At 41.6% G+C, this 288,358-nt stretch overlaps 3 protein-coding genes and 1 long non-coding RNA gene across 12 annotated transcripts in view; 1 reads left to right on the top strand and 3 right to left on the bottom strand.

The window, feature by feature from the left end:
• Positions 1–36,339, bottom strand: part of oxr1a (oxidation resistance 1a) — a 252,747-nt gene extending 216,408 nt beyond the window's left edge. Inside the window, exons 1-2 of the mRNA XM_079692949.1 lie at positions 36,187–36,339; positions 7,941–8,026 (exon numbers count right to left, since the gene is read on the bottom strand). Coding sequence (XP_079549075.1) covers positions 7,941–7,957 — 17 coding nt within the window. The 5' untranslated portion in view covers positions 7,958–8,026; positions 36,187–36,339. The remainder of the gene's footprint in view (positions 1–7,940; positions 8,027–36,186) is intronic.
• Positions 36,340–63,153: 26,814 nt separating this feature from the next.
• On the bottom strand, positions 63,154–65,705 carry LOC307012922. Of its 7 annotated transcripts, none has more exons than XR_013800776.1 (5): positions 65,398–65,705; positions 64,947–65,007; positions 64,753–64,864; positions 64,380–64,503; positions 63,154–64,199 (listed from the first exon to the last, which is right to left on the bottom strand). It is a non-coding gene; the product is annotated as an uncharacterized lncRNA (long non-coding RNA). The 7 variants fall into 7 exon arrangements; XR_013800778.1 differs by having other exon boundaries at positions 64,753–64,846; XR_013800774.1 differs by having other exon boundaries at positions 64,753–65,007.
• Positions 65,706–72,130: 6,425 nt separating this feature from the next.
• On the top strand, positions 72,131–120,017 carry LOC307013633 (uncharacterized protein). 2 transcript variants are annotated; one of them, XM_079641090.1, is made up of 11 exons: positions 72,131–72,490; positions 92,582–92,744; positions 92,917–92,988; positions 93,514–93,590; positions 94,852–94,952; positions 97,183–97,299; positions 99,012–99,086; positions 113,466–113,604; positions 117,733–117,815; positions 117,929–118,025; positions 118,115–120,017. In XM_079641090.1, exons 1-11 carry the CDS (start codon positions 72,257–72,259, stop codon positions 118,280–118,282), a joined length of 1,326 nt encoding a protein of 441 aa, XP_079497216.1. In that variant the 5' UTR covers positions 72,131–72,256; the 3' UTR covers positions 118,283–120,017. The 2 variants fall into 2 exon arrangements, with proteins under 2 accessions (XP_079497216.1, XP_079497217.1); XM_079641091.1 differs by lacking the exon at positions 72,131–72,490 and adding an exon at positions 91,810–91,999.
• zfpm2a (zinc finger protein, FOG family member 2a) lies at positions 119,821–246,824 on the bottom strand. Of its 2 annotated transcripts, none has more exons than XM_079641089.1 (8): positions 246,389–246,824; positions 209,501–209,659; positions 200,847–200,942; positions 185,527–185,651; positions 168,353–168,464; positions 125,121–125,327; positions 124,168–124,395; positions 119,821–123,804 (listed from the first exon to the last, which is right to left on the bottom strand). In XM_079641089.1, exons 1-8 carry the CDS (start codon positions 246,426–246,428, stop codon positions 121,262–121,264), a joined length of 3,510 nt encoding a protein of 1,169 aa, XP_079497215.1. In that variant the 5' UTR covers positions 246,429–246,824; the 3' UTR covers positions 119,821–121,261. The 2 variants fall into 2 exon arrangements, with proteins under 2 accessions (XP_079497215.1, XP_079497214.1); XM_079641088.1 differs by having other exon boundaries at positions 168,353–168,461; positions 246,389–246,443.
• Between the last annotated feature and the right edge of the window lie 41,534 nt (positions 246,825–288,358).

Genomic DNA, 288,358 nt, shown 5'->3' with positions numbered 1-288,358 from the left:
GGTAGAGGGGGGAGTGAAGGGAGAAAAACTCCCTCTGTAGAGAACACTTTGTAGACCATTTACATGCACACAAACCTTTAAAAACACACTACAGGAAAGGGAAAACCCCAGAAAGCATAACTATTAATCAGTCAGGTCTACTATTTTGCCAAAAATGAGTCCAACTCATATTGTGGTAATTTCATAACAGCTTTCACTGATAGCAATTACCGGTGTTGTTGTGACACTTTCACTCAGTTTCTACATGATCTCTGTGTGAGCTGCTGCTGCCTGCGTGACAGTTATTTCCTGTTCCTGTCCCAAAAACATCTAGGAAAAATCACTTTAATTGATGACCCTGCATGGCTGACAACTAAGGACAGGAAACTGAATGTCTCTTTGTGACAGTCGTCCAAAATAAAACACCTCCAGTCTGTGAACATACTGTACTGCTGAGTCAATACAACTGGAAACTGGTGATCAAACTGAGACGTGTTGTGAATCAGAACTGGAGTTACATTAATTTTGAATTTTGATTTTATTTGAATACTATTGAAGCATTTCAGGTAGAAACTAAACAAATACAGCCCCAAAAGTGAACTGCAAACAGAGCTATAACCTCCATCTATGCATAGTGTGTTTTAGAATAGTTAGAAGTAAAAACTAATAAGTAGTCACAACAGCTGACATCATGGTAAGATGTCTCTAGGTCCTGAACTGAATCCTTGTCCACCCACACCAGTCCATATAAAGGCAGCCAGTAGCCAGGTGTGAAACCTTTTAGCTCGAGGAAATGACAAAAATAAACATTCAACAAACCTTGAAAAACCTGTGAAAACAGGTGCTTCAAAAGTGCCAAGAGCAGTATAAAGGAAATAGGCGTTTATTTACCAGGTGTTGGGTATTTGTAGCTTTGGCTTTTATGCTGGTTGTAAACAACCCGCGGTTATACAGTTACCTTTATGGAATTGAAAGAAAGTGAAGGGAAATGTTGGTTTCAACACAGTCTGTCTGAGAGCAGAGCTTTGCAAAAACAAAATATTTTACTGAGATAACAATATGGAGATTGCAGGATGCAAACAATTTGTTGAAAGGCAAAATATGTGTTCAAATACTATATTTAAGTATATGGAGCTGGTATTATGTAGCTGCAAACATATCAAGGCCCAAAAGTGTTATTCTGCAGATCTAACAAAACATGTGTGTTTGGTACAGAGCCTTTAAAAAAAATTAAGTAAAAACAAATCAAACCAAATCAATTGAAACATTATAAATCATTTGATATATTATATATTTAAGTTTTGCAGGTGCGTTTTGGATCTGACTTAAGTGTCTTGAAGTCATCCTTTTTTTAAGAAACACCTGTAATTACTGTGCATTTCTTTGATTGTATGGCCTTGGTAAATGTTAGATTTTTCTGGCGCCGCCTAAGGCAATAAGCTGTAATTGCATGTGTGTTTTAGATCTCACTTGAGCATGTGTTGAAGTCATATTTCTTTGGAAAATCATCCGTAATTATAGCATTTTTTTTTTATTGTTCTGCCATAATGACTTTTTACTCACAAAGCTAGAAGGAATCAGAAAAAAACATATTCCGCTCATAACTGTTCTCTTTAGGAGTTATTTATGCTAGTAGGCAAAACCAGCTGCTGCTAGGAAGGCTTTAAATGTGTAACCCAAATCAAAGCTATGGTGCATCACTTCATAAATGTTCTCATTCGGAATGAAAGACTCGGATTAACAGCGCTCCAGTTACATTTTAATGAGCACATGTAGACACAAACCATCAAGCAGTGGATACGTGCGCTCTCAGTTTATCCATAACAGTAAAGCGGTTCATCAGAGGCGAGCGCATTAAACAAAGTCAGACGCACAAAAGTACAAATGCTTTGGATTTATTTTCCATGCCTCGGTTCCACACTTCATTCCATTCAAATCAAACCCAAACTGCCATGTTAAGACGTTTGATTAAATGTCAATGCAAAACCTTTAATTTGGCTCTGGCATTGTGTTGTTTGAGATGACTCGAGGGAACGCAAGAGGAAAGCCAATATTAAAAACCCAAAGATAACGCCACAACAGCACATAGCCATCTCTGACACAAACACAGATTTCCTCACTCGCTTTGTGTCTCGTTCAGCAGTTTAGCGGGAGAAAAAGGCTTTGTTTCGTATTCAGCAGAAATCTGAATGAGCTTTGAGTCTTTCGAGTTCCAAGATTGCAACCTATTACAGTCATTTTGTGCGTATCCGTGTCATGGACTGTGCTGACACAGCTCCCTGAAGATGGAGTGCTGACTTGGTTTAATCATCCTCTAACCTACAGTAAGATGATCACACACTGCGAGGAGACGGCGGATGGATGCTATTGCTGCATCGTGATAGCACAGTCCCCATCACATCATGATACCTTACCCATATCCTACCATAACAGAAACTTCCTACTGTAAACACATTGCTTTATTACTTTTGTCCTGGCTGACAAAATTTTTCTTTTTAAGGGACCCTATTCTACACATTTTCAGGTTGATATTTGTATTTTGTGCTTTTACTGTGACATGTTTACATGCTTTAATGTTCAAAAATGTCCATATTTTTCTAATACTGCCAGCACCTCTTTTCACCCTCTGTCTAAAACCAGAGCTCAGTCTGGTCTGATTGGCTAGCTGGCTCTGTTGTGATTGGTCAACCGCTTGGATATGTCCCTCTACTTAGCCTATCACGCAATGTGTTTGAGAACTAGCCAATAGAAGAGTGTGTGTTTATATTGATGTCATTACTGTATGTTACGGATGTAAATAAAGGAGTTCAATCAAGGCATTTCTGGCAGGGGAGAATTTGGCCTTTGCAGACCAAGCACAAAAAAAAAACCTATAACAAATGGGAAAGGGCAAACCCCAAAAAGCACAATAGCGCCTCTCTAATTTAGTGTACATTTTGTCCCCGACTGACAACAAAATACAGCTCTGGAAAAAAAATTAAGAGACCACTCTTTTTCTTAAATCTCAATCTCTACATGTATGGCAGCCATTCCATTCCAGTCTCTGTTGAATTCCAACACCGAGGATGTTTTATTTTTATTTTACTCAAACACATACCTATAAATGGTCAAACCAGAGAAACTGATAGTGCTGCAGGGTCTCTTAATTTTTTTCAGAGCTGCATTTTAGGATTGGCATTGACCTAAAACGCATACAACGTGTAACCAGCAAACTATTAAACAGCTCTAGCTCCTCAAACCCCCAAAAGGGAAGACATGGAAATAAATAATTGGGTTCTGTATGTTGTTTTGCAGTGTAGAGCTAGTTAGTCCTTGTATTGAAATATGGACACGGGGAGAAAAATGTAACATCAGACTGTGTCATTTCACATTGAGAGGCTTGGTTGATGGGACCAGAAACCAAAAAGGGTAGATTAATGCTTTATTATTTGATTTTGAAGTTTCAATGATCTATTTCACTTTATAAGAAAAGGGCTTTATGACCAGTGGTGGGAAGTAACTAAGTACATTTACAAGTTTAGCACATTTTTGATACATTTGTTCTGTACATCAGGCCATTTGTATTTCAAGCTACTTTATAATTCTACTCCACTACAGTTCAGAAGCAAACTTGGCACATTTCACTCCACTACTCAAAAATATGCAAACGTACTAGTCCTTCTCTTACCACAGCCCCATGCACACTGCGTAATCATGTTGAGGAAATCCAATGCTTGACAGTCCAGCCGTGCCTTGTTACTGTTGCCAAGCTACAGTATGAATTACCTCTATTTAGGAAGAGGGGTTTTGTAGATTGAATGCTTAAATCAACTGATTTAATATTTCCTGTTGAAAAGCTACAGTCAGGCAGGCTATATAGCTATATAGATATAGATATATATATATACACACACAGTGGGGCAAAAAAGTATTTAGTCAGCAACCAATTGTGCAAGTTCTCCCAGTTAAAAAGATGAGGCCTGTAATTTTCATCCTAGGTATACCTCAACTATGAGAGACAAAATGAGATAGAATTTCAAGAATTTATTTGCAAATTATGGTGGAAAATAAATATTTGGTCACCTACAAACAAACAAGATTTCTGGCTCTCACAGACCTGTAACAACTTCTTTAAGAGCCTCCTCTGTCCTCCACTTGTTAACTGTATTAATGGCACCTGTTTGAACTCGTTATCATTATAAAAGACACCTGTCCACAACTTCAAACAGTCACACTCCAAACTCCACTATGGCCAAGACCAAAGAGCTGTCAAAGGACACCAGAAACAAAATTGTAGACCTGCACCAGGCTGGCAAGACTGAATCTGCAATAGGTAAGCAGCTTGGTGTGAAGAAATCAACTGTGGGAGCAATTATTAGAAAATGGAAGACATACAAGACCACTGATAATCTCCCTCGATCTGGGGCTCCACGCAAGATCTCACCCCGTGGGGTCAAAATGATCACAAAAACGGTCAGCAAAAATCCCAGAGCCACACGGGGGGACCTAGTCAATGACCTGCAGAGAGCTGGGACCAAAGTAACAAAGGCTACCATCAGTAACACACTACGCCACCAGGGACTCAAATCCTGCAGTGCCAGACGTGTCCCCCTGCTTAAGCCAGTACATGTCCAGGCCCGTCTGAAGTTTGCTAGAGAGCATTTAGATGATCCAGAAGAGGATTGGGAGAATCCCATATGGTCAGATGAAACCAAAATATAACTTGGTAAAAACTCAACTAGACGTGTTTGGAGGAGAAAGAATGCTGAGTTGCATCCAAAGAACACCATACCTACTGTGAAACATGGGGGTGGAAACATCATGCTTTGGGGCTGTTTTTCTGCAAAGGGACCAGGACGACTGATCCGTGTAAAGGAAAGAATGAATGGGGCCAGGTATCGTGAGATTTTGAGTGACAACCTCCCTCCATCAGCAAGGGCATTGAAGATGAAACGTGGCTGGGTCTTTCAGCATGACAATGATCCCAAACACACCGCCCGGGCAACGAAGGAGCGGCTTCGTAAGAAGCTTTTCAAGGTCCTGGAGTGGCCTAGCCAGTCTCCGGATCTCAACCCCATAGAAAATCTTTTGAGGGAGTTGAAAGTCCGTGTTGCCCAGCGACAGCCCCAAAACATCACTGCTCTAGAGGAGATATGCATGGAGGAATGGGTCAAAATACCAGCAACAGTGTGTGAAAACCTTGCGAAGACTTACAGAAAACGTTTGACCTCTTTCATTGCCAACAAAGGGTATATAACAAAGTATTGAGATGAACTTTTGTTATTGACCAGATACTTATTTTCCACCATAATTTGCAAATAAATTCTTTAAAAATCAGACAATGTGATTTTCTGGATTTTTTTTTTTCTCATTTTGTCTCTCATAGTTGAGGTATACCTAGGTTGAAAATTACAGGCCTCTCTCATCTTTTTAAGTGGGAGAACTTGCACAATTGGTGGCTGACTAAATACTTTTTTGCCCCACTGTATATATATAGCTGTGAAAACAAAATTAGCTTTTAACACTAGGACCGCCAGAGGTCGCTGTATACCTAAAACCGCCAACGGGTAAAATGTACCCGCTATAGATTTTCAAGGTACAATGTTCTTTTATTTATCATACAGAACAGTGAGTTTTGATCGCACAGGGATGAAACTTATACCAATAGAATCTGTGGAATCTCAGCTTTTCATATGATATAGGTTGTGCGGATAGCATGAAGTTTAAAATATCGCAAGAGTGCTGATTTAAACGCTTGGTGTTAGACTTGTGTTTTGTTTAGGTACAAATCTCTCTATATCGATATATCTGTAATGTTCTGTTCTATGAACATATAATTGTCTATATAAATAGACGACGCAGACTACTTCTCTCATTCCGAGTGTCCATCTTTATTCAACTGGCACGTAACCTGCACACATGCATTACGTCCTCAACGTGAGCTCAGTCATCCAAGATCTTGTATTCTCCAAAATGTTACACTATCTATCTGTCCATCTCTATATCTATCTATCTATCTATCTATCTATAAGGAACCGCAGTAGACAAAAGGCGTTGCTATAGCAACACGTCATGTTTACGCTGCATTTTCTATGAGGTAAATATTGCCCGCTGGCGGATATAGGTATAAATGGCATTTTTTTTGGCGATTTTTTCAATCCGACTTCATATTGACAATTGTTAACAACAGAGGGTGCTACATAACACACTTTCAGGAAAAGTCACGGACTGGGAAACTTTAATATGTTATTGAACAAAAGTTACATACAATCAAAAAACAGCTGCGGGTAAAATTTACCCGTTGGCGGTTCTAGTGTTAAGGGAAAAAGCCTGCACACTGCAACCTTATCCATTCCTAATGTACTATTAAAGTTCATGGAATTTCTCAAAACTAATTCATGAGTTGTTCTGAGTAGACAAGATACTTTAATGTAAACCCAACCCAAGCTGTGGACTGTTCCATTTAAACAACATGAGAAACAACCAGAATAATTTTGTTTTGGTCCAGCCAACACACCCACCTTACACATACTAGATAAACATGTGACCGCTTCTACCTTGCAGTCAACATCCAGAATAGCCGAAGTGATAAATAGTTTATGAAGACTGTACGCTACTGCAGGTCACATTAAAAATACAGAATGTACACACAACACAGGAGGACTGTGAACTAGGCTACCTAAACTTCCTACAAAGGCTGTGTGAGAGTATTTACACTTGAGTTTAAAAGGGTTCTCTGGGGTCTACACAGGCTTGAGGAGTAACGGAATACATGTACTGGGATTGCATAATCAGGATACAAAATAGATAACAGTTTTCCCTTGCCGTTACATAAAAAAAAGGAATTAGATTACTGTTATATAGCTACAAATTGTGTATTACTAGCCGGATTTCAATGTTAGTAAAAACCTAAAAAGAGCATTTAATGTTTGTTGTAAAAGGACGAGATTGTATTTGTTCTTTATAAGCTGTACTGTTCTGTATGCTGATACTTTAAGTTTTAATCTATATGCCTACTGCGTGAATTTGCTTTATGACTTAACTGTATGAATCAACCTGTTAAGCCCCAAAGCCTGTTTTTCAGGCCTCAGGCTCGAAAGATGACATTCCAAGAACAAATGACTTTAACTTCTCTTCTAAAAAGGGGTAAATTGATAATCTTTTTTCTCAAAGCAATGATAAATCTGTGAGTTGGATGTAGAAAAGTCAGAATCAATATTGATGTTTATTTTAAAGTAAATTCAGATTGAACAAAAATTAACATTACTTATAGTCAAAACCACCCTTGAATGATGGGATAGTAGACTAAAAGCTTTAGGAATCCAAACTATGTACCCTGTATCAAGATTGATGTAAAACAAGTGAAATTTGACCTTTTTAGAGAGGTTTAGAAAAAAAAAACACTTCTGTGGTAATTTGGGTGGATTTGACCTATCTCTGGCCCCCCTTGGTCGATTCTGGTGATTGACACCACTTTTGAACTGTTAGAGCCAATAGAATCGAGGGGAAGTTCCTAAATCCATATAAACATTACCCATTGATGAATGACTGATGCGCAGCCAGCTAGCCCAAAACCGGAAGCTGGGTTACAGCTCTCATACACTCTATATGAAAAGTCTGTTTTTGACAAAAATGTTATGATGGATTATCAGTAATCATTTCAAAGTGACACAGAGACATTGGATTAACCTTCAGCAGCATTTGTATGCGTTTTAATGCCATTGAACATAACTTTTGATCAGCTGGCTTTAAAGATTAAACTTAACAACAAATAAAAGGGGGGTTACTTTGTCTTGGGAACTGGAATCAACCTTCACATTTTTTCACATCAACGTCTTTCATATCCATAGTAATCAGCGGAACGTAGCTGGCCAAAAATGTCAGCCATTATCAGCAGAAGCCATTTTGAAATTCCCTGAGATTTCTTGCGGGCTTTTTTTTTTGAGCAGATAAGAATAGATCAAAAGTGACATTGTGCTGACCTCTTGGTGCTGAACATCTTGGCAGCGTCTTCTCTCTCCTGCTCAGAGGCTCTTGTAGGTCGCGGTTTGATGTTGACTTTTCAAACCTGCATGCACACACAAAAACAAGAGACAGGGATGGGGGACAGAAGGAGATAAGAGTGAGATTTTCTGCATCACTGTGACGTTGCCCTCAAGTAAGCTTATTGTAAGTCGCTTTGGATAAAAACGTCAGCTAAATGCAATGTAATGTAATGTAAAGTTGTCTCAATGCTTTGGCCATGCTGACCTTAAAAACCTCCATTAGCCGGCCTCCAACTGAGGGATTCAAATTGACTGGGCACGGCAGGAGGCAAATGAGCAGAGCATAACTCGGCCAACATGGCAAAGACAATGCATGGAGTCAAATGTCAGCTTTAATAATTATTTGCTTTACTTTATCACAACAGTACCGATTGAAACCAGGGTGGATTTAATTAGCACAGAAGCTCAACCGGAGCGACGAGGAACAATTAAAAGGCAATTAAAAAGAAGCACTATATATTTGCTTGTGTAGGCAAACATGTCACATGCAAGCTATTAGGGAGCAAAGTCCCTGAATGGGTGGATTCCCAAATTGGATCTCTCGATATCTGTGCTACGCCTAGAAAATTGTATAATGGCTGAGAGTTAAGGTCATCAGAGACTCCGGAGGAGGAGGAGCTGGAGTAAAAGAAGGTATGTTTCAATAATTAATGCCGAGGTCTATGCAGGCCTCACTTCTCACCCTGTACTGTCTGTAATGAGATGAGTGGAAGGACACAGGGAAGGGAATGGAAAGGGGCTGATTAAAACGCTCAGCTCAACACCATCCACCTTCTTTACCCCTCCACCATCTTATTTATAACACCTGGAATGGGTTTCCCCTCGCCTGCACACTGGAGGGAGCAGAGGGAGCTGAATAAGCAGGCGTAAAGTTTAACATAGTAGCGTGACACTGTGGAAACATCTGATAATTCATTCAGGTGACATAGAAACCGCGGATGTACTCACTCCTGTAAGTAATCCAAGGGAGTGCAGCTGCCAATTTGTGGTTTCCGTGATTCACAGATGATAACAGCACAGGAAAGCAGCCTTTGATTCTTATTGAATTTTATGATTTCTTCTTGCATTTCATTATATTTATTATGTTTCATATTTGGCAGACTGAGTTTTACAAACAAAAACTGTTTTAAATACAGCCTGCAGTAAGGATTTATGGTTCTGACATTGCCTTACTCTTAAGGTATAACGTGTGTTTGATAATGCTATTAACTAGATTAAGGATTGGAGTAGTCTCACTCTCAGACCCCGTTTACACGAGGACCATACGGGTTGTATCCGCATAGTTTCTCTTGCGTATAGCCCTTTCGTTTACACGAGACCGTAACAAAACGATATAAACGGATCCCGCAAACGGCTCCGTGTGTACGCCTCTATACGATCATTTTCTGATAACGATGAAATAGCCCCGCCTCCCTCTCCCCACGTCACCTGCTCAGAGATCAGCTGCTGGGCTATCAGAAGAGGGGGAGGAAAAGAGAGGCTCCGTGTTTTATTCTTATATGTTTATATAGAGTCGTTATTAAATTAGTTTTGAAGCTCAATAAATAACAAAGAAGACCTCTGACCGGCACTTTTCTAATTTTGTCCGGAAGATTTCAACTTTAACGGATATGTTCACCGGCGAAAAAAAATGTTAACGGAAACTCTGCCGCACGGTTCCCTCGTCCCTTGGAAGAGGCGGAGAGGTGGGTGTTTTTCATCTGCTGGTGGACTACCGGAGAGATATACAGCAGGAGAACACGCCTGCCACCGCGGAGAATAAACAGAAGGGCAACCATGGCAACCATGCTCCGGGCTGCTTTTGGTGTATTTTGTGGCGGCAGCAGCGCCACTTACAGGCCCGGCATATGTACTACAGCGTTTGCTGCGGGTCGAGCGGTGTCGTGTGAACGAACACGTTTATTGAGCCGAATGCGTGTGAATGGAAGACTTTTTGGAAAACGCATACAGTGCGTAAACGCAAACGTTACCGTGTAAATGGGCCCAAATCAATGAAACTCCGTACCATGTTTTCACTGCTTCTATGCAACAAGGCAGATTCTCAGAGCAGTACATGCTGCATGTTTTGCGTAACTGTGTCTTTAGTTGTAAGCCCAGTGGCGATCTGTTCATCTGTCATATCCTACAATGAAGCCATCGAAAATAATATGATACAGCATTAAAAGTTATTCTGGGTCTTTGTGTGTCATAGCTTGGCTCTGTGTGTGGCACGACGAGCGCATTTTGTGTGAGCGAGCGAGAGAGTAAATGAGAGAGCGCTAACGTACATAAGGAGTTGTTTCTATCACAAGGAGGAGGAGAGCTCTCTCCTGTCATACAAATGTTATAACGTCAGCTCAGCGAGGTAAAGGACTCCGAGTGTTTAGATCGTTGACTTTAGTCTAAGTTATCTCATGTAAAAAAGTATTTCCAAGGCACACCTTTTATATGATCATAAAAAAAAACAAGAGAATAACAGGTATGAAATAATTCCAACTCATACTATAGGACAGTAAAACAAAAATACAGTTTAAAATGGGAGTGATTAGTAAAATATGCATAAAGAAAAAGTAAGTCTCTTTTAAACAGTACTGTTTCACATGGGTGTTGTTGAGAGATGTATCCATAGATTTAGTCCCTAACTTTGCTCTCAAAGTGCACCAGATAGATCCATTTAACATCAACATTTAAAAAAAAAAATCTTCCCGGGGGAGCATGCCCCCGGACCCCCCAAGATGAGGTGAGATCCACCAACTGCCCCACACCCCCCGTCAAATTGTCCCACCCAAATTGAGGATGCTTCCTACGGCCATGCTTAACAACATTAACAGACAGCAGAGCAGTGGGAGCCGGTTGGTCCCCGACCCGTATAGCGCAGATTTAAGATCAAGTAGAAATTATAAAAAAGTAAAAGTCTGCTGCTTATTGTTCTACTAGGCCAAAAGAGAGTCAAAGAGTATATGAGACGATAATATTGTCGGCACCGTTGTATGACCATTTTAGACCACTGACATAATGATAATATATAATAATTCAAGTACATCCTTTCAAACTGCTAGTCACATCCTCATGTAAATGGCAATTTATCGAGTTCATTTTTATTTATCGTACGATAAGTCAATGAATTGCTTATCGCGATAGGCACACAATAAAACAGTGGAAACGTATGTGTTTGACTTTCATTAGTGAATGAAACTTTGTGCCCAATATTGTGTATTTGTGTATGTATATATATATATATATATATATATATATATTGTGTATTTGTGTATGTATATATATATATATATATATATGCTAAGGTCCCCATGATATCAAAATCTCAATACAGCCAGGTACCAAAGTTGGCAACCCTGGTTTACAGCCATGTTAGCAGCTCTGTAAAGATTTGCTAGCGTAGCCCTCACACAACTTGTGTAGAGTGAGAAGAATAGGAAACCTCACAACTGTTCACACATTTTTCCTGGTTACTCCTACTGCTAGCTTTGCAATTACACTAATAAATGAGATTTGAGCGAATGCTAACGTTATGCCATCGTGCTTGAAAGGACAAAGCTAACATGCTAATAGTCAGGTAGCTATAGCTTGAAATGATAGCAGCATGTTGGCAGGAATTTAGTGAGTTCACATGCACAGTATTTGCAATATATGGACATACAGTACAGAAACACAGTACCACCCATCCAGGATTTGGGCCCGCAGTTTTAATCAGGGCTGAATACAACATTTTAGTTTTATTATTATGTTTATTGTTGTTATTTGTAGGGCTCTGTCCTAATATTTATTTTCGTTTTAAACTATGTTGAAAGATTAGTTTAATATCATTTTTTTATTTTGCTATGAAATTCTGAATGAAAGGCTGCGCGCGAGACTGGTTTTTCGCTGGGTTGAGTCGTGTGGGGTTTTGAGTGAGATGCGGCACAGCAGCCTGTCAGTTTACTCTTTCTACTAGGTTAGTTTGGCTATTATCATTTATATTGATCTGCAACAATGGATATCAGGAAGTGGTTCATGAAAGGAATATGGCAACTCAGCGCCAGATGCAGGCAGGCACATTAGAAGAAATCAGTTACGTTACCAACGTAACTGATTTGCCAGGGACAAGGGAGGCTGGCAATCAATTATATTTTGAAGAGAAATTGAATCTTAAGCCGGCTCTCTCACAAACTCCGGCTCTGTGCGCAAGCAGACGGCTGCACACGCGATCTGCCTCGCTCAATCTCTCTCTCTCCATTTCTCTCCATCGCTCAACCTCACTCCACCCTGTGTGCGCTCCTCAAGTTTGCCTGCATGCTTGCCCAAGTTGGCACAGCGTTACAAATGTGCCACAAAACCAACCAATGGATGCAACCTATAATAAGACCGTCAACAGCCTTTATGGCAACCAAAAACCCCTCTGTTTCCGTAAAAACAATTCACGAGCGCCTCCCTCACCCCCCACCCCCGTTGACAAATCTCGAGCGTCTAACAGCCCCTCCCCCCTGTTGACAATTCAGATTTCCCGGGAAATGTAAGTTCTATTTCGTATATGGCTTCGCCCTCTAAGGCTATCGCTATTGGGTAATCCCCCTGCGCCCCCGCGCAGCACTGAAACACTTGTAGTCCACGCCCACCCGCAAGGTGGGCCCCACCCTCGGGCCTCCTTCCGGTATAAATAGGAAGGAGGCCCGGCAATCGGCTCCCTCTTTTTTTCAGCAAACCAGCACAGTTACTGAAGCACAGCAATTGAGAATCATCATGAGCAACAACTGCGTCCATGGTTGTCCCTCATGTGGCTCTGGGTTCATAATGAGTTATGACCTGCAGAGATAAAAGCAGTATGCGAATCCTGCCGGGGGTCAGAGCACGCGTACGCGGCTCTAAACCAGCAGGTAGCATGCACTGCGCTCGTCTCCCCTCGGGCGACAGGAAGCGGAGAGCAGACACTCTTGCTGCTGTGGCCGAGGAGGACGATTGGCCCGTCCAGGCTTACGAGCCCGCGGACGGGGCCTCGTGTCCCTGGGGCAGAGTGCCGGGCAGGAGTCCGAAGCAACTCCTGCCCCGCCTCCCTCCACGGTTCACCGTTCGGTTCTCCCCTCCCTCCTCTCCCCCGGACGGGGGAGACCGAGTCGGAGCAGGGTGCCAGCTTGGCGGACGAACATGCATTCCCCCTCTCCGTCACCACAGCGCGGCGGCGTCTGTTACGGAGACGGCCAGAAAAGTGCTACTGGACGCTCCAATCAGCCCGGACGGGCTGTTCGGATTCCCAGTTCCACGCCATGGTGGAGTCCATGAAGACGGCCGCGGAACAGGTGGACGGCATTCGCCAGCATGTACAGCTGGCTCCAGTCGGGTGAGCTGCCACAGCGGCACCTACGCCCGCAGCAGCCGCGGCGTCCACAGGAGGCCGCAAGCGGAGAGACGCCCACAGCAACCGCCCCGGCGGCTGCAGGGGCTCCGTCCCACGTCTCCGCTCCCCCGCCACCCCAGAGACAGGGTCTCCCGGCGGCGAGTCAAATGGGAGTGAGGCTCCCCCGCTCCTGGTCGGCTCCGCGAGAGCCTCCGAGGAAGCGGAGCCGGTAATTAAGCCGGCTGCCACTAATCTGTTGATTAAGTAGACAGCAGAGCTCCCTGCAGAAGCCTGCTGGTTTTAACCTATCGGTTAATAAACCTGCAGAGCTCGCGGTATTCCTCTGTCCGAGATACGCCTCCTACACACGGTCATAATAACCCATGAGCGCCGGTATAACGCCTCATGTGGACAGCACTGCACACACCTCCACTCATCCCCTGAGCGTGTACACGCCTCATGATGACAGCCGGAGTGAAACGCAGCGTGTGGAGGTTTCCTCGCAGCCCTTTCGCCTCACGGGCAGCGGCGGCGAGGGCAATGCCCCGCCTCCCTCCACGGTTCACCGTTCGGTTCTCCTCTCCCTCGGACGGGGGAGACAGAGTCGGAGCAGGGTGCCAGCTTGGCGGCCGAACATGCTTTCCCCCTCTCCGTCACCACAGCGCGGCGGCGTCTGTTACGGAGACGGCCAGAAAAGTGCTACTGTACACTCCAATCAGCCCGGACGGGCTGTTCGGACCCCAGTTCCACGCCATGGTGGAGTCCATGAAGACGGCCGCGGATCAGGTGGACGGCATTCGCCAACATGTACAGCTGGCTCCAGTCGGCTGATCTGCCACAGCGGCACCAACGCCCGCAGCAGCCGCGGCGTTCACGCCGGCCACAGGAGGCCGCAAGCGGAGAGACGCCCACAGCAACCGCCCCGGCGGCTGCAGGGGCTCCGTCCCACGTCTCCGCTCCCCCGCCACCCCAGAGACAGGGTCTCCCGGCGGCGAGTCAAAGGGGAGGGAAGCTGCCCCGCTCCTGGTCTGCTCCGCGAGAGCCTCCGAGGAAGCGGAGCCGGTAATTAAGCCGGCTGCCACTAATCTGTTGATTAAGTAGACAGCAGGGCTCCCTGCAGAAGCCTGCTGGTTTTAACCTATCGGTTAATAAACCTGCAGAGCTCGCGGCATTCCCCTGTCCGAGATACGCCTCCTACACACGGTCATAATAACCCATGAGCGCCAGTATAAAGCCTCATGTGGGCAGCACTGCACACACCTCCATCCATCCATCCATCCCCTGAGCGTGTACGCGCCTCATGATGAGAGTCGGAGTGAGACGCAGCGTGTGGAGGCCCCCGCGCAGCCCGTTCGGTCCAAGCCCACCTGGGGTTGCCTCACGCCCTGTGTAAACCAGCTGCCTATAACCTGTCGCTTAATAGCCAGCAGGGCTCGTTGCTAAAGCCTGGTTTTAACCTGTCGGTTAATAAATTTCAGAGCGCGCTAATTAAGCCGGCTGCCACTAATTTGTTGATTAGTAGACAGCAGGGCTCGCTCTAGAAGCCTGGTTTTAACCTGTTGGTTAATAAACTACAGAGCTCGCGGCATTCCTCTGTCCGAGATACGCCTCGTACACACGGCCTTAATAAACCCATGAGCGCCGTTATAACGCCTCATGTGGGCAGCACTGCACACACCTCCATCCATCCCCTGAGCGTGTACGCGCCTCATGATGAGAGTCGGAGTGAAAAAGACAGGGGGAATGAGACATCCTCGATCTGTCAGTATTCCACATGCTGACGATCAAACAGGTGCTGGAATGTTTTCACCAGGACGACTGGTTCACTTCCACCTGAAGGATGCATACTTCCACGTACCCATCATCCCGAAACACAGGGAATTCCTGCGTTTTCCATTCAGGGAATATCAGACCAGACAATCGTCTGCCGTTCGGATATTTCCTGGCTCCTCGCATTTGTGTAGAGAAGGCTGGAGCCACTACACAGAGGAGGGATGAGAGTGTGGTTTTTCTCTGGACGACCTGCTATTTGCTGGCTCGCTCCAGGGAGGAAGTCGCTTTACAGACGGTACATCTCGTATCGCATCTGTCAAAGCCTGGGTTTCATAATAAATTGGAAGAAGAGCTGTCCTCTTCCCTCTCAGACAATCGTTTATCTGGGAGTGGAGTTAAACTCAGCCAGCATGAGAGCGCGACTCTCGCGGCAGCGAGGGGAAGAACTGACAGCTCTCCTCCGGCGTGTCACAACCCACACAGCCCTCTCCGTGACGCAGCTGCTCTGCGTTGGCGTCAGCTGGTCACGTGATGATCCCCCTGGGTCTCTTCCAACAGGCGGACTCCAGAGGTGGTTCATTCGCTGCAGAAGCCTGCTGTTTTAACCTATTGGTTTATAAACTGCAGAACTCGCGGCATTCCTCTGTCCCAGATATGCCTACACACGGTCATAAGAACCCACGAGCACCGTTATAACGCCTCGTGTGGACAGCATGCACACACCTCTCATCCCCTGGGCGTGTACGCGCCTCATGAGGAGAGACGGAGTGAAAGGCAGCGTGTGGAAACTCCCTCGCAGCCCTTTTGCCTCACGGGCAGCGGCGGCGATGGCGTGGCTCGTCACCATGAAGACCATTACGGCACTTCACAGAGAAGCCTCTCCCCCCAGCAGTTCCATGGGATACAAGAAACACTCCTGTCATCCCAGGAACAGTGTCTTGCGCGGTTTTTACCCCCGCTATTTTTCTAAATCTCCTCTGTCCGGTGCGCGCGCTGTCCTGCTATGTGGCGCGCACGGCGGCCTTGCGCCATTCTCAACGCCTGTTTGTGCACTATAGAGAGCGCTCGATCGGGCAACCTCTGTCTGCACAGCGGCTGTCACACAGGTTGTGTGAGGCTGTGTCACAGGCATGTCTCCTCTGGGGTGGAGCCCCCGGAGAACATCAATGCGCACTCCACCAGAGGAATTTCCTCCTCCACGGCTTTGCACAGAGGAATGTGGAGTGGAAGATATTTGCACTGCTGCATCTTGGTCTTCCCCCTGTTCGTTTATTCAATTTTATTGGAGGGATGTCTCCCATTCCTCTCTGACACACCCTGTACTGGGTGTCCTGTCGGAGTGAGGGACGTCAGGGAGCCAGCTGTGTGCCTCTCTCCTGCCTCTCGGCACGCGGAGAGCGGCCCTTTTCCCCTCTTATAGGAGGGATGTTCCTTTTTCCTCTGACACACTTTGTACGGAGTGCCTGGTCAGAGTGAGTGACGTCAGGGATCCAGCTGGGCGCTCTCCTACCTGTCTGACACGCAGAGAGCTGCTGTTCCCCCTCTATGATCGCTGCGCAAGGTGGGACCTTCGTCTCTACTTTCTCACAGAGGCCGGTATGTATTGTTCTCAGCCTTCACCCCATCGGGAAGATAGGCATGGGGTGTTATTTAGCAGGTGTGTCTGTGCTTCTAGTGCCGGGCGGACCCAGTGGGGCGCAGACTACATCATGCTTCGCCCTTAACCCAATAGCGATAGCCTTAGAGGGCGAAGCCATATACGAAATAGAACTGAGGTTACCTACTGTAACCCCAGCTTCTATGAGTAAATGGCGCAGCCCTCTAAGCGCTGGGCCCCACTGGCTCTACGAATAGCTGAAGAAAAGTTATTTGGTATGGGAGCAGATTGCCGGGCCTCCTTCCTATTTATACCGGAAGGAGGCCCGAGGGTGGGGCCCACCTTGCGGGTGGGCGTGGACTACAAGTGTTTCCGTGCTGCGCGGGGGCGCAGGGCGATTACCCAATAGCGATAGCCTTAGAGGGCTGCGCCATTTACTCATAGAAGCCGGGTTGTTTGTACCATTTTCCGGCGATTTGTAATCTGTTCTAGAAAAACGATGTGTTTTTTAGGATTTCAAGAAGCATATAGAACAAACAATGGATGTATTTTATGAACATCTATCCATGCTGAAAGTAGATTTAGATGTGTTAGGAGTGAGATAGAGATTATTATCTAATATATGCATCTGATGAAGCATTGCATGAAGTCTGTTGATGATCAGAGGCTGTTGTTGGGGCTGCATAAACGTTTTTTTATTTTTGTTTTGTAGACAGACCATGCAGACCTCAGAGAGTTAAACTTGGGCCTGCGACCATAGTTTTATTGTATTTTGTTTTGAAAATCCACAGCGGAGGTTTGTGTCGTACTACATGCGGTGTATTTTGCATATCTCTCAGTAGCCAACAATCTGTGAGTCTGTTGGCTCGGACATAAACTTGTGTTTAAAATAATACTACATAATAAATGTAGTCTACATTTCATAATAAGAGCTGTAAAACCTGAGATGATTTTAAATCGCATTTGAACTAAATGCTTATACAATCTGTATTTGTATTGTTGATTTAATGTGTGAACGAGCCGATATAGAGAAGGTTAAGCTGTCATTATTAGGCTGTAATTTGTTATGTACTGTTGGAATGGGTAAGCAGGCCTATTGTTTTTGGATATTTGTGGAGTTAGGTGGTCCATGAGTGTTTTCTATTGGTTAAGTGGTCCTTGGTATGAAAAAGTTTGAGAAACACTGCGCTAGTGGATTGTCAAAGGGGGAGCCTCGTTGCGGGGAAATTATAAAGATGGCTAGTCCGCCCCTGAAAATGTCTATGCAAACGTTATTATTAATAATTTTAAAAAATGTTTTAATTAGAAAACAAATTAATCCATTTTTTTGTATAATCTTTTTTTTTTAAATTTTCCATTTTAATTTTGTAATCATCTCGCGACCCCCACTCGGGGTCTCGCGACCCCCACTTTACAGGACCAATGTTAACAACACCGTCTGCCAAAGTTATTTTAAAACTATCTTGTTCCCCTGCTGGAGGTCAGCCTGCCAGCTGCTGTCAATCAAATAACATGTCAAGAACAAATATTATAGAAAAAAAATGAAAAAATGATGAACATGATAACTTCAGTTGGACACAAGAATCACTAATGTCAGCCTCCTGGTTGAACAATAGGTAAAGTTAGTCTTTATGGTTTATTATTTTTGGGAACATGGGTGTCTGCACAACATTTCATGGCAATCCATACAACGGTTGATGAGATTTAGGCCAAGCAGTTTGAACAGGTTTTTAACAACTGAAACATTTCAAATCAATATTACATCACATGTTACTTGTAAGACGCTTTTATCCAAAGCGACTTACATACTCAATACTGTGGGCAATCCCACAGCAATTTGGGGTGAAGTGTCTTGCTCAGGGACACAACGACATGCTGACTGGAGTGGGACTCGAACTTGCTATCCTCTGATTCGAAGATCAGCGCATTAACCCACTGCGCCACACGCCTCCCTATGTGGCAATATGGCAGCAGGGGGACAATAATGAGATGAGAAATACTTCAGAGCCCAGGAAGTAGTGAGAGATAATTTCAAACAGTCGCATAATTTCCTTTTCCATTTCTGTTTAAATGTGATTCATCTTGCCATTCGTCACAGTGTATGTGGCTACAATGATTACAAAGAGCGCTTTACCAAACCCTGCACTACCTTTACAAAAATAATAACAAACCTTTTAACTTTAGAGGGTCTGGACTGGACCAAGACAAAAACTGAAAATGCATTAAGGCAGGATTTAGATTAACACAAATTCAGCTTTACCTGCCAGTGGGCTTAAGAGAGTTTCATATTTTGTTAATATGCAGTACAATGTAATGCAACTTGAAGCTATAGAGGAGATAGGAAAGGAAAAGAAAAAACTGAAATAGAAGCACAAACATGAATTGAACCCAGCTGCTGCATAGTCTTTTGAGGTTTAATGCTACATTTGTTTAGAAATTCTGATAATGCAGAACATATAATAGGTTGGTATTTTAAAGCTTAAACTCACCTGTATAATATTTAGTATTATATTTGGGTTCACACTAGAAATATTTTATATTTACTTTTTCATGATTTATACATTTTAGACTTTTTTTTACATTTTGAAATGCACACGGGTCATTTTTGACCCACTTATGGAAGTTTGGGGTAATAATACAAAAACAAAAATGTCTTAAAATTTAAATTTAAAATTTGAATGGCATGATATCCAAAACATGTTTTTTGAGGAATAGCTGGAATCTGAAATGATAAAAAATGTAATTACAAAGATACTCTAAGAAAACCACCTCACCGGGTCAAAAGCAGCACTATCTTGCAAGCTTTGTTTTAATGTATGCATAGTATACGTGAGTTTTACAATACAAGGATTGTCATTATGCAACAACATACAGACTTAGTCTTATTCAGCTACATAACAACAAGAAATAAAAACTATTGTTTTGGTGTTATGTGGAGCATGGTGAACAATGAACATGACATTACTTTTGCTTTGTTCCATCACAACATATTGTTCAAACTCATTTCTCCTTTTTTAAATGCCTGTGTTCTGCCAGTTATTGTCAGTATTAGACAACTGTCATACCTCAGTGTTACATTACTCCCTGTTCTTCAGATGGAATAAATAGATAAACAAATCATCTATTGGTTTGTGTTTGAGGAATTGAGTTAGCTGGATGACAGGTAACAAGATCAATGGCTTTAATTAGATAGGGAGTAGAAAAGGAACAAGGTGCCGAATTAGAACTATCTGTGGACGTTAACATGGTTTTGCAGTGCAAATTCGGTGGGACACACATTGCTTTCATTTTATTTTCACACGTTAATGATAGTTACATGTTTTGATCAGCAGGATAACCTAATATTAACAACACTTTGTAATTTTTGAGGCATAAATACAATCGCCAGTAGTAAAACGCTAACGTTGCATGACTTCTCTTCACCACCGCTAAGCTAACAGCAGATTTGTGTTAGGCGTGATGACGTCAAGTAGTCTTATTTAGTGACTTGTTATCAACCGCCGTTTTTATGACGAATATAAGCTTTGGAATTTTTAGGGTAATTAATACTGTGAAAATCTGTTAAACTTATTTAAACGAGAGATCTTATATCAGGCATCTCACCAAAAACACGTTCAAGAAATATTTGATTTGGAGAGTAGGGAACTGTAATTGGTGAAATGCTAACTCATTTTTGTGTTTTAGAACTAATTCCTGCACTACTCAAGTCAAAAATGGGAAGTGTATTCAAATATTTAAAGTGTGTCAGTAAATCATACAAATCTCTAAAAGGCTTATTGCTTCTTTGTATGGATTATCCCTCTTTCTACACTTTCACCAAAGCCCAAAGTAACACAACATAACAACAATACACCAGTGGAGCCATGTGGTTCTTCCTGACATGAATGGACCTTGTCTTCTTCTATCTCTATGGCAGAAGAACCTGTCTGATGATGTTTTCCCTGCCGAGCTTCATTAAGCCAGTCTTGTGTTTCAGTCTAATTGTCTCCGCACGTGCAGCGTATCCTGACAAACACTATCAACATCCAAGCATGTAATGGATTGAGGCGAATCCCTCAGACAGGCCGAGGGACAGCAGGTACGGCCGGTACTCGGGTGTGCACTTTTGCTGAACGCTGCCGGCCATAAAACAACAATGACACAGGGGCGATGTGTTCTTGTTTCTAACACACAGAGCTTTAAATTCAGGGCTGACAAACAAAACAAAGATGAGCTAAGCAAGTATCTAGTGCCCCGTTAACACAGCAAACTGCTAACAAACAAGGCCAAATTCCATCCCAGTCCAGGTAGATCGTATAAATTCTATTCTCAGATCCATACTGTTTTAGATGTAAATTCCATTTCTCCCCTGATGCTGGCTTTATGAATGACGAGGAGAGAAGGCAAATAAAGATATCGGCTGTGCTGGGTCCTGGATGCGATCCAGAGTGTGAGCAGGAGAAGTGGAGTATTGATCAGAGGCAGGATTAGCTGGCACAGCATGCAGCTAAATCAGTAACAGCCATGAAGAAGTACAGTGGTAGGAAAACAACACAACACCAGCTATGTATGAGTATGTATAGCGCAAGCATTTTAAATTAAGAAATAGCCCGTTTTCTTTCCCAATACACCTCTGAAGGCGAAAGAGCAGGAAATACTGTATTATTCTGATTCTTCTAACAGCTAAAATAGTTTAGACTACACCCTTATTGTATAAATTAATGTCTATGTTGTTGACCGTATTGATACTTTCTGTAGGCTTGAAGGGTGAACAATTCACCGACATGAAACTGCACGAGAATTCCCGATGTGTAAAAATGTCAGGTACAGCTGTAGAGCGCTAGTTAGGCTGTTTTGCAGTAGGGTCATAAGAGCCACTTATATAAAGTAGTTTGCACATACCCAGTTTCAAGGAATACAGTTTATACATTACAGTTTATATTTCAGTCCAGGAACTGCAGCCTTATGTATGACTTTTTTTTTGTATTACATTATCAGAACAAATGGGTTGCTGGCCTACTCCTACCTTAGGCTGAATCCCAGCCAAAAAAGAAAAAGTGTGACATGGGTGAATGGGCACTAACCAAAGTCACAGAAAAACAAACAAACTGACCATTAAAAGCAGCATTGAATCATTCATTTCCGTGTTCTGAAAAGGAAAATTACAGGTTTTTTCAAGTTTGTTGGCTTTGGCGAGAGTGTAATTGGATAAAGAATGACTAGAAAAAGCGTTCTGAAGGGTCAAAGTCATAATATAAAAAAAGAGCAGAATCTTTTTTTTACCTGAGGGGCAGGACCTCACTATGGATTCTCAGAATCGGGGGTCTGCTAAACCAGCATCAACTGCAGGTAACACCTTGGCTTTAGAACAGTATCTAATACAACCCAACTTCAAAAAAACACCCAAAGTATCCTGTTAATACCAAGTGCCTTTGTCTCCTTAAATTATAGCACAAGGATTCAAAGTGTATTTCAGCAAAAATAACCAGAATTAGAACACCTAATTCTAAATTATTAGTATTCGGTGAATATTAAATTACAATACAGTCCAGGACCTGCAGTGGTATTTCAATGAGGGCCCGGTTCACTGCAGTGATGACTCATCTTCCCTTCTGTTCTACACTCCTGTCCCTTGGTTGTCCCATTGTCTGCACCTCACCACTGTTTACATCTCTCCCCTTCTGGTCCCTCATCTCTCCCCAATTTATTTCCTTGGCTCTGTGGCCACACACACAGAAGCCTGATTGGAAGAACGTTTCCTGATCTAATAGGGGTCACATTAGCCTGGCAGGAAACACGATGCCATTATGGAAATGTTCAGTCAATTGTTGGGCAACGAATAAACACCCCCTTTGTCATTTTTGACTCTCATATTTGCACTGGGCTAATGGTTGTGTTGCATCTTATCTGCTCAGGGGCATCTTATCTGGGTCTCCTGGAGGACCTATGCAATATGCTTGAGGTCAGTTCTGTCATATTGGGATTGTTGGGTTGCCCTGGATGGTGTTTTTCTTGCAAGTAAAACATCCTAATGGACATTTTGCTGAGGATAATGGATTTGTTTTGCTAAATTCTTTACCAAAGAGCACAACCTTAAATGCATTCATGTATTCCTGTAACTCTATCTTCTGGATATCTATAGACCCGAAAATGACAATAGACGCATGTTTGACTTAAACTCTGTGTTACTGGATTGATTAAGACAGAATAGCTGAAAATATGACAAACTATAAAAGATAAGAAAAAGAACACATTGAGGGGTTCAAACCAACTGGCGGATAAGAATTACAGTTTTACTTCCTCATATTCCAGCATCAACAGAGCACCAGGACGCTAATTCTAGCCTAAATCACAACAGCCATTTATTTTATAGACTGTGGGCTATGTTACAATATGGAAGACTATAAATGTTTCTTCAATCACCATTTCCACTAAACAATATAAAAGTTCACTTATTTTTTTCTTCTATCAAACATTTTGAACAAGGTTCCATAACAAATTAAGATAACAAGGTTTAAAACACATCCGTGTGAAGAGAACTCCCCGTAATACTACTGGCTAAAATGGCCGTTCAATTGAGAAAAATGCCAAAAGGTACAATTAATCTGTTGGATAATTTCAATTACATTTATTTATTAAATTTCAATTAAATTGTTGTCATTTATGGAAGTAAAGAAAAAGGCATGTATCCTCCTTAAACTGAGTGGCTCATGCTACACCCAAGTTTGCTGACAAATAGACAAACAATTCAGAAAGCAACAGACCAAACCGGAAATATAACCTCTTTGGGGGGGTTGATAAGGACAGAGAACATACAGTCCATAAATTGTAAATTCATCATAAATAGTTTGACTTTGAATAATTAGTGCAGCAAATGCATGCAAATGGGATAAGAGAGGGAAGCGTATAAGATTAAGGTAAATGTAATGGAATTGTTTTGGAACACACTGTTCATTGTTCACTTTCGTGCATATAGTTTGATGAGAATAAAGATACCACTCTCATGTGTCAACAGCTAGAAGATTGTTGGCTTCACATAAACTATAGCTCTGTCAAAATATAGAAATGGGATTACCAGAATTTTTATCAACACGTTTTGTCTAATTTGTTTTAAAAGTAGCAAAAAGCTATTTTTAAATGGTGAATTACCTCCTGTACCTATCACCTGGGTAGGCTAGGTTGTTGCTGTCAATAGCATCATATTGTGGAAAGAGTGAACTACATTTCCTTGGCAAGAGCGCAACCTTTTCTTTATGAATTCCACATAAAGATGAACTGTGGCTTTGCAAAGATAAAAGATATTCAAAGCAACACCTTTTATCGATAAAATTGTTGATGGAAATGTATCAGAAATGGTTGTATATCTGGAAATCGTAACCCTCAGACTATGGTGTTACGTTGAAATAACAATATAGCTAAAAACTAGCTATGATGACACCCAAGGCCATTCCAATGGTGCGATCAGTGGTGACAACCAGCCAAAGAACAGTCTCAACACATTTGATACATTTAAAATAAAGCTGTTAGCTACATAACATTATCCTCTTAAAATGGTTCCCACTTCACCTGTCAAACGGGTTTATGCGGCGCGCTATCTCCTGCACATAACATAAAACTGTCGTACAGTAGCTCGAAGAAAGGGTTGATGAAAGAATGAACCACTTAAAGAGATATTGACATGAGGGCTTAGCAACAAAGTCATTCCTCACAGCAAGGGAACCATTCTCTGCTCTTGCTCACTAGTACAATATAACATTGTCACACACACGAAAAATATTTAGAATCTTCACAGTTCACCGTTTACTCAAAATAACCCTCTGCCTTTTCCTGGGTTGATCTATTTATGTCTGAGTGTTTCTGAGGATTCTATGACCATGGAGCATGATGATGATGTCAATGGTGTGAAAAAAAAGAAGCAGAAAACCTCAGCTTATCAGCAGAGTAGCTCATGGCAAGGTATGTACAGGAGCTGGAACACTGTCAGTTTGAGTTAAAGACATGTACACAGTGGGCTTGAGGGACTGATCTCTGCTGAGTCACTCCACTGCGTGATATTAGGCTGACAGAGACAAATGCCAGTGGAGTTCAAGTAAAAAAAAAATCACTCCATCCCATTGCTTTCATTCAATTAGCTTTCAAGCCGTGTCCCAAAGTGGAACCAAAGGCAATGTTCCCCTAACTTAAGTGACAGGGCAAAATCTGATTTGAGATTGCTGACAGCATCGCCTTCTTCCCATCAAGTTACGTGGCGCGGTTTTTTGTGATGCATGTCATCTGGCTGTCGCATTAAGATTCCATCCGCAAGTGGGGGGTCCATGGAACATAACCTTAATTTACCCTGACAGCTATTTGGATGATTTGATCATTAAAGTAACATTTGCAGATTTATCAGAAGATCCCTGCTAATGCGGGGGAGAAGAAAATGGAAGGAATGAGTGCAGTTTCATCCCCTGCAAACCAATTTGGTTTGGCCCATTTCCAATACGACCCCTCGACAGTCCCGAACTTCCCTCTCTCCGGCATAACAGAAACTGTCGTAACTTTCCATAACCATGATTTAGAATCAGCATCTTTGGACAAAAATATTAATAAGTATAATAAAACTTCAAAAATCTATAGCGGCGATTATTTTCTTTTTTTGCAAACCTCTACTACTTAGAAATATATTGTTTATGAGCTTCTTGATTTTTGCATCAGTCTGTTTGTACAAATCTTTACAATCACATGCAATGTCTACAGTGGCGGACTGGCCATCGGGACGTTCGGGACGAATCCCGATGGGCCAGTACCGAAGTGGGCCGGTCGGACGATGTGGGCCAATAGGATAAGTCACTAGCTCCCCCTTCCCCCGTTGACAATTTACTAGCGGTATTTACTAGCGGTGCCGAGGTGGGCCGGTCGGATAAGTCACTAGCACAGCTTTTTTTTGAGCACGCCATTTGAAACCGATTTGATTGACTGAGTAGCGTCACCTCGTTAAAACATTAAACGATAACTTTTTATCTTTATGTTTTAAACATTTTTTTTTAAACATTTTCAACATTGTGGATACATCCTTATATCAGGGATGGACAAATGGCGGCCCAACGTAATTAATAAATAAAAAGATATATATATATATATTTTTTTAAATGTACTTGTAGTACTGATACCGTCCACTAGACTCCTAGTTACGTCGTGAGCTGCGTACATGATTTCAAATACCGCAAAAATAATCTATGACGCATTTGTGTGTATTGTGTTTGTTTCCCGGGGAAACCCTCACAAGAAACATCGGCTGTTGTTATGCGTGCTGTTACGTTAAGTAGTAATTATGCCTTTACAAGCTTAAAAGCTGTATTTATCATCTGAATTTGGCAAAACAAGTTTAATATTCTTAAAACCAAGACTTTGTTTATTTGAAATCCGATGAAAACAAACTGTCACGGACCCTGGCGTGTTATCTATGATTACTATACGCTTTTCATTCATAATTTCAGATGGAGGGAGGGGGAGCGGCGCTGAGGAACAGCAGAGTGCAGGGTGACAGGTGTCTGTCTTGACATTGCCCGTATTGTGCATCAGCAGAGATAGGCTACAAGTGTCTTAGCTAGGTTCAAGTTAGACAACTAATGTCTGGGTTAGTGTCCATGACTTCATGTCATCTTAATGCACACACATTTTCCGTGCTTTCCAATAGTATAAAATTGTTTTATTCCACTGTTTAATAACCTGTTCAATACAAACATGCCACTTGTAAAAATGAAATAACATTTCTGTGAACTGATATTTGTTTAGTGAGCTTATTAGAGGATGTTCCCCATTTTTTGGGGATGTTCCGTTTGATTGTAAAATGTCAATGAAGATGTCAGACTTAGTATATTTGTTAATAATTACATACAAGACATGGAATTTTTGTGTGTGTGTTCCAAGTGAATTTGCAGCCCCCTGGTGGCCAGTACATCAATTATGTGGCCCCCACCACCATCAAAGTTGCCCATATGCTCCCGGCAACACACTGAACGTCAACTTTGCCTCCTTATTACACTCACCCCTACCTTAGTGGGAACAATGAGTATGCGTCTTTGATGCGCACAGGCGGATGATGCGGGGATCAGAGTCCTGCATCGGGTCGGGTACCCGACGTGTGACCCGCAAAAAAATTGATTCGCGGGTGGTATTTTTTCAAACATTTTTTTCCGGGTTCGGTTCTGGGTAAAACAAAGAAGATGCGGGTTGGGTCGCAGGTGTTGCATAATAAATATATTGAAATAATAATAATTTAATTTAATGTTTAAAGATTCCTCAGAACTCTCCCCCGCGGGACCGCGCATAATCATAACAAGTGCACCGCATCAATCTGCTGCTGAGCGTGCCAGATCCGAAATGGCTGAGGTGAAGCTCTCTAGCGGAGAATACAGTATTGTCAATAACACTTCCTCAAGAGCGAAATCCAACGTCTGGGAGGCTTTTGGTGTCATCCTACAACCCTGTCTCCTAAAAATTACGTTCCCACAGAACTAAACTGCATTCTCAATTACGTTTAGCTAGAAACGTATTTTCTCCCACATTACGTTCGTTATGAACGTATCTCAAATACGTTTATTTTCTACATATCTTCTAAAGACATATTTTCTCCCACGTTACGTTTCTTATGAACGTATCTTAAATACATTTATTTTCTACATATATCTTTGCCATTTATTGTCTTGCTTATAATAATGATAATAGTCATTTATAAATATCATTTTAGAGCAGACATTTGAAATCAGTAGGCGAGGCTGTAATTTCGCCAGCTGCGAGGCATAAAATAACAGTTTTAACATGCCAAAAAGCTGCTGTGTCGTTTATTGCACCTCAAACATTAAATCAAATCCAGAGTTACGTGTTTCTGTACTTCCTCTAGGAAGAAAGGACAGTAACAGAAGATCTCTGTGACGCCAGATGTGGTGTTGTTAATGCGATATGATATCCGAAGAAAAATTCAGTTTAGGATGGCCGAAGACACTACACTAACCAAAATCCCCAGCTATCGTTCGGGACTACAGTCCCGTTGACAAACCCTGTGATTAATCTTCAAGCTCTGGGATTTGGATGTTGGAGTGGCAGTGCGCCAAGGTTACGCCGAGCGTCAAACTCTTTGAAATGGAACGAAACCACGGCAGACTATTCAAAACTGGATTCGAACGCCCCCCGAGAACTACACATGCTGGCTATTGTGTTTCGCAACATGTTCTCTATGGCACGTCTCTACTGGGAATTGTAGTTTTAAAAGACGTTTTATTTTTTCCCAAAATTAGAAGCTGACAGTATTAAACTGTGTACGGCCCTGGAGGTTCAGGCGATAGTAAACAAATTGGTGTGTACAAATTGAAAACATGTAATTACTAAATGGGTGAAAATCGCTTTTATCCATAATGGGCAGCATTAATATATACCCACATTACAGCTCATTGTTACTTTGTAATTCTTCTACTCTACAATTCAGAGGTTAACCTGGTATTTTTACTCCAATACATTTATTTTAGTTACTTTGCAGATTCTGATTAATGATGTGAAATATAAACAACCCTTAAAGCAGACTTTAGTTACGCCCGAGTACAATTCAGGTTAAGGTGATTGTCAAGTGCCAACAATCAGGAGAGATATTTGATAGTTGGTGCTTGAGAAGACATTTACATTTATCTGCAGATCTCTATAAAGTATATTCATTACTCGTTATTCTCTACTAATAGTTAATTAAAAACTGTATATAATTGCTATTTTGCACATCCCTTTCAAGATTAAGATTTTCTAAGGTTTATTCACATATCATATACACAACTACAGTGTAGTTATGCAATGAATGAAGAACTTGGGTTACAGGTTCCTCAACAGTGCATTACAAGACATCTATCAATATGTGTCTATACCTCCACCATTAAACTGTCATATTCTGCACATTTCTTATACTATCCACATACATAAGAGTATAATTAATGTGTTTAATATCAGTTAAAATAAGTGCTTCAACATAGTTAACATTGCAGGAAAGCAATATATTAGACGTTAAGTACGTTGTCAGGCTTAATATTTATCTCTAGATAGATACCCCCAAAGCTTTTTTCTTATTTGAAAGAAGACCTTAACCTAAAGTATTATTTAATGTGTTAAAGGTTAATTAGTTTGTCTATTTTGCACATCTTCCTATTAATATCTTTGTACATCCAGCACTAAACTGTTTTATTGTAGAGATCACTTACAGTATCTTCTTGATTTTTTATATTCTATATTTCTATCATTGACCTTCTACTTTCCCCCTATGAAAGTATGTACTCTTAATATTTTTTTCATCAAATAACATTATTCAACAAAAACAACATTATTCAACAAAAATAATTCAATAACGTGCTTTAACCACTAGGTGGTGCACACAAGGTACACACAGCATACTAATAATAATTGTGTATTATTAGGACACTTATGTATGTATAACATCTTAAGATGTGTAGTTTTACTCATGTTTTTACATTTATTTTACTTCTAACATTAATATCTGATTTGTAAAATATCATAGACAGAAAGGTATATCCGTCATTTAATGGTAAGCTATTGAAATTGTGATTCCATAGATGTGTCTCCCATCAACCAAATCCCCTGACTATTCTCTCAACTCAGTATTTACATTCTTATACAGTATTCAAAGAAAATCAGTAATATCTTTAAAAACTACAAGTCCTTTTCTATCAGCTGTGAACCGTTATGGTGTAAATATAACCTATCTACCAATTGGATCAAATATAAAAGTCAGCCGAATTAGTGTTGATACTGCAAGGAGACATATTTTGTGAAAAGCAATGCAAGACGTTGTTTAATTGTGGATATATTTATGATCCACGTCACATATTCAGTTTTGGCGGCAGTTCTTCAAGTTTGTCCAGAAGTCTTCTCATCAGGGCTCTATAAATAAAGAACTACGGCAGATGTGTAATATTTAATGCAGCCAAACCGTGTATTACAATGCTGTTATGTGATGACTTCCAAAGAGAAAAGCAAGAACACTCGGAATAAAGTATTATTATTATTTCTTTTAGATGTTTTCGGATATCATATTGCATTAACATCATATCCCAACATGTATTGCGGCTAAAACATCCAATCAACGAGCTTCAAGCTGAGGATCTTGGATAATCTGTTCAGTGGGTGGTTTGTATCGCTCGAAATGTCCCTTATAGGCCTACGCCTGTTTCCGGTGACTTTATTTACGGCTAAAAAGCCCAAGATTATAGAATTAAACGAATAAATAAAAACAAGGATAATTGTGTGTTATTGTTGAGTAAATAACAGTGTGTTATTTAGAAAAGAATAACAAATTAGAAGGAAAAAAAGATTTTCAAAAATCCAGATTTCAGTATTTTGAGGCTCTGAGCCCCTTTTATTTTCCTCACAGACGGCAAAAAAAAAATCTGACATTATACGGTTTAAAATAAAAACAAATAAATAAAAAGATAAAACACTGGCATGTAATTTACGTTAGAATAAATAGAATGGTTTTGAATAATATATGAGAGTAAAATCTACGTCACTTTACAGCCCCGCCCACTTTCGGGGAAACCAACGCTGTCATTTGAACGGCGATCAAGCCTGAAGCCACAGAGATCTTCTGTTACTTTCTTCTTAGAGGAAGTACAGAAACACGTCACTCTGGATTTGTTTTAATGTTTGAGGTGCAATAAACGACTTATTTTCTGCCTCGCTCATGAGAGTAACAGCTGGGGAAATTACAGCCTCGCCTACTGATTTCAAATGTGTGCTCTAAAATGATATTTATAAATTACTATTATCATTATTATAAGCAAGACAATAAATGGCAAAGATATGTAGAAAATAAACGTATTTGAGATACGTTCATAACGAACGTAACGTGGGAGAAAAATACGTTTCTAGCTAAACGTAATTGAGAATGAAGTTTAGTTCTGTGGGAACGTCATTTTTAGGAGACAGGGTTTCATCCTAGATGGAGAAAATAACCAACATCCCACGCTTTTTGAGACCAATACGCAACTGTGTGTGTTAATAATTGCATGTTTTCACTACTCATAGGATATGAGGGTTCGGGTCGGTTTACGGATCTTGTGCCGCCAGGTCGGGTCGGTTTGCAGAACTAATTGGCAATATGTGCGGGTGGCGGGGCGGGTTCAGTATTGCACGTTGCGGGTACCGGGTGGGAGCGGGTCTTGAAAACCAGACCCGTGGAGGACTCTGGCGGGGATGCAATGTAGACAGGAATAAACGCAGATCATGCTCTGGCTGCAGCCTTGACCGGCACTTGCTTCAGATCAAAGTCAATGCGGAAAACCCGCACTCACACATGTAGGTGGAGGTGAATGGAATGAGCACTTTCACAGCCTTTTTGGCGAGGTGGGGGAACTCGGTCTCCACAGACAGCCAAAAGTGTGCAAATGACACTTTACTCATCTTTTTCTCGTTATCTTTTTCTCATCCCAGGGAGGCACGCCTCACACTTTGAAAGCCGCTGATGTAGGGGTTGGATTGGAATTGGGCCAATATAAATCAGAGAATTAGGTTACACTGTAGGTCCCAGCCCCGGGATGCATCATGGGCAAAGAAGACTGGGAAGGGACAGAAGAGGAGGATGGTTTGTTGCTATGCTCACGAAAGGAGAAGGAGGAGGAACCACTGGGGAGTTGGAAGGGGGGGGGGGGGGGGGGGGTCACTGGGATTGGTCTGTGGCTTAGCATGGCAAATCCTCTGTAATCCTCCAACCAGTCCCATGCCTCTGTTTACTGTATAGTAGGTGAAGCTATTATCGAGTCGGACCAGGACCAAGTGTACCCTACTACATCCTACAAACTGCTACAGCCGCTCCAACACTATTGTTCACCTGCTCTTTTTTAAGAGGACTGCTGAGGAGGTTAAACCTCTGTAAATCTCTTTTGGAGATTATAATCATTAGACGGCAGGATAACAAAGAGGAAGCCAGAAAAAGAGAGAAAACTCACACACAGAGGGGTGAGAAAAGAAAGCAGTCTTTAGGGTATTTCGAGCGTTGATGTCAAAGCAAAGCAGCGTCCTGTCTGGGAAGGTCTGGCGCATCTTTGTAAACAATGACGCAAGCCGGTAGAGCATCGTAATAGAAGCGTGTGTGTCTTGGAAGCTTTGAAATTCCTTTTCAGCTGGATTCCTGGAACCACATTACATAAGACGACAACAAATCATTGTGTCACTGCCCTTGTCATGATCTAATTGCTTTCTTGTAGATTCAGGACTATCCTTCCCTCCGTCTGTATGTTTCTCTCAGTTATCTATTAAGGGTTGAAACATTGTACCTTTGCACCATAACAAAAATTACAGTCTGTATAAAGCTAACAATAGCAAAAGATGAAATAAAACTGATTAAATTCCATCATTGAGCAGTTTAATTGCTGGCACAAGCACCGGGATGAAATGCACATGCAGCTGCCTGCCAAGAGCGGAGGACTTTCAATTTCAATTTAATTCCAAATGAATACCAGTAAGTTTCAAACAATTGGGATCATTCCAGGTAGCTCTGCAGTGATTACTCCTTTAATCCATCGACAGAATGGATTCTAGCTGCAACGTTTCCAATCACAGCAAAAATATTGAGGAACATTAATGTCTTTGGGAATGTTACAGGGTCCAAGACATTTCATCTCATAACCTTTTGCTCTTGGAAGTTTTAAATGATTTTTTCACATTTTAAAATAGACAATAAAGAAATAACAAGTTATCACAAATAAGAACTAAACTAATAAATCACATGAATTGCTTTGGAGATATTGGAGTTGTCATGATTAGGTCCATTTAATTTAAAACACCTAAAATAAATGTTTTCCAAATGTTTTATTTGAGGAAAGGCATTAATTCAGCTTATTTGTTAGAGCTCAACAACACAAAGTGAGTTATGGTGAGCAACAACGATATAAAATAGCAATTTAAGTTTTGGTTTGAAACTCCAAAGGGTGCCTTAAAGTTGAATAATGCTCCCTGTTCCTTGTTCTGCTAAAGGTTTTTCCTTTTATCATACCAGCTGTTGTTATTGAGCAAACTTGTTAGATTAACTGCATTAATGTCACTTCAAAAGTTGGAATGAAAACGATTCCATGTACGAGCCATGTGGTTATTTAAATATATATTTAGTTAATCAAGTAACGTTTTTAGACTTTGTGCTTTTTTGGACTGCAAAGAGAACATTTGGAGACTGCAGGGTTCTTATGCAGCCTGAACAAAGTGCTTAGCAGCGGAAAAACTTTGGCCCATGATCAGAGGGGAGGTGATTTTGGTTGCAGACAAACCCTCTTTGAGAGATTAATTATTTAAGATTAACAGTCTCATATGGCACTGCCCAGCATCATCAATGCATCTTTGTTATTTTGTATATTAACAGCTTCTATGAGTTTCAGAAGGGTTTGAACACGGATTAGCAGCAGCCAGTTCAGAGTAGATTTAGAGCTCTGTCTGTCTCCAGTGATAGAGACTCTCTTTGGCCTGTATTGTGTTTTACTATAGGACATACAACTATTAACAACACATAGTGGGTTGAGATCAACCCACTCAAGATTAAAATATTATTTAATTGTGGTTACTCAAGACCAGGAGATTGGAGGGGGGGTTTATATGTAAATAAACATATTTCTGTTGCTAAAATATTGTATTTCCACAAGTATCAAATTGCTATTAGTAGCAGTAATAGTATATATTGTTTTTATTAAATGATAAATCCTCTTTTTAATCTTTTTCTGTAATCAACATCAGAAATTATTTGGAATTGAAGATTATGAAGAAACTTCATGAATAATCTAACCTTAAATATAACAGCAATGTATATTTAAACAATAGCATTTGACATTATTATGGTGCCTAACATCAACAATTAATATGCATTACACTAACTATGGAAAAGTGACTGCAAACTGGTTGGTAGTCAGAGACTTAAAATCCCCTCGTCACTGGTGCCGATTCACAAATCTCAGTGGGCAGACATGACGCTCCACCAGATACATTTTTTTTTATTTTTAAACTTAGTTATGATAATAAGTAAAAATCATTGTATTGTCAGCGCATGAAAAACCAATTGGCCATCATCTCTTCATTATCAATATAAATCTATATCATAAAAGAGTAAGACCCTAACTCGGGGAACACATTACTCCAGGATACTTTTTACATAGAGCTCCATACTGTAGAATCACCATAACAAAATCTGCATGGGGCCACTCAGGGTTATACAGACACTTATTTAACTTCATAGACAGTCAAACAGCATAACCTCAATATAAAATGTTGTACTTAATAATGGCACATGAAACAACTTAGTACAAAAACAGCAGCAGATCAACACTCAACATTTTACACAACACAAAGCGTGTTTTCAGGAAAAAATCAGCTTGGCAACACATCACATCTCTGGTGTCTGTAGCAGCTCTACCTGAGAGCTGTGTGTGTGTGTGTGTGTGTGTGTGTGTGTGTGTGTGTGTGTGTGTGTGTGTGTGTGTGTGTGTGTGTGTGTGTGTGTGTGTGTGTGTGTGTGTGTGTGTGTGTGTGTGTGTGTGTGTGTGTGTGTGTGTGTGTGTGTGTGTGTGTGTGTGTGTGTGTGTGTGTGTGTGTGTGTATTAATGAGGTTGCAGAGATAGATGAGATCGTTGCAGCTGTTAAAACACCACATGACTCACAGATGAATCTGAGAAATACTGAATTTAGTCGAAAAACACAGAGCCTCACAGCATCAGCTTATCAGTGCCAAAACAAAGCATCAAAAGCATCAAAGCACAGTTTGATATACTTTACACGAAGATTTAATTTACACTTATTGAATTTGTTTAATTTGTAAAGACCAAGCATAAAATAATTTCTTCCAAGTGAATTTAGTTCAGTTTTATTTACTTGAATATCGATGCAGTAATCAATTGGTAAAAGCGAGCCTTCACTGAAGACGGCAGGGTGAAAGATTAATCAGAACCAGCAGGGCCGTGCATCATTTCATCACGAGTCATCACTCAAGGTGTGGTAGGGTAATCGCGTCTGTCAACGTGATGCTTTAGTATTATGGTATATGTTTTCTCCAAATCCCTATTTATTCACAATATTAGTCTCATCTTGATGACGAGAATAAGGCTAGGAAAGTTGGTCAGCATTTAAAATGTAATCACAATTTGAGTTAGAGCTGAAACAATAAGTCATTTAATTGATTAGACGATTGACAGAACCTCGATTATCAGCAGTTTTATAACAAAAATGGCACAACCCTATGGTGAGGGAAACCTGGCGAGTGGGTTACTTTAATGGAACAGCTTGTTTAGTTGAATAATCAATAAGTTAATTAATCAAACTTGCTTGAATGATAGAATAAAACCAGAGAAATTATAAACAATTAAATGTTATGACTTTCCTCTCTTTTAGAGCAGATTAAAAACTGAATATGTTTTGGGTTTCAAACTGAAAAATCAAGTTGGACATTACTTTGGACTTAACTTACTTTCACATTTCTAATATTTGTGAACCAAACGATTAATCGAGAAAATAATCAGCATATTTATAATTACAAAAACATATTTTTGTTGCAGCCCTACAGTATGTGTCTGGACCGTAATACACCTCACCTGAACACGCTGACCCCGCTGCACTCATGTTTTATTATGGTGTATAATAAGAGCTTAAGGAGCCCGGACAATACACAGACCCTGGAGGCCGAGCGCTCTGCACCTTATGGGGGTATCCCTTTAGCATTATGTAATGTTGTAATAGGCTTAGCTACATGGCTTTTCTGCAGGGGGGCAAAGGGGTGTTTGGGCAGACTCTGATGACTCTACTCCTTTCCTCTGAGCTTTCTACTTGCTGAGGAGTGAACTTTCCACACCCCCACATTAACTGACCTCAGATGGCATTAACATGAGAGTCAATGAGGTAAACATCCACTTATCAACTCACTATTAAAGAAGCTATATTATTCATGTAGGCAGTCCCTAAAAGAAGGCACGATGTTATACAGATATGCCTGAGCTTATGATAAAAGTATTTCAATTAATACTATGTCTGCTCTGTTTTAATGTTGTTCAATCAATAATATCCTGTAAAAACTCACTTAATGCTGTCTTTATTCCGCTCTAGTAGTTCCTATATTATTCATGTAGACATTCCCTTACCTACTTTTGCTCGGATATGTATCCATTAACCTTTAAAATAAATTAGAGTACAAGGAAATGTTTGAAACACGTCAATAATAATGCGAAACTTGGATAGAAGCTACTTCATGATAGTAGTAGAACAATTGAACGACTTACAATGGTGCGTTTAGGAACAATTTCCTCGACTAGTCAGCTGCATTTCACCCGAGTTAAAGCATCACAAGAACCAGCATATATAAATAACAAATAACTATTTGTAAAACATCCGGGCCCCTGCTGCACGGAAACACAACACTTCGCAAACATTAAAGCTTCATAAGGAAACGACTTATCCGCCCATATCAAAATATAAGCCGGGTGAATCGTTTGGTCACAAACACGTCACAGCACACCGGTACTTACTTTCAGACGGACATGGCGCGAGGAGCCGCTTCAGACGCTCGCGAACATTTTGGGACACGCGGTAGTTGCTGTTGGAGGTATTTCTTCATCAGGCGTGCACCATCCCGGGAATGTACACACGGGTACACATGCGGAGTCATTTGACCTTCTCCCAATAGAAAGTACCATCCGTGAGACGTAGAGAGGGGAGGAGCGGATCATACCAAGCAGGCGTCCCAGCGAGGGGGGGGGAGAGAGGAGGAGAGGGGAGCTATGTCAGCCTGGGATGTACTGCAGGGATGAGGATGGTAGTGTAGTTGCAGGGAAGGGTGGAAATAACTAGTAGCTAGTTGAACTAGTAGCTGGAAATTGTGAAATAGTCATTTAATTACGAGTTTAATTATAAGTATCTGTTGGTAAATTCACCAATTACATATTTAAAAAGCAACAGGAACATAATTATCTTCCTCTATATAAATAGGGAGGTCAATGAAGTTAACTCATATTAATAACAATCATCTGTTAAAGAGGACATATTATGCAAATGTTCAGGTTCATATTTGCTTTAATGTTCAACAAACTCTTTATTTGTCTCATACTGCCTGTGCTGCAGCACCTCTTTTCGCCCTCTGTCTGAAACCAGAGCCCAGTCTGCTCTGATTGGTTAGCTGGCCGGCTCTGTTGCGATTGATCAACCGCTTAGAGATGTCCCGCCCATTAGCCTAGCACCTACAACCTTTTGAAGCACTTGCCAACAGAAGTGCCAATGTTACATGTCACTCGTATTAGGACATGAAGCGGCCAAACAACATAGGGCCTCTTTAAATAACAACCAACAGTTCAATGTTTTTTAGGGGTTGATGCAAGGCTCCCAACACAAACAATTTTTATAATCCATTTACAGTTAAACATTGCCTAATTGTGAAATGTCCTGCATCATTCTTCAGTATATCAGAAAACAGCATATGTAAAATAGGAATCTTTTATTCAGCACTATTACACAAATAAATGAAACCCTTTGTTGTAATAAATAAAGGATTATGAAGAACATTTCAGTCAATTCATACATAAGCCTATCAAGCCTGTAATACCTCTCCAGCCTGCCACCACCCCTACAACCCCCCACTTGACCAATTTTGCCCTTCTAAATATACGGTCACTCAACAATAAAGCCCACATCCTTCACGAACTCATCCTGGACAAATCCATCGACTTCCTTCTGCTCACTGAAACCTGGCAACAACCCAATGACTTCTTCTCGCTTAATCAAACATCCCCCCCTGGTTTTAATTACATCACTAAACCCCGCCCCTCACACCGTGGTGGTGGGCTGGCTGTCATCTACAACCAGAACATCCGGACTACAGAACTCCCCCTCCCCTCAGTACCATCCTTCGAAGTTCTCGCCTTCAAAACCTCTCCCTCACTGACAGTTATCCTCATTTACCGCCCCCCTAAATCACACCCCTCCTTCCTCTCTGATCTCACTGAACTCCTAACCATTGCTTCATCCCTCTCCCCACGTCTGTTACTCCTCGGCGACCTTAACATCCACATGGACTCCACCACCTGCAAACACGCTTCTGAATTTTCCTCCCTTCTGGACAATTTCTCATTTACACAACATGTCACCTTCCCCACCCACGATAAAGGACACATCCTTGACCTTGTCTGCTCCACCAACCTCACAGTACTCGACCTCCACCCCTGCCCCTTTCCCCTCTCTGACCACAAACTCATACAGTTCACCACCGCCTCCCCCGTCCGCCGCCCCTCCCCCATCCAGGAACATCACTTTCCGTAATTTACGCTCTGTTGATCCCCAGCACCTCTCCGACCTGCTATCCTCTACTCTCCCCCTGGACTCGAACCTCAGCTCACCCGATGATCAACTCAACCACCTTAATTCAACCCTACTCACCTCCCTCAATAGCTTGGCCCCCCTCAAAAGGAAAAATGTCACTTTTAAAACCTCCTCACCCTGGTTCACCCCTGCACTCCGTAAACTGAAGCAAATCGGCCGCCAGCTTGAACGCCTAACCATGAAATCATCCCTCACAGTTCACCATGATTCCTACAAACTCCATCTCACTACCTACAGAGACGCCCTCAATGCCGCAAAATCTGCTTACCTCTCCACCATCTTCATCGACCCCTCCCGTAACCCCAGGACCCTCTTCTCCACCGTCAACAAGCTCCTCAAACCCCGTGCTGACACCCTCTCTTCCTCCACTTCCACATGCAGTTCATTCCTCCAGTTTTTCTCTGACAAAATCACTGCCATTAATCACTCCCTATCCGCTGCATCTGACACACAAACATCTCCCCCAACATCCACCGCCACAATTCCTCCCTCCATCTCCCTTGACCTCCCGAGCCCTCCTCCCCACGGCATTCTCTCCCAGTTCACTCTGGTTACCCCCCCTGAAATACTCCAACTGATCAGCTCCTCCAAACCCACAACCTGCTCGCTTGACCCTCTACCCACCCCTCTTCTGAAGTCCTGCCTCCCCGTCCTTTGCCCCTACATTGTCAACCTTTTCAACTCCTCCCTGTCCCAAGGAACCGTTCCCTCTGCCTTCAAAACTGCTGCTGTCACTCCCATCCTCAAGAAACCCGGTCTGGATCCCTCCTCCCTCAGTAATTACCGCCCCATCTCCAACCTCCCCTTTCTCTCTAAAACAATAGAACGCATCATCTCCAAACAACTCCACCGCCATCTCCAAAAAAATGACTTTTGAACCCCTTCAGTCTGGTTTTCGTCCTCACCACAGCACAGAAACGGCACTCATCAAAGTCCTCAATTTCCTCCTCACCTCTGCTGACACCGGTTCCCTCAACATCCTCATCCTCCTTGACCTGAGTGCAGCCTTCGATACCGTGAGCCACACCCTCCTGCTTACCCAACTCCGGGATATCGGTATCGAAGGTACTGCACTCAGGTGGCTCCAGTCCTACCTCTCCGACAGATCCCACTTCATCTCCCTCAACAATCACTCCTCTACCACAGCTTCAGTCACCCAAGGTGTTCCCCAAGGTTCAGTACTCGGCCCCCTCCTCTTCATCATCTACATCCTCCCCCTTGGTCAGATTCTCCGCCATCACAACCTGGACTTTCACTGCTATGCTGACGACACACAGATCTACCTCAGCACCAAATCTCCCCACAACCCCCCTCTCACACACATCGAATCCTGTCTGACTGCAATAAAATCCTGGATGCAACTCAACTTCCTCAAACTCAACAGCAATAAAACTGAACTCCTCCTCATCGGCTCCAAATCCACCCTCAGCAAAACCCCCAACCTGACACTCACCATCGATGGCACCCCTGTTTCCCCCTCCACCCAGGCACGCAACCTTGGCGTGATATTCGACCCCACCCTCTCCCTTGACCCCCACATCCGCCAAGTTGTAAAAACCTAATTTTTCCACCTCCGCAATATCGCCAAACTCCGTCCCTCTCTCACCCGCCCCGCAGCTGAGCGACTCATTCACGCCATCATCTCCTCCCGCCTTGACTATTGCAACTCACCCCTCTTCGGCATCAGCACAACATCCCTCAACAGACTCCAGCGTGTCCAGAACGCAGCCGCCAGACTCCTCACCCACACCAAATCATGGCATCACATCACCCCGGTCCTCAAAGAACTCCACTGGCTTCCCGTCTCACACCGCATTCACTACAAACTCCTGGTCCTCACCTATAAAGCCCTCCACCATCTGCCCCCCCCCCCCTACCTCACTGACCTCCTCATCCTCTACCAACCACCCCAGTCCCTCAGATCCACCTCAGCCGGTTTGCTCTCAATCCCCAAGGCCAAACTCCGGAGCTTCGGGGACAGAGCCTTCTCTGTGGCAGCCCCGAAGCTCTGGAACTCCCTCCCCCAAGACCTCCGTGAGTCTGATTCCCTCACCCTGTTCCAGTCCCGTCTCAAAACCCACCTCTTCAACTCTGCTTATCCTTAAACCCGCCCCTCCCCCCTCTGATCCAACATCCTCCTGACTGCTTTTCTGTTTTTGTTTTGTTTTTTGTTTTTGTTTGTGTTTTTGTTCTTGTTTTGTTTTGTTTGTCGACCTGACTCATAATGTAAAGCGTCTTTGGGTCTAGAAAAGTGCTATATAAATCCCATTTATTATTATTATTATTAAGTGTAGATACAGTATATACTGGTTTCCAATCTTTTTTTAGATGTATATCATTTTGTGCTTTCTACATTCGTTACAATTTTCTACACCTTTTTACTACATTTTTATTAAACTGTGTCAGTATAATTTCATCCGATTGTTGCCATTTTTGACTCTATATTAAAAATCTAATTATTCAAGCTCCTCTGCATCACAACATCCCCATGTATAATCTGGTAACTGCAGAAGTCACCTCGGGAACGAGTACACCTGTTGTGAATTGCTGCAATATAATATATTGATAGTGAAGGTAAAATTGCATTATTAACTTCACAACGAATTGACACAGTGTAAGGCTGTATAGATATAAATATTCGCCATTGCAACTCACTTGGAAGCCCATACATCGCGATAAAATACTATTAAATAGCATTATCACAGTCATATATTCAGTCAGCATGAATTAATAAGATATATGTGCGGTGTATGGACTATTCACTTGGTCAATTTGCACTATAAGCTCATTTCATTTAATTTCAAACCTTTATTTATGCAGGTGAATCCCATTGAGATCATTGATCTCTTTTTCAAAGGGGACCTTCTGCAAGTAGGTTCCACATGAATACATATAAAAATAAAACAACAGAAAAACCAAAAGGACATTATACAGCATATTTACAGCGACTACAGTTTACGCTAGTGACATTTACAGGTTCCAAAAGTTTCCGATTGGATAGCATCTATCCTTGCTTTAAAAACATTTAGTGGAACCAAATTGCTCAGCTTCTTCACAAAAAAAGACTTGATGTATTAATATATCTGGATTAAAAGTAACTGTAGAAGCCTATGCAAAACAAATGAAAGCAAAGTCCTTGAAGTGATGAATTGGAAACACCTTGGGCTGTTGCTTTACATTAAATGTGTGGCCTTGTGAGAACACAGCCTCATATAAAGCACTGCTTCCTTTCCAAAGGATTGCTCTCATGCACTATAAAGTTGTCATTGGCAGCGAGGAGGTAAAACACAATATAGATATCAAACTGGTTCAGTTCGTATACTAGATTGCAAAAGAATAATACACATTAACCCCTTAAAAGCATGAATTTGAATTGTTGGTTTTTGTGCATGTAAATCAGGGATGGGCAACTGTGATGGTGGTGGGGGCCACATAATTGATGTACTGGCCACCAGGGGGCCGCAGATTAGCTTGGAACAGACACACACACACACACACACACACACACACACACACACACACACACACACACACACACACACACACACACACACACACACACACACACACACACACACACACACACACACACACACACATTCCATGTATTGTATGTAATTATTAAAAAATATACTAATGCTGCGTTCACAGCGGACACAATGCGATGTTTGGGGGCGGCGCGATTACATGTAAAGTCAATGCAGAGACGCGGACAGACGCGAATTCGCTCCGACGGCGAGCATGAAGCGGTGGACGCGGCGTGAATCACGCGATTGAGGCGACTGAACGGTGCCGCGTCAAACGCGAGAGTTACATTTTTTCAACTCAAGCGTCAAATTCACGTGACGCGTTCTTGCGGAAGCCAATCAGCGGTGAGGATCTCAGCCTGCCGTCACTGACGTTCAACCAGAAAACATCAGCCATTAGCTGTTAGCAGTTAGCACACAGAGATCACAGCTCCTCATATCTGTTCAGAAACTGGACAAAAGTTAAACAAGTACAAACCACAGACTGTCTGTGTCATGGCAAATAAAGTCGCTGGTTTGTTTATGTCTGTAGGTCGTTGTTATGAGTGTGGAGTGAGCATTTACAAAGTTAACTTAGCCTGGTCGACCCAATCTCCATTCAGAAAACAAGCATTTAAAAAGGTTTTTCGCCTGCCGGCTTGTCTGCAGACTTGTCAAGCATTAATTCATGGTTTTTACTAACCGGTATCAGTATGTTGTTACTTCTGCATCATTTCGAAACGTGTATTACAATTTAATCACGGTAAAATATGTTCATTGTGTTGTAGTTGTAGCTCCCGAGCCAGCGCGTCTTGTTTGAATGATGCGAGTAAACACAGCTGGCAGCCGCGGTGAAACTCAAGCATTTAGAGCGAAGCGAATATTCGCTTCGTGTCCGGTGTGAACGCACCATTAGACTATAGCGATGCGATAGGAGCGATTAGAGCGAAGCGAATATTCGCATCGCGTCCAGTGTGAACGCAGCATTAGACTAGAGCAGTGGTCACCAACCTTTTTAAGCCCAAGATCACCGACCTCGGCCTAGGTGAAAGGCGAGATCTACCTATTGAAGAATTGAGTGAAAAAGACGGCCCAGACAATGCTTCCAATTTGAGGCCTTTTTTATGGGCTAATTGCATCTGAATTACAATGAAGGCTCCATAATCAGCTCACGGCATATAGGCAGGGGTAAAGTGCTATTGGAGGGCGGACCTCACCTCCTCAAGGGGGGACCGGGGGGATGCTCCCCCGGGAAGATTTTTTTTTAAATATTGAAGTTGAAAGCATCAATCTGGTGCACTTTGAGAGCAACATGAAGAGGTCTATGGATACCTCTCTCAGCACCCATATGAAACAGAACTGTAAACAGATTTTCTTTTTCTTTATGGATATTTTACAAATCACTCCCCTTTTAAACTGTATTCTTGTTTTACTGCCATATAGTAGGCTATTTCATACTTGTTTTTCATTTATTCTCTTATTGTTTGTATAAAAATGATCAGGTGTGCCACGGAAATAATGTTTTGAATAATTTGTGACAAAATCGTTCTAAACACTCAGAGTCCTTTAGCTCACCTGAGCCCCTCAGTCTGACAGGAGAGGACTCTCCTCCAGCTTGTTGTGGAAACAGCTCCTTATGTCCGTTAGTGCAGCTAGCTAACCAGATGCTAACATCACGGTCCCCGCTAGCACCGGTCCCTCTCTCTCCCTCACTCCCTCTCTCCCTCACTCTCTCTCTCCCTCCCTCACTCCCTCTCTCCCTCTCTATCACACTAAATGCGTTATCGCCACACACACACAGAGCCGAGCTTGAATTACACAAGCACACGTGTATTTCCATGCAACTCTCTGATTGGTCTGGTGTGTTGCCTCTGTTGCGTTCACTGAACACGGGAAATTACAGTCCTGCCGTTGTCTTTTGTGTCATGATGAGGTTCACGTAAAGCACGGTTAATGTATTATATTATTGAGGTGTCTCAAATATACGTCAATCAAGTGGCACCTGCTAACGGGGTGGTGGATGATAGGTTTACATCTAAAAACGTATTTTTCAAACATTATTATTTTAATTGTCTTTTTCTTTCTTTTGTCACACACACGCCGATTTCTCCTCCGAGACGGCGGGAAGCGGCGAGGCTGTGAGTCGGTGTGTGAACACACACACAAACTCCCAGCCAGGCTGCGTGTGTTCGGGCTGGGTTTCGCTGTGTCTCGCTGTCTCGCAGACGGCCACAGGGCTCATAGTGAGGGGGGCAGGAGCTCCAACAAGCCGTTTAGGACAGAGAGTGAAGACACATACTATACAGAGATGCTGTATGAGAAACCAATGTGATTTTGCACAATATAAATCTAGTAGACCTCAACAATGGAATTATGATCAGTAGAAATGGCCATTTCATGGGACCTTTAACATAGTAGCATCCCCATGTAACACTCGCGCTTCTATTGGCTAGCGATCCAACGCAGACCAGGACAGCTTTAAGCTTTTGACCAATCACAACAGTCTTCCAGTTAACCAATCAGAGCATACTACGCTCTGGTTTCCAGTGTTGGGCAAGTTACTTCCAAAATGTAATACAGTACATATTACTGTCTTTTTCAAGTAATAAGTTACATTACAATATTACTGTCTCTGAAATGCAATGAGTTACATTACTTTTATATTACTTTTGAGCTACTTTACCAAAATAACCTCAAAAGAATGGCTAGGTATTTCAAATGCTAACATCAAATGTAGATTAGTGCAGTGTCAGGATCTCGACACAAACTGATGAACCCAAATGCACGACCCAGAGACAAAGTCTTGAATGTAAAACAAAGTAATTTTAATTTCACAGATCAGGTAATCCTTCTTAACAGAGTAGGTACTGGAAATAACAAAAGGCGCTCACAAGGAAGAAAAAACTAGGCATAGCAAAAGGAGAAGTTAAGAAAAACTTAAGTCTACAAAATTAACAAAAGAAACAAAACCTGACATGAGTGAAAGCGATTCTTTCTGAGCATTCGGAGAAACAAACAAGACGAACTGACACAGGACAGGGGAGAGACAGGACTATTTAAACATGAGGTGAGTGGGAACAGGTGGAAACAATCAGGGGCGGGGCAGACATCACTGAGGAAACCATGAATCCTGACATGGGTTAGCATGACCTCTGCCGTTTCCTTGGCAGAGGGAAGTTTAAGCAGAGGGGTAAAGTGAACCATCTTGGTGAATTAGTCTACTACCGTCAGGACGGCAATGTTACTCTTAGAAGGCGGTAGTCAGGTGACAAAGTCCAGCGAGATATGGGACCAAGGGCGTTGGGGCACGGGCAGAGGCTGAAGAAGACCCATCGGAGCCAGGGATGAGGTCTTGTTACGGGCGCACACGGGACAGGCAGCCACGTATTCCGTCACCTCCTTTACCATGGCTGGCCAGTGGCCACCAGAAGCGCTGTTTTATGGTGAACATCGTTCGCTGGATACCTGGATGACATGTGAGCTTAGAGGTGTGAGCCCAGTGGATACCTTAGCATAGACGATTATTCGGACACCCACTAGGTCAGGGGTCGGCAACCCGCGGCCCTCGAGCCGCATGCAGCCTATTAAGCCCTCTGCTCTGGCTCCCTTGAGCTTAGACAAAAATAAGAAGGAAATAAAATAAAAGTATTTGTAGGACTATTTATATTTCCTTGCATGGTTGAAAATGTTTCGTATCTTGTATTTTGAGGTGATACTGTGACACATAAATAAAAAACAAAACGGTTTTAATTAAGTCAACTCAAATATGCGTCACGTCCTGCTACGGTCCAGCGCTAGCGCCTTTTCTTGCAGGCGAATAACCTGACCCCCGGCTCCATGAGCGAACTATGGGTAAATCAAAGAAAAGTACCGGAGCAACACAGGATTTAATTCTGCGTGGACAGAGTTATATGCTTTCACAGGAAGCGATGCTGGTTTACCGTTATGTTTGATATGTAGAGAGAAGTTGTCAAAGGTGCTGCAGCCTTTACGTATCAAGGAGAAAAACGGAAGAGGAGGACAGCTGACGATCTTCAGTCATAATTCAATGATTATGGCTAGAAAGGATCCGTCTAGTGTAAATATGACGTCACGTTCTCGTTGTAACTCTCGTTGTAATCGGAGCGGCTCGGAAACACATCTACAGCAGTAACATACATGATGCAACATACACATTAATGCAGCAGCAATATTAATAGAGAAACATCAGACTTAATAGTAAAACACTGCAAGGGAACATATTATTGCACCAGGAGCTATCTTGGGACTTTTACTGCGACAACGTTGACTTGCCTGTGAATAAAAAATAAACCATAGTGTTGGTGATCTACATTGTTGTCATTCTTCTTTGAACACCAACAAGACCGCTAACACCCTATTTCAACAATCACACTCCCTGTCATTGACATAATTAATAGATAGTTTCAGGCCTCTCAAGTTTTGAACAGAGTTCAGAGTGAGATTTTGGCCAGCGGTGTTTGGTACTCCAACTTCTGGCTCCCCTCAAACTTCCCATGAAGCCCTCTGTATCGCGAATGTCAACGGGGGGGAGGGGTGCTAGTGGAGTGCACGCGTCTCAAACAAGCCTAGTTTGTTTACAAAATTGCGGCGCAACTTGGTGGGCGGTACCCTGGAAAGAAATCTCAGCGTGAGAAATACAAGGTGTGGCGTGTGAGCGTGTGAATGGAGTGAGATGCGTGTCTCACGCCAAATGCGTGAGACTTGAGAGCTCTGCAGTTTAGCTTCTCACCATCATTTGCTGTGGCCAACTGATGTTAACAGATCGTAACTGAGAGGCTGGCTGCCAAACGTAAACATTCAGCCACGTGGCATTCAGCCAACTCTCGCGAGAGTTTTACACAAGACGGATCCTTTCTAGCCATAACCTAATTCAATGGGGTATGTAGCCTAATTATTTCAGAAAACACTTTTTGTTATATTCCATGGAATGCTCTTAACATCCCGATAGCAATGAATATATTAAATGCTTTGACAATAAATACATAAACAAATTAATCTGTGGAAGCCGTAGCACTGTAAAAAGCACCACCAATCATTTGAGCCAACCGGGCTAAAATAACTGGATGGCCTACCTGCCTGTCAGCCTTCCAAATGTGCACAAATTTATCTCGTGGCCTCATTGGTCATGTGCGTGTTCGTGTGTGTTGGAGGAGGGGCTCTGTAAGGAAATCTGAAGGAAGAGGCAGATTTTTTCCGGTTGTGTATTTTCAAATTCTAGCGCACTCAAGCTGGTTTCTCCATTTTTACCTAACCTACCTTTAACTCTTTTTAGGGTGCAGCTATATGTTTTATTTATTTCAAAGTGGGCCCATTTTAATTATATATTTGTTCCTTCAAATGTGCAGAGGACTCCCCAAGTGCTGTGTTTAATTTATTTTAAAGTAGGCCTGTGTATTATTTAATTATCCTTATCGGAGTTCTTTGTTTCTTATTAGAGATAACAGTTTTATATAATGTAATAAACAGCCTAATAAATGCAAAAAAACTGTAGTTTTTGTCTGATATAACAATAAATACAACTTTATAAGCTATCAAGCTATAAAATATGTTTTGCGGCTCCAGACAAAAAATGTTTGGGCAAAAAGGAGCAAAATGGTTCTTTTGGTCAAAAAGGTTGCAGACCCCTGCACTAGGTGCTGGGCTCACAACATTAGCCTTCTTCACATCATTTTCTATCTGCCAGGAGACCGCCCCAACCCAACCACACAGTTCAGTGGAAGGATTGCCTCTGGTTCCTCCTTGGCAGTAGGCTCTGGCTCATAGAGTCGTGACAGTGCGTCTGGTTTTCTATTCTGAGTACCCGGTCGGAAGGAAATCGTGAAGTTTAATCTGTTAAAGAACAGAGACCAACGGGACTGACGTGAATTAAGTCTCTTGGCTTTCCTGATATACTCCAAGTTCTTATGGTCTGTCCAAACAATAAAAGGTTGCTCCGCCCCCTCTAGCCAGTGTCTCCACTCCTCTAATGCTGCCTTGACCACTAGCAACTCCTTGTCACCTACGTCGTAGTTCCGCTCAGTTGAGGACAACTTACGGGACAGATAGGCGCAGGGATGCATCCGGTTGTCCTTGGTGGATCTCTGGGACAACACTGCTCCTATTCCCACATTGGAGGCATCCACTTCCACCACGAATTGTCACTGGGGGTCTGGGATGGTAAGAACAGGTGCCGTGGTAAATCTCTCCTTAAGAGTCCTGAAGGCGGTCTCGGCCTGGGGACTCCACTGAAAAGGGACTTTGGAGGAAGTGAGATTATGCAGGGGAGCGGCAACAGAGCTAAAGCTCCTGATAAACTTACGATAAAAGTTTGCAAACCCTATGAACTGTTGCGCCTTCTTCTTGTTGGTCAGTGTGGGCCAATTAGCCACAGCACTAACCTTGGAAGGGTCCATCTGTACCTGGTTGGCGGTTACAATGTGTCCCAGAAAAGAAACGGTGGCTGCGTGAAACTCACACTTCTCGGCTTTGACGTACAGGTGGTTTTCCTGTAGCTTCTGGAGGACTTGACGAACCTGTGGAACACGGGTTTGACTCTCTGGGGGAAATATTAATATGTCATCCAGATAAACATACACAAATACATTCCAGAAGTCTCTTAAAATGTCATTGATGAAGGTCTGGAAGACAGCAGGAGCGTTACATAATCCAAAGGGCATGACCCGGTATTCCACTGGTATTAAACCCCGTCTTCCACTCTGACCAGGTGATAAGCATTTCTGAGCTCTAGTTTGGTAAAAATCTTAGCGGACTGAAGCAGTTCAAACGCTGATGACATTAATGGTAGGGGGTAGCGGTTCTTTGTGGTAATGGCGTTAAGTGGTCTCTAGTCAATACATGGCCTGAATGAGCCATCTTTTTTACTCACAAAGAAGAATCCTGCTCCTGCCGGTGAAGAGGAGGGACGGATGATTCCTGCTTTCAGGGAAGACGAGATGTATTCATCCATGGATGCTCGCTCCTGCCCGAAGATGGAATAAAGGCCTCCCTTAGTAATGGGTGCGCCAGGGAGCAGATCGATAGCACAATCAAAAGGGCGATGTGGAGGTAGTGACAGAGCCTTGGTCTTGTTAAAAACTTCTCTCAGATCTTGGTAACATGCAGGGATTTTAGAAAAATCAGGATACTCATCATAACCATTAACTGGTGTAGTCTCTGAGTCTTTAACGGACATGATGACTGGGTGAAGTCTGATCGCCGGGGTCTGCATTATAGGAGGGCGAGGCGAGTTAGGAACACTACCATTTTTCTCACATTCCCCTCCCCATCCCTTAACTTGGCCTGAGCACCAATCAATGTGTGGATTGTGTTTTTTTAACCAGGGGAATCATAATACAAGTGAGTGCTGAGGGCATTTGAATAAATGAAATTGTAACATTTCTGAATGATTCTGAATAACTACCTGAACGGGCTCGGTATGGTCAGTGACTTGACACATTAGTCTGCCGTCTAATGCGCTGGCATTGATGGGGTGGACCAAAGGAATAGCCTTAAGGTTAAGTAATTCAGCCAGCTCCCAATCTATAAGACTCTCGTCAGCCCCAGAGTCAATCAGTGCCCCTAGTGTGTGTTCCTGGTTATTAACTATGAGTGTTACCTGAGTAGGTGTGCGTGCAGTGGCGGCGCCAGGGTATGGCTGGGGTAGGCTACAGCCATACCAAGAAATGGCTTAGCCCCACCTTAGCCCCACCATGAAAAATGATGTTAAAGTAAGCAAAATAAAGTCCGCCAACTCGCGGAGTAAATTGCACAGACAGCAGTTAATAATATTGATTTCAGTAGCCACTTGTCTGGAAATGCCGAAGACTAGAAACAATTTTGAAAACTTTTGTCACGTAGTGATCGTCTTCTCAATAGAACATCTTTGATAATGTCTTCTGGCCAATCAGAATCATGATAACGGCATGGTGTTGTTGCAGGAAGTCCCGACGGAGAATACTTTTGCTGTACTACATCTCTATATACATCAATACAACATTACGTGTTGATTTCTATCAACACGTAATGAAATAAGACCCCACGGTTTGATGATTGATAGGTGTGTGGGCTGTCTTTCATTTTGACACACAGAACAATGGGGGCTATCCACCCTTATCCACAATGTAAAGTAATTAACACTTGCCTCTTCTCTCTGTGAGGAGCAGCAGGTTCAGCTTTCAGAACAAAGTAACTAAAAATAAAAATGGCATTCATTTTTTAAAATATGTTGTGTAGTGATAGATTTATTTTTATTCTCAAGAGAGTACCAGAATGTGTATTTTATGTTAGTATTTCAAAAAATCTCCTGGGGGACAATCCCCCCAGACCCCCCTGCAGGGGTTGGGTTTTCAGCATGTCAACTCTTTCACCTGTGGGGAGATTGCAGGATTGGCTCCAGGTCTTTTTCAAATTGGGATCAATACAGTAATACCTTATCTTAATTAATTAAGAAATATAACTATTATAATTAGTGTAGCAGCTGACACCTACTTTCAATATGGATTAATCTACCATTTATTTCTTTAGTTCAATTTTGATCTATAAAAATGTCAAAATAGTGAAAGTGTTCACGAGACTTATCAAAGTGCAAGGTTATATCTTTAGATGTTTTGTTTTAGCCTATGTACTGTATGTCTTAATGCTCTTATATGTGATGGTGTGACTTCCATGAAACTAATATTTTATATCTTCCCAACAGACGAGCTGACAGGAAACCTAACACTCTAACAACCACAACATTGCAAAGGTGAGTAAATGTAAATTAAAAACGATTCACAATTTCTTAATTTCTTCTTCTTTCTTGCAGTGAGGTGAAGCTGACCTTGCACTTGGTGCCAGTAAGGATGTTCCTCACGCAGACTGAATGTTTCAACTTCCTTACTGACACAGAAGCCCTTGATTTGCAATGCTTCACTAATTGTCATTTCCCTGGCTCCGTAGGGACACTTTACCTCCAGCACAGTTGAAGACCCTACCAGACCATCTGGAGATGCCCCCAACAATCCTGATTGGGAGAGCCACAAACCTGACCCATGGACCTGTATCTGGGTTGCAGTGGTGAATGCCCTGATGCCCTCACATTCATTCATAGTCCCCCACTGTACAGACAAAACACCATCAAGGGCCTGTTGTTGCCCTAGCACCCTGGCAATAAGGGAAGTAGTCACACACTTTGACCTCAGGACAGCTCCAAAGTTGCTGGCAGTCATCCTTCCTTTCCTGAACAAATGCCAGTTTGGGTTGGTTCGCTGACCAGTGGTAGCCACCTGAATTGCCCTCTGTTGCTTTTCAGACAATGCCATGCTTGCCACAATTGCCTCAGGTCCCCGATGCCCAACAGATTTGATAATTTCAGGAACAGTAAGTGTTTCCAAGCTGTAGTGTTCCTCTTCTGGCTCGGGGGAGAGAAGCCAATAAATTCCTGAGAACCTGCCCCCGAGTCTGTCCCTCAGCCAGTCACGATCTTCGGAGGTGGGCTCTCTTGTCAGCGGGTTAAATTAGTTATTGGTTGGAAATAGCTCCTCCACTGAATGCGTACGTTTAGCTGCCTTTGGCTTCTTCCACTGACAGGGGGTGTCAGTGCAGCTGAAATTGTGGATGGCAAAGACGGCTAATGCAGCCGCATGACTGCATTTCCCTTCTCCACGCGGGCATTCACATTTTGTGGAGAGAATTCCCTCTTCTCCTGTAGATACCTGTGGTGTTGGGATTGTTTTATTATTTACATTTGTAATGCCTTCCCAATTATCCCTTTAATTGTTTATAGCCTACTGTATGTTTATTTCATGGATATTTCTGTGTTTTCTGGTGTGTAATATTTGTAATAAAGATAACATGTGACACATAAAATGGATTTGTTGATGGGAATTAATGTCACTAATGTGAATAAATTAACTCTAGGTTAACGGTACTCTTGCTATCACTACTCACAGACACTATAAACCTTGTCCCTCATGCTAGCCCTGACAACACCGGTAAGCACACCTTCATCTAGGCTACACTGTTACGTGTCCTGACTTGTAGTGGTTCTCTCCTCTACCTACACTATTCTTGCAATCTTTGTAAAACGATATGAGACTGGTAATTGACACAGCCATGACTTCTAGTTAAAGGTGACCTATCATTCAAAATGCACTTTTGTACGTCTTTTTCACATGAATATGTGTCCCCGCTGTTCCAGGGAACTCACCAAGTGTCAGAAAACACAACCCTCTCTATTTTCCTCCATACCCAAATATCTTAAAAAGGGGCTGCAACGGATCTGATACAGACTGATCCAGATTTGAACACTTCTATGACGTCACAGAAGTGGTGCTACGGCTATTGGGCCAACTCCACCAATCAGGAGGAGACAGCAACGGATATTGCCGTTCGAAAGCGCTGGGGACGCTGTAGTACATATGCCAGGCCTGTAGATGGTGCTGTTTCAGCCCATGAAAAGACAGTGTTAAATTGAGCGAAATGAGGAATGGCTAAAATGCATGATCTGTTTGGTATTTTGAAAAATAAAAAGTATAAAAATGCCTTATATAGGTATGGTCCTACACTATATTATTAAAATATAGCATGATAGGTCCACTTTAAATTCAGTGGCTAAAATGAAAAGTTTTGTTAAAATATGCAAGTGCGCGAAAGTCAAAGTCAGCTTTATTGTCAAAAAATCTACATGTGTTACACATCCATAAATCTCGAAATATTGTTTCCCACAGTGTGACATGTATACATAAAACAAAACAAAAAGGGCCTAGATAAACGTGGTATACATTAAACAAAACAAAAAGGGCCTAGATAACCGGGGGAATACAGTTTAAAATGTTGGCGTGACGTTGAAGTCGTGCAACCCTGCTGCTGTACTAGCTTGTAGTTCAGTTATAGCATAACGTTAGCATTTTGCTTCTGGCGACTAGATTTATGATTCAAAAATTATAAAAGTAGGGTTGACATGTGGAGATTATCTGGCTGAACAAAACGTGATCCCTCTCTTAAATGTGTGTCAACCACAGACCTTATTTGAGCTATTTTCCAAAATCCTTTGGAGAAATTGCATTTGTTTTTGACGAAGGAACCGGAAGAAGTTTACTTCCGGGTTTTAGGACGCCTCACTGCGGTTCTCTATAGATCTTAGCTGCTCTTGATTCTGGAGTGCTTTTGGGTCGGCTGGGTTCATTTTGGGTCAATTCGTTCTGTCAGGATCTCGACACAAAATGATGAACCCAAATGCACAACCCAGAGACAAAGTCTTGAATGTAAAAAAGTGTAATTTTAATTTCAAAGGTCAGGTAATCCCTCTTAACAGAGTAGGTACTGGAAATAACAAAAGGCGCTCACAAGGAGGAAAAAACTGGCATAACAAAAGGAGAAGTTAAGAAAAACTTAAGCCTACAAAATTAACAAAAGAAACAAAACCTGACATGAGTGAAAGTGATCCTTTCTGAGCTGAGGCTTGGCACGACCATTCGGAGAAACAAACAAGACGAACTGACACAGGATAGGGGAGAGACAGGACTATTTAAACCAACCCACTCTCTTCAGCCTGCATACAAATGACATGACTTTACACATTGAAAATGCATGCAATAGATACGCAGAAGTCCGATTTTAAGTGCATATGATACGCCACGTTTTTGTCCGTCGGGTCTTGGTAGACCGGAAGCTGTGCGGTTCATAAAAACATGTTCTTACTGGTTCTTACTCAATATCAAGCCACAGTGTAGTCCTCTGTATAGAAAACTGTAGTTTCCATAGTTTCCCCACAGCAGCAGACGCACACAATGACGTCCGCTGGCGCATCATAAACACGTCGGATAGTGAAAGTGCATTCGGATTCTCTAAAGTACCGCAGTCTCTTCTCCTAAGTCCTTTTGAATTCTCCTATCCACTATCCCTTAACCCTGTGACGTTTCACTCAGAGGTCAAGGAATAGGAGATAGGGCTAGAATTTAGGAGCTGATTTTTAAACTATCCGAACGCAACCCAGTTTTGAATAGTCTGCCGTGGTTTCGTTCCATTTCAAAGAGTTTGACGCTCGGCATAGCCTTTATATATACAGTCTATGGCATAACCTTGGCGCACTGCCACTCCAACATCCAATCCCAGAGTTTGAAGATTAATCACGGCGGGGTTTGTCAACGGGACTGTAGTCCCAAACAATAGCTGAGGATTATGGGTAGTGTAGTGTCTTCGGCCATCCTAAACTCTGATTTTTTTTCAGATAACATATCGCATTAACACCATATCCCAACGTGCATTGCGGCTAAAACATCCCGAGCTTCAAGCTGAGGATCTTGGGTAATCAGTTTACCGTCTACATCTGTTTCCGGTGACTTTATTTACGGCTAAAAAGCATGCTAAAAAGTCCAAGATTATAGAATTAAACGAATAAATAAGAACAAGGATAATTGTGTGTTATTGTTGAGTAAATAACAGTGTGTTATTTAGAAAAGAATAACAAATTAGAAGGAAAAAAAGATTTTAAAAAATACAGATTTCATTATTCTGAAGCTCTGAGCACTATTTATTTTCCTCACAGACGGCAAAAAAAGTATGACATTATACGATTTAAAATAAAAACAATAATCGTGGCTTGGTATTAAGTAAGAACATGTTTTTATGAACCACACAGCTTCCGATCTACCAAGACCCGACGGACAAAACACTTTCCGCACACTCATATGCACAACTCACTGCGGTCAAGTGAGCCTACGCTACGTTTCTGTTGGTCAAGTGAGCCGTCCCAAAATTGAAAGTTCGCCCGTATTACGAGTTTTACGGTAAAAATGAAGTCGGCGAGTCTTTACTGGCGTGTAACATCTTCCGGTTTTCAGAATAAGACGAGTTTTTTTTTTACGGTATATATATTGTAATGATCCCAGGAAATTTCGGAGACAGATGTATTCCTCAGTTAGGCGTCTTCCCGCCATTGTTTATTAAAGACAACACACATCAACAGGGACACATGTGTCTCTCTCTTATGGACGTCCATGAACTAGCAAGCAGCAGACTGCGGTTACATAACTTCCGGTCTTAGACCGGAAGTCCGCTGCAATAAATTAAAATAGAACTGTCAGTATGATCAAATCCTAATTTTGAGACATTAGTTTACATGATCTTTGAACATTGAGCTAAAAACAAATATTTCTTTCTCATATTATAAATCAGATTGTCTTGTAATCTAGGCGAAACACTGCTCAAATAGGACATTTTGGATAGCTTTTATTATGAAATTAAACATCAGATTGTTATGAAATTTCATGAGTAGCTCACTGAGGTGGTCTACTATAACACTGAATAGAAGAAGTTCTGTGGAAGCAAAGATTTTAGGAAAAATTGCAATTTGAAATCAGGATGAACACTGTTCAAATTCCACTTTTTACATAGGTTTTATTCTGAAATTCCAAATCAGATTGACATGAAATTTCATGAGTAGCTATCTGAGGTGGTCTACTATCACACTGAATCGAAGAACTTCTGTGGAAGCAAAGATTTGTGGAAATATTGCAATTTGAAATCAGGAGGAACACTGTTCAAATTCCACATTTTACATAGCTTTTATTCTGAAATTCCAAATCAGATTGTTATGAAATTTTATGAGCAGCTATCTGAGGTGGTCTACTATCACACTGAATTGAAGAACTTCTGTGGAAGCAAAGATTTTTGGATATATTGCAATTTGAAATCAGGAGCAACACTGTTCAAATTCCACTTTTTGGATTGGTTTTATTCTGAAATTCCACATCAGATTGTTATGAAATTTTATGAGCAGCTATCTGAGGTGGTCTACTATCACACTGAATCGAAGAACTTCTGTGGAAGCAAAGATTTGAGGAAATATTGAAATTTGAAATCAGGAGCAACACTGTTCAAATTCCATATTTTACATAGCTTTTATTCTGAAATTCCACATCAGATTGTTATGAAATTTTATGAGCAGCTATCTGAGGTGGTCTACTATCACACAGAATAGCAGAAGTACTGTTGAAGCAGACATTTTAGGAAAAATTACAATTTCCAATCAGGAGGAACACTGTTCAAATTCCATATTTTGTGTACACATACAGTAAGTGAGCTTCAGTGTGTCGGTGAAAGTGAGAGTCAAGTGTTGTTTGCAGCTGTTTTTCAATTTAAATGCAAAGGACACATTCCCAATGGCCTGCCCTTGCTTTTTTAAGTGTGTCTTCGTCGGTCGCCAGACATTCTTCATGATACCATCGCTCACATGTATCACACTGTATCTGTAAAATAAAATAAGCAAAGTCAATGATTTATCAGTCATACATTGCTTCTTGGATGTGTCTTGAACATATATGATTACATAAAAGTACCGTAATTTGATTGAAATAAAGAGCGTGGGGCGGGGGGGAGATGAAGATCGTGGTTCAATTAGGTTTTAACACCTTCAATATATTTTAATTTAGTTTATACCAGTCTATATTAGAATTGAAGAACAACAACAACGAAAAATCCTGCAGTCATTGATTTAAAAGGAAAACTCACCCAAAGGGTATTCGGAGGTCCAGATCCAGGGGGCTTTGGGGCAGCGCACATCGCACAGTCATTGTCCATATCAAACACTGAGATGAAATACATTTATGTTATTATTTACTTATGTACACATAACACAGTTCAGTTACAACAGACTTGCAATCAAAACACATTTAGCTTGTCAACAAGATGATTGATAATCATCCACTCAGGCGTATTGAAAGCCTGACAGTCTAAATCAATGTAACTGTCACTATTCAAAATTCTTTACTGTCGCAAATTATAAAAATATTATTACTTCATGCCTTAACAGATTATAAATTATATGCAAATTATAAAAATATTAATACTTCATGCATTAACAGATTATAAATGATATGGATCATGTTTCATCTCCAGTTGACTTTTAAGTTTGATAAGAAGTATTAATGATTCTGAGAAATGTGTGGGGTACATGAATTTGCATTTGTACACAAATTCTGTCACACCTTGGACTACAAAAGATGTATTATTTGGGCTTCTTTTGAGAGGCTTCAGTTTGTTTGGATGTGTAGGATTAAATCAAATTTCACAATAACATGATAAGGAATGAATTATGTCTACAGTAAATATTAAAATGGATTACGAACCTGAACCCTTCAACAATGACTGTGCCAAGTGTGTCCTTGCAAGAGCCATCTCCTTCTTGGTGGTTTTGAAGGTCATGTCTGGCAATGCAGGCTACAGCTTCTTCCAGAAAAACACTTTAAAAATCCGATTGTAAATTCAAATCCGCAATTAAACCCGTAGCAGTCCGTAGCAAATAGACAGGCATTGGTATTAACCCTTTACCTCTATGAGTGCATTTGAGTAGCCGGCGACGCACTTCAAGCTTTATATTGATATCGCCGTAACTCACATAGTAAATGGCCATTTCGCGCAATTGAAACGACTTTGGAAAGCTACTATAACAGTTGGGGCTTTGCGCTGATATGCGTAATTACGGTAGGAGGTGTGAGAGGGTTACTGGAGGCCACTTGTTCAAAGACTTTTAGATTGTCTCTGAAGGCTTCGGCAACTACAAACGCTTGGACAATAAAAAAAAGTTTAAAGCCAAAGGAGTACAAAGGAGATTGTAAGATCAAAATAAATATAACTTGCTGGAGCTATGGTAAAATAAATTTTAATTCGGTTTTGATACATAAAAGTATTTTTTACATGTTAGTTTAGTGTGTGTTATAAAGAAATTCGGTATTTGAGTGTAATTGAGTGCTTCTTTGATAGTTTGAACTGATCCTTCTTTGATCCTTTTAACTTCGATTGGTCTAACCTTTTGACCTCTCTTGTATTTTTAAATTTACTAGTGCTTTAGTAGGTATTTGGCTTTACAGGTGTGTGTGCGTGCGTGTTTGCGTGCGTGCGCATGTGTGTGTGTGTGAGAGAGAGAGAGAGAGAGAGAGAGAGAGAGAGAGAGAGAGAGAGAGAGATGCATTTATAGGTTTGCATCAACAGCCTACATGCAGCAGTATTTCATAAATGCAGAAACTAAATTTATGCATAAATGCATTTTTCAGAAATGCATTCATGCATTATGCATTTATAGGTTGGCAGCAACAGCACCTAAATGAACATACTGCAGTAAAAACCAACACAAAATTCGGTATTTGAGTGTAATAGAGTGCTTCTTTGATTGTTTGAACTGATCCTTCTTTGATCCTTTGACTTCGACCCTTCGACCTCTCTTTTTTTTAAAATGTACAAGTACTGTAGAGTGTACTTGGTCATACAAGTGTGTGTGCGTGTGCGTGTGTGTGTGTGTGTGTGTGTGTGTGTGTGTGGGGAGGCGGGGGGGGGATCAATGGGAGAAAACACCTGTCTCCTCAATACCTGTGTCATTCCAGCTGGACATGTCCTCCTCATCCTCAGAGGACTGTAGGACAGATCCTCCTTTGCAGAAAAGTCTTTTAATTTTTGCTGAAGCAATGAGAAGCAAAGCAAGCTACATGCACCTGTATATATGTACTTTGGCACAAAGGGAAAAAAATATTGTAGTTGAGTGCAATTTTGAGTCTTTGAACTGATGACCCTCTTTGATCCTTTGACTTCGATTGGTCTAACCTTTTGACCTCTCTTTTATATTTAAATTTACTAGTGCTGTAGTAGGTATTTTGCTTTACAGGTTTGTGTGCGTGCGTGCGTGCGCATATGTGTGTGTGTGTGAGAGAGAGAGAGAGCGAGAGAGCGAGAGAGCGAGAGAGCGAGAGAGCGAGAGAGATATATGCATTTACAGTTGTGACCAAAATTATTAGCCCCCCCTTATGAAATTAGACAAAACGTTTGATTTCTCCATGGAAATGGCCATTAACAACACATATTTGTTAATGTGAAAACAAATGGACTCTAAAGACATAATTTGACATTTTTGATTAGAATACTTTATTGATACAATCAGTTTAAACAAAAAAAGGGCAGAAATGAGAAATCCAAAATTATTAGCCCCCTGGCCATTAATTGTCAATGGTGTACCCTTTCTGAGCCACAACTGAAAACAACCTCTTAAAATAGTTCTTCACTAGGTTGGCACAGGTCACCTGAGGGATTTTGGCCCATTCTTCCTTTGCAAATTGTTCCAGCTGGTCCTAATTGCGTGGTTTCCGAGCATGGACGTTCACTTTCAGCACCCTCCAAAGATTCTCAATAGGATTGAGGTCTGGACTCTGTGCGGGCCACTCCAGGACCTTGGTTTTGGTATCCTTCAGGAACTGTTGGACCAATTTTGATGTATGCTTCGGGTCATTGTCTTGTTGGAAGACCGAGCGACAACCTAAGGACAGACTACGAGCAGATTTCTGCATATTATCCCTCAAAATGTCAACATAATATTCTTTTTTCATGATTCCCTGCACCCGAACAAGGCTCCCTGTGCCTGAGGCTGCTAAACAGCCCCATAGCTTGATGCTCCCACCACCATGTTTAACTGTGTGAACTGTGTTCCTAGGGTTGAAGGCCTCTTCCTTAACTAACTGACCATTATGATTATGATGAGATGGTTTTGAAAGCAGATTAGAAAGCGGAAACCACAAAAAGATCCCCCCAAACTATGACAATGAGGCAGGAGTCTCATAACTGCAAGTCTGATAAGTTGTAGTTGAATATTGGAAATAGCATTAATGAAAAACTAAATGTGTTAACTAGGCCTTAAAGGGCCTAAGGTGTGGCTGGCTCTGTTACAAATAGAACATTCAAAGGAGGACTGGGGGATGCAAAAGATCCTTTACAGCCTAAGAAATAAGATATCAGAATAGCTTATTAAATAGATGAGCAACAAAGACTATCTATCTATCTATTATATATTACATTATTATAAATTTCATAACAATCTGATGTGGAATTTCAGAATAAAACCAATCCAAAATGTGGAATTTGAACAGTGTTGCTCCTGATTTCAAATTTCAATATTTCCTAAAATCGTTGCTTTCACAGAAGTTCTTCTATTCGGTGTGATAGTAGACCACCTCAGATAGCTGCTCATAAAATTTCATGTCAATCTGATGTGGAATTTCAGAATAAAACCAATCCAAAAAGTGGAATTTGAACAGTGTTGCTCCTGATTTCAAATTTCAATATTTCCTCAAATCTTTGCTTCCACAGAAGTTCTTCGATTCAGTGTGATAGTAAACCACCTCAGATAGCTGCTCATAAAATTTCATAACAATCTGATGTGGAATTTCAGAATAAAACCAATCCAAAAAGTGGAATTTGAACAGTGTTGCTCCTGATTTCAAATTTCAATATTTCCTAAAATCGTTGCTTTCACAGAAGTTCTTCTATTCGGTGTGATAGTAGACCACCTCAGATAGCTGCTCATAAAATGTCATGTCAATCTGATGTGGAATTTCAGAATAAAACCAATCCAAAAAGTGGAATTTGAACAGTGTTGCTCCTGATTTCAAATTTCAATATTTCCTCAAATTTTTGCTTCCACAGAAGTTCTTCGATTCAGTGTGATAGTAGACCACCTCAGATAGCTGCTCATAAAATTTCATAACAATCTGATGTGGAATTTCAGAATAAAACCAATCCAAAAAGTGGAATTTGAACAGTGTTGCTCCTGATTTCAAATTTCAATATTTCCTAAAATCTTTGCTTCCACAGAAGTTCTTCAATTCAGTGTGATAGTAGACCACCTCAGATAGCTGCTCATCAAATTTCATAACAATCTGATGTGGAATTTCAGAATAAAAGCTATGTAAAATGTGGAATTTGAACAGTGTTCCTCCTGATTTCAAATTTCAATATTTCCTAAAATCTTTGCTTTCACAGAAGTTCTTCTATTCGGTGTGATAGTAGACCACCTCAGATAGCTGCTCATACAATTTCATGTCAATCTGATGTGGAATTTCAGAATAAAACCAATCCAAAAAGTGGAATTTGAACAGTGTTGCTCCTGATTTCAAATTTCAATATTTCCTCAAATCTTTGCTTCCACAGAAGTTCTTCGATTCAGTGTGATAGTAGACCACCTCAGATAGCTGCTCATAAAATTTCATAACAATCTGATGTGGAATTTCAGAATAAAACCAATCCAAAAAGTGGAATTTGAACAGTGTTGCTCCTGATTTCAAATTTCAATATTTCCTAAAATCGTTGCTTTCACAGAAGTTCTTCTATTCGGTGTGATAGTAGACCACCTCAGATAGCTGCTCATAAAATTTCATAACAATCTGACGTGGAATTTCAGAATAAAAGCTATGTAAAATGTGGAATTTGAACAGTGTTGCTCCTGATTTCAAATTGCAATATTTCCACAAATCTTTGCTTCCACAGAAGTTCTTCGATTCAGTGTGATAGTAGACCACCTCAGTGAGCTACTCATGAAATTTCATGTTAATCTGATGTTTAATTTCATAATAAAAGCTATCCAAAATGTCCTATTTGAGCAGTGTTTCTCCTAGATTACAAGACAATCTGATTTATAATTTGAGAATGAAGAAATATTTGTTTTTTAGCTCAATGTTTCAAAGATCATGTAAACTAATGATTCAAAATTAGGATTTGATCATACTGACAGCTCTATTTTAATTTATTGCAGCCTGACTGCAGTCTGGAGGGTGACTTCCGGTCGAAGACCGGAAGTTATGTAACCGCAGTCTGCTGCTTGCTAGTTCATGGACGTCCATAAGAGAGAGACACATGTGTCCCTGTTGATGTGTGTGTTCTTTAATAAACAAGGACGGGAAGACGCCTAACTGAGGAATACATCCCTGTCTCCGAAATTTTCTGGGATCGTTACAATATCTCGTTTTATTCTGAAAACAGGATGTTGCTACACGCCAGTAAAGACTCGCCGACTTCATTTTTACCGTAAAACTCGTAATACGGGCGAACTTTCAATTTTGGGACGGCTCACTTGACCAACAGAAACGTAGCGTAGGCTCACTTGACCGCAGTCAAAAACTCTGCATCAGATCTCAATGGGAATGGTTAGCGTGTCATATGCACGCAAAATCGGACTTCTGCGTATCTACTGCACGCATTTCCAATGTGTAAAGTCTTGTCATTTGTACGCAGACAGGTGGAAACAATCAGGGGCGGGGCAGACACTGATGATGGTGGGAAAAACACACAAGGGGAGGAAGAAACAGGGCCTCAGAACAGTCTCATAATACACACATGCACCCAGAAGGATTCACACTTGTATTTCATGATCCACACTTGTGTTTTTCAATGCACACACAAATGTGTTCCGTTTCATATACATGTAAATAAAATCCAAATACAGAAAAAAGTTTTACATTTGTATTTTTAATCCACACATATATGTTTTCCGTTTAAAACCTCTGAACCTGCAAACACAAACCGCTTTCTGTGCATGGATCGCTGTGCATTCGTGTGTGGGTTTTTTGAGACTCCCCTTACGGTCACCCGATTTGTACTTGTAATTTTTTCTATCTATAGCCAATCAGATGTCTCCTTCATTCTATCACATGAGCGCGCCCCCACGAGGGTATAATTTATCGTGTTCACGACACTTCATATACGCATTTTGCGCTGTCCGGTCAGCTCGCTAAGCAGAGGGCGGAGCTTCAGGTGATCATGCAGAGCTGCGTGTCTCCGTCAGACTCAGCAGCTAATCAGAGGCCTGTACTACGAAGCTGGTTCAACCCAGCGCCATATAGATAGAAGAGTTACAACAGCGGAAGTCCAAAAACGGTTATCGTCACGTGGTTCATGCAGATGAGGATCGTTCCCCGGAAGTTCATGGCGGGCAATGTGAATGCATTGATAACAGGAGATAGAACTACGATTTTTGGTAATTATTATTGAATAAAGGTTTTGATTTGCAATATTTATACAACAAATCGATATGTGTATGTATTTACATCAATATGTTTTAAAAAATAAAATAGAATTTGCTAATATTAAGTGATAATATTAGGATTAGTGTGAACAACTAGTTTACATGTTAGGCTAACAGTGCCTTGGTTAAAGAGCCTGTTGTTGTTTATTTATAGCTTTGAATTCTTTCAAACCAATATTATCTTCTTAAACCTGTATGGTAGTCAGGAGCGTCACTTTCTAATGTTTATTGATATATTTAGAGGGAGGGGATCTAAAGGAATGCTTCAAAATTCAGATTAGATTAATTTCTACCATTTTCTTAAATTCATGGTAGTTTCAGTAATCCCATGGTAATTGAGGACACAAGTTATCTAAATGACTAATGTCATCTTTATGGCTTTCAGAAAGGACAGGAGACCGACAGGTGACTATCAAAGGACTAGCAGCAGCAGCAGCAGCAGCATGATGATGATGTTAAATGTGTTGTTTTAGGAACATCCATTGCAAATACATGGAATTCAATAAACATTGAAGAGCATATCATGCAGTTTGTCTGTGCCTTTTCCTCCGTGTTGTCCTGGTTTGCTGTGCTGCCTCCTAGTCGCCACCATGGTTTGCTGTGCTGCCTGGGGATGCTCAAATCGCTCCGAGAAAGGAGTACGAATGTACGGCTTCCCCACTGACACAGAGCGCAGGAAAAAATGGCTGGCTCAAGTCAGCAGGAGCAATTTCACGACCAACAGCAAAAAAATATGTGAGGTAATTATATACAAACACTGCATTTGCACTTTTTCACTAAACGAAAACCACACCATTGGGAAAGCTTAATGTTTTGTTTAATACAAAAAAACAGGGAAAGGCTTGAAAAACACAGAGTTGAGACTCAGGGTGCAGGGTGAGGGTCTCAGTGCAGGTATTCAGGCTCCATTGAAACCCCCTCTGGTTCTTGTGCTGAAAGAGGGAGTAACAGACAGGAGAAAGGGTTATACACACCTATATAGCACACCTATTGGATGAGAAATTGCCTTGGGGAGATAAGGTGTGGTCTTTGTTCCCAACTGAAGTTATGGAACTTTATTATTTGTGAGTTTAACAAAGTATGACAAATGGCATCAGTAACAGATGTGATGTGAATTTCTATAAAGTTGTCTCACATTCTTGGTCATATTTTATATACAGTATGTAATGAGTATAACATGTCCAGTAAGTATAAAGTGTTTCCTAATACTGTGTATTCAACCACTATGGAATATGTATGTGGGCAGACAAAACTGAGTTGTTCTGTGTGTGAAGTAACCTCAAGTCACTCCGCAGGCACATTTTGATGCAGACCAGTTTGTCAAGACAAAAAAGGGCAAGACTAGGCTGAGAGCAGAGGCTATACCCACCATCTTCGTGCATTGCCCTGTGGTCAAAAAGAGAAGGGCCCCTGCACCACGATTCACCCCGGGACCTGTATCTACAAAGCCCATAGCTCATGATCACAGCTATAGTGTGAAAGGTGACACAGGTATAATAAGTATGAACTCTTAGTAACAAAAGTCATATTTCTTATTTTTAAGTGGTATAATATTTTAAATGTTCGAAAATCTACAGTGCCATGTCTTCTACTTACATTAGTCTCAAAGATTGAGGGAAGAAGGGATGAGGAGACTGAGAGAAAGGAAAGTGAGGGTGAAGAAAGAGAGGACATGGCTAGTGAGGAGAGACAGGGAGGGTGGACACCACCCACTCAGCCAGCAGCCAGTCAGCATACGAGGGAACCAGCAGCCAGTCAGCATACGAGGGAACCAGCAGCCAGTCAGCATACGAGGGAACCAGCAGCCAGTCAGCATACGAGGGAACCAGCAGCCAGTCAAACAGATCTATTAAAAACAATTAAAGAGAAAATTAAAGAGCCAAGAAGGTATCACCAAAAAAGCAAAGTCTGCACTAAGAAAAATCAGGAAGGAAAATGCAGCTCTCAAGAAAACAATGAAAATTAGGGACAACAAATATAAGAAAACGTTTTCAAAAGACCAACTTAAGGCATTAGGCAGACTCACCACAAAGGGGATGAAATGGAGCAATGAGACAATTAAGAAGGCTTTAAAAATTCGCTTTGCGTGCGGACCAACGGGTTACAAAACTCCGCAGGAATTGCAGATTCCCCTTCCGGGAATAAGGACACTGCAAAGAAGGATGCAATGTGTTAAGTTTGAGCCTGGTGTGTAACAGCTAACATCACTGCCCCTCCACCCGTAACATCACTGCCCCACCACCTGCCAACATCACTGCTCTCCACCTGCCAGCACCCAGCCTGAGGAGCGCAAACAACAAAAACCTTGGTGGCTCTCTACTCATGTTGTTACAGTTGTCTTGGTTACAGCTCTCAAGTTTTTTTTTTTGCCATTTCCACATCAATGAAGTGAAATCAACCTCTTCTCTGTTGAACAAACTTAGATTTCTCTGTCTTGTGAGTTTGCAGTCTTGCAGTTTTGCTCCTCCACCTGTAACATCACTGCCTCTCCACCTGCCATACAGTAGGTTACTAACAAGATTACTTATATAATACAGTGATAGAATACATGTTTAGTATGCTTACTTATATAAAACAGTAGTATTAAACTTACCTTGGGTTTTCACTCTCACTTAAGTCCCTCTCCCTTTGCCATCAATCCAAAATCAGCTGAGCTGCAACATAATACAGACAGGTAATAATCAACATAATCACAAGGACACAATATGGCTCTGCTAAAAACACTCACTCTTACACGCACCAAAGTTATATTTATCTAATATTTAACTCCCTCCACCCCCGCATATAATCCCGTTTATAAGCCCCTCTTCTCTAATTCAACAACGTTGGACGAAATGACATTAAGAGAATGGAATTTACAATTAAAAGGCTGTTCAACATGTGTTGCTAACTTGATCCGGTATCCTAGCTTTATCTGTTATCTGTAAACGTTCCCTAAATCTACTAATTTAGGGATAATCCACTGACATCCTTTAATACACATGTTAATTTGAATCAGATGTACTGATAATATCCGCAATATAAATCTTTAAACTTCTTCTTACCTTTAAAAGTCTGTCACGAACGGTCTATTATGCTGCAACTCTACAGCTCTGCTAGCCTTGGCGCTAACTTCCGGGGAACGATTGAGAGGCTCCACGATCCGCCATTGCTGTAAAAAAAGTGATCCATTGGAGTGAACGGAGATGACGTAACTCTCAGTCTATACGGCGCTGGTTCAACTTAACCTGGATATGTTTGAGTTAGCCGGTTGGCCTAATCCAAAACATACGCGCTCTCGCTAAACTGTCCTACGACGCGGGTTATCAAGTGGATCGCTCAAGCCAGCCGTGTCCTATCTAGTTATGTGCGCGTTCACATGAAAGGGGTGGTATTAGGAGCATTCGACCAATCACAAACATGGAGAAGCGTACTGACAGTGCAGCGTCATACTTCCTGAAGGAAAAGTCAACTATAATATTAGACATAGGAAGAAGTTAAACTTTAAACATCCATGACTTAAACACTGTATCCAGGATAAAAGCCACATAGTTGCACCTGCAAGGTGAATACAGCTGGTAAAAGAAAAAGTGTTTTAATGCGTACATTAACAGGTTTATGATATCACTGCCCCTTCTAAGACACGATCTGACTTTAATTACATTTGTCTCGAGTGTTTCGTCAACTTAATGTTTTGCTTAAAATAATACTTCTGCATACAGTGTGACACTGTGAATGTTGCACGGCCAGACGGCTCAGCTGACTCAGATAAGGAAATATATGATACATTATGATGTGATATGCCGCGGTACTTAATGTTACTTTGATCTAGTTACTTATGTTGTGGCAGATATTTAAGTAAGCTTTCTTAACGCTAATGTTATAATAGTCAGATTGCTCTGAAGATGGGAGGTGATATTCTATTAATGTTCACGTTCACACAGTCGGTGATTTTTGCCGGCCGTCTTTCCTGCAACGCCAGCTTTTCTGTATTTCCTTTCTCCTGTAATATGACTTGATCGCTTTAAACTCTGCACACTGAGCTCTGATTGGTCAGCAGGCAGTGCTTTCACTGAGTCGAGCTCTTAGCCTGCAACCTAACCTGCTCCGGGGCAGGTTAGCCACACAGCATAAGTTACCATGGAGATCTAGCCCGCTAAAAAGGGAACCAGCTTCGTAGGACCGTAAAGCCCGAGTTTTCCCGGAAGTTAGCCGGCTAAGCGAAAATCCTGCTTCGTAGTATACCCCCCTGATCTCTCTCTCGCGTCCGGTTATACTTCACTCGTGTTTATGTCCATATCGATCAGATCCAGCTCTCCTGATCGGCCTTTATAGAGAGCACCGATCAAACTATTAAGAGTGAATATCGGCCGACACTGACCGGCGGGGCTCCTCTCTGTTGACAGTTCACTGTCTAGCACTGGCTTCGTAGTGCACTGATCGATTAGGCTAACGGCCCGTCCACACACATGCATGACAAAAATCTTGAAAAATCTTGATGCTGGGCGTGTCTGAAGCTTGACGATTTTTTGCGAGCAACGCGACCAACCACCAATCACATGAATCTCCCGCCCCCGACATACAAAGCAATAGCAATGTTTAAACGAAGTAAACTGGATATAAACTCCCCAAACAGGCGAAAACCTACCAGTTTCACCCACTGTCTCTGCCACCTCCCTCCATGCCTGGTTCCTCCGGTTTGTATCCCGGTAAATAGTTCTGGTCGTAAAGAACCGGGTGATTTGCTAATTTCTCGTTTGGAATATGAGGAAATGAACAACGGTCTGGCTCTCCCAGCTTGCACGCGGTTTGATTGGCTAGCGCTTGTACTGGCGGGATTTGCCTAAACTGGATTTGATTGGCTGATGCCAGCTTCGAAAGCATTGGGAGCATCAAAAGTTGAACATTGCTCAACTTTTAATGCTCACGATGTTTGCAAAGCCATGCTCCGCTCCCCACAATGCAGTTCGGCGAATATTAAAAATCTTCTACTTCACCCCATTCAAGTGAATGGGCGAAGCTTTGAAAGATTTTTTTCATGCATGTGTGTGGACGGGCTGTGAGCTAACCTGTAGCTGCTCCCTCCACACTCACAACAACTTCATACAGACATAAATAAAGCACCTGTATTCGCCATACAGGAAACACACATTTAAAACGGTTTTGCCTGCTGTTTTTGTGTACACAAGCATTCATCAATGGTTCGGAAAGTGGCGCTGTACCTTAATAATCTAAAGGCTTGTATTTGCGTGCATTTCCTGTTCGGAAAGTGACAATGTACTGAGAGTGGAGGTGTCCTGAGATTAGCGCATGCAGGCAGGCTCCATGGACCTGTCAGCTCCGGACAGCGCAAAATGCGTACATGAAGCGCTACGTCATGAACGCAATAAATCTACCCTTGTGGGGTCGCGCTCATGTGGTTGGCTTAGAATTTAGGAGACATCTGATTGGCTATAGATAGAACAAATTACAAATACGAATCCGCTGACCGTCAGGAGAGTCTCAAAAAACCCACACACGAATGCACAGCGATCTATGCACAGAAAGCGGTTTGTGTTTGAAGGTTCAGGGGATTTAAACGGAAAACAAATATGTGAGGATCAAAAATACATATTTAAAACTTTTTTCTGTAGGCTATTTGGATTTTATTTACATGCATGAAACGGAACACTTGTGTGTGCATTGAAAAACACAAGTGTGGATCCGGAAATACAAGTGTGAATCCTTCTGTGTGCATGTGTGTATTATGAGACTGTTCTGAGCCCATACTGAAATGAAAGACAAGGGGTAAGTCCAAAATAAAACAGGAAATGACAGACAAAATACATTTAAACATAACTAACTGCACATTTGACGAGACACAACATGCAGCTCATTATATATCCAGTGAAGGACAATGTGGTTATAGCATAACAACTGTGTAGGCCATTAAGGCTACTAACAACTTTTATTACACGGCTTAGTTGAATACTCGATTCTGATTGTAAATTCTTAACATGTGACGCGTTGTTAATACAGTAGTACAGACCACTGTCAAGGACTATAATGAAGGTTTAAGGAGGATCAAGAAAGAGAAAGTAAAACAGGTTAAAAGACGGAGCGCTGGACGTCAGATAAATCACCAGAAGAAGGCATAGAGGAAGTAAACAATAACAGGAACACGGAATGGGCTGTGTAGTTTGTTTAGTATATGGCCATGTAATAAGCGGGATAATGTGCAGCGAGGCAGTCATTATGGGGAAAAGAACACCCGACAAGCTGATCAGGGAACCCGACGCGAAGCGGAGGGATCTTGATGAGCCTGAAGGGTAAACACCAGGTTTACTAATCTACCCGCACAAATTTTCTCTGCTGTCGGAATGTCTCGCGATGTTTGTCAATTCTTAAAAAACAAAACACCATTTAATTTCGGGTTAAAATGTGTTGTAACTTTGTTACTGATAGGCTAATTGTAACGGGTAGTAGGCCTATATTAACCAAATGTCATTAGTAATGCGTTACATTACTTCGTTACAGCAAAAAGTTACACCAAACACTGCTGGTTTCAGACAGAGGGTGAAAAGTGGTGCTGCAGCACAGGCAGTATGAGAAAAAATAAAGGGCTTTTTGAACATTAAAGCATGGAGACATGTATCACTACAAGTTCAAAATACAAATATGGACATGAACATTTAAATAATCTGTCCAACTTAACATTTACGTAGTATGTTGTTGTGTCTTGATGGTGATGTACATTCACGTTGGGCAGATGAGGCCTCAGGCCAGATGCAGTCCGGTGCTCCTATCTCTACCACATTGAAAACACCATGTTCTCCGTGCCCACTGTGTTGGAAACTACATTTCTCAAGTATAAATGAAGACTTGTTACAGTATTGATTGATGGTGCACTTCAGCAGCAAGGCTAAAATCGATGAGCGCTGTATGGAGTCTGAAGACAGAGGGCTGGAGACTGAAGGCTATGATGCCCACCCTCCTGAACACCCCAGAGCTTACTCATAAATAAATGAGGGACTGTGCATTTCCTTAGAAATAGCTCGCTTTGAGGAGGAAGGGCTTCCGTACATCTTAGCACACTGAATCATCCATAGAATAGAAAAAAGCTCATTAAGCTATAAGTTATTCTTCACTCCACAGATACACGATAAAGTCCTATTTTTCATGGAACAGAGAATCCATTCATCAGGAATTAGTTAAAGAGGCACTTCATTGCAGCAATAACATTTAGTGTGAGTGCTTGTGTGTGAGAGTGTGTGTGCTGTAAGTGTAATTATTCTCACACCCATCATAAAACGGTAAACAGTCTTGCAGAAATTAATTTGGCTTGATAGTTACCGAGAGCCGGTAATATAAATGTCTCATCTAATGAGGGAAATTACTTTAAAGGCCTAATGTTAAATAAATCTGAATGGAATAGTTCAAAACAAAACGTAATAGGATTTTATGCCTCTTGGCGGGATACAATAGACCCACAGCTTGGTGCAACAACATATTCAGTATTTTTTTATAAACAAACTAATCTTATTGGGTTTAGCTTTGTGGTGAAGCTAGCTGTGTACAGTAGCAAGACATTGCCAGACAATGTTTTATGCTGTTGGTCAGGGATACAGTATTTTTGACATTTCCTTTCTATACATTTAGCATGACTCAACTCAAGGGTTGCACTATAGTAACAAAAAAACGAAAGTCTTTGGCCATAGTAGCTCTGTGAGGAGTTATTTCAGCTAAATGCTAACATCAGAATGCTAATAGTTCACATAGACAAAATATATACAGTATAACTGTATGTGTATCAATTTGGGTTATTAGACATTGGCCTCTTGCCTGTTTAAGACCAGCTTTATGCTTGCCAAAAAGAATATCCACCCTTTCTATTTGGGTGGACAATACACTTACTTTTAAACATTATGAAAGACAGGATTTAAACAGAAGACTGTGAACACGCTTAAACAAATCTGCTAGTGCAAAAATACATGGTATTTAAATATGTATGTTATTTATATGCTTTGAATGTATTATATGTTCATCTTTGCAATCTTAAAAGTCATTATACAAAAATAGATGAACTAATCTAAAATACTGTAGGTGCCGGATGACAAAAGACAGCAACTAAACAAACATCAATTAACTTCAATTTAGCATTTTTAAAGCTACCATTTGTTCCTTTGGAGCTAATAACGGAATTCAGTGGCGAACCATGTCTATCACAACTGGACCTTCTGTAGACACACACACACCCTCCGCCGCTTCAATCCACTGCTGGTTTATAGGGTCTGAAAGTTCATGATTGAAGCATCTGGATGTAAAATGTTTCATGCTAATTAGCAATTAACACTAAGTACAGCTGCTAGTGATGGGATGGGAATGTCATCAGTTTTTCAGGTATGTGGTCCCAAACCAAGACAAATGAAAAAATATGCCAGATGTAATGGCGGTGGGTCATCACGGTTATTAATGTAACATGGGGACATATGAATACCTATTTAATATAACGGACAGGTTATAATGTTGATGTTTGATGTGTGATTTTACAGAGTGTCAGTGAACGTGCCACTGTTTTGATGGACGGTTCTTGTGACCTGTAGCTGTGGGTTTGGGTGGGAGAGTGTTGTCTGGTTGGTTGGGGCTGGAAGAGGGAGGTTCCTGGCGAGAGGGACGCGGGAAGCTAGGAGAGAGCTAGCGGGCGACGTGACGGAGTGTGAGAATACGACAGGGTTAGTGGAATGTTTTGGCATGGTTATGGCCAACAGTAACCTGTGATCTGTACTATAAACTCCCGGATAAAGGACAAACTAAGCCTCCCTGTGTTCCTGTAGCGAGACACTACATTTGGTGTCAGAAGTAAAAGTTCAACTCGGATTAATGGCAGCTAACTAGCGGCGTGCTACAGTGATTGATGCCATACAGCTTACAGTTTCCATCTCGGTGAGAACATGTCGCTGTGGGACTACTCTAAAATTAAACGGGAGGAGGAAGCTGACGAGCGGCAACACTTCGGCGCTGCTGAGGGTCGGGGAACGGTCAGCCACAGAGAGCGGGTGAGAGAAATAACCATGAGAATGGCCCCTGAGGCTGGCTTCGACCGCTCCGGCTACTCCCCCGATAGAGACGCCACACGCGGGAAAACAGAGACAAAGAGGGCAGGCACGAGTCAACACACTGAGCAGCACAGAGAAGCACTCCCCTCATCTATGAAAACCCCCAGGTATGATGGCAAAGCTAACTGGGAAGCATTCCAGGCACAATTTGAATTGCTAGCCAAGGCTGGCAGGTGGTCTGCTGAAGAAAAGGCCCTCCAGCTTGCAATGTGCCTTACTGGCGATGTTTTAACCAGCCTGCTGCTACTTAACCCTGGTGATAGGAGTGACTATGATGCTTTGGTGGGAGCTTTAAAGAGGCGCTTTGGACTATGCTCTACAGCTAGCCTGCTCCGCTCTGAACTGTGTAGCCGCAAGCCTCGGCCTGGGGAGCCGCTGAGGGAGCTCGCCAATGAGATTGAGGGGCTGGTTCACCGCACCTATGCTCACATGCCTCCTGTTATCCAGAGTGAGTTAGCCCGGGACTACTTCCTCCAGGCCTACTACCAGCCGACCTGCGTACACAGACTTTGCTCGCCCACCCCAAGTCTCTACAGGAGGCTTTGGAGCTAGCCACAGAGAGAGAGATGGTATGTACTGCTTCATGGAGTGCGGATGACAACACACCGAAGGTGAGCGCCGCATGTGGTTTTGAGCTGAATACAGCAGAGCCGGCCTGGGGGGGAAAATTGACCCAGCTTGTGCGTGCCACCACGCTGAGAGAGGAGCAGTCTCCGAGACCCCGTCAGAGGATCTGCTGGGGGTGTGGACAGCCTGGCCATCTGGTTCGAGATTGCCCTCACAGCACAGCTAACCAGGGAAACGGGGCCGGGTCTGCATAACCGGGAAAATGCGGACCCCTGATGATGTGTCCCGTCCCTCTTCAAATGAGGAAACATTGCAGCGCATTAAAGCAGAAGTGTTACAACCAACAGAAAAGGCTGGTGGCCAGCCTGAGCGAATCATCAGGCTGGGCCGAACCTGGGTCGAGGACTGCTGTTATGCCCCAGTGACTATTGCGGGAACAGACTGTTTTGCGCTGGTCGACACAGGTTCTTCAGCAACCCTGGTGAAGCCTGAAACGGTGAGAAATAAAACAACTATTTGCCCCACCATAGTGAAATTACAGACAGTTACCGGGGAACGATCTCCGATGGTGGGAGAGACAATTGTTACAATTGGGGTGGGAAAGAAGTCTGTTCGCTGCCCAGTGTGGTTCGCAAACCTGGAAGATTGCATCCTGGGGCTAGATGTTCTTGTGACATTAGACTGTGTCATTGATACACAGAGGGGTAAACTCACTTTTCCAGATGGACAGGTCGTTCAGATGTGTAGGCGGCAGGGGCGGATCTAGACAAATATTCATGGGGTGGCAAGAGGGTGGCAGGAGAATTTCAGGGGTGGCATCCCCTGGCAGAAGTATATGCTGATTTAATCGCATTCATATCAATTACTGTAATGTTAACTTGGAAAGCCACAATATTTATTTTAACTCAATAACATTTGTTGACATTATTGTGGAACATCAGTAAAGCCTTAAATATAAATACTGTATATAAGGTGGCAGAATTAATTTAACCCTCTATGGTATGATGTTGCCTCCAGGCAACATACCCATTTTTTGCCTTTTGCATTCACACAATACATCTCAAATTATGATGCAATACTTTAAAAAAGAGGCAGGACCATAAGGAACCAATAGTAGTGTTTGAATTTGTCCCATGATTCTCTGGCAGCCAATTTGAAGTCCCTGTTTGCTGCCTTTCCCACAAGGATCAGCTCAGCCATTTCTCTCCAAGAAATGTGTCTAAAAACGTAATTTCCTGCGCATTTCTTGTCTGGAAAAAAATGTATTCACAATAATAGGTGAGTAAACCTTAATTTCTAATAGTTTAATATACTTAATTGGCTAATTAGGTAATGGAAACTTGTTAAAATGCAAATGTTGCCTGGAGGCAACATCGTACCATTATGGTCAATTGTAAATGTTGCCTTGAGGCAACACTGTACCATTATGGATTCACCATGATATTGTGGTATTGTGTGTTTAGGTATAAACTGTTCAAAAGCATACCATTCATCATAGATCTCTACAATTTAACCAAGATACATTTGATGTTAAAGCCAACCCAACGATCTATGCAAAGATGGGATAAGAAAAAGAAAGAAACATTGCAGGTTACCTGCCCAAGTGTTGTGCATGCATACAATAAAAGTATGGAAGGAGTGGATCTTCTAGACTCGCTGATTGCTCTCTACAGAACAAAGATCAGGTCAAGGAAGTGGCATCACAAGATCGTGTTGCACATGATGGATTTCACTCTAGTGAATGTGTGGCTCTTGTACCCCAGGGACTGCAAGGACTGCGGCATCCCCAATAAAGAAGTGTACAGCCTGCTTAAATTCAAAGCTGAAGTTGCAAGTTGCCTTTGCAACGAGAGGAAAGTTTTGAAGAAGAGGGGGAGACCATCTCATAATGTTGACAGAATGTTGACAGAGACCTGGCTGAGAAGAAGCACAGAGGTTCTTCCTCATCAGTGCCATCAACACATGTGCATCAAGACCACACTGACCATTGGCTTGTGTGGGTGGAGAAAAAGGGCCGGTGCAAATACCCTGGCTGTAAGGGTGAAAGTGCAGTGATCAAAGTGTGTCACATACCTGTGCTTCACTGCTGACAATAACTGCTTCATGAACTTCCACAATAGTGAGTCTATTTTGTCAAATGGCTCAATAAAGTTTGAGGAAAGATGCCTAGGCTCTTTACGTATTTATTCCTAAAGGTTGTTTCACAATGGTACAATGTTGCCTGCAGGCAACATTCAGACATGTAATCTTGTTAAAATATAAAAAATAATGATTTTCACATTTTAATTGGCATGCAATTTAACCTGTTGAGGCTATTTAGTATTTTCCATTTGTTTTTAAATACATTTTGTTCAAATTTGAAACAATAACTTTCTTTTCAACCCCAATCCATCAGAGATTCTTCCTCCCTCACAGCATTCAAAACATCACTCAAAACCCACCTGTTCAACACTGCATTCAACCACTGACCACCCCCCTCCACCCCTATTTTCTGTTTTGTTTATCTCTTTTTGTATTTCTTTGTTTTTTTTTTGTTGTCTTTTCTTAATTCTCTGTCAAAGCGTCTTTGAGTTTCATGAAAAGTGCTATAAAAGTCCCATGTATTATTATTATTATTTTCTTTTCACAACTTACCATTATGGTACAGTGTTGCCTCAAGGCAACACACCCCAAAAAGTACCCCCAAATAATTATTTATTTAAAATTTCTTTAGATTATGTTTATTTGGTCTATTATATGACAAAAAAACACTCCAAACATTTTTTTCCCAAATGGCATCATAGTGCGTACCATAGAGGGTTTTAATGAATTTTAACTGAACAATAACTGAATGAGTTTGTCTCACTCTTAGACCAGTAGGGGTACGAAATCTATGCAGACTGCTGCAATAAGTATATTAATTAACTGTCTCGTCTATGTTTGTCTAAATTAATATGATATTAGCTGTCAATCACTGTTATGATTCACATATTCAGTGTTATTTTTAAAAAAACTATATTTTTTGGAGGAGTTAATGATGAATGTTCCACAAGATGCTTGCTCACCCTCCTTCAAATTTGAAAGACAAGTAATTACTATCATATATCAAAATAATCAAAAGAACAGTTCAGCACCGCACAACTTCATTGCAAACAGTTACAACCTTGACTTTACATCAGAAAGAACACACATTAAAGAAGTGACTAACTGCATCAGTTAGGGTTAAAAAACGTGTATTCAGCTCAAACATAAACATCGCTGCAGTTATTATCCTGTGGAAAGTCCTTACCTACTGGCCTAGTTAAATCAAAGTGGTTACTTTTTTTTGGCTGGGCAGTGAAGTTTTACACAGTCTTATTTGACTTTCTCAGGACTTAAAAAAGAAAAAATATATATTTACACACGTAAGGTCATCATCTTAACAGTTTATTATGCTCATCGAGTCATTCGTGAGCAGAGCATCAAGTTGGCATGCCTATAACAGCTGAATGTGGCGATTACCATCTTGCTCAGCAAAATGCCTCACAAACTTATTAAGATGTAAAGCTTTAGTGCATTTTGATTCAATGCTGAGTACAGCCTGAAGAACATATAGAGGATTAAAAAACTAATGTCAAAACAGGACTTAGAAAAGCTTGTCCATGCTTTTATCTTTAGTAGACTCGACTACTGCAATAGTGTATTCACAGGGCTGACAAAAAAATCCATCAGAAAACTGCAGCTGATTCAGAACGCTGCTGCACGTGTCCTCACTAATATTAAAAGAGTGGATATTACGTTCCCTTCTGACCTAGGGGAATCAAGGGAAGCAACACAACCAGATTGGTATTGGTAATTATTATAAGGCGTTTATTTTAGACAGCAATGTAACCAAAAGGCAGGCCGGCAGCCTGAAACAAACAAAGGAAGGACTCTAACCCAGGAGTCTAATTACCGGTGGGGAAAAATAACTACTAGTACACTAACTAAAGAACGAAACAAAACCTCACTTCAAGAGTGGTACAACTAACAGAGGGAGTCTACACAAAACACAGCTAAACTAAAGACAACAGTCACAAATCCTAACTATACTCTAAATACTAACTAACCTACTCTACACTCTACTAACACACAATATCACACGGAGATAGACACACACAAGATTAACCACAGAATGAAGAGCAAAATGCGAGAGGCGTCTGTTCACTCAACAGAGCCTCCAGAGTGGTAATTGTCCTCAGGCTTTGTAGTCATCTGCATCAGGTGTGCGCCGGCTGTGCGTTGCGATTGGAGCGCGTCGGGCCCGGCATGCTCCAATCATAATCTTTGGAGGCGGACCAGAGGATGGGCAGCCAATGACGTCAGGGCTACTGCGCAGCTTATTTACATATTACACACACAGCTGAAAACACTCACAGGCAGATTAATGAGCAGACAGAAACAGCAACTGTAACAGTGGATCACATCAGTCCGGTTCTGAAATCTTTACATTGGCTTCCAGTCGGCCAAATAATTGATTTTAAAGTAGGCTAGTATTGCTAGTTTTTAAATCATTACATGGTTTAGGACCAAAGTATATTGTTGAACTCCTACATAATTACGAGCCATCAAGGTGCCTCAGGTCTTCTGGGACGGGTCTGCTATCGGTTCCGAGAGTAAAAACAAAACATGGAGAGGCAGCATTTAGCTATTATGCCCCGACAATCTGGAACAAACTACCCAAATCATGCACGTCCGCAGAAAAGCTTACTATTTTTAAATCGAGACTAAAAAAATATCTCTTTGCCGCTGCTTTTAATTGAGTTGCTCATATTCGCACTACAGTATGCCTTTTAAACATGTATTGTATACCTGTGGTGTTTATTTGTATTATTTGTATTATATTTGCTTTGTAATGCCTGTTGTAAAATGCCATTATATATGTGTTTGTACTGTATGTATTCCTAAAAGGTATTTTAATTTGTTTTGTAAAGCACTTTGAATTGTCGCGTACAGAAAAGTGCTATATAAATAAACTTGCCTTGCTTGGCCTTACAGCCAGACTTGACAGTCTCTTCTCTGTCATTGTTGACCGCAAATACCTCATTCATTCCGTCTACTTGGATCCGAAATGCTTCTCGTTTTGCGCTGTCCCCCCGTTCAAAGGAAATCGCCAACAATCATATTTCCAGGCTCGCGCCAGGGCCGGGGGAGGGGTTACAAGGCGCGTCTTGTGCTGCATTCACTTGCACTCGGACATTAGAGATTTTCTCTCATAAATGCCCGTTGAGCCACAACTTTTCTTTCAAAACAAAGCTGCCAACTGGGGTGGCAGCTGGGTCGGCAAGGCATTTTTCTGAGGTGGCAGCTGCCACCCCGTGCCAGCCTGTAGAACCGCCAATGGTAAGCGGCCACCCCAGACAGGCTATCGTGTGACCCACACCATGATAACACAGACAACCGAGACAGTGTCCGACGCCGTTGCTTGTTGTGACCCCCAGATGACGGCACCTGCACAAACTCCCACCCTGCCGACCCTGGACCCTTGCCTTCACCCATTCATTGCTGCAGAACCTGTCGAAGATGAGAGAGTTTCGGCAGTGACAGACGTCTGGCAGAGAAACTCTGATGGACTAACTCCCAATGAGCAGAACCTGCTGCTGCAGCTCTTGCTGGAATTCAAAGACTGTTTTTTACTATCTGAGGCCGATGTTGGCCGGATAGATCTCATCGAACACAACATCGACACTGGAGATGCACAGACCATTAGAATGAGACAACGACGCCTCCCTCTGGCCAGACAAGCTGCAGCAGATAAAGCACTGGGGGAGATGCAACGGGCTGGACTCATCGAACCCTCCAACAGCCCATGGGCCGCTCCATTAGTCATGGTTCCCAAGAGAAAGAAGGAGGACTTTAAGTTCTGCGTAGACTTCAGACCGCTCAATAAAGTTACCAAGAAGGACCTATACCCCCTTCCTCGCATCGATATAGTGGCCATGCCACATCGATACAGTGGCATGGTCTTCCTGGTTCTCCTCCCTGGACCTGCACAGCGGATATTGTCAGGTCCCCCTTGCCCCTGAGGCCAGACAGAAAACAGCTTTCATCACCAACGGGGGTTTATGGCAGTTTAAAGTTCTCCCATTCGGCCTCTGTAATGCCCCTGCCACGTTTGAGAGACTTATGGACCAGGTGACATCCCCCGCCATGAGTGTGTTGTTTACCTGGACGACATCCTCGTCCATGGACAATCCTTCGAATCAGCTCTCGGGTCCCTCAAACGTGTGCTGGTGAGAGTGGCTGGAGCAGGACTGAAATTGCACCCCCAGAAGTGCCGTTTCGTGAAGCGTGAGGTGACTTTTCTCGGTCACAGGCTAATGGAGGGCGGCGTCGGCACCAGAGAGAAGGTGCAGGCTGTGAAGGACTGGCCCACCCCCAGCTCTGTGCAGGACCTGAAGAGATTCCTGGGCCTGTCCTCCTTCTACAGGAGGTTTGTGAAAGGGTTCTCCTGCATAGCTGCGCCGCTGATCTGCCTGTTACAGAAAGGAGAGGTGTTTTCATGGAGTGTGGAGTGTCAGGCAGCATTTGCTTTACTACAGGAAGCCCTAGTGGAGGCACAGATCCTCTTCCCCCCAGCAACATTGGAGCAGGAGCCGTGCTGGCCCAGGTGACACCAGAAGGAGAGAGAGTAGTGGCCTACTATAGCAGAACATTTAACAAAGATGAACGCCGCTACTGTGTCACCAAACGGGAACTGCTTGCTGTGGTCAGCGCCATCCGGCACTTCAAGTACTACCTAGGGGGCCTCCACTTCACAGTCCGGACTGATCACTCTGCCTTACAGTGGCTCATGTCCTTCAAAGAACCAGAAGGCCAGCTGGCACGCTGGATTGAAGAGTTACAAGCATATGACTTCGGCATAATTCAGAGACCTGGCGTGCAGCACGGCAACGCCAATGCACTCTCCCGCCGCCTCTGCTACAGTGATGACTGCCGCTACTGCGTGAAGAGAGACACACAGGAGAGGGAATGTCTACAGGCTGAGGTGATATTTGCAGCGGTGGGACCAGTCGGGGCATCAACTGACCATGGACTTTTAGCTGTAGATGCTGCCGAATGGAGGAAGAATCAGGAGGGGGATGTCGACATCAGGCCGGTAACCGCTTGGGTGGCTGCACAACACAAACCCCGGTGGGAACAGGTCTCTGAGTTTTTCTTGTGCCACTTAAGGGCTATGGTCAATGTTTGAAGCCCTGCGTCTGTGTGATGGAGTGCTGCAGAGTGGGTGGAAGGAACCGGCTGCAGGAGAGGCACGGTGGCAGGTGGTGGTGCCGAGGACCCTGCATGAGACAGTACTTCGGTCAGTGCATGGAACTCCAGGATCTGGTCACTTTGGGGTCTCTAAGACTCTCCGCCGCCTGCGAAAGAGATTCTACTGGGGCCAACACAGACGAGATGTGGAAGATTACTGTCGCCGCTGCGACAGCTGCACTGCACGTAAGGGCCCTACCGACAGATCTCATGCCCAGCTCCAGCAGTTTCCGGTAGGGTGCACAATGGAGAGGATCGGGATCGACGTTCTTGGGCCGTTTCCCCGCACAGAAAAAGGGAACCGCTACATCCTCACAACCTGGACCTTTTTTCCCTTGCCCTACTCTGGGCCCCACGGTGGGCCTGTCTCCCCCTGCCGCAGACCAGGCACGGCCGCAGAGAAATCGCAGACCCCCTAACCACGAGAGACTTTGTTTATTCCCTCGAGGACGAGGGACTTTGAGGAGGGGGGAAAAGTGTAACGGACTGGTTATAATGTTGGTGTTTGTTGTTCAGAGTTTGTTTGCATTTTACAGAGTGTCAGTGAACGAGCCACTGTTTTGATGGATGGTTCTTGTGACCTGTAGCTGTGGGTTTGGGTGGGAGAGTGTTGTCTGGTTGGTTGGGGCTGGAAGAGCGAGGTTCCTGGCGAGAGGGACGCGGGAAGCTAGGAGAGAGCTAGCGGGCGACGTGACGGAGTGTGAGAATACGACAGGGTTAGTGGAATGTTTTGGCATGGTTATGCAACAGTAACCTGTGATCTGTACAATAAACTCCCGAATAAAGGACAAACTAAGCCTCCCTGTGTTCCTGTAGCGAGACGCTACAATACTGTATGGACGCCGATCAATTGACATTAACCTGTTAAGCCCCAAGGTCCCCGCCGGCAGGTACTTTTAAAAAAAATGTTCACGAACACTGTGTCTCAGGGGATCTTAATATTTAAGAACTTATTAATGGGAATAATCTCAGCTAACTGACGATAAAAAACATTTTTACCAAAACAAAACACAAGTCTCATAAGAAGCATCTAAATGACCCCTGAGCGAAAAATGCTAACGCCGAACTCGCGACAGGGGAAGCAAACTCAGACATCACAACACGTACTTTTACGTAGCTTTTGGAGGAGATCGTCTCACCGTAGCTGTCAATCTGATCAAAAGACTTGTTCAATGGCATTAAAACGAGAAAAAACGCGGCTGAATCGGTTAATCCATAGGTTGATAATGTTTGTGGGTAATAATTTTTTTATTTGTAATCCCTAATTCGATTTTTATGTAAAAATCGGAGAGTAAAAGTTAGCTGCTAATGCTAGCCACCAGAGTTATCGCAGCTTCCGGTCTTGGCTATGCGGCAGTCTCACACACACACATTACCAAATAAGGAGTATGTGGGAGTTCCCCTCGATTCCATTGGCTCTGACGGTTAGAAAGAGATGTCAATCAGCAAAATCGAACAAGGGGGGCCAGAGATATGGAAAATCCACCCAAATGAGTAGTATTATTCATCCCGCTTCCATCACATTAGTATGCATAGAAAGTGACAGGTGCTGTGACAGGTCACACCTCTCCCTACTTATGCTAATGAGCTAAGTCCCGCCTCCCCTTTGTTCGAGGTGTGAGATCTCAAGAAGGTGTGATATCCCAAGTAGGTGTGAGATCCGTCGATAGGAGGGGGGTGATGTGTATTCACAGGTGTGAAAAGCTCCCACTGTTGCGCCTTATGGTGTATAATAAAAAATGTTTCAATCACATTAGTATGCATAAAAAGTGACAGGTGGGCCCGCCCCCAAGTCTATTAAAACAAAATGCCGCTTCCATCACATTAGTATGCATAAAAGTGACAGAAGGGCCCGCCCCAATTATGTGATGTCAGAAGACCGAAGGGGTGGAGTGAGATAAAAAAAAAAAGAACCCCGTGCAGATAAAAAGCCAGTCATTTCCAATCATCAAGTCATCTTTCCAAAAAGAAAAAATGGCCAAGAGACGCCTCGATATGGGTTTAATCAGCGAGACGCCTGTGACAACTTACCGCCATCCGTCCGGAGCGCCAATCAAGAAACGGATGCAGTATCTGTGCCGGGTTCAAACACCTCCGGTCGAAGATCTTGAAGAGAAATGGCTTCTGGAAAATGAACATGTTTGGGGATACGTATTCAACTATATGGCGAATGAACTGCATTTCTACAATCTGAAGAATGGAGAAACCTATGGACCCGACAGTGTTAAAGCAACGTTGACCTCAACAGATATGGCTGTGTTAACTCTGGTGTCTTCCAGAGATCTCCACGCAACCATTGTATCGGAAGAAGTAGTGCATCAAGAAAACACTGTGGAACCAGCGGTGTACAAGATATGTGCAACAAAAAGCAAAGAAACGCAAACAAAAAGCGAGATCAAAGAAGAGTTTTCACCGTTACCCCTCAATGTGGAGGAAGAAGAAGGAAATATCCCCCCGCCGCCAGAAGTGAAAAGAGTCCTGCAAGCACCGTCTGGGAAACTAAAAGCGGACCATCTGGGCGATGGTATTACCGCGCAAGCCGTTTGCTGACGCAGGGGGGAAGGGGTTCTCTCTAAAACACAGTGTCCTGCCATCTCTCTCTGTTTCTGCTGATGTGTAAAATATACAAAATAACGTTTTATATACTTACTCTCTTGTTAAAAGGTGATGAAGTTTGTAGCGTAAGCCAGCCATCGGTGTTCTAGTTTTAAGGATCGAAGGATCCAATGTATTTTTAAATGGAGCAGAAATAGAACTAGTCTCCCAGTGCAAGTATCTTGAACAGAGAGTGTCATATTGGACTTGCACTTTACTTTTTAAGACACATATCCAGAAAATATCCAATACCATTAAATTCAACTTGCAACATTTTAAACAAATTAGACCTTTTTCTTAACTGTCAATGCTGCAAAGTCATACCTCCACTGTATGATTCTATCCCACATTGAATACTGTTTTACAAACTGGTCGTTTGCTTGTGCCACACACCTGAAACCCATAGAAAAGCTGTTCAAGAGAGCTATCCAGGTGTTTGACAGAAATCCACAGTCATACCACCACTGTACCATCCTTGAAAATCACAATTCTTGAGTTTTTGACAATTTTATGTCTTTTAAAGGTATGTGTTTTAAAAAAAATTATATTTACATGGGCTGGCCCCCCTCCCCTTGGGGCAATTCATCCACAGAAAACACACTGGACGCAGCACTAGGTCAGAAACCAGAGGAGACTGTGAAGTCCACCACAGACGGACCACCTTTGGACAAAATGTCCTCTCCATTAAAGGCAGCTCATTGTGGAATAGCCCCCCCCACCCAAACTGAGATACGGGATTGTCCCACTCTCAATAGTTTTAAAGGTCATACATTGTACATTGTACTGCCACGTGGTAAATGCTTGTATGCTGCTCATGCTCTTTCTGCATATCATGTATTTCTTTTTGCTGTATATATATATATAAATGTCATGTTCTTATATGCTGTATGTGACGGGACTATAGATGGAAATTAGCTCAAAGCTCAAATCCGGCTCATTTACACTTGTAAGCATTATTTTTGTTTTAAAGTGTTCATCAATGTGCACTACGGTAGCCCTGAAGAAAATTAAACATTAAAATATGTTATCGATGTCCCCATTCCCAGTTTGTTTTGGGAATAATTGCGATGTTTACTATGTTTTGGTAACTCTTAACAAAACAGAATTTTTGTAAAAGACTGCGACTCTAAAAGGCAAGTTTGTGATTTTAACACTGTTTCGATGAAACAATACATTATACAATATTACGACTTTTTGCCATATTTTTAACACAATCTTTTTTTTTGGGTTGTAGGGCTTCAAGATATTTTGTATGTCATGCATAAACACGGTGTCATCTTTTCCTTGAAACTGACGTGCTGCCCGTTTTACAAAACAAGTTATTTTTCTGCTTCTTCATCCTCTGAATTTTCCTCCCCCGTCCCTCTTCCTTCAGCCAGCACAACAAGAATCAAGGTGGATCTGTGAAATGAAACACCTCTTCCCAAAGCGTGACTTCCCTATTGAGAGCATGCGTCTAGGGCAGTAGGGTCTAAACCAATTGGCCAGATATACTAACATGCAGAACGTACGGTATGTTTGAAGACTAACCATTTATCCAGTTCAAGCTGTCTTTAAGATGTGACATTGCGCTCTGACTATTCCCCGTAAAATCGTGACAAACTATTACTTATTCTTAAATTTGACCTCTTGCTGCTTGGTTGAAAATGATAGATGAAAAATAACTTTTAAAAAAAAGACTCAAACAGCGAGGGACATTATACTGGTGAAAAAAACTCTCAACGACAATGTTCAGTAAACGATCAATCAAAATCGAAGGATCCAATGTATTTTTAAATGGAGCAGAAATAGAACTAGTCTCCCAGTGCAAGTATCTTGAACAGGGAGTGTCATATTGGACTTGCACTTGACTTTTTAAGAAACATATCCAGAAAGTATCCAATACCATTAAATTCAACTTGCAACATTTTAAACAAATGCGACCTTTTTCTTAATTGTCAATGCTGCAAAGTCATACCTCCACTGTATGATTCTATCCCACATTGAATACTGTTTTACAAACTGGTCGTTTGCTTGTGCCACACACCTGAAACCCATAGAACAGCTGTTCAAGAGAGCTATCCAGGTGTTTGACAGAAAGCCACAGTCATACCACCACTGTACCATCCTTGAAAATCACAATTCTTGAGTTTTTGACAATTTTATTTCTTTTAAAAGTATGTGTTTTAAAAAAAAAAATATTTACATGGGCTGGCCCCCCTCCCCTTGGGGGAATTCATCCACAGAAAACGCACTGGACGCAGCTCTAGGTCAGAAACCAGAGGAGACTGTGAAGTCCACCACAAACGGACCACCTTTGGACAAAATGTCCTCTCCATTAAAAGCAGCTCATTGTGGAATAGCCCCCCAACTGAGATACGGGATTGTCCCACTCTCAATAGTTTTAAAGGTCAACTTAAAGAATGGTTGAGCAACAAACAGACGTGTAATCACTGTTAAATAAATGCACTTTAACACAGGGGTATCTCCTCTTGCACTTTATGTAGCGCTTTTATCTTATCTTGCACTTTGTATATCATAGCTGCTACATTGTACTGCCATGTGGTAAATGCTTGTATGCTGCTCATGCTCTTTCTGCAAATCATGTATTTAATTTTTGCTGTATATATATATATAAATGTCATGTTCGTATATGCTGTATGTGACGGGACTATAGATGGAAATTAGCTCAAAGCTCAAATCCGGCTCATTTACACTTGTAAGCATTATTTTTGTTCTAAAGTGTTCATAAATGTGCACTACGGTGGCCCTGAAGAAAATTAAACATTAAAATATGTTATCGATGTCCCCATTCCCAGTTTGTTTTGGGAATAATTGCGATGTTTACTATGTTTTGGTAACTCTTAACAAAACAGAATTTTTGTAAAAGACTGCGACTCTAAAAGGCAAGTTTGTGATTTTAACACTGTTTCGATGAAACAATACATTATACAATATTACGACTTTTTGCCATATTTTTAACACAATCTTTTTTTTTTGGTTGTAGGGCTTCAATATATTTTGCATGTCATGCATAAACACGGTGTCATCTTTTCCTTGAAACTGACGTGCTGCCCGTTTTACAAAACAAGTTATTTTTCTGCTTCTTCATCCTCTGAATTTTCCTCCCCCGTCCCTCTTCCTTCAGCCAGCACAACAAGAATCAAGGTGGATCTGTGAAATGAAACACCTCTTACCAAAGCGTGACTTCCCTATTGAGAGCATGCGTCTTCGGCAGTAGGGTCTAAACCAATTGGCCAGATAAACTAACATGCAGAACGTACGGTATGTTTGAAGACTAACCATTTATCCAGTTCAAGCTGTCTTTAAGATGTGACATTGCGCTCTGACTATTCCCTGTAAAATCGTGACAAACTATTACTTATTCTTAAATTTGACCTCTTGCTGCTTGGTTGAAAATGATAGATGAAAAATAACTCTAAAAAAAAAAAAAGACTCAAACAGCGAGGGACATTATACTGGTGAAAAAAACTCTCGATTCTACAGATGACTCCCCCCACTCAACGCAATAAGTCCCTCCATCCACTCAGCAAAGCATCTAAAACTAAGGACCCCACTAAGACGACAGTTTGAAAACTAGCTATGGATCTGAGAAAAACCAAGTCTCCCCCCGTGAGTTGCAGCCAGGAACAAACTCCTGGACAACCATCATCACCACCATTCTGGAAACCCGAATCTTGCAGTACTACTGCTGCTTATTTTGCTCCTTGGGCCAAGACGTCTCTGTTTATGGACACAGTGAAATCAGTGTTGGTTGATATTGTGGAGAGGGTGATACATCGGTACAGAGAAGAAATATGCAACGGAGGCCGAGTCAGTCACCCCGGCCAGAGACAACACGATTGTCTGAATGACAAAAACTCCATCATGATATTTCCAGTAATCTGGGGAATTCTAAGCTGGAGACGGTCCTGGGGATGTTACAATCAGTATAACTATTGATTTTGTGTGTGAAAAAATGTAAATGTAAATAGGACATTTAAAAAAAAAAGAAAAAAAAATGTGTTTTTTACATTGTAAAAACTGTTGTCTTCATTATAGCAAGGGGAGCATGTCTGATACATGTGTATTACAGTCCTTCACATGCACTGTTGTCTTCATTATAACAAGGGGAGGGTAACAGTGAAGATGTATGACACATGTGTATTAAAACGTGCGTATTATACCCCCACAGAAAACACAGAAACACAGAAACACAAAAACACAAAAACACAAAAACACTGAAACACCGACACACCGACACACAGAAAACACAGAAACACAGAACCACAGAAACACAGAAAACACAGAAACACAAAAACACAAAAACACAAAAACACAAAAACACAGAAACACAGAAACACAGAAACACAGAACCACAGAAACACAGAAAACACAGAAACACAAAAACACAAAAACACAGAAACACTGAAACACCGACACACAGAAACACCGAAAACACTGAAAACACAAAAAACAGGCTTGTGTGCTAGTATGGTTTTTGAATAAACACATCAGTATTTTAAAAAGTCAATTAGTATCAGCCTCCCATCGACTTTTTAAAATACCAGTATAATGTCCCTCGCTGTTTGAGTCTTTTTTTTAAAAGTTATTTTTCATCTATCATTTTCAACCAAGCAGCAAGAGGTCAAATTTAAGAATAAGTAATAGTTTGTCACGATTTTACGGGGAATAGTCACAGCACCTGTCACTTTCTATGCATACTAATGTGATGGAAGCGGGATGAATAATACTACTCAAATGACCCCAGAAGTGTTTTTTGTGTGCTAAATCTCTCTAAAAAGGTCAAATTTCACTTGTTTTGCATCAATCTTGATACAGGGTACTTATTATATGTTGTAGTTTGGATTCCTAAAGCTTTTAATCTACCATCCCATCATTCAAGGGTGGTTTTAACTATAAGTAATTTAATTTTTTTGGACCGACACAATAATCTTTTTTTTTTTACTGTGTTCAATCTGAATTTACTTTAAAATAAAAAAATCTATATTGATTCTGACACTTCTACATCCAACTCACATGTGTAACCTTGCTTTGAGAAAAAACATGATTAATTTAACCCTTTTAGAAGGGAAGATATGGTCATTTGTTCTGGGAATGTCATTTTCGAGCCTGAGACCTGAAAAACAGGCTCGGGGCTTAACAGGTTAAGCCACTTTTGTAAAAACACAACATTTTACCGCAATCATGACAATCTATCCAATTGAGATATTCCTGTTTTGGCCAAAGTGATGGAGGACTGAGGTGCCATCCTCAGTCGGAACTTCTGCATGAGATTTCCCTTTTAGCTGGTGCATTGAAACATCATACCACCTTTCAGTCAGATGGATTTAATAAAGGCAAGACAACATATTGCGAGATATGAACGCACCAGTGGGATTTGGCGATGGCCTTTGTTGATAGAGACAGCCCAGTGCGGAAATGTCACCCAGTTAACCTGCTCTATGTGACGAAGCCGATAAGACAAACAGGAAATGTCTTTTTATCCGCCTGCTATGCTATATCAATTACAATTTGATATTCATGTGCATGTAGTAAAGTCTCCAGCGTGTGTTTGAATGCTTCGGTATGATTTGATTTATTTGAGAAACCAATTTTCAGGGCTTGATATCAAGCAGAGAGCAAAATGGAGAAGCATCGCTTGGAAAAGAGCAGAAACTGCCAGGAAAAGCAGACGCATGTGAGAAATGACAAAATAATAGGTTATTATTTGCACTCAGACTCAGGCTCTGTTCTCCATTTTTCACTGGCTGTCCTATCCCATATGTGTTTTCAGGAAAAATGCCCTGTAACCACAGATGAAATGCATTGTGTGCCGAATGTCAGGGCTGAGGGGGAAGAGGCAACACGTTAAAAATGGCTGCTGCCTCCAGACATGGCACAAATGGCAGAGATGATGTCAAGGTGACCTGGCACTGGAGGAATGGCTTTGCATCTCTGTGCAGCACCAGTGTGAAGATGTTACATGTGGCTTGCGGACAGATGCTCTATTAATTAGAATAATGTCTAATTAGAATAGCAGGGTGAACAAAGCACTTCACTAGCACTAGAACATTCTCTTCTTGTTCTAAAGGACACAGTAACATCTTGTTAATCCCAAACAAACAGAAACTACAACACTCTCATTTAATATCTAAAAGTATATGGAATATTAGTAGTATTTAAGAGATTACATGGGTTTAACATTCTGATTGAAGGTCACTGTAAATACAACAGAACAGCAAATGCACTCCACATTCCTACCTTGATATTATTGGGATTTTCTTTTCCATCTGAATTTGTTGCGAGAAAAATGTCTTGAATGGTTATTTCATAAAGAAGGCAATCGCATAGAAGCATTACATGTCACACTGTATCTGACAATCTCAGGGTTCAATCACTGCTGGATTGTGTGGGTTTGATTTAGAGCTTTGTCAACAATCAGAGACGTGTAATGCCCTGAACCCTGCACCATAGTCCAGTGGCCAAATACCAACCTATAGCCTCAAAGTCAAGGACATCAAACAACATCAGAGTTTTATTTCCGTTACTGTAGCCATTCTTGTCACTTAAGTGTTTACTATTTAATAATCATTATGTTTTTGTTACCTTTGAATGATCCCTCAGTATCTACTGGAAGAAGGGAGCTCGTCCAATTTTCTGCACCGCCATGTTTCTACGGTAGCTCAGGATGGACAAACAAAACACAGCTCTAGATTGAGTGGCGCAGTGATTACGTACTTTTGTAGGCCAACCCGAATGTTAGCATCGCAGGGGGTGAATCGATAAAAAGCAATGAGATTTCCTTGTTGTATTTTGACATAATGCAGAAAATAAACTCTTTGGCCAACACAAGTTTAGGATACCTACACATTTTGTTCAGCAGGATAATGTCGACATACTAACACAACTTTGTGATTTTTGAAGTGTAAATGCAATCACCAGAAGAAAATAGAACCTTAAGCCAAACAAATTACATTCATGTTTTTGGAAGAAGTTTTTTGAGGATATCTCAAAAGTACTTTCCCTTACTGTGAAAGTCTCTCCCCATATTGCCATATTCGGGTGCCCAGAAGATTACAATATACAACTTGAGGCAATTAGATATTCTGGCTTTTACTTTGCTATTGGCAAGACGACTTCTTCTTATTCACTGGAAATCCCAAAAAGCTCCTTCCAATGCTCAGTGGCTCAGGGATGTTATTTCTTTTCTAAAACTGGAGAAAATGTAATATTCTTTAATAGGTGAAAAACCTCTAGGTTTTAGACTAAGCACCTCTCCCTCTTTATTATATACTCATTTTTTTCTTTGTATTGTCTTGTTATTATTTATTTTTGTTTTGTCCTGTTAGTCTGTACAACACTCTCTTAAATGTTGGCTACATGGTCTGTTTTGGTTATAAATGTGGTTTAAATATTGTACGCCTTCAAGTCAGGCTCAACTATTGTATGTATGCCTTGTCAATTGATGTGCAATAGCAGAGGCTAAGCTGAACACTAGTAGCTTTGAACTGTTGAACATTTGAAACTGTGGTTCCTATCAATGTACCAAATGTCCACTCTTTTCTATATGTCTTCAATAGAAATATATACAAAAAGAAAATACTTGTGTCGGCAAGATGACGTTTAGTAGTTTATATGTCTTGTTAGCAACAGCTTTCTTTGACACATAATGCTGAAGTGGAGAATCAATTGAAATGTTTTATGTCGTTAAAAAAAAACATGAAATTCTCTCAAGCTTGTGCTAACCCAGCCGTCATTTTAAGTTTCTAACCAAAATCATGTTAAATCTTTGAACTTGTACCTGTAGGTAACTGTTGTTTTCCAGCACGCTTTTAAAAGTGTATTAACAAGTCGTTGCCTGAATTTTGTTGCTCCTAAAAGTTATTTTATGTGATATCAGCAAGGCATCGTGCCGGACAATGCCACAACATTACCACGACATTACCACTCTTTTGCCCTGGCTGGTTTGTCACTACCGTGTTGCAGAGGCTGTGGTAACCGGAAGGGTGTTTAGTTGGTTGCAATCTATTATGCTATACCAAATCCTGCACACTGTCGCTTTAAGTCCAAATCTTTGATGGAATGAGGTGTATTGGATTTAGCAGAGGAGGCAGATAGTCGAAGAAGTTGCAGTCCAGACTGACAGACCACAAAGGAGTCAAGAGGCCGAGTGACTTCCTGTTTGAAATAGCATTCACTGTATATTGATGCCACAGTTTTCTGATGAGACCGTCGTGCTCTCAGTCCTAATTATGTGGAGCTGGAACAGAAGCAAGGGGCAGAAAGGGCTATGGGAAAATTAGCTTTAATCAACCCTGGATGCCCTGTAACAAAAACAACGCACGCACACATACACAAACAGCCTGCCTGACAGCGAGTCAATACCTGACATTCATAATTTGAGTCCAGGCGGGATTTTTAATTACTGCAATGAATTTTCTATGGCTCCAGTCACCTGCTAGCCTATCTAAACAGGGTTTATTGTTGAGGTTTTGCTTTGTCTAGACAACATTTCATGGATAAATAGTCAGGGTGGGTCTGGCTTTGTTCTGCCTTTGGTGAATATAAAGCATATGTATATAAAAAATGCAGCCACTGGTCCAGGACTTCTGAGTGAGAACAAAAAGAAAGCATTTTTTAATGAAATGTTTCCGTAAAACCGTTTAGCTGTATTATGTCTCCCTGGTGACTGAAATGTGCAAGATGATTAGAGACATGGAGCACAGCCAATGTGCAGGCCCAATTCACCACCAATTCTGTGTGCAAGTCCATGTGAGTGATGCAGAATATATCAGTATGGATGTCACAGTTCCTGAATGACGCAAACCAGCACTCTTTGGTGCGCCACACATGTATTGCTGCATAAAAACAGCAATTTCCATACATTACTTGCCTTGGAAGCAGCTCTCCTGCTCACCATTAACACATTATTACACATGATAACTGCTTGATGGCTGTTCTAAGAAAAGTAGAGGGCAAGCAATCCCAATTTCTAATACTTTCATCTAATTGGTTTATTAAAATGCAGTCTGTTTTCAATATGTTCAGTCATGACCTCTGGTTTATATCATGGCCTTAATTCATTTGAGTGTGTGAGATGTTTAAACAAAGTCTGAAATTAGATTGAATGTAAATCCTGCTGCTTGCTGTTGAATGCAATGCATTATGATGGAAACAATAGGGTGGGTTTGTGGGATACAGGGACCCCTGCAGGCCAGCTGTTACACTATAACCATGAATTAGCTTCCTAGGCAAATAAAGTTATTTAATCAAATATTGATTTATTCATGTTAAGAAATCTAGTAAAAAAAACAACAACATACAAACAATATTATGTTTGGCCTTTCTTTTCAAAATGTTTTTATTAATTTTCTTGTTCAACACAGAATTCCCACAGATGGGCTGAAACAGTATCACAATGCAGTGAGTTGTGCAAACATGTAGCATTACATTCAACAAGTAAAGACATTTTATAGAAAATAAAAACACTATGTTTGGCCTTTCAACGTAGCCTAATAAGCTATGAGACTGTAGAAACAAACATGTCGTTTCAATAACAAAAAAGTATGAAAAAAACACATAAATGATCATAAAGACAAAATAAAATATAATGAGAAAACATTTGGCGAATTAAATCTTAATAAAAAATACCTGTATTTATTTTAGCCACTAAGATGCTTTCCTATTTGTTATACAGTAAAACGTAACTTCAATAATATCTAAAATAATCTACATATTCAATAAAAAATATGAAAATGACATTTGCCTAATAAGATAAAAAGGTGAACATCACATTCAAAATAAGTTAGTAAGATGTTTTAACATTTAATAATAATTGCATGTGTGCACAATTTATAGTATTGGGCTTATGAGCTGTTTATTTAAGTTTGACAATAGAAATTGACAGTAAATGTAAGGTTATTCATGAATAATTACAAAGATGCACTGAAAATGGGAGAGTACAAACCGGTCAAAAGGTGCTGTGGTATCTGAACAGCACAACGCGCAAGGGGAAGTTTGTCTCGTGTCGGCTTCTGTACTTACACTTCCAACCAGGAAGTCGCTACAACTTCATTCAATCTCTACAGTTTGTGTAGTTTTTACACTTTCTTTCAAAATGCGTAAAAGAACCGAGGCTCAAGCATCCAACACTGAACCGGTCAATGCTGATAGAAAGGTAATGCAACGTAAACGAGGGCTTGTTTTCTGATAGCTTCTGTGCATGTGACAGGAGATGACTGTTGCTAACATGCTAACATTAGCTGACTTACTCCAAAAGCTAATATTCAATCTGTTCAGAGATCTAATGCTGTCCTGCAAATCGTTTTCCTGCTCTCATACTGATGTTGCAGTACAAGCTTTATCTTTAATATAACGCTATCTTTATTATTCTTCATTGTCCCCTAAAGAGCAGCTGAACCAAATCCCCCTTAAAACATTTTGCGTATTTGCATTATACACACATCAAAACATTGTTCATTCTGTATTTTAAACAAATCATTAGCGACACTTCTATAGTTCGGCACGCTTTTAAACAATATAATAACGACAATATTTGCCTATTATGGACAAATCTTCCAGTCAACACACTGTAGTTTACCCTATTGTCCTTAATTAACCTTTGGGTTTTGCTAACAAGCATCTGTGTTATTGCAGTAGCCTGTTAAAATTGGTAACAGAAATGTCATCAATTAAGTTTACATATTATATATGAAGATAAGATGTATGTTTGTCAAATGTTCTTCTCTTCATAAACCAGGATCCCGTTCAGAGACTGCCCAGCCAGGCTAAAGCTGAAGGCAGGGTGTCTTACCGCTCTGTGCTGACGGCCATTGGAAAGTGTTTACTGGTGATCATCTTCATCCCTCCGTTCCTCAACTATGCATCTCTGCAGAGAGAAGGACAGGTGCTCCTGCCTAAAGGTTGTCCTATCAAAAGCTACAGTCTTTTCTTCTTTCAGTTTGATTTAAATTAACCAGTAAAAAATATAACCCCCATTTGGATATGTCATTATGTTTTCTATTGTTCTCAAAGCAAATCGAGACACTTTCTGTGATGCCTGATATTTTTTTATTTTTTCCCTCTTGCTTCCAGATGGCCACATGGTTGATGTTGGTTTGGGTCAAAAGATGCATCTGTTGTGTAAAGGAAAAGGACAACCAGTTGGTAATATATTAATATGTCCTATAACAATATTTTAATTGAAAAACTCTGCATAAAATGTATTTAAATAATCTTATATTTAACTGGCTGTAGTCCTGTAGTGTGTTATTTGGAACTGTTTATGCACAATCAAACTGGAATATTGTGCTTAACTCACTCAGGTTGATAACTTCTTTCCATGACATCAAGTGGTGTTGGTGTTGTTAGGAGAAATCATGTATATATCATAGTTGAGTCACTATGTTTTGTGTCAATTTATTTTTTAATATATATTACAATCATTTTTATTATTATTATTACTTATGTGGTAAAATTCTTCCATGTTTTGTGCTTGAGGACCCTTCTCAATGGGATGTTTCATCTCAAAGGTTAAACCCTCTAATTGCATTTTGGAATAAATGTTATGGTCTGGTTTTCATTCAGGTTAAGAAACATAATTAATATAGTCGCACAGGATTTTATGTCTGTGATGTTTATTTTTGTCTCTATGCTTAGCCCACTCTAACGACTTTGTTTTTCTTTCTTTAGTCGTACTTGATGCACCAACAGGAATGTCCTCAGACGTTTGGTTGCATGTCCAGGAAAGTGTGGCCTCACTAACAATGGTGAGGAAATTACACAACTTCTGTGGACTGTCGATTGGCTGTATATTGAAATTATTTTCCAAAATTTGATATCTTAATAATTGTTTTACTTTTTCAAAGGGATGATTGTTTTGAAGTTGGTGACTTACTGATCCATAGGCAGTGTTTTACCTACAGTAGATGGCGGACACAGCTCAGTTCCGAGAATAAGACAGAGAGTGCCAGCATGGAAGCAAAACAAAGTACCGGTACTGCTCAAGTGAACACTATATTAAAAACAGTTTGAAAATGTTACCTTGCTGTTAGACAGTTATTTCGTATTGGAAAACTTAAGCTTTTATCTAGCTTTTATTATTTTTCCTCACAGAACGCTTGTTGGTTTTCTGGTCAAATGCTTCCTTTTATATTTTGTGACTTTGGTTAGGTTATACTTATACTTAACACAAACAAACTAAACAATCAAGGCAGTGGTAGACCTTAAACCTCCTTGTTCTTCAAGGTAAAATCAAGGTTTTTTGTCAATAGGGTGAGCAGAGATGTAAATAACTGCTTCCCTATCAGAAAGGTATCCCTCACATTAATTGTAGAGGAGTGAATTATGCAGGCTGATTATTTATACTACATATAGCGCACTCTCGTTTGACTTTAGCTGACTTTCTTTTAGGGGGCTAAATATGTTTTGCTGCCGCCCCATCAACTTTAGTTCAGTGCTTTGCTTCTGTGCCTGTAACCCTCTCTGTTTCTGGGGGCATGCCAACTGCCATACACTGACTATCTCTGACAGCTCCACTTCAAAAATTCCAAACAATCCCTTTAAAACGAATGGTAACCGAGCAATATACTGTACCTCAGATGAATGTATCTTACACAGGGGGCATTCAGTCACTGACATTGGTTTTGCCTGTGATCAAGGAAATCCGCTGTGGTGAAGTTGTCTATCAGTTACTGCTAATGCTGGCACATTGTTTGTCACCAGGGTTATGTGGAGACAGTCCTTTAGGTGGCTCGGCCATGTCCTCTTTGCTCAGCAAGGACTCAGTGCAGCAGAAAGTCGGGGCTGACAGCCTGCCCCATGTTGTTTGTCTGAAATGTGACTCAAATGAGGTCAGAGGCTTATTAAGGAAAGGCCTAGATACAACTAAACCACATAAGCAGTTAGAAAAACAAACTTACTGTTTACAGCACTTCTTATTTTTCAGTGTTTACAGCATCTCATGTGTATGTAGAGCTTGTGTTTTTTTTTTTTAAATATCCCTATAAACCTGTTTGTCACACTGCTTAGGTCTGTACCTATGACAGAATGGGACTGGGCTTCAGCAAACGGCAGATGCAGAATGAAACGACAGGAACTGAGAAAGTTTGGGGGTTGTCAACAACGGGACGGTGAGTGGTCTACTTCAGTTTCGTGGCAATCATTTTGAGTTTCACACAAAAGGTTTTCTGCTTTACTGAAAGCCTACATTGGAAACATAATGTTGTCAGTTCTTTTATTGCCCTGAAGTGGATTCTGAATGAGTGAGTGGGCTGTTTTAAACCAGCAGGGCCTCTGCCCCACTCATCTGTCTCCGAGTGTATTACATTAATTTGTGGATATTTTGAGTGAGATGTAGGCCAAATATACAGTAGTGTAGTGTGTGCTGCGGCTGATTAATACTTATTGGGCTTTTTGTTATGGCTGTGTCAGTTTTTATACACTGTTGCTCAACGGTACTGCGTGAGACAATTTACATGCATGTGTGAACATATTTTAATATTAACACTGAAAACTTCCATGACTTTATTTTTTGCTTTTAGCCTTTCAAACTGTTTTATATACAAAAGGATTGCGCACAATATTTTGAGATAATTCAAATGATGTGACGTTTATGATGCACTCTCTGGAGTTTCTAAGTGCGAAGCTAACTTAGCACACACTCCTGGCTCGAGATGCTAAATTGGCTAGCTTGCCATTTGGAAATTACCGTATCAGCTAATGTTGAAAGGCAACCAATGAAAAATGAATGCAGTGTACCTGAGGGTCTTACTTAAATCTGCTTCCTCTTTAACAAGCAAAATACTATCTGAGAAGACACTGTGTGTTAGTCAGCTGGCTGAGTAGATTTGTTAGTTGGCTAACTGAGTTGATATGGATATTGGCTAGCTTGCCAAATTATTCCACCATCTAGCTAGCTTAATGATAAGAACTTGAGAACTATGACCAGCAGCGTTGATTTTTTGACTGGGTAAATGTAAAATGGCAATATTCAGTAGAGGCTACCTTCACATATATACTATGAACTGTGCTTATCTTTGACCAGTCACACTGCATTTTCGCTTGGTATTCCTCCCAACATTGTTAACACAAATCAACATTTGTAATTTGGAAATAAGCATACAGAACCACACCATAAACGAAAGTAGACAATTATTTTCAAGCTTTTGTTAATGGAGACATGCTATATTGATAACCAATTTTTCCTCTTTTTCAACAAATGTGTTTTGCAAAACACAATTTAAAAATTCTGATTTAGTTTGGTAAAGGGTTTTAAGGTCAGTTGAGACAAATGCAGCACACAAACCAAGACAGTCTTTACAAAGCAGTACAAAGCAAAGGTGTATCATTAACTCCCACTACATTTTTCACTAAGCACCTATACCTAGCTTACTTACCCCAAGATACCGTAGATGCAATTAGCTGTAGACATTTCTTGCTTGATGAATGTCTGAGACAATTAATACATTTTCCAAATAGTGGCATAATAATATTCTTTGAATAGAGCGATCGTTTCAGCAATGTTCCGTGGATCAAATTGATTTATTCAGCACTAAATCTTTAAGATTCATGATAAATGTGACTTTTAAGATAATAACGTAATCACAGTGCACACTACAGTGTAGTAAAAAAGATAGAAGTTCAGTTTTTGTATTATTGACAACTGTTTAAATATAATCACACCTCGTGCCTTCCTTTGTTGAAAACACCCCTCCTGGCCTTCCCTGTATCAAACCGCAGTGGGATTGGTTGATAATCATCTAGCCTTTGACACCCTAACAAATTTATCGAGCTTTAAATCTCCCTAAAGTACGAGCGGACGTGGACAGTCAGCAGTGTACCTTACCTTGGCATCTGGCCCAGGAAACAGGCGGCCGACCATTACAGATGCAAGCAATCAATTTCCCAGAATTCAATATCTCAAGGAGTTTGATGCCTACCTAACCTTAACCCTGGGAGTCTTGTGAAGACTCCTCATCTCAGTGTGACACCTCAGATTTGATTTATTAGCACAACAAGCGCAGGACAGCAGATGGCTCTCTGAGAGGAGCTGCTGCACCATGCAATGATGACTCTCCCTGGGATGATATACGTTTCCTGGTGATTGTTTCTCCTGCGGGTTGCATTTAAAAATAGGCCAGCAGTCCCCTCCTCCCTGCTGTCATTTGGATTTAAGCACGGCTGTTTTGTTTTGTAATATTTTCTTCCCTCTTAGGCTATTCTTACTTTTGTAATTGCGACTCTGTTAACGAGCAGATTAGAAATTAATAAGATGAATGACGAGCCCTAGTCCCACCTCGCTGAATAAATAAACATTGTGGCCCAGTTTGCAGCTGAGCGATGAGTGTTTTTGTCCTACAGGATGGTGGATGATCTGCACCGACTCCTGCAGGCTGCTGGGATCGCCAAGCCCTTCATCCTGGTGGGCTCCGAGCTGGGAGCGCTCAATGGAAGGTTCTTCACCCACATTCATGATGTGTAAGTATTGTATAGACATTTACAATTTTATACATAAAGGTCGGTTTGCTTTTCATGAAGGGTACGACTTGGCTTGTTAAAATTAATATCAGAAGAAGCTATTTTATTATAAGTATCATAGTATGAATTCCCCAACTTTATAAAAGTGCAGTTATAAATTGCTGAAATACCATTTGATTTAAAAAAGGTTTGGGTAATCCAGTTTATATGATTAAATAGGCAGTTTCATTTTTAGCAGCTATTTCAAATAAGGTATTCTTCAGGCAGCTGTAATGCATTTCAATTTTTTATTTGGTAAGTAGCATACCAAGCAACAACACAAAAGATAGTAGCCATTTTGCTATAATGAATATGTATTGGTTTATTCAACGGGGACGGTGCACATTAGTAAACATTGTTGTTAATGCAAAGTCAGTCGAAATGGCAATGTTTTATTTGTTTTGTCAAATATGCTCAGCAAAATACACTTTACAATTCTCCTACTAAATATGTTGTTCTTTGAATAATAAATAGTTCTTTTTCTCAAACAGCTGGGCAGTAGTTTATCAACTGTAGTAAGTAAAGTGAGAAATAGTTTCATTTTCACATAGACTTCTATGCATTTACACTTATTTTTGCAACCCCTGGCCCCATGACGATTCGACATAATCTTCACTTTTCAGAAACGTAGGTTAGAGCTTGTTAAGTCTTTCAATTTGATTTGTGGATAATATCAAAATAACAAATCTTACCAGACTTATTCTTATCTTCAGTTTTAACAAATCTTTGATAAAATGTCACACAGGTCATCTTAAAACCACTTTACAGTAGATCATATACTATAAAAGGAGTATATTTTGCAAGTATGGCATGCAGTTCCTCCCAAAGTCGCACTTAACAAAATATATTCCAGTTTCCATTCCCATCATCCCCCATAACTCATCCATCTCAGAGTCAACGCAGTGATTAACGGGACCACCATCCCGTACCAGGGATGAAAGATTTAGTATTTAATCAGGCACGATGTTGCCGCCGTTAAGGGAGAAAAGTGTGTGTGTGTGTGTGTGTGTGTGTGTGTGTGTGTGTGTGTGTGTGTGTGTGTGTGTGTGTGTGTGTGTGTGTGTGTGTGTGTGTGTGTGTGTGTGTGTGTGTGTGTGTGTGTGTGTGTGTGTGTGTGTGTGTGTGTGTGTGTGTGTGTGTGTGTGTGTGTGTGTGTGTGTGTGTGTGTGTGTGTGTGTGTGTGTGTGTGTGTGTGTGTGTGTGTGTGTGTGTGTGTGTGTGTGTGTGTGTGTGTGTGTGTGTGTGTGTGTGTGTGTGTGTGTGTGTGTGTCCGCCCGCCCGCGTGCATTAGCCTGACCTGCCGCTGGATAGTGAGCAGCAGAGGTGGGAGAGGTGGGGCTATGGCTTCATCGTTATCAGGAAATGATCGTATAGGGCGTACACACAGAGCCGTTTGGCCCCCAGAGCATTCCGTCCGCAGATCTATCCACCTTGGGACCCGTTATCGTTTTAGGGGTCCGTTTCCGCCGTTCCGGTAAGGCCTTGTGTGAACGAACGGCTATACGAAAGAGAAAAGTAGCGGATACAACCCGTTTCGTTCCCGTGTAAACGGCACCTCACACTCATTACAGTCTGGGCCGGGAGGGTAAAGTGGAGAGGGTCAATGAGTCTTACTTCATCTGAGTTTGTGTGTGTGTGTGTGTGTGTGTGTGTGTGCTCTCTTTGTCCCCCAGGCAAGTGTCAGACCTGGTGCTGATTGATCCCATCCCAGAGGACGTTTTTGAGGACAACCAATGGAAAGAGTACTGGTGAGTTTATAGCTGGGGCATAAGGAGGGGAGAACTATTGAAAAAAAAAAAGGGTGCAAGAGCAGAGGATATAAAAAGAGAAGATGGAGAGATGTTATAGAAGCATAACTAGGGAGGGATATGGAAAAGAACATTGAGAAAAGAGGAGTGTGAAAAAAGAGCAGCCAGGACGATAAGGAGCTCTGAAGGGCAGAGAGGAGCAGATAAAAAGCGAGAAGCAGGGAAGAAGAAAAAAAGGAAAAGTATCAAGAAAGAGGATTAGGATGAGGCAGGGAACATTTCACAAGTGAAGCTCCAGACTGTTCTCTTATTGGTCGGGAGAAGAGTTGATTATCTTTGCAGGGTAGGGCTCATTAGCATGATTAATTGGAGGCCAAAGATCCTCATTAGCTGATCAGTCTTTTAGCAGGAAACAGATGAGCGGGGGTGGTGATGGTGGTCTGCCCTGAGTGACAGGAAGTGTAATAACACTGCTTTAATCCTCCAGGCGAGATATACATGTCAAGTGGTAGTCATTGTCTCACCATATAGCTCATTAAGCATGAAATATCATGAGGGGGTCGGGTTGTTCTAAGGAGGAGCAATGTGTCAATTATGCAACAAGGAAAGCATGTCATGATGTGTAATCCTTAAAAGGTGTTTCACTGCTGTAGAGGCTGTAATTAATCAGATATCATTTAGTAAACCATGCTTTTAGATGTTGATGACAGCCTAGCAGCGACGGCTACATAATAAGCAAATCTCGAGTGATCTCAAGTGTTTTTATTTTTTATTTGCAAATCAAAAGCTTTTGTGCTCAGTGTCACTTGAAATTAATTTGTTTTCTGTCAAGAATTACAAACACAATTTTGCACTGAAAGAAATAAGGGAAAACCCAGTCACGCAATAAATAAAAATTATTCCTCCCAATTAAATATAACAAACAACAAATATATAATTTTGTCCATTGAATTACATTACAGGCAGTTTGTTGCTCCTCACATGTGACTTTGGCCTCATTGCTGTAAGTCCTGCGCCTGTATGTAAACAGCACAATAATGGATAGAAGTAGGGCAAACTCAAACATGTTTTATGTGCAGTATAACTCAGGTGTAATGCCAATAATCAGAAAAACTAAAATGTTAAAATATTTTATAAATGTCTCGCACAATTACCAAAGAGGATTTATTTAAATTGATCTACTACTCTCTGTCGTACCTTAACAAAATAATTGTGTTAAAAAATACATTCCTTTTTTTATTTGCATTTAAAAAAAATGCTTGGTTCACAAAACAGAACGATATACAGTTAAAAATGTAATACATTTAATAACTAAATAATCAAAAAATCTAAAAGAGAAAACAATATTTATAAGATATAGCTAAAAATATTATGGATTTAACATAATACTCATACATTAATTATCACAAAGATATGAACCTGATTTCTTTTTCTCAGTCATTTTTGCCATTCCATTTACTTCCTGACATCACTATGATACACTCTATTGGCTATCGCTCCAACACATTATATCTTATATGTTAAGGGGCGGGACATTTATGTCACATCTCTATGCGGTTGACCAATCACAACAGTGCCGGCCAGCTAACCAATCAGAGCAGTCTGGGTTCTGATTTCAGACGGAGGGTGAAAAGAGGTGCTGCAGCACAGGCAGGATGAGAAAAATGAAGAGCTTTTTGAACATAAAAAGCATGAAGACAAAATGATTTGGTGCATCCGCATTTCTTTCCACCAATATTAGCTCCCATCTTATATAAGCATGAGTCGAGCCAGATAAGAAATGTATCCCTTTTTTAAAATGGCCTAATTTGTACGTGACTCAAAGTGGAGCAGCTGCATTTATCAGGGGGTATGTGTCAAATTATCCTCCGATTAATAGGTATTCATTTCACTGCGTACATGACAGTGCAGCCACAATCCAATTATTCTGTGGAGAGGCAATGGAGAAATTAAATGAGCCATAGACTTACATTTACTTTACTAAAACATAATTTTATCATCTGTGTCTCATTTCCATGGTGGAGTAAATAGAAACCTTAATCGCACATACAGTGTTAAGAATAGAGATTCAGCACCAAACTACACATCCTAGCATTTTTCAACTTGCTTTCCTCCCTTATTTTCCTCTTTTTTTGTTCAGCATGGTTGCATTTAGGTGCGTATTTCTATCTCTGAGATACAGGTTATTAGCTGTTGGAGGTCTTACAGTATTTGGCATTTGAGATAAAGTATGTCAGAAGGGAGCAGGGCTGCACCTGAGCAGGAATTACGGGGTGACCGTATCAGCTTTGCACTGGTGCCCGAGGATTTACACATCAAAGCCCCGCTCATAATTAGTTCTGTTACATCTTACAAAACAAATCACCACCATCTCCTGAGAGTAGTATTTCTGCGTGATTGTGCTCGGCACGTGTGTAGGCGTGTGCACTGAGAAGTCAGCGCTCTTATTGGGGATTTCCCACTGCAGACGTCGCAGCATGTGTCTTATTTCCTTCTGGGCACAGATAATGCCCCCTGATAAAAAATCAAGCTGTGGGTCCAGCATCTGAGATTAGGAAAAGCCCCTCTTCTGGACAAATTGCATTCTGGGTGATAGCCATTGGTTGGAATTACTCGGTGCTGCTAGTCTTGTAAGTGTTGCATTGCACAACTCCTTATGTAAAGAATCCTTGCTTTTTAAAGGGTATATTGTCCTATTACGCTTTTTGTGGTTTTCCCTTTCCTGTAGTTGTATAGGTTTGTGTGCATATAAATGGTCTGCAAAGGCTGAAATCCCAAAGCTCCCTCCAGAGCGAGTTTCTCTCCCACACACCTGCCTGAAACGCCTCCATTCTAGTCTTGTGCTTACTTTAGTAACACTCACGCTCCTATTGGCTAGCGCTCTACGACCAATCACAACAGAGCTGGCCAGCTAACCAATCAGAGCAGACTGGGCTCTGGTTTCAGACAGAGGGTGAAAGGAGGTGCTGCAGCACAGGAAGTAAGAGAAAAATAAAGAACTTTTTCAACATTAAGCATGTGAACAAGTAGGCACAAATATTAATATGAATCTGAAAATGAGCATAATATGTCCTCTTTTAAACCTTTTTGTTTTTGAAATTGTTATTGTCTACTGGGGTAATAAAGTTGACCTTAGCAGGAGCTTATGTCTTATGAGAGAGGAAGCTCTGTTTCTAAGGGTTCTCTGTGGTCAGCTCACCGTGCTTATGTTGCTTCTAATCAATCTGGAGGTACATTTTATAACTTTGCGCCTGTTTGTGCTTTATTACAGTTTGAAAACCTTTTCAGCCTTGCGGCTTGCAGAGCCACAGTTAAAAACACAAACATCTTATCGCGTCTGTAATCTCTTTGAAGAAGATTGAACTTATTGTCATTACGTAGTACAGGTACTATGTAACGAAACGGTTTCTCTGCATTTGACCCATCCTGTGTTAGGAGCAGTGGGCTGCCATTATGTATGGCGCCCGGGGAGCAGTGTAGGGAATGGTGCCTTGCTCAGGGATACCTCGGTAGCACTTGGTCTTTCCGAGACTTGAACTGGTGACCTTCCAGTTGCCAAGCCAAGTCCCTATCGACTTTGAGTTTCTTTGTTTCTCTTTTGGGTCGTTTTGCATCTTATTGTCGATATTTTGTGTCTCTTTATGGTTATATTCTTACTTGCTTCAGTCAATTTGTTGTTCCTCTTTCTGACATTAAACAGAGGACACATTACCTGATGGGCCAATGAATGTGTCCATGTTTACACATTTCTGGATTTTATTTTCACAATGAAACAAGGCTCTGCGGACTCCCGATCACCATCACTGGGGAGAAATTCCAGCTGGAATTAGATGCAATCAAAAGGTGATAATAAACACAAGTAAAAGAATGGAAATGATTTCATCTTTAGTATAAAATGAGGAACACAGCTGTGTCAACACACTCAAGCCTGTGTGTGTCTCCTCTCTTTCTGCAGCCGTGTGTTAGTATGGAGTATAACACTAATTTACCCCATGGGGAATATATTTGCTCAGAGATCAGAAACAGTGGGGAACTCTCTCGTCTAATGGGAAGGTCCTGTCCAATTTAATGAATGCTGATTGATTGGCAAACTCTGTTTTAATGTCCTGTTCCTGTGTTTCCTGCAACGCAGTCCTCACAGGGGCACCACTTGAAAGTCTCCATCTCTCAACTCTACATCTTACTTCTTCTAAGTGTGATTTTACTTTAGTTATACTTGAATAATTTGAATTTGATGCTCATACACAAACCAATCAATACGCTCAACAAACCCAGTCTCACAATAGTCACAAAATGTAATCTTTTGATTTGTTTACCCAGACACACATTTTCCCTTATTTTTCGTGTCACAGAGAACGATTTTAAAAACAATGCATTTCATTTAGAAGTATCTTTCATGCCTGTAACACAGATTTTTGTCAGGGCGAGAGGCGGGTCTTTGGAGATCGCAAGCTGTGTGGTTTATCAACTTTTGTCTTACTCAATATCAAGCCACAACTATTCATGTGTTTACTTCTTTATTTCAATGGAATTATGTTGGTATTTTTTCAGTCAGTGCAGATGAGAGTCGAGGCTCAGAATTCTTATTCAAATAGTTTTTTTACCTTCTAAGGTTATTCCTTTTTAACCTTTTTTTAATCCGTATCCTTCTGTACTTTACAAGGCCTTTTTAGACTGCCATTTCTGTCTGTAGGCTACTCGGCGATAATTGAAGAGTTTTCATGTCACTCAGCAAGGCCACACGGTCGTGATCAGATAAGCAACATACTGTACGTATTGTTTTAAACAAACTCCAGACCCCCACAGCTGGCTGTAAATAGACTTGTTCTGGAGCCTGCTCAGTGACAGCCAGCGTCTGACTGCCGCTGCTGCATCTGCTCTGATTTATACACAGACAGGGTTTAGTTCCTTGTCTCCTCTCTTCACTTCCTTTCCTCTTATTTTTTCACTCCTTTTCTCCCCTTCACCTCCCTTTTCCTTTCTTCCTGAATTCCCCACCTTGTCCCTCCTCTCCAACTCTTTCCTCTGCGCTCTCTCCTCTCCTCTTTCTTTCTTCCTTTCTCCTCCTTTCCCTTCTCTTAATCAATTCTCCTCTTCTCTTCTCTTCTCACCTTTCCTCTCCTCTCTTCATTTCCACATCCACTTATTTTTCTTCCCTCCTCTGTCTTCCTTTATCCTCCCGTCATCAATTTTCCTCTCCTCCTCTCCTCCTCTCCCCTCTCCCCTCTCCTTTCCTCTCTTCCTTTGCCCATCCTCTTTTTTTTTCTTCCCTCCTCTGTCTTCCTTTGTCCTCCCTTCATCAAGTGTCCTCTTCTCGTACCTCCTCTCCTTTCCTCAAATCTTCTCCTCTCTCCCATCCTTTTCTTCTTTAATTTCACCCCCTCTCCTATTCTTGTCACATAGCTAAGACTTTTCATAACTCTGACGCTACAGTAGTTAATTTAACACCGTTGTGGCATTATATAATGTCTTAGCATTTGCTCTCTCTCTCTTGCCTTATCTCCCTCTTTTCTCCCTTCATTGGTAAACAGCAGCCAGTGATGACATATCTAGTCCCCTCCCAGAGCCCATTCGCTGCGTTCAATAACCCACTGGAGCACGGCCCCGCTCTAAGCCCTTCCAGGAATCCTCGGCTGAGATTGGCAGCAATCACCGGGCCGCGGGGCGATGTGTGGAGGGAGGGAGGATGGAGGGAAAGAAGTAGAAATGGAGACATAGAAATTAAGGAAAAAAGTTACATTACATTTAGCTGACGTCTTTTTTAATCCAAAGCAACGTACAGAATCAGAATCAATGCTTTATTACCAAGTAGGTGTACACATACGAGAAAGTAGCTTTGGCATAAATGGTGCATACAAAGACACAGAAAAATACAAGAAAAATATTTAGCAAAATTGTACTTTTAAAAAAACTATTTGAAAACTATAAAATATGACAAATACTATATTTAAAGTAGAGAGCTTAAAAAGAGGTTGTGTAGAGCACAAGCTATGTATTTACTTGTATTTAAAATAACGTTTCTGTACCAAACTATATACGATATATATATACACAGTAAACACTGTATAGGTTCCCCACAGAAGGCTCCAGCAGTGTGTGATTAATTATGCTTCACAGTGTGCTTCTGTAATGGCTTCCAGTACGTGGGCCTCCCCCTCAGTCCTCTCCTGACTCAGCTGTCCCCCCCCGCCACCCTCTTCCAGAGACTCCCAGATGAGGCAGGAATGCCAATTAATTGTAATTAGAACCACTGTAAGCGTAACTATTGCTGTTATGCTCCACTAATGAATCAAGGCTGCTGCGCTCCCTGTGTGTTTACCCCAGTGTAATCTATCCCATTGATGCAGCAGGGAGGCTGAGTGCAGTGGATTCTGGGAAGAGCCCCACGCCAGCTGTAGTGCGAGAGTGACACCTTGTGCTCATCCTAGGTTTTACAGCTGAGAGCTGGGGGTTTATATTTCAGTTGCTGGGGTTTGGGCCATTTTCTATCACCCAAAGTTGTAATTATACATACAGTATAATTAAGTTAAGTCAAATAGCTCATGAATTTCCACATCTTAGATAGATTAGAATCATTAGATGAGGTGTTCTGCAATCCAAATGGTGAATGATTTAATGAGAACAAAGTGGCAATTAAGACTGATTATCAGGTTAGCTACAGTGGGGCAAAAAAGTATTTAGTCAGCCACCAATTGTGCAAGTTCTCCCACTTAAAAAGATGAGAGAGGCCTGTAATTTTCATCCTAGGTATACCTCAACTATGAGAGACAAAATGAGAAAAAAAAATCCAGAAAATCACATTGTCTGATTTTTAAAGAATTTATTTGCAAATTATGATGGAAAATAAGTATTTGGTCACCTACAAACAAATAAGATTTCTGGCTCTCATAGACCTGTAACTTCTTCTTTAAGAGCCTCCTCTGTCCTCCACTTGTTAACTGTATTAATGGCACCTGTTTGAACTCCTTATCAGTATAAAAGACACCTGTCCACAACCTCAAACAGTCACACTCCAAACTCCACTATGGCCAAGACCAAAGAGCTGTCAAAGGACACCAGAAACAAAATTGTAGACCTGCACCAGGCTGGGAAGACTGAATCTGCAATAGGTAAGCAGCTTGGTGTGAAGAAATCAACTGTGGGAGCAATTATTAGAAAATGGAAGACATACAAGACCACTGATAATCTCCCTCGATCTGGGGCTCCACGCAAGATCTCACCCCTTGGGGCCAACATGATCACAAGAACGGTGAGCAAAAATCCCAGAACCACACGGAGGGACCTAGTCAATGACCTGCAGAGAGCTGGGACCAAAGTAACAAAGGCTACCATCAGTAACACACTACGCCACCAGGGACTCAAATCCTGCAGTGCCAGACGTGTCCCCCTGCTTAAGCCAGTACATGTCCAGGCCCGTCTGAAGTTTGCTAGAGATTATTTAGATGATCCAGAAGAGGATTGGGAGAATGTCATATGGTCAGATGAAACCAAAATATAACTTTTTGGTAAGAACTCAACTAGACGTGTTTGGAGGAGAAAGAATGTTGAGTTGCATCCAAAGAACACCATACCTACTGTGAAACATGGGGGTGGAAACATCATGCTTTGGGGCTGTTTTTCTGCAAAGGGACCAGGACGACTGATCCGTGTAAAGGAAAGAATGAATGGGGCCATGTATCGTGAGATTTTGAGTGACAACCTCCCTCCATCAGCAAGGGCATTGAAGATGAAACGTGGCTGGGTCTTTCAGCATGACAATGATCCCAAACACACCGCCCGGGCAACGAAGGAGTGGCTTCGTAAGAAGCTTTTCAAGGTCCTGGAGTGGCTTAACCAGTCTCCAGATCTCAACCCCATAGAAAATCTTTGGAGGGAGTTGAAAGTCCGTGTTGCCCAGCGACAGCCCCAAAACATCACTGCTCTAGAGGAGATCTGCATGGAGGAATGGGTCAAAATACCAGCAACCGTGTGTGAAAACCTTGTGAAGACTTACAGAAAACGTTTGACCTCTGTCATTGCCAACAAAGGTTATATAACAAAGTATTGAGATGAACTTTTGTTATTGACCAAATACTTATTTTCCACCATAATTTGCAAATAAATTCTTTAAAAATCAGACAATGTGATTTTCTGGATTTTTTTTTTTCTTCTCATTTTGTCTCTCATAGTTGAGGTATACCTAGGTTGAAAATTACAGGCCTCTCTCATCTTTTTAAGTGGGAGAACTTGCACAATTGCTGGCTGACTAAATACTTTTTTGCCCCACTGTATATAGCCACGGAAATATGATGTGCAATAATTAGAATGAGGACATGTTAAGCTCATTTTCAGGTTCATATTTATATCTTTTGTCTCTACAGTGACATTTCTCCATGCTTCAATGTTCAAAAAGCTCTTTATTTTTCTCATACTGCCTGTGCTGCAGCACCTCTTTTCACCCTCTGTCTGAAACCAAAGACCAGTCTGCTCTGATTGGTCAGCTGGCCGGCTCTGTTGTTATTGGTAAACTGCTTAGATATGTCCCGCCCCTCAGCTTATCACGTACAATGTGTTGGAGTGCTAGCCAATAGAAGCACAAGTGTTACATAGTGATGTCACTCTGTGCCAAAAGTAAACAAAGGAGTCCATTGGTGGCGTTTCGCGCAGGGGAGGAGTGTGTGGGAAAGAAACTCCCTCTGGAGGGAACATAACATGTTATATTACCTTATATTATTACTTTACGTTATATTACACTGGGATTTTAGCCTTTTGCAGACCATTTACATGCACAATAATATAACACCACAGGAAAGGGAAAACCAAAAGAACACAATAGGACCTCTTTAAAACAGATTGTGTGAAATATGAAAATGGAATGCACCATATTTAAGGTTGTTTAAAAAGCTGTATCAACTGTCCTTAAGCATCTGCAGTATAAAAGCAGAACTAGCATATTGTATAGTAAACAGAATGAACCAGAATGCATGAACTGTATCAAGAGAGCTCAGTGTATGCTTTTGCTTCCCCTACACTGAAAGAGATTATGTTCTGCCCCTTGAAGGCATAACATATGATACAAGTTTAATAATCCCTTTGAGGAAACTGGAGGGAGTAGAAAAAGCAAACCTAAAAATAAAAACGGTCTGTTAAGTAGTTATAATATACAAACAAGTGCAAGTGACACATGGTTTAAAGAGTGATGCATTGTTCACTTCCTTGTTCAGTCTGCTGCTAATTGTTTAGTGTCCAATTAGCGTCTACAGTATGAACATCTTGTTTTAAACGTAGCCAGGTTTCCAGATTGCATTTTGCCTTCTGCCTTGGAAAGTTATCCTACACACAATCATAGCTCTCTTAAACATGATTGGCAATGCATATGGAGTAAGAGCTTGTACTGTACAGTATGTGAACAGTGTGGTACCTATGGTGTTGTGCATGCTACTGCACAACATGATCCTTCATGCAGTAACTGTGGTATGAGTGATACTGTAGCTTTATGGCTTATGTTAATTGGTTGTCGATTTCATGAAGTCCAGATGGAAATGCTCCTCTGTTGCAATACTGATGTTCAAAAGTAATTACCGGTACATGTAAATGTTAAGAAGAACAACAAATGAAGAATCTATATAAGTCAAACTCTTGTCATAGTTGTCTGCCAATAATGACACTGCAAACAGCAGGTTTCTACATTTCTATGTTGGAAAAGGCCCAATAGAGTCATAACCTCATATCCAGACTAGCATCTGTTCTGCTAGCTCCTTCAAAGCCATCTCTCATTGAGCATTAATGTCATTTATGCCTGAAGAAATATAGCCTGGTCCTGTTGTTTCTAAAACAAATCAGCTCCACTAAAGTGCTTGCTGTAAACCTTGAAACCTTTGTGTCTGAACCACAGGGAAACAATCATTGCTTCGCTAGTTAGAAGATTTTAATTTCAAGAGTAGGAACCGTTGGATGTGGATAATCAAACTTAATACAACATTAAAACAGGAGCTGTTGCAACACGCAGTCGATAATACTTCCACATTCAAACATTGCAATTATCAGTAGACCATAGTCTCATTTGACAATGGAAAGTGATTCAACATACACAATCATTATTACTTTAATAGCATATATATTAAACAGGCAACTACTTTAACAAAACAAATGATGTGAGCCACACAACATGCTGATGAATGGCTCTTTTTCAAAGTTACTTCTTAAGAATTGATAGTTCCTGTTTCACTGAAGACATAACACATTCAAGGCCGAGAACTATTTCCTGTGTAGTCCTTTATGTAAATCTATAATGCAGATTACTAGGAAACTATACACTAGCACCAAACTGACACAATAATTACCATGTATAATATAATCACTAATATAAAGTACTCCAAGCATTCTCTCCATACACTGACTGTGCCTAAGGGTACTGTTGTGGGTAATTTAACTACAATAAGGATTTTGGCGGTGATAGAATTATTCCAAATATGTCCAAATTGTCCTTCCTGTAAGACCGTTAGAGACCTCATCATGAACCCTGGATGAGGGCACGTCCACATGCCCTCTAATAGGGTCCAATTCTTTGCTGTTTTAAAAAAAAAGTTCCTTCAGTGTAATAGTTAGTTGAGCCTCATGTAATAGTCCGTGTTTAAATGTTCTCTGTTCATTGTAATAGTTGGCAGAAGCTCGTGTAATAGTTGGTGTTTTGTGTGTGAGCAGGCTCTCAGGTAACAGAGGCCCTGCATATGAAATTAGATGGTAATGAGGAAGAGGAGGAGGAGGGGGGAGCCTTATCACTACAGGGCCAAATTCCGACAGTGAATTGCGCAGTTGTAACAAAAGTAACAGAGCGTCCATTCAGCCTGCACTAATCCAGATGGGAAAGTCAAACAGCAGAAAGTCCACGGCACAAACTCATTTCATCACTTTATTAATTTAGATATTGCCTCCTCGCTCCTGTGGGGAAGAAAAAAAAAAAGAGCCCCTCTGAAATGACCAACATCGGTGAGGCGTTTTGCTCTACATGGTTCCCCCACTTCGTCTCCTCCCGTTATCTGTTTAATTCATCCCGCCAATCTTGGCTGTCTTTACCCACTAAATTTCCCTTTGACACGCATGCCTTGCTTCGCATAATCCTCACTCCGGGGCAGAATTAAAAATGGAAAAAAGAGGAGGGAATAGGACAGGTGGCTGGAGAATCCTTGAAATAATGTTCAATGCCAGACCCAGGGATGATTTGACCAGATTCGAAACCAGGGGGCTGATAGGGAAAGAGGTTTTTCTTTTCTTCTACCTTTTTATTTTTGGAATCAAGGGGTAGGAAAAGAGGTGACAGTTGGAAAATGTGCAGAGACTGAGAAGTCCCTTAAGAGCCGGGTCGTAGAGTCAGGACTAAATTGTGGTGCCAGAGTGACTTCGGGGGGAAAGTGTGGCAGGGAAGATGAAAATGTCAAAATGTCATTCTCCAGAGGTCTGATTTGAAAAGTTTTCTCTGTCTGCTGAAGACTGAAAATGAGAACAGCCAAGTTATTTCTTTCCCTCGTTCTGCATCTATTTATTATTGACACGTGGGGACTGAATGTGTTATCTTCTCACTTCTGTGTGTAGCAGTGGAACAACCATTGCTGTGTATCAGATTATCTGACCATTCACCGCTGACATGCTTTTGTCGGAGCAGACTCTGATACTTAGAGTTGCAGTTCCTTAGGTCACATGTTACATCAATAACAGGTTCAATGGTTAATTTTTCTAACTGAAATATACATGGTTATGATGTTTGATATGAGGGAAATGGTCATGGTGAAGAAGCGCTGAAGTCTGCCTGTTATTGAATCAAGTACAGTGCCCTACTCGCTTGTGCTGTGACATGAGATTTTAGATTCATTTCACAGATCTTAGTCCCAGTTCATTCATTTCTATTTACATACATACACACATGGACATATCTTCACCCTGGAAACATTCCACACAATTCCACATCCCTCCCCCTTAAAATCGGAAGCTTTAAGCCCTGTCAAGACCTCCAATACTGCAATAGCTGACACTTTGAATATACAATTATTAATTTTCTTAATTACTTCCCCTTTTTTTTAAACAAGTATTGCTTTTTCACTCACCCCCCTAAATACACAATCATACACATAGACATGCTTGCCATATCTAACAGATTCCTCCTTAAACACTGGGTATTGAGCACTGCTTTATGTGACAGTTACTGCAGGAAGCTATTATTAGACATATAATGCTTTCTTAATATGCTATTATCTTATTATTCTAATACTTTTCTAGTGGAATTCTTTTGCCTTTATTTAATATCAGACAGTGTAGAAATTGGGGAGAGGAAGAAGACTTATATGACACGCAACAAAGGTTCCAAACCCAATTTGAAATGATAGGGCATGCACTGTAAGCTTGCTAAGCTAACAAGGCAAATAAAGTCAACATTTCGAAAAATACGGAATTCTGGAATCTTTGTATATCCCTAGGTATTTTTCCCCTTTTTAGGAGACTCTCCACTAGCCTATATTGTTGAGGCGCATAACCACATTTCCTGCCTGTATATACACTGCCACGATCAAATGTACGCCAACAATATTGATATTTTATCATCATAGTCATTTCTCAGGTATTACTATTGTTCTTACAATTGTTAGAGAAATATAGACCGGCTTGAGTTTAAAAACAGGATACATGTATTTATTATCCTTGCAAGAATGAAAGTAGTCATCACACACAGAGCATTTGGTACAACTAGTTCCTGAACAGTGTCCTTCACATGCTGATATTCAAGAGAGGGAGTTACACAGTCACAAGATGGAAGAATATGCTTGTCATATGTCTATCTCCATAGAGGCTGAATCATCATGTTAATCACATAGCTGTCATATGCCTAACACAGTCCTGATGCTCTTCTAGGTAATCAGACATCCTGTCATGTACACAGCTACAGTTGGGATACCTTTGTTATCATGTGTACTCTGATATTGGAAGAGTACATTCAGTATTTCCCCAACAACAATATACTTTATAATATGATATATTCTAGAGTGATAGTCCACAGGGGCACAGAGCTGTGTGTGGACCAGATCAGCAGGAAGACGAGGAGAGTGTTCCCGGGGGGGCGGCTGATCTGCAGTGTGTTGGCTGCGTTCAGGGGCAGGCTGCGCGGTGCGGCCATGGCGGCAGCCGGCGCACGCCTCTATTGATTGGGCTTCACAGGCTGAGACCAGCCAATTCAGAGCACCAGTGAGCCGAGACCGATTGGGCCTCCTGAGTTACAAAATCCCACAGCTCTTCTTCTCTCATCTGCCAAAAAAAAAGAATATTTCTCATTCCCCAGGCAAATGTTTTCGAGAGAAACTTTGAGGTTCTTGGTTGGAAAAGGCTGGAGGAATTGTCTTTGAAAGTTTGCTTGAGTCACTGTTGCTGTGATCACAAAATTACACTTGTTGATGGAGGGACATTTTCAACTTTATGTTGCTGAGAATCAAAAATCTTACATTTGGAGATTCAAGCACAAAGAGTATTGGCAAACCTACAGTCTGAAAGAGAATTACAATAACTACTTTTTCTAACAATAATGAATTAATTCCAAATATAACGACGTGAGGATCCAAACTAATGTGTTACATTCTAAGCACCAACATTTACATTTATGATCTTGTATTGCTCCGTATTGGACTAAGAAAGAAATGAAGAAAAGGACACAATTAAACATTTGAAATCAATGGAAAAGTAGAAAGATCAAAATGCCCTTTATTTCAATACAAACACTTTATTGTTGATACAGAAACTCACATACCTTTTTATTGAAGTAACCTCCTGTGTGAAACCCTTACAACTTTGGTATTGGGATGGATTCTGGTTGGCAGTTGGATCAGTGGATCAGTTTTCCTACTGTCCTCAAACGGCTCTGAAATACGGTTGTGGTGCAGGTCCTGCAATTAATTTGAGTCATAGAAATAAAGTAATATTTCCTAATGACGAAGGCCCTTTTCTCTGGTATTCATGGTTTCATTCAAAAACTGCAATTATAAAAATATATTTTGTATTAACCATTGATTAAATGATTTGTGAAATTTTTAAAAGGCTTCTCTGGTGCTGATGCACCTCTGAAGTCTCCATCCCATTATAGCTTCTTTTAACACGTTTTTTGGTTTCAAACTATATTCATCTTCCCTCCTAGAGATTGCAGTTGTCAGTGAAATAGCTCTGAATTACTCATGTATTGTAACTCCATGTCTACTAGATGTTTAAACAAGCTAAAACACCTCTAAAGCGCTATACATTGTTTTTCTGTTGCCTCAAGTGGCCCAAATCCATGAATAAAGCCTTAAAAATCATTATGTTCAAACTGTTACACTTCAGTTTTTCTCCTGCTAAAGTTTTGTATTGTGAATGTGTGCGTTTGTTCAGGTGGGGTAAGCTGGTGCCCTCTCTCCAGGTCCGGCAGTTCTCAGCAGCTACAGGGCTGAGCCGCCTGCTGATTATTCTGGGGGTGATGGAACCGGCGGTTACCGGAGAGAACGTCTCAGAGGAGGTCATCCAGCGGCAGGTCAGGCTAATGCACACACACACACACACACACACACACACACACACACACACACACACACACACACACACACACACACACGCACACACACAGGCACACACACAGGCACACACACAGGCACACAGGCACACAGGCACACACACACACACACGGGCACACACACACACACACACACACACGGGCACACACACACACACACGGGCACACACACACGGGCACACACACACACGGGCACACACACACACACACGGGCACACACACACGGGCACACACACACGGGCACACACACACGGACACACACACGGACACGGACACACACACACACACACACGGACACACACGGACACACACACACACACACACACACACACGGACACACCCGGACACACACACACACACCCGGACACACACACACACACACGGACACACACGGACACACACGGGCACACACACACACACACACACACACACACACACGGACACACACGGACACACACGGACACACACGGACACACACGGACACACACACACACACACACGGGCACACACGGGCACACACACACACACGGGCACACACACACACACACACACACACACACACACACGGGCACACACACACACGGGCACACACACACGGGCACACACACACGGGCACACACGGACACGGACACACACACACACGGACACACACGGACACACACACACACACACACGGACACACACGGACACACACACACACACACACACACACACACACACACACACACACACACACACACACAGACACACACGGACACACACGGACACACACGGGCACACACACACACACACACACACACGGACACACACGGACACACACGGACACACACGGACACACACACACACACACACACACACACACACACACACACACACAGACACACACACACACACACACACACACACACACACACACACACACACACACACACCCACGGGCACACACACACACACACACACACACGGACACGCACACACACGGGCACGCACACACACACGGGCACACTCAAAGAATGTTTATAAACTTTGAAGACAATACTTTGGTTTCGTCCCTCTGCTCAGATACTTTACTAAGAATATGAAGGCAAACATTTAGATTTTTCCTTCTAGATGAAGGCTAAATGGACTCCTACAATCTTTCCGATCCCACCACAGGATGGTGCTAGTGTTAGAACAATCCAGTGTCCTCCTCAGCAGAGATCCGGGTGCATGATGATTGCAGAGGCATTTGTCTCCGGGAATCTGGCATGATATGACGCTACACGTCATTTTCAAATAAATGAAAATTGATCCCGGTCCCTCTAGCTGACATGACGCTGCAGTGGCTCTGTATCTTCTGGAGCCTGGTGTGATGTAAACTCCGTTCTTGACATTTCACACAGCGTGTGAGGAAGAGTATTTTAATAAAAACTATACATTCACTCAGATCTGCTGTAAAGCTGTTTTAAAGACACAGTGCTGACGTCTGCCTGTCAGGAAGACCTCTAGTCGTTTTTGACTTGCTATGGAAAATATCTCAGGCAGAAAGGAGTAGTAATAGATTCTGGTGATGAACAACAACCGATATCTTTGGTAACATGGAATAATGCTCTGTGGGGAGTGAAACATTATTACAGCAGGGGTAAACTGGGTATACATGATGCACATAGATAAGAAGAGATTATTGCAGGAAATCTCATTTAGTAGCTTTTTATTGCATTCAACCATACTGTCCTACTTCAAATCCTTTTTTTTTATTGTTTGGAGAACTTGTGACACCTCTAACATCTGTTCAGCGTTTCCTTGTAGCTGAAGCTCTGTACGATGCTCAGGAAGAATGCGAGCACACGTTAAGATGCCTTGTTCTCCGCTTCCCGCCACCCACCATTTCGATGGCAGTAGTGATGAGGGACCCATTTCAGCTTTTCAAGTATTACAGTTGTTGCCAGGGAGATAAGGACGCCATTGTGTGCAAATCCTCCAAGGACAGAGGAAGGTTTAGTAGACAGGCTAGTGAAGGTTATAACACACCCACAAGCCGGACTCAATAGAGCATGCAGTCCATTTCTCAAGGGCGTGTTCTGTAACCACTGCCTAACTGATCTGGAGAGGAATTGTTTGCTTCCATGTTAACAGCACCAAGATATGTCCGGTCTCATCACATGCAGGTAGAGATAGATGCAGGTAAAGGGGATTTTCGCTGATTTGGGCATTTCCTGAGGTCTACAATGTTGAATCATTATTCTGTCTGGAGCAAGACACAGACTGCAGTGTTTAGGCTTTCATGTCTTTTCAAAAAACATCTTGGGACATGCAAATTACGTTCAACAAAAAAGTAACATCATCTTTTTGCATTGATTCAGTCAGTACGTACGCTGATGCGCTCACACACTCACGGACATACACAACCACTCGGAGGCGCCACATGTATAGGCTATCAACAACAGCCTGCCCTGGCCTCAGACCACCACAGCCTGACAACGGCACAGAGAACTAAGAAGAGGATTACACCTGTTTCCTTGATGTTTGTCTCTGGGGAATGGGCCGGTAGGCCTACATAGACCGCTTGCTATAATATAGCTTTTGATCTTGGCGTCAGGGGTCTCAATAGCGCCATAGAGTCCCCTATCGGTTGGGGCCCTTGGGGGAACTGTTGGACCACCGCCAGGCACTGCTCCAGCCTCTCCTCCTGGCTGGCTGGAGAAGAAGGTTGCACAGCCACGGCCGCAGATACAGCTTCACTTGTGGAGCTAGATGGCAATGATGGTGGTGAGGCAGGTGAGCTATCGTTAGCCTCCGGCTGCGGCTGCACGTCAAAATTGCTAACGTTAGCGCTCGATTTCGAGGACGATGCATGACAAAGAAAACGGTCTAATTTTGTCAGTTTAGCTGTTACATCTCTCTCTTTTGAGCGCTGCTCTTGTGCTTTGGTTTGCTGTACATTATAAATGCAAGTTATTACATTTTTTATAATGCTACCGAACTTGCTGCTGCTAGCTACAGTACACTACAGGTTGATTAAACAGTTTGCTCGTCACGCAAGGTATCACATGACATGAAAGGGAGCAAGGTCATTGGACAGACAAATTACAAATTAATTTAGGTTGCTTGGTTACTTTGAAGACTGCGTGAACCGGTCAATGCCATTGGGGCCCCTTGCCGGCTCTGGGCCCCGGTGCGTTGCACCGGCTGCACCATCGATAGTTACGCCACTGGTTAGACGGCTCCACCTGTGCTTATAGAAGGGTTACTACAATATGATACCTTTTTTTTTTTTTATATATACATGATATGTTAGGGCTGTTCTGAATGAGGTAAAGCTGTTTGTATTCATGTATCATTTTGTAGACATATCCCACGACTTGGATAGCGCAGTATTTCACCGGATTCACTGCAAATAGTTTATTGCATCTCAACTTGAAACAATGTGAAGTTTGTCAATGAATGCTTAGTCTTGGAATTGTGAAGAATTATGCAGACTTTTTTTCAAGTATTACTATTGATTTGGCTTCATACGTCATATTTTCTCAACACTGCTGCACAATGTTCTAACTTCTTACTTTGTTATATATACTAAAAAAGGTACTGTATTTTATAAACTGCTTATGTACTGTATATGTAGACACAAACTCAACTAAACTATACAGCTTTCTCAGAATACAAAGACACAACTGTTTAAATATCATCTTTGTCTGGTTTTTGATTTCTTTTAAGGGAACCTTGGGTAGAAAGTGATCAAATGTGATGCAAAAAAATAAAATGGTACTCGGAGAGCGCAGACCTCCACCAATTTCATATTTTTTCTTGTAGTGTTAAAGAAAGGGATACATATGTTGTGAGGTAAGTTAACCTGCTTAGAAATATAACACTTCTGGAAATATTTGCCTGATATTCCAGAATTCTTTATATAACCGAATTATGTAGTATAAAGTTTGTCATAGTGCTGTTTTTGTTAAATGTATGAGAGCATGAAATGGTTCATTTGTGTATAATGTGTTTGACACATGTATAAAGTTCCAATGTGTATTACGTAGCTTTTTAGTTTTCTCTCTCAAAGAAATAGAAAAAAAGTGTTTTGACTAGTTTATTTTCTTTCTCTCTGTCTTATAGAAATACCTACTGAGCAACCCTGCCCACCAGAGCAGTGCTGTGGATGAGCATTACTTTTTAAATGAAAGTGCAGCTCAAGTCAGGTACACTAACAGTCTTTGTCATTACTTTCCGAACAGCTTTGCAATTTGCATATTTAATGTGGAAGTGAAAACAAACCATGACATTTAAATGTTTTGTTTGTTGTTTTCAAAAGGGACATCACCAAGTTTAAGCCCCTCTCCAGCAGGACAGCAGTGAGTGTGATCACTGGGGATTCTTTTGACCAGGAAATACCAGAACATCTGAACCAGGTGAGAGAACTCACCTCTCTTCTACTGGACAATACTGTAGTAACGCTCAGGTAAAATCCATAATAAATCTTTTTTTTTTCCTGCACCAGATGGTAGCCAGGCTTCAAAAAAAGTTTCTGGAGGAGTCTTACCCATCAGCCAATCACATTCACATAAAAGGAGCAGACCGGCGAATGATCTACAAGAAGCCATCTGCCATCAGCCAGCACCTGAGGAAGCTAGTCCACCAACGACAAGCCAAACAGCAGAGCGAGTGACCCGTGGCCAACATGTAACAATCCCCTCCGACACACACAGGGTAGTATTCTAGCTGCCAGCTCATAGTCCTATTTTGAACCCGGTTGTGTTGAGTACACCAAAGTTTTTTGATAGAAATGTATAGTAGTGGTCCCCAGCACATAGAAACTGCTGGATGCTAACTTGCATATGTTGGGCAATTTGCGCAATAAGCATAAGTTGCGTGGACAATACTTTAAAAATGGCTTGGAAAATGTTGGAGTGGTTTTGGGGGTTATGAGGATGCCCAGTCCATTTCTGACTTTTTCAGGATAAGAAATGGCCAATATTTGTACTCTGTGGGCGGATTTTTATACATTTTTTGTCGATTTGTAAGATTTAGGGGACTATGGATCCTTGGAATTGGAAAGATTGCCTATTTATTCCAAAAATAATTGTCCACAGTAGATTTAATAATTTTCATCTTGTGCTGTCTATCTCCAATGGTTGCAACACTACTCATGGTAGTCAGACTTAGCCCACCAAGAGTACAAACATTGCCACTTTCTGGTTAAAACTGCAATTTTTGATCGTGCAAATGTCAGAAAGGGATTCAGAAACCTCAATAACCCTCTTATGCTAATTGTTAACATTGCCCAACCAATAAAAGTTAGCATCCGGCAGTTTTTTTATGTACCCAAAGTATACATTTCTATCATAAAACTTTGAGGTACTCAACCTTTCCGGGTTCACTATGCAGGCAACTAGACTATAACCATTGAATATGTTTTAAATATTCAATAAAATATTTTTTACCTTCAGCAATCTGTAGAGACTGTGTACTTGTTAGGTTCATCAAGAGGTCCACGTATCTTTTTGTGCTGCTCTGCTTCATTAGAATTGAGAATAACTGGAGGGTTTTTCAGCGTGATGAAATATTTGCTGTCTTAGATTCAGAAAATCTTATCCTTCAAGTTGTTATTTCAGCCTCTTTACCCGATTGGCCTGAGACAAAAATTAATACATTACCCCTTATCAATGTAAAGGCCACACACGTCAATGCTCACCCTGATACTTTTTTATCTATTTCATTTGGCCTTAATATTCTGCCTTGTTATAGCCTTAGGGGAAGATGAATTGAGTTCCTCTCTCTGTGTCATTTGTTACTTATTGAGTTACATCACAACCAGATATGGACCTCTATCTTTGGAGTTGATTAATTTTTTTAATTTTCGAGCAGATGAGTCTGGCCTGCAAAGAACACACTTAGACTTTTTATACAGTGATGGAATGGAGCAGGGAGAACAACTTTTATTTTACCTGCACCTTATTCAAGATGAGCTTGTCTGTCGTCACAGCTGGCAGTTACTTAACAAACTTTGAGAGTAACATAAAAAATCAAGCAGTCATCACAAAAATATACCGGAAGCAAAACATATTACGTAACATCTTCATACGGTCTGATTATTGTTTTGTATACATTTTCTTAAATCTAAAGATGTCTGCACAGACACAGACATATATTTTAAGATAGTTTGTGCAAACGGATGCCTAAAATGAAATGTTTTTCGATGTAGCATGTCCTCAGAATTTTGAGACAAACAATCTTTGGAAATATTGTGATATTTTTCTTTTTCTTTGTACACAACTAATAGACTGAAATTCTATTAAATCCTTAAGTTTTCAAAGCCCTGAGTAAATAAAAGTGTGTTCCTGTGGATGTACATTATGAATAATTATCACTGACATTTTGTAAAATAAATGAAGTTACTCATATATGTGTTGCCCCATACTTCAACACAGTCATTAAGTTATGGCAAAAATCAATGTACACATTGACCTGTAGTCCAGCAAATACTTTGCCTACAAAAATAAATGTTTAGATACTCTAGTTTTCACATTTGCAAGTAAAGAAAGACCAGACAACAGCAGTTTATCCTGAGGATTTAAGTTTAATTATGACACCACATCAAAATAAAAATTTCCAACAGATCTGGAATTTAATTCCATCCATATACATGCATAGCAACAACGTTTTAAGAAACATTTTCTCCCATAATCAGGACATTGGAATGATCATTTTTACATCAGTATCCCCACTGACCTCCCGCCCATCTTGTTCGTCAGCAATAAATTCTTGTACAACTTCTTTTTTTTCCCTTTGGGGTTTACAAATAATTATATGCACAGTCCCCATTTCATAATACTGCTTTTCAGTAATGTTCCCTCATTTACAAAGTATTGCATTGAGAGCAAATTTCCAAAAGGGAGACCAAAGTGTATCATCAAACAGAAATACGAGTACTATACAAGAATGCTGCCAATCTCATGAAAACATCCACATCTGAGTTGAAGAAAAGAGACAGGGACAAACAGCCACATATGTATGCAAAGCCATGTGTATATGCCAAAATGTGAGATGCAGGGTTGTGCCTGGTTATCACCCCCAAATGGTGATTTCTTTTTTTTAAGGCAAACAAGTCATTAGTAGCAATCTGCAATTGACATTTTGAGCATATACAGAAACTGGAACAGCAAATAAGAATACACAAGTGCCTCAGTAGCTATTTTTGTGTCTAAAATGCATCTCATTTTTGTATTGTCTATTTGTTTCATTGAGCCTACACTACAGTGTAAACAATATGTGTGCTACACAAGAATGACTATACAATAACATTACAAACAACTCTGATATAAATTTCCTTTTGAATTTAAATTAAGATCACTACTTCTATTAATACTGATTGTAAAATAAATTAATGTGAAAGTGGCACCAATATTATTCTTGATTCATTTTTCTTTTCTTTTTCTTTTTTAACCAATGGTTTTTGCATTATCAAGTCTTAAAACAATGAAAGAAGAAGCTTCTCTTGATTGTCCACAAGCAGCGTATAGCACTGCGTGATGCACTATTCCAGACACAACAGTGTACCAAAACATAGGAGAAAAAAGGGGGTCAAAGTTTGGAAGGGAATAGGGCTGGGGGAAGAAGAAGAAGAACGTGTCTTATTCTTCTCAACTTATTTGACATGCTCTGCAGCATGTGATGAACAGTAGAACTTCTTGTGGGTAATAAAGTTTGACAGGTTGTTGAACTGGATATCACAGAGGCGGCAGTACTTGCCACTTCCAGGGCCGTTCACACCTTTGTTGGTTGTGGGCGGCGCCTCCTCGCTTGGAGACTTGGAGGAAGGCGACATGTTCTCGTTGGAGTCGCCCTGGTTCTCGGTGGCCCACGTGGGTGAAGGGTTGGGGGGCTGGCCGTCTGGCAGATTCTCCTGCTGTGGAGGAGCCGTGCCTGAACGCTCCTCGTTCTTGTGCCCCCCGTTGACGATGACCATGCCTCGGTTTTTGGGCAGTAGGGGTAGGGGTTCCTTGCCGGGGTGGGGGCAACCGTTAGCAGCAGGCGGCTGGGCCTGCTCTCTGGTTGTTCCTGTCTCCCCTCCTCCCGTGCCTCCTCCCCCATTAACGCTCTGCTCCTGTTCGCTGGCCTCTCCCTGCATCGCTGGTCCGCCGGTCACATAATCAGTTGACTTTATCCCGAAATACGGCGACAATTGTTCGGGACCTTTCATCTTCTTTATTGCTCCGGGATAGAGGCAGTGGGACAGAAACATATTCTTGCTCTCGTCTTTTGATGGGATGAGCTGGGGCTCAGCAAAAGTTTTGGCTCCTGGTGCGGGCCCCAAGTGAGGGGGCAACATGCCTCCATTCTGCAACAACACCTTCCCATTGCCATTCTTCTCACATTTTCCCGGGCTCTTATCGTAGACTTCATCTGGGTTGTTGTTGGCTTCAATCTTCACATCGGGGAACATGGTCGGCTCCAGGCTGCCAGTCTCGTTCTGGTGTTGAGTAGCGGCGGCGGTGGCAGTAGCAGCAGCAGCAGCAGCGGCGGCGGCTGTTGCTGGGCAAAAGTTCTGTTTGTGCGCCAGGTAGTTCTCCACTTTGTTAAAACTTATCTTGCACACTGCACATTCGTGATAGTCCAACAATCTTTTAGGGGAGCTACATGTCTTGTCAGAGGCTGGCGAACACTTTTTGCTGAGATCGATGGGAGTGTCCAGCTCCTGTTGCTCCCCTGTATTGCATTTGGGAGCCATGATAGGTTTAGTGACAGTCAGAGAGGCTTCCAGGTGTTTGGGTACCATACCAGGGAAGATGTCACAGCGCGGGTGGAAGCGATCTGCTAGGCTCTCTACTGCTTCCTGGGATGTACAAGGGTTCATTGGAGGAACCCCGAGAAAACCTGGCTGACCCATGGGCCTCTGGTGCTCCTGGTCAGGAAGACACATCTCGTACATCTTCCTGCGCTTACGGGCCCTGATGGTTCTCTGCATGGAGGGGACCTTGTTGTTGGACATGCGTTTCATGGGTGGGTCATGACGGGTGGCACAGTAGTACTGCTTGTGGACCATGAAGGTCTCGTGGCGGCTGAAGGTGATATTGCAGGCCTCACAGACCGTCTTGTTTGGGTCATTGTCACTTTCCACCAGACCAGTAGTGGGGCTTTTTCCCTCCAAGGGCTGGCCATTGAGCCTCTCTTCAGCCCCTGTTGGGGTAGAGACCTTCTTCACCTGTCCAGCTAGATCCTTTTCTGGCCCTTTAGCCCCAGCATTGATCATGTCCAACACATTGGAGGTCAGACAGGCGGACTGCATGAGGTGGTTGTCGGCGTCCGTAGGGTGGCAGCCGGTCAACATGTTAACAGAACTGTGCCCACTGTTGGGGCTCACCGCCTCTGGAACCTTGTCTGAGAGGGCGGAGAAGTCGGGGGACTTCGTCATGTGTTGCCAGCGGCTGTTACAGTAGTGCTTTTTGTGGACCAAATAGTTGTCTAGGTTGCTGAAGGTGATATTGCATTCGAAACAGGTGGCCCCCTTGGGCATAAGAGGACTGTAGATGACAGGGGGGTAGTTGTTCCCTCCGTGGCGCAGCCTCCGGTGAACTAGCTCTGACATTTTAGCAAGAATCTCAGAAGCCTGTGGGACTACTGAAATGTCTTGGGAGAAAGCAAACTGAGACAAGAAGGGGCCCATGGGAAATGTAGGCATGTTATGCTGCACAGGGGAGGAGGCCAGTCGGGGGCTGGAGGGCTCAGACTTGATCCTAGTGTAAGAAAAACTGGCTTTGCTGCCTGGGTGAGCCTCTCCCTTCTGAAGGGACAGCATGGGCTTCTTCTCCGCCTTGTCAGCCTCTCCGTCTGTGCTGGTCTCCTTGTTGAGGGCCCCTTTGGGACTTCCCAGCAGAGCATCCTTCCTGTTGGCCAGCTCAGCGCGGGCCTGCTGCTTCTGCTGCTGGAGGCTTTCCTCGGGCCCCCTGGGGGAATGCTCGGTGCCGTCGCCTTCCCTGTGAAGTTTGCTACCGTGCCCATGTAAGTCCTGATGCTGTAAGAGTTCCCTGTGGCTCTGGAAGCTGATATGGCAGTGATTGCATCTGAAGGCCGCCTGTGACAGGTGAGACATGATGTGATGCTGGAATGTAATAAGAGAATCTGCCGTGTAGTTACAGATTGTGCATTTCAAGCTGGTGCCAGGAGGGAGGCTCTCTTCCATTTTGACACCTGTGAAGGAGATAAAAGGGAGAAATGCTCAGAATCTCGCCTCCCACTTCTCCTTTAGAGTTAACTCTAGACACCATCAAACGCTCATGCAATATGCCAAGCTTATTCCCATCCACTCGATTTCTTTTTTGTTGCTCAAGGATAAACTGTCAACTATGCAAGCTGACAGCAGGATATGTATATTTCTGAAAGGAAATGACAGTCATTTTTTTCAAACCTGTGTTAAACTCTGTCCCTGTGTATATTTTTCTAAAACATCTTACTTAAAAAATTAATTGAAAGTATCCACCTTCATGAATTGTCATATGTAAAAAATATTGTAATCTATTATGTTAAAGAGTGTTCTGAATGGATGAAACTCACCACTGTGTGAGGTGCTCAGGTGTATTTCCAGGGCCCTGGCTCCAGAGAAGGTCTTGGTGCACTGTGGGAAGGGGCACACACTGGGGGTTTGGTGGGGGCCGCTGTCGTTTTCCTCCAGCACCGTCTCTGGCTCCCTCTGTCGCCCACTGCAATAGTACATCAGATGGGCCTGCAGGTTCCTCTCGCTCCTGAACCAGATCCCACATGCCTTGCAGGGGAAGATGTCCTCTGGAGGGACAAGGAAAGGGACAAAGGGTACAGGATATCAGGACATATAGCGCACTTTCACATTTATGCATAAGTATAAAGATAAAGAGCTTGCACGCGCGCGCACACACACACACACACACACACACACACACACACACACACACACACACACACACACACACACACACACACACACACACACACACACACACACACACACACACACACACACACACACACACACACACACACACACACACACACACACACACTTCTCTACAGTTCTGACTCTCAAAGCCTGCGTTAAAAGGCTTTTCCACCAAATCCTCAGCTGCTGCATATCGCTGTGTTGCTACCACTCGGTTGGTGCCCTTTCTCAAGGGCAAACAAGAACACTGGACCATCTGCTTACAGAAGCCTCCCTGTCGAGCTGAACCCAGATAGCCCTCGCTAAGTAAACAAACACACTATTTGCATGAGGCGTGTATTTTGCAATTAACACGTTAGTCCGAGCCTCAGTGTGTTTATGTGAACCCAAAACTTGAAGGTCGATGGCTCTTATCTCCGGCGCAGAGACTCATCTGGGTTAATCTACGCCCGGCGGAGACGACGCTCCTTGTTAAGCAGGTGACTGAGTGCAGGCTGTGGAACAGTGTGTGTGTGCGAGAGAGAAAAGGAGAGCATGCATGTGTGATTGTGGGAACAAAAGCATGTCTTGCTGGTGTTGATGCACGGACACTCACTGTTCACGATGGCAGTGGGCAGGATGGAAGCCATGGCGGCCTGCTGGGGCAGGAGCTGGATGCTGTCCAGCAGCCTGGCTGGGTACATGCCCTCGCTCAGAGACATGTGGTTCACCGCCTGCAGACGCGTGTCAAAGTCCACCGCAAATGCCACCAGCTCCTCGCCCTCCATCATGTTCTTGGTGGTGGTGCACCATAGTTGGCCACCTGGACAAAACAGAAATAGACGAGAGATTAGAACCGATGCCCCAAGAGAAGAGCATGTACTGCATGTATACGTGAGACTTAAATATCAAGGCATTATGCAACATAAGACATATATTTGTGTGCACAACATCTCAAAGACTCAATGGTGGTATAATAAGTGGTTGCATAACAGTATGTAGTGGAAAACATGAGTGGAATTTTTTTTCTCTTCCCCCTTAAAGTATAAAAAAAATGACATGTAAGTGTTTCGGCAGCAACATGTCTTTCCAAAAATAATGGCCCTTATTTCTCAGAGGATGCTGTCACAAGTTATTCAATGCTATGAGTACTATAAAATCTCCTTTGTTTAGGAAATTCTGAAATTCACACACAGATATCTAAAAAAAACTTCCCAAGTACAACTATGCAACTGAAGGTACATATGTAAATGTGTTTTTCAAAAAGAGTGAACAAATCCTTTAAAAATGTCAATTTTTTCTGTCAATCAAACATCTTTTAGGCTACAAGCACTGATATCCAGAAGCCAGGCAAACCTCAGCTGGGGTAAACTGTAGCCCACAGTGCTGTTGTCAGCTAGAACACTGAGACAGGTCCTTCATATTATTAGATTGTTGTGTTTTGGGATTAAGCATTCCACTGAAATCTTCTGAACATATTCATTAAGTCAGAGGAAGGGGGAGGGTGCAGGGGGAAGGAAGGGAAAGGGGGGGGTAGAGGGAAGAGAGTGAAGGTTTTAGCTTAGATAATATTTATCTCAGCACATGACAGGCTTTTCAGCTGCACTTCATTTTCCATTGAAGAGATTAAAGTTTTTAATATGACTATTTACAGAAATCTGGCGGGGGAGATAACAACAAACTATGATATGCTCATGCTAAATGGCAGAATTAGGACATTGTTTCTGAGGAAAGCTGGACAATTAATTAAAGCACGCTGTTAGCTTTCAAAGATGTGCAAACATACCGACGAAGTGTCAGGCTGAGAGGGGGACATGTGATTTGAGCCCTGGCTGATGTGGAATAAAGAGAGTCCTGAGGAGAGGTGTGAAGGCAGGGGGGATGCGGCTCGAAAAGCCCCCGCACATGTGGAACACTGATTACTCATGTTTACACAAAACCTGTGAATCGCTGGGTTTAAAACCACCCTGAAGACACGGTGAAGGTGCTCGAGAAATGAAGGAAAACAATCCACTTTTCTGTGGATTTGCTAGAAATGGGAAACTACAGTTAGGGAATTATACGGTGGCCGACAGGGGCAAACGCACTACAACAAATGTAAGGAGAAACACGCTGCACATAAAATAATGATGCAAATGTAAAAAACACAAATGTGCCAACACGTGAAAATAAAATAAAACATCTTCACTAACATCCAAAAACACGCGCAGCATTCAGAAAACATTCACTAACTTGACGAAACATGCACAGGGTTTACTAAAAGTGCTGCATATATACAAAACGCTGCAAATAAAAAAACGCTGCAATAACAAAGCTCTTAATTAACAATGACTATTTGGAAAGATATCTCATCACTCCTCCTAGCACAACGGAAAGGGAACACTCAAGGTGATGCTCATAGCTGGGACAACTGTCACTGTCACTGGAAGCTTACCTATTATGTACATTTGATTGGCTTATTTGAACTATGTGATTGCATGATTCCTCCCGGTATTATTGCAGATCTGCTGGAAGCTACAGTAGCTAGCTAACGTAACATAATATGACAAAACATTTTTTATTTGCAGTGTTTTATGTTTGCAGCGTTTTGTTTATGCAGCAACTTTAGTAAATGCTGTGCATGTGTTGTCAAGTTGGTGAAGATGTTTCTTCATTTTCACATGTTTTGGCACATTTGTGTTTTTATATTTGAATTGTTTTTAAAAGTGCAGTGCGTTCCTCCTTATGGAAGTTGTTTGGGCTGTTGTAGCGCATTTGCCCCTGTCGACCACCATAGAATGAGCCTCTACACTATTTCGGCAAGCTTTATGTATAAATTACCTTTCTGGACAGAATAGCCCCATTATTTTATGTAAAATTGAATATTTCAGATTTCACATCACTGTTTTGATTAAACTCTTTTCCTAGCCCTCCCTATCTGCTGGTGAAGCACTGAAAAATTAGACCAGCACAAACGTGTCAAAGGAGTGAAATAGTATTAAAATATGCTATCTTTCAAAGTCCCATTTGTGTGCAGGCGTCCTCCCCGTAAGTGTGTGTGTGTGTGTGTGTGTGTGTGTGTGTGTGTGTGTGTGTGTGTGTGTGTGTGTGTGTGTGTGTGTGTGTGTGTGTGTGTGTGTGTGTGTGTGTGTGTGTGTGTGTGTGTGTGTGTGTGTGTGTGTGTGTGTGTGTGTGTGTGTGTGTGTGTAAAGAGCAGTGCCTATCTGTGGGCCAATCTGCTGTGACGAGACACACACTTCAGGCCGCTCCACTTCATCGTTTTGATTTTGTCATACCACACACTGCCTGGAGAGGCCCCTTTGAATTTTTATCTCCTAATTAAAATAACAAAACTCCTCTCCACTGTCTGCCCAAGTTACCATCAAGGTAGATACAAACTGCCACTGACAATGGCGGGGGGAATATATCGCAGTCATAGCCACAAAAGTTTCCCTCTGAGTGGATCTTTTAGTTCACACGCGCTCCGCTTACAAAGAGAATTACGAACTATAGATACAAATCAGTGTCTTTTTTAGATCAATCCATATCAAAGATACTGTATGCTCTCCTCAGCTGAAATAAAATGGAGTCTGATGGAAGTGTTTTACTGCATTTTGACGGCGGAATAAGCACTCAGATTTGCATCCCTTCAGCCAAGAATGCTACAGATCCATCTGTTGTGTGTGAGAATGCTGGAAGTGAGTTTTAGGACTGCGTGTCCCAGTTTTACTGAGCAACACCAAACACTGAGGCAGCACTTGTAACAGTCGCTCAACCAAGACAAGGTAGTAAGGAACATGTGCAGTACACATTTCATCAAACTACAAATCTGAGATATTGCTTTCTATTTTTGACGGGTTTTTTCAGCATTTTGAATGTTTTTTCTACTGTTTTCTGAAATGCATCGTGATCCTGCATAGCTTCACATCATTATTTTACATTTAGAAATATAAATGTGTGATTTACCGTGCCGTCGTAACACCCAAACATACCTACAGCACATTATGTCCGTGTCATTTCCATGCACAGATAGAGATGCATGGTATAGAAAACCGACAGCACAGGGTGTCAGGTGGGCAACAAAACAACCCGTGAAGGAGCTGTCCCCTGAAAGATTGGTCATGGCTGTTTCCCTCTGACAGCCTTTCCATGACAGGTGATTGTAATCACAGGAACACAGGTGAGCCACCTATAACAATGGCATGAAAGAGGGAGCGGGGAGGGGGGGGTCAAGAGTTAGAGCGGTGGTGAAAGTGGGGGAAAGGCTGGGAAAAGTGCAGCTTGTGATTTGCACTTGTTTGCCTCGCTAACTGTCTGCAGTGAGCTGCCTTTGTGCAGTGGCCAATGCAGTTGGAATGAAGGCTATTGTCTAAATCCTCCTGCAGAGCACCTGATAAAGGAATAAAGAACTATGACATATTCTAAAAACAATGGAGGAATTAAGGGGAGACAATAGGCCAGCTGCCTCATTAAAACAATCAAAAACGGCATCCTGTACGTAGTCCAGATAATTAAAAACCACTGCTTCCTACGGTCTCTCAATACGTATCCACCGGCTCACTGAGACCCGAGACGGTGGCTCTGCTGGCTAAATGCCCTCTTCCCTCTCGCCCCTTTGATTAATGCTTTATTTGAACGTGCAGTTGAAGATGAACATATGAAGGAATTCATGAAACAAAATTATAATGCAAGCCCTTCTCTTTCCATAAGTACTTATAAACTAATCAAATGTCTCAGGATGAATCACAGGGACACGGGGCTTGTGTCGCCTCCCCCTTTTTTGCCTAAAGCCCCCCTAGAGATTTCAAAGTGCAGGCATCACAGGGCATTTTTAATTTTCTCACTTTAAATGACTCTATAAAAAAAAGGGATGTGTACAGTATCTGTATATGTATGTGGGGGGAGGAGGCAGGGGAGAATAGAGCACCAGATACTTGAGCAGGAATACAAACATTTTGGCTCCCTGCGAACCGTTACCACCGTATCTTAATGAAGCCGCAAACAAATCTCTCATGCCTCGTGCAAAAAGCTGAGAGACAACAAAGCGGGGCAGAAAATAACAGAAGGGCCCGGATAATTAAACTGGCCTGAAGACAGGTATTCAAATGTTGGTGTGTAAACAGCACAACTCTTTAATAGTTTAGCTGTAAAATGCGTAGTTAAGCACATCAGCACTTGCCTCTCCCCATCTGTCCAAACACATTACGGCTGCAGAGGCCATTACAGCGCCGGAGTACACTGCACCACAGACACATATTATGGGAGGGGTTTCAATGGGGCTTCTGGGAAAACGGTCCCATTGGCATTACTTGGGTGCATCACAGGGTCATGTTTTAGTTTTAAAAATCAGTCATTTTCCTTTGTCTAGCCTGATGTATTCAGTGTTTCCCTTTGGTTTGGTGATTCTGCTGCTTCAAGTTTCCCTCTCCTTCTATTGGCTGCTTGCTAACTGCTGGTCTTAATTGTGAAGTGGGGATCGCGGCGCCTGCAGCCACAGAGAGGGTTGTAATTAAAGACCTCTACTCTTCTTGTCTTCAAATCAGCTCCAACTCCTCCTGGTCAAATGGGAACAAGCTTTGTCGCACCTGCGAATATCAAGTAGCTGTACCACCTCCTTTTTTTTTTTTTTTTAACAATCATACCAGGAGTAAATTACAACTTCCCCCCCCTCTGAATCTTGTGAAAATATGTATCGTGGATGAATAATATCTGTATCTGCACCTGACAGTGCTGCGACAAACAAAGCCTTCCTCATGAATACTGGTAAATATTTGGACTGGATCATCACAGTGGAACACATTAAGGATGACTCACAGCAGAGAGGGAAAACGCTGAGTTGGAGAACATCATTCACGGGGTCAAACAAGCTTACTATTATTGACGGTACGCTAAACTAGAATTAGCTGACTCTACTTTTATTTCACTAAGGCACTGACACAGATTGAGTCTCTCCTACGCTCCATCCACCTCCTCCTCTGGTTCATGTTCTGTGCCGGCCACTAGGAGGCACTCTTCTCATGCTCTAGCTGCAGCTCTGTTGTTGCTGTGATGATGCAGAGCGACTCAGACATGGCAGAGCTGGAAGTCGGCAGTGAACATCCTCGCAGGTAAAGATCTTACTCTCAGGAGAAATGTATTTGCATACATTTTGACATGTTTTGTCTCGATTTTGGCCTTCAAATGATGTTTTTTAAGCAAAGATCTGGGACAAAGAAATCTCAATTCTTTAACGTTTAATAATCTTTTTTTGCTGCATTTCTTTTGCAGCACAAATTAGGCATCCGAATCATTTTATATTTCAAAGATTCTCAAATCACATCCACAATTCTGCTATTTTTCCAGGGAAATAAATAGCGTTGAGTAAATATGTGTTTACAGAGAACTCGCCTCGTCGTCCCTGACACCCCCCAAACCCCCAGATTTCCCCTCCTTTTTGCACTACGGAGCCACACTAATTTTAGCATCAAGTGTTTTGCAGATATAGCCAGTGCGCAGAGCTCATGGATGGCCTCGAGCGGATGGCACACGGGTCAGAATCCACAAATTAAAAAGTCCTCCCAGGGGAGCCTGGAACACGCCGCTGTCTCTATAGCATACATTCATAGGCAACAAAGAAATAAAAGCAGCACAGCACCGAACAATGTCATCCAACACTATGAACTGTTTGAACACACCAAAACAGTTGTGAAAAAAAATCTATCAATGATGTGATTCAGCACATGTTTTAACGAGTGAAAAAATTAAATGTATCACTTTGAAATTAAAAGAGCCTGCTAGTCTCTGGAGACTGGTGTAGCTTTTTCAATGGGCAGGAGGATGTTTGCCTGCTAATAGTGTTGTAATCATTTTTGATAGAGAGGAGAACAAAATGAGAATTAGCACTGACAGAGCTTGAATATTTAAATATGAGTTTATTATACAAATTTCCCACTGAAATTCATTAAATGTGGTGTGTTATTTTTAGAAAAACTATTTATGAGGCACATTAAAATCTGAAATAATTACTAAACAAATGAAATGTTTTAAATGAGGACCCTTTTTGCTTTGCAGGTAACACACTGTGCTGTCAGAGTGAGTCGCAGCAAAGCAGTTCTCCTCATTAGCTGCCACACAGTAAAGTGGAGGGCCCATTAGAGCTGAGACTGGCTCCTCTCCTCGCGCTCTGCTTTATTCTTTATTTGGACAGGTTTGTCCCGTTGAGCACTCTATTAGCTCTCCCTCTCTGCGGGTGCTGCCGGTTGTGGCCGGTCGACATGTGTTTACCGCGGCCCCTGCTGCGGCGGCAGGCTGGTTGGGGGCCCGTCCTGACCGAGCCCTAGCTAATGGGACCAGAAGAGCCCATCGTGACAGGGGCGCCGTTGCGATGAGCACCGCAGCAGACCCCTCCCTCTACTCCAGCTGCGGCCCCGCGGCCCATGTCCCCCCCCCCCCCCCCCCATTATACCCATCACAGGAGCAGGTGAACGGCGGAGGGCCAAACGCCGGTGAGTTCGCTTTTTCCCTGCGAGAGCCACTCGCCATCGCCATACGCCTCAGTGGTTCCTCCAACATGGATCCGGCCCTGCGCCACAGGGACTGGCTTGCGTGTGTGTGTGTGTGTGTGTGTGTGTGTGGGGGGGGGGGGGGGGGGTGTGTGTGGGGGGGGGGGTATGGTGGATGCCAGCCCTAATGGAAATGCTTGCCGTTTAAAAAATGGGAGCTTCTCTCCTCTTTGGAAAGGTCTTTTTTTTGGCCTTCTGGTGCTGGCAGTTCTTTTTTTCCTCTCCAGAAGGACCGAAAGCCAGGGAGACGCACCTGTCATCCATTTTTTTGGAATTCGACATTATTGATCTGGTCGTGAGGAATGGAATTTATGAGTGTTTTAATCATTGATTTGTGTTTTAAAGAAACAAGTGTTTCCATGCCTCAATTACAGTGTATGTGCTAATTCCCAGCACAGAACACACACACTCACTGACACACACCTACACGGCCCAGTCACCGGTGCAACATCCCAGCATGCCCTCTGTCTCTGCACCCCTGTAATTCTACATATTGCTTAAAGTATGCGCTAATTAAATGTTCCGTCGGTTTGCAAGGGTAAATAAATAATCTGCGGCTAAAAGGCCTAATTGCGTTTGTCACATTGTGTCTCGTGGCTGGTACATCGGGAGCACAGCCGCTGCCCTTGCTCGTTGCCATTCTGTCGTCCTGGCAAGCCCCCGCGCTGCCCCAGGTATCACCACGCGGCCATCTGGAGCCGACATCTGTCTCTCTATTGATCACAAGGGTTTAGCACTTGATCAAACAGACTGCGACAGGAAATTGCTCTTTTCCCCACAGAAAAGGCCAATCGCCTGCGTGAGGGTAATAGAGTGGAACTGAGTTGCAGCACCAGCGCGGCGGGCAGCATGGCGGTGTGATCCGCTGTGGAGGGTGGCACCACGCTGAAGTCCACTGCCATGTTACCAACACCATGTTTCACGATAATATTTATAAAAAGCAGATTTTAAGTCTTCCACTCTTTGAGAATCTGTGTATGCATGCAGAAGATGAGCCCATCAGCTCTTATTAAAAAAAACAGTCGTTTGAAGAGCAGCATTCATCTTTCAAGTCGTTCAGGTAGAAGCCAACAGCTGTCTGAAAGTGTTAGAAAAGCTGGAATATGCTACATGATAAGTACGCCAGATGGTGGGAAATTAATGTATTTCTACTGAAAAAAAACTTCATTTTAGCATTAGCATTAGGGCTGCATTCTGACATTTCAACGTCAGTCAATATAATAATTAAAATCAATTGTAGCAGCTTTAAAAATGATCTTATTAATAGAAACTAAGTGAGATTCAGAGTGGGAACTCCCTGACGAGGCTGCAGTTGTCTCCTGCTCCTCGCTGTATCCCCACTGGAGTTCAACACACCATTAGTGCCTGAGGTGAAGCTCCTGAATGTGTGTTACAGTATGTTAGCTGAGGCTGCGGTCCACATCTAACAAAAAAAAATAGTGCCTTCCCCTCTGCTCAGGCATGCTTTCCAGGCACTCACTGTAACACCATGTTTAGCAAGTATGGACAATTTGATACTGAAGGTGACATTTATTCCGCATTGTGGCAAATATTTAATTGTTCCTGCAGAGAGCGAGATATGTTTCCCCTTGCCTACAGTGCTGGGATTGTCCTTTGGAATATGATGCAAATTTGGGATGTAGCAACTAATTCCTTCCTCGCACCCCTGTACACCCCCCCCCCACCCCCCACCCTCAATCCTCCGCCAGCCTCCATCCTTCCCCAGACACGAGGATTCTGATTAATCGTGTGACCGCCCCTCGCTTTGCATTTTACACAATCTCACGGCGCCACGGTGAGATGTGTGAGGTGTTTCGCCACTTTTGGCGAGCAGAAAAGATGTAGCCCAAGGAAGAACAAGTCGAAAGTATGAGGAAAAAAAATATGACCAGGGGACGTGATAAAAAATTATCAGCCAGTGTGTTTTCCTGTTTGGTTTTAATCTACATTTAATTAAATTCTTATCTGCTGTGTGCTTATGGCTGCATTTGAATGGCGAGGCTGCATTCATTATGAATGGTAAAATTGAACTCAGTACATTGTGTGTGGCCCAATAAAGAAACAAGACTCTTATTGCGATGCATGCACAAGCTCCAACATACATGCGGGAAAAATAAGTCAATTAAGATCGCTCTTTAAATTACAGCTGTATCAAAACAAGGGGCGGGAGCAGGCTCCATAATAGAATCCTGACAGGGGGGGGGAGCACATGCCTGTTGTTAATATACATCCCACTTGATACAGCCAATTGTATTAGCAGTTTATGGAATGCACAGAGTTGATGAAGGCTAGATTTACTATTATGTCATGATTATCAACATTGCTGCTGAAGGGGGGAAAAAAAGTTGACTATGGAGGTAAAAAAAAAATGGCTGCGAAAGAAGATTCCTCATAAAGATTCTTAACGATAGAGGTCAACGACAAAGGTCAGAATATATAGACAATATGTAAGCTGAAGACAGAGGTGGGAAGTAACCAAGTACATTTACTTGCTACTTTACACTTTCGCTCCACTACATTTATTAAACAGCTTTTGCTACTTTTAACAAAATGTCTCTAAAAAGTCTAACTAGTGGACTAACTCTTTAAGTCACAAAATATTTAAATTATTACAAATATTTTATGTAATCAGAACTTTGTTTGTGTACAACAGTACAACTCTACATTATTTTTTCCAAATGTGATATATATAAATATAATAATATACATAATATATAAAGGCAATTTCTCTGGGCAATGATTACTTTGACTTTTTATACTTTTAGTACATTTTTTCAGATAATACTTTTGTTCTTTTACCTAGGTAAGATTTTGAATGCAGGACTTTTACTTGTAATGCAGTATTTTGAGTGTAATGTATTGGTACTTTCACTCAAATAGATCATTTGAATACTTCTTCCACCACTGGCCAAAGAAGAGTTAAACTGAAAGGAGTAGAAAAAGGAAGCTCCAAAATTGTAATGCTATTGACAAAAGACACACGGCTTAAAATGGGCGGGCGGCACTTCATAAGCTAAGAACAATATCCCATAGGCAGCACCCTGGAAAAACGTGGAAGAAGGCCCTGATCCGATACTACAAAGTTGGGCCCCGGCAAAATCCCTAAATCTTCCCGTTTGCTTATTCGGAGCAGCGTGGGGGGGGGGGAGGGGAGCTCCCGCTGCCTGGCCATGTTTACAGAGCCGTTCTCATCTCTAGGCCCTGCTCATCCACGGCACTGACACACGGTGTCGACATGATTAGGGGTCCGCCTTTGCATAGGGGCTGTGTGCGGGGGGTTGGAGGATCGGCAGATGAATGACTTTGGTGCATCGGAGAGGGATCACAGCAGATAATCGCACCCGACTGCTGCGCCGCGCCTCTCAGATCTGGTCTTTAAAATAATGTTCGGAGTCAAGTCTCTCCAAAGCTTTCTTTTTTTTTCTCTCGCATGTTATCTTCCGCATTTTATGTTTGCTGTTTAAATCTTAACAGGACACGAGCAGCAAGGGAGAGCAAATATGTCTGGAGTCGGAGGAACCGGAGTGGAAATGTCATTGCGAGGGGGTGAAGATTAGCTGAAGCAGGGGCTGGGGAGATGAAACTCCTCTTTTTTTCCATTGGCTTTCACTCCTCCAGAGAAACTGTTGAATGTAACCTTGGGAGGCGGGATTCCTCTGGGGATAATGAATCTGACCTCATGCTACACTGAAAAGACGGAATTACATTAGGTGTGTTATATCAACAGATTTCACATAACTGTATTAGGTTAGTTGAAAGCATTAATATTACGTTTAAACTCATATATTGGATTTAAACTTAACATTATTGCTTATTATTGTTTTGGTTTTTCAGTGTACAACAGATTCAAAGACAAACACCAATAAGTGCATTTGAATACAGGCCACCACCACTGGCTCACAGACACTGAACACACCACAACATAAATTCCAATATCATAAATACTGCTATCACACAAACAGAGCAGCCATAAAGTAGGCTGCCTGTGTCTGGGACTATAAACCTCTGGCGTTACTCATAGGGAATAAACACACATGCACAATTTACTGCACTAGATCCCCCCTTTGTTTATCTTTCAAATAAGCACACTTTATCACGCTCCTGCATAAGCAAATTGCATGCAATGTGTGTTGTTTTAACATTTGATATGCTGTCCAGAAGATTCATTTCTCCCTGCGAAATTCAATTGTCTCTGCAATATCCCGCTGCCATAGGCATCAGGCCCCATCACCTGTTCGTTATCGCTGGCCGTCCTGTTTGGGAAAGCTCTTGAAACGGTGCCACGGCATTGACTCTCAGTTAACAGCAGGTCTGTGAACTTCTCACGCTTGATGGCGGAGGCTGGGAAATTACGCTAACAACTAATTAACATCATAAAGAGCGCTTTAAATGGACCGACGACACCTGCAACCTTCATTTGCACACGCAGAGTTACCTGTGTTTTTATTTTCCAAGATAACGCATGCATTTTTTTGCGGAATATTCATTTTCCTGTGGCTGGCTTTAGAATTGGCACCACTGTCCTTGTTTTTTTACTATGTACTGTAAGGAAAGAGAAAAAAAGCCACCAGGCCAAAATAGTAATTGTCAAAACAGAGCTGGCAGAATTCCTAAAGCAGTTTTTTTCAGCTTAAAAAATGCACTTGCTATATGCTGTGCCTGAAAAAACACATTCCATTTCTAATTTCTGTGAATTTAAAATATTTCCAGGCGCAGACATGGACCTCCAGTTACTGGTCCGAATAACAAAGTGCTGCCTGTCAGTCGGAGACACTTTGCTGGCTGGCTGAGCTAAGCTGGTTTAGACTGACAAGTCTGGCACTTCCTCTCTAACTGCATCCCCCCCCCCCGTCCCAACCTCACAGATGACCACAGTACAGTCAAATATCCATGTTCCTTGAAAGCTCTCCGCGTCTTCCCTTTAAAGGTCTGAAACAGCGGCTAACTTCCACAGCACGCTAATGCACTCACACCTCATTACAGAGCCACATTACGGACTACAGCAGTAATACTCCTTTAATCTTCTCCAAATCGTTATAAATGTCAAGCTGGGGGCCAGGGACTTCCCAGTCTACTGCACCAATGGCTTAGCCTGCGATCCCCTCTTTTCCTGTATTAGCCATAGCCGGAGAATTACACTCCTCTCTGCCAGATCCCCTGAAACTTCCAACGCTTTTGTTCCAACATTCAATGCACCATTAACATACGCTTTGAAATGGTGTCTCCCATCCCTTTCCCCCCCAAAAAGCAGCTAAATATGAAAACAGTTGATACCCCTACCCCGCCATATACCCCGCCCGTCCCTCCCCCTTCTTTTTCCCTTAGCCTCTCCTAATGAGACGCAACATCCCTGTCTCTCCACTGAAGGATCCAGACTTCCCGTGTGATAGAGAGACCGAGCGGCTGTTTATTAATAATGAATTTGGATGTTTGCGCGCAGAATTGTTATCAGCGCGCTCACACAATCCCACCAATAGTCTGCCCTGATGGGGTAGCCGGGTTCCTCATTAGCAGAACATATTTAATCCAGAAGTTTCTTATCAAATGTCACACCTGCATCTCTAAATGGCATTTTCACATTCATTCGCCTGTATTTGTGAGATGAGGCTCCAAGGTGCTTTGCAGAGATTAAGAAGGAGAGAGAGTGCAAGCTTATTTTATCATTTAGCGGGTCTGGAAGGAATCCAAGGAGTTTTTGTCTTGTTGTTGTAATTAGAAAGCCTTTTAAGTGATAACGCCTGCATAGGAATATGAATATGTAGCGATCAGGCCAGCCCCCTCCCCTCCCTTCCTCATCTCTTCTCTTCCTCCTTTCTTTCTCTTGGCTTTTTTAAATTGTTGAATGCTGAGTTTTTGTTCTATGTACAGCAAGGATTAACTCGGAAGCTTCAGAAGTTTAATGAAAGACTTGAAAGTGCACACTTTTTCTCGTTTCTGGCTGTGACAGTGTTTCTTTCTTTCTTGCGAGATGACATGTGTACAACGCCTGTCTTTATGCCCAAAGCAAAAGGATGGACTTCACTTAAGGATACATTTGATTAGCAGCACTTGACAAAACATAATGTACAGTATAGGGCAGCAACAAAACAATAAATGTTATGGTTGGCGATTACTTTAGAGATTAATCGATACATGGTTTGGTCTTTGCAGGGGCCATATTCTGCTAATGTCCAGGTTTACACTTGTATGTAGTGTCTCTTCTGTGACATGTTTCCATGCTTTAATGTTCAGAAATGTCTTTATTTCCCTCAAACTGCCTGAGCTGCAGCACCTCTTTTCACCCTCTTAGAGATGTCCCGCCCCTTAGCCTATCAAGTACAATGTGTTGGAGAGCTAGCCAATAAAAGTGCTATCGTTAGTGATGTCATTATGTGACGGCATAAACGAAGGAGCATAATAGAGCCTCTTTAAAAATGTCAACAATTGGGAAAAATGTAAATTCTAGTTTCTCAAAGCCTAAGGGATGGATTGTTTTGTCAGTATAAAACCCAAGCTATTCAGTTTAATATGATATCGTACATAGAAAAGCAGGACAGCATGATCAATTACTTTAAAGATGAATTGCTTATGGAAGTAAATGGCAAGTATTCTAACGATTTTCCGAAGTAATACTCGATTTGGCTAATCGTACAGAAATTCAACCCAAAAAACGCATTATATTATTTGTACATTTCTGTTAGTTTTGCTAATATCTTACATTAAAAGAGCTGTTTGATAAACATAGTGTTCAGCCTTCACTGAGACCATCACGCCCATTTCAAAGCAGTGGAGAATGTAACATTTCCTGTGAAAAAAGCTCAAAAATATAACATTTCCTGCTACAACACTCCTCTCCAGCTGCAGAAAGATGGAGCAGGTCTGCAGTTCCCCCTCTCAGTAGTGGCATTTAGTCCCAGTGTATATCCAGAGAAGCTGCTGCTAACCATCGGGCCAGAGATAAGTGCAAAACTGAGAAGTATTGATCCAGTAATAGTGGTTCACGCTTTGACTCTGACACCTTAACCCTGCAGACATAATGTCATAGCCTCTTATCCTTTCCTCTTAACACAACCTGCCTATCTCCCACAAGCTGTCACCTCTAGTAATACGCTTCTCAAAAGCTCCCCTAAATCACTGAAATCATTGCACTTTCAGACATTATTTATTTCCCCCTCCTCTTAAAAGTGAAGCATGATTTACAGGTTGGTGAAAGGTTGTGCCTTTTCCTTTTCCCCCCTCCATATCCCTGTAGACTCTTTTTTCTGTCTAGGTAATTCCATTTCCACCATCGTAGGAGCTGCTATGTCGCAATTACTATGTTAGGTCTGTGTAATTGTGTTGGCTTACAGCGTGTGATAAATACAGTGAAGCTACACCCGCACGGTGATCCCAGATGTATGGTTTAGACGTTTTCATTAATTGAAAGCGTCACTGTGTAACAGCGCGGTATTACACTCTGGCAGGTATGAATGAAGTCTAATACAGCTTAATTACTCCACAGCTAAATATGCATTGTAGGGATCTCTTATGTGGGGCTTTTTATCTGGTACGAATCGCGAGTTTAAACCACTGGAGGGTGGGAGCGATAATTAGTGAGGATTTAAGCATCCAGAATTCTGATAGAAGAAAACGCTCCAAACATCTCCCCCATGCGCACAAAGGGCTATAAAGTTTTTTTTGATCGATGTGTTTCAAACGGCTGCCACGAGAGCGTCTAGGCCATCGCTGAAGGTTGCCAAACGTTGACATTATATGCAAATTCAGTTTATTATCTTGCAGGCAGCACAGATCCTGCCGTGGTTGCGCTGGTGCAGCCCACGGCAACTTCCAAGCAAGGTTTATGCACAAGGGTTTCTAATTAGCTCTCTGAGGGCTGCAGTTAGCGCAGCACTTCTCACAACAGCCGTTGGGAAGTCGAACAGTCACTCGGAGGGCTCCATATGTTGCCCAGGAGGCCTGAGAGACACACTGATCCTGTGTGTTTCACAGTAAGAGACACTCTGTTCACTCCTGAGAGCAGTTTTACTGGGGACGGAGAGGGAAAGGTAGCCAAAGCAATCATTAGTTATTATGTATACGTCATTTAATATAGATTATTTTGAATACGGAGGCCTTGATGTCATTTCAATTGACTCAAAGATTTTCTGGCCAACTATTATTGTACAAAGTGTGGAAGAGTTTTTTTTTTTCTCAACTTTAATCCTGCTTCGAAAAGTTGTATCTCAGAACAGCACATTTGATGATTTGTGGACAAAATCAGAATCAGAGAAACTAGAATACACCCAGGGGGAATTCATTGGTTTGCATGACAGTTGTTCCATTATAGAATGAATAAAATAGAATCTAATAAAAGGAGTTCAAATGTTGTTTTATCAGATGTTTTTATTATTTATTTTTTTATTAAGATTTTGTATTCAGTAATTATTAGTTTTAATTATTGTTCGTTATTTTTGTGTCATTCAATAGAATGATTTGTCAATTGATCCAAATGTAATATTAATACTATGTGACTCCAAATAAAGTAATACAAGTAATAATTTGTATTGTTTATTAAAGGTAAACACTTTAAAAAAACACAAACATTATTTCTTAAAATGTTTGCAAAATCTTTTGCATCAAATAAAATGTCCAATTTGAACATTCATCAATGCTTGTTTATCATTTGTAATATGTATACAATCAAGCCACTAAAAGTCAGTGAGGTCATTACCTCCTCCTTTTGAGGCCCACAAACATTATTTCTTAAAAAATGTACAACAATGACATATTATCCAACATATAGAATGTCCAATTTAAGATGGCTGAGAAAATCTGGGTTTCATGCTGATAACATATCTGTTTCACTACTTTCCATTTGAAAGTGCTAACCCAACACATCAGCACTTTCCATTTAGAGTCGGTATCTCCTGCAGAGGCCTCAGCTAACCCTCATCTCCAGGTGCTAACTGTTCCTCTATTTCAAAGCTCTGATGATCTCATATCTCCTTCAAAAGCAGAAAAACTCTGCCTCACCCTCCCTCTTTTTCTCAATTGTCATCTCCTCCCTTCTCTCTCAATCAGCATGCTTTTGACCCCAGCGGCGCCAAAAAAATACGATGCGCCTCATTAACTGAGGCATCACACTGGCTTTTTCAACTTATTGTCTCTCGCACCTTATCCGGCCCTTCATCTCAAACTTGGAATAAATTAGAACGATAACGATCGCGCGTGTGCCATTAGTCACAAATGAAGTGGTTAACGCCAAAGAAGAAAAAGGGGGGAAGATAAGGCTGAGATCTGATGCCGATTCATAAAAGAGAAGGCAGATTGTTGCAAAATGGCAGATAGAGCGTGCAAATGGGGTGCCGACATCACGAGGCAATGTTATTACCAAATTAGCTTGTGCTCTTTTCCCGCCCCATCCTGATCACAACCCCAAAGGAATGAAAGAGAAAGGACGGTATTGTGTGGCGCTTATTCTTTGAACAAATACTTCAGATTATACAGGAGGCACTGGTGCTGCCTTTACCTCTAAAATGCATTTGCTTTTAATTCATACATTCGATTGTGACATTTTAAACAATTTCTCTATTGAGACTCGAGGCATTACAGGCCAAATGACAGTCCTGAGTAACTAGAAAATGTAAGGGGAGGTGGGGGTCCTGATAAGAGAAAACAGTGTTTGTTCAAGTTGGCTGCTGTTGGCTAAGGAACGTCTTTTGTTCTCAGGTGAAGCTTGGTCGCTATCTAATGTGGCCTTACAGCTTAATACTTCTAATATTTGGTAGGGAGTAATTTGATTTTCAGAGGAGAATCTTTCAGCTAAACTTGGAAAAGAGAATGAGGACGGTAACCTAATTCGGCGCAGAGGACAATTATCATGTAAAAAGAAAGAAAAGCAAAGCGAGTGACACATCGTGGGCCGAGGTAGCATCGCTCCTTTCTGAAGAAGACAAACTGGTGGATTGAAGGTCTCTTGAATCCGGGCTGTCGCTGGGGGTAGGGGAGCTCTTGTAATTTGCAGAACTGGATCCATGGAGCGGGCATAAGGGAATAAGTTGGAAGGGGAAGAAGACAGAGAACAAACCTGGCAGGCACGTTGAGGCCATGCCAGTCCTGCCTGCGCCACGCGGTGTGGCAGGGGGGCCGTGCCAGGAAATGTGGCAAGAGGAGGAAAGATCAAACAACAAGGGCTGCAGATCTCCACCAATCTGCTCTGTATTAATGTCAGAGCCAAGGAGCAGCTGAACCAGACGTGATCCACAATGTGTGACAGCCACTCGCGTGTGTGTGCGGGCACGTGTGTGTGTCTACATGACCATTCGCTGCAAACTGGACCAAATTCATAATGGCCTGGTGGTACGAGAGACGACTCAAAACTGTGTGTGAGACGTTCTTCCAACTTGTCCTGGGAGACAGTAGACAGTTTTCTCTCAAACTTATTTTTAAAACTCGAGCCGCAGCGCTTGAATCTGAGGTTTCACTCGAAAGCCTCCGTCACACAGCGGCATGATGGAGTGGTGGGATCCTGATGCCCGCACTGACACGCTTCGCGGCTCCAGTGGGCTGCCCCCCCCCCCCCCGGGCTTGCGTCCCACTCCAGAAACTTGTTCTGTATAGCCGCAATAAAGCAAGCAGACGGCAAATGAGCTCCATGCTGCCATCGCTCCCTCCCGGACAGATGGCAAAATTAGACAATATGCTTTCCAAAATTACACTGAAATGACATGGCCACGTGTCCGCCTGTCCGTGCTCCGTCCGTCGTGGCCATCTTTGCTGGGGTGTGGCGCCTGTGGCAGCGGCGGGGAGAGGAGGATGGGGGGGAAGCCAGTGCCAGCCTCATTGCTGTTGATTGATATCGGAGCACGGCGATGGGATGTAGGGCCAGCAGGAGCATGGGATGGTGGACGTGGGGATGAGGCGGAGAGAGGGGGGGCTACATGGGCAGGGGTAGCTGGGGGAATGAGCCTGTTCTATTACGCTGCATGATGAACAGCCTGCTATTTGGAGTGCATCTGCAGGAGCCAGTTTGTAGCGCCGGGTCCTGAGAGAGATCTGGGAGGAGAGGAGCGACTGCTGAAGCTCCCACTGCTCCACGCATTTTGGGAGGGGACACGCAGCATCTTAGGACAATATTAGCCTCTATCCCCCCTTGTCTTTTTGAATAGAATCTCAGACTGATAGTGGTATCTCCGACTGATACGGGAGTCTCTGCTGCAAACTGGTTCAGGGAATCTCTGTTGAATATCTTGTCTGAGGGAAATTATGGTATTCCTCTGCTGGAGAGATAGAATTGCAGAAGTTGACTATCTAGTCATGTAAATAATTTAGCAGTGGGGCCTTTCCCCTGCCCTGGAAAAGAAACAGAAAACCCCCTTTCATAGCTACTTCACAAACAAAGCACTTGCGTAATAGCCTCATTTGGAAGAAAATCCCAAAATATGCATCCCTGAAAGACTTATTGTGTCCGTTAACTGTTGAAAGACAAACCGAAAAAGACACATTTGAATATAATGACTCTTTAAATACATTTAAAACTCACCTCAAGCTCGGCGGCAATGATTAAAGTGTCAATTTGAAAGAGAGAAATATCCTCTAATGAGCTAAATAAACATAAACAGAGCCATTACTGGGATGAAAGCAGCGCTGCAGATGGCAGGATAGCCCGATTCTGGACAGAGTCACGAGTGGAGCGGCCAGACAAAGTGAGTGAAAGTGAAGGAAGTTACACAGTGGCTGCAAAGAGTTGAGACTAATGGTATATATTCAGTAGAACGATCACAACCACGGGCTGCTCAATCGCTGGCTTTGATTGGCCTCCCGCTCCGTCGCTCGGGAGAGAAACCTCGGCCCCTCTATGACGGCTCTGTCTCCGTCTTTGTGCCCCGTTCAAGCAATTACGCCGGGCTACATGTTTTCATATGGGGATGGAGGGAAAGGGGAGGGTGTCGGTAGAACGTGGGGTGGGGGTGGGGGGGTGGGGGGGAGGGTGTCATGTGAGAAAAAGTCATTTTGGCGCTGCACTCTTCAGTTCCGGCCATGCTCTGTACCGATGCAAATTAAAACCTCCCCAGTAGCCTATGTAAATATGCTGCCTACTGTGCTGCGCTTTAATGAGCCATGATATGAAAGACATCTAAAACCAATGGAAAATAACCGGCCACTTAAAGGTGGGGTGCGTCTGACAGGTGACAGGTAAAGCCAGGTTTAAGATGGGAGGAGGGGGGCGGTCTGCGGGATGATGGGGGCAGACCGGCATTCAGGAATAATCTAGAGCTGCGAGCTGCAAGCCATGGGAGAGTAACCAGCTTTTTAGCCTGAGGCATTTCAAAGAATTCTGGGTGGCGGTGGTGGAGAGGGAGAAAGGGGGGAGCAGGTGGAGATTGTGTGTGTGTGTGTGTGTGTGTGTGTGTGTGTGTGTGTGTGTGTGTGTGTGTGTGTGTGTGTGTGTGTGTGTGTGTGTGTGTGTGTGTGTGTGTGTGTGTGTGTGTGTGTGTGTGTGTGCTCATTTTTAAGGGGGTGGGATGTTGTTAGGTGAGAAGTGAAAGGATATGGTTACTATGTATCCTGCCTTGAGACACAGCTCATTGTCACCAACTTAAAAAATGTACATAATTTCCCTCTGCACACACACACACACACACACACACACACACACACACACACACACACACACACACACACACACACACACACACACACACACACACACACACACACACACACACACACACACACACACACACACACACACACACACACACACACACACACACACACACACACACACACACACACACACACACACACACACACACACACACACACACACACACACACACACACACACACACACACACACACACACACACATCCTCTAATAACCTGTCTTCTAAAAAACCTTACAAGGATTACCTATCTGTAAATCTGCTTTGTATGCAGAATGTGATGGTGGAATGGAAATGAGCAACTGTTCAAGATGGCGCCTTCCAAAAAGGGGAATCACATCTGCACAAACTGATTAATCCGAAACATTCAGAAGGAATCTCAAGTCATTTACAATATCACAGAATCCATAATCAAGATTCGCTGGCAGAGCCGGAGTCTGCGGCACAGAGTCAATGCCCAGTTCAATGAGGGCTGATGGAATGTATAATTTCATGACAGATGCACGCATTCACAGGCGAACACAAGGTCATTTTAACATTCACAGGCAAAAAATACAACAACTTAGCCCGGTAAAAGGAAATGCACACCCAATTATTAACGGGGGAAAGGAGGGAATAGCAAATGAAATATGTAAAAGGTTTGTTCCCTGATAGCAGACTATTCATAAAATGCAAATTTAGAGTAATACACAAATACATGTGCTGCTCTTAGTAGCAACACATCCATGTAGCTATTTAGAAACACGGCGTCATATGGATATAAATATGCGTCTCTAATTGGACAAATCCCAGTGTATGCATAACGTTAATTAGGATGATCATGTTTATTGTAAAGATTATGAGCTTATTTGTTCTAACAGGTGACTCAGTGAGAAGACACATTAGAAACAAGCCACAGTGGTCTTGGACTCATAGTGGGAGGAGACCAGTTTAATGTGTGGTAACTTGCATTTCAAATGTAAAAATGGGGCGAATAGATATGTAGATTTGAGAAAAAATATATATCTGTGGCACGGTTTGTTGGTTTGAACATTGCCAAGCCATGCTAAATCCAGTCTTTAAAGCCACGCAGCGAGCACTAAAGCTAGGAGCCGGCTGATAGGCTGCTGGGATTCATTGTTGTTGGGCCATCTGACAGTCTAACTCGTGAGGAAGGGGGAAACAGAGGAACAAGCCAGTGGGGTGCCTTATGAATTTAGACTAAGTTGAGATTCAACATTTGGCCAAAACACACTCTCCTGTGAACTGTCAGCAAATGCAAACCAAACCCACCAAGAACCGTACTGGTGGAAAAACATTTTGCCAGGGCCCCTTTGTAATCTATCATGTGCTTTTACATGGGGAGCCTCTTTGACAACACAAGCCAGAAAGCCGCTTATCGGGGGATAATGAAAGTATCAATGTGCAGAGAATAGGGAATACTAACATTGGTATGTGTGGATTCTTTTTTTTAGCAGAATTGTGAAAAGCAGAAATGCTACAAAATAGCAGCAATTATCACAATTCATTTGATATTTACAGTGGGTTATGTCTATGGACTATTTAAAAAGGGGTGCTTGATAGTCATACAAAGAAATTATTATCAAATTCTGCAGCACCATGGATATTAGTCTATTTTTAGACTTTTCTTTATATTTAACCAATAGTACCTGCTCCTTTAACTTTCATTAAAGCATTGTAGCTTACAAGCCCAGCCTAAAAGTTGGTGACTGTTAGCTAACAGGTTTGGGGACCATTAGCATAACCAGAGCATGGGAAATGACTCTAGATTGGGCTATTGGTGCATTTATCAACTTTTAGGTGCTAATGATTGAAATGACGTTTTTTTCTGGGAAGTTGATTCACCTATAAAATCATATTTTTCCCAATGAAGGTTCATAAAGGGGTTTTTAGATCATATGGTACCACGTAAAGAACCCTGAGGTTGTAACCAGACGGTTTGGCCACTATTAAAATGTGCTTAAAACCCAACGCTCTTGCTGGGATTCTGGTCTGAGTCCCTTTACTCCTTAGTGGCCAAAGAAAATCAATTAAAACGGCTATAAAAAGGAACCTCAGTCATTAGATATCAATGAATGTTAGTGAATACACTTTTGCAGCACACCAAGGTACAAAGTTCATGGTAGTTGAAGATGCTGAGACCTCTTTCTGACCAGTCATGGTTTTTCTCCATCCTGCCCCCCCACCCATCACCAGCCCTGATTGTAGCAAGGCTTTACAAAGAGCCATCTCTCCCCCTGGCAACTTTGTGTGACCTTGTGGGTCTGAATAAGACTGTAAAATTGATTCAGCTCCTGTAATAAAAGAGCATACACATGATCAGCATTCTAATTATAATTAATACAGGCAGCACTAGCGCACCCATTATTTACGATGGGGGCCCATGGTAAGCAAACAATAACAATCTGCTCCATATTTTCATTGATACGTTGATGAATGGCTCTCTTTCACACAAAACAGCAATGTCTCAGTGGCCGATCATACAAGTGCTGATTACTTCACTGCCAGTTTCCTTCACCCCCGCCTCGCCTTCTCTTCAACCTCCCTTCTTCAGTCTTTCATTACCCCTTTGTTTGTATCACCTTAAGTCCCTGACTCCAAACCTCATTACCGAGCGCTGGATCAGGTGATAGAGTCAACTAACCTCCATGAGGTGAATTACTGTCCGAAATAAACAGCACCATCACACAAGCGTCCGGCAAAGAGATACCCAGCACATTGTCTGGGAAGTTCAAGTTTAAAGGGGAACAGCTACACACATTTCAAAAGATGTCACATCTGATCACATCTTAAACATTTTTTATTCTGAATCCAACACTAGAAAGTCCAAACATCAGTACATTTTCCAGCTAATTTACAAGATCCAGTGAAAAAGTCCAATCCTGTCCAATTATGTTTTAAATATTTTAAGTTATTATGTGTGAATTAATATATTCCAACATTAACTTTTCGTAAGTAATCGACAATTGATCCTTACCCTAACCCTAATTTGTGTTGGTCTATTACCTTGTGATGCAGAAACCAGTGCTATTCCTATTTCTGATACAACATAAGAGATATATTACTGTAATTACATGTATTCCTTTTATTTGATAGTTGGTTGGCTTCATCCTAGAGCCCACAAATCATTTGGCCTATCTTGTGTTAAAATACTGTTCCATTTGATGAAAAGCTATATGTGAAGTTAAAATCACTCCTTTTTCTCAGATTGTATACTAGTTATAGAATGTAGTTTGCTGGCATAGAATAAGAACATATGACTATATTAAACAGTGTCTGAATATTCTCTATCCAATGAATATCTTCTTCTCTGAGCACAAAGGACCTCCTTGCCTCGCAGTCAAAGTGTGTAAAATAAATGACAGCAACCTTCATATCTAGGTTATCCTTTATAATTAGGTGTCTATGTAGCTTATGCCATTTCCCCTGTTTGATAATTGCGGTCCATCCCTCCTAATTTTGCACAGAGACAGAAAAAAAATGCTTATTTGTGCCTATCTTCCTTATTAATTCTCCTCACAAATCCTTGATTATTTTCCAATCCTTTCCTCTGATATCTCTGGCTCTGTTTGTCTGTTTCACTCACTCCTCCACTGAGCAGCCTGCCTTCCTTCTCAATCGCCTGTTTTGTTTCCCGTTTTAATGAACAGTTGGATTCTTTTATTTCTCTACAAGTGCTGGATTTGCCTTATCACCCCCCCGTCCCTTTGAGGGTTGCCAATTGGTTTTATCCATGGATGTATCATTTCTTAGGCTTCCTCTTTTTTTCTCCACAAAGAGAAAGAACCACTTCGTCAACAAGCCTCTCCGGAGCCAGAGATTAAAAACCTCAACATCACCTACCTTCCAGCACTACTCCCAACTGGTTTGTGTAAAACTCAATTAAACTTGTCCCCACTGAATTTCACATTACAGTACATTAAAAGGAAATTCTTCAAGCGTGATGACAAAGCTCAAACCTAGCTTCAGAGCCGCTATTTAGGAGCTTTCCTAAACGCTGTAGTCTTCTGGGCTTTAGCCTCATGTCGATGCAAAAGGCGCTAAACACAAAGACAAAGAAAAGGTTTATTTTGACTCGGGAGGAAAACAAACTTTATGATTTGTTTATTTGCTGAAAGTCACAGCGTCTGCTTGATGCGCTGCATACAAACAACAAAGTCCCGGTCCATCAATTAGCTCCCTACTAAAGGTAAGACGCAGCCTTTTGATGATTAAAGGTAAGAAAAGCAACCGGAACATAATGGTAGTTGTCAACCGTGTGACATTAGCCATCTTTGTACAATACAGATGTTAATCTTTGGGGGGTTTGGCTGATTTTTTATCTCAATTTCAGAGCCTCTGTGAGTCGATAACAAATTATTCCGCCGCCTTCATACAATCTGTCTGGGTGAAAAGGGTGTGTTCAGTGGAGCGTTGCACTGACGCAAAGAAACATCGCAGGTCGATGTGCATGTTAACTTCATTCACATGTGATTATGTGCTTTCAACTACAAGATAGCGAACCTGAGATTCAAGAAGGGGGAAGGGGGAAGGGGGTCCTTAAGATGTCGTCTCTTCATGGAGAGCGTCTATTCTTTTGTAGTTTCCTACTGAGTGGGAGAGAACAGAAATAACGTGAAGGGTTTTCTACAATAAGAAGGGAAGCTTGGCTTGGCTTCAGCCAGGTCGGCTTTACAAGGGGAGAATCTGCAGATACAGTCCTCCCCCCGTCCCGTTCACTCTCTCTCTTGTTCTCCCCCGTATAGCGATCCCTCCCCACAGCCCGAGAATTTAAGGGCAGCTTTGAACCCTCTGTGTTCTTCGACATTGTGAAATGTGCGAGCGCTCGCCTCCCCGTCAGCCACCCAAAGGTGTTTTTGTGCTGAGATTAGTGGACGAGGTTCAGTCTGTGTTTTGGGCCAAACATGGCCATCCTTTGACACGAGGGCGGACTCCGACTCTGACTGGGCTACGGACCAAGATCAGTCCCTCTTGTCTCCTCTGCTTCCTGCTCAATCCTCTCCAACACATGACATGTGTCACCACCACAGATCTGCTCTGGAAGATACGAGCAGTTGAAGGTCAGGGCAAATCCCCAAAGCAGGGAGGAGAGAGGAAACAATCTCTAAGACCCACAATAATCCTCCTTTTCTATTTTTTCACATTGATGGACTACTTAAAAAGTTCATTTCTCCTAAATGCTTAACATATTTCATGGTTGGAGCTGCTATAATGTGAAATCTCCATTAGCCAAAGATGGGCGCTGCAGTAATGCAATGGATATGTCAATTTTGGAAAAAAAATTATTTGAGTCAGGATTTAAAACCCATGTAATATTCATATTTTCTATTTCACAGCACAATAGCCAGTGAGGAACTAAAGTGATTATACATAGCCAGAGTCAAACTCTAGGGCTGTTATCTATCGTAGTTTAATAAATCAACAGAGGGAGAGCAGGGAGCACAAATATTCTGTAACCACATTGGAGTCATTTCCTGAGTCAAATATGTTTGATGAGATAAAAAAGGGGGATAAGAAGTATTCAAATAGAGGATTATTTTACATGGAATTCCATGAAAAGATGAATCTTCATGCATTCATGTGTAGTTGGAGGTCTTGAGAAACTTCAATTAACTCACCGGTAAAAAAAACATTATTCAGTCAAAATGCAATTCTGAGGCCAGGTTAACTCAGACAGGAGGGGGAAAGGGGGCCACCGTGTAATTATTTGGCACTTACAATGTCCTACACTTCAAATTTGTGAGGATGGCGAGCAGAAAATCTGTTTACTATGGAGCCCGGTTCCTCACTCTCTTCTGTGTGGATGAAGCCTTTGAATAATTCATAGTGAGAGCCATAGGCATATGCAATGGAAAAAGTGTTGAAGAATATCACACCAAAGATGGCATCCTCCATTATGTGCGCTGTACCCGGTGTGCCCACAGACCTCACATAATGTAATTGGATAAAAGTCAGATGCTGCATATTGAGGAGCTACATAAGGTAGCGATATTCTTCAAGACTCTCTGAAATGTGCTAATTGACTCAAAAGCAGCTACAGGAAAAGGCTTGCATGGCTTATTGTCTTCATATCTTTATCTCCAACACCTCATTACTTTTTTTGTGTGCAGTTACAAGAAATAAGTGGAATAAATTTACTCACTACAACTTGTGTTCAAAAAGCATGACCTCTCCCAAATAGAACAAGAGTGGGGAGGAAAAAAAACAACACGTCTTAAATAAGAATTTTCTGATTTGGTCCAGCAAAGATGTTTTTGTTTGTCATTTTTCTTCTGTTGACAACTTGTCTCATTGGGATGTTACTGAATGAAACAATGTGACATGTGTTTTACATATCAAAACTGCCAAGCCTTTCATTTATAGAGGCATCATCTTCACTGACAACATTTTATTGACAGGTAAAGCCCGGGAGATTAGCATGTTGGTCTAATTAGTCTCTTTCTCCACTGGAGTATTTACACAGCCCATGAAAGGAAAAGCATCCACAGGAAACCAACCAGAGGAGGTATTCAGATCCTTCAGGTGTGTAACAATACTAATACCACATTGTGAAATACTCTTTCCAAGAACATTTACACACTGAACATGTTAACTTAGGAATAAAGTTATCAGGAAAATGTACTAATTTCACAAACATAACCCATGTGGGTGTAGTATATCTTATAATAGGGTATAAAAGCCTGATCTTCTAAAAATACTTTCCCATACAATGAAACTGCATTGTCAACAGTGTTGGGACTAACGCGGCGCACAGTAACGCGTCACTGTAACGCAACAACTTTCTGTAGTAAATAATAGCGTTACTAGTTCCATATTCCCATTAAGTAACTCAGTTGTAGTTACTGTGATTGAAATGGGTGCGTTACTGCGTTACATTATGTGATGGAACTGAACCGAATCTCCCTGCGGATGTAACAGGCGAATACAGCGATGTCCTCTCACAGCACCATGGAAAAGTGAAAGTAACCAGAGAGGAGTGATGATTGGTTAACGCGGGGTAACATTCCAGGGTAAGCCAATCAGAGACAGAGTTGGGCGGGTCTTGCCTTATGGGGAAAATACACACACACACGAACACTTGCTAATGCTAACACACACACTCACTCACACACACACACACACACACACACACACACACACACACACACACACACACACACACACACACACACACACACACACACACACACACACACACACACACACACACACACACACACACACACACACACACACACGGCAACGCTCACCACCAGCACACACACAAACAATGGCAGATGCAAGTATCAGCGAGAGCAGCAGCGCATTTGCAACTTGGAAATATAACCACTATTTTCAATTTGTGGGGATAAAGGACGCAAAAAAGCTTACGGTAAAATGTAAACTGTGTGCAGGACAGAAAGCATTGTCCACATCGAATAACAGCAATGCCAATTTTTCTGAAGCACCTAACTAATTTACATGGGGCTATAAAACTAGTCGCCACAAAGACCCCACCGTCTCAACCAATGTCTAAACATATATTTTATGTTTTATTGTTCCACTACATTTCGTAATGATAATTGCTACAATGATGGGGGAGTTGTCTTTTCTCTTACTGTGCCACAGAACAACACAAACACTTGTATTTGTATTGTTATTATTTTAAAAGTAAAGTAACTTGTTACTAGTTACTTTTATAATTTAGTAACTAATAAAGTAATTAGTTACTTTTTTGAGAGCAGTAACTATAAGTATTACTAGTTAGTTTTTAAAAGTAACTTGCCCAACACTGATTTTCAATACATCCGAGTTCTGAATCGTGCCTTAAGACAACTTGTTTTTGATTTATCACAAATATGTTTCTAATCAAAGTCGCATATGGAGAGGATGGAGCGCATACATGTGTCACAAATACAGGACTTTCAGCTAGGACACCGCTTTGGGTGTCCTATGTGGATACAAAAGCAAATGTTGAAAACAATTATGACTTTTACTAAACTATACTTTCGCTGCCTAAAAATGTTTCAATTAACTTCCACGTTTTTAATACTGTGACCTTAAATCCAAGAAAAATACTTTTTCTTTGAAATTTAAAAAACAAAGCAGTACTTACAGTATGGGAAAGTCATTATGTGGGCGACAGGGTTGGTTATATATCTTATGGCATCATTAGATAATCATTACTCATGCATTCATGTTCAAGCAGCATTTCAAAAGGTTAAAGCAAAGTTAAAAATATGTTTTTGGTTGTTTATTATTATGATTTATTCTGCCTTACTTTCTTTATCAATACATTTATTGTTTTGTGATTGAAACTTCAGAAATGCCCATAATAATTACCCAGATATATGTTGTTTTTGTCAGATTAACCAAGCTAGGATGAAGACAATCTGCCATATTGTAATATTTTAGAAATCATAATATTTGGCATTTTCCCTGAGAAAACAGTATTGGCTATAGGTCATAGGTCATAGTTCATTCACTGATTATTATTATTTTTAACAATGGCTCGTATTTTTTTTATTTGAAAATAAATGTGTTGTATGTTCAATGCTAATATGTAAATCAACTGTAGATGTCAGATGTAACTCAAATGTGAGCTCAGATAGGACTGCCTGCATCCCAGCTGCACCGGCTCTCTGAACAGGAAGTGAGGACGATGATGGATGTGGTGGCCGTGGAACTGGAGAGAGGAGTCGCTGGGTAGGCTTGCTTAATTTCTGACATGAAATATTACCTGCAGCTCTCCACAGAGCAGACCTGCTTGGATGGTGGCGGAGATAGCATCCATCCCTTCAGTATGAGAAACAAACAAACAAACAAAAGCTCCGAGACCCCTGACCCGACAAAGGAAGTACAACTGATAAGTTAGTACCAATTTCTCCCGCTTTTCTCCCGCTTTTCTCTCGCTTTCTTTGAATAGCATTTCTCTGCCTTTGGCCCCAGTTTCACCTTGCTACGCCTGTGCCCTTCTATTAAAGGTGGTAATGGCTGCCAACTTCCCTCAGGCCTTCTTTTTAATATTTGTCACTCATGAAAGAAAGAGGAGGGGGGGTGGGTAGAAAGAGATGATAAATCTTACTTTTGCCAGCTAAGGGATTCTATCACCCAAACAGTATAAGATCCAGTCCAAAACACTGCTGTGCGCATTAGGGAGCTGTGGGTTTAAGCCTTGTCCGCCATGATCAAACCAGGATTTATGAAGCATCATAACTCCCGACAACATCCAGCGGCTTATTAATTTTATATATTTCTGTCCATTCCCTGATATTCCCAGCTTTGACAGTCACTCAAGATAAGCCAAAAGCGTTCTGACAGGATGGAGTGTGAGTATATTCCTCACTGTTCTGCTGCTCTCCTCCAGTTGAATAGGTTTAGTGGAAACCTTGAGACTGCTCTGGTGTGATTTGTCTCTGCTTTTTGTCTTCACTTGCAACCTTCCCATTTGTAAGGGGCCCTTAAATCAGCTGAGCCATGAGGGCCAGACAGGGACGGGGAGGGAGGGGGGAGGGGGGAGGGTCTGGTGTGTTCATGTATGTCTTAATAATATATGTTTATGCACAGAGAAGGAGAGAAGGAGGTGATTGGCTACACCAGAGTATCACACATGAATTTTAATCAAAACACTGACTAATCACCATTTACAGGCCGTCTATATAAAGGCTTGTTCTCCGATATGAGAGGGCAACATGCTGATAGGGTTTAATTTAACTAGAGTCTGGGTCGGAGGCTTGATTTAATGTGGCCCACAGGAAAACTGAGCAGGAGAGAGAGAGGGAGAGGGAAGTGGTAGTTCTTTATGCAATGATCACATAAGTTCACATCAATAAAGCCCCGACCCATTACCAGAAACAGTACATGAAAGAGGAGGGGCCCTCAGTGAGCGCTAGCTGCTCTGACAAAAGCGGCTCCAACTCTCCTGACAGGATGCACAAGCACTGAAGGGTCCTGACAGGCTGTTTTTAAGATCTCCTGAACCCTGATTTTCTTCTTAATACAATACAATATAGTAGCCTACATTTAGGGAAACTGAAGTTAATGGAAATGTAACAGCAGGGTTTCCCACACATAGACTATACTTGGGCGGGCCGCCCAGGTATATTAACGGCCGCCCAAGTATATTTCGCGACCCATTTAGGTATTTTTATTTTTTATTTTAATTTTTTTAAATAATATATATATATATTTTTTTTTTTTTGTATTCGTCCGTGACCACGACGCCATCTGCGATCGATTAACTTGTGGACAATGATCCCTCGCTCCCTTGCTCTGATCTCGCCTCCTTCTGGCCTGTTAAGTGGCCTGCCTCACACAGGGTGACTGGCTGTCTACATGATGGCCTGTGGCCTGCCGACATGGCCACTGTCATACAGATCATAAATCAAAGCCCTTGATTGGTCTCTGTGTGTCATTCAAGCTCGGGATAACCTCAGCTCAGTTGAGGTAAAGGACTCTGAGTGTTTAGATAGTTAACTTAGTCTAAGTTCTCAGTGGGTCTCAAACGGTGTGGTCACCATTTATGTAAACACATATTTCCATTTGAGAGGGTAGTGATTGGTCTAATGGATAGTGAGGTGGGCTGAAGATCGGAAGGCTGTGAGTTCATTCTAGTTTGCCCTTGAGTAAGGCACTTAGCCCTTAGTTACTCCAGGGAGAATGTCTCTGTAATCGGTCATTATAAGTCGCTTTGGATAAAAGCATCAGCTAAATGAAATGTCATGTAATGTGATTAGTAAAATATGCATGAATAAATAAATAAAAAGTTAACTAGGTGAAAAAAGGTAAGATACACTTTTAAAACTTGTTGAGAGCTAAAACTAGGAGAGAGGAGAGAGACAGGAGAGGCTGGTTCAGGAGCACAGACACACTCATAACTATAAGTTTCAGTGTTTTTTTCATATTGGAAATGGTATGTTATTGGTTATGGCCATGATTTTATGATTATTGAAATGTATACAGTTCTGTTTAATATAGGTGTTTCCATAGATCTAGTCTCTTTATTTTCCCCTCAAAATGCACCAGATTGATGCATTTAACTCAAATTAAAATCTTACCGGGGGAGCATGCCCCCGGACCCCCCTAGAGGATTTGAGGTCGACCCCCACTTATAATCACATGGATAGGTTCCTAAATACATTTATAAATACTTTTTTTTTTTAAATAGTAACCCATTTCCATATGTTTATGTGTGGGTAGTATATTTAAACTATAGGGCTATCATTATGGGCCCTGCCTGTACCTGTTCGCTCTGCCATCGCGTGAATGGTCTGCTAACAAGCGAGCAACAGAAAGGTTAATGTTGTTGCACGTCACCTCAACCCCCCATCCCCCCCCCGCTACCACCACCCCCCCAAGTATATTTCAGATCTGTGGGAAACACTGAACAGTACATTCAATGTTCTGTATCTACTTGTTTTAACATCTCTTTGAAGTTATTGGATGCTCATGCTTAGTGGAATATGAACATTTCTGCTAGTGGTTGCACACTAGATTTCACCATAGTTGCCCGACATGTAAGCATATTTGGAAAGTGTTATAAAATGTATGTTTAAAGAGGACATATTATGCTCATTCACAGGTTCATATCAGTATGTAGTGCCTCTACTGTGACATGTCTCCATGCTTTAATGTTCAAAAAGCTCTTTATTTTTTCTCACACTGCCTGTGCTGCAGCACCTCTTTTCACTCTCTATCTGAAACCAGAGCCCAGTCTGCTCTGATTGGATAGCTGGCCAGGTCTGTTGTGATTAATCAACTACCGGTACTAAAGGGATGTGTCCGGAATATCCCGCCCTTTAGCCTATCACGTACAATGTGTTGAAGTTCTAGCCAATAGAAGTGCAAGTCTGACACAGTGATGTCACTATAACCAAACCTAAACTTCAAATCAATAGTTTGTAAAGAATAGGACTCCAGAAATTGTACTTCTTCCTCCTGGAAATGTTAAATAAAAAGGTGAAATAACTTTGATATGCTTAACATTAAGTCACCTTTATACATGTACTCCAATAAAGCAAAAGATTCTGTAAGAAAGGTTAAGGAAAAAAGCAAATAGTCATTCTTATTTATGTACCTAAAGTACAAGATGTTCCTTTTCACCTATACACACTTCACTAGTTCCCCAGCAGGCCCATCCTCTGCTGCTGCTCTGATTCTGACCCCACAGCATCATCATCCTTCTTCATCTCTCTCCCAGCTGCCTTCACTCAGGCTCAGACCAAGCTAACTAGCCACAGTGGCTATCACGCCCAGCAGTGTTTGACTAAAACCCTAGCATGCACTAGCCGGCCACAGCCACAGTGAGTGAAGCATGCAGCGGTGAGGAGGCAGGCAGGATGTAATCTCCAGGAGCTGTTGATACAGGGAAACACACAGGGTTTGGGTCAAAGGGATTAAAATGGTGGAGGTGCTGGTTGTAAGAAGGAGAGGGGCTGGGGAATAGTGACGGGAGCAGCGGGCGAGCCACCCCACAACAGAGAGGAGTGGGGAGATTACAGGGAAAATGGTGCAAGGGGGATTCCTGCGAAGAGAAGTGACTCCAAATGGCATCGGAACATAGCATTAGTAGCTACTATTCAACAGTATGCAGGCTTAGTGAGCTCAGGGCATCAGGAGAGGTGGTCATGTTTTCTGTGCTGGTCAGCGAATGCCTCATTTCTATAGGAAAACATGGATATGGAATAAGAAATAGAAAGCTGAAATCTCCACAGCTCTCCTTCAAGACTTTTGTCTCTCCTACTCAGTCACTCCTCCATGACTGTGACTGTCTAAATATTGCCATTGCCAGAAAAATCTTAAACAAATGAGGCCAACTCTGCTGGGTAATATCTTGCGGGGATGTCTGTCTGAGGTTTTTAACTGAGCCCTTCATGCCTATGCAAACCTCACATGGTTTGGATAGAGTTCCATCAACAAAACATGTCAATCACCTCTCCGTGAAAAAAACCCGGAGAGATACGACACTGAAACCTATCTCGCGCAGACCCAAATACTGTACTCACAGCTTCCATTTCACAGTCTGTGGAAGAGCGGAGTTCAAAAATCTTGTATCCATTTTTTTTTCTTCAATCCAGCTATCCAAGGGGCTCAGATTCAGGTTACATTTCACGTTGAATAGACTTGTGTTTCCAGCAGTCCAACCCTCTTCTAGTATGCTGGCTAGTGGAGCGATGACAGATTGGTTTCCACTCACTGCACGGGGGAGCACAATGGAGTGGCTTTGACAGAGTTAAGAGAAACAGTGCATAAGTGCCCCCTCCCCAACTCTCTTTTTCTGTACACACACACACCTCCCCTCCACTCGTTCCTTCTCTTTTTATCCCTGTTCTCCCTGGGGCTCAGAGAATGGATGGCCCTGTCTGACCTGGACGACACTGATGTCTAGTCCTCTACACTACTGTACCTACAGCGCGCCTGTCTGCTCGCTCGCAGCTCTGTCCACATTCCCCCCCACACACACACACACACACACACACACACACACACACACACACACACACACACACACACACACACACACACACACACACACACACACACACACACACACACACACACACACACACACACACACACACACACACACACACACACACACACACACACACACACACACACACACACACACACACGCACACACACACGCACACACACACGCACACAAACAGTAGAATCTCACAAGAAAAAGGGGCACCCATCTCTGTCACCCAGTGCCGACAGGCAGAGGTCAGCAGAGCTCAGGCACTAAAGCTACTTCGAGGAGGAAGGTTAGCTCATAGGCAGCCACTATCATTGCCATGGTGAGGATAGACATACGGCTTTAGGCATAACATTAAAATGTATAAATGGTATTCTTACTTAGCTTACCCTAATTGAAGTCTCATATTTAAGTGACAAAACAGGTCGTTGCCCTCTGAATGCACCCTCTGATCACAAGCTTTATCAGCAGTATCCTAAGAATAATGTCAATATTGGACCATTCTGTAAGTGGTGTGCCATATATTGCAATGGGTGGCTGTAGTTCAAGGGTTAAATGGGCTTCTACCAATTGGAGGCTCAATGGTTCAAACTCCAGCCCCTGCAGTCAATGTTTTCCAATTTCGTAGGGCAAGATACTTTGGCCAAAATTGCTCCCATAGGCATGTTAACAGAAGTGTATTCTTAATTAAATTTTAGATAAAAGCAATAAACCCTAACCCTAAATGAGATGTAAAGGTAATGTGTTGCATTAGGCTTGGGCCTTTACGGTAACAAATGTAATAAATTGTATTGTAACTTAAATCTAACTCACAATATTGGAATGCCTGATAATTAAATTACAAATCAGGTCATGGCCCTCTGAATGCAGACACATGTTTTCTGATCTGGGGCTCTATCAGCAGACTAGTACCCCTCAGAATGACGTCTTTATTCTGGCCATTCTCGAAGTGGTGTGCCTTATACAGTATATGGGCAATTGTGGCTCAGGGGCTAAATGGGCATCTACCAACTGGAGGATACATGGCTGAAAGCCCCTGCAGTCAACGTGTCAAAATGTCATAGGGCAAGATACTTGAGATCAAATGTTCTCATAGGCTTGTACATGTATACAGTAGACAAGTGTATGTATTTATTATTTTTAGATAAAAGCACCCTAAACCTAACCCTAAATGACATTTATTGGACATGTGCCGCATCATACTTTCATACAGGAGATGCAGTTTGAAAACCCTAACCATAACCTTCCTTTACCTAAAACAACGAGTTTGTCTACCCATAAGCATACCATAGCCTTAATCGAGCATTTTATTGGGCTAACCATAACCATAGTTTATTGCACCGATCCAAACACCCAAATCAATGTATTGGTCGTTTCTGATCAGCGATCCAGTACTAAGGTTCTCTTTTACCAAATTAAGAACTGTTCTAAAACCTCAGGTCTTTGCGTTCTTAGATGCTTAAACCTGGCAACCTGAACCAACCAATTGTCAAAAACCAACCTTGATTTAAAAAAAAATTGAATTATCTCCATATGATTCAAACTCAAGATGAAACATGCTTTAGCTTTGCCTCTTGCATGATTATTCACATGTTTACAAATGTTCAAAGTGTTACAACTAAACCGTTAAAGCTCATTTTGGAACCCACCTCATGCATCCCTGTGTCCTTACCCATGGCATTGGACTTTGAGGGCCAGAACAGCTTAGATCCCTGCGCAGATAGCATGATAAAACAACCCACAGATAAGCTACTAATGCTAGAGGTGGCTCGCAGTTGTGTTCCTCCGTGCGCCGCAATGAGAAAAGAGAATCGGTGATATCATACTGATACGGCACGCTAAAGACTATGTGTTTTTTCCCCCCACGCAGGTGGATGTACAATCAATAAAATGGATTAGCTGCAAAGGTATGTATAAAGGTTATCGGCCAGTTCTCCTGCATGAACACACTGGCGACCCCACAAAACAATTTCGTAATGTGTCGAGCTATTTCTTCATAGAAAATCTGATTAGGTCTTGCCCAGACTAAAAATTGATTTGCAGGGGTGTACATTACCAAAGGAAAAATTGCTCCTGCTATGCGAGACGCTATAAGAATGGAATTGTTTTAACTCTATTCTCTCTAGGGTATCATGGTAGCAGTCAGGGTTGTATGTTTTTCTTCTACTGCCATGTCCTTTCTTCCTCCACAGTTTCCCAGAGTATGATCATCTCCTCTCTCCCTCAGTGCATCAGAGTTTCACCTAGACTCACTTTCACTTGTTTAGTTCCACTCGCCGCAGTCCTGTGTCAACCCTCAGAGAGACTTTAGCCGTGTGGTTTTCCATCACGCTGACTGACGATCTAAACACCCTCCACCCCAGTGATTCTTCTATCGCTCTGCCTCCATCTCTCCTTCTTGCTCACTCTCTCTGTCACACACACACACACACACACACACACACACACACACACACACACACACACACACACACACACACACACACACACACACACACACACACACACACACACACACACACACACACACACACACACACACACACACACACACACACACACACACACACACACACACACACACACACACACACACACACACACACACACACACATACACAACATGACCCCCCTAGTCTGATAAAAAAAACACCCCCTCCTAAAAAAATCTCTGTGGATGTGCAGAAAGGCCCCTCTCTCCAGCTCTTAGCTTTTGTCTCTGATTATCCCTGCACACACACGACCCCCTACATCCTCTCCACACACTCTTCTCAACCTGCTCCAGGATCTTGTGTGTGTATATGTGTGTGTGTGTATGGGGGGGTTGACTCTGACCAATGGCATCCAAAAGCAGGGCTTTATCCTGAAGCACACTGACAATGCTTTTCACACCTACTTACCACAGCAGAGATGGGGGCGGTGGGCTGCATCATACCCAGGCCTTAAAAGCAAGGCTAAGGGCTTTTAGAAGACACACAGAATGGACTCTTTAATTACTGACTAAAGATCCTGCAGTCGATAAAAAAACCTAGCAGAAGCTTATTTTCATATCCGCAGAATTTTTCAATGAATATAAAAACGGTCATTGATTATGCCGTTAAGGCAGGGGGAAGTTAAGAAGGGAAATATAAAGTACATATAATCACATTAACTTGCAGTGATTAATGTAATAAAATGTGATCTTCTCTCCCCATCTGTACTGAACACATTCAGTACTGCGGAGACATGCTCCAAATATTAACAAGCCGCTCCTCAAAATCCACATAAGTAGTAAGTTCTGTGTTTGAAGAAATCTGCAGAAGCAATGCAGATATAATGTTCTTCTACAGTACAAGACAAAAAAATACCCATATTGGCTTTTGATGCCTGTGCACTTTGTATGATATCTTATGAAAATGTATTGTACTTTTTCATACGTTACCCTACAAATGTCCAGCAACACGTGTCAATTTTAGCTTGGTAAATGCATGCTACATTTCCAAAATAACTTCTTTCTTCAAAGGAAACAACTTGCTTAGGTTATACGGTGGCCGACAAGTGCAAACGCGCTACAGCGCCCCAAAACATTTCCATTAGGAGAAGCATGCTGCAGCTTCAAAAATGATTAAATAGTACACAAGCGTTTTGTATTTGCAGCGTTTTACTCATGCATCGCTTTCAGTAAACACTGTGCATGTTTTGTCAAGTTGGTGAAGTAGTTTCATTATTTCACATGTTTTGGCGCATTTGTGGTTTTATATTTGCATCGTTCTTGAAAGTGCAGCGCGTTTCTCTAAATCAAAGTATTTTTGGCTATTTGGCATTTGCACCTGTCGGCCACCGTAGATTTAGGCAACAAAAGCCTGGTTAGATTTATTTAAAAGATCTAGGGAAAATACATAAGAAGCTAAATGAAAAGTCAGACAAGACAACGTTTGGTTAATATGTTAACCAAACGTACACTTCCTGGTTCACAAATACATTGAATTCCATACAATTGATTATAAACAAATCACAGTGCAGTATAGCCTCGAACAGTACATGAAAGCAGCCTGAATATTTACATTGAAAGTGACTATATGTGGGCCTTCACTCCCAGACCCACATTAGGCCTTCCTGCTTGATCAATACCGAAGCATTCCACATCATTGATTATACAATTATAGAGAAGTGAAATCTGTGACACGCTCTCATGTAGAAGCATTAACCAGTAGAGCCAGCAGTGGAGACTGAGAGGAGGGAAGAAGCGTCCTCTTCACTCACAGTTTCTTTTTTCTCCTTTTTTTTTAAACGTGCTGCTTAAAGCGAGCTCCGTGTAGTCCAGGTACTTCACTCAGATGATTATAATGCCACGAGGGTGCAATACATCACTCTTATTAGCCACACTGGAGCACAATGGTATCATAATTAATGGTCGCAGCAGGATTGAACGCTGCCCTGACATGGAAAAGTGGGCCTACTTAAGCTCTACAAGGCATTTAAATATGCAGAGTGAATGGCACAGCCCAAACCCTCCTGCTCTAAGGACAGCCCACGCTCATTAGCCTGACACCTTCCGTGGCATTGATACAAGGACGGGCGGCAATACTCACAACACCAAGCACATACTCGAAAAATATGCATGTAACAAAAGCTTCTAAATACAAGGTGGAAAAATCCTCATCAGTGCTCATCACTCCTTTTACGTTTTCCTCCCTGCATTGTGGTTTTTGTCTTAAGGCTTAGTCCACGCTGAAAGCAGATGGACATATATGTGTCAGCAGCCATTATTCAAATGTTTGGTAATGGCGCCCGGTCTGTGCTCGCATGTGTTCGCAGTGAATGTGGCAGAGTGGGGTGTCTGGTGCCAGTGCTATATAGTGTCTAGCACGGGGAAAGTGGCTGCGCGGCGGGAGAACAATGCACATAAAAGGCTGTCGGAGGAAGCGTCTTGAGCTGACGTCTTTCACAAGGCTCTGAATGGAGCAGCAGCACAAGTGTGTGTGTGTGTGTGTTAAATGCTTATGAGTGAGACAGCACAAGAAGAAAAAAAGGGGAGGAAACGCCCTCTTGGATATGTTTGAGGACAGAGAAATAAGAGTGTCTTGAAATTATTGCATGTGCATGAATGCTCCTAAATACATGTGTGGGATGCTTAAGTCCTCTCAGATTGCCATACGATTTGGATTTCGCTGTCCTTAACCCACAACGCGCTCTATCCCTCCTCCTCTGCTATGCATAAACCCATCTTTGTAACTTCGGCACAATTGCTAATGTGGAATCTTCAGCAAAAGACACGTTGCCAAACGCCTAAAACCCGCCGCTCCTCTGCACCCGGCTCACTCCAGCCTGACCGTACTGGAGTTATCGCGTGGCTCAGTGCAATCAATTATTGTTGCAGTGGAATCATTAATAATTTCCTAATGAAAACGATTCTGTTGATCTGTTGTCTTTTAATTAAACATAATTAGTCGGCTGCTCGGAGCTGTGGTGGGGACTCCTTTAGGGTACAATTTTGTTTTAATACACTGATAATGAAATTTTTACATTGTGTCAGTTGTTTAGTTATTATTCAGTCACACTATTTCGCTATGTTCCCAGATAACAGATAATAACCCCTCGCACCTCCTATTCGCCACAGTCATTTCGAAAGAGGAGGGTTAAAATGAACAATTACATTTTGAACTGTAAGAGTCCTCTCCTCTCGCTGTTTCATGCCTTTACGGTTTCATTTCTAGTGGGAAAAACACTCAAAAAGCTAATTGTAATCTGGTTTTATTATTATTATTTGAAAAAGAGTCAAATAGATACTACATCTGTCCCTGCAGGTCATGCTAGTCCATGCTATGCCTCAGAGGTCTGGAGCTCTGGAGCAGTGGAAGGAGGTATAAAAAAAGGATCTGATTGTGAGGACTTAGAGAATATGAAATAGTACAAAGACACAGCGACTTGGCTAATTCGGCACAGTCCGGGCTTATGTAAAAACGGCCTAGTTACATTGGTCAATTTCTGCACGAACAATGGGATAAGTTGCTCTGGAGACTTATTGGACATGCTTTATCTGAATGTGGTCTGGCTTAAGAGGCTTACATTTGAAAAGTTTAGGTGACCTCTGAATAATGCCACATAATGTAGTCACATTCACTGTGTATAGTTTCAATGGGCTCTGATATCAGGTGACAATGGGGGTAAGCACAATGAGAGCTCGCACTGAGGATGAATGAAGTCATGTATTGTACTTTAGACCTAAAAATGACACTTCAACCGTGCACTCAGATCTGATTGTGTTTGATTCCAGCCAGTTATACAGTAGAGAGGTTTTATCTAAGGGGAATGTAAAATACTGCAGGAATTTATAATGTCTTCAATCATTTTGTGTTGAAAGACAATGATGCTTTGCGTTAAGATTCGGTGGATTTTTTTAAATGCACACGTTTCAATGTGTAAGGTGGTGATATTCTGGATTTTTGTTAACTAATCCTATATAAAAGATGTACAAAGTCAACTAATGAGTAGGGCTGGGCAATACAACATTAATATATCAATATTGTAGTATGACGAGATAACTGTATTTGTAATTTTGTAATATAGCTTCTTTCTTGGTATTTATAAACAATAAGAGAAATGTGTGGGAGAGAAACTTTGGGATTTTAGCCTTTGCAGACTCTTCAGGAGAATAATAGGACCTCCTTAAGACCAGATATATCCTTTAAAAGCTGGACTTGCATCACGGGCATGGTCAAATTTGCTGAAATTATTCCAATCAAGCAGGTCTGCAGCCTTTAAACAAAGACACTGTAGCGCGTTCAACTGGAAGATAGGAGAACAAATATCAAAATGGCGCTGAATTTCTTTTTTTTCGGACAAACTGCTCCTACTTTCCAGCTGCATTGTTTATGAATCTGTTGTTGAATTCTCTACAGGTTTCTATCTGTCATTCTTCCTTCCTTCTCTCTACCTCCACCTCCTCAGTCTCCAGCGTTACTGTAACACATAATTACTCTGCAGACTTGCCGCCTGTTTCTATAACTTCAGGGGTTCAAAGAAGCTGTCGGAGTGTGGAGGAGAGCATTGTGGGAGTTCCAGGTGGATTTCTCGATAATGAGTTAGTGCGGTAGTACAGTTGAGAGTTTTAGTAATGGCTCGCTGCTAAGGCTCTTCCTCTGAGTTTTAATGTAAAACAAACAGGGCCGTGCTGACAGCCTGGGAAAAACAGATACTGCACTTTTCCACTTCCTCTTCAGGGCTACTCATTTTAAGAATTAAAAGAAGAATTTATAGTCATGAAACGGCGCTGTGCATCCTAATTTGGGATATTTAAATACCTCTCTGGGGCTTCTCATTTCTATAAATGGGTATAATGTGCAATACTTTCTGGATAACATGACACAGAACAGATTATCAGGAGGAGATGAGTTCTCTGGTAGGTTTGTAGGATCCCAAAAATAGGTACGGAATTTATATTTGACACCGTAGGGTTAGCTTGATGACCAGAGGCGCCCTGTGGGGGCCCTGAACACACCTCCCTGCTGCTTGTTACACACTCCACTGCATGTATTATACATAACAGCCTCCTGGAACACGACTCTCAGAGGAATCAGTTTGCTGAATCCTGTCCTCTCCACATATTTCTCCCTGAATGACAAGTTTCGGGGATTGTGCAGAAATGTAATGCAGAAATCACAGACAGAACAGCCCAACAGTAAGCTACAGCCACTCAAACCAATCACCGGTCCTTACTTAGAGATACTCCCCCATAGATTCACTCTGGCGTGCATCCAAAGAGAGCTGCCACTATCTTTGCAGGCAGCCTTAAAGAAGACCAGTGAAAGGTAAGCCAAAGCATATTCTGAGAGCATACTGTGTATTGAGATATTCACTGTTTTCCATAAGTAACGCATCTCAGGGAGCAATGTAGCAGCCTGCAGCCCTGGGGTGAAGATATAAACAATCTGGGCTGAAGCTCCGAGAGGCGGGAAGAAAGTTTTCTGTCGGACTCTTAGGAGCTTTTGCCAGTGTCGACACGATAAACACAACTCAAGCGCCGCTTCAAAGCGGAAGTGGAATTGAATTTGACAAAGATTTGATATTTGCAGCAGACTCAGAAGTTCAATTTCAATGTCACCTCCAGAGGCGGCCCACACATGCAGATCGTAATGTTTGAAAGGGCGCTGAAGAAGAATGAATGGAGTGAATCATTGTGGGCGCAAGAGTCAAACGGCTGAACAGCATCAAACACTTTCTGAACTTACTCCAAGTCCACCTGAAATGGGGAAAAAAGTTGCCAGGAGCTAAAATGTTGAAAAATGTGGGATAGAGCGCAGAGAAAAAACGGGCACCAAACCAATTTATCTAAAGCTTTGCGGTAAAGTTGCTACAAAGCTGAGTCAAGTATGGAATCACACAGTATCATTCTTTCCCCCTGGTTGTATCATCATGTATTACATTTTTTATATTAATTGTAGCATTCATTTTAAAGGGGCTCTATTATGCTCATATTTGTATTTTGTGCCTCTACTGTGACATGTTTCCATACTTTAATGTTAAAAAAAAATTCTTTTAACCCTCTGTCTGAAACCAGAGCTCAGTCTGCTCTAATTGGTTAGCAGGTCGACTGTTTTGTGATTGGTCAACCACTTAGAGATGTCCCGCCATTTAGCCTATCACCAACAATGTGTCGGAGCGCGAGCCAATAGAAGCGCAAGTGTTACGTAGTGATGTTATAATGTTTAAGAATGATTAACCTTATAAATATTCTATTACTATAGAAAAATTAACAGAAATCAATTGTGTTTAATGTGTACTATACATCTTTTTTGCTTAGCAATGGTACAACTACTGTATGAGATGACCGGAGATATTAAACTTCTACTCCGAGATTTAAATTAAATGAATTCTTCTTTGTATGCGTGCGAAGATCCTTGTGGGGGATTTACTGTAATGAACTTATGCAGTACAACACAGAACAACTCTCACAAGGGGACGTCTGGAGATGTTATTGTGAATAATTGAATAAGGTCAAACTGAAAGTGACAAACAAAGGAGCTGCCAGTGATATGCAGCTGAGGTGATGATGCTGCATGTGATGTTATCTCCAGCGTATGAAGAGTGGAGGAAATTCTTCTTCTTCTTCAAAAGAAAAAAGAGAAATCCTGTTATTGCCCGTTTTTCTTGTCTCATACAGTCCGTGTGTGAGCAGGAAGATTAGAAGATTTTAAAGAAGTGCATAATCTTCTTTCACAGCTTATCAAAACTTTAATGATTTGGTGATAAAGAGCACAAAGTTAAGTAGCCGGTTAAGAGGATAACTCCACAGTGCAGTCTAGTGATTAGTAGATGAGAATTGGGAGACTGAAAATCCGGGGTTGCAAATCCCACTCCTGCCACTTATTCACTTTGAGGGAGAAGAAGCTCCATTTCAGCTTTGGGGGGGTATTGTCACGGGGTAATCATTTTTTGAAAAGTGATAAATGGAACCCCCTTTTTCCCTTCAGCCTTTTTGGAATCCAAAACACATCTTTATTTATTTTGCTGTGTCTCTTTGGTTAACACCCGTCAAGACCCAATTATAGCTGCAGAAGCCTTGTGCTTTCATGGGAAGTGAAGCTACACACACTGCAGTGGCAGGGCTGTGTGCATCTCTGCAATCTGCAACAAACCTCTACAGATCCATGTTGGGCCATCTTTTAATGAGGGTTTGCCGGACACAATGCGGCAGATTGGGGAGTTTATCGTAATGACAGCGGGTCATTTGTGCTTTAAGGCTGAAGGCTGGATAAACAACAGGGATTTTCCTGACAGATATGATGATATTCCCTTCCACTTATTTACATAAATCCATTCCTGAATGTCTGATTTATGAAAGATGTACAGATAAAGCTCTGCTGAATTAGCGAGGGAACAAATGAAGAGAGCCCATCTCCACAACTTTGCTATCTGCACCGAGATAGGGATTCACTTAGTATAAAAGAGAAGGGAAAAAAGGGGGGCATTAATTACCTTGTGAAATCTAAAGACCATTAACTTTGTGTGTCAAGTGATGTTTCTCAGTTCCTAATCAGAGTTTTAGTGATATAAATTGCTCTTTGGAGTAAAACAGATATGGTGTGAGGCTTTTTTGTGTGTCCTTGCAGCTCTAATTATTTGTGTGTGACTTTGAGAAGCAAAAGGAGAAAGTAAAAAGGGAGACAGATGGAGAGAGTGGAGAGGATGGAGGATTGTCTTTGCTGCCGTGGCGTGGTGTGTTGCGCCGCGGAGAGATAACAGGACGCCGCCGCTTGCTTACCTTTGCAGTACACCACACAGTTGTTTTTGTTGTCTTCCGCTCCCTGCCAAGTCACATCCAGCAGCCACCTGGGGCCGGCGCTCAGCACCACCGGGACCGTGCTCTTCGTCTTCTGGACGGGGACAGATAACACACACTAATCATTTGCTTATTTTGGTGATTAAAGAAACATTAATAACCACTGAGTTACGCTCTTCCAGGCTCTGAATGGCCACAAACAGACCATTTCAGAAAGTATACACCATGCATCGCCTTTTTTTTTACAAGGAGGATTTGAGAATCAGGGAAGGCTGTGTGTGTGTGTGTGTGTGTGTGTGTGTGTGTGTGTGTGTGTGTGTGTGTGTGTGTGTGTGTGTGTGTGTGTGTGTGTGTGTGTGTGTGTGTGTGTGTGTGTGTGTGTGTGTGTGTGTGTGTGTGTGTGTGTGTGTGTGTGTGTGTGTGTGTGTGTGTGTGTGTGTGTGTGTGTGTGTGTGTGTGTGTGTGTGTGTGTGTGTGTGTGTGTGTGTGTGTGTGTGTGTGTGTGTGTGCACACACGCGTGTGTGTGTGTGTATGCGCGCGCGCGTGTGTGTGCGGTATAGTAGTTGGAGTGTGGACAAACGGGTGTATCAAAGAGGGGGAATAACAATCCAGGATTTATTAATCATGAGATCTCTTAGATTAACTTCTTATTATCCTGAAAAAAGTCAGAAATCATTCGGTCATTTTGGTGATTAAAGAAACATTAATAACCACTGAGTGACGCTCTGAATGGACATACACAGACACTTTCAGGAAGTATACAACCCAAGTCCCCCTTTTCCTTTTGAGAATCAAGAAAGGTTTTGAGAAAGTGTGTGTGCTGTACATGTAACATGGTGACAAACGGGTATATCAAAAAGGACGAAACCCAATCCAGGATTCATCATGAGATCTCCTAGATCAACTTCTAAGGTGTCTGGGAATTATGAAAAAAGGAAAGAAAGAAGGAAGAAAAAGCTGGTGACTTTCAGAGAGAGGGAAGCGAGTGTTCAGCGGTGAACTTTGGGCGCATTGTGCCTTGCTATCGCCAGGATCTCACTATTTCCTGAAACAAGCAGGGAAGAATTTAAAGAATCAGTATCCATTTCAAAGGCCAATTGAGGTTAGGGTTTTTATAATATGCCTAAAAAAATTATTCTGAATGTGTAAGGTCATTTTTCTCCTTGGTCAGAGGTCAAACGTGGTGTTTTATCCCCTTCGGAAAGGAACAAAATAAAAGAGGGAGATAGAATGCAAGGTCCAGCACAGTAAACTCACATGCTGCAGTGTCACAGAATGGTCGTTCTCTATTCATCCTCATGATTTGGTTTTATTTTGGTGTTGCAAATTGGTGATGTTGTGGGGCTGGTGGGTACATATTACTCAAAGGCAAAATCTCAGTATTTCAAGGCCATTACTTTTGAACCCCGGGGCCCTCCTTCATTAGGGTGTTACAGAAATAGTTTAGCTATGAGAAAATGGGTTGGGGTGCAATCTTTATTTCTTTTTTCCATCTGAGGCAGGCAGCGACAGGACGCTGTCCATCTGCCTAATGCAACAGAAAAATACCAGTCCTCTCTGGCGTTTTTCACTTATTGCTCCCCCGCAAAAGGCAACAACCTTCAAGGATAAATGCAAATGTCACTTGAGCATGTTAAAGGTCTGAATTGGCACAGATATGCACAAGAGATGAGCACTGTGCTCCGGCAGTGCCCCCTCCTCCTCTTCCTCCTCCTCCTCCTCCTCCTCCTCCCCCTCATGCAGCCCATTTATCTTTTTCATGAACTCTATCTGGTCTATGGCTGGAGGACTTAATTTTTTTTGCATTATTTACAAAAACATCTCTGTGAGATAGCAATCTGTTTTGATGTTGTGTGCAAATGAAGGCAACAAATGCAGACGCTAAATAAAGACAGATTTCTACACATAAATATCTATATCTATACATAGCAGTGCACATTGGCAAGCGTCGCTGCCAAACTGATCAAACACAGACAGTAAATTGTGTCTGTTGATATTCTTATTCCTTCTCCTGGCATCTTCTTATCCCGCCCTGGCAGCAGATGAGACGGAGAGGGGACCTCTATAATTTAAGTCATCCTCCATTTCACATTTCAAATTAGCCTCACAATAAAGTCTTCTATCTGGCTAACCTGAAAATCTCACACCCCTGTCAAAGGAGCAGAGCAGACCAGGCCGATTGTTGCTAGGACGACTATCTGAAATGGGAATCAGATTAACCCTTCCTTAGATCTGCAGACTGGAGCCATCTCTTATTCAGCAGCGAGAGGCCTCTCCGCCGTCCCTCTGAGCCTCTGGGAATTCATGATATTCCAGCTGCTCTTAATGTAGCCAACAGGGACAAAACACCACACTAACCACACATCTTCCCATTGTTAGAGTGTGTTAGAAATCATTACAGCAATCACAATTGTTCCTTTGCTGAGAAAGAAACTTTTAAAAATGCATATTATGTATTATTTTTGATGTAATTGTTAATAGTTTTTTTTGTTGTGAACAACAGCAACAACCCATGACAGCGCCTCAGTGCAGCAGATTTACATAATGCATCGATCGTGACAATGGTGGCCTATGTGCTTTGTAAGAATGCTGCATGTACCAGACGTCACTCAGACAAAGAAATGCAGAAAGCACACAACATATTAGGGATTAAGACACAGAGTGGCATCAGTGCAGGGGCGGGGGCTCTGCGAATGCAAATGGAAACATTTGTACAACCGGATCAGTTGGCCTAAGTGGCCGCGGCCAGGAGAAATGCAGACTGACAAGCAGAACATTTATTTCCCTGCAGCGGGGAGGATAAACAAACTCCTCTTCACGAGCAGGGGGATGTGACGTATGGAAGCTCTTTCCTGCCTTACACAGTACTGAGAGCGAGTTTGTAAAATATGCTGACCCCTATTGGATGTTAAATATGCCACAAATCTGTGTAAATGTCTGAATAACACTGAATATATTCCTGATTTGAACACATCTTTAGGTATTTTGACAGGTATTCAAATAAAGAGATATTAGAAGAAAGACTACTTTGAATGGGTAAGAAAAATAAGTAAAACATTTTACAATGAAACTTCATGTTACTTACATTAAGAAAATATATTTGTATATTGCCAGTCTTCTGAAATATTATGTTTGAATATGCAAAGGAGGTTTAATGTTTAATATAGTAAATTTACAACCAACCACAAAAAGACAACATGAAAAATGAAAACAACATAAATATGTATTTTAGCTGTTTTCTAAGCACTGTTCTGAAGAAGACTTGTTAAGCCACAAACATGAAATAAAAAATGTTCCCAGTGCAAACATGCAAAGTAGGCATTATCTGATTAATAATTATGGTGACTTTAAGATAAATCTATACACACACAAAGACAAAGTTGTTAAAAAAAACAAATAACATTTCTATTTTGGATGTTTTCTTTCCACCTATCTGAATGAAGACATGTAAGCAAAACATTTCCAGATGTCTCAAAATGGACCAGAGCATGAAAAAGGCCCTGACATGTTTTTTTCCTATAGTCTCTGGCCTTAGAGAACAAGTATATATGAGTTTAGTTTATAGAGATACAGTGTTTAATATCAGTTGCCACACTATCATCCCTGTCAGAGCCTGTAAAAATACTCCTCTGGCCTTCCTGTCTGTGTACTGTGTTACGGTTTATCCACCCTCTGCCTTCACTCCACTGGTTTCAATACCCTGCCGCTATTTCTATTATTTTTTTCTGAGCTGTGTTACCGTTGCTCGTGTAAGAGATACAGTGACCAAAACAGTGTAGTCAGCGAGGAAGTGATTACAAACTGATGCTCCAAATTCGCTATAAAATGAAAATCAATATTTCCACAAGTTGCTGCAACATAAAAGATAACCTTCATTGATTTTTCTAGACTTAGGCCTCTGTGATAAAATCTAATATAAATTTTCAGCCACACGGATTTGGATCAGAGCGGAGCAGAGGCTGAACGATAAGTTCCGCGCACATCTCTCAGAGTTGGATTTTTTCTCCCTCCCCCTTTTCCCTCTTCCAAGGCAGGGCTGTACTATTTATAATTGGCCCTGTGTGAGCAAAAGCTTCTATCAGGAATCTGTTCTAATTTTTATTACTGAGAAGCTAAAGCCTGTTCCAGATAATTTGGAAATTTCAGGGGAATTGTGATAGAGCTGATGGCACAGCCGGACTGACTCCAGAAAGGAGCTAACCTGTAATAGCCTCTGTGGCTGCGCTGATTAAATGTTGCCATAGATGAAAGACCTGCCATCACCGCAATAAATTAACCAATCACACAAATCCCAAGTCGCTACTAATCCCTCCTTGATACCATGATCCTCTGATCAGCTGAAGGAGGTGAAGAAGAAAGTGGCTTGTGACACTCAGCCTTCCTCTAACTCCCTGCTTCCCTGTGTAAACAACAAGCTAATGATATCACTGCTGACCATTTCACCACCACTGGCTACTCTTAACCCGCTTCATGGTCAGGGCAGGTGAAATCGATACGGACCTTGGTGGGAATGATTATTTTCCTCATGGCTTTTTTTCTTCTTCCCCCCACCAAGGTCACTGACTGGCACTGTGTCCGTCTTGATCCCACACCTGCAGGATTTAGACAACTGGGAGATCAAAACCACTCCGTCTGAATATCTCAACACGTTCGTTGGCTTTATATATCAAGCTTTCAACATCCACTCGGTATAAAGAAGTTCTTTTTTTAGACAAAAACACAATTAGAATTATGTTACATCTTTTCAATATTGCATTATTTTTGTGTTTTCCAAATAAAGCATTAGTTTTGACAATTGATTTACAGAAACCCTAACCCTAATTTGGCATAGCCATGTATTCAACTTCAAACATAATGTAGTTAAATTAGATTACATGTAAAGTTGAATGCTTGTTACATATACAAAGCTTTCTTTCTTTTTTTGGTTTTCTTTCGACAAATACACTTGAATTCCATCCCCTACATTACATTTGACCCCGTGTTAGCATGGTCACAAACAATTTGAAAGCGCCATGTCCTTTCAGATGATACCAGCCGTAGAAAACAAGCTTATTTATTGGGTTATGTCAAGTCTATATGTTCTCTGTTTCTAACATGGGAGTGAGGATAAAGGATTTGTACCTGTTTTACCAGTCAGTTTACAGCAGACAGCACACTCACACCTTGATAACGTCCATTGCAATTAGTTGTTCACTGCGATGAAACAAATTGCATGTGGTCAACTGGAAATTTCATTAAGGGAGATTTTCCTCTAGCCCTCGTTATCGCTCTGCGTATTAATATTTTCTTAGCCTCAAGGATGGATGGGTTGCAAGGGTCTTTTTGTTGAATAAAACAGCCAACCTCACAGTCTCCCACCGCTACCCAAAGCTGTGCATATGCTTAGTGAGGTGCTATTTCACTGCACCCTGAAATAAGATTCTCGGTCAACAACCTACATAAAGTGAGAAATACTCTCATTCCTCAAGTCTGCCTTTGTGTCATTTCCCCCTCTTCTAAATGGTCATGGTTACATCTGCTGAAATGAAAAGATACCTCTATTCTACTTTCATTCCTCTCCCTCCCCCCTTCTCTCTAGGGCTATAGCATCTGCTATTGGGAGACTAAATAACAGAAATATGCAGGAATTGCACACTAATTCCCGTTAGAGATAGATCTTGGCCGGTGCCCTGTCATAAATCAGAGAATTTCGATATGAAATGAGGCAAGCTGCTCTAATCATTTCTGCATTTCAAATTGGATCACTGGCTCAATCGCTTGGCTTTTAAACTGCTTGCCTAAGAGCAAATGTGAGGTGGGAGATAATTCAGCTGAAATCTCTGCCTGCTCTGTGCAGCAGTTAGTTTACTGCTTGAGTGCAAGAGAATGCTTTTTTCTTTCTTCCCCTGGCCCATCTTTTTCTTTTCAACTTTGTTAAATTGACTTTTCATTTTAAAATCGATTAAATTGAGAGAGTCACTGCTGTTCCCCCGGAATCTTTAAAGGGACACCCATCACTGTGCGCATGTGCCTTTATTTGGCTGCTGCTATCATGGCGGCGCTTTGGGGAATAAATATTTTCTCATTTAAATCACCTTTTATCGTGCTGACTGGACTGTAAGCATCAAAGTTCATGCGCTGCATTAGCTATTGCTCATTTCACTCCATTGAAATGCTCACTGGTTGTATTTGTATTGACTATGTGTGGCATGACGACTGTATGCTCAGTTGCTTGTATGAGAAATAAGGCAGACTACTGATTGGTATTGATTAAGGAGCCATGCTAAATGATTAGCTGCACATCCTTAAACATTTATTTGAGTTATTATTTTAAACCAAATCTGCTGCCTATAAAAACAGGGAGGAGAAGAGAGCAAAGCTTTGGTGGGAAAGAGGGAGTACTCCATCCTCTATGCTCCATTCTTCAGGACCTTCAGGCACATTGAGGTGCTCCAACTCTAAAGCCAAACAGTTTAGTGTAAGCTGTACCTGCCCTGAAGACAAGCAACCCCTTTCTCCACCCTGCCTGCTTCCCTTTCCCATATTTGTGTCACCTTTCCTATCTGTTCCCTTCCAATAATTCCCTTTTGCTTTGATATGCTTCCCTTCTCTTTTCCTCTCCTTTCTTATTTTGCTGTCTTCATTTTCTTTTCCGTCCCCATTTTTTATTTTCTCCTCTCGTCTCCTCTCATTTCTAATTTTCTTAAATATTTGTACATCACATGCACTTGATTCAGTCCACATGGCATTTCCCTTCCCCAGCCCTTTAGCATCATACAAAAATGTCCCCAACTTTCTTTGTACTCATGAATATTTCATTTCACAATGTCTGTTCTGATACTATACATAATGTCCCTGGAACTATTTGAAGTAAACAAGAGGAAGCTGAATTTGCTTATGCATATTGCTCCAGGACTTAATCATATCTTGGAGGTATATATACACACGTGTACTCCTTGTGTTTGGCTTTGGTCAGGGGACAGAACACCCCTGTCGCTTCACTACTCACTGTTTGAATTACTCAAAATGTCCCATTTGAATTCAATTGGGGAGGACTTGTTTGATCTTTTGGCATGTAAGTTAGGGCCGACTCCCCGAGCAGTGAGGAGCTGTGTGAGGGAACATAATAGGGGAACCCGGAGCCGGTAATGTTCACCTGTATGGATATTACCATGGCCCCTGGGGGTCAAGGTGGCAGGTGGCGCATTCTCTGGACAGAAGCACTCTTTCTCTGTCAGGATGCGGATGGGGGGATTCTTTTTCAAAGAGGAAGAAAAAGGCGAACTCAGGAGTCGATCAGTCAATGGGGTCACAACAAATCCCTGCTCTCATAACCACACATGGAAGACTAGGATCAGTCAGAGGCAGTAAATAAAGTCAAACAATAAAATAGCAGGCATGATGCTTGAATAAAGCCCCTGACTTTAGATAAACCTCTGTGCCCCCCTTTAGGTATTGGATTTTAATATTCTTTTGAACTCCTCTCTCTTCTCTGGCGGAATTTCGTGATGCATTAGAATGGCATATATTGTATGTGATTTTATTTTTAATGAGTCTTTTTCACACTCAGAAACTGGGCTCTATTAATATAAAAGTGTACACAATCATAAATGCAATAAACAAAGTAGAACACATTTACAGAACAGAGAGGAGGAACATGAAATGCATCGCACATGTAACTAAACCGAACAAAGGTATCTTTGATTTGCATACCACCTGATCGTCTGCATATAGACGCAGCGTTCAATAGTTTGATCCCTGAGTGCACTTCAGAGAAATGGGGTCTGACTAAATCCCCCGTAAAAGCCCAACAATATTTACACCAAGTTAAGTAAATAAGATAAAGATGGTGAACTTGCCCTGCGCTAAATGCATTAGGCGTGAACTCTCTTATCAGAGTCTCAGCACACTGACTGTTAAAAGAGGGGTTTCTCGAGCTGGAAATGGTCTTTGTTACCCAATTAGTTTGCTGACGACCCCTTGGTATAATATTCCTGCTTTGACAGCCTCATACACATCCATCTAATGAGGTGCTGCTGGACCACCAGGAAGCTGTGAACACTGTCCAGACCTTCATCTCCTCCATCAGCTTGTCTTATCTTCAATGCTAACCTTTTTTCAGAACACTTGAGTTGTTCTGCTTGGTTGTTCATCCATTCGGAGAAGTTCTGACGGGGCTTTGTCTTCTGTAGGCCTGGAGCCAACTAGGCTAAGGATCAGAGTGCTAAGGCCAGGACAGGGGACGGCGAGGACTTATCAAGGTCCACCAGCGGGGGTTTGCCTCCCCGTAGGGTGGACGTCCTTCTTTTTCTGAAGGAGGTGAAGCAAGCAAAGCCTCTATGGTTCTCCACTTCCCTTGCCAATATGAGAAGAGGGAAAGAGAGGAGGGAAATTGCTGAATTCATATAAGCGACAATGCTTTTCTCAAGTCAAATAATATAGGATTTTGGCGATGTTTTAAAACCAATTTCTAACCACTGGCAAAAAATGAAGAACTGAAGCTTAACAATTTAAGAAAGGAAGCTTTATATTTCTGCAATCACAGCTAATAGAGCTATGGTCAGCCATCCACACCTAGCACCAAACCCTGCTCTGAGCTCACTATCTTCTGGAATACCAAGACGACTATCAGGGCCTTCCAAACGGAAACAATCGAGGATTATCTGCACCACTTTCCAAGAAACTTGTTTCAACATATCACAAGTGCAGCCATGACAGTGACAGATGGCAAAGCAGCTGGCACCACTCAACTTTGTTTCACTTTTCTTTCTCTTTGCCTCGTCTTCTTCCTCTTTCCTCTCGCGCCTTTGCTACAATAGAGGTCTGTTGTGTATTGTAGTGTTGGATAATCATTCATTGGGGAAGACATATTGCGTACTGTAAAACAAGGCGCTATGTGTGAAGCCAGGGAGTTTTAAGCTTAACTATTGTTGCCTGTCGGACTAACATTCTGTAAAAAAACTAAAGGCTAGCTTAGCTTCTATCGCAGCTAAAGAAGCATCTCCCCAAATCTGCAGCAAGCGAGCAGTTGTTCAAATCCATGAAACTCTTGAGATAAGTGTTAGCGTGTGACTTGTTTAAGTGTTGCACTAAGCCAAATGGAACAGTTGTTCATGAATGTTAATGTTCATATCAAGCTGTTTACGATGTACAGAAAACATAAGCAGATACTACATCTCCTCAGTGTGACAGTTTGCTATGCACACTGTGTCGCTCCCTGATGGGCTACTGGCAGACAGTTGGAAGGGGGGGGGACAGGGACCCCCGGCTCAACCCTCAGGCCCTGCAAGTGTGAAGAGGGGCCCCCCAGGACCCGGAGCCTCACTGAGGCTTTCAGCCGTCTCTGGTCCTGCTCTGCTGCTGCTGCTCCTGAGCAATGGCTGAACAACACTCTGCTGCAGGAAGACAGCTGCCTGTCTGTGAGGATCACTCCAGCGACATGAGCTATATTTTCTTACTCCCAAATCTGCAGAGTAACTCACTGATCTTTTTGAATTAAGATTAAGAATGACTCAACACAGGCTTTATTAGCATTTGTCCGTTATCCCAGGAATTAAAATACAAAACAATCAATGTTTTCTAATGTTTCCTGGATACAGTAACTTAATATCAACATCAATACCTTTGTGTGAAGCCATATCACATCAGAAGTATTAGGATATTTTACTTAAGCAAATGTGATAATAAAACAATGGAATACGGAAATAGAAGTTGAAGATAACATATTATGCTAATTTCCAGGTTCTTATTTTGTATGATGTGCTTCTAACGTGACTTCGTTTACATGCTTTAATGTTGAAAAAGCCCAGTCAGCTCTGATTGGTTACCTGGCCGGCTCTGTTATGATTGGCCAACTGCCTATCACATACAAAGTGTTGGAGCGCTAGCCAATATTAGCGCAATATGTTACGTAGTGATGTCGCTATGTTACTGAAGTAAACAAAGGAGCCAAATGGAGGCGTTTCAGGCAGGGGGGGAGTGTGTGAGTGTGTGTAACACATACGTTTTTAAGTCAAACTACTGCATTGTATTTTAAAGGTTATTTTTTGTATCTGTAAAGAAACTGATCATAATAAAGTGTAGCAATATCTCCCTTTGAAATATAGTGCAGCTAAAGTATAAATTAGATTAAAGTTATTTTTTATCTTAAATAATATAAAAAATCTGTAGAGAAGTGGAAGGATTAAAAACAATACACTCATTTGTGTTTCTTAAAGAGAAAAGCTCAAAGAGAAAACCTCCGATCATCGTGATATGAGCAACAGCATTCATGAGAAATATTATCAAATAACAAAAAAACTACTGTCACTGGCAGGCGTGGTTTAAGTTTCAGAATCATTTCCTCAGAAATCTTTACAAGAGTGCACACCAAGTTATGCTGCAACAGGTTCCCCGTCTTTATATGTGTGTAGATCTTGTCACTGCACCCTTGGCATGTTTGAGGAAAGCATGCAGCCATTGATTACAGTGAGCACAAAGCAATTCAGTGAGTCCTGCTCTGCTTATCAGGGACCTGCCATATCAGTTTGGGTAGTGGTGTTGTGATGTAAGGACAGCAAAATGTCAGGTTCACTTGTAGATCAAGTCAACCATGCATTATCTCTCAAACAGTGGGGCTGGGCTGTGGCCATAATAGCTCCGACTATAGCTGAGTGAGGGAGTGCCTCAGAGCTAACACATGGAGCTGTCGGCAGCAACGAGCTCCAGCCTTGCAGAGAAACCTTCAAAGTGCAGGCTTGGGAAATAAATATATATGCATCAATAAAGAAAACAATGCTAGTTAGTTCGCCACAACCCATTATCCATCTGACTCCCAAACTGACATCAATTTCATGTTGATCTTTGCAAAATAAAGCCCAGATTTATAAGGCTACTTGCTTTCATGTTTCCTCCTTTTTGGAATTTTAGAACATGAAAACCATCGATAATGCCATAGATAAATATATGGATGACACCGCGCGAGGGAAAGCAGGCCAGATAATTACCATTTTACCCATCTGAAGAGACCCCAGCCCTGATATTGGTTTAAACCCAAGAAATAATTGATGCATGCAATCACAAATTGGTTCTCCGCCTAAAATTTGGGCCCATTATTTCATTAGATGAAGCTACATTCTTTTGTGCCAAAATTATTTGTGTGTCCAACACAGAAATTCAAATCCTGTTAGTCCTGATAATGTCGGGCGTTTTCAAAACCATATCCGAGGCAGTGTGACTTACAGATAGAAAGCGCAGGCCACCTTTAAAAGCATAAATCTGAATGTTTCAAATTTAGTTTGTTTGTTTATGTGCATGCATATTTCAGAATGCCTATGTGTGTGTGCCATTTAGAAGCTATAGCTCCAGAGAGGCCCTATCCTGGGGTGCCTTCTTGCATATGTAATTGGATGTTACTGTAAATAATTGCCTGGGCATGTGCCAGTGTGATGATGGTGATGATTTGTGTGTGTGTCGGCTCATGTGTGACTGTATGTGTGTAGAACATGTGTGCATGGTTCTGTACGTATGTGTGTTTGTGTGTGTGCGAGCGCATCTGCCCCATCCGTACTCCACTCTCAAGTCCCACTGATTCTCCTTTCCAGCCATGTTGAATCCTCTTTTCCTTATCAGGCGAGCCCAGGCCTGCATCAGGCTCTCCTTGCTATGACAGAGGCTACAACAATAGGCCTGCGATACCGCTGCTTAGCGCTGCGTTTCGGAGGGGAAACCTGCCACGGGCGCAGATTAACTACAACACACACACACACAAAATAGATTGCAGCCTCCAAAACAAAACATTTTTCAGAATGCCTCCTCTTGATTAATGAAGCAATGACAAGAAGAAAAATATAATTTCTGAAACAGAAAAATCCGCCACCACTTGTTAAAGTTTAGGGGTAGCTAACAATAAACATATTCCAAGGGAGAGGGTGGGCAAAAAAAGGCGGGAGATAAATGGCTTGAGTGATGGGCTGAATAATTTCTGGAGCAGTTTTTGGTTGCACAGGCCCATATTCCTACCCTTGTACTAAATTACACAATAATCACACTCCATCGGTTGACAGCCTCTGCCTCTCTCTCTGTCCCAGGTGAAAATTAGGACAGTATCTTGACATTTTTGCTCTTCTGTAGACTACAAGCTAAAGCTCTCTGTTCGCAGCAGAAAACAGCACACAGTCTGCAGCACACGCACACTGAGGCGCTGGCACATGCCCTCCCACACATACAGTACGACCCAAAACACACACATTTAAGTTCATGTACACGCAGACACTTTGTGCACATGTGCAAACAACATACAGACATTTTAGGCTCTGATGCACATGTTAGCAAAATATGTGAGACTTAACACCAGTAGATTTGAAATAATGTACCTTAATTTTTTACCTACAATTCTAATTTACAGAATTAGACAAAAACGACAGTGATGTACTCACTCAACACTCCTTCATTATGGCAAACATACGTATTACTTAGGTGATTTTAATATAATAGTAATATTGTAATATTTTATTAAGGTGAAAATAGGCTGTTTACTTGTGTTATGCCCGTGCAACCTTCCAAACTGTTGTCTTTGTTCCAGGACCCTTGTTTGAAACATAGATAACAATATAAGATTTGTTTTATCATAAATATGCTCACAGCTTATTTAGCTCGTATAGCTACAATAGGTTTATTAAGATAGAGAACAAGATACAAAAAAGCCTTATAGATTTCAATCTGGAAGTGTTCTCCATTACAATTAGCATGTCATTTGCACTAAAAGGCTCTCAAAACACATACAGACCAGAATTGTATTGAATCCAGACTCATTACAGTGCACCTTGACTAAGCCCCAGTAATTAGCATTGGTAAGGCATTGTACAAGAGGCGGCAACACCCTCATCAACACACATTTACAACAGAGCTCTAAATCTGCTGCTCATTAATAGCTTGCCTCCCAATCAATTATTAACACCTACAATGGGAGCCAGGCTCACCGGGGCCAGGCCTCTCACTCCAGGCAGACCGTGGGCCAGCTTCTGCTCCCGGTTCTGTCCAGCGTAGGTAATTACTGCCTTTAAAGACACCTGCTACTCAATAGCTTCGACCCAGACTGTTAATTTGGCCCCCCGATTGCAGACATTTATGTCTGAGTGTCACTATTAATTTGCGTTAATTTGGGAGAGTGTGAGGGAGTCGGGCGGAGGCGTTGTCGGAAGCCGGCTGAATGTGCTCGTCGCTCACCTGCGCCGGGGCTGCGGCTGTAATTGGAGTCTAATGGTCTGATTGATCAGTGAGAGAAGTGAGGGATGAGACGGCACTTTGGCAGCTCCATCAGTCAGACAGAGAGCAGAGCAGAGGAACAGAGGGGAGAACGTGGCTGACAACAGCAGCAACGCCAACTCTTAGTGTTTCATTTTTTCCCCATCTTCTTCCTCTTTCATATTTCTTGTATTGCTCTCTGTTACTTGCTTTTGGCCCTTACTTTTCTGGCTTTCTTACCTTTGCCTAGCTTAATACAAAGTGCTTTAACCCGGTCCAGTAAGTTGGTTTTCAGTTCAGAGTTTGGTTTCTGACTTGCAATCTAGTATGGTTAGGGTTAGACTTCTGTTTCTCTGATTAAGGCTTGGCATCTACATTTGTATCATTATCGTCTCAAAAACATTACATGTTACATTTGATCTGTATTTGGACCAAAACATATTAAGTCTTATAGTTATATAGACATTGGTTTTGCACGATGTCTGATATCTGGATCTATTTCAACTCATTTTGGACATCAAGTCTGCTGTAGTGAAACATTTCCTTTATCTTTTTGGCCTGTCATATAGAAAAAAATCACTTTTCTAGCTTGGATTTATTTTTAAAGCCTTTATCTTCCAATACTGATGACCTGTTGTTATCTTTGTGCATCTCTAATAAAGAACGTATATAAAAACACCACAATAAAAAAAGCCTTATGATCCCTCCAACACAATTCAATGTGATTGTGTTAACAGGTCTGCAACAACAATAACTATAACTCCAGCGCCTCATGCCAGGCTGAGCCCTGGGGTCTGCAGACCTGCCACGGCCGACCCATCAGCTGTGAAATCTGCTTTCCTCTTTGATAAACGGTCAAGATGTGACCCTATCTCTGTCCTGCAGATGCCCAGATTTCCTGTCATGCTTTTTCCCCCTCTGTGTTTTCTGCTTCCTCCCCTTCTCCCCCCACTCTCCCCTGCTCTCCTTTTTCATTCTTTCTTTTTCAAGCTTTACACCTCTCTTTCCAGGCCTGTCTGAACAACTGCATGCAATGCTCCACTCACTGTTCTTTTTCTCAGCATCATCCATCACTCCGGTCAGCTGCTGAGGCCTGTCTCCCCCCAGCAGCCAGCCCACATATCGGCTCCCACGCCACGGCACATACAGCTAGCTCCAGCTCCTGCTCCCATTTGCTGCCTCCAGGGACCGGTGACCCTCCCCTCCTCCCCCATCCTTCCCCACCTCTCCATCAGACTCCACAGGACGACTCCCCAGACACCATCCGGACCCGCTCCTAAACGTCTCTGCTTGAGCCAAAGTGCTACTCATGTCCAGTTGAATGCTTAAATTCACCGTATTTTCATTATTTACTATAAGCCACTTTAAAAAGACATTACTCCTCCGGGCACAATGCCAAGAATTGCCAACCTGTGCACCGTACATGGCGGCTCGACCAAAATAGCTTGACCTCTAAAAAGTAATATCTTAAATGACGTGTCTGGATGAAGGGATAAAATATGTTTGATTTCAGAGAGGGCATATCAATATCTCAGCAGCGGGTCGTGTGTTCCAGGCATGAGAGAGGTGTCACTCCTGCCATATACTCGGGTAATTCATTCACCTCAATGGATTCAAAAAATCTAAGAGAGTGAAAGGACATTTAATAGTCTGTGGAGGTCACACTTCATAAGAATGACTGAGACCCGTGAAGCAATGAGCCTTTATTTCTACCTCAAACGCTTTCTGCTGCCTTTCTGACCCTCCTCTGGACGCCCCTGACACGCATCAAAACTAGCCCGGCTTTTTTTCCCCTTCTTCTTCTTTCTCTTCTCACACTTACATTTTTGTTATTTCAACCTCTCCAGGTGTGGCATCAGGGATCTTGTCTTGATATGTCAGTGTTTGAAGATTTCCACAACTCCCTCGCCTCCCACTGAAATAACTGAGATAAATGCGGCTCCACATTACAGATGTTGCCAACGGCTGCGTGTTTAACAAGGCAACAGCTCAATAACTGCAGGTTTCTATTTAAACAAAAATAAAACTATGCTTCTGTAAGTGATACGATTCCCCCGCGATGTACAACATACCAGAATTGGCTGATATTTTCTGGCTTAAGGAACAAAGTTAAAAACCCTAAAAGGAGGCTCACTAAAACAAAACATGCCAGTTGGGTTGACCTAGCCTTTAATGAGAGATAGTGAGAAGCTGCTAACAGCCACTACCCCATTTGAGAGATGAAACTTAAGAGAGGAGGAGTGCAAGCAGCAAAGCATTGAGAGGGGCCCCAGGAGAATAGACACACATGAGATCCTTAAAGGCAATGTGCCAAAGCTTCTTCCTCGGCTTTTAATTGCGAGGGGGGTTAGGCATATTCTGTAACCCCTCCACAGCCTATTACAGGTGATGACCAGCACCTGCTTGTTTAAAAAAAAAGAAGAGACAAAACCTAAGGAGGATGTGCAAAAGTGGCGATGAATTCCTGAGAGGGCAGTTAGTTAGGAGCCAAGAGCAACAATCAGTTTGTGCATCTAGTTCAGCATGCGGTGTGAATAATTTGTAAAGTTTGTATATACCAAAAGCACCAACAATTCAAAGAGATAAAATACATGACATCACTTGGCGAGAGTCATTTGAGGGACAGTTGAAGGTTGGTATTGGATGCCTTTTTCAGGGAAATCCATGCCGAGATTGCTGAAAAGATATATCTTGAGCGTTACTTTGGAAGGCAACTTGAGGTGTTGCTCTGTAAAAAATAATTGTTCTGCCCAAGGATAACTGGCTTTACCCTGAGAGAAGCCGTATTTCATGGCTATAATACGGCCTGAGTTATTGAAAGCCACTGATGACTTCAAAACCAAGAGGGGAGCTTAGAAAACAGTCGTGACTGCTCTGAAAACGATTTAATAAAGTTTAAGGAATCTGGGAAAACGCGTGGAGGGCCTCTGATTCCCACAATCCTCATGGACTGTTCCTTATGTTTCCTAACAGGATGAATGGAAGCTTGGTTACAATTTTAATGGGAATTTCTTAATTAATCCGAATGCAGAATGAGGAATCAAACCCGTGGAGGGCTTGTCACTCCACCAGAGCAGCAGGTCAACACAAGCCTCTGCTGGGATCTTTTGGAACAAGAGATATAAAAGCTGCTGTGTGCAGGGTAACATCAAAAATAATGGATTGTGACTTCACTCAACTGAAGCCTGGACTGAGCTCAAAATCCACAAATTAAAAGTGTTTTGTCATAAAATATGCAGATTAAATGGTTAAAATGGATGCACTTCAAAGGCTTTTGTTGTGGGCCAGTTGGATCCCGCCACAGTCACCTCAGTATGTTCGCCTGTCATGGGAATTACCATTAATATGGTCTTCAGATAGTACTGTAGGACTTACAAGTAATCATGTTTCCATGGTTGCTAAAGGCACAGTTAGACTAAATGAAGTTATTTTAGTCGAAACTAAATCCTATAAAATATGGTATCATTTATAAGAGATTTTTTTAATTTGTGTAAATAGTGGCTTAATAGTGGTGGATAAATCAATCAATTTTTATGTCAGTAAAAAAAGTCCTCACATGTACCACACCGATAGACAGTTTGACCACTTACCTTGTGAAATGTGCTTCAGAGCAAAGTTCATTTATAATACATGAGTAAGATCAAATAAATGTATAATACCTTGCAATTAACCTTTAAATAGAGCCCAATCAGTTTTGTATGTTACAGCTTGGACAGCCAAGGAAGAACTTGGTTTTCAGTGATTTCATATCAGATACAATTTATTTTTCACTTGGGTTACAATTGCCATATGGGCCATTTTGCGTTGGTATATAGTAAAGTTCTGTGTTGTCTCAGTGCCCTACTAGTTGTATTAATTGTATCCATTTGTTTCTAACCATCAAGTTTGTTGTGGTGAAAAACTAAATGTTTCTCAAATATTCAATTTGATTCAGTAGATGATTAAAACATACCAGTGTAGTGTTTTCAGGGTTCATCTCGATCTTCCCCTCGAACGGTCCCCACGTGGTCCCCACAGGGAGTTCCTGCCGGGTGTGGATCCGACGCTCGCCTTCTTTAAGGAACGCATCCAGCTCTCCTAGAAACAAAGCAGAAACTAAAGCAGTGAGCCTTAGTGCTCCAGCGCACAAGTTCCACATCAATCACAGTGACGTTCATTCGTTGTCCTTAAACTCAAGCCTACATATGCGATTATATGATTGCCTCAAAGCTCTGCGGTAAACAGTGAAGGTTACAGCCAAGGGTTTTTTCAAAATGGATAAGCAAATCAAGTGAGCATCCATCTGATGGTGTTCCTCAGACACATGGCGCACTAACCTTACTTGAAAGGTGTCTTGTGTGGAGATAATCTCTGTGAGACAGTGCAGGCTCGCTGGCTTGCGAGAGCAGCTAGTGGCAGGCTTATTTCTGTTGCTCCAGGAAGACTGGGGCCTTGTTAGTGCTGTGCAGAGCTCCAGTTAATTAACAGTGAAACCGGATAGCACTGGAAGAACTACCGGTGCTCACCTCCCAGTCACCCCGCACTATCTTATCTCTTAGATTCAGTGTACTTTTTTGGGATGGTGATTAATCAAATAGTTATGATAAACCCCTTGGCAGGCCGTGACATAGTTTTCCAGAGAGGATGTTTCCCTGCGTCTTGGTGTGTGCAAGTGTCTACGACTGTGTGTCGAAAGGTTCTCAACTGTAGATTTCCGTCTGGTTGCCTTGACAACTCTGAGAAGTCTTGTTAGAGGAAGTGTGATAGTTCAGACTTCTGTAGCTACAAGTTATATCTGATTTGATAAACTTTCTGGACACAAGAAGTTCCACAAACTGAAACAAAGGACGTTTGAATCAGGTCTGAGCATCGACTGTGTTTAAGAAGCGGACAAAGTCACCATGATGGCACCCATTGGTTTAAGGAGTCCAATTATAATGCCTAAACTAAAGTCTATTGTTAGAGCCATCACTAAAAACATTTTTGATCCAGAAGTGAGAAGTGAGAGTACAACCAAACTAAAACAAATGTAACAAGACATTTATAGAAGACCGAAATGTACACACTTTAGGCTTTCTTGGATGAAAAGGGTTTAAAAATGTAAAACTACTTATTGAGAACATAAACATATTTACTAAGGTCAGATATTAGGGCCAGCTTTGGAAAATCATCATTATTCTAGGGGCCTCCAACATAAAGATTGACCTTTTACAAGGAAGCCAACCTGCCATAAATTGATTATCTAGCCAGGCAAATAAATCTAATGTATTAGTAATCAAACAAACTCTACATGAGTTGTAAACATCGTGTCTTTTAACCTATTTGTCCACACATGTGGCTAATAGGTATTCAGGGCATTCAGTTCATGCTGGATGGGCTTAAGCAATCACTGAACTTTCTGATGCGTATGTGGTATAATGACCTATTCAGCCCTGTTCTACTTGGTAAATATCAGCCGTGTATCTGCGGCACGCTATTGTGTCCCTCTGTTGTGCTAATATGGAAATGTACGCTTATGTGCTCCTTTGCAAACATCAGGTATGTATTATTACCCTCTACAAATGATGTCTCTTTCATAATATACTCATTGGTGGTGGTCACTACACAAAAAGCTAAATGTCAGCCATAATAAAAATTCCCTTGTTTGACCACATCTTACGTAAAAAAACTGCATCACCACCACATGGTCTAAGCACAAATAATTTTTAAGAGGAAATGCAGGCACGGTTTTGGAATAGACCCAACAATGAGATAATCTGGACAGCGTTATCTCGTTCTTTCTTTCACTCTGTCTCTCCTCCCGTGTTCCATGCAGTCTTCCCGGTGCTGCAGTGGAAGGTGGCTAAGCTCATTACAGAGAAATAATTAAACATTGGTGCACAGCTGGTCGTCATCACGGAGAGCAACAGCCACCGCTTGATGCATTCTGTTTGTCCTCAGATAAGACCCACGGCCTTTAACCGCTTGGATGCAAGTTCCTGTTGAGCCCCGCTTGACAAACAGCACAAGCCATCCTCAGCCAACGATTCTGATTCCTTTCCTTTACCCTTTCTTTCTTTTCTTGGGGGTGGGATGCTTGGACAAAACGGGGGTAATGTAGGTGCAGAAAAGGGGGGAAAAAACAGGGTTCGATTCAATTTGTGCAGTTTGTCGTCAGCCATGTTTAGATGCCAGTTGTGTGCATCTCTCACCAAATGTTGCCTGAGGACCTTGGCTCACAGATGGCTTGTCACATCTGTTGCAGATACTGGTGGAGGATCTACACAAAAACACGCGTGGATGAATAATGAGTTTCCTTCATGTACTGTCTGCTTGTTCCCTATGAGCATTTGAAAGTTTAGTAATATTGAAGACATTTACCGACAGATGTGCTCTGTTATCAACTGGGCTAGTAACATTTTTTTGAATTATGGTGGAAAAAACTGTTGATGATTTAATGTCCTACAAGCCCAACAATCCCAACTCTTTTACAAATACAGAAATCACCTTTCCAACAAGAATGGATTAATAGAAGAACCCAAAGCCGGTGTCCTTATTCAACGCTCCTCATCATCTGATTCTCAAATGCCACACACTTGGCAAAACAGAGCTTGTGATGTGGCTCAAGAGCTGTACCCCCTCCTCCAACCAGACCCTCTCTGCTACCTTCACCCTCTGCACCCCAGACCCCCTCCTCAACCCTACCACCGACGCCCCACCCTTCCCTCGATAAGATCATCATCTGTCACTAGACTCTAGGGTCTGTTCCTGCACTCCATAGATACTTGGCAACCCTATGAATGTCCCTTTGTGTGGAGAGATCCTCCTCAGATAGCACCCAAGATGCGCCACGCTGGCATCTGTTTGTTTTGAGTTTGTGCTTTTTTAATGTGTGTCCTGTCTTTCTTTTCTGTTATGGTTTATAGGAATAGGGAACCTCATCTCTCCCTATAATGGCACAAGACTGAATACTAATGAGTTACTTAGTGGCAGGATGCCAGCCTGGTAGGATTTAAAAGATAACTGGAATGTTGACTGACAGAGACCTTAAAACAGTTGAACAATCTCTTTATACTTCTAAATGGTATTGTTAGATATTTAAGTGTCAAATAACAATAATTTCCATATCAATTAATCTGCCTATTATGTTACGGATTCATCAATTGTTTGGTCAACCTTCATTTAGACAAACAGGTTTGATATAAGTCTACAACTGAAATGCTCTTAAAATTGCCTTTTTATTTTAAATGCAATGACAAATTCACATATGATATCAGTGCGAATGACTATTAACCACATGAACTGTAAGCCTGATTTCCTTAATATTTCTACTGGCCCAGAGTAAGGTAGTGGTCACAGATGACAAATGACATCATCAACTTGCTACCGTAGATTAACATTTGTTAAATAAATAGATCAGTTTGGGCTACTTTCAACATGAATTTGACTTCTCTAACTACTTCACCGAACAAAGTCAAAGGAAAATACATTTCCTGTGAATATTTGGTTTACTCCACCTTATATCTTAAGTAAGGAGAATTATGGGTAACAAAGAATGACACCAGTAGAAACAATTGCGAAAATAGGTTTGAGCTTCAAACGGCAGATGATCCCTATTGATATCAAGCAGTACCTTTGATTCAGAGCATATAAATGTCTGCTGTTCAAAGTTCAATAACCTGTGCGTGGCAATTCACAGATGTCCTACTGAATTCCAGTCATCTCCGCTGACAAGCTGCGTTAGAGAGCCCGCACATGGGCTATAAATTAATATACCATGAGAGAGGCATATGGGGTGAAATGGAATGTACTGTATCGGTTCAACAAAAGGTGCCACATCTTTAAAGCAGATATGTGATATGAAATTTTACAGCTGAAAGAGAAATGTCACAGAGCTCTGATAAGAGAGCGATGAACTTTCTTCCCCCCCTACCCAAACCGCTATTATCAGGTCCTAGTGTGCAAAATGCATCATTTATAACCCACAACCCTATTATCTCTGAGCAACGCACTTGTTTTAAAACAGTGGAGGACCCTCACCACCATCATCTCCTCCTCACCCTCCTCCATCTTCCCCAGACCCACCCTAACCCGCCTATATGTGGCTGCTTCTGGCCCTGAACAGCTGGGAGAAAGTTAACAACCGTAGGAGTTTGGTCACGTGAGGAGGGGGGGTGATTTGGTAGTGGGGTTCACCCCTTCAGGTCAGGCTTGTTGTCAGGCTGTGGCGGGCTTGGGGGGAAAGAGTTAAACAAACCAAAGGGATTAGGGCCTTTTAGCTGTGACACTCCACTCAGGCTGAGCAGGGGGCTGGGGGGGCCATTGTGGAGGGATTGGAAGGGGCGGAGGACTCAAATCCCCCTCTTGTAGAACGACCCAACACAGTATTGTTTTGAAAGACACAGCTAGCAATACAGGTGTTTCAAGCCCACCGCCAGACAAAGATATCCATATTGGACCTGAAAAAAACAACAGAATGTATTCAATGTTTATGCTTTTTTAATGTGTGGTGTCTACATTATATCTGCAAGTGGATAAAAAAGGCAAAAGTAAGACAATTTGTATTTCTGCTGGAGAGTTGGAAAGTAAAAGCTAAAACCTACAAACAATTAATTTCAAAGCTACAGCTAGCAGCTGGTTAGCTGAGCTTCGCTTAGCATAAGGACTTGACACAAGGGGAAACCATTAGCTTAATGTATTACAACGTGGTGAATCTGCCAACAATCACCTCACTAGTAATTAACTGATCTAATTTGTTTTATTCGTACAAAATCAGGAGTTGCCTTTTTACAAGGGGTCTTGTGGCCAAACATGCTTTTGCTTGGCTCTGAGCAGTAACTAGCTAAACAACAAATACATAGAAAGAGTTCAGTATACACTTTGTACTGTAAATGTTGTTGTTTGTCCGGTTCGAAAGAAAATGGCCATGCCATTGTTAGCTTGCATTCACAGTTCTTTGCTATGACATCAGTAGACATAAAAATGTAATCTACTCTGAACATCCTGCTATCTGGATTTGAATCGGAATGTCGGTTCTACTCTCATTCTGTTTCTATGTTTAACACACAACCCCTCCAAAAAATGGTTTTAACACTTCACTTTTTGTACAAGCAAAAGACACAAACATGTAACATGTTCATAAGTGATCCTGTTTCCCCCTTGTTTCCACACTTTGTGGTGGGCTAACCTAACTAGCTGCTGGCTGTAGCTATATATTTAACGGGAAGATAAGAGGGTGGTATCCACCTTCTCATCTAACTCCCTGCCAGAGAGCAAACACTATTCCTAATGAAAAGGCAAACGTGTGTGCAGGTCTGCGACAGGACTGTGACAAGTCAGAAGCGCTACATGCCCATCCGCCCGACCTCCACGCACTGGCTTTCCGCCTCACTACATAGTCGACATCTTCCTGCATTGGCATTGAACGTCGGCAGTGGATGTAAATCACGAGGTGTGGAAATAATTCTTAGGCATACTTTGTTTATGGGGAACAACAGATAACCCGGAATCTGGCCATGGCCATGACCATCATTGAATTTGAACTGCAGTAATTCAAGTAATAAAGAACTGAGAAAGTTAAGCTGCACACACACACTAACTCCCAGACAACAACTTGGTCCTGCAGTACATTACCAACCCTGCTGTTTGGTGTCATTGAACAATTGAAATATACCAGCTGTGAAGCACTTTTTTATCAAAAGCCTGGCCAAGTTAGCAGCAGGCTTGCTGACAACAATCTCTGACACATCCATCTTTGGAGAAGCACTGCAATTTCTATTGATAGCATGTAAAGGGAGACAGCGAAACCTAAAGAATGACTGTCCTCACGCCGAGATATCGCTGTATCACCGACAACATCTAGAGGACACACACCACTCTGCTGGAATCTGATTATTTTAAATGCTTTTCTCAAAATTTCCTAACCATCAAAAGGACATTTCTCCACCTGAGTGTGACAGAATGAATGAGTAATTGATGGCACTGGGAATGCATGTTTTTGAGACTGATGGATTGCAAAGTCTAAGACTTCAGCTTCAATGGGAAGTTGCTGTCATAAATAAAAACATCATGACATGAACTTGTTTTATTGGAAGGGAACACATGGATACATCTATATATGACTTTGCTGTGTAGTATCTAAACCAATAACTTTTTAACAAGGAACACAAGTAAACATTGCCGCCTCCAAGTCTTGATATTCTGCAGCTAATTCAGGAAGAGACTATTTTTAAAAATGCTCCTGAATCTCCTCCCAAGTCAATTACCAGTCTGCAACTTCCCCTGGGTAACGGGGGGATTCTTTTTTTTCCTGGGTGACCTAGTTGTCTTTTGTGAGTAGGTTTTAGCCGGAGCAGTTTGACAGTCAACAGATAAGATGGATTAAGCTTTTTTTCATCCAGTTTTGATGTGAACAGCGTAAAAGCGGGTTAAATCATTGAGTTTCAGGAGTATTTTTAAATGCCTGGAGATAGTGCGATAAAGGAGCTAAACCTAAGACTTGGGCAGGGGAAGGTCAAGGTCGCGGCTTTGGAGAGCAGCTACCCGGCCACGCGGGCCAGATCTCGTCTCTCTCGGAGCCCACCTCTCATCACTTCCAGAAAAGAGACACGGAAGGAGTGAAACTAAATCCAGCGAGAGTCTGACGTGCGGCATCAAAGAGCAGCGCACCCTTTACCTTGTGTGGGTGCCTCTGTGTGTGTAGGCAAATGTGTGTGTGGAGGGGGGGTGTTTAGTTGCATTTGCGTGCATGCATGAGTGGGATGAGAGTGTGTGTGCACTGTAAAATATCATGAACAACTAGCTCCATAATTATGTTTTGATTATTTGCGAGTGCTAAAATAAAACAGCAATTAATCTGTTGATGTAAGACAGAAAATAGACGTACATATTAAACAGAGCGATGAGACATTGAAACAAAATCACATTTGGAGAATATAATTTGTACACCCCCACCCCTTCTCCCACCTCTACCTCCCCCCCAAACCTGATCTGAGGCGTGCCTCACATGCGCATAGGAGCTGACAGCCGTACAGTCACGTGACACCGCTCGGCCAATCCTGAATTCATTTGAATTTTTTTAAGCTGTGTGGTGATGAAGCCACTAGATCTTAGAAAAAAGGTGAAGGGGCGGCTGAAATACCCAACAAATCGAAAACGATACACCGGGTCAAACATGTTTGTTTATCGCGTGTCACATCGGGGTTGACACCAAGAGGGTTTTTTGGGTTGGAAACATTTCTGAGGGGACATATTTAGACACATTTTGTGGACGTCTATTCCCCCACTGCTCCTCATGTCGGTGACAGGGGAGAGTAATCCTATACACAGGCTGCTATTGTGAAATGAGAAACTAGCCTCCTTCACTGCCAGAGACCAGATGCACCTCTCCCTCTCTCTCTCTGTCCTAATCTGTAAACGACTTAAAGGAGCCTTATCTCCGGGCTCTTCTGCTTCATTTCATGCTTGATTTACTTTAATTTGTCTGATAGGGCACAAGGATTTGGAAATGGCCCATCTTTCGGTGGAAAATGTTCTGATTTTTCTCCGGCATTGTTATGTGGAGGTTTTTGACTTTTCTCTCCCCCTCTCTCTCTCATTCCTCCTCCTCCTCCATCTCCATCTCTCACCCACTCTCTCCTTCTCCCTCTTTCATTCTTTCTTTAGATGGGAAGAGGGGGGGAGTCTTGCTCCAGTGCAACAGTCGGTTTGAGTGCATTTAGATTCGAGCTAACACAGCAGAAACAAGTTTTCCATGAGGTGTGATTTTGTGATGGAGTCGTGTTTGCCTTTCAGATCCACGTTGGGCGCAGAGCAGCCGAGTGCTTCAAACCACAAAGATCTTATGTTTAAGTTAAGAGAGCACTGGCCCTCCAGTTTAGCAAGTGGGTGAGCGGCTGCTGCTGATAAAGTTGCTCCACAAAGAGGGACAGGCGACATGTCTACAGATGCCTCCAGTTCCCTTTCTGCTGGCGGAACTCAAGCACTTGCATGGCTGTCTGGCTGCTTCCGTCACCAGGACATTTTCAACCTCGCTTCCATTTAGTGACTGAATGACAGTAAAGGCAGTGAGCTATGATTAGAGAGGCCCATTTTACAAGATCCGGAATAATCTCTTGAGCAAGGCACAGAAAGTAAAATAGGCAAGGAGAATGGGCAGAGTGTACAGAGATGTTCCACTGGTGGCCACTGAGAGGCAAAGGAAAACATCTAAATGCATCCAACTGGAGTCACTGTGACTCATCTGTGGTTTGCAAAGAGTATTTAACATTCAAATCAGTGAGGAAAAAACGGATCATGAAAAAAGAGACCTCCCACATTCGTTAGATGTCTGTATAAAACAATTAAAGGAATTCTCAAATTTCAATTTCCCTGACACGACACGTCACTAACCACACCTCCGAACACAATGCGCACAAACACACGGTTAACCGCACACACACACACAAACACAGAGGAAGAAACAGGGAGACCATTGAAATTCATCTCACAGCCTGAATTTACTTAACTGCGGGTCTGTGCGCGGTGATAAACGGAGTGATGATCCGGCAACACGTCTTTATCCATGCTTTGCTTTAATTAACGGCGGCTTGTTTGTTGAAAAGATGATTAATATGCCAATGAAAATTGCATAATTGAATACCACAACACTCGCACAATCAGGGAGGAACATGCCATTTTTTATTAACTTTTTATCATCGGTATTATTATTATTTGGTATTTTAATTCACTTGACAAGCGGGGCCCACCCCCCACCACCCCTAAACAGAAAAAAATCAGGGGTGGGGGGAATTGGCGTGACCAGCGGGGCCAAGCCGGGCCCAGCTGTTCGTCACCAATGAGAGGCCTCCACAGGCGGGGGCACTGTTCCGATATCAATACCTATCAGTGTGAAGGCTGTACATGAGTGTGTCGGGGGGGGGGGGGGGGGGAGGAGAAAGTGCATTCCTATAGCCAAATGATAATGTGAAATGACCAAAGTCATGCATATGAATCCACCTATCTCAAGCTCTTGCATCCCTTTTTTTTGAAAAAAGCCTCGTAAATTCATGCATGAAAAAGAACTACAAACCGAAGTCGCTCAAATATGCTCCGTTGTTTTATAAAAAATAAGGCCAAAAGAAAATGTTCCACATGCGAGGAAGTTTCAGTTGAGCAACCCAGAGTTTACCCAGCATTATTTCCCCCTAGCGCTGCCTGCACGAGCGTCACCATGTTAATGCTAAGCACACACATCAAATATTCAACCAATTACAATGATACCTCTTAGAGAACCGTGTGCAGCTACAGCGCCCGGGAGGGTAAGCATTGCAGAACAAACATATTCAGAGAGCTAAAGAAAGACGCGATGGGTGTCGAGTCCCTAGGGGCAGAAACGGCGCACTTTAAGTCATATTTAGCAACAGCTCTTATGGATTCTTTTGTGAAATAGTTATCACAGTGAAAAAGATGGCATTGTTAAAGTGGACGCAAATTCAGCTGAAATGTGGACAAAATGGTTGGAAGTGAATTATCTTATTAAGAGCGTTGTCTGTGTGCCACATCCTACGTATCCGCACAAAACTAGAACCGAATGTAGTGACATCTTCTTCAGATGATAAGAACAGTGATTGCATTTTGCCCTATTTTAGATTATATAACTAACAACCGTGAATTTCCTTCATAAAGCCTCTTAGTATAGCGGATCAGTGACTACATTTGCATCAAGACGATGCAGCATCGGAGTACAGTGATTTGTCTAATCTCTTGTTGCATATTTCATCATCATAATTGTGAAGAAAGATGTGTGTGTGGTGGAGGGGGATGGTGTTTTCTTGACACACAGGTGATGCATATTGTATTCATCAGCAATCTCTTGAGATATAAATGTATTTGGAAAATGGGCGCACAGTGTTTACACTTAGCGCTTTGATTGCAATTAAATGTTTACATCACTCGGTACCCAGAACTCACAGAGAAGCTGATGATGGACTTTCATCATCGCTATCAGCAATCTCAGTGTCATTCATGTTTTGTGAGACTTGTCTGAAGACTTTGAATAAACCCCTGGAGGAGCGAGATAAAACCGTCCTTTTCTGAGAGAGAACTGCACATGATGCACGTCCAAATTTCTTGATTACAAGACGAAGAAGAGAAAAAAAAATAAACCTTGAATGAAAGCCTGCGCTGAAAGTTGTCAGTCCGCTGATATAACAGTCAAGTGTGTCTAAAGTCTACTTAAAACGCTTAGGTATCAGTGGAGACAGCTGCGACACCCTCGTCTTATGATTCTGTGGAGACAGTACACTATCAAACCTTTCATACCGCTCCCAAGCTACATTTCCGGTGACAAAAGCTTTGCGAAAGCCTCCTGAAGGATTCATCTATATCCTAATATTTCCAATCCAATTTAACTGGAGCAGCCGGAGTGGTCTGAGCACTAGTTTACCAATCTTTGCTTTCCAAGACTCCGCGTGCTGAAGGCTTGAGGGGTTCAATCAATGGCGCTTTGATCTCGGCTGGAACCATAATTATTTAACATTGTTACAAGGATTTCTCTAATCCATCCTACCATTAAATCCCTTTTACACCCTCATCTTCTGCAGCCTAATCTGCATCTGGGTGCTCCGTTTGTCTCCCCCCTCTCATTTCGGCGCGCCCCTCCTTCCTTGACGACACCCTGACTTTATAATGGACTTGGGTGCTGAGTTAGAAAATGCCTTGTTTACTGAGAGCAACCTGACTGAACTATTCAAATGGGATGTTGCTTCGGCAGAATTGAAACGTTTTTTTGCTGTATTTGTACTGGAGTTTGGGTCAGTTTGCTTTCATTTCCTTTGAGGCTGAATGTTTAAAAGCTTCGGCACGTAAAAAGTAAAAATATGCACAGTCGAATACAATAAAACAGAATCCTCATAGCTGTCCACATTCCTTTCCCAAGTTTCTTTAGATGAGCTGAGGGAATTTCAAAGTTCAGGTGCCCATGGTTTAATCCCATCTGTTTATTTTGCTGATCACTTTGACTCCCAACAAAAAAGGGTCTACTGTCCTTTTGCAAATATTGCGTGTCTGTGTTTCACCGTGATATAAATAGCAGCACAGGCGACCGCAAACATTTGTCGAGGCACCTGCCACAGTATCGAGGCCATCTGCTACTCCAATTCTCCTAGCATGACATATGTGCATTAAACCTGAAATGGTTATTGTTTTTGTTTTTTTGAGACTGGAAGAATCGGCCACAGACCCTTCTGGGTTGGCTGGAGTCAAAAATGAGACTCAAGAGTTTTTACATCTGAGTGAAGCTGCGTGTGCATGTTTGATGTCTTGGACAGGGAAAAGAAGGCAGCGTGTGATTTTTTTTTTGGTTTGGGCCTTTCTTTGCTCCGTCTGTGTCTGACCATCAGATAGACTCTCTGATGGCCCCTACTTCGAATGACCCCTGCTTCACCCTGGCCGACGCCCAGTTGGCACCAAGGGGCCGAACAGGGCCGGCCAGGAGAAGGGATTTTGTGGACGAGTTGATCACATGACTTCTGTCACACTCGTCTCCTCCTGCTGTATCTCCTCCTGCCATATTTTACGTGCAATATCTTAGATCCTCATGTCACTGCTGCTGACAGCTACAGTAGCATAAGTCACTCTACACAGCAAGGTGAGGAAACATGTAGTTATACTTTTATTACTATAGGTATTATTGCTGCAATGCAGTAGTGTAAGTGATTTTTATGTGACTTTAAAGATTTAAATATAGATCCTTTCAAAATATTAAGAATGATTGTATGTGTTTTATCTATATTGTCTATCATCTTTGTTAAACGCACACCTCAGCAATGTATTATAGAACATTTCCCACAATGCAACTGAGACTTATAAGCATGAACGTGTATATTCATGTGCTAAATTGCAATAAAGTAAAGCCTAGTGTATTACAATCAGTGTAGTGTTCCCCAGTTGTATGAAGTTATCAATATATCATGGCTACTGATTGGAATATATACCGTTTCCATAGTTACAGTAAAGGCAGTAGACCTGTAATCCTGCTTTTGATATTAATTAGTTTATGGAATTTGAGAAAATATGACTAAAATGACTAAATAGCACACTGAAACAAACGGTATCTCACAGGCAGAAAAGGCAGCGATCGTAATTACAGCGCTCTTAACGAACCCTGGATTTCATGACTTTCATAAGGGGGTGTAGTTTACATGAGCACGCATTTAGATAAGGCTGAGAACAAGTTCATTAGCAGAGTTAGCTAGCTAACACACACCACTCCCAATTAGCCTGGAGGAGCGTGCGTGGGAGAGAATGAGAGAGACAGAGTCAGATTCCTATCACCGGCAGTCCATGAAAATGAATAGAATAGCATGACACGCTATCTCCCAAATCAGCGGCTGATTGCGAAACATCCGTGACGAGAAATGATCACGAGACAGAGAGATCAGTGCGCAGATTTGCTTAAGGACATACTTGTGGAGAGACGAGGAGAGAGAAAGGGAACTCGCTGGGTGTTCCACATCAGAGAACCAGCACTCGGCAGTCAAGAGAGCAGAAGAGGCAGCTATCAGATTAATAGTGAGTCATTCTGTACGCTTCTCTGCCGTTACAGACAGAAAGACAATCAGAGAACAGGGGGCAATCGCGGACAGCGCTCGACACGAGTTACTAAAGTGGAGATGAAATGCAGGGGACAAAAAAAAAGTTCAATTAAAGGATGTAGATTGTAAAGGCTTTTGTTGTTACTCAGCAAAAGGGAAACGGTATGGAGGTGCTTCAATAGAATCACCAAAGCAGGTGGGCATGTTCCGAGTTAGCCCACCTCATTAAAAGGCTTCACTCTCTCTTTATGTAACGGCCATTACACATCCTATTCAGATGCACACACGGCGTGATTAAAAATTATCTGTTGGCGATCATAATCACACCTGGCTTAAACTTAAGCCAAAGAATAACAAAGAACTTTTATGAATGCCGAACTATCGGAACATTTACAAAGAGATTAAAGGGTAGACAGTCCTCAAACTAAATACATTTGCTTTTAATCGCTTTGAACAGGAAGTCATGTCATTTCAAATGTCCCTATCTGATTGTCTGATTCCCCTCTTTATTCAAATTATAACATGCCCATCTGACTTTTCCAGCACAATGGGAAAAATTAAAAAGGGAAATGACCTTTCATGGCAGCCATGATGTGAGAGTGAATGGCATTATTATGCACCGAGATTAATTTCTGCCCACTCAATACTGCCCATTGAGAAAAACAGAGGAGGGGGCACAATGTAAGTCATAGAGATGTTGAGCAAGTTGGTGCGAACATGATGAAGTACTTTGATTTTATAGTAAGGTAAAAGTAGCGATTCTGCATTGTGAAAATACGCCTTCAAAACCTTAAGTAAAAATACACAAGTAGTGGCATTGAAATATACGGTATTTAAATTACCAAAAGTTAAAGTTAAGTGTAATGGTCCATTTAGAAAAACATATATATTAAATGACTTGATTATTAATGCAGTAATGTGAAAATCACAGCTTTCTCATTTTGGGCTAATATACAGTAAATAAGGTTGTACACTGCTGCAGGATATTCAAATCAATACTTACATCTCAATGTTTATTCATTAGTTGATTTGTATTTGCCATTAGCTAATAATACAAATCTGTTAAGTAACTTAAGATTTCAGATAAATGTAATGGAGTAAAAAGTACATGCAAATAAAGAAAAAACTTGACGAAACGTGCCCAGCGTTTACTAAAAGCTAGTTATAGCTTAGCCAATAAAACCTTATATTTACTAGGTTTCCAGTGACACTATGCATCACTTTTAATAAATGCTGCTCATGTTTTGTTGGTAAAGATGTTTCTTCATTTGCACGTTTTGGCATATTTGTTTTTTTAAACTACTGTGCGTTTCTCCCAATGTAAGAATTTGGGGCCGTTGTAACGCGTGTACACCTGTTGGCCCCCGTGGTAAAGTAGCCTACAATGGAAATACTCGAATGATATTATGTAAAATGCTTAAGTAAATGCACTTCATTACATGCCACTACTGCATGTTAATCAAGAACAAAATGTGTTTTATAATAAACTTGGCTAAATTGTATAAACATATATTAGCATGTTTCTGTTAAAGCTGTGTGCTAAATGCCATTTTACTCTTCTTTAAACATCAGAGATTAGAACACAGTGCTGAAGTCTTCAGACTGGATGTCACTTGATAACTCGGAAGGCTGTAGTTTGTTAGAACATTAAATGGACATCCTCAGTGTGAGCAACAGAGCCACCTCCTCTCTCCGCTGCCTGTCCAGCAGTTTGTTTCTGAGCCTCTAATTCTCATTCTGATGGCTAAGTAGTAGGAGGAGGATAATTACAGTCAGTCATACATCTAGTCATGCTACATCCATCCCTCCTTTTCAAAGCAGTATTTTTAAGCTCAGCGTTTTCTCGCCCCAAAAGGGCCTTTTTCCCCGCATGTGATGCCTTCTTTTTGTCATGGCCCCCATAGTTCTGAGCTGACCCCCTCAGCCCTGTCTCCTGACTGATCACAGTGATGGTTTATTACTGTCGTCCCGGCGTTCTTATCTTTAGCCAGCAATGCTCATTTCCTTCCCCAGATTTAAATGCAAATGTGAAATTTAATGATAAATGCATTATCTGATAGGTGCGATAACACTGATTCACTGTCAGTATAAAATACACACCCCGGGGGGCTTCGAGCTTGCAAGCACAACTTGCCCAAATCCACTTTTTTTTCTCCCTCTCTATCTCTCTTCTTTTCTCTCTTTCTCTCCTTTTTTTTTACATGTACCTGCAATAAATTCTTGAGGTCATTTTATGCATTAAAAAGGAATCATATTGTGTGTGTTCAGCAGTGTGGGTGGAGGCTGTAGCTGAGCAGTAATTGCTGTGCAACTATCTTGTTCCATATATTATCCATCACTTTGATGAAGTTACTTTTAGTAAAAGGGCAAAACAAGACAGAAATGCATTGTAAAGTGTTCGAAAAGCATCTTCATCACATTATAAGTAAAGAAAGAATTGATAAAGCTGTTTTTTTGAGTAAACAATAGTTGGTAATTGAATGTACTATTAACTGAGTGGGCTTTCAGTCATAATAGCATGCAGACTCCTGACTCATATGTCATTTTAGTGGCTTTGTAAGGCATAATGGTTTCTTACTTTGAACAAGAAGTTCAAGCTTTGAAAATATCAGAATGTTACTTTTCCGTTTAATGCCAGACCAAATCCCAAATAAACATAGTTAAAATGCATGCAATTTAGTTATAACTTTGTGAGAGGCCCTTCGAGGCTATGTAGTAAATTGATATTCATTTTTCTTACTTGGACCATCCCATTCCTCCGGCCCCCCATGCCTGGTCTTCTCGCCCTGCACATCCATCTCCGACTCTCCTGCTTCTCGGTTGCCATCTTCCTCTCCTGCAAGGCAGAAAAACACAAGTTAAGGTGAGAATGACTCCATCAAAGTTACATTATCAGACGAATAATTTAATTAAGAATTGCATTATGGGCTTTCCGAAGGGTAGATTTTAACAAAATACAATTCCCAAAAAGCGACACACTCAATTGCCATATACAAACCAACATAAGGAAACCTTCTGAGCACCTTTTTAGACTATTTAACCCTCTTTAGTGCTTGTCTGAAATAAATGAACCCGTTGTCAGTTTTGTAACATCTGACTTGTAGAATCCAAAGAACTAAAACTGTCTTCAACATGCTTTTTCTTTTTGAACTACCGGTACTTGTACACGGGTTCTAACGATGGGACGTTTTTTTTTACTTTTCAGGGCGAAATTGAAGAGTTTACAGTAAATGGTAAAAATAAATAGAAAAAAGAAAATAAGTACTTGTTTCTTTCATGGTTATTTTTAACATTAGCATTAAAACTGGTTAAAAAGTCATTTAACTACTTTGCAATATGAATGTACTTTAACCTGTTAAGCCCTGAGCCTGTTTTTCAGGTCTCAGGCTCAAAAATGAAATTCCCAGAACAAATGGCTATATCTTCAATAAAAGGGTTAAATTAAAACATTTATAATCTTTTTTCTCAAAACAATGATAAACCTGTGAGTTGGATGTAGAAATGTCAGAATCAACATAGAATATTTTTATTTTAAAGTAAATTCAGATTGAACATAGTAAAAAAAATTAAATTATAGTGTCAGTCCAAAAAAAAACATTACTTATAGTGAGAACCACCCTTGAATGATGGGATCGGAGACTAAAAGCTTCAGGAATCCAAACTATAACATATAATAAGTACCCTGTATCAGGATTGATGCAAAACAAGTGACATTTGCCCTTTTTAGAGAGTTTTAGCAAAAAAACACTTCTGGGGTCATTTGGGTGCATTTCCATATTTCTGGAACCCATCGGTCGATGTTGATCTCTTTTTAACCGCTAGAGCCATTAGAATCGAGGGGAAGTTCCTAAAATCCATCTAAACATTACCCATTGGTGAATGAGTGATGCGTAGCCAGAATGCCCCATAACCGGAAGCTGTCATACACTCTGGTAGCTATCATAATAGCTATATATGAAAACTCAGTATTTGCTATCAAAATAACAGCTAAGGTAAAACAATGTCCCGCTTTTGCTCCGTAAAGCTCCGTGTTGTGATGTCTGTTTGCTTCCCCTGTCGGTATTCTTATACCCCTAGAATCTGTGGAATCTCAGCTTGCTAATCGATGTTTGTGCAGATCCGATATGTAAGAAGGGTATTTATACCTAGAGTTCTGTGCTAAGTGTGTTAGCATTTTTTCGCTCAGGGCTCATTACCCTTCTTGTGAGACTTGTGTTTTGTTTCGGTAAAAATGATTTGTGTCGTCAGTTAGCTGAGTTTCTTCCCGGAGGCCCCCGCCCGGTTGAACAGGTTAACTACCAGCCAGCTCCCAGCCCCTACACTGGCAATACTCATTACATTTTATATCCATTTCCTGTGACATTCAAGTATCACAATGTAAAGCCATGTGCAACATTACCATTGTGTTGTTTTGTGTATATATAGTTCTGTATATGTATATTTGCAGTGAGCTTACAGGGTCCAGCTGCATACTTGTATGTAAAAGGAGTTCCCATGAGTGCTTGCAAGAACAGGAGGAAGCCCCGTGGAACAGGAAGGAAAGCAATGTGTGGGAGAGAGGTGGCTATTTATTACCGTTTGATCTATTGTGGAGCGAGCTAGAATGTGTGTTATAGGATGTAGGGCTGATTTACAGTCTCACACAGACCATACTAAGGGATATTTGGGTATCTCTCTCCAGGATGTAAGTGCTTAAAGACCTTGTTAAACAGACTACGAGTGTGCAGTGGTAACACTGACTCTAAGATGCACTTACTGTAAAAGGAAATCTATTTTTGTATGTCTAAAACTAGCACAGTTTGTACCCAAAGTGTACAGTAAAGCTTAGTGGATTCCCCCCAGTGTGGTGCTCTGATTAAATCCAATGTGGCTGACACAGTGGTTGCAAACTCGGGGAAAAGTAAGAGGAAATGTGCCCGGGGCATGTGGTGGTGGTTGATAGTTTGTGGAGGAACATTTCTCTCACTTTTGTCACCATATCGTTTCCATCCCTTTGATGTTTTAAACCCAATAGTGGACGGTCAGGGACAGGCCTGGATTACTACAATGGATTACTCCACTTCATACGCTCAAAAAGGGGAAAAGGGATCTATGTTTACATTTATGAATTGTAAAAATATTTATATTGAAAAATGTAATAGTATGTATATGTTATACTTCTGGATTGTACATAGTGTGATAGGCATCATGAAATGTTTTAAATGATTGTTGATTGTTATGTGTGTATATGCCCAGGGACTGCAGATTAGATTTTTTTTATGCATGGTCCTTGTTCAATAAAGATATATAATAACAAGTAAATGTGAATACATACAATGGTGTGCAAGTTGTGTATTTAATATCAATCATTTAAAATGTTTTGACTTGTACACGCTTGGTTGTTTACTTCCTCTGTATGTGATCCCCCCCACAGCTCCCAAAAAGCATTTCAGAGTGTTAGTTATCACACTTCCAGCGACAACTGCCACGGGACACACACTCCTTCACTGCAGTCCGTCCTCAGTTAGGGTTAATCTCCAGATCAAGCACACACACCATGCTTGTTTAGCTATTTTTTTTTATTCTGACATGGTTCACTTCAAAGAAGGTAGCAAACATTGCCAAAAGGATGTCAGCTTTCTGCCTCACACTAAAAAAAAGGAAGATGTATACGAAAGAGAAACTGAAGGGAAGTCTGTAGAAAAATTTCCTACTTACAGTACATGAGGTCATTATGACCCAGTTGTGCTTATGCAAGGGTCTGCTTGGGTTGGCTATTTCTCCCCCCCCCCCCCCACCTCCACTACTCTCCTTTCATTTCCTAGTATACTATCAGGGAGCCCACTCATCTAAATGTATTGTTGGGCCTGGAGAACCTCTTTCGCATACTAGGCTCGTATTATGACGAGGATAACAAAAGGCGTGTATCAACAGTTCCTTCCGACGGAGTGAGTTTAAAAAAAGCATGCGAGATAACATTAAAGGCACTACCTTGATCTCAGGCGAACATGTTAAGCCCTGTAACGAAACGTATTGGAAGTGTTTAATTACAGCCCGGGAAATGAAGCTACAAGATGATTCCTTAATTAAGCAGTGATTAAGGATTTTCTGCCTTCTATCTAACACAGTTTGCAATGCATTTTAAACACAATCACCCAGGCAACCTCACAGGGAACAATGTCACAGGGCTTTGATGAAGTTTCCTGCACAAATGTCACCAACAGAGGAAGAAGTGCCGGAGCAGCACTCCGTTGCTTACACTGTGGTTTCATATAAACCTGGCCAATATGAAGAGCCATTTTTATGGTTTTCAACGACTTAAGAGTTTCTGACCTTCCTGATATAGAAACAGATTGAGGTGCTCCATTTCATTCGCGGAGGTCCACTATAAGTAATAGAGATTCTGCCTTGTTTCATCATTTGAATTGAAACCCTCTTATCAAGTGGGAGACAGATTGTCAATGATCATCCTCTACATTATCACCTAGATCATAATTTACATCTGGCTTGGTTTCCATTCCCTGTGCAATCAAATGGAGATACTTAAGGTTGAACGAGAGAACGCTGGAGGGAACAGAAGGGACGGGGGACGGGGGGGACGGGGGGGTTGAGGCGGCCTGCTGGGTGCAGGGTTGGCGGGCATGCAAGAGGAGCCAGTGAGCTGTTAAAATCAGCCCTATCGCTGCTCTATCAAAGGATGGCTCTCCAGCCAAATCGCAGTCACACGCAGCGTGCCACGCATTCAGGTCAATAAGCTTATAGGCGATTTACACAAACAATTCCTGGAGCAAGGTAGCAACAAAGTCATATTGGCTTTTTCTCTCCCTTTTAGCATTGTCTCTCCCAAGGAAGCCCTTGAAAATGTCAATCTCTGCCGTGCGACTTTAAGGAGCTCAGGGCACTTTAATCCTGACCACTGAGTCTGGAGACAGGTCGCAATTTCTGCAAAATGGAGTATAAGTATTTTTAAGTCTTCGTATGAGATTGCATATGTTACTAAATTCTAGGCTGGATGACTTTAACCCATTGCCACTTTTCCAAAGCCACCACAAGCAAGTATTGGCAATGATTTTCAGAATGTAATATGAAGAGGGGATGCACTTGTACTGCTAGTCGGTTCATATTGCATATTTGCTTGTTGATGCAGATTATGCTGCAACAGATAAAGTCAATTCCAGGAAGCAACCTTTCCCACCAAAGTCAAGCATGGCTGTAAGACTTCCTCTCTATCGGAAAAATAGGTTTGAATTGCATGCAATTTGTGGCAGGCAGAGCACTCCAATGGAGGCAGGCTATTAGCGAAATGCCTTGCCACTGTCTCTTTAAATGCCAATAAATTCCCATCATTACAGAATCTGGCAGTTTTCCTCCCTGTCTGCAGCCTGGGTCTTTATCTCGCTCTGCCTCAGTCTCTGAGTATGTAGATCTGGCCCAGTTAGATTGTCATACTTAACAAACATTAATGATTAATTTCCTGCACTGAGTCAAATGGGGCTAAAGGGATGACTCGATTCATCTTATCGCGCCACAAATTAGCATTTCCCCATATTCTCCGGCATCAACTGTGCATTAAAATTCCACATTTACCATTCTGGGCACTGGCAGCTGTGGCGAAAGCGCCAAGGAGATCTGCTGCTGTGTTTCTGGAGATTCTGATTATTTCTATCTTACACAAAGAGTGACATAATTAATTCGAACACTTCCTGTATGTTACTGACCGCTGCAGAATCACTCACCGAAAGGTTAAAAACGGTCAAGGTGGGATTGTTATTTCCAATGTTAAATCGGTGTAGCTTTGGTTCTTCACTTCCACTGTGATTAATATGTTTTTGTTACATTCTAATGTTGGTAATTTGAGGAGGAGGGCGCAAAAGAGTGCAATATGTTCAAATTAGTTGTGCTTGATGCATCCTGACACATGAACACACAACAGAATCAAGTAGTTTGAGTTTAAAAAAAAAAAACATTGACGTATTACTTCACAAAAAGAGGTTTTACATCGAGGAAATGAGATACATGAAATGACATGTAAATTTACTGTCAGAGCTAACTAAGGAAGTCGTTTGTCATCGGACGAAAAAACTTGGAGAGCACAAAGGGAACAGCTTGTGGCAACACCCTGTGCTGAACTTCACAGATAGCCAACAATAAAAGAGAGGGTGAAACTGCAAGGTGAAATTTCACAATTTCAGTAAAAAAAAAGAGAGTGTATTAAAAAGGATATCTTTCTTACAATTATGGAGCCAGGTGTGTCAATAGTGTATAAATCGTGGCTGTGGGGTCCACTATTCACAAGCAGAGCTCCATAAATGTGAAACTGACTGAGCAGTGAGATTCTGTTTTAATCGCAGGAAGAGCCAAGGTTATTTCTTTAGATATGGGGCCTTTTTTTTCTTTTCTTAAAGAGCTCTCGATATGTAGGCAGACCTCCTCTTATTCCATTTATATTCAAATACACCTCCTTCTCTCTGAGGCTCTACTACTCCAACATGCTGCTTTCAGTAACAGTAAGTTCATCAGTGAGTCAGGGACATGTTACTGCTTTATTAATAATAAGAGGTTTGTTATTCCCACACTGGAGAGGGGACTGCAGAATAGATCCTTAATAACTATTAATCCATGTGATTGGACTGTTATTGATGAATACATCTTCACGGTTGGTCTAGATTTGTCTTATTTTAAATGGTTCAATCAATCAAAATGCATCATATATTGATTGTTGATCAAATGTTTGTATGTAAAATGGGAGCTTGTAAATTAACTGTATTAAATTGTGAATTATTATGAGTAGCATAACATGGAAGTACTCTCGAAGTACAGTAAAGTGTTTATTAAAATACCTAAACATTTTACATAATTACTGTACTTTAATAAAGAATGGCTCTCATACGCTAAGTTGTACAAAAACCTATTTTAAATATATAAATGCCATTTCTTACAGTGGAATAATGGGTAATGTTACCTTTGAGCATCTAGAGATGCATTAAACTCACTGTATAGCAGCTTTCTCATTGATGTCGCACATTCAAGACAAGCACTAATGGTGTGTTGTACCCCCAGCATCCTACACACCACACCCATGAACGCACTATGAACCATGAACGCACCACAATGGCATTAACTAAACAGGCTACAGAGTCAACCATCAGCCACTTTCGAGGTTCCCAAGCCTCAGACCAAGATGGGACGTCAAGGTGCTCCATGCACTTATCTGGGGAGTCCCTTTTCTGCAAGGGTAAGGCAAATGACTTAGTCTTTGGTGGCATTCAACTTCTTGACCTTTGCGCCTTTAAGCGGCTTTGCTACTTCACCGCACTCTGATCAAAGTTAATAAGTGCTTCATATGTTAATGAAAATTGGTACTCCTCTTTGTGTTCCTACAGCTTTTTAATACCTATTATAGACTGAAACTTTTAATGGAGGTTTTAGGTCCCCCTGACAAGCCCATTTCAGAGAGTGACTACACAGATACAAGGCTAAGCTAAGACCAGAGAGTCACTGCTCAGTGGAGGAACCTTACACGGGAGACCTTATTCTCCGGGAAGCAGCAGCAGATAAAGGCCATGGGATGAGTGGCTGCTTTAAAACCCACGTTCAAGTCCGCACAGGGCTAATTACCGCACGCCATCACATTTGAGAGGGTTTAGTTAATCAAGGGGGGCTCTCTTTTTCCTCCTATAGTTGAGGAATAACACACTTAAACCAGTTAATGCTGCCAGGATTGCGTCCTGTTTAATTCACGCCACTTTCACATAAGTGGGGTAAATTTAAGCCACTCCGACATTAGTTTTTAAATAGATCTAATTGAGGAAGGGATCATGGGGAAAAAGGCTACACCTGATGATTGCGCACAACTTGCCACAAGGAAAAAATAAGTGTGGATAGTACATGATTTAGCTCTTAGGAGGCAATGGGAGACTTAGCTTCTTGTAAGCTTACTGTAGATAGCAGAGTAATACAAAAAAATCTGACTAGTAAGGCTTGTGTATGACAAGGAACAGATTACCACTTTCTCCAAAAAAGTACTATTTGACATCTGGGATTGCTATTTAGTGTTATTCATAAACATGCAGAGGAGATTTGAGGCCCTTCCTCGCATGGTTTCATCCAAAACAATGGGAATATCAAACAGCTCTGACAAGGTTCTTTGAGGATTTTCAGAAGTTGTACTTTGTCCCCCCTAGCTGTAGCCACCAGTGTGCACTGCACCATCTACTTCATAGCTACTGGGTTATTACAAGACCATATATTCCACTTTGAAGTTTGTGTAAGGGACACATTACGATGGAGACAAAGGGTAAAGCGAACGAGGCGTCGCTGGTAATTGCAATTTCCAAACAATTGCGCCGTTCAACTTTTCCCGGAGAACAAAAGGAAAACCTTATTGATACGATTACCGGGGCATAGCCTACCTGGAACATGAAAGATTTATTTTTCCTTCAATAATGTAATCCCACGAGGCACATCAGTTTAGAAGTGTGGAGAAATAATTCTAAACAATTTTTCCCTTTGAAACGGAGCGAGAAGAGGCAGACATTCAAAGCTTCGGTTCTTCATTAAAAAGTCAAATTTGTGTGCCAGTAAGAGTGGGGACACCTGGGGTATTGAAAGCCACGCGGCCGGGGGGTGGGGAGTTGAAGGGAGGGGGGGGGGGGGGGGGGGGGCGGGGACAAGTCTGTCATCTTCACACTGTAACCTGGAGCAGACCACAAATTAGCTCCTGTGATGGCAAGGTGTGACCGAAATGAAACAAACACACAAAGAAAGCAATCTAATTGAATTGGAGTTCAAAAGGGGGGGGGGATTCGGGCGCATTTGGCGATGGGGAAAGGCAGCTTTATAGTGCTGGACCTCCGAGCAGTAGCAGGTGCTGCTGAGTGTTCACAAAGGGAAGTGCTACGCTCTCCAGTGCATTGGTGTACCGTAGCACGCCTTCACAGCACTATCACAGAGGGTGGGGGGGGGGGGAGCGCTGCCGATGCCATCTCCCTCTCAGATCAAACCACTGCTCTTGGGTGGATTGCTAGCATCACATATCCGAATGAGCAGTCCTAACTCTCTGCAGTGAAAATTCCTCGCATGGATACTCCTAGTAGCTCTGCCAGGTTTGATTTTTTGAGGAATTTTATTAGAAGCCATTAGCAGTAGTTTAACTTGTTTTTGATGCTTGGCACAAGGCTTGGTTGGATATATTGTCGCAAACGTTGACTTTATTTAAATGTATTATGTCAACAGATTTCAATTAGGTTAGTTCAAATCAATAATATTAGTTGATATACAAATAATAGGTTCAACTTAATATTATTGCTTTCAACTAACGTAATACAGCTAGGTGAGATTTGTTGACTTATTTCATTGAATTAAAGTCAATGTTTCAGTTTTCTCAGTGTTCTTTGAATTGTTAGTGATCCGTACCTTTGTTGCAGAAGTACTCCATGTCTTCGCAGCTCATGTTCTCCGTCTCGAACTCGGCGGAGAAGTTCTCCTCTGCCGAGAACTCGTCTTTGGCCAAGAGCTCGTTCTCCTCGGAGACACACTCCTCCTCCTCTTCCTCCAGGCCATCCTCCAGAGGACCTGAGGGAACACAAACACAGATACACACACACACACATTGGGATATGTTCAGCAGTTTCATCACATCCTTCAGGCGCTTAAACAAAAAAGAAATGAAAGTCTTCCCCTCCTTTTGTTAAGAAACCACAAATGTAGCACAACATTGCAGCATCTCCACGTATAGACAAAGATAAGGCTATGTCAATAATAGAGAATATTGTTTTACCATAATGTTTCACAAAGGTCCTTCCATTATAGCTATTGAAAAAGCCCTAAGCGCATTCTGAAAAAAAACGAGCTGACTTGCAGCCAAGGTGAGCGTTGATGCTAATCCGCTATACCTACAAAACAAAACCTCACACAAACGGAGGGAGAAAAAAAAAAGACAAGTTCCTTTCCACACTTTTTTAAACAGGCATCAGCATGGGAGGAGGGAAAGAAAATACTTTTATTAATTTGTTAGCCTTATCACACGGTACAATGTTGATTTTCCATTTACATTCCATGCCTCCGGGTAATACACCAGTGCAATCTTAAAGGAGACACTTTTCCGTGTGATTAATGTTTTCCCCCCTCTGTGTAATATTATTTCTTTAAATCTAAATGATTCCAGAGTTTTGCTCGTAGCTGTACATCTCTTTTGGTATTTGCATATTACCATTTTGCTTCAATCAAGGGGCGCTGATGGAATTACTGTACTGCTACCTGAATTGTATTAGTCCTGAAAAACATCTCATCCGGCATTTGAATGTTATTAAGATAATGTGCATCTCTCCTTCAGAACCAAAACATGTCTGCACATGAATTAGCATAGCAAAGAAGAATGCAAGTTTAAGGTTATATTTGAAATAATGTAATAACATTTGCGTCATGCTCATAAAAAAAATCTCCTCTTGAAAAGCGCTGCATGTGAGATGTGGATGCTGTCTCTATCACAGCCTCCTGTGCATCATTCCGCAGCTCAAACAGAGTGCACTGATATCCTCTCGACACCTTTCAATGTGTTTGTTCTATTGTAGCCCGAGTGAGCCCCTCAGCTTTAATAAAGCAATAATTTCAGTTCAGGAAGTGGGGCTCTCCTGTTTCTCTTTCTTCCGCACACCGAGCCTCATAAAAGAGCCCCCTGATGTCCACAAACTGCTTGCTCTTTTCATTAGTCTTATAAATTACTCCTTTGTAGAGGGCCTACATCTGCAGGAGCCCCGGACATGAAAAGAATTAGCACACGGATCTCTAATAGACACTGCCGAGGCAGAGTGCTGCTTTTTTAAATTAGGATACAGTTTTTATGATCTTATCTGATGCCTTCTGCTGATTCGCAGAGGAGTGAAGTGAGGCGTGAAGTGACTCGATGAGTCTACCATCGCTTAAGATGATACTGAGAGATAAATATCGCAGTATCAAGGGGAGATTGTATGACTGGCGTTAAAAGCTCCTGCCAAGGCAATTGAGGACAGTGTGTGAAAGAAAGCGGGAGAAATACATTTCTATACACACTCTGTACACATTCCATTACACAGCTGAATAAGAACTGTGTGTACAACTAAACGATTCTTCCTCTGTTGCCGGCAAATACAGCAGCACCCAATAGACCTACAGTGTAGCGTGATAATAAGGGTAAAGGGAGATTCAAGATAAACTTCATGGTCAATAAGACACAAAGATTAGGTAGATAAGATGAGATAGAATTGAGGTTTAATAGACTCAGAATAAGGGCATCTCACTTCCCCACTCTCACAGATAGTAACTAAATGGAGCTTTTGCAAACTGATAGAGATACTGGAGGCCATACTGAATATGGAAAAATGAAATACTCTGAGAGACATTAAAGGGGGTCTGATGGCGACTTCTTGGCCACAGATTATCAAAGTTTGTGCGCATTCTCACGTGTTTCGTTTATTATAGAGTATTCATTGCATGGAGAGACCTGAAATTATTTCAGAGACAGCAATGATAAGAATAATGACTTTCTAAACGACCAGCACCACACTCCTAACTAATTTTCTGATAGTGGCGTCCCTGCTATATTTAGTTGTGTACTGTTTAAAATCCTGTCACATTCACTGTGTGACCCGCGCTTGTTGGTGCATTTCTATAGGGTCTGCTGACGAATCGGGCCAGAGGAATGTCTGCTGCCTCACCCTCTTATCAAGCCTCTTCGGAGTTCAGATGGCCAATGACACCATGGAGAGCACTGCACGTCGCCACGGAGAGCAACACGGTCTGCCTTCAAATGGAGCGCTCATTAAACAGACAGAAAATAGGTGATTTTGGAATAAAACACATAAAAAACACTGATTTAGATTTCTGAAGTGTCTTTAACTTATAAATGAATCTGTTTGGTCCTTGTAATATCATCTACAAAGCTTAATTTTTGCTAGTGTGACTAGTATTAAATACTGTTGACGTCAAAAATATATTTTAAAATCTGCGACAAACAAAGAAATTCAAAAAATAGAACTTAATTGATTAGCCTATCAACAGAAAGTAAATCAACTACGATTTGATAATTGATTGATAAAGAAATCTTACAGCAGGTCATTTAATTTTTGATCATAAATCAATCCTACAAAAAATCTGATTCCATCTCCTGACGCTAAGGGTATAGGTATAATTCATCAATTATATTTTAATTATAAATTTGCTTTCACAAAATTATTTTTCATAACTAGAGGTCATAATAATTTTGCAGTCCTACAATCCTCATCTTTTCCCTTAAGTCTGACAGCTATCCATGTCACATTTTTAAGTACTTATTCATGAGTTTTCCTTTCTAGAGAATGGCTTGCTTTGCTAAAATCATCCTTGCACAAAGACTGATATCTGCTCATTTTTCAATAGGATGTTTTAGGAAGCTGCACCCTGTCTGAACTTCCTCTCAATCAGGGTCAGTGTCCAGGTATCCCTTCCTTCCCCCCCAGCCTCGTCATCCACACCCTCCGCCCTGAACTGTATCATCCGCATTCATCAGACTCTTCCTCCTCCGATTAGAGAGAGAATCTCAGCCCTGTTCAAACAGTCAAGCAGCAGAGCAGCAGCAGCAGGAGCAGCCAATGCTAATAGAGACATTGGTAGCTGAATGCAGGTTTGATCACAGTGGCTCTTTTGTTCAAGGCATGGCCTCTGTCTGATAGGGATCGGCCATGCGGAGTGGAGCTCCGGAGAGGGATATGGTAATGCCCCCACTGAGTCTATAAAATGGGGTGATACTCTGAGACCATATGATGGACAGAGGATTAATGAGTCACAAACGAAGGGGAGCAGGGAAGAGAGAGTACGTACAGAGGTGGTGGAATGAGCATATCTTTCAGGAAAACACTCTGTACACGAGTCTGTGCCTCAGTGGACTAAAACAGAAAATGGGAAAAACACACTGATATGCCTCCGAAAAACTCACACTTAAAAAAAAGGAAGGGCTCTAAACAAATATGTGTGTGTGTGCAAAAGTGTAAGAGCTAATTTATAATGGTGTGCTTTTTCAGACGTCCGCAATGTGGGGAGCTTGTGGCCGGGCTGTGATAGCGATACCGCACATTATCAGCAGGCTCCACAGTGTGATGTGTGGATCACAAACCCAGCCTCCTCTATAGCTCCCTAATTAGAGGTGAAGTAATTGAATCTGACAGAACAAAGCGGCAGATCTCTATAAGCATGGAAATCATTTTTTACTTCCACCTATACGGTTTCTCATCCAAAAGGTCCATTGAAAATGGGTCCAAGCTGGCCTGGGGATAAAACGTAGCACCTGAGACTAAACATCAATGCATAATGCAGCCCTAAAATCCAACAGGGCCAACCTCTGCCAACTGCGACTGCTCCTTTGTGCCAGCACTGATACGGGCCTCCCTCACTTCCAGGTGAACACACACATACACCGCAGGACTCTTCAAACTTCTGCGGGGGGAGGAAGTATGGACCATGTCTCAAGGTGCAAGTATCTAAAAGCTTTCAGCCAGGTAGGCCTGGATACTTGTTAATAGTCCTCCACAGCTGGAGAAAACCCACTCATATCTGACAGCAAAGGGTAGAAGAAACTGACTCATCTTATAGAAAGAGAAAAATATTATATTAAATCTTTCATGAAGCGAAAAAACTGTGTTGAAAGTGACCTGTCGATAACAAGCTACTAGCGCCATAAACAAAGCGCTGCTTTATCGTCTATTTTACTCTAAATGGGACAATCATTTACAAAATGAACAAGATGATGTTTTGGAGAAGACTTAAAACTAGAGATTTGGACCATAAAGTCATGTTAACAATGTTGACTAAGGTAGTAAATCAAGGAAGAAGTAAGCGTCATTTTCTCATAGACGTCTATGCAATTCATCAATTGAAACAGTGTAAAAGGGTTAAAGTACTGGACCAAAACAAGGATAACACCCACAATTGACAACAACCTCTAAGTGACCTGTCAATCACGAAGTAGCAATGCCATAAACCATACCCTGCTTTATTTGATATTTCACTCTAAATGGGATAATAATGTTACAAACAAACATAATGCTGTTTTAGAGAATAATCATATCTGGCAATTGAGACCATAAACTCATGTTTACAATGTTGACTTGGATAATAAATCAAGGGAGAAGCAGTGTAATGTTCTCATAGGCTCCTATACAATGTATCAACTGAAAAAAAAACACTGTATAAGGGTTTAAGTTCTCATAAACCCTGCTTTATAGCCTATTTCACTCTAAATGGGACAATCATTTACCAAATGAATGTAATGCTGTATTAAAGGTAAAAAAAGTACTTAAAGAAGCTATTGAGACTATAAACTCATGTTTACAATGTGGACTTCGGTAATAAATCGAGGGAGAAGTAGTGTCGTTTTCTCGTAGACTTCTATACAATCAGAGTTCTTTGCAACCAGTGGAGTCGCCCCCTGCTGGCAAATAGAGTAAATAAACATTTAAGGGACTTCCACATTGGCTCCACTTTTCAGAACCAGAGGTAGCCTCTTTACAAATAGATGTAAAGGTTGAGAGAGAAGAGGAAGAGAAGGAGGAGAAAGTGGAGAGAGGCAAGGAGAGACTGGGGGCCATCCTCTCTCCTCAGCTCTAATGACCTTTGGGAAGCAGAGGGCTCCCTCAGCCTTGGAGGAGACGCACTGTATATGTTACAGGGCTCAAGCCTCTAATTTAATCCTTGATCACTGTAATGAAATAGATACCATTTGCGCAACCCTTAATAGCTTAATATGCTACAGGAACCCTCAAAGGAATTTTTCGTTTCCAACATCTTTTTTTTCATACTGTGTAAATGGTAGCAACAAAAAAAGAGAAGCCTTTTTCCAAGTTGTACACTGTGATCAAACTAAATGTGGAGCTAATGCCGTAACACAAGTGAAAAGTAAATTACCATTTGTATTTTGTCTGTGAATGACTGCTTGTGTGTGTGTGTGTGTGTGTGTGTGTGTGTGTGTGTGTGTGTGTGTGTGTGTGTGTGTGTGTGTGTGTGTGTGTGTGTGTGTGTGTGTGTGTGTGTGTGTGTGTGTGTGTGTGTGTGTGTGTGTGTGTGTGCGCTGGGAGGAGCGCGGAACAGCTTCAGTGGAGACTGATGTGTTCTCAGAGCTGCAGTCTGTGACCAAGAATAAGCGATGGTATTGTTTAACTTGATTTTCCGGTTGCTAAGCAATGTAATTCTCGTGATTAGAAATGGCTGCCTTCCTAAATTCGGGCACTTACAATCAACAGTCAACAAACTGCTTGAAAACTCAGCACCAATGCTCTTGTGTGGAAATTGCGGTGAAAAGAAAAGGAGGGAAGGGAGGGGGGGTTCACTGGGTGGGTGAATACATGTATTCCCATTCTTGTAAAACACACACACAAGTGTACACACACTTCTCTGAGGCTGCAGTGCTGGAGATGACAAGGCACCTAAATGCAATCTGATGACATCATGCATTCAGATGGCCCACTCAGTTTACATTACAGTTACACTGAGACACACCCATCATGTTTAGTAACTAAGTACACTTACTCAAGTACTTTACTTAAGTACAATTCTGAGGTCTTGCGTATTTCAGTTTAACGCTTTGTACTTTGACCTTTAGTGACGTTGCAGTAATAGATTTGTGATAAACAATTTACTTAGTACTTTTGGTTTAAGTATATTAGATGCCAATACTTTTTTACTTTTACTCATGTGACATTTTGAATTCAGGACTTTTACTTGTAACAGAGTATTCCTACACTGTGATATTTCTATTTACTTGAGAACAAGATCTGACTACTTCCTCCACCTCTGCGTGTTGCACAGATGCAGAATAAGAGATTATTTTCCTTGACATTTCGTGGAATACTGCTAACATAATTCCGGTTGAGTATCTTATTCCAATCAGGCACGCCGTTGGATCCCAGCATGTTTACGGAGTTGTTAAGTTCTGTGTTGTTGCGCCCAGTGTTTCTGTCTGGACTGTTGAAGGGGAATAACACGCTCTTACTTCTTTATCCAATGAATTGGAATTGGAATGGCATGAAAACATGCTGGCATTTGACTATGCCATTAAAATGCTGGAGGCACCTCTGAGCGTGCCCGAGGGCTTCAGCAGATGCCAACCAGTTTCTCTGTGGAGTTAGCTGGGTCCTGCTTCACTCTGCTGCCTCTCTAGAGTTTATACACACACACACACACACACACACACACACACACACACACACACACACACACACACACACACACACACACACACACACACACACACACACACACACACACACACACACACACACACACACACACACACACACACACACACACACACACACACACACACACACACACACACACACACACACACACACACACACACACACACACACACACACGTCCAAGTGGACACTGCTACTACATTTGGTCCATTAAAGTCACAAACCCTGTCCTCGGAGTAGAACGGGCTTAGCTAAGGCCTCTATGCAGGGAAACATTTGCTTTGCAGGGGCAACGAACATATTAAAATGCTGTTGCTGCAGCTTGCTGTTTTTAAGCATTTCCTTCCTGTTACCTCTCCTCTTGCTGAGTGATTTATTGGTGTCATTTTGTTACTTATAAGGAAATAAAAGTTAACCATGTGCCTGTACACCGCGCGTGACAGCTGAAACAAAGCAGGTAAAATATGTGTGGTCTTAATTACTGGTTTATAAGGAAGCTTTTCACTCCAACGTTCACTTTTAATGAAGCCATTGAGTGAGGCTCCTCTAGGGAGCTATCATGGTTAAGTGGGGGCATCCATCTTCAGCCATTGGCTCGTCTGCAGTGAGTGGAGGCTCTGTCTACAGCACGCTCACCTCATATTGGCTCACTTTATCTCCACTAAGTAAAGTCGGTTGGAAGCTGCTAAAAGTGGCGAGAAAGTACTTTTCTCCAGCAGCTCTGATGAGGAGGAGAGAGTTTTCATCCTGTAGCACTAGGCAAGCCATTGTGTCCTGAGTGCTTCATAAGATGCTTCTGTTTAACCTGAGAAGCATCGTATTCACAGAAATCAGTTTCCTGCCAGCCTGTGGGGGCTCAAATAGCAATATTGTGAACGCTGCTCCTGCAACAATTACGGTAGCTCTTAGTCGAGCGTCTTTTCAAAGAATTTAATAGGGAGCCTTGTGAAAGAGAAAAATTATTACTGTATCAAATAATGTAGATAAAACAATATTTCCCCATCAAGGAATTTCTATGAAATGGATATATCTAAGATGTCAATTTCATTCCAGTATTACGAACGAGGGGGGGGTTTCCTTTTGCAATAAATTCTTCATTAATTCAATTCTAATTTTCCTCTGGTTCCTATTTCTACTATTGATAGTTCCACTTCTTAATACCCTGGATAAGGGGGGGAGAAATTCATTGCAATAACTCAGCGGAGACTGCGAGTGGCAGATAGGATCTAAATATTACCAATGCCAAAAGAAGTGTGAAGTCTGATGAACATTTCAAAAGAACAATTCTTTGTGGATCAGCTAAATCTTTTCCACTTTTTAATTAAAAGTAAAGAAAATAGAAGTTAATTATCCTGTAAAGATTAGCTGGTGGGCATCTTTCTGTAAATTAGTTCTAATTAAAAGGAAATTGTCAAATGACATTCAAAGCACTGTCCTTTAAAACACAGACCGAGATGGGCTTTTTTCTCCCTCCACCCCCCCTCAGCCTCCCTCCTAATTCTTGATCTGGCCATGTGAAGGTTCTTGCTGGAAGATTAGGATTCTGCCAGTGCCTCTCTCTCTCTCTCTCTCTCTCTCTCTCTCTCTCTCTCTCTCTCTCTCTCTCTCTCTCTCTCTCTCTCTCTCTCTCTCTCTCTCTCTCTCTCTCTCTCTCTCTCTCTCTCTCTCTCTCTCTCTCTCTCTCTCTCTCTCTCTCACTCTCACTCTCACTCTCACTCTCACTCTCACTCTCACTCTCTCACTCTCACACACACACACACACACACACACACACACAACACACACACACACACACACACACACACAACACACACCCTCCCTGGATAGCAGGCCTGTAGTGCACTGTGAAATACTGCTGCATCAATGAGGAGCTGCTGGAGATAAATACTGCTCATTGATAAAAGATGGCGCTGATTAGCTGATGTGAATCAAGCTGATGTTGACTTGTTATGAATGATCTGACATCAGTCATGTGCTCCAGTCCAGAGTTCGAGAGGTCTCACAGAGATAGTTTCTCAAAATCAGCTGAGGTCATCATAGAAGGTTTTTGAGATAAGCAAATATAAAAAAACGTTTGCATTGACTTGATTATCAACCATTAATGCTATCTTTTGTATAAGGGCCATAACACAAAGCATGTTTTCCTTTTCTTCACTTCGGACTGGTTGTTTTCCGTTCTGCTAACCTTCTAACGTAATATACCCGACGATAAACAAAATAAGCTTTTTTTTGTGTTAAACTAGAAATTATAGAAATACCAATTATAGAATATTTATAATTGTATCTGTTGATCGGGTGATCAATAATGAACTAATTCTTTAATCTCAGTCTTCATTACTTCATTATGTGTCATGAATAGGTTTCTTGCTACTAAAGAAAAATAACCCATGTGCACTGTATGAACACAAAGACTACTTAAAGCAAACCTCCAATATAATCACTCCACAAATAAATGATGAATCAGACTGCTTTCATCTGATTTCATGTGGATTTCATCATTCATTATCTGGCTCCGCTGTTGCTCCCATCCTCTCGCATTGTATCAAACCAGATTCCAGCAGTTACAGTCGGACAGAAGAGGCAGGAAAACGCTGCTGAGGCCCCTTCCATCTGCTCCGGCTAATGATGATGCTCTCCCTGGCCTGGAGCAGAACTGTGCGAGGGAGATTTACACCCATAACACCCCTGGGGGCTCTTGGAGCTACGCGGCGCTCCAAAACACCGTCACTCCATCACTTTCCATATGATAGCTGGCAGAGCAGGTAACAATGGAGCAGCAACAATGTCTCTTTGTATTACTGACAAGTGCCTTATTTGGTTGACATAACCTGCCTCAGTGTGAGGAGTGGCGCTAAGCACACAGGAAAATGGATGACAGCTACACCATTGAGACATTGTGCGGTCGTAACAATCATACCGGGGTATATTTTTAAAAACACCCAGCGGAGAGCATGATAGGAGCAGTGACTGAGGGAGAGGTGGCTGTCTTTGCGATAATATTGGGATGATGGTGGGGGGGGGGGGGGGTGGGGGGGGGCACAGAGCTACCTTTTTGCATTTACACAGTTAAAAAGGTTTTTAATTGCCCTTTAAAGCTTTATACCCACTATGAGGCACTGTGTGGGACATTTATCTCCACGAACCAGCAGAGGTGGAAGAGGTATCCAGCTTTACTAAAGTATACATTATTGTGAAAATACACTGAAAAAAAGGAAATGTTGACTTTAATTAAATGCATTATGTCAACAGATTTCACATACATGTCACTGTATAAATGTTAGTTGAAAGCAATAACATGAAGTTTAACATAATATTTTTCCTTTAAACTCTAAAGTATTGCTTTCAAATGACCTAAGTGAAAGTCCTGCATTCCAAAAAAGTTAAAAAGTATTATCTGCAAAAATATAAGGTATAAAAAGTAAAAATAATCGTTGAGCACAAAAAATCCGTTTATGCATGTGTATAATTACATTTGATGCATTTTGTTAAAATAGCTTCCTAATAAATGTTGTGGAGTAAAATTATTCTTTCCGGAGTAGCATGACATCGAAATACTCAAGTAAAGTACAATCACCCCAAAATTGGACTTAATAACAATACTTGAATAAATGTTAGTTTAGTTACTTCCCACCTCTGGAAACAAGTGAGGTAAATGTAAGGAGGCGCTGCGTGTGTGTGTGTCAGAGAAAGAGATGCAGAGGGAGAGCTGCTCCTCTGGGATTGAGTGTTCACACACAGTAAATGGAAGTGGCACAGCTCTGACCTTTGAGCCGCAGCATGCGAGTAAAGTGAAGGCGCTGTCAAAATATTGCTTCAGAAATGACAATCCACCTCGCCAGTCCCAAGTCTTGACATGGCAGGCAAGTGGAGAGACGTAACCTGCTGATCCCGACATTACAAATGAGGGGATTATCATGACAACAAACCACAGTTCGACACGCTGCATACCCTAAAGATATTCTGGCGTTGGCCCCTTATTATCAGCAATGTCCCACATAGATAGCCAGCGAGGGCTCTAAGAGCAGGCAGCAACACATCCAAAGGAATAGTGTGTCAGAATCCAACATCGATTTTTAAATCAGGCTTTACAAAATAGCTTAAAACTTGCCCGAGTTTTTATTTGCTTCAATCTCAACTCAATGGGTGCCTTTATGGAACAGGCCGTGCGCACACAACTCTACAAAGATGGCAAACACCATCAAATGTTTTATTTTTACTGTTATCAATATAATATAGTAGAAAGATGAAGATATCAAATGATGTCAATTACAAATCATTCACTTGCTCCAGAAAGTAAACAAGGTTTGCCTCATGGCGCCCAATATAGAGACACAATGCTCTCTAGAATAAGTTAGAATGAGTCCATTTAGCCTACCAAGAGGTTTGAACTAAACAGAGAGGAGACTTATGTTAGCCAGCAAGTTAACGAAAACAAGCATACCCAACATCACAATGAAGAAAAAGACAAAATATTGACTTTCACAAATTAATTAGGAGCTCAAAGTTTCCGTAACGTGAATTTTAGGTTTGAATTGTGGGTAACTAGTCCAGATTGACTAAAGTTAGCCAGAGTCTAATTGAGACCTGCGTTTCTTTGTCAAAAACCTGTAGCCCCAAGGACACAGAATTGAACTGTGGCTTGGGCTTTTAATTGAACTTCTTTGGTATGAGTAGTACCATCAACATTGCAGTTCTGATATTACACTTGCCGTTTCGGAACTTGGGATTTGGCAACAGAGCTTCCTCATCTTCTTTCACACCCATGTAATACTCAACTCCACAGAGAATAAGTCAATCTTTAAGAACACCAAAAAAGAAAAATCACAAGCAAATTACTGGTGTTCTGAGAGGAAGCTTGGGAAGAACAAAGACAGGCAGCCATAATTATATCTTGGCGTGTATAGCATGTCAATGGGCCACCTTCATTCTGGAGGGCATTCCCCCGGGCCCCTCAGGCATCAAACGATGTCCAAATTATTTTGTGCTCTATGGCAGCATGGCTTGATTATCATATTTACTGCTGGTGCATTATGACAACATTGATGTTTACACCTGTCTCTGCGAGGAGGCAAGGTTTACCCTCTGTAATTTAGCAAATGTACAGTATGCATATGAGCTTGTTGGCAGGGATTTAAATTAGGTCAGAAATGGAATACATCAATAGCAACCCATATGTGCATCTTTCTTTTTCCTCCTTCCTCCCTCCCCTCCCCTTCTTTGCTCAGAAGCTTGGCGATGAAGCAGCTTGACGACTGCAGAAGTGTGATATGTGCAAATCACATTTGCAGATGAGCTTGAAACTCCCTTTTAATATTCAGATATCAGACATCCTGCACTGAGAAGCCCGCTAAGACGCGATTCGGGGGGAGAAAAAAAAGCAAGATCCGCGTAATTAAGGGAATCGTTAGAGGCTCGGTTTACATTTTACATATTTCACAAAAATGTACAACCAAGTAAAAACATCGGCAGTTATCTGTGATAACAATGCAAATTTTGTCAGAGAGCGCATGAAGATTCTGTCAAAATCCAAAGTCGCTCAGGTCTTTCTTTTCTTTTTTTCTCTCTCTCTGGCTTAACACCCTCAGCTTATTGGTGCTTTGATTTCTTTCATATTTTCTCCCGGAGAAGTCACACAGGCTTGTGGAGTCAAAGACGGTGAAAGGTATGTTTGCCACAAGGCACGGGAACACGTGTCCCCGGAGCCTGCCAATAACTCATCAAACACACAGGCCTGCGGATGGATGAGAGCCGGCTGGCGTTCAGGACGTTTGAGTACCGCTCTGCCACAAACCATCTCTGTTCACCTGCTTCACTCAGAGCCACAAACCATCTCTGTTCACCTGCTCACCCAGAGCCACAAACCATCTCTGTTCACCTGCTCACCCAGAGCCACAAACCATCTCTGTTCACCTGCTTCACTCAGAGCCACAAACCATCTCTGTTCACCTGCTCACCCAGAGCCACAAACAATCTCTGTTCACCTGCTCACCCAGAGCCACAAACCATCTCTGTTCACCTGCTCACCCAGAGCCACAAAATATCTCTGTTCACCTGCTCACCCAGAGCCACAAACCATCTCTGTTCACCTGCTCACCCAGAGCCACAAACCATCTCTGTTCACCTGCTTCACTCAGAGCCACAAACCATCTCTGTTCACCTGCTCGCCCTAGAGCCACAAACCATCTCTGTTCACCTGCTCACCCAGAGCCACAAACCATCTCTGTTTACCTGCTCACCCAGAGCCATAAACCATCTCTGTTCACCTACTTCACTCAGAGCCACAACCCATCTCTGTTCACCTGCTCACCCCAGAGCCACAACCCATCTCTGTTCACCTGCTCACTCAGAGCCACACAGAACTGCCCACTTTCTGCACATAAATGCCTCCACAAGCTTCTATTGTTATATTTACCTGCCTATGTTGCCAGTGGGGGAAAGTGACTAAGTACATTTCCTGACTATTCTCCGTTTATGCTACTTTATACTCCGACTACGTTACATTTTAGAAGCTAATATTGTAAAAACACAATAAACTACATTTATTTGACAACTTTTAGTTACTAGTTACTTTGAAGCTTTAGATTATTAGCTAATACAAAATCCGAGTCAATGATTTAATAAAACTTTGACATATATGTATGGGTAAAGATTGGGGATCGTCCGATATGGCTTTTTCAAGGCCGATACCGATACCGATTATTAGTAATCAATGAGACCGATAACCGATATTTGGAACCAATATACATTTGCAGTAAAATCTGAAAATCTTGGTGTCAAAATGTAGAATAACACAAACTCCAACACAACTTATTTGAAATGCATTTAAGCATATATTATGTTCAATGAACTTTTAAACATCTCACAACTGGTTTCCTCTCTGTGCCCTTTTTTTTAGTGCAGCCATCTGCAATGAGTTAGAGAGAGCCAGAGTTAAAAGTGGGGCTGCAGGCTGACATGCTTAACGAACAATAATGCTTAATTTATTATATCAAAACAATGCCTGTGTATCTAGCATAAAATCCCAATAAGCTGCTAGCAACTGCAAAACACTAGTGCTAGCTAATGTTTTGCAAACTATTCAAAGTGAGGCTATTACAGTAGACCTAACGTTAGTCTAGTAGCCGCACTTCTAATATGTTGCTGAACATTTGCTAGATACATGTTGGCTAGCTAATGAGCTTCACACATCAACCTGAAAAACTGCGAGGCTCCACTCGCCGCCCCCCCCCCCCCTCCGCACCAGTTACTCCGCTGCGAGACACCCCCAACTCTGACTGACTTCCCGCGTCCCTGTGTAACTGGGAAACTGATAGAATTGGATCATAAGATCGTGGTGTTTTTGCAACTTCAGCATAGGGGATTGGGATGTTTATTGAACTTCGGCTTTCAACTGATTTACCTTCGAAACACATGTATGGCTCTGCCGCCCAGCGCCTCTGTCTGTGTCTGCGTTATTCACACCTGCCTGTAATCTGAGGAGGTCCCGCCGGCCCCGCCTCTCTGGCTGGCTCCTGCCCGGAAAATCTTCAGTGTTAATTAACACTTCAGTAATAGCCTATCAGATAGCGCTGTGGGCGGGACACTGCTTGTGTACAGAGAGTGGTGACTGCAGCCAGAGAAACGGCCACATGAGAGCCAAAGTTTTATCGGCAATTTGATTAAAAAAAAAGCCGATACCGATAATCGGTCAAATACGGAATATCGTCCCCGATAATCGGCCAGGCCGATAATCGGTCGACCCCTAGTAAAGATATCGAGCAACAGTAATTAAAGTTATACAAATGAGCTCTTCATTATCAGTTGTGATAAAAAAAACACATAAATAATCAGAATGGTAACTCAATATATACCAGATTCAGAAATGGGCCATTACGCCATAAAGAGTTCTTTTACTTTTGTTACTTTAAGTACATTTTGATGCAAACTCTTTTACTTAAGTAAGTATTTGAAAGCCGGACTTTGACTTGTAACAAAGTAATTTAAAAATGTAGTATAGGTACATCTACTTAAGTAACAAATCTGAGTACTTCTTCCACCTCTGTATGTTGCGCACAGTGGCGTTCTGACAACAATGTTGCTGCTTCTCCAGCCTTAACTTTTTCCATTGGATAACAGAATGTAGCCCGTGCCATTCCCCCCCTACCTCCTTCATTTCCCTGTGTCTTAGCCCTGCGCCAAATTTGTCTCTGTGCCATTTTAATTACAGCCAAGGCAATCTTTATGGTGGTATTCCGCGAGAACACCAATCTGCAAAAAAGGTGATAAGTAGAGCCGCCACCCAGCTTTGGTATCAGTAATAAACAGACACTTAATTGAATAATTTGACCTAAGAGGCTGATCCTGGGAAGACGCATGTTAGAGAAATTATTTTGAATATTGAAGACAGTGCGGTGTTTTGCATGATGCCTGCAGTCGGAGAACACACAGTGGACTTGGCTGGTTGCCCGCCAACTCGCCAATGTGGGCCATGGTGAGTCTTTATGGAGCAGATAAGTGAGCCTTTGGTATCCTGGAAGCACTCAGATGTGTGTGTGTGTGTGTGTGTGTGTGTGTGTGTGTGTGTGTGTGTGTGTGTGTGTGTGTGTGTGTGTGTGTGTGTGTGTGTGTGTGTGTGTGTGTGTGTTTTCAGGGCACGGGGGGAGGACAACACATGTATGCAAGAGTCAGTGTGCAGGCGTGTGTGTGCAGTGTCCGATATGTACGAAGGGTGGGAGGGAGTGTGAAGTGTGCCCACTCGAGGTCCAATTCCAGCCACATGGGCACACATGGGCACACACGCGCACACACACACACACTCACACACAAACAGCAGCTTTCCTCAGAGCCTTAGAGACAATGACTCGCAGCCCCTTCCTGTTTAAGGATAGCTGTCAGAGGATGATGGCTCCGATTCAACACTGCAGCAGGTTTGCACAGAGCTCCCTGATAAAACGGGGAAAAAAGCAGAAGCCTCCACTCTCTCCTCTCCCTCCTCTCCCTCCATCACTCTCCCTCCTCTCCCTCCATCACTCTCCCTCTCCCTCCACAGTTCAACACTGATTTGACTGCTAGCATAATTTTGCAGAGGAGACTATTTGCAGATGCAGCATGAGTTATCAATCCGAACAGACACACAATCCGGGTCCAATGTCACTTCTCCTCATTATGTTAATGGTTAATACATGCAAATGAAAACATTCCGGCAATTTGATTTCTTTGAAGATAGTTTGCATATTGTCTTACCATAATGATGGTACACTTTCTCCACAGCTTGGATTTATGCGAGGCTAGTTAGTTCATTTTTATCAGCTCCGAGTTCATTTCTAGGGCTGCTGGAATGTGTTTTCCCCCTTCCCCTCACTATTTAACTAATTAGGATTCAGGTACCATAAGCAGATTTTTCACGCTATTGGTGTTTTTCTTAATTAAGAAACAAATGAATTCTCCCCAGCAAAATAGATGGAACAACGGGATAGGGTGCCAGGGGCCAGATGCGGCGCTTCTTAATTAGAAGTCACTCCATTGTCTGAGGTTTTTTAATGAAGCTCCAATCTAAATGGATATCAAAAAAGCTTCTAGTGAAGAAAAAAAAAAACACACACACACCGGCCATTTAAAATAATAAGGAAATAAAGATAATGAAAGACAAAAGATATGTACTGGCAGCCCCGGCTCACACCTCCAGTTCAGTGCATGCGGTGCTCCCGTCACCTCTGGATGAGCCCTATTAAAACGGCTCGATCCCTCGCTGCCCCCGCCTGCCTCGCAGCCATGTCTAATGTTCTGCCAAGCCAACAGCCAAACACTCTCTTTTCAACTTCTCATCAAAGGTGGAAGTTTCATTACCCCGTGGATGGTTATCGAGTAACTATTACTGAAAAACTGTTGCAGCTGTCAACTTCCTGTCTCGGTTTTTGAAAGAACAGTGGAGGCTAGTCATGCTTATCATATCAACGTCGTTTGTGATAGGCTGATGTTGCGCGCAAGGGAAGGCAATATTTCCAATTAGCCGGAACAAATGTTCACCTTGACGCAATATGGACGATAGAAACGGTGCTTTGCAATTAGATGTGCAAACCCGGGCTTTGTAAAAGTAAAGAAACGGTGCAGATGGGACAAAAGGAAAGTTTGTTTTGTAGAGTTTTTCTCTTCCCCTGTGAAACACAATCTTCTCAATCAACCTCGCCGATGTTGCTGCTGAAGGGGATAACATCGGGAGTGTTTTTCACTGAAATAAAACCCGTAGCATGCCCATATGTGCTGCCAACCCCATCAGTTCTTCTTCAGACGGCATGGCTTAGGAGCTCCCGGAGGATGGGCCCGTGCCCACTGATACGGGCCCAGCTACCGTCTTGTCCAGGCCAAGTATCCCTGCGCCCAGGGGCTGTGCCATCAATGCCATGACTTGTGCCAGACTGGATCCCACCCAGCAATCCATTTCAAAGGCTTTTTTTTTGTATGGATCAGGTATGCAGTGTGATTTTCCTTTCCCTTTGTAATGTGCCGTGTCAAAGGCGAGCTAGGCTGACTTTAAAGTCATAAACTAGTTTTTTCCACCTTTCATTTGGGAAGGAGACATAATTGATTTCTGACTTTCCAAATGTCAAGTTGGAAGAGATGAGAAAAAAGAGCAATGTCCTAAAAATCAATCGGCAATATGGGCCATGTTGATTCGGAGGGTTAGTGTTTGGGGTTTATATTCAACCAGTTGTAAATCAATAGTGACTAAATCATCTAAATTAATCCCAGGGGAATTTGGCTTTTATAGGGAGCACCATATAGAACAATGTAACATTTAAAAAAAGAATTTTCTGTTTAAATCTGCCAAAAAAATTAGACATTTGGAGTGAAATACAATTTACTGATGAATTTCTCTTGTTTCATGGAGTGAAAACATTTTCTTATTTTTTTAAGAAAAGTAACTTTTTCGAATATAAAAGTCAGATTTTTTAAACAACTCCATTTATCCACAAATTACCATAATCCTCTGGATGTTCACTCGTGTGCTCCCTCTCGTTTAGAGCATTACTTGTTTATTTATATCTGTGAATGTGATTAGTGTGGAAGATTACTTAGCCCAGACACATGAATAGCGATCAAAGACCGGAGGATAATGTAAGTCTTTCCGTGGATGCTCAGCTCTTTTCAAATCTACCGGTGGAGTATTAGAACAATACGAGTGGCTGTGCTCCATATAGTGTGACAACAATAATACAAAATCCTCGGGGAGTGAACCGCATGTAAACACTCCAGATGAACACACAGCACACTGGCACAAAGTGTCCTCTAATGCAGCAAAAATTAGCTTTGATCCTGACGAGGGGCACGGCACAGCAGCAGCTCAGTGCAATGACATCAATTGTCCGACATAAATGCGGGTTTGAGGCACGTCTGCCTCTGTATCTGTACAAAGCAATGTGTTTTCTAGCTGTTTCTAGAAATGGTGAACACCAGCCACGAGTAAACAAGCAACATTATATCCTTCTGATTATTCGAAAAAAAAATGTGGACACAAATATGACACCCTCATCCAGATGATTTATGAAGAAAGTCATGACAGCTGAATTGTCTTTTATTCTGTCTGTCTGTGCTGCACACGTTTGGAGGGAAGCTCCGGTCCGGCCAATTACCGGCGGCAGGACAGAGAAACCTGTCACTCGGATATATATGACAAATGAAGAAGGACGGCGCAGCAAAACAGCAACAAACAAATCTTAAAAATGCACACATGCATGCGACAAAAAACAAATGTAAAAAAAGAAAGGATCAGGCTGCAGTTTTGACGAACAAACTTTGCAAGGAGAATTTATTTGTGGCTGCTAATGAAGGGACGGATCTTAGGACCAGTTGGCTAATTATTTATCCTGCTGGCTTTATGGCACTCATTAATTTCCCGCCTCTCTCTCTTTACCTTCCATTGAAAGTCTGAAGTCAACCTGCATCTGGTGCTGATAACGCCGGGGTCTCAGCAGCCTCCCAGGCTCCCCTCTAACCCACCCACACGCAACCCCACTAGAGAAAAGGAGCAGCTTTCACACACCCACTGGATAATGCCATTAGGAAATGCACATTGGGCTTCAAAACCCACAAAGATGTGTACGCTAGGAAAAAACACAGTACAGTACATAGGGAATAGGCAGTGCTGCATCTGGTCATTTCGTGGGTTCTATACAGCCAAGACTGTATGTAACAGCAAAGAAGGTGACGCAAAGGAGGAGCTCCAAATATGCATGTTATAGTAGTTTTGGAGAATAAATTAAAATATCTTCTTAGAAATGAGTATTGAAAGTTGCAAAGAAATAGTTGCTGAGATTCTTAGTCTTGGATACTTGATGGTTGTAGCTCATTTTAGACATTTTATCAAAAGTATATATTTCTTAAAAGGTTTGATACATTGGTTGACATACACTAAAAACACTAAAACGTTGACTTTAATAAGGAGTTTTATGTCAACAGATTTCACACAACAGTAATAGGTTAGTTGAAAGCAATACTATGAATTTTATATAACAAATATTAGGTTCAACTTAATATTATTGCTTTCAACCCACCTAATACAGTAATGTGAAATTCAATGAGTAAAAACATTTAATTTAAGTCAACGTTTCAGTTTTTTCATGTTTATTTCCTCAAAAAATGCATTTAAAAGTATTCTAGCACTGGTATGGATCAATCGGCCATCCCCTATGAACAATACAAACCATGAGCATACTTTTGGTGAATATCGCTGTCTGTTTCTGTCTGGCACTGTTAGCACCTTTCCTCTTCCCTTTCTTCTCTCGTCTCCCCTCTGTCACTTATTTTTGGTTTGGGTGTTTGACTGAGATTGGCCCACACTTGGTGCTTTGGTGAGATCGCACCCCAGCAGGTCTGAGCTGAGGCACCCTGCACCCACTCTGAGTCGAACTTCCCCAATCACTGCTCACCCCCTCCGCCCTCCCACCGCTGCCAATCACCCCGCAACAACAATGAACACCGACCCCTTTAAGGACCTCATCGTCAAACCGCAGACGAACCAAACGCCCAATTTGAGCCATTTCTTCCAAGGAGCGAACTGATAGACTCCACACTGGTCACACTTTTCAAACGCAACAGAGAGACACAGTGGGCGAGAATTGCTGAAAAGCAAATATTGTCGACTTCTGCTGACTTCAAACAGCAGTCAGATGGCAGAGACTACCTAGGCAGTTAGGCAGCTGCATTACACACAACAACACAAGAGAAAGGACCTAAAGAACTCTCGGTGATTCCTTTCATGTTTGTCTTTACAGGAAACCCGGAGCGCTCATTCCTCTTCTTCTATGCAAAGGAAAGTAAACATGGCACTCTCTGCAGGCACATGGAATTGAACAGTTGTGAGCCAGTCATTTCTTTCTTTCTTGTGTTTTAATATTAGATGTGTTAGCTCGACCGGACTTTGGAATATTCTATATTTCTTAGAAAATGGCTTCAAAGATGAATTTGCATTTCATTCGTGATACATATTTCATGCTACATCTGTCACCATTCAAGTGTCATTCCAGGATTTTCTGAAATTTCCGAACTGAACTTTTGCTCAACACAGTAATGTACGCACACACACACCTGCTAGCAGACACACACGCTAGCAGAAAGACACAAAGTTAAAAAGGAAAGGAAAGTTAACCGCGGTTTAGTTATGTTTCAGTCCCCACAATACCTCGGTGATCTCCTGCAGTCTTATTGGACTATCAGTGCTCCGGGGTCATGTGCCTGGCCAGTCAAGATAAAACAAACCCTGATGAAATGAGGCATGCTGGGACAGAGAGGGCTGCTGTGCACTGATGGAGGAGAGGTGAGACTGTAACTGTGTCGTTCTGACCCCAGTGACCCGGCTCACCGCTTGAACTCCACTACACTCTGTTTAGAGAGGAGAGGATTTACTCTAATGCTATAGGTGTTTCACGGCCAAAACAAACATCCCACAGTAATTATGATTGTGTAGAGTTTAACGTGAATTGTAAAGATGGGAACAAATCTTGACATAGCATTTAAATAAATAGCAACCCTGCTACTGTACATTACTTGTAGACCTCTATTACATTAATAAATGACTTTGCAAATCAAGATATTACTTAGAAAACATATGTAGGGGTTATAAAGTGTGATGCATTTATATAACACTGTATTTGCTACAATGTGTTTAGGCAAATTATTAAAGTATACAATGATCATATTGTCCTATTTAGGCAGATACAAGGTAATGGCTTAACCATTTTTATGTAAAGAGATGCTTTTGTTTATCACACAAAACACTGACATTAGTTTTTATTCCAGGTACAAATATGTTCATAAAAATATAATTGTAAAGAAACCGATTTATACCTTTTTTTAAATAGTTAAATCTTGTTAATTTATTATTTGTTGCATTGCTTCTTTGCCCTGATTTTTGATTTGTGAACACTATGCAGTTCTGTTCAACATTTGGTGATGATAGTTGTGGTGCTGCTTCTCTGTGTTGGCAAGCTACTGACATTAAAAAATCTACTGATCTCTTGAGTGTTAACTTTAACTAAATATGAGGATTTTTTTATATTTAGGCTGGAAACGTCTACCACCACTGAAGCGCGTATCAGCCGCAGACATGAATGAGCACAACAATATATATCAGTCTGACAGCTGCTCAAAGGCTTTTATCACGGATCTGATTGAGTGATTGATGAGCTAATTGATTGCCGTTTTCATCGTGTCATTCATGTATTTAGCATTCAGTTGCGTCTGTAGTCAACAGAAAGAAGAACTACCTGCAGTGACAGTTTAAAAATCCAGACAGAGTCGCACAAAGTTGGAGACGGACAAAAAACAGGGCAGTTTTCAATATTCCACCCGAATTGAGCTGACGACACAAATCGTTATTTACCACATTCAGATCACAGACTGACTGTATCACTATCACAGAGCTGGTCAATATACATCACTTCCACCCAAAGGATTACACCTCTTATCTGAAATGATATTCAATAAAGTATGACCGCAGAAATACCGAGTGGAGTGTTCTTGCTTGGATCTGGCTTATGCTGTGAAAAAAGAAAAAAACACTTTATTGGAATTAAGATCCAAGTCAAGATTACCTGAGGAAACAGCAGTTAGATTTCTGTTCCAGTGCCACGTCCTACACTTTATTCTCCGCGGCTCGGGGACTACACCACAGTGCACTGTTCCCCACAAGCCATGGGGGTGTAATAGGATGCCTTTATGAAATATATAGACACTCTCCAGCACCTTCCACAGATCATAGCATGGGCTAGGACGTGAGCTAGGAGCAGGGCTTTAAAAATGTAATCCGTTACAATAACTAGTTACATGTCAAAACAATGTAAGTAGTATCCTAATCTCAGTATCAAATGTAATCTGATCACTTTTGGATTATCAGATGCAATGAAAATAAAAACAAGAGAGAATAGATAACAATAAAATGTTTTTACCGTGACCTTAGAACAGAAGAAACAAGATATTTCATATAAAAAATGTAGTAAAAGTAATAGTTTACAAATGCTGTTTTAGCTCAATACATTAATCAGAAGCATACACTGCTTTATTTTGTGCCCACCCACTGCAATAAAATAATATATTTAAAAAAAAGAAGAATTAAATTAGCCTAACCATAAAGAAAATTCATTCTACCTATAATATATCAATCTTTATTTCAAAATCAATCAATCAATCAATGTTTATTTATATAGCCCAATATCACAAATGTTACATTTGTCTCAGTGGACTTCACAGTTTGTACAGAATATCAGTATGACAATACGACACCCTCTGTCCTTAGACTCTCACATCGTACAAGGAAAAACTTCCAGAGAAAACCCACAGTTTAAAGGGAAAAATGGGAGAAACCTCAGGGAGAGCAACAGAGGAGGGATCCCTCTCCCAGGACGGACAGACGTGCAATAGATGCCGTGTGTAAATTGAAAAGATAATAGTATTGCAACACTGTAATCCTGTTTTTTTGTAAATGTAACAGGAATCTGATCCATATTTTGTTTAACGTAATTGTAATAGAATAGGAATTTTTGTATCCTGATTACATCATCTTGTTACCTGCACTCTCCAAGCCTTGCTCGGAGTGTGTGTGTGTTTTGCAGAAGGAAACGAGCTGGTGTGTGTTTGACTAATACGGCCTCGTTAAACAATCCAACAATTCAAAGAGTCAGTGAGGCAACGGCAAAACTTTCCCCAGTTCCTTCTCTGACGCTCCGCCAGCGTAATATCATCAAGGTGCACGGGACGATACCACTCAGTCATTTGTGCTGCGTAATTAGCTGCTACACCTCCCCCCCCGCCGCTGTGCCATCCATTCACAGCTTCCAGCTAAGCGGGCGTCATTAGCCACATGAGCTGAAGTTAACTCCACCGCTGCCAGTACACTGAATGTATTATATCAACACATTTTACAATTGTGTTTAGCAATAATATTAAGTCGAAACTCATATTTTTTATATAAACTTGATAATATTGCTTTCAACTAACCTGATACAGTTATGTAAAATGTGTTGCCATAATACATATAATTAAAGTCAACGTTTCGGTTTCATGTCAGACTCTTCTGAATGTGGTCTGGAACAGTAGCGAGGTGGTTTCTCCCCAAACAAAGTCATCTCTGTATGGTTTAAACCGGACAGCTGTCATCACATGTTCCCTATGTGTTGTGTATAAAGTGGGTTTAGGGAATGTACTGCAAAAACTCGCTTTACATCTCCCTTTTTTCTATTTTCTGTGTTTTATTTTTCCCTGACATCAAATCCCACACACACAGAACCCCCCCTATCCCTCCCACCCTCTTTTATTTTCTTGTCGAGAATTTGATAAAGCCTTTAGTGAGTGTGGTTGGAGCACTTGGGCTGAGGAGGATCTGATGAGAAGTGTTGGGTCTGTCACACACAAACACACACACACACACACACACACACACACACCACTATAAGTACATTCTAATTAGCTGATGTATGCAGGACCTCATCCACGTTGGAGGGGTATCAAAAAGCAATCAACGCCCCATCCCTGATGAGCTCAGAGGGACACAGAGATCCACATTGTCTATGGAAAGATGATGCGTGGCTGGGCCTTCATTCAGGCTTTCCAAACCACCATAATGCCATGCAATCACAAGACATTATGCACAGATCAGAACCCCAAAGCCACAGGATAGAGGGGAAAAAAAGTAAAGAGAATATTGAGTTCATAACTCAAAAGCCTGATTATGATGGTGGCTCTTGTGAAAAGCTGCTGTGGAGAGCCAGGAGTGGGAGAATTGGCCTGCGAGGGCCAGCAAAATATGCTTATAAATGCAGAGGAGAAACTGTCATGATCAAGAGCAGTGCAGATAGCAGAGGAATCAGTTAAGATGACAACTCGTTGCCATGGAAAACTGAAAAAATTAATTCGGCTGTATGAGGAAAGTGATTCTTCTCGGTGGAGGGGAATCAAATAGAACTACAATATCAACCTCAGCAGAAGACTACATTATCAGAATACAAATGTGCTTTTTGGATACTAATTTGTTGAGACCCTTCTTATGAGTGAACATTTGTACATTTGTTCACATCAGGCAGTTCTGTGCACCACCAGAAATAAGCAAGATTTTGATTAAAATGTGATCATAGTTGTTGGGGTGTTTGCAACCAAGACAAGACAAGTCATTCAAATCTTTTCAGCAAAAGTCTGCAGCGGCTGTATGAGGAAAGTGATTCTTCTCGGCTTTAGGGGAATAAAATATAACCACAATATCAACTTCTGCAGAAGTCTACATTATCGGCATGAAATGGTGAAGAAAAAAAAAATCCTAAATGTGCGATCTAGGATTTTGTCAGCTATTCATAATCTAATTTGACCTGCGGCAATACAGGCGATTGGTTTCAGTAAAGACCATAGGTGTTTTAGCTGCAGGCTCCAAAGGAGAGAGGCATGTGTGTCGCACAAAGACCATCGGTTAGCGACGTACCGAAAGGGACTCTGTATCACCATCTTATCTTCAAAGGACTGGGCAGGGGCTCAGGGGAACTGTGCCACCGTCTCGCCTCCACACACACACACACACACACACACACACACACACACACACACACACACACACACACACACACACACACACACACACACACACACACACACACACACACACACACACACACACACACACACACACACACACACACACACACACACACACACACACACACACACACACACACACACACACACACACACACACACACACACACACACACACACACACACACACACACACACACACACACACACACACACACACACACACACACACACACACACACACACACACACGTCCAGAGAACCAGAGATCTCTGGGCCGGCACCCAGGCATGGACCCTCCTCCAACTCGCCCGCGGAGAACAGGCAGGGTTCCTGCACACGCGGCACGACATCAGTGAGCTGATTCCCCCCCCACACACACCACCACCACCACCACCACCGCCACCACCGCCACCCTACTCCTCTCTTCCCTCCTCCCTTCCTCCACCGACTGCCTGCCCATTTGCTTCCTGGCCTCAGCTTGACGGAGGGGATGGGATCTGAACTCAACTTAGACACAGAGTTTCCACATTTCACAGATGGCCGGGAGAGGCTTTGCATGGAGGTGAGGAAACAGAGAGAGAGAAAAAGGGAGAGAAAAGGGAGAGAGAGGGAGATTCATCGCCGGCGCCGAAGCGGGGCCGATTTCACACCGCGGCAGTGTGTGCTAAAGCAGGCCGCCGCTAATCCACTCACTGAGGGGAAGGCCTGGAGCTATTCCGCCGCCCGACCGCCATCTCCCTCCACAAAGCCATAAATGGTGCATTATACAACTGGGCTTCAGAGACACTGCTGATATGCTGATAGGTGGCGGACAAAGACCAAAGCAACCACAGGAGCAGAGCCACATGCAGGACTGAGGGGCCTTAGCGCGGCAGCAGAACAGCACACGTACTCAGGCATGATCTCACCAATGCTTACTTGCTGAGGTGTGGACTGTTAGAGTGCTATATCTGCGTTCTCATCGGGGGTTAGTTCAACCTCTGGATTAGGCCTCGAGACAGAGATGGACATGCACTAACACTCCTCTCCTGCTCTCCAACAAAATAGCTTATTTTGTTCCTCTCTCTCCTTCTCCCCACTGTGAATTCCTATCTGCGAAAGTTACCAAAAGTCTTGAAGATGAGTCTTTGAACTTATGAAAGGCAATCATGTTGAATGAAAGGAGACAGGAAATATATAAACATGGGGGAATTTAAATAAATTGCCACAAAGAAATCACGGCGAGGGCAGCGAATTATGTAACGATAAGACAGCCACCAGCCTAAGCCACAAAATGAGATGTTTTACATGAAACGAACAGCGGTCTAGATTAGAGAGCCATCCTGTTTAGACATGAAGCCAATTGGGTTGATATCACATGTAGAGAAAATTTGAAAGATAAGTGGGAACTATGAGAATTGTTATAATCCAACTGTAACAAAAAGCTCAAGTATATTGGCTTTTCCCCCCAGAAGCACTGCGCGATAAACATCTTTGATGAAAGAAGTTCATTACTGGTGCGCCGTGAAATGTAACATGCTGTATTATGAGTCTATGCCAACCTACAGCGAGGCAGCCTCTAAATGAAGCCTCAGGCATTTAATGGACATCATTAGGTGAAAACATATAAAAGATAATTATGGTAATTACAAATCCCTTTTATTCGCCCTGAGTCTTTGACAAGAAGGTTGTCATATCAGCCACTTCAAACAAACAAAGAGTTGTTGTCTCTTCCCCTAAATGATGTCCGGTTCCATTTGGATGGGGATTGTCTTCGGATTATCCTTTTTTTATTGTTTAGTGGCTCTGAATGGAGGCTACATTTCCTTCAGCAAAAACTTGATTAAAACAAGTGATTCACAATAGTGGAATTTGACTTGCATTTGCATAGGCACTTCATTACAAGTGAGACCTTGATCTTGAAAGCAGTCCCCCATACAAAGCTAATGGACATGTCTATTGGAGATGGAGGAACCAAGGCCTTCGATTTAATATCACAGACATCACAATGGGCACCCAAGGCCCGTCTTATTTAATTTCAGCTTCTAACAATATCTAAAGGCAGTGGTGGACAGTAACAGAGGCATTTCTATTGGCTTTGTAGCATCATCTAAAACTAATGTATTCTACTGGTTCTAAGGTGCTTTCATTAGCTGTCTACAAATGCATTGTGACAACAATTCAACAATGGTGGACATTAGAAAACAAAATGTACTTTTGAATACTTAAGTTTATCTAAAAGCAAGATCTTAAGTAGTCTAAATAAAGTAAAAAAATTGGAATTTAATTTGCCCAATAGTAGGTATACTATTACTTTAAGGGGCCCTATCATGCTCATTTCCAGGTTCATATTTCTATTTTTTGTGACATGTCTCCATTCTTTAATGTTCAAAAAGCTCTTTATCTTTCTCATACTGCCTGTTCTGCAGCACCTCTGTTCACCCTTTGTCTGAAACCAGAGCCCAGTCTGCTCTGATTGGTCATCTGACCGGCTCTGTTGTGATACAGTAGGTCAACCGCTTAGAGATGTCCCCAATTAGCCTATCATGTACAATGTGTTGGAGCAGAAGCACTAGCCAAAAGAAGTGTTAAATAGTGATGTCACTATGTTACAGAAGAAAACAAAGGAGTCCAATGGATGCACAAAAAACCTATACAACAGAGTACAGGGAAGGGGAAGCCCCAAAAAGCATTATAAGGCCTCTTTAGAAAAAAGTACAAAATTATGATGACAATATTGCAGCTTTTTCTTACCAAAAACATCTTCCTAGAGTTTGTTTAGCTTAAACCTAATCCAAGTGTTAATGTTATTTTTGCCACACAGGGTCAAACCGAGAGCAACTCTTGTCACTTCATCTGAGCGATACAGGATCTGAGCAGCGAGAGCAGATGAAATGTTGTATGGAACGTCTTTACGCAGATACCGAGAGGCAATGGCAAAAGAGTTGGGTGTTTATTTACAATATACATCCAATCATCCTTTGTCACAGTTCCATGTTCGTCTTTTTTTCCGAAACCACAGAGAGACACTCGCTGGAGATTCCATTTTTGGCCTCTTTGATACACAAACTCATAATACGGTGCCGTCTTATCAGATCCTTCTTACAATAACAGATTCACTCTGAGTCAAAGCTGTTGTTTAACTTATTCAATCCCATGGGAAAATTCAGTTCAAACAAGTCAGGAGACATCTGCCAGTCCACGGCAGCTGATGATGTCAACGGGTCTCTGCTCGTACCAGATTCCTGCAGCACTTTCAATCATTCCCTGTGAGATTACTGCAATAGGATATTACAGTACAAACTATGACCATGTGTCCTGCTGCCACAAAGCTTAGCAACATATTACAGTTTGTCAAAGCAAGCTATTGCAGGCAGAGATAGATACAGAGAGGAGGAGAGAAGCCATTGACCTTTGTGTCCTTCATATTTGCCTAGCTTCCCCTCAACCCCAATCTGAAGAGTGAAATCATCTGATCCCAAACTAACTGTCAAGCTGCGTGTGATGGCGGCAGAGCCAGCAGACATCAATCAATCAGATTTTCTCCTCGTCTATCACAGGAGGCTTTTTTCCCCTGTTTTGCCCAGGCTTATCATCTGACCCAGTTGTTATCCTGTTTCTGAAGCTTAAAAAACTTGATTATGGTCAAATGTATGTCTTGGAGATTCACTCTGTAGTCTAAACCAGAAGGAAAGAACATATTATCACCAACAGAAATGAACAGAGGATGTAATGAATGGATTTATTTTCAAAATGAGGCTCTTAATTCTGCACTCATGGTGGAAATAAGGAGTTTGAGCCAGTTATCTTTGCTTTTCAGGAATGCGTGATTGCGTGAACCTCAGATAAAAATCCAATCTGATATCATAAGACAAAAAGGCATTTTAGTTGGCTACAGCACTTGCTCAATGTCAACAGTTTTTAGTAATTACCAGATAAGCATTCTCTGAAATACACAGAGAGAGAAAATTGGCTGATTCTGAAATAATAGCGGCTGCATTTCTCTCCGGATGTTTACTCTGTCACTTCACAAAAGCCGGCTTTGAAATAATAAGAAGCAGGAGACGTGCACTTTTTCAACACGTCACTCTGTTTCGTCAATGTCCAATATCTAATGTGATTTGCATGATTTACAGTAAATAATCGATCGCTATTTGTGTGCAGAAGGCTCTATTAAGGTTATTTCAGTAGCGGTGCTCCGTAGCTAATCACAGGCAGGCAGATAGGCCTCTGATCACATGATGTGTAAGCTGTGCTGTCAACAGCTTTAGCAGCTTTGCAATGGTGCAAATCAAAAACACAGCCTCTTTAAAGTATTAACATGTTTTGAAGTTTGTTTTATATTTTCAGCATATTTGACATAAATTGTTTATCTGTTTACAAAGCTTTGTCATTAGCGATTTTCCGCTGAGGCTTTAAGATGCGATGCGTTTTGTTGCGTCCGTCGGGCGGAAAATGCTGATGTACAAATTGAACTGAAAAGCTTGTTACTTAATCCATCTATCCCTTAACTATAGAGCCGGCTGCATTTCATCCCAATGCAAAGTTGTGCATGGTGTTACCCCCACCTAAAATATATCCTCGGTAATTCCTGCCAAGCTGGAGATTTACACCGAACAGCTATTAGGGTCACTTTCTTGAGCGCCAGCACAGGAAATGGTGTTCTCCAAATCAGCCCCTTTCTTTATCATCTATTAAGAAAATAAATCATGAAATTCTTTAATTACTGAAACAATATATGTGGTTGAAGTCAAACTCAAGGCTTGGCTAAGGATTTGACTGTATATTGCTGACAAAATGATGACAATGCCTGCTGCAAAACGTGACTCACATTTCCAGGAGTCTCTTCCGTTCCCTCGTCCAAGATTCAGTCAAATCCCTATTTTGACAAATCCCATTTAAAATATTTTTGATGAACTGTGGCTAATTAGACTGAAATAGACAAAAAGGATCTTAATACGGACATAAAAGTTGTTTACATCCCTTTAAATGGGAGACTGACAGACTTTATTTCTTGACTAAGGCGAGTTGCAGAACTGGGCTATGGAGATGTCAAAGCATCACACAAATGTGATGAACTCAATATCCATATCCATGATACATCAAAACCTCGGCATGGCACAAAAATAACTGCAATACCTCAGGAGCAACCTCAGAAATCCCCTTAATTGAGCAATATCGCCGTTCCTGATCCATGTGCATCAGCAAGGTGAAAAGGGACTGTGCAAGTGAAATGAAAGAAGAATTCATGATGTGTGGCGGCCCCTCTTACTCACCCTGGCTATTTCCCCTCTTGGCAGGGGCCAAATAGAGAATGTTAAATGAGGCAATTGTGTCCCAGAGGCAAGAAGGAGGAAGAAAAAAAAAAAAGCAGGCAGTGCCCCTGCTCTTTGCTCCAACCCTGAGGAGCATTCTGCAGCACCCATGCAGGCCCTGCCCCCCCCCCCCCCCCCCAAACACCTCACACTAGACCTCCCTCCACTTTAGACAACAACATGCACTACTAATTAGTCAAATTCCTCAATTCAAGGCAGTGCTCATGTACATGAAAGTGCAATGCCTCTGTGAAACATTTACTGAATTTCAGATAACTCACAATATGCCCGAAAAATACAATTTTTTTGTTCTCTTATAGGCAATTGTAAAAGTACATTTACTTGAGTATTTTATTTAAGCTTGTACTTACTTGATTATCCAACATTACTGCTTTGGTTTGACTTTTAATGCTAAAAACAGATTATTTAAAAAAAACAAGTGCTTATTTTTCTAATTTGTTGCAACTGTACTTACCTTGCAGATAAAGATAAAAAATATATAATAATTCAACCATCTTTGGAAAAGTGGTCAAAAACGACACTAGTGAAAATAAGCACGACTATAATCACCTACAAGAATAAAGTGCCTAAAGATGATGCATAATGAAAGAAAATGTTGCCAGTGTTTTCAGATCACCACATCTCAATAATATCCTGCGCCCCACACACAGTGATACCAGGATGCACTGCAGCTGAGGCCTGCAGAATGCCAGGATGTAGACGTGTTAGCATTCTGTGGCTGCAGCCCCTCACTGTCAGCCTACAGACGCACTCCACGGTGACACCTCTGATAATCAAAGCTTTGTCTGGATCTTAAAAGGACGTACTTGAACAACAGCGAGACCAGAGGCCCTCTCTGCTGCAATGGCCTTTGGACATCAATATTTAAATCTTACATCTCTGTTGTGATTAGAATGCCGCCTTTCTCTGTTGTTTTTCACCCCGTCTCTCCTGAAACAACGAGGTGGGGGTGAAAAAAAGGCTGAAATCAATGATCTTTGAGTCTAAACTAGATTCCTAAGCAGTTTGCCACTCTCGGCAGCAAGATAAGATAAACTCTCTTTGACCTAAGAGATGAAGTTGCCATGACGATCAGGGAGTCCACTTTCTCTATTGATATTTCGCTGATGTAACAACAAATGGAACCAGATCCCGCTCTTGATAATGGTGATTAATTAATACCTATATTGATCCCTACAACCAAGAGACAAGGCTATTAACTTAAAGCAGGCTGAAAGTCAATTGTTACCTGGGGGCTCAATGGGTGTCATTGATATAAAATCTAAATAAACAGAGAGGAATACGGTCAAAGGAGTGAGGCGTACACTGAGGAAACTGAAACATTGACTTTAATTAAACGTATTATGTCAACAGATTTTACATAAATGTATTAGGTTAGTTGAAAGCAATATTATTAAGTCTGAATAAAAAAAATAAGGTTCAACTTATAACAAAAAACAACTAACATATGTAACATTTGTTGACATAACACATTTGATCTATTTCAGTTTTTCCAGTGTAATATCAAAGAGGAAATGCACAACAGTAGATTTAGCTTTTGTTTAGCACAAATTGCTAAAATTAACATTTTGTTTCAGGTTGTGACAGAATCAAAACACAATGCTTGCAGCGGCGGTTATTGGAATAATAGCAGTGGAATTCAGGAAAGAGGAAGATAAAGAGGAAACGGCGTGAGGAAGTGACCTCCACCTTTGCTGCAACCCTGCCCACATTTCACACTGCTGTCCAGGCAGTGCAGCGACAGGATCACACCGTCAATCCATCCAGCTCATCCACACATCACAGCTCTGTTTGCAACAAAGGAAGCAGCAACTGCTATACATTCCTCTCCCTATAGCTGCAGAGACATAAGCAGTAACAGCAGCGCGGCGAATACTTTCTCCACAAGTAGACACAATGGCAAAGAAAATACATTACAAGACGACAACGACAGTCATCTGCATTGTTGTTCGGTGTCAAAAGTGAGGAGGCAATTGGGGATCCTTCAGCTAAGACGAGGCAACGGCACAAGCTGTTATTGGCAGGGAACAGATGTTTGAGGGAAAGTTGGCATTCAACAACCATTCTTCTTCTGACAGAAATCAACAAGAGAAACACAAGAGACAAGCCGTGATTGTCACCCAATGAAAGAGAAACCCTTAAATATACAGCGAGGCTGGCATGCAAACATTTTTTGATTTTACACCCCCAAAACATCTGACTGCCGGAGTTGCCAGCGTTCACGGGCCAAGGGTGAAGCACGGCGTCTACGACTTCCACAGCATTAGCACGCTTTTCACTATATTAGAACACTAAGTCGTAGTAACGAGGGGGGAAAAAATGGAGTTGTGTTCCCAGAGAGAAAAAAAATAAATCTAGCAGCTCCGGTCCCTCTGCTCAAAAACACAGACACATGCTCGTTGCACATAGTGTACATGCACCGATGTATACACAAGCAAACACACACAAATTCAGATACAGGATGTTGGCAGACAATTCAGTAAACACTCCCCTTATCCCTTACTACTGTAATCTGCCTCTGATAAATGCCCCTCAAAGATAGAAATGTCACCTGATATGGTAAACAGTATGCTGACATTACATAAAGTGGCCTTATGCTAAGGAGTTGGAGAGATTAACTGTGGAGCGGAGATGGGAGAAAATGGTCTCCAAGATAAAAAAAACAGACTTCTAGCTCCTCGCAGAGAACGCTGTTTGGCTGTCATTCAGCTCTAAACTGACTAGCAGGGAAAAGCAGGGGGGCTAATTATAATAATCCGAGGGTTGTGTGTATGTTGTGTTCTATTTAAGGTACCTCAGTGTAAACAGGAGCAGTAAATAATTGGCTGCAATTAGTATTTATATTTTTAACGATTAAACTTTTGATAATTTTCTACATAAATGCCAGACATTTTTTGAAAAGTGTCCAGTTTCAAAAGATCCAAGCTGATGTTTTGTTTTTACAGTAAAATATAAAAAATATATTTATTCCATTATGCTATGAATACAAAAAGGAAGGTAATCTCAATGTTTGAGATGCTAAAAAAGTGAATTAACTATTAATCAATTCTCACAATTAGCAACGTTTCCATCAAAGGCCGAACAATCGAATATATAAAAACAATGCACAAAACAGGTCATATTTACCAAAGCATCCCTAGCCCCTGTTCCAACTTTAACCACAGGTCATTATGGGTCAAAACAAAACATTTGTGTAACTGCAATGGAGCAGCATTACAGATCTCTATCACGTGAGAGGACAAGTCATTTGGACAGTGTGACACGGTGCTGAGCTCAGGGGACTTGTGCACTAGCCGCTCCGGTGCTGTTCAAACTTACAGTAACAGAGCAGCGTAATCACTACAGTACGCTGCCTGATGGTGGGTGGACAGAGTGGAGTAAGGAAAGGAAGCAACATGAATTCTCAGAGGGTCCATACGGAGAAGACAACAGTAAAGGGGAGAGCACTAAGTCAGTTTAATAAGCACATTTGACATTAGACGTCCGCACATGGCCTCAGAGGGCCGCTTCGATATGTTCCCATAAACACTGGCGGAGGCACGCTCCCTACATCATCCAGATTCCCCTTTATGCCGCGAAACTTTGGGGGGCAATTTTACAGAAAAATTACTCTGAGGGGCCTGGTTTCAATTCAGCCATGTTCATATCTTCCCTTCCTATTAAGCATCAAAATGTTCTCCTCTCAGTGCGAATAGAGGTATGGACACCAGCAGCAGCAGCAGCAGCAGCAGCAGCAGGGGGAGAGGCGAGGGAAGAGGTGGGGGGGGGCGGGCGGGTGGAAGGGAGGGGAAGGAGGGAGGGTGAGAAGAGAGGATAGTGGAGAGAGGGAGCTTGGTGGAATTCACACATCATATTACAGCAGCTAATCGCAATCCGCAGAGCATCAGCGATATTTTCATCATTCCTGTCAAATTCTACTGACCCGCCTTGGAACAGCTAACAATCTGGGCAATTTATTGGCATATTGGCACAGGGTGATAAGGCTAAAAACAACAGCAGCTAGCAGCTGGCCCTGCGAGATGAGCTGATAACATTGATATGTGCTCCCACACAAAACACCTCCAACCACTATCTGCTCTTTCTATCTAACTCTTATTACAATAAAAGTGTATGGCTTTTTTTTCCTTTCTTGGAAAAGCAACAAGGAGGAGGGGGGTTACACAGAAAAGGGGGTCAGAAATATATATTTATATCTATATAAAAAAATCAGATGTAATGTTTCAGGGGGAAAAACAAGGGGGGAAAATACATAATTTATCACTGTATTATCGGGATATCCAGGCAGCCTAATCAAGGAGCACTGAGTGACTATTTTTTGCCTTATCATCCAAAGTGGTGGAAACGGAGAAGGAATTATCAGCCAGCTGCAGATTGCTGGGCTGGAATTTTAATGGTAATAATCGGGTTTCTGATGGTATATCTTCCCTGCTTATCTTTCCCATTATCTGGCCTTATCGCCCCAGTCATCGGAGCAAATTAATGGTGCTCTTTCAGCATCGCCTTTTTATCACCGCTCAGAGAGCACCCAAGGGGAAAGAATAAGCAAAATATTAAAATACTGCATAAATCACAATTTTAGATAACGGTCCAATGTATGCAGGAGGAGGGGGCGGTGGGAGTGCGCCCAACAACCTTTTTGTCCTTTAGAATGACTGTCTGTGCCTGACTTTCTGTGCACTGCCTCCCCTGCCTTTTTTTCCCCAGAGTTCCCGGGGTAGGAGAGAGGATCTAGGCTCCAAGTGACCTTTTCTGTTTCTAACTATCTTGATTATACCACTGCACAGCGGCTCCATATTAACAAGATCTTACACATGACATACTAATTCACACAAGGCCAGGTCACGAAGCACCACACAAACGTTAGACGCTCTTTTTGCTCGACGACAAAATTTGGATGCTACGATGGGATTGGTCCAGAGATGAGTGGGCCAATCACGTCATACGTTGTCATGCTTCTTTGTTGACTTAAAGTGGTTGCAGGTTTGTGGTGGATGCCAACAAATACATAAGTACAAACTCAAAGATAATTAATAAAAAAGGATGATTCTGAAAAAAATATTTTTCCATATTGAGTTTATGGCAATCAAAGTGTTCTAACTGTATGAGAAATAAGTGCAAAACGTTTTCACATAATATTAATAAATACAATGCTAAATTGGATTATCTTAGAATTGAATATTTACAAATCATAGATACTGTTGAAAAACAATTTGAAACACTCATAAATCCTAATTGTGTTACCAGAAAGGCAACAACAAATTATAAATTCCAAACCATATTGCCCTAAAAACTTAAAAAATGTTATCCCCAAAAATATTTCAAAAGTGAAACCATAATAATTAGAACAAAACACCACGACACACACAAAAATGTCATGTGTCGCAGAATCGTTCACACACAAATGTATTAAAACAGATTTGTATACTAACATGCACATGCCCTCATGAATGCATGCATGTGACCTCACACACACACATGCAAACACACACACCCACACACAGACACACACATACAAATGTTGCCTTAGTTCTGAATTCTCCCTAATATCTCGATGCAGATACACAGTATCCTGGGCGCGACACAAATCAGTGGAAGTGGTTAGATATTTGATATTTTGATCCCAAAGTAACCATTCTGCTTTTTAGGCAGGACAGCAGGCAGCAGCAGACAGGAGTAACGGCAGACACACACACACACACACACACACACACACACACACACACACACACACACACACACTGTACACACACTGATGTCTGCTGGAGTGTGTTTGGGTATGTGTGGGTGTGTGTGTGTGTAACAATCACTACGTATTTAAGGATGCTCTACAGGCCCTTTAAAATCAATAAAATGATGAAAAGTTCTTATTAAAAATATAAAATATGTTGACAATAATTCAGAAATGTGAAAGTGACACACTTTTTGTTTTATTTGCACCATAATGTTTTACTGTATTAATATTCTCAGCATTCAAAACAATATTCCCATTTCATTTTCATTTAAACTACATTTAAAATATTAAATATGTGTAAATCAGAATCAGAATAAAACGTGCTGTTAAGAGCAATTATAGAGTTCAGTTGCAATTATAGAGTTCAGTTGAATTGAAATTATAATATTTCATACCTTGCTAGTGCTACACTTTGACTGCCATACTAAGCTACAGCCAATAAAGATTCATATTTAAAAAGCCTTTACTGTGGAGTTTGTATAGCAGTGTGTGCACACGTATTCATGCAAAGACACCATGTGCAAGTAAACAACATGATGGAGTGTGTGTGACACGAGTGTGTCTACAAATAAAACATTTCATAGCAATGCAATTCAAAAGCAAATCGGCCTTTTAAAGCAATAACGTGGTACACTTCCAGGATGTAATAAGGCCTGGAATTAAGAATGGTGATTAAAGAGTCAAAGTAGCTGATAGACAATTGTGGATGAAAACTACAATAGTCCCATCAAACGGACAACAAATAAACTTGATTTTGCTACAACTTGGAAACTTTTCCTCCGGCAGCACGGTGGGATTTGGATTGTAAATCATCTTTTTGAAACACAAACCTATCTGCAGAGGGACGGAGCTGGACCGTGACAGGCAACACATGAGGGGCTGCTGAATCAGCTCCTCTGCGGTCACTATCACCACAAAACCCCGCAAACTCTGGGAAAGCTCGGAGACGCAGAGCAGCGGCTCAAAAAAAATGAAATAAAGGACAAAATAAACTTACGTCTGATCTGCCTGGGGTTGCTCTGCTTCCTTCGGGACATGCCTGCTGTGCGGCTGGTCAGTGAATCCAGGTGTAGTACTGACAGATCGATAGGTTCTGGTTCATCCAAGCAGCCGGTTTTGGGTTTTTGTCTGATGGTAAATTGAGAAAGAAAAAGAAGAAGAAGGGGGGCACCGGTACTTTTTTTACGCACAAGTCTATCGTTCCGTCTGTCTTTCCTTTATCTTTCTCGTTTCTCTGGCTCTGGCTGTGGCTTTCTCTCCCTCACACACACACACACACACACACACACACACGAATACACACCCTCCTTTGCTCTATCTCTATTGCTCTCTCCCTCTCTCACTCTTTCTCAGCACCGTGCTCCGTGATGAGGCTGCGCTTCGCCGCGATCCGCACGGACTGACTGGGGAGGTGAAAGCATTTCGCGCTTTTGTTTGAAGATAAGGTTTGTTCCTCCCCGGGTACCGTAGCCGCAGCTCGGTGAACTTCACTTGATCCACAATTACTTTAAACTTCCCACCTATTAATTAGCGTCGGTCTTAATTAGCGCGCGTGTTTTGGGGAAAATATAAACGGAGATGGAGACACACTGAGCTCCAGCCCGGGATCAACATGAGCCATCGCAGTCACAATAAAAACATCATATTTTAAGATGCCTTTTCTCGGGTAAACATTTTCTCACACCTCTCATTAGTAGGTTTAAAATCATCAATATGATTAATTTAACACTAATATTTTACCAATTATGCGAAAAAGCAGGTGTTTATGGGATAATTTAATATAGAATGTGGTTCTATCAGCAGCAAATCTGAACCTTTAATGGCTGAATACTCCAGGAATAGCTCAGATGCAGCCTGGCCACTCATTCCCCCATAATGCACTCTGATCTGGCTTGAGATCCCATGACCCAAGTTATTTGACCTCTTGGCCAAAAACTGAAACAAGTAACTTACAATCTAATATTTGTATAGCACACACAGCAAGTTTATAAAAGACTGGTGCATTTTTTGTACTTTTGTTTATTTATTATTTTTAAGGAAATGTATGTACAAACCAATGCAACGCACGGCAGGATTTAAAAAAAAAACTGAAGATACAGTATAAAACACAATCTCAATAATATTAATACATACCAAAAACACACAAATTCAGAATACAACACAAAAACACACATAAAACAATTAAATTAAGCACCATAAAACAAGAAACACTAGATCATTCATATCTGAGCTGTCTTTAAACGCTATTTCAATTTGAGTGTAACATGATGTTGAGTGAATGAGTTCTGTAAGCCTATGTACTGTAGGGAATTCCACATTTTGAGCAACAAAAGTAGTGTGTCCACATTTGGAGTTACTTAAAACATCTTACCTCAATATTTATACCAAAACATTTGTACACTTGCTGTCAAATTTATTCAGTGGATTTACAGCTTGTTAATGCCTTGTTTATTCATGAATATTTGATAAACTGTCAATCATATCATTGCCTACAATTAGCTTGCCTATGGACAGAGAAAAATATTCGGATTATTTAAAGCAGGAGAGAGAGAGAGGAAAGGAGAGGCTTGAAATCATTCAGATTTTGACTGCCATGTTCTGAATAGTTGCCCAAACTGGAAATCACTCTCTTCAATTAGCCAGTTGGACTGCCAAGGAAGACAAGCAAGTGGCCTGTGAAATTATCTTGTAACCCAATTCCACAACTTTGGAATGGAGTCTGAAACTACAGAATAATTTATGTGGCAGACGGGTCAGCGACGGTTCACCTTGAGGAGAGCATCTTTCTCGCGAGCCTCCTTGGTTTGTCTCTTCCTGCACCCCCCACCCCCCAACCCCCCCTCTCCACTTCAGCCTCCTGTGGCTGAAGTTTTTTCTTTATTCTCCACATACAGCTTTGGTCAGGATCCAAACACAAGTGATGTCATGGGACAGTGAATCATTTCATATCTCAGCTTTGTCATAAATCATCACCAAATCTGTGTTACTCTTTTTTAAGCCAGCTTTATTCCAACGTATTAACACATGTTTTATTTATCTTATCATGTATGGTCAATAAACCCCATTTATACAAAATGAAAACCTATTTTGAGGTAAAAAAGTGCACCAAAAAAATATTATTTTGACTGCAGTTAAGATCAGAGGAACATATTTGGATGTATGTATCTCAAAGTTTAGTCAGGATTCTATTTTGAAACCATTTCAAATTTTAATGGCAGCACATTACAATACCAGATGCTATACATTTAAATAAAACACGATGAATAAAACATAATTCAATGAAAGTAGTGAAGTATGAAATAATTCAAGTTGTTTTTGTGGCACCAAGATTAAATCACACCTTAATTCTGACAGAAAAACATTTAGAAATGGGTCAAAACGGACCCGAGGATGACAGGAAGGATGTATTGATAGACAAATAGTGATAAATGGGAGAAAAAGACAATTAAAAAAGGTTTATTTTTTTAACTTTTCTGTCAAACTAATCCAAAAAAATCCACAAATCAAAAAGTAGTAAATTTAAATGAGTAAACTGCCTTACACATCCTTGAAAATGACATCCTTAAATAGCATTTACTGGCCAATTTAGGGAACCCAGCACCAAAATCAATAATGATTTGTGGTAAGAGCAACAACACAGAGAGAGAGGGAGAGTCAAATTGCCAGCTGAAGATTAATTTAACGCCACTCCTAAATCCTCTGAGACTGCAGCGAGGTTCTTCTCTGCTGTTCCTCAGCCCCAGTGGCTTGTTTGAAGCCGTCTTTGATTGACAGGTACAAATCTGCGAGAGGAACAGAAAGCTTTTTTTCACTGCTCAGACCAGATGGTTGTGATAATTAACATGATACTGTTTCCATCACAGGGGAAATCACTGACACAAGGTTGGTCATATTAATAGGTTAAGGTATACTGTATGCTGTGGAGATGCTGCACAGTGCACTCGCTTAATCTGATTACAGGGGGAAAGGTTGATTTAATGCGCTAAATCATTTGATTAGAACTGCCAAGTCACATTTGGGGAACGCCGTTCAGGGTCGGGGCGTGGAGGTGGGCTGTCTGGTGGCTTCATCATGTTCATACTTAAAGAAAATATGCTTCAGAAGAAAGTGTGTTTCCTCATTGGTATGCCCAATACTGCTCGTACTGAAGACAGCACCAACTGGGTCTCATTCAGAGCCTGACAATATTTTGTGAGAGTGACATGTTGATATTAAATAATAGATACAGCTTTTTTTAAATGATGTGTTTACTGACAGCTCTGTCTCAAGCAATGGCATGTTTCAGAAGTGAATGAATAACATGTTTTCTTCAGTTGTACCTAGTCACTGGTCATTTTAAAAGGTACATTCATAATTTGTAAAAATAAACATGTTGTTGTACCCTTATCTTCGTGCAGAAACTCATATTTAACACATTTTTTAACATTATATAGTAAGGGACTGTGCAAAAAAGGATAGCTAAAGCCTATTTGTATATGCATGACCTACCATAGCCTAATTAATATTTTATTTGCACCCTCCATTTACGTCCCAAAAATGCAACACTATTCTGAACAGTATCTCAAAATATGAGAATATTCCATTGGAACAACTCACTTTGGCGTTATACAGTAGTGAGAGTATTTAAGATGTTCAGACAGTTATATGTTTTTTGAATGGGAGTGGAATTAACAAAATTAAGGGAATCATAGATAAATGAGTTGTTCTATTTTATTGAATTTCCCAGAATATGTTTTTTTTTTTTCAAACATGAGTAGTCACTGTCTTTTTGTATGACACATTTAACAAAATAATTAACTGTACTTCTGCTTTTAGTGTTGATTTACTTGTTGCTGATTTAACGTTGAATAACAAATTAATAGCAATTTTACCTTTTGAATTTTTTGTGAAGAAAAATAACCTCTCACACAATGTTGTCAAAAATACAACACACACCTTTAATGACTGGCGGGCATAGAAATAAAACACCTTTTTGATGAAGATATTTCACTTTTTTTTCCTTCTCTAAAGAGGAATCAAATACATTGATGAATAGTCAAAAGGCCCTCTCCTATTCCCTTGAAACATCTTGGGTGCAAAATGGATCCCTCCCACTTCCTGACCCCCACTCGTCTTATACTTATTTTCCAACAGATCCTAAATCACATGTTTTTGCATTGTAACAAAGTCACAACATTAATGCAACGTCTTAAATGATCATCCTGTGCAGTAACTTCCCCAGGTGTTCCCAAACGTTGTCATGCCAGCATTAATTTAACAACCATCCTAAACTGAATTACTGCGATAATAACGACTGCAGTCTGTTTCAGTGAGCTGCTGTGGAGACCGGGTGATGTCACAAGGAGCCTGGCAGGACAAATCACAGGTTTTTATAAGGGGTCATACATGTCCGGTGGCGCTGCGAGTGACAGCCATCGCTCGGAAGGGGCTCCATCCTGAAGGAGCAGCAGCAGCAGCAGAGAGAGGCTGCTGCTGATGGGGTGGCACCCTCTGGCTGCTGGGGACTGGTGTGTCTCCAGAGGGTGTAAGGACTGTGTGTGTGTGTGTGTGTGTGTGTGTGTGTGTGTGTGTGTGTGTGTGTGTGTGTGTGTGTGTGTGTGTGTGTGTGTGTGTGTGTGTGTGTGTGTGTGTGTGTGTGTGTGTGTGTGTGTGTGTGTGTGTGTGTGTGTGTGTGTGTGTGTGTGTGTGTGTGTGTGTGTGTCTGTCTGTGTGTGTGTGTGTGCGTGCATGCGTGTGTGCATGTGTGCGTGTGTGTGAGAGAGAAAAGACAGAGAGAGAGACAGGGAAACAGGGAAAAATGGAAACACATCTGAAACAGGAAGTTGTTCAGAGCCAAAGTAAAGCTGCAAAGTCTTTTTGTACAGTATCCCATAATTCTTTGCAATTGGGTGTACTGTATAATGTTGGTCGAGATGACATTTTAGTATGTTTATTTTACAAATGTAATTAAGTCAAAGTCAAGTCAAAGTTAGCTTTAATGTCAATCTTTCAGTTTGTGTGTACAGACGGAGAGGTATTTTGGTTTGTTTAGAGTATTTTCATTTCCTGCTAATTTACACCTCTACTTCCCTTCAATGTAGAAGCACTTAAATCCTATATTTGATAACATTTGACTATTTGGTTTCAGATAAATAGTACATAATAAAATCATGAGAAATGTTTAATGTATTTTTTCTAGTTCATGATATTTGAACCCTTGGGGAAATTCACAAGCAGGCAATAATATATATATATAAGGAAGTAAAAGAAACTAAAACAATAATGCATCAATAATTACAGTAAATTAATATTAAAAATATTGTTGTTAAATCGGCCATAGTGTAAAATGAGTTTTAATGTTGGTACTTTGCGCAAATTAGATGATAATACCTTTACTTAATAATAATTATACTTGTTACAGTGTTAAATTACTACCAGTAAACTACTTGTACATCATCCACCTTTAATACCAACAGAGACGTCCACAATTTGAAGATCCTGTTTAACTTATAGCAAGAAAAAAAAAAGCAACCCTTCCAATGACATGACACCACACAAATATCATTTAAATAGCTCTAATGTTGACTTGCTATTGTTTTTCCTGGGTAAGATGCTGGTGCTGGTTGTGGCTGAATGCTCCAGTTCCCCCCCCCCCTCCCGCTCCCCCGCCCCCCCCACATCCATCCACCCAGCCAGCAGCTCCAGCAGCAGTGAGCAAACAGATGTCTGAGAGAGTGCCCATCGTCGGCCGGCCTGCCAGAACCCCCCGCGGCCCTGGAGGCCTCCACGCCATCTCCTTCCAGGGAGGCTTCTCTCCCCGCACCACCATCCAGCACCCTTCCCTCCCCACCCCACCTCCTCCATCTCCTACCCAACCCACCCGTTTACCAGGGAGATATATAACACACAGAGCAATTTGAAACAAAGCCCAAAAAAAAGTCGGAATGTTCAAAAACATGAAACCACACATCCCCAAAGCTTTTTAAGATTACACCAAAAATCTCAAGTCTAAGCAAGGGATGGGAGTACTAAAAGAAGGCGGGATGAACACACTATGCTCCTCCCTTCGGGAGTGTGTTCAATCTGGTAAATAAAGGTTTTTTTTTAGAGTGGGGGTGGAACCACGGGGCAGTATATTCTCCCTGCTAATCTCACTGTCTTTTTATGTGGTCAAAAGCAGAGATTGTGACACCTCCAGGGGATAACCAGCAAGCCTTTTATGGATTAACATCATAAATATCCGTATTCCTTTCAAGGAGTTCATTTTTTTAATAATAATATTGCATTATAAGTAAGTTAAATTGAAATGACAGGGGCAGGTGAGTGAATGCAGCCTGTAGAATGAATACATCATTCATTGGGAGCCTTTAACATAAAACAAAAAACCTTTCAATAGTCAATTTCATAAAGAAATAAGATCCTTTATACTGTACCTTTGGATTTGTAATAATACATCTGTATTAATAGCTACATTAAAAGTCAGACAATGGGAAGGGTTGACACTTGTTTCCTGTGTTTATTGTTTGTGGGGACCAACTGGATTGAAGTAATGTCTTCAAAATGATATGTCAATTTGCATACAGTATGATGACTGCATAACATAGAATACCTTACCACTTTTTGTGTTTACCTATCACATGAAACCTCTGTGTAAATATGGAACTCCTGCATAATGATGAATAAATATATATACATTTTTTAACAAAGTTCTGGCCTGCAAAACAGCACACATTCACATACTGTAAGCCGGATACATGGATCTCATAAAAAAAAAATATATATAATAAAATAAATAAAGGAAACCAATTTGAACAACCTTCACAATCATTTCTTCAGACCTTCACCTTCAAAAAACACTTACAATATGGTATTATGATCTTTTTTTGTTTTAATTTGTACATCTTAAAGTATTTTCCAGGCTCTTGAGACACAGTAAACAAACAAACAAACACATATTTAACAAATGTTCCACATTTTTTAACAAGTTTACCTGATACTGTTATTGTTTGTCATTGCGTTTCAATACAAAATGAACCTTTTTTAAATCACAATAGTTTGTATATTAAAAAATAAAACACAGCTCACACAAAATGTTTGTATTTGTATCCATTTAATAATCCCAGCTGTGCAACTTAAGTGTGATAGCTTCTAAATGCATTGGATGCAACAAAGATATTATTGTGCAATGTCTTTCATTATTTTATTGAATGTTATTTCCACATCTATGAAATTGAACAATGTAAGCATCTGTCTTAATCTAATGCTCTTACATTAGTTCAAATGGGCACTACACTATAGCTGACTCCATAGCAGATTGTGTCCATGTTTCAATATATCACTGTTTCCAGGTTGCATGGCAAATGTCATAATAACATATTTGCTTTTGTATACACGAGAACATTGTGTGTTTTGACATCATGTGACTTAACATTATTCATTTTCATGAGGTCAAGTAAATTATATTTGATATGTGTGACTGATTCTTCCCCCTTTTCCTATATGTGCATGAGTAACTGAGGACCCACATCTAAACGCAGCATTATAATACAGTCTGTTGATGCATTTTATAAGTGTGTCTGCGGGTTTATTACATATGCAGAGGCATCAGTGCATAGCAAAATGGAAAAATGCATCAACATATTCACAGAAAGGCAGGCCGTAGACAGCTCGGAAAATAAATCTACATCTGCCAGGCTCCATGCAAACAGCAGAGCCATCCTTAATGGTGAAACCATCGATGAAAACAGATAAAAATATTAAATATTCAGACATTCCTTTCAGCCAGTATCAAAAGCGTCCAGATGTGAGGAGCTGAAGTTGTTATCATGAATCCAACGACAGGCATTGAAAGAGATTCCTCTGAATTTTCAACCATATAAAAGTATTTTATGGCATGCAAATAAATGGTAATTTCTGACTATGGAGGAAAAAAAACATGCCAATAAAACCCCATCATTTGGGACTAAAACTCCACAAACAGATACTTTCAATTTGCTCTGCCTGTCTCAGCGCGTTAGATGCCTGCGATTGCCGCGAAATTAATCCATTTAACAATCTGTGGCTTAAATTTGAGGATTTCCAGTTTTTTTTAGAATATCAATAAGTTCCAATTGAAGAGCGGATTCTTTTGCAATTCAGGCATGTGCGGGCGATAACGGCAGAGTTGGCATGAAGAGAGGCAGAGATGGATTAATTATGCAGAGAACATGGAAATTCTGCTTATCATCGCTTAGCAAAGGAGCCCAGCTCACATAATCAGAAAACGAGGATGAAAAAAAATAACAATGCAATGGCACCTTCCAGCCCATCATCTTACAAGTTAGATTTTTCCTGTAATTAAAAAGTAACATACAATTATATTCATATCTCATATGCAGACTATGAGTGGGTGTATATTAAATAATTGCATTGGGATATAAGGGTTGATGTATGAAAAAGAAAAAAGAGAGAAAAAGGAGTTAAAACAATCTTGTCTCGCAGGGGTTTCGCTCCCCTGGGTTGGATTGAACTACTTAAAACTGAAAACTTAAATGATCTCTGCAAAGCAAACAAAGACAAAGGCTAGACAGAAGCTAATGTATATTTATTTACTTGTGTGTCTTTTTTAAATGTGCACTTGGTTGCCTTTTGCAAACAGGAATAATAATGTCTAAAGGCAGTTCTGGCAAATCCCTTCTGAGGATGTATGATATGGAAAGATATGTGCTGCATTTTGTTTCTCATTTCATGTCGTCTTCAGATTTCACCATCACAGTCGTGCATTCCAGGGTGTCGAGGAGCTGTGTTCAGCCTGCCAGTTCCCTGAGCTGCAGCTAATGTGTGCCGGGCTTATGCTTGCATTTCTCTTATTGCTTAAAGAGCAGCAGATTAAGCTGTTAATGTTGTACAGTAGTTACAAACAGGCGAGAGGTTCAAGACCTCTTTTTCCGTTACAAAAACATTCTGTATTAAGGGCAAAGGGTTAATGCCATAGCAGCCATCATATAAGTTGGATTTATAAGATGACAGTAAAATGTAAATAATGTAGGATGAGTAGAATGACGTCTGCCTTTGTCCTCATGCTTCAAAAGAAATGTGGCGAATAAGGGTTACAAGCCAATAATGGTATATCATATATTTTGCATTTTCACAGTGTTTGGTAAGAGCACTGATAAATCATGTGTTACATTCAACAGTGATACTCCCAAAAAGAAAACATAAGGATGGAAAACATATACGAGTTGTAATGTGACAGCCCCACATATAAATAATGCACGTTTTTGTTAAATTTGTTAAATGTTGGCAATATAAGTGCTTTGAAAGTCAGGTGATTTAGTAGGATTTTTTTTTAAAGGTGATTATTTTAAATGACCCAAATCACAAAGTTGCCTTGACCTAGCTTAGACATTCTGTTTCCTCAACATAACAAACTAAATGTGTTTGAATTAACCATGCTGACGACGTGTTTGAAACTGCGACCATACGTTTGTTGTTGCGGTTCAAGCTGACTTCTTACTTACTTATGTAACTTAGTTTACGCATCATATAGGGATGTAACGATATATCGAATATCGCGATATCGCGGTAAATAAATGTCTAAATACCGTCGAGAGAAATTAAATAATTTTTTTGTTTTTTTGTTTTATCATTTTTTTGTTTTAAACCTTTATTCAACCAGATGGTCCCATTGAGATCATCGATCTCTTTTTCAAGGGAGACCTGTCCAACATTGCAGCAAGTAGGTTACAACATGAACATAAAACAACAGATAACACAAAAGGACATCGTATTTACAGGGCTACATGTACAAACCTAGAGACATTGACAAGTACCAATAGTATATTTATATCTCGCCCTGTCAATAAGCCTCACCTTCTTGGCAAAAACTGTATTGTCTTTGAAGTGGTGGAGAGACAATGCACAGTTTTACCCACTACTGTCACCCATGGCCAAAGCATATGTCTATGTCCCAGCAACATCAGTACATCAGGGGGGTGTGTGGCGCAGTGGATTAGTGCGTTGGTGTTTGGATCAGGGGGTCACAGGTTCAAACCCCACTGCAGTCAGCATGTTGTTGTCTCCCTGGGAAAGACACTTCACCCCAAATTGCTATATTATCGTACCGTGAGTTTTTGGTATCGTTACATCCCTAGTATCATACGCACTTATTTTAACCCAGACCACAAGTTGCCTAGACCTAGACGTTCTGTTGCCTTAACATAACAAACTAAATTAGTTTGGATTAGCGATGCTAACGGTAGGTTTGATACCGCGACCATGTGTTCGCAGGTGGCGGTTAACATTGACTTCTTAACTTATGTACGGGAGTTCTTTGAACACAAACCACAAAGTTGCCTACATCGCACTGAGAAGTTGCCTAAATATAACCAACTAGTTTTGTTTGAATTAACAATGCTAACGGCAAGTTGGTTACTGCGACCATGCGTCAAGTTTGATCTTTTACGTGGACTATACTTAACTAACTTAATTTACGTAACATAAGAACTTGTTAACCAAGTACATTTATTGTCCAAACTTAACCAAGTACTTTGGTTTAAATTCACAACAATAACCACACGTTTATTGCTGCCAATTGCCTCCATATTGTTGGGAATTTAAAAAAATTAGCAATTGAATGACACATTAATCATTTTAATACATATATGACACACAGAATGTCTTTAACAGTGGCATGCTATTGTTACGCTTTACCATGAGATCATTTCCCATCTTTTTTTGCTGTTTGCTGTTTTTTTCAAATCAATGCTTCATCTCAAAGGGGAGTTGGTGTGTTGCAGGTTGTACATAAGAATTGATTTAGACTCAGCCTATCTTCTGTAATTTTTGTCATAAGCCTTTAGTAATTTATGGACCTCCTCCATACCCCATTCTGACTTTCTCAACCCCTAAAAGCAAATCCCTTGGAACTTCTCGAATCGGTTCCTTTTTTTATCCGAGATAGCTTTCCAGTTCACTTGAAGATTGCGGCAGCCTTTCAGACGGTGCACCTGTTGCAGCTTGAGCCTTGATTTCGCTTTTTGATCAGAGCACCCTCTGACAAAAGAGGGAAAGAAGAGGCTGAAGAAAAGGGAGAGGCAAGAGAAAAGATCCTTATCGAATGCTCTCCACCGGACAATGAATTTCCCCCTACCATTCAAATGTATCTGCAGAATGCTTGAGTGATTCATTACAGCAGATTCTGAAGTGTGACAATGGACCTCAGAAATGAGTGATGGTATCTTTTTGCTGATTTCATTTCACTGATCCTCCTTATCCCCCTCGCCTGTGTACCTCTATTAATTAGAAAGTAGGGATTTCCACTCATCAACTGATGGGTTTCATGCTCTGCTCTGTCACAAATCTCCTGTCCACGATATCTCTCCCCTCCCAACCCCCGGCTGCTTGGAATGTACATACTCGGCTCCGGCTTCAATCTCAGCTGCGAGTTAGGGTGGCTTTGGCGATTCATAAATATTTATAAACCGATTAAGAAAGAATAATAAAGTTATAAGACAGTGGTTGGTTACCCTTGAACAGTGCTGTGGATGACTTCCTAGGAGGGGGAAATGTGATCATCCTTACTGCCGCTGTTTTTATGAGGAAATCATTCTTCCTCACTGTTTTGAACACGGAAACTATTAGTTTATTATTTCATCACTCACATGAGTAACCACATGAAACAATTATTAATATGAAATGTATTAGCTGCCTTATGGACAGAAAATTCAAAAACATGCTGCTAGAGCGCAGCAGTATTGTAACAGCAGAATGAGGTGTCAAATACTAAATAATGACAATTTAACCCTTGTATTGTTAATATTAATAATGACATTATTATTGTTATTGTTATTATTATTGTATAATCATTGGAAAACAATTATTTTCTATCCTTTTCTTTCTCCAAAAAAACATTATACATTATTTTGTATTTCACCAGATAAGAACATATTTAATGTTTTACCATATTTATTTGAATTTGAGATATGTATGAATTAATACATGTTTTTTTAATTTGCAACAAGTCAGTAGCAGACAAAGCCATGCAGAGTATGTTATCCTGCATAGGGACTTTACTTCATATATTGCTTTGAACCCATGGTCTAACTCCCTGTTATGAGTAAAACAGTAATAAAAGCAATCAAAATAGACTTATTCAGAATCTTTTAGGAAATGACTAGAAGTATAATTCTAACCGAGAAAATTTGAAGGTTTTTGTTCATTCCCAGGGAGATAGCAAACATGGCATTTTTTATATTAGAGGACATTTTAGTTGTTTGGTTTACACAGTATAACATTCTTCTAATTGATTTGTTAAGTGTTTCTGATACGATGTCACACACTGAAGTTGCACTAATGTTTTAATCACAAAAAAAGAATTCTCTTTTCAAGCAACAATTGCACGTGAGACTGTGTGCATGTAGTCTAGGTGTGTGTATAGGGGGGCTTTCAAATAATGTTTACTACATGAGGGGGGGCCTGCAGAGAAGTTGACCTACAGTATGATAACAGATGGCCATCAGTATCAACTTATATTTGAATGTGTGTAGTCTCTGCTGTAGGATAGAGAATTCAAGTAAATGTACTGTTTTTTTCACCGTGTTGTTAATTAGGATTTTGAAAATGTGACAAATCTCAGAGCAGTACTTCTCTCACACTACAAAACATCTCATAAAATAAAAACAGCATTCATGAGAAAATAAGGTAAAAAGACAACATTTGCTTTCAGAGCAAATGCCACATTGCATACTTCCCAAAACGCCTCTTGCTTAGGTTTTTAGGGACAGTCTGACTGTTGAAAGTGCCATTAATTATTAATGATACCCAGCACAGCTGAAATGGCCAATTTCCCTGTTGTCTCTATGACTAGAAGGGTGCTTGAGGGCGAAGACCTGCAATTAGCTGCTTATATGTGGGTGGCCGTTCTAGACAGCATCAACTCTTGTTAGTAGCATGACTGCAGAGGAAAGGAGGCTGAACCCCAAGACTAATTATCTCTTCCCTCTCCCTTAAATATGAAGACATTAAAGTTGATTAGTCTTTCTAATTAGGTTATGCTTTTTGATACCACTTGTGTTTTTTGCTTCTGGCTTTTATGTATGATAATCTCTTTTTTGCATACTTGCCTACAAAGTTGTTCCATTGTAGTCACACACAGACGGGTATGACAAACGTGGAGACGAGAGCACATTTGGGTTAAGTCTGCATTTCCATGTCCATGTGTACCAAATATCTCTTGCTAAATATTGGGCATTTTTCAAATATTTTGGCATACGTAGCCGTGTGATGTTTCTTTGGAACAAACGGAACAGTAAGTCGACGTGTAAATGTATTGGGTTGACAGAGAAAGGAAACCACAAGAGCCACTTAACCCGAGATGCTGCTTTCAAATAACAGCTACATCTGATATGCCAACCCCTCTCCCCCTTTTCCATCGGCACACAGGGACATGACTGGGCAGAAAGAGGAGAGTCCTCATCTGTAAGATTAGGTTTGGCAACTCTCCTCCTCTCCTCTGGATGTCAGATCAGCAGAGTAAATTATATTGAGATCCTCTCAGAGATGACAGATGAAATCTGTCTCTTTGGGCTTGACGTGGAGCTGCAGGTGATACATGATATGTGATAAGGCGGTGATGTCACGGCCGCAGGTGGCTCCCCCCCCCCCCCCCCACCCCCCCACCCCATGTCCCCTCTACTTGTGTGGAAAATGGCAGCACTGTGAGCGGCTCACAGAGAACTTTTATCTCTCCCCATCTGTGTGGTCTCAGGCGCGATGATCTTGGACTCCAGCCATCTCAACCTTCATGCCATTTAAGAAGAAAAAGAGAGGGGGGACGGGCAGCGGGATGGAGAGAAAGGAGAGGGAGAGGGGGAGACGGCTGTCTGATCCTGGTTTTAGGTTTTAGGGGCAAATAAGCAGCTGTTTGACATCTTTTTGTTTGGCATTAAGCTTTATATCTCCTTTCAAAAAGCAACGGTTTCTTATAATCTGTCACTTTCTCTTATACCTTGCATTCATATCTAACTGTTTGTAGTGTGGGGAATTTATTTAGTATTTATAACTTCTGAATTGAAACGTACGTGTATACTCTATTATTGTTTTAGGTTAACATTTATACTTGTAATCTATAATATTTGTATCTATATACACTTTGTATGTTGCATTGAATGTGGTCCTGTCCTAACAATGTTTGTTGTAATGGAAATCATTTTGTACTGAAGTTTAGAAAAAATAGTGACTGATCCAATAAGATATCTTCTGTGTTATTATGGCATGGAAATCTATTATGATGCAGAACTTAAAACAGCAAATAAAGATAATTTGTTAAGCAAATGTTTAAACTGGTTCATTCAACATTAAAGCTTATTTTTAGGAACAGATTAACTGAATGTTTACATGTTTAAACATTATGAAAGTGGATGTTGGTACAATATTTCTTTACTGAAACTGACTGTTTTATAGTTCTCATCCGCTGGAAATGTGTTATAATTTAACAAAAGACAAACATTGTGCTGTATTGAAGACATCTTGACACTGTAGCAATTGAAACCATTAATTTATTCAGAAAATATTTACTGGGGTTGTAAATCAAAATAGAAGCATTTAAATGTTTTCATAGTCTTTTATACATTCGATTGGACTTCCTGTCTTCTTTTTGGTCAATCTCTAACTGGTTTTCATGCAAAATGTGCCTACTAACAAAAGCAATTTACTATCCTGTTAGTCTTTTGTCTAACTCTTCTTATAGGCTACACATAGATGATGATCGATTAAAGGCTTTTTAAAATGTAATTATTTTCTTTTTTAGTTAAAGGTGGGGTAGGTAGGAATGGAGAAACCAGCTCGAGTGCGCTAGAATTAGAAAATACACAACCGGAAAAAATCTGCCTCTTCCTTCAGACTTCCTTACAGAGCCCCTCCTCCAACACACACGACCGCGCACATGACCAATGAGGGCACGAGATAAGTTTGTGCACAGATGGAAGGCTGACAGGCAGGTAGGCCATCCAGTTATTTTAGCCGGGCCGACTCAGATGATTGGCCGTGCTTTTTACAGTACTACGGCTTCCACAGATGATATTTTTTTATGTATTTATTGTCAAAGCATTTAATATATTCATTCCTATCGGGATGTTAAGAGCATTCCATGGAATATAACAAAAAGTGTCTCTGAAATAAATTACATACCCCACCTTTAAGTTGGTTGTGTTGAGCTTTGTTACTCCGTGAATATGTTAACCCTGGTTGGAAATGAGTAGCTTGAGTTAAAAACAAGAAATAAGGATGTTAATTTCTACATTTGAAGCTTTATCCCTTTTTTAGCGCAATAAAATGAGGCATGACACACAAGAGGAGGAATCAAAAATAATATGTGAACAAAAAAAATCAAGTTAAAGTGGTTAATAGCTTCCCAGTGCTGCAACAGAAGGGGGGGTTTTCCTGCCAAGCCTTCCTGAACAAACAGGTACGCCTGTACTTCTTGATAGGGACATCTTCACACTGCAGACACTGACTGGTGCTTGAAGGACTTATCATTTTGAAATGAGGAAAAGTAAATATATGTTGCTTGTCAATAATTAGGAATACCTTGCCTTTTGTTTCTGTGTATGTTGTTGTCAAAGTGCCATTTTGGACTCAGCTGCACTTCAGAGATATAGAGGCTGGCCATGTTGTCTTCGCTGTATTGTGATATTACAGCCTGGCACAGTTCTTTAATGTTAAAGGATAAACACTGGCTAACAGTATATCAACTCCTCAAGGTTGTGTGTGCTTATACATAGAGTATATTTTAATAGGCTATAGCATTGTTTTAAGGTACTCCCATATACAGTAATGCCGGAATTCAATTAATTTATATGATTGTCTAAGCAAAACGAGACAGGAGGGCAGCGCTAAGGCACAACATTCCACTAAATAGCTTTGAACTACAGATAGTTTCCATTAATTAAACTGGATTGCAAGTTGTTTAATCAATTTCAGAGCCCCAAACAGTGACAATCAAGCACCTGCAGTTGTGTGTGTGTGTGTGTGTGTGTGTGTGTGTGTGTGTGTGTGTGTGTGTGTGTGTGTGTGTGTGTGTGTGTGTGTGTGTGTGTGTGTGTGTGTGTGTGTGTGTGTGTGTGTGTGTGTGTGTGTGTGTGTGTGCATGTGTTGGAGTGTGGTCAAAAAAGAGAAGAACACGAAAGCATTTGTCTGTTTACAATGCTACCAGTGGTGCCGACGAATAGGGTCTCACTAATTAACCTCCACGTTGATAATGTGCTTAATTACTTTATATTGTGATTTGGTTTCTTCCTAGAGGTTATTCTCTCTTTTCAGATTGCAGAAATAATCTTACATGCCTCAAAGGTGTTGAGCGGAGAATGCGATGCCCCAGTGAAACGCCGGTGCAAGCAGGCATCTGTGGATAGACGTCGTGATTACCGGCGCATTGACATCAATGGAAACCGTTTGACACCTGGCCCAGAGAGAGGGCAGCATCAGGCTGCAGGAGCTTTGATTAAATGAAAATAAAATTTAAAAAAAGACAAGCATAGTCGAAAGGGGGGGAGAACTTGATGTAATTTTGTCTGATCACCACACTGGTCCTGTGTCCTATCTGGCAGAGGACCTCTCATCACCTTTACATTTCTCTGGGCTCATGAAAAGACCAGACACAGGTTTGATAAAAAATGAAAGAAAAAAAACTATGGCAACACAAAATGGGGTGGAATGAGACTCTGATCCTCTGCCTTTTGATATCTGGTGGAGTCACTGTGCAACAATTTACTTGTAGTACATTTCTTTGGAATATCGAATCATGTAGACTTGCTGAGAATGGATATGATGGGAAAAAAATACTGAACTTTGAATTGAAATATATAGGTACAAACAGGTTTTTACCCTTAAATGGTTTCTGTATCCTTGGGGAGACAGTTATATGACAGGCTGTGTCCATGTGTAAAATAAAAAAATGGACGTTATACAGTGTTATTATGTTGTAATAGGGGTGTATTAATGTGTCGTGTGTTCAAACAGTAAAAAATGGGTATGATATGGGTGTGATACAGGTGCAATAATGGTGTAACATGGCTGTAATATGGTGTAATAAGAGTGGAATATCTGTGTTATAGCGGTGTTTTAATGTGTAATATTGCTGTAATAACAGTGTAACATGGTTATAATATTGATGTAATATTTGTGAAATAACGGTTTCCCTTTTATAATAAGGGTGTAATGTGGAAAATAACAATTAATTAATGTTATATAATGTTTATATGTGATTGCTCATTTAAGGGCTAAATGCATTTTCACATATAAGTTAAAATTATAATAATAGATAGACAATAATTAGGAGCATTCAAGATTTAGTATGTATTCACACTAATGACAGTTCCCCAGCTCTGAATATAAAGGACACAGTGCAGGGTGGTTTATTTATGGAATTGCAAATTACCACAGAACTGAAATGAAAATGAGCTAAATACAGCTTCACTTTGTAATAACATGGGATTCATAGATAACAACACACACCTGCATCTCTACACACACACACACACACACACACACACACACACACACACACACACACACACACACACACACACACACACACACACACACACACACACACACACACACACACACACACACACAAACACACACACACACACCCTCTTTGTTTGTTTTGTTTTGGGCAGTGAGGATAACACCTGCCTCTTCCCAGTTAATGGTCTTTTTAATTCATGGCTCAAACCCATTTAAAGGCGAACCCTTTCACAATTTGCTTAATTTCTGATGTCATTTCCACCCTATAATTACTCTTCTCTCCCTCATATTTATCAGTCAATGTACCTGCAATGGAAATATAAGACCTTGACACCACTTTTGCCGAATCAAAATAGTATTTAATTTGATGTCTTTGGCCGTCAAACAACATTGTTCGAGGGATGTAATTAGGACAAATTTATCTTTTTTATTTATTTTTTGGGGATATTGCCAAGACATGTGGGACCTTTATGATAAGAAGGGGGGAAGAAAGCGTTTGAACACCGCTGCCCAGTATCTCATGGTTATTGTGAATGGCTTTCAGTAAAATTAATGGTGTGGGGGAGATTGCAGAGGGGCCGTGGTATAAAACAGGATGCAGATGTGGTTAGAGGGCATCCAGGTAAGGAAGCAGTCGTTTCCTAAACACAGCGTGGACACACACACGCACACGCACACGCACACGCACACACACACACACACACACACACACACACACACACACACACACACACACACACACACACACACACACACTCATTTGTGGTTGAATGTGCGAGGCAAAAGGATCATTGTCATTGTGTGTTCCTGTTGGCCTTTGACCTACCGCACTATTCTCTGAATATGTTTGTAGACTCCCGCGAGTTTGGCTTGCTTAATTCCTTTTCTGACTTTTATTTGGTCCAGAGAAGTAAATTATAAATAGAATATGTCCTTAAAATAGCCAAGTCAAAGTCCCAATAATATGGAATTTAGAGCATGTAAAATTAACAGTTACAAGAGGGATTTAAATCCACTACTCTGCATTTGATTGGACTGCTAAAAAGTGGGCGGGTTTGAATGATTCACAGCAAGACAATAAAAGTTGCAGATCGATTGAGAGATGATGTTACGACATTATAGGTTCAAATGTTAATCACATACATTTTCTTTACAGGAAGAAAAACAAAATATCGGATTATTATGATTTATCTTCATATTTATTTGTATTTAATGACAAATAGGCGCACACTATATCTTGCTATGATCTAAAAAGTTTTAAAAGGCTGTTTTTATTCCATATGTAATGACAATATAGAAAATAGTGGTTGTTTGAATGGAGAAAGAATCCTGTCATACAGTACTTGAAAAAAATGATACATTATATATAATGATATAATCCTGTGGAAATGCATACTTTTACTTTACTTTAGTGGACTACACTGATCTATATGCACATGGGGAGAAATATGTGCGACTGCGACAACTGCTCCCAGCAGAGTGAAAAATTACTCCTGCTCCTGTGTACAGCCAGATTTTCTGTACACAACCTGCTATATGTTATGTTGTCAAGACTGATTTTTTTTTCCCCGCTGCAAAGGAAAATTAATTGCAAAGAGGGACGAGAATTTGTTTTCATATTGGCTTGGTGGAGCCGAGTGCCAGGATGGTGGAGGACAGCTGTGGGGGAAGGCTGGCCGACCCGCTGCCTTCTGCCTCTCCCATGCCTAGCTGCACAGAGTCTGTGACAAAACAAGCCTCCAGGAATACTGGGCAAACACTGAGAGCCTCTCAATGGGATCCGCACTATTTCCTGAGAGCGCCACAGCCAAGAAAGCTTCACACTTCCAATACTTATTTTTTTCTCAAATTGAATCGCTGCTTCCGTATCACATTTGCTATCAAAGATACGGAATAGTCATGATCAGAAAATGCCTGTTCAGTCAGTGGCTTGCAAATATGAGCATCACTCGGCGAGGGTGCTGAAATTGCAAACAAACATGTTCTTTTCACACGCTCAAACAACTCGCAACAAGAAATAAGGTCAAGCACGGTGTAAGTGATTCCACCTCTTCTCAATCTGCGTGTGCTCTCACTGTACGAGGCTGTCGAGGCACAGCCAGGAGAGATGAGGGAGATAGCCGAGGCTGAGGTAGGAACCGTTTTCACACTGCCACAATTACAGGAACCGTCATTACATTGCTCACTCTTACTCAAATACAGATAGAAGCCCCCCAAAAATTATGCGCAGGCTAGGAGGAGAAAGTGGCTCACTTCTGTTTGCTAAATTAATCGCTTCCTAAATGGCTCCAGGCCAGGCAAAGTTAACATTTGCAGTTTCAAAGGTTTTCAGCGCTTGCAATGAGCCATGAAATTACTGCATGCCGTCGAAAATGGCAGCTGATGAAAAGCCCAAGGAGCAGGTCCCACAGGCAGAGGGAGCTTGGAAGTGAAATCTTAAACACAAAGTCTCATTTCTGATTCGGATCATGGTGAAATTCAGAACCAAAACTGGAGAATGTGCGAGGCCCATGTCCGAAATCTGGACAGGTAAGTGTGACAAGACGGAGGGGGAACAGCTGTTTGTGGACCGCACGAGGCTCGGAAAGGAGTCAAGGGTGAGCGTAGAGGTCGGGTTGAAGGAGCGTAATGATGATGTTGAGGGGCACAGCTGCATCCAAAATGGACTGACCCAAATTAGGTTTGATTAAATCACAGGGGTGACGCTGCAGTTCTGCAGACATCATTAACATCAAAATGATTATAGCGGGAGCAGTTTGGCTCAGCTGAACCCAACCAGTTCACACCAGCAGACAAATGTCGGAAAACTCACATTTGCATATTGACTGATATAAAGCTGTAAGCACGTCCACAGTCATCTGAAACAAAGGAATTCATCCACTCTGCTTTTAAGAGGCCTTATTTATGCTTTTGGGGTTTTCCCTTTCCTTTTGTGTTTTATATAGGTTTGTGTGCGTGTCAATGGTCGGCAAAGGCTCAAATCCCCAAATACCCCCCCCCCCCCCGTCTGAAACGCCTCCATTGGATTCCTTTGTTCTATGTCCGTAACATAGTGACATCACTATGTAACAATTGCACTTCTATTGGCTAGAGCTCCAATACATTGTACATGATAGGCTAAGGGGCGGGACATCTCTTGGAGGTTGTCTAATCATAACTGAGCCGGCCAGCTAACCAATTAGAGCAGACTGGGCTCTTGTTTCAGACAGAAGGTGAATGAGAAAAATGAAGAGCTTTTTAACATTAAAGCATGGAGACATGTCACAGTAGAGACACAAAATACAAATATGAAACTGAAATGGGCATAAAAGGGCCCCTTTAACTCTCAGAAATGTAGTATTTACATACAAATGTTTAATAATAAAGCCATGGATTCCAAACAACCAAATGACCACAATTATGAGTTCAGTATTTTACTCCAAAGATAGCATCCATCATCTTTAACATGTTTGAAGTTTCTTGACTTTTGATTCCACTTTTCTGTTTAGTTGGGTACATCTTACCTACATTTCCTGAAAACTCCCACTGTGCCTGGGATCTCTAGCTCTTGCCTTGCCAAGGAAATAAAAAATAAAATCCTCCCCCACATATCAATCTGCAATCATAGAGCCTAGCGGACACTTCGGATTGAAGAAACTTTGACCTATTTTTCAATGTTGGAGTGACCAACCAATTTAGGAGCCAATTTGATTTTTTTTATTGAGCATGTGTGACATGAAATTAGATCCTCAGTTAGTTTAAATCTGGGGGAGTTGGTTGATAATCATTTGATGTTGCGTGTGTATCTACCTCCTCTCAGACTAAAAATATTTCTTATTTAAGTCCAGCACTGGCATGTCAGCTGCAATGTAAATTAATTTTGAATTATTTGCTTAAAAACAGGGGGACACTCTTCGCGGTGACACCTCCTATTACAGCTAATAGAATTTTTGAGTATGTTTATCTTACTGTTCATGTATTAATGACATTTAAATATGTTATGCCTTCACCATAAAACATTAAGCACTCTATTGTTAGGTCAAATTTGGAGTGAGAGCGAAGTGGTGGATGTTTATAAATGAGAGCTTAATTAATTAAAGAATGCATTAAATTGTAATGGCGAATTGTTAACTCTGGCTGTCGCCTCATTAATATGTGCCCCGTGGGGATTCCAGAGCCATCATTCCACCAGAAACCTGCTGGCTGCAGGTCCTGTGGCTATGTTATGGTGCTCGAGATTGATAGTTGACATAGCAATTAATCACATGGAGGAGAGACCATCTCCTCCGTGTGTGTAGCCGCCACACACTCTCAACAGTGATGAGATAATTCTGTGTTTTAAATCATTTCAATGTACAGAGGAAATTAGGCTTTTTCAAATTAGCAATCAAATATATTTTTTGTATCTGAAATACACCCACGTTATTACAAATATTTTCTATGTAGTATTAAAAAGTCAAATAGAAAATATTTTTTTGTCCAAGTTTTATGAACATTTCATTATTTGAAAAAAAGTTAAGGTTTATAATATAATTAAATATTTAAGAAAAAGAAAGACAAATATGTTTAGGAAATTCAATACCGATATCACTTTACAGAAACGATGTTTGAACTACATTCTGTCAAATACGTTGTAAAGCTGTTCAGAGATGAGGCATTGTGCCTGAACAGAAATGTTACTTGTGACTTTTGAGATGTGATTTTCTTTAGGATGAAATTGCATTTATTTCCATTTCCTTTTCAACCCAAATTAATCCAACATATCAGTTGATGTTACATGGTAAGGAAGAAAACGTCTCATTTTTTGGTAATTTAGCTTGTTTTTTTACATGTTTTTTTTAGTATAACACCAATACTGTGTGTGAAAACAACTTATAATGCCTTGTTGAGGGTTCAAACTGTACACAAATAACCAAGGAAAGTGTCGCATGGATGTTTCTAATCATATTACACATAAAAACACTGTTTTTACAATTGGGCAATTTACAAAAAAAAAGGTTTGACTAAAGTACGTTTTGAGGTTTGGCCTCCATCCCAGCACTGTCCCCAGATAAATAATACTACTGCTGAAAAATGTTGATTATTTTTCTTAATCTAGAGATAATTTGTTTTACTCTAGTTTTTCAGTGCTCTGAGCATCACAATAAAAACTAATGTTTCCTCTGTTGTATGGCAGTAAAGGGTCAGGATCTTTAATTTAGGATTATATTTGTGGACTGACCCTTTCATAAAATTCATTTAACTTCTGTAGGCGAAACTTCACATCATGACAACATTTTAACATGGCAAAAAGGTCAAATACATAGCTGAGGAATTTGACGTTGTTTATTAAGAACAAATAATATTTTTTTTTCTTTAAGTTAAGTTCATACAAATTACACATTTAAAAAAATAGATATATTTATTTGTCACCTTGACTGTTTTTAAATGCCATTTTATAATGTGTTTTCGCTTTGAATTGCCTTGTGTTGGAAGGTGTTCTACAAATAAACATGCCTTTCTTGCCTTACCTCTAATGGTTAATTTGGGGTATCCATGTCACTCATATAAATCATCCACACTTATACAGTTTGCTTTGGTTTGGCTGAACCTAACCCTTGCATATTAGAAAATACATTTGTACTGCAAATCATGAAATCTTTTTAAAATAGTTTTGTATTATAATCCTGATACTGTTGGGAGAACCTCCCAGCATGTGAGAAACATGTTAACACGAACATAACAATGCCACGCTGACTGGCCAAAGGGCATACAAATCCCCGCACCCCTTGAATAGTGTTGTTTAAAGCTTCTCCCTGAACCCAGTTGCTCTGACGACGTCATTTTCTCTCCTTTCACTCCTAATTACCATAGCCTCTCCAGAAAGTCCTCTGTTGCTCCATCTGTCCCCTCAGCCACTGACAGAGATGCTCTAATCACCTCGCATAGCAGGGCTCACATGGGAAAAGACTACACAACCACCATACTGTCTCAGATATAGAGCCGCTACTGGATGCCAATACCTCACAGGGGGTAAACTATAAACACTGGCCACAGCCTTGTATGGGATATGTTCAGTGATGTGCGCTGAAATGGATCCATCTCATGTTACAGATCTCCCACACTGCCCGACAACACTAATGCCAAATGAGGTTTTGTATGAAGTGTTTGTGACATATGCCGGCAGTCCATCAGTAGCTCACATCAAAACCACACCCGAGGGATGCTGTTTTTTGGAAGAACACCTCAGGTTAGCATAACCTATATGCTACACGCTGTATGTGGACATTAAATATCACAGCGGGACGTCGTGGAAGGAGAAAGTTGGTTTCAATGTTCAAAACATATCCCAGAATAATTATCTAATTGAGAAAGGGGAGAGAGAAGAGCAGCTTGTAATTGAAAATAAACGTTATTCTAAAAACGCTGCACAGATCCATGCATTATTTAAGCGAGCTCTGTATGCCCCGCAGCTCGATATCTCGCCCTCCTTGTATTTGATTCTGTCATTCTCACCCAGGTTGACACTTCCCGACTTCTCATTTTTCGCTCTACCCCCTTCTCAAGGACTTTCATGTGCGCCTTTGTCGGGACTCACAAGTTTCCTCATCCCAAACTTTTTTCTGAAGCAAGAAAAAGAGAAACTTTCCGGTTCTGCCAGAAAGCCTTCTCATCTTGGCGGAGGAGCAGCCGAGGGAACTCTCAAATGATGACAGCCATCGTGAAAGGGCAGATAAGCCCGTGTGGCTTTGCCTCTGATTGTATGTTCATCTCATTCTGATCCGGCCGCGATTCTAAGCCCCTGTCTCGCAGTCCTCACTCTCCCAACAGTTGATCTTCTGCATGTCATTGAAATCGTCTTATAGCTGATCCAGGAGACAGGGGGAAAGTGGCTGTTTGTCACCCAACTTCAGTCTTGGCAAGGAAGATAGGTTCGGCTGTGTTTTTTTATTCGTTTTACAATGTGACTGACTGACCAGTTATTTTAATTTTTACTGAACAGTAGAGGATATAACACATAGGCTGTAATAGGCTTTGTTGAAAACTGGTTCCTGTTGAATATGTCCATAACATATTTATATAATGATATATTTGTCACTATGTTGTGATTTGTCGGTGTTTGCTATTTTATTTACTGACATCTTAACATTTATATGGATACACTTGGGGTAATGGCTTTGGAGGGATGTCAATTGCCAACTTGGGACTATAGTTGTCACGATCTGTCTGTATTGTATTTTGTCTTGTCTTTTTCTGTCTTTTGTTTCATGTTTTATTTGGAAAGGTCTTCACCTCCTGTCTTGCCTGTTTCTGGCTGCGTTGTGTCTTGTCCAGATCTGTCTTTGGTTTTCTGTCTGCGTTGTGTCTTGTCTAGATCTGTCTTTGGTTTTCTGTCTGCGTTTTGTTTTGTCTTGTTTAAATCTGTGTGTGGTTCCCTGTCGTTAGTTTCCCTGGTTTGTCTAATTTACCCGATTGTGTTCACCTGGTGTCCCTGTGTTTTCTCCTCCCTCCTCAGCTGTGTCTTGTTTGTATGATTAGTCTTGTGTGTATTTAAGTTCTGGTTTTTCTGTCTGTCTTTGTCGGTTCGTCTTGTGCAATGACTAGTTCTTCGGTGAGTGTTCTGTTTTGTCTGTTTGTATCGCATAGCCTTGAAATAAAGGAGTTTTCAGTTTATATCTGCATTTGCGTCCGGCCTGCTTGACGCACCGTAACAATCATGCTACATTTAGCGACTTTTAGAGCTAATGCTGCTAGCTACTTCTATTGGAAAAGAGTTGCCAAAGGGGTTGCTTGATAAAATATTTTGGAACAATACATTAAATTAGCATACTTTGCCATACAACAAAACGTAGGTAACGTGATGTAAATAAAGGTACGTTATGTTAGTTTTGTTGTCAAAGGTATGTTTTTGGAGACAGGGATATCATATTTGGGTCGCATGAGACCAAAAGTTAGTTTTAGCTTCATAAGATATTCAACAGGAAAAAAGGTCTTACTTTTTTTTTTTTTTTTTTAAAGTTACTCAGCCTTGCTTCAGTTCATATTTCTGAAGGGTTTCAAAGTATTCTAAGAATTTCTCAAGAAATAGATGCATTTATTTGACAGAAAGTGGATTCAACCAAAAAAGAAACAATCAATTACCAGGAATTACAGCTCATTTAGTTGTTCCCTGGTGAAATGCGTTGAACAGCACGGCTTGATAAGATCTAACAGGGCATGAGTATCCAAGCGTTGACGTTATCTTGAAGGCGAGTGGAGCAAACTTGAAGCTCCTGAGTTGGTGCGAAGCGAGACAGAATAAAGAGAGCTGAAAGGTTATTTCCGCTTCAAAAGACACTGCTCCTCCACTATGGTTATCAAAGCTTAATATTTGATTTTAGTTGACAATTTTTCATTAAAAAACACGATAGCCACTGTAAGAGGGACAGACCCGGGCGGTGGGAGCACATTCCTCCCCCCCTGCCCACCCCCACAGGGAGGTACACCCTGCTTACCAGAGTGTGCAGGCCGAACAGTTACCTTCACTTAACTTGACATTTCCAGCTGCATGTCTGCGGCGGGTCGTGTGTGGTGTCACATCTACAGCCCTTGCAGTATGCACTGCTGAACGCTGCGCGTCTTAAATGAGATCCCAAAGGGGAAGCAGAGCTGAGGCTAGGGGGTGTGTGGTGCTTGGGGGTGAGGGCATTATCTTAGCCGCTAATGAACAATTGTATAATTTCTATCAAAAGCAGTCATAAGGCCTGCTCAGTCTTACCGTATCTCCTCTAAATACTGTCATGATAAAGGGAACTGTTAAAAGAGGAGGGCTGGTGGTGGAGGAGGGGGGGGGGGAGGGGCTTGGAGCTGTCAAGAGGGGCCACTGTGGTCAGGAGGAGCGCAAGAAAGGAAAGTCTCTGCGCCTTTATCTGCCATTTCCTGCTCCCTTCCTGGCTACATTAATAATCTGTAAGAGCAGACAATCACGCACGGCCGTGAGAGATAAAAGACCGATGACAAAATATCAACTTCCTGCTACAAAAACTCAAAGCCGTTATTAGAATATCAGGCACAGACGGTAATTAATTTCAACTTTAATTACTTCCACTGTTCCCGTAGATTAGATCACAGGTTTAAGATGGGTTATTAAAACAACTAGGGAAATCTGTAATGTAAAAAAAAGAAAGAAAAAATGTTAATTTCTCCCACCCCGTCTCTTAACCTGCTTGTTGAGTGATGCAATTACATCTTTGTGGTACAGACGAGGGTTGATATAATGTAGATGAAAACGACACGCTATCACTTTGGATGGACGCTGAGAGCTTTTCACATCCAACACTCGTAGATATCTAAATGGTGATGCTTATGATGACCTCATGTTTTCTATCTATATCAATAGCAGGCAGTAGAACTGGTAGAATCCACTAAATCTTCAGTGGAGATAAAGCAGTGGCCTGTAGATAACTGCAATATTTCAGTAATGCAATATAGGCCTCCGCTTGCAACAATAGAAGGAACAAATGTGTTATTCTTTTTGTCCTTTTTTTGGAAATGTATAAAATCTGGTTTAACTGTAATGGCAGCACTTGTTATTTAAAATCATTTAAACGTTATATTTCTTTGTACAGTTATTTATATTTTTGTACCATGAAATTAATCTCTCAGTATGGGATTACGTTTATTTTATCTTAATATTTAAGAAAGACTGTCATTGATCACATATGTAGACGACTGGCTACAGATGCAAATTTAAAGGGACCCTATAATGCCCAATTTTTTATTCATATTTGTATTTTGTGCCTCTACTGTGACATGTTTACATGCTTTGCTTAAGCGCTTTGAGCACCAGGAAAAGCGCTATATAAATCAAATGCATTATTATTATTTGTATTATTATTATTATTTAATGTACAGATGTAGCACCTAATTTCGGACGTCCCTACCGCAGTGGGGCCGTGATCGGCATAGAGTCGATCCTCGCAGAAAGGAAAAACCCCCGCATTACTTGATACGCCCCCTTGATAAATTATAAGGAAACCAGCTGCAATGGATCATGAATGTACCAGGGGGAGCAGTGATTAAAAAGCTGCCACACTGGGGTTGCGGTCAAATAGTCCAAAAATCAGCTCCTACGTCTATCCCTATCGTCTATTCCTTGACTTCTGTGTGAAACGTCACAGGGTTAAGGGATAGTGGATAGGAGAATTCAAAAGGATTTAGGAGAAGAGACTAAGGTGCTTTGAGAATCCGACTGCACTTTCACTATCAGACGTGTTTATGATGCGCCAGCGGACGTCATGAATGTGCGTCTGCTGCTGTGGGGAAACTACAGTTTTCTATACAGCGGAGTGAGCGGACTACATGGATGTATAATAAGAAGGGCGGACTACTATAAACTCATCTGACTCTGTACCGTGCTCTGATGCTGTTGCTTTATGCTTTATGAACGTGGACAACAGAGAAACATATTCTTCATGACTAGGGATGGGTATCGTTAGGATTGTATCGATACCGATGCTGCTTATCGATACCGGTATTTTTTGATAATCTTATCGATAATTTTCAATAATCTGGTGCTCAAAATTATAGACAGGATTACAAAATGTGAAGATTAAACAACAGTCATTGTATTGTAATTTATTTGTATTTATCATTTAATGTAACTTTTTCAATGTCATACCAAGCAAGTATGAGTGTGTTTGACAGTGTGTGTCTGGAAAGGGGGCGGTAATTAAGGGCAGTTCATAAATCCATGTAAACATGACCATTATTCAAAAAACGAGACGCTGCGTGCGCACCTCCTAAACTGGAAGCTCCGGTCTAAGAGAGCCGCAGTGACGCGTCCTTAAACCCGGAAGTAAACTTCTTCCGGTTCCTTCGTCTAAAACGCAATGCAATTTCTCCATAGGATTTTGGAAAATAGCTCGAAATAAGGTCTGTGGTTGACACATATTTAAGAGATGGATCACGTTTTGTTCAGCCGGATAATATCCACATGTCAACCCTACTTTTATAATTTTTGAATAATAAATCTAGTCGGCAGAAGCAAAATGCTAACGTTATGCTATAAACGAACTACAAGCCAGTACAGCACCAGGGTCGCACGACTTCAACGTCACGCCAACTTAAGATCGTTTCAACTGACTTGCACTGAAACTGCACTTTGAAAAACTTTAAATATATTAACATTTTAAACTGTATACCCCGGTTATCTAGGCCCTTTTTGTTTTATGTATCGTGTCACACTGTGGGAAACGATATTTCGATATTTCTGGATGTATAACACATGTAGAATTTGACAATAAAGCTGAATTTGACTTTCGCGTGCTTGCATATTTTAACAAAGCTTTTCATTATAGCCACACTGAATTTAACTAGAAGTCATGGCTGTGTCAATTACCAGTCTGATATCGTTTTACAAAGATGACAAGATGAGTGTAGATAGAGGAGAGAACCACTACAAGTCAGGAAACGTTACAGTGCAGCCTAGATGAAGGTGTGCTTACCGGTGTTGTCAGGGCTAGCATGAGGGACAAGGTTTATAGTGTCAGTGAGTAGTGATAGCAAGAGTACCGTTAACCTTTTAAGACCGAGTTAATTTATTCACATTAATTCCCATCAACAAATCAATTTTATGTGTCACATGAAATCTTTATTAGGCAAGGCAAGTTTATTTATATAGCACTTTTCAACACAAAACAATTCAAAGTGCTTTACAAAAAATGAAAGACATTAAGAAAATGGCATTTAAAATCAGTCATTAAAAAGAAAAGCTAATAAAATAAACATTAAAAGAAAAAATACATGGATAAAAGTTACAGTGCAGTCTAAGATATTGATAGTTCAATTAAGAGCAGCGACAAAAAGAAAAGTCTTCAGCCTGGATTTAAAAGTAATAAGAGTTGCAGCGGACCTGCAGGTTTCTGGGAGTTTGTTCCATATATTTGGAGCATAATAACTGTACGCTGCTTTACCATGTTTAGCTCTGACTCTGGGGACAGAAAGCTGACCAGTCCCTGAAGACCTGAGAGATCTGGATGGTTCATCATTTAGCAGGAGGTCAGAAATGCATTTTGGTCCTAAACCATTCAGTGCTTTATAAACAGCAGCAGTATTTTGAAATCTATTCTTTGACACACAGGAAGCCAGTGTAAAGACTTCAGAACAGGAGTGATGTGATCCACTTTCTTAGTGTTAGTAAGGACTCGAGCAGCGGTGTTCAGAATCAGCTGCAGCTTTCTAATAGATTTTTTAGTGAGACCTGTGAAGACACCATTGCAGTAGTCCAGTCTACTGAAGATAAAAGCATGGACACGTTTTTCCAAATCCTGCTGTGACTTTAGTCTTTTAATCCTAGATATGTTCTTTAGGTGATAGTAAGCCGATTTAGTAACTGTTTTAATGTGACTGTTGAAACCAATAACTAATTGAACCCGCTGACAAGAGAGCCTACCTCCGAAGATCGTGACTGGCTGAGGGACAGACTCGGGGGCAGGTTCTCAGGAATTTCTTGGCTTCTCTCCCCCGAGCCAGAAGAGGAACACTACAGCTTGGAAACACTTACTGTTCCTGAAATTATCAAATCTGTTGGGCATCAGGGACCTGAGGCAATTGTGGCAAGCATGGCATTGTCTGAAGAGCAACAGAGGGCAATTCAGGTGGCTACCACTGGTCAGCGAACCAGCCCAAACTGGCATTTGTTCAGGAAAGGAAGGTTGACTGCCAGCAACTTTGGAGCTGTCCTGAGGTCAAAGCGTGTGACTGCTTCCTTTATTGCCAGGGTGCTAAGGCAACAACAGGCCCTTGATGGTGTTTTGTCTGTACAGTGGGGGACTATGAATGAATGTGAGGGCGTCAGGGCATTCACCACTGCAACTCAGATGCAGGTCCATGAGTCAGATTTGTGGATCTCCCTATCAGGATTGTTGGGGGCATCTCCAGATGGTCTGGTAGGGTCTTCCGCTGTGCTTGAGGTAAAGTGTCCCTACGGAGCAAGGGAAATGACAATTAGTGAAGCATTGCAAATCAAGGGCTTCTTTGTCAGTAATGAAGGAGAAACATTCAGCCTGCGTGAGGAACATCCTTACTGGCACCAAGTGCAAGGTCAGCTTCACCTCACTGCAAGAAAGAAGAAGAAATAATAAAATTGTGAATTGTTTTTAATTTACATTTACTCCCCTTTGCAATGTTGTGGTTGTTAGAGTGTTAGGTTTTCTGTCAGCTCGTCTGTTGGGAAGATATAAAATATAGTTTCATGGAAGTCACACCGTCACATATACTGTAAGAGCATTAAGACATACAGTACATAGGCTAAAACAAAACATCTAAAGATATAACCTTGCACTTTGATAAGTCTCGTGAACATTTTCACTATTTTGACATTTTTATAGATGAAAATTGAACTAAAGAAATAAATGGTAGATTAATCCATATTGAAAATAGGTGTCAGCTGCTACACTAATTATAATAGTTATATTTCTTAATTAATTAAGATAAGATATTACTGTATTGATCCCAATTTGGGAAATGTTTGTGTTGCAGCAGCATAACAAGAAAAACAAAATATAAGTTATTATATATACAAAAGTATGTGAGGGATGGAATATTAAATTGAATATACATGTAAAATGTACATGTGATTTTACGTCCAAGAGAAGCTATGGAGCAGAGAGTTCTCTGCCAGCCAGAGGTGATTTGTTATTAGTTCAATATGTCAAACTGATTTCCCTGACTACAATCTTTAGTTACATGGTGAAACGTTATGCTGCTTGTACTAATAAGACTTATCATATAAGCCACACAGGTTTTAATAGGATGTATTCATTATCTTTACTTGTGTTGCGGTCTTTTCAGCAGCGCCATCTCTATAACGGCGATACAGTCACTACCCATTATTTACATTTCAGTGACATGGACAAAAATGTAACGTCAGCTTACCTCATGGCACGAATCCAGACTCTCCTTTGGAAAACATTGGCCGGGAAACGATAGAACAAGCACATTTCATGCGAAGACCTATGGCTGCAACCCGGAGCAAAGCAACAAACCATTGCGTAGCTAACTAGTAGCGCTAGCTTTAGCTAACGTTAGCCAACGAAACGAACTGCCGAGTAAAATTGGAAAACACTGGTAATTAATTATTCTATAATTTGTAAAACTACGGTGTTAAAAACGACAATTTCAAAAATACAGATTCTAATGGTCAGATATAGATATACAGATACTAAAGATAGGCAGGTACTTGCTTTTAAGCAGAACACAGGGGAAAACAAACTTAGCGGGAGTGTTTACGTGTTCGGCGTAATGACGTACAACGGCCTCGACAATTTCTGTAGTCCTATTCAGCCATTCGGTAACAACCATCGTTTTTCAGACACGTAAACTCTTCAAAAATCCCCAGTGGGGTCACTGCTGATGTATTTAATGTCGTAGAACAAAACGTCAATTACCTCTTAAATTTGTGTCAACCACAGACCTTATTTCGAGCTATTTCCCAAAACCCTATGGAAAAAATGCATTGCTTTTTGAGGAAGGAACCGGAAGTGCTAAAAATGCTAACTTACTTCCGGGTTTTACGACGCGTCACTGCGGCTCTCTATTGCGTTTATTATTTATAATTGTAATCAGTGTGCGAAATACCCGTCAATAATCGGGGGGTCCCCATCTCCCGTATATTGCGCAATATACCGGTCGAATATTTCTCAATATGCAGTAGGCCTATACAATATTTCATGGATGCAATCCAAGACAATCAGTAGTAGCAGCGTTTCTCAACCGGGGCGCTGTCAAATAATTATATATTCTAACGTTCATATGAATGAATACGCGACCGTTAAAGAACCATCTGTTTTCGATTCTATGCGAGGAAATGGGAGCAGAGCTGGTCTCAGACGCGCGCACACACACACACACACACACACACACACACACACACACACACACACACACACACACACACACACACACACACACACACACACACACACACACACAGTCTGCGTGATCTGCGTGTAGGGAGGGGCAGGCCTGCACACACACACACACACACACACACACACACACACACACACACACACACACACACAAACACACACACCAACTTGAACGCCAAGGCTAATTATGCTTTTCTTCTTAACCCCGGAATCCACACAGGACATACGCACACGCTCATCTTATGCACAGCAAAGATCGAAAAAATAGTCTTTTACCTTAAGTGAGAATAGACCAAAGATGCCTTGGCTCGACTTCTTCTCGTTGCCGTCCTGGTTTCCAAGAAGAAGAGAGACGATGTCCTGCTTTAATCCAGCTTTTCACGAACGGCACTGGGTCGAATTTGTCCAAAGGGGGTCCGTTTAGGTCCACAAACAGAAGCGAAGACAGGCTCTCCTCGCGCAACCTGTTGCGGCTCTGGTTGTCGGTGTTATTCACGGCGGAAAAGCCTCTCTCGCACTCAGCAGACGTGGGGAGGTAAGTGCGACTTGCTATGCATAGCCGTTCCAGTGTTTTGCCCGGTGGAGTGCCCTGCAATTTCCAGTCTCTAAACTGCCTCACGGCGTCCCCAGCTGGTTCTCCGAGCGATTTAGCCAGACAGTGTACTTCTTGTTCGCCATACAAAGTCAAGTCTTCCCGCTCTCCTGGCCAAAAGCGCTTATCAAGAGCTTTGAGCGTCTGGACCAAGCTTGACTCCGGTAAGCGCTTGGTTAGAGTAGCAACCACCGATTCATAAAAACGAGGCTTGTTTATTTTCCCCCTGCCTTCTGTCAGCTCTACGTCCTTAAAAAAGCCCGATGAGACGCCCTGTTCAGCCTTCTTCGTTGATCTCCCCCCGGTCGTCTTCATGGCGGTCAAAACATTGATGGTTTGTTTGATGTGGACACTTGAGTCCACAAGTGTCATTTCTCTTCTCTGCAGCTTGAGAGACAGGCTCTGGAGTTCACGCAGGATGTCTTTCATGACAGCCAAATCTTCCACGAATCCTGAGTTGGTTAGGTGCTTGAGAAGTCCCTTGTATTTTTGCCTCTCAAGATCATTACGTGATGCGTTCTCACTGGATGTTTTAAAATGGAGTGCTAGTGCGGGGAAATCTTTCCATACAGCTTTTACTGTTTTAAAGCTGCTGGCAACCCATCTGATTGTGAAAATTTGACCTATTTTAAGTATTTCCATGTTGAGCTCGGCCGCTGCTTCTTTCAGCAATCTGGAATTCCTGGTTGACTGATTGTAGAGTGAGTATAAATGTGAAATAAATATCTCAAAGTGATTAGTGCCACCCACATCTTTAAGAGCATCTTTGACTGACAGTTCTAGTCTGTGCGCCAGGCAGTGTACAGACTGCACGTTCGGAAAATTGTTTTTGAGTCTGACGACAAGCCCACTGGCTTTTCCCGTGAGCACTGCAGCCCCATCGGTGGCTATGCTTATTAGGTGCGTCTTCAAAAAGTCATCATCCATTCCAGCTTTATATAGACTCGCCATCATCGAGTTATAAATTGATTCAGCATCGACCCCATCTGTGAGTTCCACTATATCCAGGAAAACATTATCTACATCCCCCTTACCACTGACATCACATCTTACGTAAATGATTAGATAGGGACGACCGTGAACGGTACTTTCATCAATTGTGATTGATACCTTTGAATCCATTTCTTTCACATTAGAGACGAACTTGCGGCGCATTTCCTTTGCAATGTGACTTATTATTTCTGCGCATGCATGGTCAGATTTGTGGATATTCCCAACTTCGGCTCCATTCAGCTCCTGCATTGTCATGAGGGGGTTGAGCTTTTTATAAGATAGCCTTTCCTTTGCTACGGTGTAAGCTGTTCTAAACGAGACTGTTGTTTTCTTGAGTAAATCGGACTGTACATCAATAAAACAGTTTGGGAGGGTTTCTTTGTCTTTCATCTGTACTATTTCCACTGACCTTGTGTGGGCCTGGCTGTCCCTGTGTTTATATATCTTCTTTCGTAGCTGTTTTGCATCAGGGCTAGTAACATCACCATTGATCCATTCTTCCGAGAGGTGTAAACCCGGTCCCTTTTCTGAGAGTAGCAACGTTTTTGCTTTCCTACACACTAAGCATCCTAACTTTCCAGCCTTAATGTCAAGCCAAGGGTTGCGGTCTTTCCATTCGCCCACCTGCTTCGTTGTCCAACCACCCGGCGGAAAGTCACTAGCAGCAGTAGCAGCTACCTCCGCAACTGCTGCGTCTTCTGAGCGCTCTGCCTCAACTTCACCTCCTTCTGGGGAGTGACTGGGCGGGACAGGAGCCCCCGACTCGCTAACGGTTCTGGTAGCGAGTGCTGTGCTAGCTGCTGCGTCATCAGCATCATCTCTGGGTGTCTCTTGGTCATCTCGTGGTGTCACTTTTTTGGATGTGCGCGAGTGAAACACTTTGGTTTAGCTTTCTCTTAGACATTTGAGTCCTCTAATGTAACGTCTTTCTCTCCTCTTTGCCGCATGGCTAATTTGCATAATTTGTGTCCGCGTCACGCAGCGTACCTGTGTCACGCGGCTGGCTCTGCTTTTGACAGCCAAAATAGAAGTTATTTGTGAATAAATGTTTTGAATTATGAATACTGGACATAGTAGGCTTAAAACCATGTTATGACCATTGCAAGTGACAAATACATATTATAATTTCAGATCCCCCCTAAATGTTGCTGTTAAGGCTTTCAGGGGGGCTCAGGTGTTAAACGGGGGGTCGAGCTCCCCCGGACCCCCCCGTATTTCGCACACTGATTGTAATGATGGATTATCAGTAATCATTTTAAAGTTACACAGAGACATTGGATTAACCGTTTGTATGCCCTTGAACACAACTTTTGATCACAAAACAGCAAAGGTAAGACATAATTATCCTCATGGCTACATAAAGTGAAGTTGTTTTCTTGCTCTTCTTGACTGCTAGTTCAGCGAGCTTTGGTCATACAGTCTTGGGCAAGTTACTTTTAAAAAGTAAATAGTAATAGTTAGTTACTGCTCTCAAAAAAGTAGTTACTTTATTAGTTAGTCAATTATAAAAGTAATAAGTTACTTTACTTTAAAAATAATGACAATAAAAATACAAGTTTCTGTGTTGTTTTTTGCTGACTAGTTCTCTGAAGGAGACAGACTCGACTGTTGCGATCGGCAGCATGTCCTCAACAACATACCTGGCAATCAATCTATTTAGTTGACTCTGGGTGACATGTGGCGATTTAAAAAAATCGTTTTTTGGCTGTTTAGATGGTGTTGCTCCATCTGGGTCACTGCCGGTGGTTGAGACGGTGGGGTCTTTGGCGACTAGTTTTATAGCCCGATGTACATTACTTAGGTGCTTCAGGATATTGGCATTGCTGTTTTTCGATGTGGACAATGCTTTCTGTCCTGCACACAGTTTACATTTTACCGTAAGATTTGTTGCGTCCTTTATCCCCACAAATTCAAAATAGTGGTTATATTTCCAAGTTGCAAATGCGCTGCTGCTCTCGCTGATACTTGCATCTGCCATTGTATGTGTGTGTGTGTGTGTGTGTGTGTGTGTGTGTGTGCCCCATAAGGCAAGACCCGCCCAACTCTGTCTCTGATTGGCTTACCCTGAAACGTTACCCCGCGTTAACCAATCATCACTCCTCTCTGGTTACTTTCACTTTTCCATGGTGCTGTGAGAGGACATCGCTGTATTCGCCTGTAAATTACATCCGCAGGGAGATTCGGTTCAGTTCCATCACATAATGTAACCCATTTAAATCACAGTGGCGTTACTTAATGGGAATAGGTAACTAGTAACGCTATTATTTACCGAAAAGGTAGTTGCGTTACAGTAACGTGTTACTTTGTAACGCGTTAGTCCCAACACTGATGTACATGATGAGACTTATATATAGGAATCACAGCTTTCATGTGATATGTTGTTTGTGCAGATAAAATGACGTAGAAAAGATAGCTTTTGCCAGTGATGTGCTAAATTAGCCGTTCGCCCTGTTAGCCCGTTTTGCTACTGTAAGTGTTGATTTTAGACTTGGTGTTGGACCTCTGTTCCGTAGGTAAAATGGTTGATATCGTCTGTTAGCTGAGTTTCTTCGTGTTAAGTGGGTATGCATCATTAATAGGTTGTTAAATGTTAAGAAGCCTTGAGACGCTGTTTCTTGCAAGATGTTGCGTCTGCCCCTATGGTCTTCCCCCGGGAGCAGGGGCGCAGCCAGGGGGGAGCACCCCCGAGGATTGCCAAAGCACCCCCATAGCACCCCCAAGATGTATTAATTAATTTAATGTATTAATTAATTAATCGAAAATTATTATTATTATTTTTATTAAATTAAATCAGAAAAATTATTGATTACATCAATGCAAATGTGAAACAAACAAATGTTTGACTAAAAACATAAAACCAACACAGGTGATATGATTAGCCCAATGGCCAGCACTAGGCTTGGGCGGTATGACGGTATTGCGGTATACCAGGGTATTTCGAAATACCGTCGGTATGATTTTCAATACCGTGACGTCACAGACTGTGCGCCAAATCAGAGATGCGTTTCATTCTATTACACTGACACGGAGTTTTGACAGGGACGACATTGGTTGTAATGCACAGCACGCACCAGCAGAGAGCAGGGGAGGGCAGTCCGTCTTTCCCGCTCTCAGAGCTCAGCACAGAGCTGAGCTGAGCAAGATGGCGGCAGCATTTGCCGGCCCCGAACTCGGACAACTAGTAAAAAAGAAAAATGCCTCTGCGACTGTTTGGGACTATTTTGGGTTTACTCCTCGCCAGTGACTTCATCCAGCACAACGAGAGACGGAGGCACTACTTTGGGAATGTTTAAGACGGGGTGAGTGAGTGTTGACATTTTTTAATCCTATGCAACTGGTTGATGGTTTTGTAGTCGAGGTCGGACGGTTTTAAAAACGAAAGCATTTACGTGCTAAACATTCACGCGAGTAATCCAATGAATAAAATGGAAATAAGGTTTTTAACACATGCACGGAATAATATTGCCAAACTAGTTAGCGAATATAGCAACATTTATTCAATAAGTGTTAGAAATTAAAATCAATGTTTTAATGGGGAAATGTAGTTTAAACATGCCGTCAGTTTTAATGCTCTTTTATACTGAAAAACCAGAAATTCTTGTGCACAAGCAGTTAAGCTTTTATTCTGAAAATCCTTCATCTACGCATGTAGCATGTGGCTAATATAGGATTTCCTAAAGAGGTGAATTTAGTAGCGAAATGATATGGAGTGGTGCAAACCGAAGCCTACTGATTTAACACTACAACTATAGATGTCGAGATACTACCATGCTGAATATTAAATGAAGGTACAGTTTATTTGAAAACATTATTGTTTACAGACGAGAGTAGCATGTGACAACATCTGGAATGACCGGAAACCAAACGAGCCGAGAAGTATTTTTTAGAGTATTGATTACAGCGTTTAGAATGTGTTAAATGAAAAGTGATGAAAGAGAATATGAGGAGAAAAAGGCGTGTTGAGCATATATTGGATGTGAAAGGAGCCAATCCTCCGTTTAAATGCAACAACGGACATTGGAGACGAGGCGAGCCGGCAGGCGGGGAGGAGCAAGCAGAGGATATATAACAGCACCGGAGGAGAGATCCAACTCTTGGCTTCCCTAACGAGGAGCGGATCACAGCTGTTTGTCTGACTGAACAATATCATGCTTGTGACCAACCCACGCCTTTTTTAATTAAAGTACCCAATTGAACTTTCACAGAGACTCCATTTAGTCTCCTTTTAAAGCATCTCTCCTGGACGGGAGAATAACGAACACAGTTTACATAAGTCAAGTATTTACTCCCGGAAAATGTTTATGTATGATGATATATTGTTAACTTAGCTCACTATGGAAACAACGTCGGACATCTACAAACGCGTCCTGTATCCGATCTCAAAATGTGCCATTTGCACAATGTGTCATGTATGCAGCCCTTGTTTTGCACTTGCGCGCATGTCGCGGCACTTTGCGAGCGTCTACCGGCTCGGGCTGCATTTTACACCGAACATATAATATACCGTTCGAAACATCTATTTGCCGCTGAACGCCACCTCACTCAAGTCGACCCAAGTCATACCGTCAGTGGCGGCTGGTGGAAAATATTTTTGGTGGAGCTGGCTGTTGATATAGTGAGTAAAAAAAAATTGGGGGGGAGAAATTACCCCTTAAATTGGGACTGATACCGTCATATACCGTTTACCACGGTATGATGTCAGCAAGGTATGACGGTATGAAAAAAATGATACCGCCCATGCCTAGCCAGCACCCATTAGATTTTTGACCTACCCATAGGCTAAATTACTTTGTGACACTTGAGTGACTTCCTGTTAGCTGGAGCCCCAAATTATTTGCTAACAGCAAAGTGACAAATGGATCGTTTTTTAGTCCTTAAACGTCCACGTGTGGACACTCAATCAAAACCAACTGAAAGCGAGAGGGATTCTGCACATAATAGGCCCCGTGAGTACAAGTAGCTTACTTCTGGGTCTCTGTGTTTCATTCAAGCTCTGCTCTGTGTGTGTGTGGCATGAGCCATTTGGAAAGAAAAAAGAAGCTCTTTAACCAGAATCAGCAATTTTATAACAGGAAGTGATTAAATAAAGGGATATGAGGCATGCATGGCTAGAATGGGTGATCTGTTTGGTATTTTAACCAAAACCCTTCATAGACATGTTTTTTATATGTTTTTATTAATGCTGTCAAAATTATCGCGTTAACGGCGGTAATACATTTTTTGAATGAATTGCGTTAAAATATTTAACGCATTTAACGCATGTGCAGAATGGCCCGCCCCTTACATCCAGTGGCAGCGCCAGGGTATGGCTGGGGTAGGCTACACCCGTACCAAGAAATGGCTTAGCCCTACCATGAAAAATGATGTTAAAGTAAGCAAAATAAAGTCCGCCAACTCGCGCCGAGAATTGCACAGACAGCAGTTAGTAAGATTGATTTCAGTAGCCACTTCTGGAAATACCGAAGACCAGAAAGGGTTTTGAAAACTTTTGTCACGTAGTGATCGTTTTCTCAATAGAACATATTTGATAATGTCTTCTGGCCAATCAGAATCAATATAACGGCGTGGTGTTGTTGCAGGAAGTCCCGACGGAGTATACTTTTGCTGTAGTACAGGGGTGCACATAACTGGTACGCAGGTTATGTGCGTAATCTGAAATGCGTACCTTCACTTGTGTCACAAAGCGCATTTGCGTACCGACGTACTTGTGAAGCTTTTCCAGAAGGCGGTTAGATCACCGGACGACAGAGTCGGTCTCTGTGTGCACAGACAGGGCTGCTGTTAACGTCGGTCTGTACAACGGAATTGTGCCAAAACTACGCCAACCGGCTGCGGAGGGAGACTCCCCCCTTTCACTGGAGAACTGCGCTAAAACAGCTGATCACAACGTTCACACTCTGTGGTCACGAAGTAATCCACAACCCCCCCCACCCACGTCGACTTTCCTGAAGTACTTCCCCGTTGATAGAAATCAACACGTAATGAATTAAGACCCCTCGGTTTGATGATTGATAGGTGTGTGGGCTGTCTTTCATTTTGACACACAGAAAAATGTTATAATAAACATACATACTGTATGTGAAATGAATATATCCGCCTTCTTTCATTTATCTTTCCATTCCCACAACAATATACATAAAGAAATGGAATATTTTGGACATAGTTCGGATGGTGATTAATCATGATTAATTAATTTTTAAGCTGTGATTAATCTGATTAAAAATGTTAATTGTTTGACAGCCCTAGTTTTTATATATCTGAGACCTATGCAGCTTGACACTGAAGCTTCGATACATGCTTCAAACCCTGGTCTTCCTATTCCATAGAAGCAGTGCTTCGAAGCTTGCTTCAAATCACGTGATATATGACGTCCGAAGCAGCAACTGCTTCATTTCCTGAATGAATCAACTCACTGGTTCGCCGTCCAATCAGGTGATTCAATGCACTGCCTCGTCTCGGTTCTGACAGGTGACAGGTTGAAACAGTTTAGAATTTGAACGCTTCAACACTTTATAACCGCTCTAAACAATGCGCAATTTGTGGGTTGTTGTCATAGTTTGCATTGTTGTTGGTATTGCATTTGTATTGGTTCATTATAGAGCAAGCCAGGAAGAAAGATAGGTCGTTGTGAAAAAAAAGACAATTATTAATTTTTTTTAAAAGTTCAGTTGTTTAATGAATTGATAGCCCAGTGGATAGAGCCGGCGGCCCACATGTGGCGACATCCTCGACGCAGCAGGTTCAAATCCTGGAATGGATGAGCCTGAAATCATTGCCCACTTTTCAACTTTAATACTATAACTGATGCAAAATAAATAAAATCAAAATAATAATTACCTCAATAAAGATCTCTGAGTGTTCCCCATCCCACATAATCACAATTATCAATCTTTAATTGCAAATATAACATGATGTGTGTGTGTGTGTGTGTGTGTGTGTGTGTGTGTGTGTGTGTGTGTGTGTGTGTGTGTGTGTGTGTGTGTGTGTGTGTGTGTGTGTGTGTGTGTGTGTGTGTGTGTGTGTGTGTGGAGAATATGTTTCAAGGCAAAGATACGTTAAACCCACTGCAGCCTTGCACTTCGCCAGGAGAGGTCGCTGTAACTGAAGCTTCGAGAAATGAACCTATTTCCGATACAATTGTCCAAGTGGTTTGATGCTTCATTCAAAGCTTCATTTGCCCATCACTATGCTATTGCCTACAAATAGCATGATAGGTGACTTTTAAGAGAGAAACTTAAGCCTACAAAATTAACAAAACAACAAAACCTGACATGAGTGAAAGCGATATTTTCTTAGCTGAGGCTTGGCACGATCATTTGGGGAAACAAACAAGACAAACTGACACAGGACAGGGGAGAGACAGGACTATTTAAACATGAGGTGAGTGGGAACAGGTGGAAACAATCAGGGGCGGGGCAGACACTGATGATGGCGGGAAAAACACACAAGGGGAGGAAGAAACAGGGGCTGAAGTTGAATAGTCCATTTAGCTTAGGAACCTTCCTAACGGAGTGAAATTACCCGGAAGTCCCTCAGTGGCAGCCATGATAAGTGCTGTTCGAATTCTCTAGATCAGTGGTCGTTTCTGAATCGCGAGGAAACTGACTTCTAAGCCAATATTTCAAGGATACTACGTCATCGAGTGCCGCCGAAGGACTGTTCCAATCTCCAGCATACTTGGAATTCCACCGAGGCCACGTCCTTGGTTTGGGGGTAATTTCGAGGCTGCACATGGGTAGACTTCGCGTCCTTCAAATCCCCACAATGCTTTGCGCACGGACCAATTTCAAAAACTCTTGCGGAGAATGGCTGAACCGGCGCAGCGCAGCACACATTTAAATGTAAGTATGTAGTGGCGTAGAACATGTGTTGGTAAATATTAGGGCTGTCAAGTTAACGCGTTAATAACGCAAATTTTTTTTAACGCCACTAATTATTTTAATGTGATTAACGCATGTGGATTTTTTTTCCTCGGCCGCCCCGTGGTTTCAGAGCGCATCGAGTTTAAAATACCATCTACAAGCTG

The sequence above is a fragment of the Notothenia rossii genome, assembly GCF_949606895.1.
Source record: "Notothenia rossii genome assembly, chromosome: 7".
Taxonomy (NCBI): domain Eukaryota; kingdom Metazoa; phylum Chordata; class Actinopteri; order Perciformes; family Nototheniidae; genus Notothenia; species Notothenia rossii.
Note: the sequence above shows the minus strand (reverse complement) of the source record. Positions and strands in the feature narration are given on the sequence as shown.

Bases quoted from the DNA above. Each gene is read 5' to 3' on its own strand.
- LOC307013633 (XM_079641090.1), top strand. From the start codon at position 72,257: ATGCGGACCCCTGATGATGTGTCCCGTCCCTCTTCAAATGAGGAAACA. The intron at 94,953-97,182 runs GTGAGTGGTCTA...TTTGTCCTACAG, and splicing joins GGGTTGTCAACAACGGGACG to GATGGTGGATGATCTGCACC. The intron at 99,087-113,465 runs GTGAGTTTATAG...GCGTTTGTTCAG, and splicing joins AACCAATGGAAAGAGTACTG to GTGGGGTAAGCTGGTGCCCT.
- zfpm2a (XM_079641089.1), bottom strand. From the start codon at position 246,428: ATGTCCCGAAGGAAGCAGAGCAACCCCAGGCAGATCAGAC. The intron at 200,943-209,500 runs GTACGGATCACT...TCTGCCTTGCAG, and splicing joins GGAGTACTTCTGCAACAAAG to GAGAGGAAGATGGCAACCGA. The intron at 124,396-125,120 runs GTGAGTGTCCGT...TTGTCCCTCCAG, and splicing joins GCCCACTGCCATCGTGAACA to AGGACATCTTCCCCTGCAAG.